The sequence below is a fragment of the Cupressus sempervirens genome, chromosome 1 (assembly GCF_028749045.1).
Source record: "Cupressus sempervirens isolate cs-2001-9-10 chromosome 1, ASM2874904v1, whole genome shotgun sequence".
Classification (NCBI taxonomy): Eukaryota; Viridiplantae; Streptophyta; class Pinopsida; order Cupressales; family Cupressaceae; genus Cupressus; species Cupressus sempervirens.
This window is the reverse complement of record NC_143118.1, coordinates 619,168,027-619,411,819: the sequence shown is the minus strand read 5'-3', so window position 1 is coordinate 619,411,819 and position 243,793 is coordinate 619,168,027. Positions and strand designations below refer to the sequence as shown.

Here is a 243,793-nt window from a genome sequence, read left to right as displayed (position 1 = left end):
TTGAAAGATAGACTAAGAGAATCTCTATCCAAGCAAAGGAAGTCAATGAAGAAGCTAGAAGAAATTCAAGAACTAATAGATAAGCTTGAGTAATAGAGTTGCTCCAAAGAGTCATAAGAAGCTATGTCAAAACTCATGGCTAAGAATGAAAGTTAAATAAAATAATCAATGTCATAAAGAAAGAATAAGAACACTCGACAATTATAGCAATAAAAGCCATGGACAAGATAGGAAGTGCCATCCAAACTAGAGAAGAAGCCCATGAAGAAGTGAGGCTAGCTCAGGAAGCTAGACAAGGAGCTGAAGATCTGGAAAAAGAAAAGGAACATGAAATATCTCTTATGATAAAAGAGAATAGGTATGTAGAGAAAGAAAACACCATATTGCAGGAGTATGATCATGAAAATACTAAACAACTAAGTAATCTAACAGAAGAAGACAAACAAATGGAAGAGAAAATTTGATAACTGATGGGTGAAATGAAAGTGATGAAAGAAGAGTGCGACAAATTTGCTAGGACAAGGGAGAATAATTCAAGGATACGACACCAAACACTCAAGGAGAAGTAACTAACACAATTGGTCCATGATTCCAAGGAATCAATACATATGAGAGAGGAGAATCCTTGAAGACTAACAACTCAATGACCACAAAGAACAAAGTGAAAACTAAAACAGGTATGCCACCTAAAACACCCACTTGTCTATATTGTGGTAGAATTGGACATAAGTCAGATAAATGTTGGCATAGGAAAGTGACCACCAATAGAGCCAATGCATAAAGAAAATTATGTTATAGTTGTTGTAGATATGGACGCAACTCACATAAATGCAAAGATCTTGCAAATGAAACAAGAGGAGATAAATATTGTTGTTAGTATGACATGAATGGTTAAAAAAAAAGGAATTGTGGATCAAACCAATCATCCTCTTCACATAGAGGAAAGGTATTTTTTTTGTCTTGCAAAAATGAAAGGCACATTGCATCACAATGCAAGTGGTGGATGAAACAACCAAGATAAGAAAAACCATGGAAAAACATGAGAGACATGCTACAAATGTCATAAGGCAGGACATGAAGTTAAAGACTATTGGGTAAGGCATATGGTACAATAATGATAGTAAAGGAAAAGGGAAAGCTATTGATATTTGGTAAATCAATAGGGACATTCCCAAGGTGTGATCAAGAAATAATCAGATAACCTTGGAATAAAAATTAGAGAAGGAATAGGTTCACCAGAAAGTGGTGAGTCCTCCTAATCAATTTAAGAAAAGGTAAGCTTAACAAGAGTCATAAAAGAAAGATGAGTCTTGCACTGGCCCCCTCATGTGAACCAGTAAGTCATTACTAAGTGACTCAAAAGGTAGTAGTTGAGCTGCACCCAAAAGTGGAAGATATGTTGTCTTCAAAATCCAACTATTAGACTGATTGCCAAAAAATAAATTTATTGCACAAGGACAAAGTTAGGTGAAAAATAAGGTTGTCATTTGAAGTGTAATTTCACATTTTTTATGAATCTATAAATAGGTATTGCCAAACATAGATCACTTTTTGCAATTAATCTTGAGATCAATAGAGCTTTTACTTGCGAAACCCTAACTATCAAAAGGCTATTCCATGAAGCAAGTTTGTGCAAGAAGCTAATAGTGACTTTAAAACCCTAGGTTTTAAATAGTGTAAAAGATCAAGATATAGAATCAAGAATAAATAGTTTCAATGACACAATATAATAATATGCTTGATGTTGAATTGGTGACAAGATGAGAAACTGCCTGTCAATGAGCTATATTGTAAGATACTAACAAAAGGGATATGAACATAGCCCTATCTTCAATTCCAAGCAATGTTCTACTACTAGAGGATGTTGGTGAATATATCAAGACAAAGATAGTAGATATGGAAGAGGACATGATTAAAACCCTATATGAGGAGATTTGAGCAAAGGAAACAAGTGAAATAATATTGAAGAACTGGAAGCCACAACCCTAACTTATGCCCTAGATATTCCAAATTTCTTCAAGGAATAATGGGTGAGATTTGTGCTTATCCAAGTACATGATGAGTACATGTGGCTGGAAAAGCCATACAAAATAATAAAAGAAGTGATCGAGAGAGTAATTGGGTTCAGTAAAATTAGAGAAAAGTTAACCACCAGAGCACATATGACAACAAAGGTGGCTAAATTAACAGGATTCCATATAGATAACATAATGTGCACCATAAAAGATATTCCAGATGATAAGGTATAATTTGTAGCAAGAGTGATAGCACATAAGCTTAATCAATCAATTCATGTGAACAGTGTACCTAAAGGACTGTGGAGTGCATCAAATAATAATGAAACAAACCAAGCTAGATCTCAGCATATGGTTTCATAGACAAATTATGGGAAGTCTAAGGAAGGTTCAAAGAGACAATGCAAATCACACCTTCAAATTTGGGGCTATATTGGTTTGCATCTTTTTATATTTTAAGGGTGAGTATCCAAGATATAAGAAATTCTAGTGGAAGTCAAAGAGCAATGTCACTACAAAAATGACAAACATGCACACCCAGTTGTGAGACAAAGGTATCGAGAAACTTGAAATCCACATCAAGAAGTTTTAGAAAGACACACATAAAAGAAGAATAATACCAATAAATATGATATATGATTTTAGGAGCATAATTTATTTCCTAATAGACATAGATAACTACTTTATACAAGTAGTTGAACTAAGAATGCGTTGATTAATTGAACTTCCCTATGAGATAGAGGAAGAATCCACCAAAGGCCTTATCACAAAACTAATGGAGTAGCTAGTTGACAAACAACAACAAAGATTTGGAACAATAGAGGAGGTAAAGAAAATATCTCGAAAAAAGAAGTGGATGCCTCAAAGCAATTACAGCCAAAGAAAAAGGAGATAAAAAGACAAAGAAAAAGGGTGGAGAGTGTCCATAGACTAAAGCAGAGAGAATCTCTACTCTAGAACCTAAGTTGGAAGAAGAAGAAGAATCAAAGAAAAAGAGGAAGAAAGAAACCACTAAACCTACCATATTGGAGACTTATAAGAGGAAAGGCACAAATGAAATGAAATGAATCTCTACTTAATTGGAAGAAGAGGAATAAGAAGAAGAATTTGATCATGAAAGATGAAAGTCTAAAAAAGGAGGTATGAATATTTCATTTCAAAATATTTTAGAGGACATTGAAAACAATGGTAATTACAATACTATTAGAGATAGATTCTTGAAGCTTGACAAATTAAATAGAAATAAGATGGTACACTCTGTACTGGTGAGTTTAGGAGTGTTTACCAAAATGCCACAAGATGTAGAATCCCAAATGCCAAAGGATTTATTTAAAATAATAAGTGATAAGTGGTCCAAGGGCACCATCAAATGGAAAAATATGTTGGAAGAGTCTCTCATGAATATAATATCATACCTAAATAGACAAGAGGTCACATACCTAGTAAATTGATGAAAAGAAAGTACTAATCCACCTGAGAATATAACATTGATCAAAACAGGGTTAAAGATAGATCCATATGCCAATTCAAATAAGTTTTGGTCACAATTATACAAGCAGGAGAAAGTAACTCCTGAGAAAGGAGGATGGTAAGGCCAAAAGGACAAAGAAAGACATTAAGATACAGGTCTTAGAGCCACCAAAAGGAAGCCAACATGGAAGCTTGTTGAAGAGGTCAAACAAATGACCCAAATTAGTCAAGATCTATTTTTTTTTAAAAGTGAAGAGATGCAACAAGCCTTCATAGGATCATCTACCACATAAGAGTAATGGAAATCACAACCCCAAACCATTGACATAACCACAAGAGAAGTAAGAGAAAGCGTGTAAGAAATGACCAATCAATATGACAGCACAAGGTGAGAAGGAAAGAGAGAATCACTCAAAGAAAAGGAACAAGAGAAAGAAATGGAGGACGCTTAGTTTCCTCCAATGAAAGCTCAAACTGATGCATATGAATAATAAGGAAATGAAACAGATGCAGAACCAAGGAAAGAAGTGTTGCAATGCAGAAATGTTGATCTCTAAGTCATGTTGTCTATTAGTGTCTAACACTTAGTCATTTCCTAGGCACTTTTGGTCAGTTATCACTACAACCAAGCCATCTAGAGAAGACCAAGTACATGGAATTGTTTATATTTTACTACACGTTGAAAAAAGTCAAAGGTTGTTGAGCACCCCAGTATAGATTGAGTTTCAATACATGCCAAGTAAAACATATGGAAACTGAGCAATGCAAGGTTAACTTATGCCAAGAAAGTTAGTATATGATGAGTCTATAGAAGATGAGAGACATCAATGAATGTTAGTTATGGCAGAGTGTCATAACATTCAATTGTTGAGTAAACTAGTTTTGGCATATGTGTTTGTAATGGCACAAACTTTATGGATTATAGAGAAAGATAAGGAGAAAATTATGTGTCTTATTAGAAGGAATTAATCTCAAGGAAGGAAAATTAACCAATCAAAAAATTAGAAGGAGAAATTGACAAAATAATGCATTCTAGATTGTTGACCTTGATCTAGAACCTTCCATAATTGTCAATTTAAGAAGGGAAATAACCCTAAATCAAGGGAGTAATAATGAGAAAAGGAAGATTGTGAATGTATGAAATTGGCTAAGGATTGGAGCAAGGAAGGATAAGTTTGATATAATGATCAAATAGAGAAATCTAGCAGTGAAGAGTAGAATAGAGCAAATGAGATAAGGAGATTAAATCTATACATTGAATAGAGTAGATCTGTAATAATCTTCATAGAGAAAAGCTAAGGATCATGTACTAAGATATATTTGTATTAGGAAAAATTTCTTAAAAGAGTGGTTTTAACATACCTTTTTAAATCTCCTAACATAGTGCTTACTTCATTGTAAGTTTAAATCCTTTAATCAATGTAGACTCAACAGTCGTGTATTGTGTTTAACTGAGCAAACCCCTCATAGGGTAGACCATTAGAAGTGATCAAAATTATAGCCTAATGGGAAAACCTTTTTGTTGCAGTAATAAAGATTTGTGGGTGTCATCCCCGCCCCAATTTTACCTTCACCTTGGAGGGTTTCTGGGTTACCAAAATCTTTGTGTTATGTGCTTTGTTTTTCATGGATGACATACATAGTTAGAATAATTTCAGTTTTATAGTTCATGATAATATGGTATAAGAGATGAGATGGATTAGGATGAATTTAGTAATCTTTTATTTTGTTTAAAAAGATAAAGTTGACTTAATAGTCTTGTATTACATTTAGCCAAGCAAACCCCTCAGAGGGTAGATCATTAGAAGTGATCAAAATTGTAGCCCTAACAGGCGAACTATGTTGTTGTAGTAGTAAATATCTATGGTGTCATCCCCACCCAATTTTTACCTTTACCTTGGAGGGTTTCTAGGATACCAAAATCTTTGTGTTATGTGTTTTATATTTCATGGACGACATAAATAGTTAGAATCATTTTAATTTTACAATTCATGATAATATGGAATAAGAGTTGAGATGGATTAGGATGAGCTTAGTAATGTGTTATTTTATTTAAAGAGAAAGTTTTATAGATCTTGATTTACCACCACCCCAGCCCCCCCCCGCCCTCTTTAGTATCTTGCTTCCCAATAAGAATCCCAATAGAGGACACTTAGTTATATCCAATGGAAGCTCAAATTGATGCAGGTGAACAAAAAGCAAAGGAAACTAATGTAAAACTAAGGTAAGAGGTCCTACAATCTACTCAACTCTAGGATACACCAACAATTGATCCATCCTCAATACTATCCAAGGAATAGAGGAGTGTTAGGAAGCCTTGAAAGAGGAATCAAAGAGAAAAAAGAGAAGAAGAGGGTTAGGGGAAACCCAAGAACAAGGAGAATCAAATATATCTTAAGATGAAGGAGCACTAAATGACTTTGATGTCACAAAAGTGGTAAAAATATTAGAAATGTAGAAATTAGTAAATGAAATGTGTAAGAGGACCAAAGATATGAAATCAAAGGAGTTGGGGAAGTTTACCAAGCTCACATGGAGACATAAAATAATAAAGAAAAATTGCAAGAGATACAAGTGAGCAACTACACTAGTTAATGCTCGTGATATTCTAAAAGGACTTGTAGCTAAGATAACTTATGATAAGGATGATGATTTGATCACTCAAATAAAAGATGTAATAAAAAAAATTCATGACAAAGTTGGTCAACTCCCAAGGGTAAGGGATTAATAGGTTCCAACAAAATCACTTGACATGGAGAAGACACTCATTGTAGAGAAGAAAGGGGAACTTTAAACACTCCGAATGTAGATTTTAGAAGCTTTGAAAGAAATAACCCCAGTTATTCAAAAAATATAGTATGTTATTCACTCTTACGAGTGATCTTGTGTAGTTAAAGCCAAAGGCTCAACAGGAAATTAATACAACAACACAAGCACTTGATTGACTATCTTAATTAGTAGTAGAACACATAACTAAAATACAAGAAATAATGTACTTGTTATGCCAGGTGCAAGCTAAAGAAGAAAAGAGAACTATCAAACTAATGGAGCTTCGATACTTCTTGACTTAAACTATTGGGTCCATTTGTGCCAGTATGAAATGAGAAAATGAGCTACTCAACTTTCCATTTGAGGAAACTGGTGATGCAATTTATAAGCAACTAACTACAGAGTGGAGTTTTTACACTCAAATATTGAAGGAGTCATGGGAGACTCTTCTTAACTCAAATAGATAAAACTAAAAAGACATATATGAAAATATATGATGAATATGACATGAAAGAACTACCACTAGAGGGGGAGAAATCAACACAACTCATGATTTCATCCTATCTCCAGTCTACCCATTGTCATTGATGACAAAAGGGGGAGAAAAATCAAAGGAGTAAGAAAGAAAAAGCAAAAAAAGGTGATGATTACATAGGGGGAGCATACAAACAAAAGGAAAGAGAAAAGAAAAGAAGAAGAAGAAAGCAAAAAATCTAAGACAACAAACATGCAACATGAACCGGTCATATATCAATCTATATGTCTTGTTAACCTATAAAAGATAAAAGGTTTTGTCATCAATGAAAAAGGGGTAGTTTATTGCACTAAGCTATATCAACCAGGAAAATGATGTGTAATAAACCTAAATAATGAGTTAGAAGAATGTGTCTTCATTGATTGACAACCGGTTAACAAGAAGTCACAAAATGTTGCAAGTACAACTATTAGTAGACCAAATTACTGGTCAAGACAATAAAATTAGGGAAGGGAGAAATAAAGAAATGAATGTGGTCCAATCACTATCAATGTGACAATACAAGAGAAGGTTTGAACATGAAAATACGTGTGTCAGAGTTTTGTGATGAAATGCAACTATAGCCTACACATTCATAAGTATATATGTAGGCATACAGTTGATCAAGAAAATCTATAAGAATAGGCATCTACTGAAAAAGTCATGGGTGTCTTGTGATTATTCTCACTATAGATTTAGAATTTTAAAGCATAAATTGAGTGGGATAATTATTGGGGTTTTCCATTTGCAATCAAAGGTCGTGATTTATAAGGATAAATCTACCATAAAAATAACTGTGTGTGAGGGTAAGAGGTCTAGAAAGAAAGTGAGAACCAAAAATAGAGTGAGAAAGAGCCAAGAACACTACTATTGCTGCAATCATGTGATCAAGAGAATCCAACAAATGTAGTTAGTTGTGAACAAAGAGCAATGAGAAAGTAATCGCATAGTGCATGAGAGGAAGAGAGAAATAGAACAGGAGAAGCCAAGCTTAATACAAAATGATAATAAGAAGAAGATCAAAGCATATTCAAGGAGCCAAAGTAGAGGATCTATCAAGAAAGGTGTGCTAGAGACTCAGATCTATTACTATAAATTGATTTCTAACCATTGCATCTATTGTAAGCCTTTAATAGGGTGAACTTGTAATAAGTAATCTAAATCCTCTAACAAGATATCTATCATAAAGGAATCTACATCCTCTAGCAAGGTAGTCTTAACATACTGATTATAATTCTAACAAATTATTGGCATTCCTAAAAGGATATTTTATCAAAAGGAAAAGATATAAGCTCTTGACTAGACACCTTTTTACTTGCAAGGAAAGGCTAGTGGATATATTGAACCCACCATGGTTTTCACCCTCTCATCAAGGGTTTCCATGTATAAATATATGTGTTATTGATGTATGCTTCTATGTGGAATATTTTTTATTTTACTACTTAGCTTTTACCATTTGATTATTTGTTAAAGATGGAGTAACTATGTGTGTTAAAAGAATCATTAGACTAACTGATAGAGTGAAGAAAATTGTAGGTACTAAATCAACTCTATCTTAGTACTTTATGGGGCTAGTACTTGGATCTCTCTCTCTCTCTCTCTCTCTCTCTCTCTCTCTCTCTCTCTCTCTCTCTCTCTCTCTCCCCTAGGTGAAATTGAGGTAGGACCTAACACATCCTCCATAATTTCCCAAATTTAATCCAGTTTATCAATCCATGATGCATACTACACCCAAACCCTCTAAAGTCCAAAAATTTTGGGTTACAAACGCAAGACTCTAGGAGAATAGGAGAATAGGTTGACCCAAGTCAATCTCTTTGAGAATACATTGACCTAAGTCAACCTCTTCCCAAATAGGTCAACCTGGGCTAACCTATTCTAGAATAGGTCGACTCAAGTTGACATGTTCCTTGGTGGTTGAGTTGTTTGTTGATTCCAACTCACTATAGAAAGCTCATGTGGGCGTAATTTTAAAAAAAATAGTATAAAAAGATATTAAATGCCTTCTTTGCGCATGATAAAAGCAAGATACAAGCCCATATCAACACCCCAATATGACATAGGAAAATTGTAAGGTGGAAGCTAAGGGTTGAATTTAATTCTTTCATTGCATTATGAGGTTGTCATCAACATTTCTTCAATCCAAGAAATTGATCGTTACATGAGACCATGGTTATGCAAGGGGTCATGAAGATTGACACAATAATTTAGGCTTCGAGACTTGGTATGATTTCTATGCCATTTTTAGATTTGATCTTCGTCTCTTCATATTTTGTACGCATTCAAATTTATAAGAACATTTACATGCCAAGGTTTCACTCATAGAGTAGATCCTTAACATTTTCTATCTCTTTTACATTTTGTATCTACGATATAAGATTCATGAGAACTATATACATACATGATATTCTTTGTAGTGACATTGTAGAGGTGGAAATAACCAAATTAGAGGATCAACTAAGGAAAAACCCTTTATAAAAACACACACACACACACACACACACACACAAATTTTGTAACAAACTTGCAGATTATCAAATTTGTGACTACAAATCTGGAAACTACTTCTTGAGACCTTTATGAAGAAGTTGGGTCAACTTTGTTCAGGAGTCCTAGTAGCATGTCCATCTTCCCATAAGGTTTCTATAAATTATAGAACTAGGTCAATTTCTTCCTTAAGTCCTTAGAAAAACAACATTATGTTAGTTTTCTATTGTGATTAGAGATCCATAGTCAGATTTTGACTCATAATTTTAGATTTTTGATTTTTAGAGAAAATATTGACATTTTATTCTACATTTTAAGGTAAGTACTTTATCATTTATTTCATCTTATTAGATTGGATCCATTTTTATATCTTAATTTGGATAATTTGGATTAGTTACCTAGAGCTATCTTACATTTTTCTCATTCAATCAATTAGCTTGATTTTGCCTTTACATTGTATATCTTTAATCAAATTACATTGCATGAAAGAGGCCTTTCTCATGTACATCCTTGGTATACCTTGGCTTAGTATTGGAATTCCTTTATCATTCTTGGGTTTTTTAAATCTAACCTATCATATTGAGAGTTATGCTTGGAATCCCGTCTTTCTCTTGTATTGAATGGCTTGGGGAGAAAGTAATAAACTTATAATATCTATTTTGCAATATTAGACTCATTGATTCTATTTACCCCCTAAACATTTTGGTGAACCTCACATAACCCTCCTTGTTTAATCTTGGTAGTCAGATCTTTATTTTAGATGAACAATATTTATGTTTTTGTAGTTACATTTCATAGTTATAAAAATACAAAAATACAAAATCTTTCTTTGTTAAATTTACATTTCATTTTTTCTTGGAGGAAAATACAAAAAAAATGCATTTCATTTCATTGTGAACAATTTGTTTTAATTTCAAGATGTATGATTTCTTTCATTAATACTTTTTTGATGCATTTGGTAGTTGGTCCCTTGAGGTGTCTAGTTGTGAAGCATTGGATGTAATGAATGAGATCTTAAATGAATCCATTCCTTAATTATCTTTCTCTACATATTACCAACCTAATTTTTTTGATAGCCTTTTATCATGGTTTATTTTTTGTGAGATAGTTTTTAGTGTTGATCCTATTAAACTAGTTCTATTACCTAAGCCTCTCATAACTATAAAAGTATTTCCTTCTCAACAACCACTCATTACTCTTAAGGATCATTCTCAAAACAATGAGACTTTTATAGTTCTTAAAGGAAAGCCTGACTACATTATGGTTTCTTATACCTATCGAGCATTAAATAGTTCTCAAACTACTATTTTGGTTGTCCTACTCTATTACTCCATTCTCAACTAGTAATTCTCCAAGGACCTTATTTTCCCAGTTCCTAAGGAAAGTAGTATGATATTTTTGAGTAGTTGTGAGCTAGTGTCACTAAGATCTCCTTGTGGAAGCTTCTTCAAACTTCTCCCATGTATCATAAAGCTTTGCGTAAGGCTTTATCTATCCTTCCTATTTAACCACCTAATCAACAAAACATCAATTCCTTTTTTTAGTGTATGCATGTTGTATCCACTCCTCTAATTATTTTCAAGAGATAAGATTTGCCTCCTAAGGAACTTAAAAACCAATATAATGCTCTTATGGTTGCTATTCTTATTAATTGAAATCTCATTTAAATAGGAATTTGATTGATAATTAATTAAGTTTGAGTGTGTATAGTTTAGACATGCTAAAGGCTATTAAAAATGATAAGTTTTATAACATTCCTATTCATGACATTGATAACATTACTAATAATACTTTGGGAATCATAGCTCTATCAAAGTAAGTCCAACTATCCTAGATACTCTAATTTATGTGATAGCATGCATGCTATTCCCTACATGCTTCATCATAAATTCAATTTCATTTAAAAAAATGTAACGTACACTCTTCATGTAGATGACAAGCCTAGTAGTTGTTTAAACATTGAGTTTGCTAAGGCATCAAAACCTAGTGAAACTAAGAGACTAAAATTGAAAATAAAGCTCAAACAAGGGAAGAACTTTCTTCTTCCTCTATATATGAGGATGATTAGGGTATTTTAGATTTTTCTCTTACATTTATTGGAGACTATTGAGTTTTTGACCTTTCTTTTATGAAATTGCTAGAAGATCCTAAAAATTAAAAAGGTTGTTTCCACTCCTTTTTTAAGACAACTGAGTAATAATATTATTATTCCTTTATTTAAAAAAACTATTAAAACTATTAAACCTGGTTATTATGACATAGTTACCTACAAAGCTCCTTTACCTCTTTTTGATATGGCTTCCTATTATGGTCCTAGTTATCATTCTCTTGCTAACATGGTTTCAATGGTCAAGTTTATGGGAAATTTAAATAAGGAATACATGTTCCCATTATAAATTATGGCTTTCAACATTTTTAGGTCTTGGGATTCAATCCTTATAAGCAACCTTTCTTTTTTCTAAATATTAATCAAATTTTTAGTGGTCATCTAAACCAACAACACTAAGAAAATCAATATTTTAATTACTAATATTATGTATGTGAAGTTGATACTAATGTCCCTGAAAATATTATCAAGATTGTAAAGTGTCTAGATGAAGATGAACATAAGAAACTCATTGATCTTCTTACTTAATTCTTGGATAGTTTTTCTTGGATATATTCAAACATTCTTGACTTTGATCCTAAGATTTTCACTTGTAATATATTTCTTGCACCAAATGCTAAGCCAGTTAAAAAGAAATCATAAAATTAATCCTAGTATTGCTCTTCTTGTCACTTGGTTGAAATAGAAAACTATGGGATGTCAGTTTTATACATTCTATAGATTATTCCCCTAGGATTTATAATAAATTTTCTATCTTAAATGGTGAAAATAAGATAAGGATGTGTAATAACTTTTTTGATTTAAATGAGACCTCCTTGAAGGATGATTTTCCTCTTCCTAACATTCATATGATCATGGTTTCTATAGAATGTTACACATTATTATCTTTCATGGATGGGGTTTTGGGATATAATCATATTTTCATTCTTTCTTATGATCAACATAATACCATATTTATTACCCCTTGGGAAACCTTTTGTTGTGTTGTTATTCCTTCTAGGTTGAGAAACGTGGGTACTACTTATAAATGAGATATGACATTGATCTTTCTGTTGGAAATATAAGAGGAGTAAATGAGAGGGGAGGGGTGAATCAATTACCAGTAAAATAAATCCCAGATCCCTTAGATTTCAATACATAAGATAACCTTCACTGAAATGATTGATGCTCGGTTAATGCATGAGTACTTTGTTTACACTAGTGAATGTTGTAACTTGGCAAACACTAAAACATGAACTCGGTAAATGCTTAACATGTAAATCTTAAGATATTATTAGTGATTAACCTTACTTAACTTAGTTGCATACACATGAAAGAAATAGCATGAACACAAGTGATACCAAGATTTAACGTGGAAACCCAATTTGGGAAAAACCACCAATTGCAACTAGTTACTAATTTTCACTCTTTTGAAGTGAGTCATGTTAGGAGCCAACCTTGTTAAAGGTTAAAAAATACACTTTAGGTGTGATCCTATTAGAGGATTTAATCACCCTATTAGGAGTGGCCTTGTTAAAGGTCTTTAGACACTTGCAATCTAGAAATGTGATCTTGTTAGAGGATTTACAAATAACTATTAAGCCAACTCTGTTAAGAGATTTAGATCATTGCTACAATGGTTAGAGAGTAATAATGAGATGGCCTAATTTATGATATAGCTAAATTTCTGATTAAAGATTTCAATTCTGACTTGTATACTTGATCCTTTTTGATCGAATGTATCTTTGCAGCTCAACAAGGATATTCTGCTTATCCTTCTAATTCACTTCTTCTAAACATCTTCAAATCTTCTATTGTCTTCAACATATTCAATCCTCAACTTGATCTTATATTTATATTTTACACATTTTCAAGTTAGCTTAAATACAACTTAGAATACTTAATATTCATCTCCTCAGTTGGATAGAACCAATAAATAAATCAATTGAACTCAATATGCCAAAACAAGAAAATCCTTCATTAGCCAACCCTTCTCGATAAATACTAACTCAGAAATGATTTTCTTGTGTTAACCAAGTGAACTCAATTAATACTACATATTCACAAAGATCCTTTAGTAACCAAGTGAGCTCAATTAACACTGGTTCCATCCAACTTTTCCTTCATTAACCGAGTGAGCTCGGTTAATACTCAACTTCTGCAATCTTCCATTTGTCACTCGAGTGAACTTGGTAGACACTGTCTTTTGAGCTTGGAAAATTTTGGAATGCTCGAAAGACACAAGAAACTATCTTCAATACCCAAGTGACCTCAACATACACTGACTAGCAATGATATGACATTTTGTGTAACATCAAAGAGAATACACACTTAACCAATTATTTTCAAAAATCGCCCTCTTTGGCATTGATAGCAACACAACATGTCATAATACAATGATTTTTTAGAGAAAGAATAAAGTAAGGAACATATCCTTAGTTTCATTTTGATTCTCATCCATGATAACTTCCTCTATCAATGTGAACTCCCTCTGCCTTCAATTTCTCCCTGTATTTACAAACTCTGCCTTCAACAGCTTCTTCTAATGGAAAACTCTCCCTTTTTGATATCAGACCAAGTTCATCTCCTTTCTCAGACATCTTCAAATAAAATTTCTATGATATGTGTACTCTCCCTCTTTATAAAAATTTCTATAATATGACAACAAACTCTCCCTCTTTGACATCTCATGCCAAAGACAATATTTAGGGAATATCAGTGTACCTTATGTACTGATTAACATGCAATGTGTCCTTTTCAATATTGCATCAACTGACTGATCTTCAACATGCTCTAGTTGATAAATCACTAAATTTCATTTAGTGAGCTTTAGATAGGGGAATGACCCCTAACTTACCTCTTAGATACAAAAATTCATCCTTAGGTAATGGCTTCATGAATATGTCTGCAATGTGTTCTTTAGTGTTCACATATTCCAATCTTACCTCTTTATCTTGTACGAATTCTCTCAAAAAGTGATATCTTATAGCAATGTGTTTGGTTTTGGTATGCATCATAGGATTCTTTGATTTATTAATTACATTGGTGTTATCACACAATATAACCACTAGATCCTTGATTTCTATCTTCATACTTGCCAACAATTGCTTGAACCAAACAACATTGAAATAATTAACTACCTCTGCCACATATTCTACCTCTATTCTGGACTGAGAAATATAGTTCTACTTCTGGCTTGTCCAAGGCACTAGTCTTTTACCAAGAAAAAACTCTCCACCACTAGTGCTCTTTCTATCATCACAACTTCTTGCCCAATCAACATCTGTGAATGCTTTCAAATCCAAATTGCCTCCTTTCTTGTACCATAATCCATAGTCTTGAGTAACCTTTAAATACCTCATGATTCTTTTGATTGCCATCATATGATTTTCTTTGGGATTTGCTGAGAATCTTACCACCATACCAACTACTAATGCAATATCAGGCCTTGTGTGTACTACACATTGCAATTTTCTAATCATTGATCTATATGTGGTTTGATCAACCTCTTTGGAATCATCATTTTTGGAAAGTTTATGTCCAGTAGACATAGGTGTTCCAACTAGTCTTGGATCTTCCATTCCAAAATTCTTTAGTATCTCCTTGATATATTTGGATTATGTAATATAGATACCATCTTTCTTCTACTGGATTTGCAATCCAATAAAGAATTTTATCTCTCCAAACATGGACATCTCAAATTCTTTACTCATCTTTTTTGAAAATGTCTTGCATAAATCATCATTTCCTATAAATAAAGTGTCATCCACAAAGATTTCAGCCGAAACAATTTTCTTGTTTGGTCCTTCTTTAATGTACAGGCCACTGTTATCATTTGTTCTTTGAAAAACAATCTTTATCAAGTAGTTATGAAGTCTTTCATACCAAGCTTTGGGAACTTTCTTGAGACCATGCAAAGCTTTGTGTAATTTATAGACCATATCCTTTTTGCTAGGATCCACAAAACCTTCAGGTTGTTCTATGTAAACTTCCTCTTCAAGAATTCCATTCAAGAATGCAGATTTTACATCCATTTGATAAACTTTAAATCCTTTATATGCAGCATAAGCAAGTAAAGTTCTAACACCTTCTAATCTAGAAACATGAGAAAAAGTTTCACCATAGTCAATACCTTCTTCTTGAGAATAACCTTTGCATATTAACCTTGCTTTATTTTTGGAAACTTCTCCATCTTCATTCAACTTGTTTCTAAAAACCCATTTTGTGCCAATTACATTTTTATCCTTGGGTCTAGGAACAAGAGTCCAAGTCTTATTCCTCTCCATCTATTCTATAGCTTTAATCCAACTTTTGTTATCCAAAGCATCTTTCACTGATCTAGGTTCAAATTCAATAAGCAAACATGTACCTTTCAATTTGTTTCTTGTCATTGTTCCATCTAACTTGTCTTCAATGATCTAATCAAGTGCATGGTGCCTTTTGACATATCTTGCTAGCACGAGTTCTTTGGATTTAAAAATTGTTTCACTAACCTTGTCATGATCTTTTGTATCAAGCTTGGGTCCCACTGTCTATGACTCGAGTCCATCAGACTCAATTTTCTCTAGCAACAACTTGGTAGCTTTTGACTATGACTCGGGTCCTTTAGACTATGATTTGGGTTACACTGGTTGCAAATTAGTACCTTTTGGAGATTTTGGAGACTCAAAAGGTGAAGTCTAATGACTTCCAATTTGATTTGACAATGTATCAGGTTCATAGTAGAAAAACCTTCTATAATCCTCAAGTTCTTTGCTGCTCTCTTCTTCACTCTTTTCTACAAACTCATCAATTCTTACATGTGCACTTTCTATGATCTTATGAGTTGATAAATTTAAACAGTTATATGCTTTGCTTCTGTAGGAATATCCTACGATATGCCTTCATCGCCTTTGACATCAAATTTAGCTTTCCTCTATTCATTTGAGATATAACATTTGCTACCAAATACTTTCAAATAACTTACATTAGGTTTGTAGCCATGCCATAGTTCATAAGGAGCTCGATTTGACTCTTTCTTCAACCATACTCTATTCAAGGTATGCACTGTAGTACTGATTGCTTCCTTCCAATATTTGATTGCAACACTCTTTTCTATAATTAAGGTTCTTGCACAATCCATGATGGATATGTTCCTTCTTTTAGCTATACCATTTTGTTGTGGTGTACTAGGGGTTGATACTTGTCTCTTAATTCCTCTTTCAATGTAGAATTCATTAAACTCATTGGAAATGAATTCACCACCTTTGTTTGATCTCAAACACTTTAGCTTCTTTCTAGTTTCTTTCTCTACTCTTACCAGATACCACTTAAATTTTTGAAATGCTTCATATATTTCTTTTAGATACATTACAGTCATCATTCTAGAATAATCATCAACAAAAAGAATAAAAAGCTTATCTCCACTATAACTCTCTATTCCAATAGGTCCACATATGATGCAGGTAGGAATGAAAGGACTAGGGCCAAAGGCACACCCAACTATTCACACAGCCTACATAGTGGAAATAATAACAAATATAAACAACTTGAGAGATAGAGGAATTAAATGCCTTCATTCATATGTTCATCCAAAGATCAATTACATGCCTAGCTGTAAGGCCTTGTGGGTTTGGACCACATATAAATTCAATTACAATTTTCAATGATCTAGCTTCACATTCTGCTTTCTCACTCTGTCTAAGTTACCCCACTTAAGATTCTAACCAAGGTCTCTTAAATACATGCAAAGCCACAAGTTGGCCTATTAAAAATACAACTAAATAAACTCTCATATTAAATGCTAGGCTAAGCCACAAGTCGGCTCACATAAGATATCTAATACTAAACTAAATGCAAATGTTAGCCTCAATAGGAAACCACACATAGACAACTCGACAAACAAAGACTCCACAAAATACTAACACTTGGCATCCAAACAAACTCGGCAACCACACGAACTCAACATCCAAATGAACTCGACAACCACATGAATGTGACATCCAAAGGATGACTCGACAACTAAAGAACACTTAGAAACCAAAGACACTCGGTAGTAACTATGAACTTGGTATCAACCAGGAAGCTCGACATCCACTAAATGCTCAACAACAACTGAGAACTCAACAATGCAAATCATTGCAACTCAATAAAAACTAAGAAAACTGAAAACATGCAAGATAGAAGTACAACCTAGGATGCTCCTACATTAGAAAACCATGGTAGAAAGAAATGATTCTCCTAAATCATTAAGATGTCACAACCTGAGCTAAATCCAACTTAGAATGAGAAATCCACGTAGCATCTTCACTAGGTCTATTTTTCCATTTTACCAAATAGTCATTGTAGTCTTTCCCTCTCATGCTCTTACCAATTTTTTGCTCTAGCATCTATTCAACTTCTTCAATCTTCTTCTTAGGATAATCATATGATACATCCACTTCATCTTTTGACTCATGATATTTGTATAAATCAACAACATTGAATATAAGAGATATATTCATGTCATCAGATAACTCAACTTCATAAGCATTACCACTATCAAACTTCCTCAAGATCTTACAAGGTCCAAACTTCTTCATTTTTCAGCTTACTATATGTTCCAATAGAAAATCTTCCTTTTTTCAGATGAACCATCACCTCATCACCAACTCCAAAAACATAATGTCTTTTAAACTTATCAACATTCTCCTTATACTTTTGATTACTTTTTTCCATCCTCAATTTCACTTCCTTATGCAAAGACTCCATAAAATCATCAAATTCTTCCCCTATAGCACTTCTCTTTTCTTCACTAGCGACATCCCTCAAATTTGATACTCCTTTAGGCTGCATTTCTATAACAATCTCAAAAGGTGTCTTCCTAGTACTTCTATTCATAGAATTATTATATGCAAACTCAACTTGTGTCAATACAATCTTCTAATTACTTGGTTTATTTCCAACTAAACATCTTAACTTACCCAAGCTTCTATTCACAACCTTTGTTTGTCCATCTATCTATAGATGGAATGCAGAACTAAACTTCAATTTAGTCTTCTACAAAGTCTTCCAAAACTAGCCAACAAACTTACTATCTCTATTAGAAATAGTGCTTCTTGGTAATCCATGCAATCTCACAATTTTTTTGAAGAAAAATTCAGCAACATGCTCAACATTTGATCTCTTCTTACAAGGTATGAAATGAGCCATCTTAGAAAATCTATCCACAACAACAAATATAGAATCATACCCTTTCAATGTTTTAGGCAATCCAAGAACAAAATCCATACTGATGTCACTCCAAGGTTTCTCAAGAACAGTAATAGGTGTATACAAACCAATATTCTAACTTATCCCTTTTGCAACTTGACAAAGTCCACAACTCTTTACAAATTTCTGAACATCCTTATACATTTGTGGCTAGTAATACTTATCCTTCAACAAACTCAATGTCTTATCAATTCCAAAATGTCCAACTAATCCACCACTATGTTTTTCCTTAATCAAATTAACTCTCATGGAACTTCTAGGGATACACAACTGAATACCTTTGAACACCATACCTTTTTGAATGAAATATTAATCATACTTATGTGATATGTTAGATTTGATGCCATGCACTCTCTCTACACCTTAGAAAAATCAGGATTAGTATCATACAACTATTTCATTTCATCAAAACTAAGAACTCAACCTTCATCTTAGTCAATAAAGAACATCTTCTGCTCAATGCATCAACAACTCTATTAATAACTCCACTCTTATGCTTAATCACAAATGTAAAGCTCTAAAAGTACTCAACCCACTTCATATGTCTCTGATTCAATTTATTTTGACGTCCCAAGTATTGTAAAGCTTTATGATCAGTATATAACATAAACTCCTTATGAATCAAATAATGTCTCCACTTCAACACTTGAAAAATAGCATAAAACTATTGATCATACACAAAATACTTCCTTTTAGCATCATTCAACTTCTCACTAAAGAAAGCAACAAGTTTACCTTCTTGACTCAATACGTCTCCTATTACACTACCACTTGCATCACATTCAACTGAAAATACCTTATTAAAATCAAGCAAAGCCAATACAGGCAACTCAACAACCTTTTGTTTCAAAGTCTCAAAACTCTTATCAACTACATGTGTCCACTTGAATTCCTTTTATCTCCTCTCATTGTCTTAGTTATAACATTACAAATAGAATTGAAATTCCTTATAAACTTTCTGTAAAAACTAGCCAAACCATGAAATGATCTTACCTCACCCACATTCTCAGGTGTGGGGCATCCCAAAATTGCTTTTACCTTCTTAGGATCCATCTTCAAACCATCAGCTGAAATCACAAATCCCAAATACATAATCTCTTCTTGTGTTAAAGAACACTTTTTTAGATTAATCATGAACTTTTCCTCTTTCAATCTCTACAATACTTCTCTAACATACTCAAGATGTTCTTCCTTAGTCTTGCTGAATATCAAAATGTCATCCAAATAAACAATCACAAACTTACCTAAGATTCTTTTTAGAACTTCATGCATTAACCTCATAAAGTACTAGGTGCATTAGTCAAACCAAAAGGCATAACCAACCATTCATACAAACCATCTTTTGTCTTAAAAGAAGTCTTCCACTCATCACCTTTTTTGATTCTGATATTATGATAGCCATTCTTTAAATCAATCTCGGTAAAATACTTTGCTCCACTCAAATAATCCATTATGTCATTTATCCTTAGCATAAGAAACCTATATTTCACTGTGATCATGTTAATAGCTCTGGAATTATTACACATTCTCCATTCTCCATTCCTTTTAGGTGCTAATATGATAGATGCAACACATGGACTCAAACTTTTTTTGATCAAAGCTTTCTGTAATAATTCATGCACTTGCATGTTAAGTTCTTCATTCTCTGTGGGTGTCAATCTATATGGTGCTTTATTTAGAAAACTAGCTCCAAGAATTAGATCCATACAATGACTTATACTACTTATTGGTGGTAAACCATCAAGTATATCCTCTAGAATAATATCTTGATACTCATTCAACAAATTTTCAATCTCTCCTGGTACTCGGTCAATACTACTAGTTTTTGCTATCACTCAGTCACCACTGACTGGCACTCGATTAACACTATTTTTTGGTACTCAATTGCTATTGACACAACTTGATCTCTTTGGAATTATAGCAAAATATATTTGATTCTTTTTCATTTCCTTTTCAAATTGTTTCCCATTAACCATGAAAATTCTCACAGCAATACAATTAACCTCATCCAAAATTTCAATCAAAGGCAACAATATTTGCTTTTTCCCATTCACTCAAAGATTATATTGATTCAATCTTCAGTCATGTATAACATATCTATCATATTTCCAAGGTCTACCCTATAGAATATGACAACAATCCATAGGCATAATATCACACAAAACTTCATCAAAGTAATGTCCAATCTTGAACTTCAAAAAGCATTGCTCACTTACCAAAATCTTATGCTCATCTTTGATCCGTGAAACATGACAGGGTTTAGGATGCTTTAGCCTCTACAATTGAAAATTTGTAACCAACTCTACTAATGCCAAATTTGTAGAACTTACACTGGCAATGATCACCTTGCAACATTTTCTAGCCATCTTACATCTGGTCTTGAAAAGACTTCTTCTTAAGATAGGTTCCTCATCACTTCCCTATTACGTAAGGTTCTTCTCACCATCAAATTTTCTCCAGCCTTAGGTCCACTAGGTGACCCCTCGCCATCTCCTTGAATCACAACATTACTGTTACCTTGCCCACTTTCATAGGATCTATACTCAAAGGATCTATGCCCTTCTTTACCACATCTAAAACAATTACCATGAAAACCACCTCTAGAATAAGAATTACCTCTTCCTCGATAAGAACTAGTACCTCCTCGATAAGAATCACCATCTTTCCACTTGGTCTTGCCTTTGTCATCATTCTTTCATTCATATTTATCCTTATCTTGCACATAATTGTTAGATCTGCCACCTTCTCCATAAGATCTAACTCTGCCTCTTTGGAATCTACCACCTCTACCTCTTTGTCTTTGTTCATGCTTCTTTGTCAAGATCTTTGTAGCTTTCAAGGCATATTGATATGCTTCTTCCACACTTTCAAATTTCACAAAACTTATCTCATCTTGAATTCCAAATCTTAATCCATTTACGTACCTTGCAATTTTCTCAACATCATCATCCACATGTCCATATCTAATGTCCAATCTAGAGAATTCCTTAGTATACTCCTTCATAGTCATGTCTCTTTGTCTCAAATTTTGCATTTTTCTCAACAAGCTAACTTGGTAATCAACATGAAGGAATTTTTTCTTTACCTTGTTCACCATCTTCACCCAAGTTCTGATCTTCTCCTTTCCTCTCCTTTGTCTATTAGTTTGCAAATGCTCCCACCATAGTGAGGCATGTCCTTTCAACCTAGTAACTACAAGCTTTATCTTCTTATTATCAAGAGTATTTTCATAGTCAAAGAAATTCTCCATTTTAGAGATCCAATATAACACATTATTAGTGTCCAATTTTCCATCATAAGGAACAACTTCTACTGCAGGCTTTAAATTTTCCCTAGAGAGTACCCTCAATAATCTTGCTTCATCTTGCTTCTTCAAGTTTTAGATTAGGGTTTGGTGCTACTAATTCATCATTGCTTACATCATCAAGATGTGCTCCTCTCCTTTGGGAAGTCTCTACAATATCTAACCTAGCTGCAATTTGTCTCAAATTATCTAATATTACATTATCAACATTTCCTCTGCCTCAAACCATCTTTACAAATTGGGTTCCTGGAAAATTGTAACCCTCTACAAATTGTAGGTCAAATTCTCAGATTTTCTACACCATAGCCAAATTCACTTAGGTTTTTACACAATCCAATCTCTACAAGGACGAACCTCCCTTTGATACCACCTGATGTAGGAAGGAATGAAAGGACTAGGGCCAAAGGCACACACAACTATTCACACTGCATGCACAGAGTCAACACAATGGAAATAACAAAAAATATATAAACAACTAAGGAGATAGGGGAAGTAAATGCCTTCATTCATATATTCATCCAAAGATCAATTACATGCCCAACTATAAGGCCTTCTAGGTTACAACCACATATCAATTCAATTACAATCTTCGATGATCTAGCTTCACATTATGCTCTCTCACTCTCTCTAAGTTACCCCCTTCAAGATTCTAACCAAGATCTCTTAAATACATGCACGACCAATAGTTAGCTTGTTGCAAATACAACTAAATAAATTTTCATATTAAATGCTAGGCTAATCCAGAAGTCAACTCACATAAGATATCTAACACTAAATTAAATGCAAAGGTCAACCTCATTAGAAAACCACACACAGATAACTTGGCAAATGAAGACTCCACAAAATATTGACACTCGACATCCAAATGAACTTGACAACCACACGAACTCAGCATCCAAACAAATTCAGCAACCACACAAACTCGACATCCAAAGGATGATGTGGCAACCAAAGACACTTAGCAAAAACTGTGAACTTGAAATCAACCAGGAAGCTCAACATCCACTAAATGCTTGACAAAAAATAAGAACTCGACAATGCAAGTCATTACAGCTCGACAAAAACTAAGGAAATTGAAAACATGTAGGATAGCAGTGCAACCCATGATGCTCCTGAATCAACATAAGTCTGTATGAACTAGCTCCAAGACTTTTTCAAAATGATAGTCCTTGTTTCTTTCCCATCTTACCAATTTGACAATTTTTGCATAGGTAAATATTAGGTTTCCTCAGGCTAGGAATGCCTCTTACTCTTTTATTCTTGCTTATCTTGATTAGATTATCAAAGTTCACATGATACCTTTTATGCCATAACCAACTTTCTTCTACTTGAGCAATAAAACATGAACTTTCATTGAGATTTAAGTAGAATAAGTTACCTTTTGTTTGTTTGCTAGACCCAACCAGATTTCCTTTTCCATCTAGCAACTTGGCCTTCCCATTTATGAATTCTATCTTGAATCTAATGTTATTCAGTTGTGCCACAATTAGTAGATTATGTTTTAGTCCTTCAAACCAATAAGCCTTATTACATCTAAGTTCATTGGTTAGTGAGATACAACCTTTTCCTTTTATGTAGCATGATTCATTGTTTCCAAATCTCACACTTCCGCCATCATAATGTTCCATATGTTCAAACTTTGTTTTGTCACCAGTCATATGATGTGAACAACCACTATCAATAATCCAAGTATCATTTTTGCTAACATGAGAGATAAGTGCCATTTTATCCCCTTCATCATCAAATTCATCTTTTACAATAATATAAACCATTTCATCATCTTCAATATTATCTGAATCTTCAGCCATAAAACAAGATTTCTTACCTTTGTCCTTGTAGTCCTTGAAGTTCTTGAAATCCTTCTTGCCTTTGTACTTGATATGCTTTTTTTCATCTTTGTCTTCTTTGTTTGGGCATCTTTCAACAATGTGACCAACTTCTTCACAAGAGAAACATATTGGAGGGATTTTACACTTATACTTTCCTTTGCCTTTGGGATACTTTCTTGCAAGAAATGCTTCAATGGCTTCAAGATCACTGTCAAAACTTTCTTCCTCTTCACTTTTAGATTGTTTTCTATTAGACCTTTTAGCTTTCTTCTTGAGTGATACCTTGGCTTCAAATGCAAACTCAAGATTTCTAGAGCTAGAAGTATAATTATCATAGTTATCTAGTTCAAATGCAGTCAATTTTCCAACTAGAGAATCCAAAGTTATCTTGTTATTTGGATCACATCTCATCTGTTGAATAGAAGACACTCTAATTGCATAGATAGGAAGAAGGGTTCTGAGTACCTTTCTTACCACTGTTACATCTTCAATTGTTCCTCTAGAGGCTTTGATAGCATTGACACTAGCTTTGATTCTCTCAACATATTTGCAATGTTTTCATCCTCTCTCATTTTCATCTGATCAGACTAGCCTCTCAAGCTTTATGCCTGGGCTCTTTTTATGTTATCATCACCTCCATAGATATCCTTCAGTTTGGTCCACATGTCATGAGTAGTAGCACATCCTTTGACCTCATCAAACTCAACATAGTTAAGAGCTAATACAATGTCAATCATCATGATGTTATGATTTTTTTCTTCAAAAGTCTCTTCTATAGTTAATGTTCCAGTAGGAGCCTTGCAAGAATTTTGTAAGTATTTCAAACCTAAATCACTGAATTTATCTTTGTTTAGCTTGGGAATCTCTCTCCTATAAGACATCCTAATCTTTAGCTTAGGTCATTGATACCTTTCTCAACAAGCACCAATAAGCTTTGATACCTTTTGTTTACACTAGTAAATGTTATAACTTGGCAAACACTAAAATAGGAACTTGGTAAATACTTAACATGTAAATATTAAGATACTATTAGTGATTAACCTTACTTAACTTAGTTGCATACACATGAAAGAAATAACATGAACATAAGTGACACTAAGATTTAACTTGGAAACCCAATTTGGGAAAAACTACCAATTGCAACTAGTTACTAATTTTCACTCTTATGAAGTGAGCCTTGTTAGGAGCCAACTCTATTAAAGGTTACAAAATACACTATTAGGTGTGACCGTGTTAGAGGATTTAACCACCCTGTTAGGAGTGGCCTTGTTAGAGGTCTTTAGACACTTCAATCTAGAAATGCCACCTTGTTAGAGGAGATACAAATAGCTATTAAGCCAACTTTGTTAAGAGATTTAGATCACTACTACAATGGTTAGAGAGTAACAATGAGATGACCTGATTTCTGATGCAACTAAATTGCTGATTACAGATCTTAATTCTTGCTTGTATACTTGATTCTTTCTGATCGAATATATCTTTGTAGCTCAACAAGGATATTTTTCTTATCCTTCTAATTTGCTTCCTCTAAACATCTTCAAATCTTCTATTGTCTTCCACAAATTCAACCCTCAACTTGACATTATATTTATATCTTACATATTGTTAATTTATCTTGAATACAACTTAGAATACTTAATATTCATCTCCTTAGTCGGCTAGAACCAACAAACATATCAATTGAACTCAATATGCCAAAATAAGAAAATCCTTCATTAGCCAACCCTACTCGATAGACACTAACTCATAAACAATTTTCCAATGTTAACCAAGTGAACTCGATTAACACTACATATTTAAAAGGTTCCTTTGGTAACCTAGTGAGCTTAGTTAACATTGGTTCCATCCAACTTTTCCTTCATTAACTGAGTGAGCTCAGTTGACACTCAACTTCTATGATCTTCCCTTTGTCACTCGAGTGAACTTGGTAGACACTGTCTTCTAAGCTTAGCAAACTCTAGAATGCTCGATAGACATAGGGAACTATCTTCAATGCCTAAGTGAGCTTGACATACATTGATTGACAATGAGATGACATTTTGTGTAACATCAAAGACAATACACAATTAACCAATTGTTTTCAACACTTTCACGATTACATTCATAAGATTATTGAAATTATGTAGATGATATTATAGCTAAATTTGTGCAAAGAAATGAACATGTTTATATGCTTAGAAAAATATTTGAAAGGATACATAAATATAAGATGTGTTTAAACCCATGAAAGTGTTTAGTGGAAAAATCCTTTGATTCATTATTTCTTTTAGAGGCATCAAGGTTGCTACATAAAATATTGACACTATCGTTAATATGCCTTAGCCCCAAAATATATTTAAAACTTCATAGCTTACAAGGGAAGATACAAGCTTGCTGTAGATTTGTCTCTTGATTGGTACATCATAATATTCCTTTCACTTCCTTTCTTAAGAAGGATATTTCCTTCTCTTGGAATAAAGAATATAAGATTACAAGAATTTGCTCAGTTTCTTCATTTTTTAGTACATATTTGTGTACTATATTGTGGCATTTTACAAGAATAACAATTTTGGATTGTATTATTTTTGTTCTAGCTTTATTTTAAACCTACTTGTAAGTCTTGAAGTCCTATCTATTTAAAGAAATGTGAGCTTGAAATTCAACTAGTGACAAACCCTCAAAAACTAGAGTTTTGACACAAAAATGGCTTGGTGGAATGTTAGGTTAGGACGTATAGTTTCCAATTCCATTATTTTGGTCTTATCCTATATGATTTTCTATTTTTACTTGGAATCCCTAGGCTGATCATTGGTAGTATTGAGCTAGGGAACACTGGTAAAATTACCATTATAGTGAGAAATATGATTGAATGATGAATTTTGATGTTGGTCTTGATCTCTTTCAACATATATAGATCTTTTACATATGTTGACATGGATTTTTTTCACTTGATAGTAAGATTGAAGCCTAAGAGGAAGATGTTGTTCAAGAAGGCCTAATAAGCCTAGAAAGAGCCCAATTAGGGTTCCCTAAGTTAGAAACAAAACCAAGGTCCAAAGTTTTGATATTATAAAGAAAATATAAATAAATGTCTAGAATGGTGAAAAAAAATTAGGTTTTTTTAGAAGTTTTGAAAGTTAAATTTGAAAAGCTCAAATAGGAGGGATAATTCAATTAAGACTACTAGGACACCTAGTGCAACTAGTTGAATCTTGGAATTGTGAATAAAATCTATTGTTACAATGATAAAAAGGTACAAAATTCACTTCAATGTAGTAAAATTTTAAATAACCTAGGATCTCAATTAGTAGAGAAATTGTGGTGATTTTTCAATTCAACTGGTAAAGTGCTCATCCATACTATTGGATGGATAAGAAGGAATCAAGCCCGTTCTAGGAAAGCCTTGGGAAGGTAGAAAAAGAATTTGAGATACCCTTGGAATGCTCTTAGAATTATATCTATTTGATGGTTATGTAAGGAAGTTGATTAGGTAAACCATATTTGTAAGTTGCCACAATTTACTCTACATCATATTGGTAACAAACGCAAGAGTGAAGTAAATAACTTAGTGTATGTTAGACACTGCATAATTAGTTTTGTTGGTCCTAACTAGTATTGATATGGGCTTTCTAGATACCACTCATAAAATCGATAGTTCTTCTTTCTTCAAACTAACCTTCGTACAATCCACTTTACACTTAAACATACATTAAGATAAAATAACTTAAATCACACACACAAAAACATTCATCGAGTGACACAAGTATTCATCATGGTAAAAAACTAGTTTCATGTAAGTGGTTATATAAAACTAAAATCAATGCCAATAATGAAATTAGCAAGTTTAAAGCTAGGCTAGCAACTAGAGGATTTTCTCAAATTGAAGGTTTAGATCACAATAACACTTTTGCACCAGTTGTTAAGATGGCTACTATAAAGATTGTGTTTTCTTTAGCTTCAAAAACCAATTGTCCTATTCATCAAATGGACGCTAAAAGTTATTTTTTAAATGGTGATTTACGTGATTTAAATGATCCTAACTTATACATTAAATATATTCAAGATGATATTATCAACATTATTCTTTATGTTGATTATTTGATTCTTACTTCAAGTTCTAACACTTTACTTTCTGATATTAAGTTTCAACTTAATCAATAATTTCATATGATTGATTTAGGAATATTACATTACTTCTTAGGAATGCAAATATGGTAAACACCTAAGGGTATTTTTCTTTCTCAAAGAAGGTATGCTCAAGATCTTTTGGATAAGTTTCAAATGAATGATACTAATTATGTTTCTATTAAATGTGAATTATGAACTAAGTTATTAGTTGACACAGACACTCCTTTTGTTAATGCTACTTCTTATGGACAACTTGCAGGATTTGAATTAGCTCACTCTTACTAGACTTGATATTGCATATAGTGTTGGTTTAGTTTCAAGATTTATGTCCAAACCTCAACAAACACATTTTAAAGTAGCTAGAAGAATATTAAGTTATATCAAATAAACTCTTAATCTAGGTTTATTTATGATACAAATTCTAATTTTACTTTACAAGGATTCACTAATTCTAATTTAGGCGGAGATCCCAATGATGGGAAATATACTTGTTGTTATTGTTTCTTTGTTGGTATGGGTGCTATATCTTGGAAAATAAAGAAATACACCTTCGTTTCTCTATGTTATACTAAAGCTAAATATAAAATTTGTACTAATGCATCTAAAGAAGCTCTATGAGTTAGAAGAATACTTGAAGATTTGGGCCTACCTCAACAAGAACCTACACCTTTGTATTGTGATAATCAAAGTACCATATCCTTGGAAAATAATCCTATCTACCAAGAAAATTCAAAGCATATTTCTCTCCACCATAACTTCATTAGAGAACATATTGAAGAAAAGCAATGTCCCTCATCTATTGCAAGGGTGAAGATCAAGTTGTTGATATTTTGACAAAGCCTCTTTCTAGAGAAAATTTTGAATTTTATTGTAAAAATCCTTCGATGTTATCTCCCCAAGTAAAGATTAAAAGGAGATGTTAGAATTAGTAATATTTCCTTGGTTGTATTTATTTATTAAATGGGATAAACCAAGGTATCCCTCTTGTATTTTTTTCCTTTTGTACACATGTGAGGACATGTCAGTTACTTGTCCCCTTGTCCATGTGTGAGAACATTCATTTTTTTGTAATTATTTTTATAAGGAAATTAGTTTATCCTCCTTAATAGGATCTTGACACTTTGCACACACTTATGATGAATGGTGGTATTCATAGAAATGGGAGTTACAAATTCAACTTCTCTCTGTCTCTCTGTCTCTGTCTCTCTCTCTCTCTCTCTCTCTCTCTCTCCCTCCCTCCCTCCCTCCCTCTCCCTCTCCCTCTCCCTCTCCCTCTCTCTCTTCACTTTTTCTTCTACACATCACTTTGATATTATTGTAATGAGCGCTCTCTCTCTCTCTCTCTCTCTCTCTCTCTCTCTCTCTCTCTCTCTCTCTCTCTCTCTCTCTCTCTCTCTCTCTCCCTCCCTCCCTCCCTCCCTCCCTTCCTCCCTCTCCCTCTCCCTCTCCCTCTCCCTCTCTCTCTTCACTTTTTCTTCTACACATCACTTTGATATTATTGTAATGAGCTCTCTCTCTCTCTCTCTCTCTCTCTCTCTCTCTCTCTCTCTCTCTCTATGCTTTTGCCAATATTCATAATATTACACAAGAAGTTTTTCTTTTCTTTTCCCCATTCAAAATCCTTGTCTGATCTTGTTGATTCTTTGATGGTTTCTCTTTGGAATTTTCTTATTCCAATATCTCTTGGTGGAAATTTTTATGGTAACTTTTTTCATTTCAAACTCACTTGGATTATTTCATCACTCTCCATTTTTATCACTTTCTTACAAGTTTCTTTGTACACCAAGAATTTAGTATAGGATCACCTTTTCTTTTGGGTGTGCCTAGGTGTCTTGTGGTTTTTTTTTTTCCTAATAATACTCAATAGCAACAAATCTTGTGATATTGAGCCAATTGGAGTCAAATTTTGGGTTGCAAATCCTAGAAGTTGCATTTGAGCAACTATGGGTCTAAAGACACCATGGGTGGTCAAAGGTGAAATATGATGTACATAAGGTTGTATAATGTCAAATAAGGATTTAGGATGATTACTAGATGGTTTGGACCATCTTGGATAAGTTTTGGGTCATGAAGACAAGAAACTACTAAGTTGCTTGAAAAGTTAGAAAGTTGCAACTTTTGTATCTTTTTGCAAAATGTTGCAAAGATGAAAAATATGATCCCAAAAATAGTCACAAATGTTCATAACTAATCCAATCTAATATAAAATCCTTGGAAAACTAATTTTGGACTTAGTTGGATCAATCAAGGTAAGATTTCTAAAGTAATTATGTTAGTTTCTACATTTTTTTGTATGATATTGTAACATTTTGACAGAATAGTGATTGTTGATTGTAGTATATTTTAAGATTTATTTTACACTTGGTTAGAGGTCTTTAAGTTCTATTTATTGAAAGAGTCATGAGATTGATATGTAACTAGTCATAAACTAAGGTTTTGACACAAAAATGACTCTAACTTGACATTCCATAGTTAAGATATCAAATGGTTTGGTGGAATGTTAGATTCGGATGCATAGTTTCTATTTTTTTTTTTTTTTTTCTCTAGTCCTATTTGATTTTCCTATTTTACTTGGAATCCCTAGGCTGATCACTTAGTAGTGTTGAGCCAGGAAACACTAGTAAAGCTACCATTATAGTGAGAAATAAGATTGAAAGGTAGTTTTTGGTGTTGGTTTGGAGCTCCTTAGACCTGTACAATTTTTTTTCATGTGATGTAATGATAATATGTTGTCTAGATAGCAATATTGAACCCTAAGAAGAAGATGTTGTCCAAGAAGGTCTGGTAAGCCTAGAAAGAGCCCAATAAGGGTTATCTAATGTAGAAACAAAACCCATTTCCAAATTTTTAATATTGAAAGGAAAATCCAAATGAGTGTCTATAATGGTGAAAATATCTTAGGGTTGCTCAATTTTTTTAAAGTTGAAGGTCAAAAACTCAAAGAGGAGGGTTGATTCAATTATGACTAAGAAGACACCTAGTGCAACTAGCTGAATCTTGGAATTGTGAAAAAAACCCATTGTTTTAATAATCAAAAGGTATCAAATACACTTCAACGAAGATAAAAATGGGTTAATTGACTTGGGATATTTATTGGTAGAGAAATTGTGGTTTTTGGTCAGTGGAAGGGGGTAAAGTTCTCATCCATACTATTGGATTAATATGAAGGAATCAAGCTTCTTATAGGAAAACCTTTGGAATGTTGAGCAAGGTTTTGAGAGACCTTTAGAAGGATCTTATAATGCTAACCATTGGATGGTTATGTAAGGAAGTTGATTTGGAAAATCCTATTCGTAAGTTGCCACAAGTTGCTTTGCATCACCTACATATCACATGGCCTTACAAAAAGCTTTAACCACTCTTCCAAATACACCTCCTAGCAAAGATAACATTAATTCCTTTTTTCAATGCATGCATTCTACCCAAGCCCCCCCTGAAATTGTGTTTATTCATGATACTTTTCCTCCTAAAGAAGCTTGAGATTGCAACGATTCTCTTATGCTAGATGTTCTCATCAATTGCAATCTCATTCATAGAATCTTAATTAATAATAGGCTCATGCTTAATGTTTACATTATGGACATGATCGAAGTGATTAAGGTCTATCTTTCAAATATAAAACTTGGTAACATGGATTTTATAATACTTCTATGAAAAGTTTTAGCATTATCAATTTACCTATTAAAGTAGGTCTAGTTATTTCAAATACCCTTATTCATGTGACACCTTAATGTCTCAATTATTAAATTCTTTTATATTGAAAATTTTAAAATTCTATGCATGATATTATTTCAACTCTTTATCAAAAAGCCAAGTTTATCTACAATAATGTGATGTACACACTTCATGTGAATAATAAACTAGATAGTTGTCTAAATCTTGAAAAATAAAATAGATCAATATTATAACTATGATCTTCCTTCTACAAGTATCCTTTCAGAAGATGTTTAGGATCCTTATTTTCAGACCAACCTTAATCATAGAGCATAAACTTTGTGATCTTTCATTTAGGAAATCTAAAACAAACCCACTTTTTAATAACTTTATTGCTACTTCCACTCATGATGAATCTATCAAACCTAGTGATATGGCTTATTGTTATGGTTCTAGTTATCATGGATTCACTGAGAATGACTTTTATAAATAACAACATCAACCAATTCAACTGCCATTAGAAAATGGGGCATGTGAATTCTAATAAGCTACATGATTTTAACATTCTAACATTTTTCACCTTTTTCATTGATGAAAAAAATCATCAACAACAAATCATATTAATAATATTATGAGAACCAATACCAAGATTCTCCCCCTATGAAAATAATGAAAAAGGGCTATGAAGAAAATAAATTGTCAATGTGATGAAAACACTATGCTCCCCCTACAAGGAATCACACTAGCAATACCAAGATTATCCCCTTTTCACAATAATGAAAAAGGGTTACGAAGAAAATATATTCTCCATGTGATGAAAACACTATGCCCCCCTACAAGGAAGCACACTAGCAATGATCCAAAAAGATATAGTTGTGAAGAATCTCTAGATGAATACACACACTAGTGTACATAATGAGCACTAGAAAGGGGCAAAATGCCTAGCTTCCCTTTAGGATTCTTGAAAGTATCCTAAGATAAACATTTTGTGAATATGTTTATGATACTCTTATTTCTTAGTACATTCTCCAACTTAAAATTTTTAGCCTCAAATTTCTATATCCTGAATTAATATTTGATATAAATGTGTTTTCTTTTATAATGCACTACCAGATTCCTCAACAGACAAATGGCATTGGTATCATCACATGCTATAGGGATTGCCTCAGGAAAGATTTCTATATTCTTCAAAGATTCCTTGATTTGTAATACCTATAAACAACATGACAATGCTATACTATATTGTAATTCATCTATTGAAAGCATTACATAATCGTGCTTCTTGCTCAACAAAGAAACGAATTGAGAGCCAAGAAAGAAGAATCCCCCACCAGTACTCTTCTACGTATCCAATGATCCTTCCCAATTAATATCTATGTATGTTGTAAAATTGAAATATGACCCTTTTGGATACCATAAACCATAATCTACCTAAAGACTTCTTTACTACCATAACATGAGATTCTTTTAGTTCTTGCTAAAGCTTGATTTCTAAACACACTACATACATGACATTTGGTCTAGACATAGCCAAGTAAAATAAACATCCAATCATTGATCAATATTGGCTCACATTTTATTTTGATGAGTCATCATCGTTAGTTAACTTGTAGCTAATAAGTAGGAGATAATTTCCACAAAAAGTCAAATTATGATATTGCTATCAAGATTTAACAGTGTGATTTTTGAGTCAAACTCATTGACCCATGTTTCATGAGTAGTGATTCAACATGAATCCATCTCTCATGAAAATAAATGGAACACTTAGCACTCATTGGATCTAGGTGATGCTTAGAGGGGTGAAGCACCAGGACTTCCTGGGAGGTCACCCATCCCAATACTACTCCAGCCTGAGCGCGCTTAACCACGAAGTTTCCTCCATGGCTAAACCCAAAGCTTGCAACCCCATTTGCAAAACCTTCAACAAGTTTTGTGCCTTATGAACCATTCATTAGAAAGCCCCTTAAGCTCATCAATTGATAAGTAGGAGATAATTTCCACAGCAAGTCAAATTGTGATATTGCTATCAGGATTTAACTGTGTGATTTTTGAGTCAAACTCATTGACCCATATTTCATGAGTAGTGATTCAACATGATTCCATCTCTAATGAGAATAAATGGAACACTTAGCACTCATTGGATCTAGGTGATGCTCACAGGGGTGAAGCACCGGGACTTCCCGGGAGGTCACCCATCCCAGTACTACTCCAGCCTGAGCGTGCTTAACTACGTAGTTTTCTCCATGCTTAAACCCAAAGCTTGCAACCCCATTTGTAAAACCTTCACCAAGTGTTGTGCCTTATGAACCATTCATTAGAAAGCCCCTTAAGATCATCAATTGATAAGTAGGAGATAATTTCCACAGCTAGTCAAATTGTGATACTGCTATCAGGATTTAACTGTGTGATTTTTGAGTCAAACTCATTGAGCCATGTTTCATTAGTAGTGATTCAACATGAATTCAACTTGGTGAAGGTTTTGCAAATGGGGTTGCAAGCTTTGGGTTTAACCATGGAGGAGACTCCGAAGTTAAGCACACTCAAGCTGGAGTACTACTAGGATGGGTGACCTCCCAGGAAGTCCCGGTGCTTCACCCCTGTGAGCATCACCTAGATCCAATGAGTGCTAAGTGTTCCATTTATTCTAATGAGAGATGGATTCATGTTGAATCACTACTCATGAAACATGGGTCAATGAGTTTGACTCAAAAATCACACAGTTAAATCCTGATAACAATAGCACAATTTGACTTGCTATGGAAATTATCTCCTACTTATCAATTGATGAGCTTAAGGGGCTTTCCAATGAATGGTTCATAAGGCACAACACTTGGTGAAGGTTTTTCAAATGGGGTTGCAAGCTTTGGGTTTAACCATGGACGAAACTCTATAGTTAAGCATGCTCAGGCTGGAGTAGTACTGGGATGGGTGACCTCCCGAGAAGTCTCGATGCTTCACCCTTGTGAGCATCACCTAGATCCAATGAGTGCTAAGTGTTCCATTTATTCTCATGAGATATGGATTCATGTTGAATCACTACTCATGAAACATGGGTCAATGAGTTTGACTAAAAAAATCACACAGTTAAATCCTGATAGCAATATCATAACTTGTAGCTAGTAAACAGATGTTTGTTTATTGGCTTTGAGTTTTCTAAGATGAATTTATTCAAAATTCCTTCACATACATGAATAGAGAGATAAAAAAAAACCTTTTTTTTTCCACTTGCAATCCAAGAAATTAATTCATTTAATTGATTATATACACCTCAAATTCTTTTGGCATATCTTCAACAAACTTCTTGCATAGACCATATTTTCCGCCAAAGATAATATCATCCACCTAAAACACAACAATCAAAATTTTGTTAGTATCTACTTAAAAGTATAGATTGTTGCCTTACCAGCCTTTGTAGAATTCTTAATTAATAAAATATTTATCCAACATACCATACTAGGATCTAGGTGGCTATATTAAACTAAAAATAACATTTTTCAATCTCAAAACTACATATTGATTTTTGTTTGACCTAAAACCTTCTAGTTTCTTAATTTAGATTTTTTCATTGATCTCACCTTTTACAATGTTGACTTGACATCCATCTAATAAACTTTAAATTTTTTTGTAGGATACAAAATCCAAGAGTATTTTTATGGCTTCCATCTGAGAAATATGTGCATAAGTCTCATAAAACTCAACTCCTCCAATATGAGAATAGCCTTTGTAGAGAAGTCTAGCATTTTTTCTGATAAATTTATCATTTTCATCCAATTTTTTTCTTGAAAACCTATATAGTTCCAATCACATTCATTCCTCCCCATTTGGGATGAATGTCCTAGGTACAATTCTTCACAATTTGAGTTTATCTTTTCTTTCATTTTATTTCTTCAACTCTAATGAATACAATATCCTATCATATATTTAGGGTCAACTTTTGAAAGAAGACAATATAAATCTTGATCTTCATTACCTTGCTTCTAGTAATAACACCTTTTTCCTTAATTTATAGTCTTCTTTGTAGATTGATATCTCTATAAATACCTTGACATTTTACCACTAGAGGAAGATGTATTTCTTTTACTCAAATATCAAATTCATAATCATTAATATTATATAGTTTCTTTTAAAAATATTCATCAAATATCACATTCAAATAGTCCAAAGCTTTATTTAGCCTTGTATTGAAACACCTATGTGCTTTTCTTCTGGTAGAGTATCTTAAAAATATTGCTTCATTAGATCTATTGTCAAAATTTTCCAGTTAGTCTTCATCTCTAGTAATAACACTTGCTTCCAAACATTATGAAATATTCCATCATAGGTGTCCTTCCATGCCAAAGCTCATATGAATTCTTATAGTATCTTATCTTATACAAAAAATTATTCAAAACATACACAACAATGTGTATTGCTTCCTACTAATAAAGTTTTGGTAGATTTTCTTCTATGATCATAGTCCTTGATACCTCTTGAAGTGTCTTGTTCATTATTTCCACAACACCATTATATTGTGAGATTTTATCTGCAAAAAATTGTCTACTTATTCAATGTTTCTCACACCACTTTTGAAATTCATTAGAAGTAAACTAGTCACCTCTATCAAATCTTAAACATTTGCTTTCCTTCCACATTCATTCTTTACTCTAGCCTTAAATATCTTGAACTTCTCAAATGATTCAAAATTTTCTCTTATAAAAGAAACTTATGTATATCTAGCATGATCATCAATGAATAGAAAAAAGTACATTTCACTTAGTAAACCTCTTATTATTTAAGGACCATAAGTATTAGTGTGCATAGAATCTAGTACACTAATATATGAGTGATATTTAGCTTTGAATATTTATCTTCTCTTCTTTTTTTCTTGACATCCTGTGCATATCACATTGTCTAGTATTATTAGAATTGGAAAGTCTCAAATAGATTCATTCTGGCTTATCCTTACCAAATTATCAAAATTTATGTGACACATCCTTTGGTGTTAGAGCCAAATGTCATCAAGTTAGGATATCGAGCATCCTTCTATTGCTCCTCCCAATTCATACATATTTTTGTAAGTTCTCTTGCTAACTTTAATTAATACTCCTAATCTTATTCTAATTTAACAATTTTTATTCTTGAAAGTAACATCACATATGTTCTCACACATCTATTCAACAATTAATAGATTATGATACAAACCCTTCACCTAATAAACATTGTTAGTGTAATTCATCTTATCAAAAGTATTATATCATTTCCCAATAGTATATTTTAATGTCTAAAATTGGAAGCACTCCAATTTAATGAAGATTTAACACTCGTTTAATGCAATTCTATCATTTATTTTCAACCATCCTCTATTTTCCTCAATTTAAGTAATTAATTTAATCTCATTGGACCTTTTATTAATTTAGAATTAATATAAATGGGTTGGACCTTTATTTTTCTAAAATGTTGTATCCCCATTTATTAATTAATTTAAAATTAATACTTAAAATTGGTCCTATATTATATAATATTTTATCTCCCATATAAATTAATATTATGTGTCTCCTCTTATTTTATAAACTAGGGTAGAGCTTTATTAATTCAAACTAATAATCCTTAATTTAGTCCCTTTAGAAATCTCATTTATTTCTCAACTTTAATATCAGTCTCACCTCATTTTAAGGTTTTAGGCATTGGCCACTTTGAGATCTCTATAAAAGGGAACCTTTTCATTTCATTTTCGCATCATGCATTCACAAGATCAAGGACTCACACTGAAGCATTGAAACACTCAAGTCTTCAAGCATCCCTTCAAGAAAATTTTCCACTAGAGATCAAGGATTCAAGCATCCAAGCAATTGTGGGAGCCATCTTCAAGATCAACTACAATTTATTCAAGATCCTTTGTTTCATCTTCTACATCCATTCATCTTTATCTTCTTAATCCAAATCAATTGATTAACTAAGGATACTACATTTGATTCAAGAGATCCTACTATTGTAAGGTGATTTTACATTTACTTTACATTTCTATAGTTCTATTATTTCAATTCAAGGTTAATTCTTAAACTGAGGTTTGACTAAGGAAAACCCCCAATCGACAAACAAAAACCATTTTTATTGTAGTTTGTAGATCTTATATTGATGAACAAGTTACAAAATTGAGTACCCTTTTTAGCTTTTTTCATAAATGTGAATTCATAATTAGTGTCACACATAGTCAATCAGGGGTGGAGTGCACCCCTAATGCTCCTAGTTTGACTCTAATTAGCATAGTGATGTGGGAGCATCAGGAGATCAAATTCAAATTCCAAAGATATCTAGCTATGGTTAAAGTGCTATTATAATCATATCACTAAAGGTCATGATAGGGGATTATGAGAATCAATTTTACCATTTTTAATGGTCATATATGGGCATAGTAATCGAGTGACAACTCATTTAAATGGACAAAGTTGGAGTCAGTCCCATTTTGGTTATCTGTGGGTAGTTATTTTATTGAAAATCTATTTTTGTTTAGTTTTGGTAGTTATTGGGTCCTCTTAAAGTTATCATGATCAAGATGTGATGGGAGAGGATGAAAACTTAATAAGGAAGGAAGGATGCCTGAGTAGAAGGATAGCAACATGGTAGAGCCAATATGCATGGGAAACAACTCAGAAAAAGAGATTAGCCTGATATGTAGGAGGTGACATGATAGAAAAGAGGAAGTTGAGGTGTAAGGGGGGGTATAATGAAATATGAAAACTTGATAGGTATGGCCATGGGTTGGCAAAAATTAAGGAGCCCAATATGTAAGAGAAAAATTAGGCATAGTAAGAAGAAAGGAAGAGCCCAATAAGAGAGACATTATCTGGTTAACTAAAAAGCTCTCTATGGAAACCTTGATCTAAATAAAAGTAGTATAGTTTTTGCATTCATTTACTTTTATATTTTCTTATGAACTTTGTAGATCGATGTATGAAACCTGATAGGAAATAGTTTAGGGAGTTTGGGATCTTGTAGATGGAAGGATCCCGATGACAAGGGAAAGAATTCGGTCTTAGCTTGGGAAAGAGAAAACCAAATGACTATGTATAATCACAAATCAATAAAATGAAAGATTTGTAGGTTATGCATTTCGATTATAATTGAATGTCTTCCATGTTTTGATATGCATTTATTTTGTTTTTGAAATTGATGTATAACCCAATAGGAAGTGGGCCTCAACCAAGTATGACATTTGTTTTATAATTAAAGAGAATAGAATTGAGTCCTTCCCATGTCATTGCCTTCAGTATTGATATTGTGCTCCAAGAACCATAGGCAGTTTGGGTAGTAAAATTTTTACTTTTCCATATTCAACATTATGTTTTTCTGAGCATCTTTTGTGTTTCTTCATATACATCTAGGTAGTCAAGTTTTCTATTCAAGCTGGTAATTTGAGCATCACCCAGAATAATATGATTTGTGTTTGAAGCATTCTTGTTGAGATTCTTAATTGGAAGCAATCTTTGTCAGTAGATATAATTAATTTCTTGATTCAAAACATTTCTTTGATCTAAGAAAGATGAATTTGTGAGTTTACCTTTGTTTGATTTACATCAGAATGGTATCAGAGCAAGCAAACAATCTGGGTAGAGATGTTTATGTTGTGATTTGAATTGTAGGTTGTGCTTTGAAGATTCTTGACATCACTATGGATGAAAAATTAACAAGAAGGGCTAGATGTTCTGAGAGACATTCAGTGTTTCACACAAAATGCAAATGCAAGAATAACATATGCAAGATCATTATTGAGAGTGTTTCTTTTGATAAAATAGAATCTATTGAAATGGTTGAGAAGTTGAATCTACTAAGAGTATCTCATAAAGAACCTTATAGAGCATTCGGGTTAAGTGATGATTAGTGGGTAGATGTTTTTGAAAAAAAATATGTTCCTTTCAAAATTGGGACTTACCATGATGTTGTTGAGTGTGATATTTTTCCTTTGAGGGATTGTCATTTGATTTTTGGAAAAGCATGGCAATTAGACAAATCAGCCATATATAATGGTAGAGAAAATACTTATGCCTTTAAGCAAGATGGAGTCAAGTTTGTGATGAATTGACTACCAGATGATGATGAATCATGGCCAAGCAAGAGAACTGTAGGTTTTATTCATCTTTCCAGTACACGAAACCAATGAAAAAGAAGTTACATAGAGAGTGATAGAATATTTGGTTGAAGAAAATGGAGTCTTGGAACAACCAACCCCAAAGAATGTAGAATTGTTTGAACATAAGATGCAACAAGTAGACAAAGAAGAATCAAAGGAAATTAAAGATATTAATGAAGAACACATAGAGTCAAAGTTAATGGTATATGAAAGGATGAGTTTCCAACAATAATGGCATGACAAAGAAGTGTAGATTGTGATACCTAATTTTGTCTCAAGCAAAGAGACTATAGTACAGTTGGTGAGAGGCCATGAGTAGGCCAAGGAAGTTGTGTTCTTTCTGAATATGTAGATGTGGCATGAGGAAGAAGAAGAAGTTGTCACAATAGGTACACAACAAGAACTTGATTTGTGGGAGAAGCATAAAGCCATTCCAAAAGAGTTATTGGGTAGTGGTAATGTGAAGGTGCATCTAGAAGAAGATGCTATAGTATGGGCCTATTCTACAAAAGTGCAGATTGGATCAGTTAGTGTGAGGATGATGACATATATCTTGAGGCATTTCCAATCATCTGTATCACATACAAGGTGTCATAAGGAGCAATAGGTGAACTTCATTTCACTCATGGAAGAATCATAGCCAAGGGTGAAGATGAAGGAGCTCATGATTTCATGGACCATGCAAGTCAATTTGTTCAAGCCAAGAGTTAAACTGAAGATTTGGTTTCTCAAGCATTTTGTTGCCCATAGCATTTCCAAGAGACTTGGAAATTTTTGCAGTGTGGGGAGTATAATGCAGGAGCATCGAGAGATCAAATTCAAAATTTGAAGATATCTACCTATGGTTAAAGTGCTATTATAATCAGATCACTAAAGGTCATGATAGGGGATTATGGGAATCATTTTTACCATTTTTAATGGTCATATATGGGCATAGTAATTGGGTGAAAACTCATGTAAATGGAAAAATTTGGAGTTGGTCCCATTTTGGTTATTGGTGGATAGTTAGTTCATGGAAAATCTATTTTAGTTTAGTTTTGGTAGTTATTGGGTCCTCTTAAAGTTATCATGATCAAGATGTAATGGGAGAGGCTGAAAACCCGATAATGAAGGGAGGATGCTTGAGTAGAAGGATAGCAGCATGGTGGAGTCGATATGCATGGGAAAGAACTTAGGAAAATAGAGCAACCCAATATGTAGGAGGTGACATGATAGAAAAGAGGAAGCTGAGTTGTAAGAAGTGACATAATGAAATAGGAAAACCTGATAGGTATGGGCACATGTTGGAAAAAATAAAGGAGCCCTATATGTAAGAGAAAAAATGGAAATAGTAAGAAGAAAGGAGGAGTTAGATAAGAGAGACATTGTTTGACTAAGTAAAAAGCTCTCTATGGAAACCTTGTTCTGAATAAAAGTAGTACAGTTTTGGCATTTGATTACTATTCTATTTTCTTATGAGATTTGTAGATCAATGTATGAAACCTGATAGGAAATAGAGGAGGGAGCTTGGGTTCTCATAGATGGAAGGAGCCTGATGACAAGGGAAAGAATCAGGTCTTAGCTTGCAAAAGAGAAAATCAAATGACTATGTATAATCATAAATCAATAAAATGAAACATTTGCAGGTTATGTATTTGGATTATAATAGAATGTCTTCCATGTTTTGATATGCATTTCTTTTGTGTTTGAAATTGATGTATAACCCAATAGGAAGTGGGCCTTGGAAAAGTATGGCATATGTTATATAATTAAAGAGAATAGAATTGAGTCCCTCTCATTTCATTGCCTTTAGTATTGATATTGTGCTCCAAGAACCATAGGTAATTTGGGTAGTAAAAGTTTTACTTTTCCATATTCAACATCATGTTTTTCTGAGCATCTTTTGTGTTTCTTTATATACATTTAGGTAGTTGAGTTTTTTTTCAAGATGGTCATTCAAGCATCACCCAAAAATATATGATTTGTATTTGAAGCATTCTTGCTCAGATTCTTAATTGGAAGCAATCTTCATCAGCAAATAGAATCAATTTCTTGACTCAAAAGGTTTCTTTGAGAGGAAAAATAAATTTGTGAGTTTGCATTTGTTTGATTTACATCACATAGTTCACCCTTGAAGACCCTAGTTTGACCTTGATTGGCTCCAGGTTGACCTTGATTGATTCATTTTGACCCTTCCAATTTGACCTTGATTAGAGAGGTCACTTGTAACTTCACACCAAACAATTTTTGGGTTTTTTCTGCAGTATAGTTTTCAATTGGCAATTTAGGAATCAAATCTCTTAGAGGTCATTTGGAAGCCCATTTTCTAGGTTTTTCATGAGGCATATCATTTCCCTTCTTTCATTTCAATGCACTTTATCATTGCTTTAAATATCTTAGTTCTACATAGCACATCTACTTAGTTTCTCTTCATAACTGTTGTTACATTAGGGTTAAAAAGAATTTTGTATCCTTTCTCTAACCATATAACCATTATATATTTTTATTTTTTTTGCATTAGTTCTCCTTTATCACTTGGTTGCAACTAATCCTCCTAGATCTTGTTAAGTAAGAGTTAGAATTAAAAGAATCAATCTTCTTAACTCCCTATTCGAGTTGCGTAAGTGGGATTTGTGATGAACTTAGGGTTTTATATTCTTGATTCACATTCCCCTTTATACATCTTTGGTGAACCTATCTTTTTATCTCTTTATTATATGAGTTAGATCCTTCTATGTTATTGTGTGTTCATCTTTCTTTGATGAATCTGACATGCGACATTTCCACTTTTGATTTTGGAGTGAGACCATTGCATGATATTGTATGTTCATCTTTCTTTAGAGTGAGATTATTTCATTCTCTTCTTACATTTTGGAGTTATATTTTTCCATCTTATTGAATTATATTTCTTTATCTCCTCTTTATATATTTACTTAGTTTCCTTTTGCATTACATGTTTAGATTTATCTTGAAAGCATTATTGGATACAATTCTCTAATTCTGTGTTGTCATTGATGTTACACAAATGTCATATCAGTTGTTTGTCAATGCTTACCGAGCTCAATTGGTCAGTAAGGCAATTTTTTGTGTCTATTGAGTATTCTTGGAAATTACTCTACATAGACAGTATTTACCGAGCCCACTTGGGCATCGAAGGAAATGTGGTAGAAAGCAGTGTTAACCAAGCTCTCATGGTTAACGAAGGAAAGTTAGTTAGAGTTAGTGTTTACTAAGTTCACTTGATTTCCAAAGGATTTTGCAAGTTCACAGTGTTAACTAAGCTTCTATTAGTTAACACAGGAAATCATCTCAGGATCAGTGTTTACCGAGTTGGGTTGACCAATGAAGGATTTTGTTGATTTGAGAAATGAAGTTTAATTATTTCAAGTATTAATTATAGTCAATTATGGTAATGTTTATTGGTAATTGTAACTTGTAATTGAGCCAACTTGACAATCTAAATGGTATATATGAAAGGTCAAGTTAAGATTCTAAAATGAATGAGCAAGTATGCAAGTGTATTGATTGTTTGAGGAGGAAAGTGTGAGAAAATTTGAAGGATGGTCGAATATCCTTGAGGAGCAACAAAGTTATATTTGATTAGGAAGGATCTAGTGTGAAGTAGAATAGTGATCTATAATCAACAATTCAGTTGCATATCATTCAGATCATCTTACCATTGTAGCAGTGATTCCAAAATCTCTTAGCAGAGTTGGTTTAACAACCAGTTGTAAATCCTCTAACAAGGTGATAGTTCCATTGAATTGTTCTAAAGACCTCTTGCAAGGCCACTCCTAACAGGGTGATTAGATCCTCTAACAAGGTCACACCTAACAGTGTGTTTTGTAAACTTTAACCAGGTTGGCTCCTAATAGGGCTCACTTCAAAAGAGTGAAAATTAGTAGCTAATTACTTGGTGGTTTTTCCCATATTAGGTTTCCATGTTAAACCTGGTATCTCATGTGTTCATGTTAGTTATTTTATGCTTGCATGTTAATCGCTGTGAATGTTTAAGATATGTTAAAGTATAACATACACAACATCTATCAAGTTACAACAATTTTTGTATGTTTATGAAGTGACATTAGTAATTAGTTTTATCAAACATCTAAGGGATTTGTGAAATGTTTTTGTGGTAACTAATTCACCCCCCCTCTTAGTTACTCCATCTATATTTCCAACAATTGGTATCAGAGCTTTTGGTGCTTGCAAGAATGGTTTTAAGAACCTAAGCTAAAGATCAGGATGTCTTACAAGAGAGAAATTCCAAGGCTTAACAGAGATAACTTTTCAGCATGGCATGGTCTCATGAGACTTTATCTGGCTTCCATTGGTGATTCAAGATTGAAATACCTTGATGAAGAATACACAACTCCTTCTGGTACATTATCTGTTCGTGACATTGCTGAGAAAAAGACTCATAACACCATGATGATAGACATTGCATCTGCTCTGAGCTATGTCGAATTTAATGATATCAAGGACTGCAAAACTGCCTCTGAAATGTGGAACAAGCTAAAAGATATCTAGAGTGGTGATGCCAATGTGAGGAGAGCCAAAGCAGAAAGCCTTGGAAGACAATTTGATTAGATGCGAATGAGAGAGGATGAAAACATTGCTAAATATGTTGAAAGGATCAAAGCAAGTGTCAGTGCAATCGAAGCTTCTAGAGGAGAGATCAAGGAAGAAACTATCGTAAGTAAAGTTCTTAGAACATTGCTTCCCATTTATGCAATTAGAGTATCTGCAATTCAAGAAAGAAGGTGTGAGACAAATCATAAGATAAATTTGGATACCCTAGTAGGAAGATTGACAACCTTTGAGCTAGATAAGTATGACAATTATGTTCTAGCTTCCAAGAATATTGAATCTGCATTTGAGGCTAAGCTTTCACTTAAAGAAAAATAAAATAAAATAAAGGACACTCAACTCAAAAAGTGAAGAAGAATAAGAGGAAAGCACTGACAATAATCTTGAAGTTGTTGAAGCTCTACTTGCAAGGAAATATTCTAGAGGTAGAGGAAAATACAAAGGTAAAGTTTCCCTAATCTATTTTTCATATGAAGAAATTGGTCATATTACAGCTAGGTTCCCTAACAAATAAAGCAAGGATGAGAAGAAAAATCACAAGTGCAATGGCAATAAGGATTTCAAATCATTCAAGGACAAAGGTAAGAAGACATGTTTTATGGCTAAGGATTTTGATAATAGTGAAGATGAAATTGTTTACATTTCTATTAAAGATGAATTTGATGAAGAAGAAGAAGATAAGATGGCACTTATCTCTCATGTGAGCAAAAATGATACATGGATCATAGATAGTGGATGTTCACATCATATGACTGGTGACAAAACAAAGTTTGAAAACTTTGAAGACTATGATGATGGTAGTGTAAGGTTTGGAAACAATGAACCTTGTTGCATAAAAGGGAGAGGTCGAATCTCATTAACCAAAGAACTTGTATGTGATAATGCCTATTGGGTTGAAGGACTAAACAATAATCTATTGAGTGTGGCACAACTAATAAACATTGGATTCAAGGTGAAATTCATGCATGGCAAGGTAAGACTATTGGATGACAAAGAAAAACTGGTTGGAACAGGAAAACAAACAAAAGGTAACTTTTTCTATCTTGATCTTGGTGAGTGCTCATGTTTTATTGCTCAAGTTGAAGAAAGTTGGTTATGGCACAAAAGGTTATGTCATGTAAATTTTGATAACATGGTGAAAATAAGAAAATCCAAGAAAGTAAGAGGCATTCCTAGTTTGAAGAAACCTAATGTTGGTCTATGCAAGAATTATCAGATTGGTTAAATGAGAAAAACTAGCTTTAAAAGAAAAAACTATCAATCTGAAGATATTTTTGAAATTGTGCATACTAATTTGTGTGGACCTATTAGAATTAAGAGCTATAGTGGAGAACAGATTTTCTTTCTTTTTGTTGATGACTACTCTAGAATGATGACTGTTATGTATCTAAGAGAGAAGTCAGAAGAATTTGAGAAGTTCAAATGGTAATTGGCAAGAGTAGAGAAGGAAATAAGGAAAAGATTGAAATACTTAAGGTTAGGCAGAGGTGGTGAATTCATCTCCAATGAATTCAATAACTTTTGCATTGAAAGAGGAATCAAAAGATAGGTATTAGCCCCTGAAACTCTCAAGCGAAATGGAATAGCTGAAAGGAGAAATAAATCTATCATGGATTGTGAAAGGACTCTAATGATTGAAAAGAACATTGCTATCAAATACTATAATTAATCTATCAGCACTATAGTTCATAGCTTAAATTGAGTACAATTGAAGGACTCATTTAAAACCCCCTATGAGTTATGGTATGGCTATAAACCTAATGTACGTTACCTAAAAGTATTTGGAAGTAAATGTTATATCTTGAAAGAATCTAGAAAAGGAAAATTTGATGTGAAAGGTGATGATGGTATATTTTTAGGATATTCTTGCAAGAGTAAGGCATATAGATGTTTGAATTTGTCTACTCATAAAATCATAGAAATTGCACATGTGAAAGTTGATGAGTTTTGATGGAGACACAACCCAAGAACAGAATAGACACAATAGAAAGAGGGAAACTATATTAACCAAGAAAATAAGCTAGTACAAATAGTACAGAGAAAATAAACTTCAAAACATGCCCTAAGGCTTACAATAGCATAAATCTGGAGATAATTTCTCCTTTCAGTACCTCCTCTCAAACTCCACTCCGAACTGCCTTTTACAATGCCAGGAATCTCCTTAAATAGACCCCAGAGGGTTAAGGACTAGGAGTACATTCTAGAAAGTACTAGTAGGCATCCACCAACCAAATAGAAGGTTCCAGAAGCTGCGTTAGAAGTCGGTGCAAATCTAGAAGAATCTAGAAACGATAACTGAACTTTTGGGAGGCATAACTTTTGAATTGTAGCTCCGATTGACGAACCGTTTACATTTTTGAAAAGATCTCAAAGTGCTCTATAGCCCTATGGAAAATATTTGCTCATCCCCCATTTTTTTGGCCCTTTTCAAGGTCATTTAATGCCCCTAACCTGACTTTGAAGCATTCTTAGAAGGTCTCCAAAACTCAAAAAACTGCAATAACTTTCAAACCGTGGGGCCTTTTTACTTGATTCTTTTTCTAGAATGCTCTAAATCACAATTACATTCATCTGGCCAATTCACACCTTCTAGGTCACCAAAATGATGGCCAAATTGCATGCTCCTATTTTTTTGAGATTTTGTAGCACATTGATAGTTGAACTGTGAGAGTTGGAACCTTTATATGACCCAAATGGGTGTCCAAAAATGAAAACACATGAAATAGAAACTAAGTCTAAGTAAATTTTTTTGGGTGACACAGGATTGCCCTTATACCTCTGGATGCTCCTACATCAGACACCCAGGGTAGATTGAAAAGTGACCCTGTCACTTTATGAATGGTAGAGGAAATCCCAAATGGGAAACCTCAGCTGCTGAAATCCAAGTTGAGTCCTCGATCGGTCGTCCTTTCCATTTGACCAAATACTCTTCATACTGCCTGTTTCTGGTACTCCTACCCACATGATGATCTAGAATGTCTTCTATCTCCTCCTTCTTAGAAGCAGGAATTGGACATGGCTCTAACACTAGCTCCTCATCTGCACCATCATCATGATACTCTGTTAAATCTACAATGTTGAAAATGGGAGAAATGTGAATACCATCTGGCAGCTCCACTTCATATGCATTTCCTGAGTCATGTTTCTTCAAAATTTTGCAGGGGCCAAATTTCTTCATTTTCAGCTTGTTGTAAGTACCAGCTGGAAATGTTTCTTTTCGTAACTAAATCCCCTACTTGGAATTCCTTATGTCTTCTCCTTTGATCAGCCCTAGCTTTATACTCTTGATTCATCTTGGTAATGCGTGCTTGAACTTCCTCATGTAGACGCTTGATATGTTTAGCAAATTCCTCAGCTTCAGCACTTGTCCTCTCCCCTTGTTCTATCTTCCTCAGCTCTGGTGCAGTCCTTGGGCTATTCCCATATACAATTTGTAATGATGATTTTCTAGTACTCCTATTTATAGAGTTATTGTAAGCAAACTCTACTTGTGGTAGAATCAAATCCCATCCCTTGGGCTTATCCCCAACTAAACATCTCAGCAAATTGCCCAGACTTCTGTTTACCACTTCTATTTGGCCGTCAGTTTGTGGGTGATGCGTGGAACTAAATTTCAAGTCTGTTCTCAACTTTTTCCACAATGTCCTCCATAAATACCCCACAAATTTAGTATCTCTGTCAGAAACTATGCTCCTTGGAAGACCATGTAGTCTTACCACCTCTTTGAAAAATAAGTCTGCAATATGGATAGCATCATGAGTTTTGTGGCATGGAATGAAATGTGCCATTTTGGAGAACCTATCAACCACCACAAATACTGAGTCATTACCCCTTTGTGTCCTCGGCAATCCAAGAAAAAAATCCATACTTATGTCCTCCCATGGCCTTGATGGAACAGGCAATGGCTGATATAGGCCAGTATTGTGACTAAACCCCTTGGCAACTTGACAAACCTGGCAACTCTGTACAAACTTCTTCACATCTTGTGAAATTTGAGGCCAAAAATAATGTTCTCTAAGAATGGCAATGGTCTTATCTCGACCAAAATGTCCTGCCATCCCTCCACTGTGTTTCTCCTTAATCAGATTTTTTACTCATGGAACTTCTTGGAATGCACAATTGACTACCCTTGAACAACATGCCATCCTGAATCAAATAGTCTAACCACTTGGTTCTATCTACAACAACAGGTTCTTTACAAGCTTTCCATGCTTCAGCAAAATCAGGATCCTCGGGGTACAAATTCTTGAGTTCATCAAACCCAACTACTTCAACCTGCATTACTGTAAGTAACAACTGTCTCCTACTTAGTGCATCTGCAACCCTGTTAGATTTTCCACTTCTATGCTTCAACACAAATGTATAGCTCTGCAAGAACTCTACCCACTTCATATGCCTCTGATTCAATTTACCTTGACTATTTAGGTACTGTAATGCCTGATGATCAATATACAAAACAAATTCCTTTGGCAATAAATAATGCCTCCATTTCTTTAAGGCCTGAACTATCGCATAGAACTCTTGATCATAAACAAAATACTTCTTCTTTGCATCATTCAATTTTTCACTAAAATATGCAATAGGCTTACCTTCTTGGCTTAATACAGCCCCAATAGCACTGCCACTAGCATCACAATCCACCTAGAACACTTTTCTAAAATCTGGAAGTGCCAACACAGGTTGTTCTGTCACCTTCTTCTTCAGCAATTCAAAACTTCTCACAGCTGCTACAGTCCATTTGAACTCTTTTCTATCCCCTCTTATTGTATCAGTTAGGGGTGCACATATGCCACTGAAATTCTTAATAAACTTCTTGTAAAAACTAACCAGACCATGAAATGATCTTACCTCAGTAGCAGACCTTGGAGTAGGCCATTCCAAGATGGCTTTTACCTTCTCTGGATCCATTTTGAGACCTTCAGGTGATATAACAAACCCCAAATAGACTAACTCCCTTTTTGCAAAGTTACACTTCTTCAGATTAATTAACAGTTTCTCTTCCCTTAGCCTTTCAAGGACACTACGAACATGCAATAAATGTTCTTCCAAAGTCTTGCTAAAAATTAAAATATCATCCAAATAAACAATAACAAATTTTCCCAAGAACTTCTTAAGTACCTCATTCATGAGTCGCATGAAGGTGCTTGGGGCGTTCGTCAATCCAAAGGGCATGACTAACCACTCATAAAGACCCTCCTTGGTCTTGAAGGCTGTTTTCCACTCATCTCCTTCTCGAATCCATATCTGGTGATAACCACTCTTCAGATCTATCTTTGTTAAGTACTGAGCTCCACTCAAGCAGTCCATAATATCATCAATCCTTGCCAAAGGAAACCGGTACTTGATGGTGATCCTATTTACAGCTCAAGAATTTGTACACATCCTCCACTCTCCATCCTTCTTTGGTGCGAGTACTGAAAGTACTGCACATGGACTCAGGCTCTCTCAAATCAAGCCCTTCCTCAACAACTCCTGAACCTGTCTATTTAGCTCCTCTGTTTCAGTAGGAGTCATCCTGTGAGCAGCCTTGTTAGGCAAACTAGCTCCTGGAATCAGATCTATCTGATGACTGATTTGCCTTACTGGTGGCAATCCATCTGGAACATTATCAGAGATAATATCTCCAAACTCCCTTAGTAAATCTGAAACTTCAAGTGGTAATTCACCACTACCTTCTTTATCTTTCCTAGGAATCAAAGCATAACACATATGCTGATGTTTCATGCCATCTAAAAACTTCCTTCCATCAACAAGACAAATCCTAACACTGCTACATACCTTTTCACCTTCCTTTTTCATGGGCTTCAATTTGTGGCAAACTCCATCCTTTGTCAGAGAGTATGTGTTTGCATGTCCATCATGTACTGCATGTCTATCAAACTTCCATGGTCTACCCAACAATAGATGACAAACATCCATCGAAATAATATCACAGAGAACTTCATCATGGTAACTCCCAATTTTGAATTTCACTAAACATTGTTCACTTACCAGGACCTTATGATCATCTTTTACCCAAGCAATCCGATAGGGCTGGGGATGTTTCTCCCTCTTGAGCTTCAACTTAGAGACCATCTCTTCTAATACCAGGTTATCAGTGCTACCACCATCAATGATCACGTCACAACATTTATCCTCACACTTGCATCTGGTACGGAACAAACTCCTCTGTTGTCCTGGTTCAATCTCACCACTTATTAGGACTCTTTCATTTACCAAGGCCTCTCCTCTTTCTGCATCCTCTGAATGTGATTATTGTGCATCCTCATCCACGTGAGCAACCCTAGCTTGGCCCTCAGCTCTCCTATCTATCCTTCCTTTTCGTTGAGGGCATTCAAAGGCACGATGACCTTCTTCATTGCAATGGAAAGAGGTACCACGAAAGCCTCCTCCTCCTTGTCCATGTCCTCTACCTCTTCCTCTTTGATTTCCAAAGTCTTGATCATGGGAACGGTTGAAACCCTCATTCCTATGGTTCCTGCTAGTATCCACATCTTCATTTTTCTTTTGGGTTTCATTACGACCTCCAGATGATCTACCGCTTCCCCTTCCTCCTTTACCACGCCCTCTTTGTCTTCCTTCAAACCTTTTATTCAGCTTCTCTTCAACTCGTAGGGCAAATTGGTATGCCTCTTCAACGCTGGTCATTCTTACCAGACTTAATTCCTCCTGGATGCTAGGTCGCAACCCACTAATATAACGAGCAACCTTCTCCTTATTTGCTTCTGCATGTCCTGCTCTAATCAAGAGTTGGTAAAATTCCTCTGTATATTCTTGGACTGATCTTCCTACTTGCTTTAACCCATGCATCTTCTTAAACAAATCAAGCTCATAGTCCACAGGAATGAACTGCTTCTTCAATTTGTCCACCATGCGATCCCATCTTGTGATCTTCTCATTTCCTCTTTTGTTTCTTTCCAATTGGACCTCTTGCCACCAGATTTTGGCATGGCCTTTCAGTTTGGCCTTTGCAAACTTAACCCTATCTGGGTCCTTGATATCCTCATACTCAAAGTATTCTTCCAGTTCATTGATCCAATCAATCAACTCATCTGGTTACAGATTTCCTGAAAATACACCCACTTCAATTGTAGGTCTTTTCCCAAACTTAGTAATGGCCCTAAAAAGCCTTTCCTCTGCATGATTCAAAACTTCCCTGTCAAATTCCCCTTCTGGTTCCATTACTTCTTCTTCATTTTTATCCTCACTGTCCTCATCTGCGGCAACATTTTCTCCTCTACGAAGCTCCTCTTGCAATGCTTGTACCTGCCTTTGGAGGGCTCTAACCTCCTCAGGATTAATAGCTCTGGCCCTTCCACCACACTCTCTTCGTGGAGGCATCTTCTTAACTCAAACCCACAACCACACAGTCCTGGTGCAAATTGCCTCACAGTCGGCATTTTGTCTACACACTCAGGAAAACCAGCTCTGATACCACTTGATGGAGACACAACCCAAGAATAGAATAGACACAACAGAAAGGGGAAAACTATATTAACTGAGAAAATAAGCTAGTACAAATAGTATAGAGAAAATAAACTTCAAAACATGCCCTAAGGCTTACAATAGCATAAATTTGGAGATAATTTCTCCTTTCAGTACCTCCTCTCAAACTCCACTCCGAACTACCTTTTACAATGCCAGGAATCTCCTTAAATAGACCCCGGAGGGTTAAGGACTAGGAGTAAATTCTAGAAAGTGCTAGTAGGCATCCACCAACCAAATAGAAGGTTCCATAAGCTGCGTTAGAAGTCGGTGCAAATCTAGAAGAATCCAAAAACGGTAACCGAACTTTCGAGAGGCATAACTTTTGAACCGTAGCTCCGATTGACGAACTATTTACATTTTCGAAAAGCTCTCGAAGCGCTCTATAGCCCTATGGACCAGCTTCACTTGTCCCCCCTTTTTTTGGCCCTTTTTGAGGTCATTTAATGCCCCTAACCTGACTTTGAAGCATTCTTAGGAGGTCTCCAAAACTCAAAAAACTGCAATAACTTTCAAACCGTGGGGCCTTTTGACTTGATTCTTTTTCTGAAATGCTCTAAATCACAATTACATTCATATGGCCAATTCACACCTTCTAGGTCACCAAAATGATGGCCAAATTGCATGCTCCTATTTTTTTCGGGATTTTCTAGCACACTAATAGTTGAACTGTGAGAGTTGGAACCTTTATATGACCCAAATGGGTGTCCAAAAATGAAAACACATGAAACAAGAACTAAGTATAAGTACATTTTTTTGGGTGACACAGAATTGCCCTTATACCTCTGGATGCTCCTGCATCAAGTTTGTAGAAAGAACTGAAGAAGAAAGTAGAAAGGAACCAGAAGATTACAAGAGATTTGTTTACATTAAACCTAATACATTGCTAGACACATCTTTCAATCAAGAGACTTCTACTCCCGAGTCTTCCTTAGTCATTGAGTTGCAAGAAGTTCGAACTAAGTCACAAGGACCCGAGTCAAATTCTGAAGCTATCGAGCCAATGCCTATAGAGTCATAGCAATTAGAAATTAAAGTTGAGGTTCAAGAGGATGACAATGCAATTCATTCAAAAGGCAAGGAACCTGTATTGGCCAAGTATGTAAGAAGGCATCATGTACCAGATCAAATTATTGGAGACAAATCAAAAGGTACTATGAAAAGAAATAAGCTAAAAGGTACATGTTTACTTGCTGATTTTGAACCTAGAAATGTCCAAGATGCATTGGAAAATGAATGTTGGATTGAGGCTATGAATTAAGAGATAGAGCAAATAGAGAAGAACAAAACTTGGACTCTTGTACGTAGTCCTAAAGATAAAAATGTGATTGGAACAAAATGGGTATTTAGGAATAAGTTGAATGAAGATGATAAGATATCAAGAAAAAAAGATAGATTGGTATGTAAAGTCTACTCTCAAGAAGAAGGAATTGATTATGGTGAAACTTTTGCTCCTGTTGCAAGATTGGAAGGTATCAGGACCTTACTTACATATGCAACAAATAAAAGATTTAAGGTATATCAAATAGATGTTAAATCTATATTTCTCAATGGTATTCTTGATGAAGAAGTCTACATTGAACAACCTGAAGGTTTTGTTGATCCAGATAAAAATGACATGGTTTGCAAATTACACAAAGAATTGTATGGTCTGAAACAGGCCCTTAGAGCATGGTATGAGATATTGCATAACTACCTCATTCAAATTGGTTTCCAAAGAACTAATGATAACAATAGTTTGTACATCAAGGAAGGACTAGACAACAAGATTATTTTGGCATAAATATTTGTAGATTATACTTTGTTTATAGGGAATTATGATCCATGCAAAGAATTTTAAGAGAAAATGAATAAAGAATTTTAAATGTCTATGTTTGGTGAGATTAAGTTCTTTGTTGGTGTTCAAATACAATAGAGCAAGAATGGTATCTACATCACTTAGTCTAAGTATATCAAGGAGATACTCAAGAAATTTGGCATGGAAGATTCAAAACCAGTTGGAACCCCCATGTGTACTAGACTAAAGCTTATCAAAGATGATGACTCACAAGAGGTAGATCAGACCTTATACAGATCAATGATTGGAAAATTATAGTATGTAGTTCATACAAGGCCTGATATTGCTCTTGTAGTTGGTATAGTATCAAGATTCTTGGAGAAACTTAGAGAAAATCATTTGATGGCAATCAAAAGAATCTTGAGATACTTGAAAGGCACTAAAGATTATGGTTTATGGTATAAAATTGGAGGAAATATGGAATTAAAAGTGTTTACTGATGCTGATTGGGCAAGAAACATTGATGACAGAAAGAGTACAAGTGGTGGAGCATTCTTTCTTAGAAAAAGGTTGGTATCTTGGACAAGTAAAAAGCAAAATTGTACATCCCAATCTACAACTGAAGTAGAATATGTTGCAGCAGTAGTGAATTGTTCTAATATTGTTTGGTTTAAACATTTGTTGGAAGGCATGAAGGATGATATCAAAGAACTAGTTGTCATGTTTTGTGATAATACAAGTGCAATTAACATATCAAAGAATCCAATGATGCATTCCAAAACCAAGCACATTGCTATAAAATACTACTTTGTTAGAGAATTGGTGTAGGACAAAGAAATCATATTGGAATATATCCATACAAAAGAACAAATTGCAAACATATTTACCAAGCCATTAGCTAAGGATGCATTCTTGTATCTAAGAGGTAAGTTAGGGGCCATTCCCCTATCTAAAGGTCACTAAAATAAAGTTTTAGTGATGCATCAATAGGAACCAAGTTGAAGATCTATTAGTTGATGCAACATAGTGAAGGGAACATTGCATATGAATCAATACTCAAGGTACATTGATACTCATTTGGTATGTGTTGTCAAAGAGGGAGAGTTTACTGTCATATCTTTCTAAAATTTGTTTAAGGGAGAGTTGTTGTTTTGAGGAAAAAGCTATGTAATTCCTTCACAGAGGGAGATTACTACATTAGAGAAGTTTGTGGCATAAAATCTAGGAGGGAGAAAATTTTCTATCATAGAAAGACTTGCTTTCAAATTTCATGGTGCTATGACATGTTGTGTTGCCATCAATACCAAAGAGGGAGATTGTTGGATACAATTATCTAATTGTGTGTTGTCTTTGGTGTTACACAAATGTCATATCAGTTGTCTATCGATGCTTACCAAGCTCAGTTGGTCAGCAAGGCAATTTTTTGTGTCTATCAAGCATTCTTGGAAATTACTCTACGTAGATAGTATTTATCGAGCTCACTTGAGCATCGAAGGAAATGTGGTGAAAAGTAGTGTTAACTGAGATCTCATGGTTAATGAAGGAAAGTTAGTCAGAGTTAGTGTTTATCAAGTTTACTCAGTTTCCAAATGATTTTGCAAGTTTACAATGTTAACTGAGCTTCTGTTGGTTAACATAGGAAATCATCTTAGGATCAATATTTACCAAGCTAGGTCGACCGATGAAGAATTTCGTTGATTTGAGAAATGAAGTTTAATGATTTCCAATATTAATTCTAGCTGACTGTGGTAATGTTTATTGGTAATTGTAACTTGTAATTGAGCCAACTTGACAATCTAAATGGTATATATGAAAGGTCAAGTTGAGATTATAAAATGAATGAGTGAGTATGCAAATGTATTGATTGTTTGAGGAGGAAAGTGTGAGTGAAATTGAAGGATGGTCAGATATCCTTGAGGAGCAAAAAAGTTATATTTGATCAAGAAGGATCTAGTGTGAAGCAGGGTAATGATCTATAATCAACAATTTAGTTGCATCTCATTCAGGTCATTTCATTGTTACTTTCTTACTATTGTAGCAATGATTCCAAAATCTCTTAGCAGAGTTGTTTAACAGCTAGTTGTAAATCCTCTAACAAGGTGACAATTCCATTGAATTTCTCTAAATACCTCTTACAAGGCCACTCCTAACAGGGTGATTAAATCCTCTATCAAGGTCACACCTAACAGTGTATTTTGTAACCTTTAACCAAGTTGGCTCCTAACAGGGCTCACTTCAGAAGAGTGAAAATCAGTAGCTAGTTACTTGGTGGTTTTTCCCATATTGGGTTTCCACGTTAAATCTAGTGTCTTATGTGTTCATGTTATTTCTTTTATGCTTGCATGTTAATCACTATGAATGTTTAAGATATGTTAAAGTATAACATACACTGCATCTACCGAGTTATAACAATTTTTGTATGTTTACCGAGTGACAACAATAATTAGTTTTATCATACATCTAAGGGATCTATGAAATGTTTTTGTGGTAACTGATTCAACCCCCCTCTCAATTACTCCATCTATATTTCCAACAAGCATTTCGTTCATGTTGCAAAAGTTGTTTAGTGTATTTTTCCACCATTCCTCTATCCCCTTTTCCATAAAAGAACTTAATTCTTTAAAAATATGGTTTTGCTAAAAGGAATCCATTTTGTGTATGTGATGTTGTCTTCTATTCTCCTACATTCCCTCCTAAAGAAATTTTAGGGCAAGAAGATGATCTTAACCTTTCCTCTAATGCTATTTCTCTTTGTGAGGAATAATTAAGGATAGATATTAACCTTTCTCCTAATAAGACCTTATCTATGACGATGCTTTTGGTAAGGATAAATTTCTACCTTCTTCCAATTACTCCCTTTTTTCTTCTATGGTGTGCTTTCTTTATCAAGATTCTTCTCATTGATGACTCTCTTATTTGGGATGAACCCTTGGATGATGAAATTGATTATTCACTTCCTCATGAGAACCTTAGCTTCTAAGGACACCATCATATATGATATTTTATTTAAACATGACATGCTTAATATTTTATAACAAGATGAAGACATTATAATTATTTTGTCCATGTGAGCTTTCCTTTGTTTGATGCTCCTAGTAAAATGAAACCATTAATCAAAATCCAAGATACCTATTTTATGAATTCCTTGCAAAAAGAGGATAATGGCTATCTCCTTGATGGTCTCCCTTCTAGTGATGAATATATGGAGACACAAGCTTAATCAAGTTGATATTGCTCAAACCATCCTTAGAGTTAAATGTTACCCTCTTCTCACTATTAAAGGTTTTCCTCTAATTATTAAGGGAAAATCAAGTGACCCTTTGGATTCTCATGAATCCTTGAATAAATCTTTATCCAATATCCCTATTCCACCTCCGAATCAACATAAAATTAATGCCTTTTTATAATGCATGCATACTATCCTTATCTCACCTCTAATTATGTTTACTCATGAAGATTTTCCTTCTCAAGATATTCAAGATTTTCATGAACCTCTCATGGTTTCCATGTCTATTAATAAAACTACTATATGAATAACTTTGATTGATACTGGTTATGATTTGAATATTTTTTGTATAGATATGTTAAAGGCCATGGGCATTGATTTTTCTGCTATTCAACTAGATGAGTGTTCTATTTGAGGGTTTTATAACATTGATAAACGGACTTTGAGTATTATAACACTACCTATGAAAGTTGGTCGAGTGATATTGGATACTCTTATACATGATATGCCTCGACCTCTCAATTATAACCCTCTCTTACTAAGAGCTTGGCTATATTCTATGCATGTTGTTCCTTCTACTCTTCATTTGAATACTAGGTTTGATTATAATAATATTAGGTATACCCTTTATGTTGATGATGCACCCATTCCTTGTTTAAATATTAAATATTCTTTGGGTCCTCCTCCTACACAAGAAGTGAAGAAAACTAAGCCTAAAGAAGACCCTTCTTCTTTTTCTCTCTTCGACGATGATTGGGATACATTATATTTTAATCTAAATTTTATTAGGGAGTATGTAAAATTAATGATCTTTTATTCATGAGAATTTGAGACACTCCTGTCTCTACTAATATTGTTTCTACTTCTAGTGATGAGGAACCTATCAAACCTAGTATGCCCTTTGGTGATGGGGGACAAAAAAATTCTTTTAATACCATCGCTGCTCATACATTAGGATTTGTGCCTCAAAGTACTTATTTGTTCACATCCTCTCCTTTATCATATTTTTCTAATTAATTATTTTTTTTTACTATACTTCTTCATGCTAAAATGATTACTAGACCTAAACATCAAGAGAAACATAGTAGAAAACTTATGAACCTTCCATTTTGCATGTATCATCATTTTTATGATCACTTTACTAATGATTGTCAAGCTTTACATTACAAGATTCAAAAAATTATTAATAATAATATTATTCAAATATCTCCTAATGATGAGACTTATGTTAATCCATGTTTCTTTAAATAACATATATGTCCCTACTATGTTGCTCTATGCCATGTTACATTGTTGGCCTCTTTCTTGGGGCCTCATTGTCATACATGGTGTGCTTTGTGAGTATCATAATAGGTCCTATTTTTATATTTGTTCCTAAACTTGGGTAGAAAGGGAACTATAGCCTCATTTTTCATCCTTTCAAGGATCCACTATTTCCTTTGGTTGAGTGTTAATTTTTTATCATGTCATATCCAGTCTTATATTATTAGCAAGTGGATTTTTGTGGTAGATATATCACTTACCTTGGAGGCTCATAATAGCATGCTACCTTTTCGATGATTTTATCTTTTTACTTATTACACAATGTTTCATTGTAATCTACCCTTCCATGACCTCATAAGAGTTGTGACCTCTTTGGTTTGGATTGTGTGTTGCCTATAGATACTATCTTGATACTAAAATTGCTTTATCATTCTTCTTCACTTCCTTAAGATGCTAAAATAAGAAATTATTTTCCACTATTGGGGTTTGCGGGGGGGGGGGGTTGGGGTGGCCATACATGATCCCCTTATTTTCATATATCTTGGATTTGGTTGACTAGCATGATACACACACTTGACCTATCCTTGCGTAATTTACAAATCATTTTCATGGAGTAGCAAATAATGATCAAATCTGTGCATTTCTACTTCATCCCACCTTTTTGCACATATTTTCTCTTTATTGATTAGGAATAATCCTAAAGCATGGATAATTTGTGGAAAGAGAGCAATCTAAAAACAAGGTCTCTTAGTCATGCCCAATGTTTTCAAAACATACATAACAACAAAACATTTTTTGTCATAAACAAGTAAAATTTAGAATAATTTTTTTATATCATTTCAATTCTAGATTTATTTCCAATGAACCAAATAATTTTAAAATCATTTTCAAGGAAACATTTAGAGTGAAGTGCATATACAACATTGAATTTTATTTCTACTATTATAATTTCATTTGGAAACATCTCATCCAATCAAATTTACAACAATGAGGATCAACATATGATGTTTTACAATGCAATAACTTTACAAAGACTCATGATATTTCATCTTTAAAACACCAACATAGTAAGCAATCTTCCAAGCTTTTTACTCTACACAAATCCACCTTGAAACCTATAGAAACAACAATAAAACCATGGAGAACTCACCTCCCAACCTAGGTCTATGTGAGACCACACAATGATCTTGAAGAATTGAGACCAATTGGGTTACATACAAGAACAAATTAAGAAAATAACATTTACATAACACAACATTGAGCTCCCATTTTGAGCTTACACAACATGTTACCAAAGAAACCCAATAAAGAGGGTGAAGGTGTACCTAGACCGAGAGGAGAAGCCAAATACAAAATCAAATTGCCTTCACAAGGCACACAAATCAAAAACCATTTCTCACATAAATTCTCCCCTTATCTCCCTCAAAGTGTAAAAAAATGTAATGGCACATGAAGCCCATACTTCATGCTTGTCCCTCTTCCTTCTAGAGAAGAGACTCTACACTCACGTAAAGGCCCAACTAACCCCTTCACCTGAAGGCCATTACTTCCTTTCTAAAGGCGATGATGTCCTTCCACAACCATCAACATCATGCTTGAAAGAATCAAAATAGAAAAGAAGCAAATCAAATCAAGAATACCAAATACCACAAACATGAACAATTTTCAAAAAACATATATGCATACACATCAATTTCTTGGTACATTTACAAAATAAAAACATCCATAAACATGAAATTTATTCCATAGAAATATCCACCAACCTTGATCCAAAGCTATGGAAAATGAACAACTTGAGATGAGCCCTCTATCCTTTCTTGCTTCTTAATCTCCAAAACCAATAGATCTCTAAAAATTAGAGAGTGAGTGAACAACCAATCTATTTTCAAATTCCTCCTAATAGGAATCTATAATCCTACCTTTTCTCCCATCATGAATGAGAGAATTGCTTTAACTCTTCCTAAGATTTCCTACTTGATTGAAACTCCAACTAAGTGAAGATAAGATGAGAAGTTGGTTATGACTTCTTAAATTTTTGAAATAATTGGTAAATGAGATTGTTACTCAAATTTTGCATGTGTAAAATTTAAGTATGAAGACAAGGAAAATACATGAATGCCATTCAAAACATAGAAAATGTTCTTGTATTATTCATTTTCAAATATACAATTTTCATGTTTACAAAGTATGAAATGAATGGAAAAGTGCTGGGAATGAAATATCTCACACAAGCCGTGAGTCTAACTACTACCTTTCATACATATTGAGAATAAGAAAAACACAACATAGGAAGATAGAGTTAGAGGTAACCAGTCATTGCCTTTTTAGCGTTTGACTAGTTAAGTGTTCTTCGATGATGCTCCTGGTCCAACTCTCGATCAGATAGCTTTGAGTCTTCATTCTCCTACATGGGAAAAAGTGGTGTTAGATCTTTTAAGATCTAAGCAATGACTGATTATCTACAACTATTTACCCACATATGCAATATTTTTCTCATTCTGAATACATATCAAAAATAGTATTCGAAGTGCTCAACTGACAAAAGTTAATTATGATATGAAACCTTTCGTTATAATCAGAAACAAGCATGTTGATCTCATAAGGAATAAGTACAAATCACAAAAGAATAGTGTTTGAGTGTCACAAGCTTGTGCTTAAACCTCATAAAATATTCTTTTAAATATCATGGAATGAGATAATTCAACACTTAGTCAGTTGCTCCAGAATATGATGAAGAGTCTGCATAACTTGCTGCAGGAAGATAAAAAATAGAACTTTACTTTTGAGTGAAAGAGGAGATCAAGCATTATCAATTTCCTAGTTTCAATGCAACATATGCAGCAACTGTGAAAGATTTTGATGAAAATCTAAGAAAAAAAGGCTAAAGTGCTTCATAAAGAAAAATCTAGCTTAGTAAATTCTAATACTGGGAGATGTTGATTAGGGTTGACTACTAAAAAGGAAGACTACAGGGCATTGTGGTTGGGATTTATTACAAACCTCAGGACTCTTACATTGACAGAAATGGAACAACATGCATTTTGCTGACAGTGTACTCTAATTATTTACTTTCAGCTGGAAAGAATCTATAATGGTATGATGATGGGAACATTGACCATATCCTAATATGGAAATGTTGATAAATGGAAATGCAGTAGACAATCAGCAACAACAAGAAATTGTAGTATCTAAGAGGGAGAACCAACCAACTTCTCTAAATGCTCTGCAAAAGACTCACAAGAGAAAGAAGAACTTACTCCAAAATCAAACTTTTAATATGTTTCTTCTAGAACTTTTAAAGTGTGCTCCTACCTCCAAGGAAACCAACAATATCAAAATGTACACAATGTTATTAGAGTGATGGTTACAGCTAATGATGATCGTGTTGCTACTTTATAAGTATATACACATGCTTGAAGATTTGTAGACATTGGTATGGCTGAAGTATTTTCTAAACATTGTTCAACAAGGTAGCCTTGTTTCCACTTCCTTGACAACTTTTATATAACTCTCAAAATTGTAATAGTAAATGATGAAATATGTGAATCGGTGGCTGAGAATGGTGGTCTGGATGTGGTTTTTCAATGCATAGATGAAAGCATACAACAGAATGAGAAACCATATCAACTGCAAAGAGGAAGGATTAAACAGTTACAATGCCTGATCAAAAGAAGCTTTTGAAAATGGTGCAAGACATAGGAATAAGTCAAAAAAAAAAAACCAGATTAAAGTAGCATTGTTGCCATATAAGGATGTAAATTTTTTAGAATTTTCTTCAATGGATGATGCACTGGGCGCTTATTCAAACCAGCAAAGCTAAAGAAATGAAGTTTAGGAATAGAGTTAAAAGATATGTGGGAATATGGTACTGTCTTGAAGGGTTACAATGTGGTCATATATGGTATGATATGTACTGGGATAAAAATAAAAATAAAAACTTGCTGGAAACCAAGTTCCCCTGTAGCCAAGAAGAAGATTATCCTCAGTAGAAAATTGGCACCAATTTCAACTGGACATAGCCAAGCTCTAACAATAGGTAGCTTAGCCTCCTAAGAAGCTAAGGGATAAAGAGTGTCGACTTAAAACCAAACTTCTCCCACATAAAAAATGTTGCAGAAGATACAATTCAATTCAAGATTTTTTTCCAAGAGTCACTTCTCTACAAATCATTTTTTGAGATCTCTATCACAGCCTCAAGATTTTCTAAATGTATATTCAGCAAAAAGAAGTGAGAAATATAGATAATAAACAAAATCTCCACCAAATTCCTCTCACAATGGCGGCTTGAGCTTCTAGACAACAAGAGAATGTGGAGAGTGATCAACAAAACCTTCCATGGCAGCATTATAAGATTACCAACAGCAAGAAAAATAACAAACTCATATTTTCTAGTGGGTGTAACCATTAAATCTGCAAAGAAAATCCCATTTGGGTTTTCATAATATAAAGTTTTCAGTCAAAACCCAAACAACAACTAATGCCATAAAACAATCAGCAAAACAGTCAATAAAACCCTCAATGCATCAATGGCGACTTGGTTTTTTCGGCCTCTCAAATTGCATGGCATAAGGAAGGAGAAGCATGTATAGAGTGTGCAAAATCTGAGTGTGAGAGAGCAAAGGTAGTTTGCAAGATAAACATGAATCTTTTATGTCTGGAAATGTTTTTAAACTTTGGAGATGCCCAACAAAATTTAAAGCTCTAGCTTCAACAAAGACGGCTAAAACAGATGAAAGAAATGCATCAGTAACAAGGAAATGCATATAGCAAACAAAATAAAAGTTCCAGCAAATGCAAAATGGTGGACGGTATTTCATGGCGACATTTAAAAAAAATCTCAAATAGTACAGAAGCTCCAAGCAAAAATAATGTCATGGTGACTAAAAGAAAACTAGTAAGACATTTATAATAAGCTTCAAATTCATCCTCAACAATGTCAGCACAAGGAAATGTTTCAACTTACTATGCTTCTGGCAGGCCATAGTGAAGTCCAAATTTGAAGAAAACCCAAATTCATTCATGGCGACACCAAAAAATCTCCTAGAACCCTAGCCATAGCTGTATTTTCTCTTGAGACTTCTAATGTAAAATGACAAAGTGAGTAAGATTTAGGGTTTTGAAAGCTTTATTACGCCTTTGCTATATTTCATATACCTTTTGAAGTCCACAGTGGGTTTTTTGTGTGTTCTTTTAAACAAAAATCCCTTCTCATTTATTTTTGTGATTTCAAAGCATTTATATTTGTAAGGGAATTTTGTTAAATTATTTCTTTTGCATGATTATTCTTTGTAAAGAGAACAATATTAAATTAATATTATAAGTCATTTAATTTATTTTTTCTATTTTAAATGCAAAATAAAATGAGTCATTTATATTGCATATGTCATGGTCTTTAAGGCAAGATATTTTGGAAATATCTAGAGGGAATATGGAAGTCTGGGGTCGAATTTGATTTTGTTAGGGAAATTGAGGGGTCTTTATTGATTGTTGAAGAATTTTGGGGTGGTTTTATGTGAGTCATAGGGTTCTTAATGACTTGGTGGAGCTTTTTCAAAGGGAGGTCATTAATTTAGAAGTTTCTAGGCCCTCTTTTCTAGGCTTTCTTTCTGCATTCGACCCAAGTGTTGAGAGGTATTTAAAGAGTTTTGCAAATCATTTTTGAGGGTTTTCTGATTATATAGGAGAGTATTTTGTGACTACTTTCTGAGTCCTTAATTTTTCTTGTAGAGTTTGTAATTCATTTTTTGGAAGTTCAATACAAGTGACAGGATTGTGTTCATGTTATTTTGGTGTTACTTGTTAAGCCTTCTTTCTTCCTACAGTTCTGTGTTTGTATCAAAATGATTTGATGAAGTAATTTGTGAGCTTTTATTGTTCCTTATTAGTTTGTCTCATTTTAGCATTTGGGTGTAGGAAACTAAGTATACCTGTAGGTTGTAGGTTGTGTTTTAAAACCTTATTACAAATTATTTATGCAGGTCTTTACAGAATGATGTGGTTTTTGCATGTACTCCAAATAGTTGTCTGATCCTTCTCTATTAAGTGTGTTTGAGTTTTCCATATCATTTTGGTGTATCACCATCTCCTAGTTTAGGCTATAGGTTTAGGTTTATTTTAAGCAATTTCTCCCCTTTTCCCTGAAGTTTAAGTTAGGATCTTGGAAATATCACTGAATATCCAATAGGAGCCGACCTAGAATCCGGAGGTCTCATTTCATTTTGCATGTCCCATGAAGTGAAGTGATTCCCATGTTAAGTAAGGATTATTGAACTCTTTCAGTTCAGTACTGGGTACAAATCCTGAAACTTAACAGAGATTTTAAAAGGATTATAAAGGTGATTCAAACATAGGTAAAGCCAAAATTAAATCCCTAACATATAGTACTAACATGCATGCAAGTTAATTGAACAAATGAACACTATAGGACTCTTATAAACCCCTCTAAAGTCACACTCAACTTAGAGTTATAATTTCATTTAATTGAAGCCTTAACATGACAACATTAATCAATAGGATTGAACTCAGGCATTCCTAATTGGTTTTATACTAAGGTTTGGTGTCTTTTTTCAATATCTCAATTTGACTTACCACATATACACACAACATTACATGTGTCAAGTGACACTATAAGATTATATTTACATTAAAGTAGCCAATCAATTTTCACAAAATGAATCTAATCTAAAGCAACCATTCACATTATGTTCACAAAGTAAAATACTAAACAATGAGGTTAAGATCTCTTCTTTAGATCTAACCTTGGCATTTTCAGCTGAAACAAGGGTTTAGTCTTGGTTCTCCATTTTTACTATGGTCATTTCTCTCACACTCAAATTGCATATAACTAATCCAAGATAAATAAATCACATACATACATACATACATACATACATACATACATACATATATACATATATATATATATATATATATATATATATATATATATATATATATATATATCCTAAATGAATTCTATATTCATAACTAAATCAAAACACAAGCTATTTCTTAATCAATTTTCAAATAACATTTTTCTATTTCTAAACCAAGGTGTATATATAATACTCACATAATCAAACTAAACATGATACCATACTCATCAATAAAATAAGCTATTAGGTGCATAAATATAAATAATCATCAATCATCATAAATAAGTCATGATCATCATAGATAATCATCATGAAATAAAATATCACATAGTATGAAATAGTCTGAATAACTCTACCAAATAAGTCTAAAATATAACAAGGTCTCTAAATAACAAATTTCCAAAATGTAAATAGATAACTATGCTATGACAGGTTGGCCTGAGGCCTCACATTCTCTCTCCTAGGAATGAGCCTCCTTGAGTTCATCAAAGAGGTATAGGTATTGTAATCTTATTTGAGCCATATCCTCCCATGAGGTTGTGACCTCATCATAACAATCCCACTAGAATCTAACCTATTCTATCTCTTTGCCTCAAAGTGCCATAGTCTATCAACCCAAAATCTGAATGGCTTCTACTACTAGATGTCTGTTTGACTCCACCTATAAGCCACTCCAATCTATAATGTGGGCCTCATCATAAACATACTTCCTCAATACTAAAACATGAAACACATCATGGATGTGCGAGATGATAGGTGGTAAGGCTAAATGGTAGGCAACTAGTTATATCCTCTCCAATATATCAAATGGTCCAAGAAATTGAGGTGCCAATTTAGAACCCTTTCCAAAATAGATTAGACTCTTGTGCAGATGGACTCTCAAGAAAAATCTATCTTTGACCATATACTCCTTGTCAACCCTCTTCACATCTGCATACTTCTTCTACCTATCCCAAGCCTCTCTAAGATGTTGTCTAATTAAGTCTACTTACTACTCCATAGCTATGACCAAATATGGTCCAATAGATACTTTGTCCTTGATCCTATTTGAACTCAATGGAGTCCTATAAGGTCTACCATATAATGCCTAATAGGGTGGCATACCAATGGAAAAATGATGCCCATTATTATAGGAGAATACCACAAGATGAAGATACTCTTCACATTTGACCTGATGGTCCATAACATATGTCCACAAAATATTATCCAACACCTAATTAATCCTCTCTATTTGTCCATCTATCTGAGGGTGATATGTTGTACTAAAATTAAGACTAGTGTCCAAAGTTGTCTGAAGATCACTTTGAAATGATGATGTGAATAAGGTGTCACTAGTACATTTGCACTTGTTTTTCTACCAAAAATTTTGTCAAAAGCTATGAATTCCTTTTTTTTTGGTTTTCATTCCCGCATTGGTCGAAAATAAAAATTATATGCTTGATTTGGTTAAAATTTTGACCAACTTAAGTTTTCCCCAAGTTGGTTGAAATTTTGACCAACTTGAAAAATTGTATTATGTTATAAAAAAAGAAAAGGGTTTATAATGTGTAAAGCTTTGTATGAGCATGGGAAATTTTGCTAGGGCTTCATTTGCACGAGCAATTTTTTGGGGTTTCATTGGCACATCTGGTAATTCATGGAGAAATTTGCCTCTTAGATCTAAATGAGTGTATGTATTACCAGCAAACACAATATGAATTATCAGTAATATAGCCGCTTAGAATCAGAGGTAATTTATACCAAGGATAACACATTCTAGAAGTTGAAATCTATTAGACACATTTAGGTCAAATATATTAATGGGCTTTGAACTCCAACCATGGTTAAGAAGCTCAATCTGATGAAGAATTTTTTGGTCTGAGATTGGTTTTGACAATTGAGTGTCAACACACTTAACCAATTCTTTAGTTAATGATGAGTATAATATAGAAGCTAAGCTATAGTGTGTGTCGAGCCAGAGAATTCAATAGAATTTGAGTGAACTTTAGGTGCTAAGAAAAGCTCAAGTGCCGAGTTATAAGTGATGCTGAGTCACTATAGGTGCCGAGCAAAGTATAGATGCCAAGTGAAACATAATTGTTATAGGAGCCAAGTGGGATAAAATCCCTATATGTGCTGAGCATCAGCAATTAGTAAGTTCCGAGTAACACACAATCAACATATGAGTTTGTGCCTTCACAAACTCAAATGTGAACCATTTTGAAGCCGACATAGGATGAATCTTGAAGGATCTTAAAGATAAGATCAAATCTTTTGCATTACCTATGTATCAGCATGCAACCAATAAGAAAAATAGAGAAGGCATGCAACCAATAGGAAAAGTGCAAGAATTGAGCGGAAAATGAAGAGTGAATATTGATCGTAGATTCATACCTAACCCTAAGTCTTCGAAGCCTTTAAAAGAAGGATGAAACCCCATTGTATGCATGCATGTGAGAAGTGTATGGGTGAATTATAGCAAAGTGTAAAAGGGTGTAAATACTTAGAGAAGAGCAGAGCAACTTTGTAGAATCTAGTTGATCAAGAACATAGTATCAAAATTTTAAGAAGAGACATATCAGATCAAGCAAGGATCAGAGTAGTTAGAGTAGAACGAGGATCTAAAATTAGCAATTGAGGATTGTAACTCATCAGGTCAAGACTTTCTAATACTCTCTAGCAATTGTATTAGGAGTGAAAATCTTATGATGATAGGTTGGTTTAATAGCCATGTTGTAAGCCTTTAAACAAGGTGCTAAATCCCTTAACAGGGTAACATTCCAAGTGAATGTTTGTAAAACCTTTAACCAGGTCACTTTTAACAGGGTGTAAAGTCTTTAACAGGATAGGCCTTTCATAGGGCAGACCATTGGAAGTGGTCAAACTTTGTAACCTTAAATAGTTACATATTGCTACAGTGATACTTTGTGGGTGTCATCCCCACCCCAGTTTTAACTTCTCATTTTGGAGGGTGTTTGGGTTACCAAATTTTTGTGTTATCTATTTTCATGCATGTATTTACTTTCATGTTTATTAGATGAATTAGATGTAAGTGAATGACTTCAGCTAAATTTTTTTGAAATGGTTAAAGTTAGTTACTTTTGATTCACCCCCCCTAGAAGTAAATCTTCCCAATTGTAAATTCCAACAATTGGTATCAGAGCCCAGTTCTCACAAGGAGGAGCCTTACAACTTCAAGAAAGATCTAGAAATGGAAGTCTACAAACTTGGGAAGATCATAGAGAATCAAGCAATTGATATACAACTTGCTTTATATGCTTTGGAAGAAGCTAGAGAGGAATTGAGAAAATCCTTAAAGAGAAGAAGAGAAATTTCCATAGCTGAAAATGATACACAATAAAGGAGATTAACACCTCAAAATAGTTTGAAAATGGAGATTCCAAAGAGTTTGATGCAGCAATAGAAGACTTGATGGAGAAGGGTAGAGCTCAAGCAGAAGATATCAGAACACTCAAGCTTGAACAAGAGTCAAAAGCCATGATGCTTGGTGAGGTGACTAAACAGAAGAAAAGAGCCATTGAAGACAAGTCTATGCTAGAAGAAGACAAGAGAAACCTTGTCAATAGACTGGAAGAAAAGTCAATTGAGCTTGCAAGAATTTCAAACATGCAGCTAGACACCCTAAGCCAGATGATGAATGCACATCATGAACTCAATATCAAGGACATTGAGATGTCTACACTGAAGATGCAAAATGAACAATTGCAAAATTACCTAAAAAGAGAGAAGGAGATTGCAGAGAGATTCAATAAACCTAATGAGGCCATCAAGTACTTCAAACAACTACTGAAATCACCAAGGGCTAGCAATGATACTTCAGGACTTGGTTACACCAGCACTGAACAAAGAGAGTCATCCCAGACTGTAGAAGAAAGGAGTAACAAAGGTAAGAACACTAAACCTACTTGTCATTTCTGTGGTAAAAAGGGACATACCTTTAATGTATGCAGGAGCAAGAATGCTTGTCAACATGAAAAACCTAAGAATGTGAGTCATTGTCATAAGTGCAAAAAGCAAGGACATCAAACACATAACTGTAGGACTAGGACTATTAGAACACCAAGATTTGAAGGTCGTTGATACAATTACAAGAAGTATGGACATAGAGCTCTTGAGTGTAGATCAAAGCCTATGTGGACACCCAATCAGCCAGCAAGGGGAAATAACCATGGACATCACTACAATTGGCACTATAACACCAGGTATAACTGTAATTATTGTTAGGAATATGGACACATTCCTAAAATTGCATAAGAACACATTTTAGAGAAAACTACAACAGATGGTTGAGTCAAACCACATGTTTCAATTGCTTGAAGACTGTCATATCAATAGGAATTTCCCAGGTAGGTCAAAGGCACCCAATTTAGAGGTCAATAAAGGTAAAGAGAAGGTAGATGTTGAACACATCAAAGGAGAAATGAATAAAACATGGAAGAAGAAAGATGGGTGTAGCACATCAAATGAAGGAATCACTTCACCTAATAGGTCAAATGGTTACACTTCATCAAACTAAGCAAGAGAAGGCATGAGGGACTGATTTACAAAGCTTTATCATACATCAATTCCTAAATAAGAAAGTACTGAAAAGAAGAGATCAACATGATTAAAGATGCAAAGTTAAAATTTTAAGATTTCATAAGTGTTGCCAAGTTGCCCTCAGATGCCGAGTAAAACTCCAGTATAAGCCGAGTTAACTATCAAAATATGTAGAAGTCAAATGATCAGTTGCAATTGAATTGGTAGCATAAGTTGAGTAAAAAGAAAATTCAATTGAAGCTGAGTGAAGGATACTCCTATGGAAGGTGAAGTGATGAAAAGACAATGGAAGCCAAGTAATGTAGAAATCCTTTAGAAGTTGAGTGAATAGCTGTAAATGCACTAAGCATTAAATGCTATGAAAATAGGTATATTATCGCATTTTTAATCATTTTTCTTCATCGTGAATGGAGAGCAAAGATGAAAAAGAGTGCAGAATGATTTCAAAGTAGAGAATGCAACATTTAAGTAGATTTCAACAACATTTCAACACAGTTTCATCGATTTTGAGGTATTTGCATTTGTGCTGAGCTACATAGTTTCATATTTTCTTTGTGTTCAAACCCTAGATTGCACAAATGGTTTCTAGCTCTAGCAAAACATAGGAGAAGGAACCATTTGAGGTCCAACTAGTGTCCAATGAAGTAAAACAACCAAATTTCTAGCTAATTACCTGAAGTGGCATATAAAAACAACCCAACTGGAGCCCTATCTGTCATACCCACTAAGGTAGTTATGTTTCAAGACACTAAGAGATGTTACAATTGCAAGATTGGAGCCATAGGAGACATGGAGATGAGGGAAGAATTATGAAAGATTGTGTGAAAATGGAATGTTAAAAAGAAGAATATCAATTGTTGAAAAGAAGGGTTTGACGTGAGCCCTAGAATTCCCTACAGTTTTCAAGACTGAATGGATGAGGATAGTGCTTAACAGGAAACATGATGGAAGTTTATGGTTGGAGGATGGTCCAGTGAAAATTACAAAAAGGGTTTTACATAGAGTGACAGGTTACCAAGTGATAGGTTACCCAACCCTAGATTAGCCAAAGACCCTTAGGAGTGATTCTAAGGAGGCAACTGAGAAAAATACTTGTGTCAAGTGGAACAAGAGAGGAATGATAATTGACAGCATCGAAGACCCTCTTGTTGATTTTTCTATTTAGAGTTATTACACACAAATTCTACCAATCAGTAGACTTAATAATGTGCCTTGCATTGCAATGGATGCAGGTTGAAAATTGGTGAAAAGGGATCATACTTATGATCTTGCAAAATTGCAATTGCTACAAATTACTGAGAATTTAGCAGCTAGAAGGAGAAAGAACCAAGGGAGCACAATGCAAGTTTGGTGCTATTTTGATTTGTATATTCTTTTATGTACAAAATGAGTTTCCTTCTTTTGGTAAAGTAGTGTGGAAAGCAAATAGGCCTATCATAGCTCAATTTAATGAATACATAGAGAAGATGGGAGCTAATTTTGAGACCCCTAATGACTAGCTATTTTGAAGACTTCAAGAAGGCTATGAAGCAAAGGCTAAGAATTCCAGTTTCTTTGGTAGAGAAGCATGTAAATGATGTATGTTTTCTTGTAGATATTGAATATACATACATTCAAGATGCCATACCAAGAGTTAGATGGTTAAGACCTCTTGGCTATGAAATAAATATAGATGAGGCATCAATAGCTATAACTGCACTACTAGTTGAGGAAAGTGGACAAAAGTGAACCACATTTTAGAACCTAATGATGTGGTCAAATCAAAGGTGGATATGGAGTTAAAGAATTCCTACACACTAAAAAAGAAAGGAAAACTTGTAAAGAAGTTAAAGGCCAAATTTGGTGAGGGGCAAAGAAGAAGAAGAAGAAGAAGAAGAAGAAGAAGAAGAAGAAGAAGAAGAAGAAGAAGAAGAAGAAGAAGAAGAAGAGAAGAAGAAGAAGAAGAAGAAGAAGAAGAGAAGAAGAAGAAGAAGAAGAAGAAGAAGAAGAAGAAGAAGAAGAAGAAGAAGAAGAAGAAGAAGAAGAAGAAGAAGAAGAAGAAAGAAGAAGAAGAAGAAGAAGAAGAAGAAGAAGAAGAAGAAGAGAAGAAGAAGAAGAAGAAGAAGAAGAAGAAGAAGAAGAAGAAGAAGCAAGAAGAAGACAGAAGAAGAAGAAGAAGAAGAAGAAGAAGAAGAAGAAGAAGAAGAAGAAGAAGAAGAAGAAGAAGAAGAAGAAGAAGAAGAAGAAGAAGAAGAAAGAGAAGAAGAAGAAGAAGAAGGTCAGGAAACACTTGCATTAACCCAAGGAATGGGAGAGGATGCAAAAGAAGAGAAGGTGTTGAGCAAGAAGCACCCAAGGCTGAGCCAAAGAAGAGAAAACCAGAAAAATGGCCAACTGCCCAGCCCAAGAAGAAGAAAGCAACAAAGCTAAGCCCAACCAAGCCAACTACAAGGGTAGATACCAGGGTAACAACCGAAGTGGAAAAAGAATAGGGGAAACAAAAAGCAATAGAGAAAGGAGGGCTTGCAAAAATAAAAGAAGTGAAGAAAATATGTTGCACCTCCTGAGTCAGATGAAGAAAGGACAGAGTCTGATAATGAGCAATTCAGATTGGTAAGGCATTCTACCAAGTCTAAATTGGAAAATGTTTGTAATACCATAGAGATAATACAGATTTTACTGGTTTAAAGACCATTGATTTTAATAAGTTATTAAGGGAACAAAAAACATAGTGGAAGAATCCATCTACACTATGATGGCTAAGTTCAAGATCACCCCCACTTGAACTAGACAATTCAATGCCTAAGGAGCTAAGCTCCATTGTAGAGAATAAATGGCATTATTGCCTTAAAATGGAAAAGGAAATAAGGAAGTAAACATTGGCTCATGTAATGCCTGACCTAACTAAAGGTCAAATAAGCAAGGCTAACAAGAAACATGGGAGCAAATTTGCACCTAAATACAGAGCCTTTAGAATTTTGCAAAATCAAATTGAAGATATTGTGCAAAAGTCCACACACATGTGGAAAATAATTTATGGATTGATTATAGTAAAGGAAGGGTAGGAAGACCCCTTTGAAGGAAGAAATGATGAGGAAGAAGAGGAGAATGAAAAAGATGAGGAAGGAGAGAAGAAAAAGAAGAGGCAATAGTGGAGAAGACACAAGGTGAAGAGGCAACAACTGAGGAGCAACAGCCAGAACAGAGTGTCCAAGACACCCAACTTCCACCACCAAGTCCTCCACATATAGCACCTATAGAAATAGTAATTTTCAAGGATGTTCTTGACACTTTAAATTAGAACATCAATCCATTGACTTCAGAGGATCTCAAAAAGATCCTTCACCAAACCACATTGCAATCACAACTATGCACAAATCTTGTTTTGGTGAGTGTAGAAGAATTACAAAAGGCTATAACAAAGATCACTAGGGAGAAGGTGAACACACAAGAACCACCTTCACAACCTCCCATAGCTATAGTAGATCAACCTAAAGAGCAAGCAAACAAATAGGGCAAGATGTTCATACATCACAAAACCAAGGTGCACCTCCTCAAATCATTATCATTGATCAAGGTAGTAGAGAAGAAGAGAAGGAAGAGGAGAAAACCCCTAAAGAAAAAGAGCAAGAGGCAATACATACATTGGTGAACTTGCCTACCTCAAGGACTCCTACCAAAAAGCCAAGCACTGATGTAGTACCATTGCAAATCTTAGCACCAAGCTCGAGCTCCACCAAGGTTGCAAGGGTACTTCACTATGGAGATCCTACACTTGATGAGGAAATAGTCATACCCAGTTATGACTCCATAACAATGAACCTAGCTCAGATAAATGAAGTACAAGAGGCACTAGAGAGAAGAAAGAAGCAAGAGATACTCAGAACTGAGTATAGACAGAAGCAAGCACTTGTAGAAATCATACATATTCCTTGATGCATTTAGCTTGCCAATACCTGATGAAACCAAGCCCATCATGGAGAAATTGTCCAACATAGTGGACTAGGTACAAAATGAAGACCTTGATACAAATGTTAAATTATTAGAGTGGTTAGAAAAGAAGTTTCAAATGAAAGTTAATGAGAAATTATCTAGTGAAATAGCATTTTCACAAGTTGAATTGGCTAAGAAGGTTGAAAAAGTGAAAACAATACTTGAGAATATATTTTCATTGTACTCCAAATTGTGTGACTCATCATTCTTCACATAAGAAACTAGTCAAAGGATTCTGAGCTTGGAACATAATCTTAAGATTTCCCAACACACAGCTACCCAAAGATCCAGCTCAAAGTGAGAAGCATTTTGCAACTACGGTTCACACCCAGAAGGAGTTAGCTATATTGACAATATAAGAGGCCAATGCCAAGGCCAAATTGATACAGATTCAATCTGCTATTACTCCATATCTACAAGTACTACATAAGGAAATGGCCTATGTAGAAAATGTTCTAAAGAAAGATCCTAATCTTCCTACCCTAGAAGGCCTAGTACATCTTGCAACAGAGACAACCATCCAACACAAATCACTAGAAATTTCTTTAGATAATTGGGATGCTTCTCTGAAGATGCTAATGTAGGTGAAAAAAACATTTTTGGCTAAATATTCTATTCATTCTTAAGACCCTTTGACATAAGTGTCAAAAAGGGGGAGATATAATATTTTGGGGGAGATAAAGATAGGAAATGATAAGAATGGAGAGATAACACATTCTTTTGAAGGAAGTAAATAAAGATAGGAAATTATAAGAATGGAGAGATAACACATTCTTTTGAGGAAGTAGTAATAAGGAGATAATGCCAAAAGGATGTGAAAGGGGGAGAAGATACAGAGCAGAAACAAAGGGAGAGTACAACAAATAGATAGAAAGCATAGTCAAGGCAAAGAGTATCAGACACATTAGCATGAGACAAATTCAACAAAAGAGTCTTTGGTTACATGAATTGAATTTTGGTTATAGAATTGGCACATTAGCTCAGGGGGAGTTACAATTTTTTGAGGTATACAAAGTTTTGAACAATTTTTTTGAAGTTTTGTACATATGTCGAACAGAAAATGTAGTATACTCAGAGAGATTAGATTCATAATGCTTAGTTAAGTGTTTTTGCGACTCATGTCAAAGGGGGAGATTGTTGGTCTCAGATTGGTCTTGACAATTGAGTGTCAACACACTTAACCAATTCTTCAATTAATGCTGAGTACAATACAGAAGCCGAGCTACAGTGTGTGTTTAGCCAAAGAATTCAATAGGTGCCGAGTGAACTTCAGGTGCCAAGTGAACTTTAGGTGTCGAGTGAAGTTCAAGTGCCGAGTGATAAGTGATGTCGAGTCACTATAGGTGCCGCGTAAAGTATAGATGCCAAGTGAAATAGAATTGCTATAGGAGCCAAGTGAGACATAATCCCTATATGTGCCAGCATCAGCAATTAGTAACTGTCGAGTAACACAAAATCAACATAAGAGTTTGTGTCTTCACAAACTCAAATGTAAACCATTTTTGAAGCTGACATAGGATGAATCTTGAAGGATCTTGAAGATAAGATTGAATCTTTTACATTACTTATGTATCAACATGTAGCCAATAATAAAAATAGAGAAGGCATGAAACCAATAGGAAAAGTGCAAGAATTGAGAAAGAAATGAAGAGTGAATATTGATTGTAGATTCATACCTAACCCTAAGTCTTCAAAGCCTTTAAAAGGAGGACAAAACCCCATTGTATGTGTGCATGTGAGAAGTGTATGGGTGAATTATAGTGAAGTGTAGAAGGGTGTAAAGACTTAGAGAAGACTGAAGTAGCATTACATAATCCAGTTGATCAAGAACAGAGCATCAAAATTTCAAGAAGAGACATATTAGATCAAGCAAGGATTAGAGCAGTCAGAGTAGAATGAGGATCTAGAATCAATAATTGAGGATTGCAAGTCATTAGGTCAAGACTTTCTAATACTCTCTAGCAATTGTATTAGGAATGTAAATCCTATGATGATAGGTTGGTTTAATAGCCATGTTGTAAGCCTTTAAACAAGGTGCTAAATCCTTTAATAGTGTAACATTCCAAGTGAATGTTTGTAAATTCTTTAACCAGGTTGCTTTTAACAAGATGTAAAGTCTTTAATAAGATAGGCCTTTCACAGGGAAAACCATTGAAAGTGGTCAAACTTTGTAACCTTAAACAGTTACATATTGCTACAGTGATACTTTCTGGGTGTCATCCCCACCCTAGTTTTACCTTCTCATTTTGGAGGGTTTTTGGGTTACCAATTTTTTGTGTTATCTGTTTTCATGCATGTCTTTATTTTTATGTTTATTAGATGAATTAGATGCATGTGAATGATTTGAGCTAAAAGGTTTTGAAATGGTTAAAGTTAGTTACTTCTGATTCACCCCCTCCCCCCTAAGAAGTAAATCTTCCCAATTGTAAATTCCAATAGAATTTGCTCGAGATATGCATTGTGAATGCAAATCCAAGTAATGGAATTTGTGCAGGGCCCATTTATGCTGCTTCCTTGAACAACACAAATGTAGACATTACTTGCATTTCTTCACCCATCTCTAAGGAAGTTACATTCAATCCTTTGAACAATTCACTTTTTATAAAACACTTGGTATTTGGTATTTGCATCATCACATTTATTATTAATGCTACTTTACAAATAAATGCAAAAGTTGTCATGTATGAAGAGATTGTGTGTTGATGTGTACAAGGAATTTATGCCGTATATCATTAATAAACATAATTCAATCCCTTTATTTTAATGTTTTATTGTTTCTAATGATGTGTAGCATAATATTGCAAATTTTCTTTGTAACATGAGACTTCTTGGCACATAGCAATTGACCGAGTGAACAATCTCTATAGGATTTTACTATGCCGCTCTATGAACTCCTCAATCACTACTTCAATATATATTGATGTTACAATTATGTGAATGACTTGGCCTTTTCTAACTCAGACTTTGAAGGACATATATTCAAATTATTTGCATTTCATCTTCCCATGGTTATCGAATGTCTTTTCTTGAACGGGCTTCACCATATATAACTTCATACATGTTGCTTATTATTATTTTGTAAAATGATATGATTCACATCTTTCACACAAGTTTTTGGTAACTATCTTTGCCATTTTCAAAATTGGGAATTGTTATCCCTAAGAAGGGCTAAATCACACCTATTCTCTGTATCGTAATGGTTCTTTTCTATTCTTTCTTGACCTTAGGTGGTGCCTCCTATATATGCTCAATTTCTGATTATTTTGTGCAACTACAAATGGGTCTATAGCCCTATGGAAGTGTAGCATGTTCTTCATTGTCAATACTTTCATTTTTTGTTATGGCAAGTATGCACTACAATAGTTTTCATCCACTTTCAACCCATTCTCCTCCATGGCCTTCTTAAACCCAATAAGAGCATTGTTTGCAACTAGCTAATGGAGGTTTGAGGAAGATTCATAGATTCATTTCACTTTATTGGAATGAATGTCATCCATTATTATTTCCTTCTTTTCCTTTTGTATGAGGGTTGGAAAGCTTCAAATAGTCAGGACCTTTGTAATGATTTCTTATCAACAAAACTTAGATCCTCAAAGCACAACTTAGCCTTTGTATGGATCTCTGAGTGTGTAGTAAATAACTCAAGGAACTTGAGATAGACATCATCAATAGAGAAAAATGACTGCAAAATCATTAGGAACAGTTTCACTAAAACCATGAAGTGAACCCTATTCTTATCACCACGCTCCCCTTTGACAAATTTTATATGATTTTCTCATTCATGAAAATGGAGACACTTTTAGTTTGTGAAATGATATCATGATGTATTCATAACTTTCTCCTTAAAATCTGCTTTATGATAACCTTATTTGTTTACTATATTTTCTCAATGCTGATCAAATAGAATCTAGATTTGTACATGTATATTGCAATTAAATTCTTACACTCACACATATGTCTTGAAGATGCTTTATATATTACTTCTATATATTCATATCTCACTATGGAATTTGATGAAGGGATCACTTGTATAAATTGATGTGTTCACTGAACTACATTGCTCATATCTATTTCTACATGCTTGATCATATTTAAGCAATAACATACTAATTATGTATTTCTACATAGAAGCTTAAGTCAATACAGAGACTTTGATTTCCAACACTCCCTTATCACTTCTTCAAACCTCTTAGACGTTTCACTCTATCTACTCCTAATAAAGACCTTCATTAGACTGTATGAATGTATATTCTTTTGTTCTAAAATATTCCTTTTGCATCTTGGATAATGGTTTGGACACTCTTCATGATATGTTTGATATCAGGCAACTTTGTACAGTGTTGTAGTGCTTATATATGTATAAACCAACTTTCTCATACAACAATGTTATACAAGGGCTGTCATATCTTAAGAATAATTCAAGCCATCATTACAAGCCAAGGAACATAATGATTCAGGCCATCTTTTTCCTTGTATGGTAATGGTAGTACCTTTTCATGTGGTAGTTGTGTCCTACTTTTCTCACTCTAGATATGTTGGGTGTATTGTTCTTTGGGATAAAGGGTAGATACTTTGCATCTCTAGGACATCTAAATGGGTTCACCTTACCAGCTTCCCCTCTTCTTCTGGAGGATTAATGATATGTGGATTCGAGGTGTCTTTAAGAGTTATTTCTTATGCCCCCAATACACACTTAGTCCAATACTAATTTATTTTATTTGAGGGTGCTTGTTACTGGTGGTTGACAACTTCCTTCAAAATAGACCTTCTTGAACTTCACTCTTGAAGTTGTAGTAAAGGTTATTCACACTCTTATAGTCCATTTTTAATGTGTTTGGAAGGTTCTTGCAACAATTTAAAGCTATTGTGTCAAGAATGTAAAAGCTGTTCAAAAAGTTGTAAAATGCAGCTTTTCAAAACTTGCTAAAGTTGCAAAACAATGTAAGAAGTGGGTGTTTAGTCCTAATAGGTGGTTGGGTAGTTATGTCCAAGAAAACATTATAAAATGCTTGTGACAGGTTGAATGGAAGTGTGTGGGTAAGTTAGAGGAAGAGTTTGAATGGGATAAACCAATAAGCCTCTAAATAGCACCACCCTACAGGTATTTGGTGGATGGTAGAGAGCAAAGTCTATCATTTCTAAATTTTATCAATTATCGTTCATGTACTAAGAAGGAGGGATTGATGAAGATAGAAGACCACCAATGTGTTAATTTTGTAATGTATTTTATTGAGAAAGGAATAAAGAGTTTATTGTTTAGAATTAATTTACAGTTATTTGTTGCAGGCATGTTTCATGCTTCTATTTGGAATTTTTCTTGTATGCAAATGAATTGAGTGAAGGCTCACTCCCATATTATAATAACAAATTAAAATAAGAGAAATTTTAAGACCTGTTAAGCAAGAAGCGGATAGAAACAGAGAAACATCTTTAGATCAACAAGTGGTGGACACTTGGGACAAAAATTATTAAGGAGGAAGTCAGAAAGACCTTAAAGGTAGAAAATTTTTAGAGGATGACACAAGAGAGAAAGATATGACGAGAGTGCAAAAGACTATATACATTGAAAAAGAAAGCAACATCACATCTATTTTGCTAAGCCCTTCCTTGCTTTGAATAAGAAGAATGACCATGGTTATTGAGTTCCATCATCTATGGCAACATCTCTACTTCTATTTGAAGTTTCTCTGCTTCAATTTTCGTTTAGGAAAATTTGTTTGTCATGATTTAGTCTCATGTTGCTTATGAATAAAGGATAATGTTACACGTGCTCACAACTGGGCTTACTGTATGCCTAATGGACAAAGATGGTTGATGTCTTCTCCTTATGGTGAGAAAAATCTCGCAATTATCATGATTTTGTATTGTGTCATTTGGGAACAAAGATTCAATGGTGGAGAGAACTAACATGTTTTATTGTTTTGTCAATAGGTCTCATCAGGAGGCATGGCCATATGTCATTTTCTTGTTGGCCTCTCATTTTACTTGAAGGTAGTGTCACTAAAAGCCATATGTCATTTCCTTCTTGGTCTCTCATTTTACTTGAATGCAGTGTCTCTAAAATTCCTAATGGTTGATTTGAATTTCTATGAAAAACATGCCTTCACTTTCTATTGAACACTTATTTGGTGGTATTATATGGTGCTTGATGGTATGAAATTTCTTGGCTGTCCAAAGCTAATTTCTAGTTTGCTATTATTGCAGAGCCATATGGAAGGAGCTTCTCAATATGAAACATTCTTTAGTATTTTAGCCTTAACAAGTTTGCTGGTAGGTTGGAAATTAAAACTCAATATAGAAATTGGAAGTAATAGAACTCTTAAGTACCATAGCTTTTAGTATTTTCTCCACATACCAAAACTTGTATACATTAACTAGATATTCTCTATCACATTGTTCTCTTGTTAACTTAAATGGGTGAAGGAATAATATTAATAGGTCAAAGTGAGCTGGAATATTATTTGTCCCTTATGAATCAACAATTACCAATTGAGAGCCAATTTATCTTAAAATTAACAAATCATTTAAATGCATAAATTGTTCTAGGTGCAATTCAAAATGCAAGGGAGGCATGCACATGGTTGGGATACACTTATCTTTACATTTGCATGCTTCAAAATCTAGTTCTATATGGTTTGTCTACTTGCTGATGCTTTAGATAAAGAAAATAGCTTAGAAGAAAGAAGGGCTGACTTGGTAAGCATAATGGTGGTTTTCAATTTTTGAGAGTAATTTAAATCACACATGAAATGACCTCTATTGCATGACCCCTACAAATGATCATTGTGTGCATGACTAAGCTTCTTGCCTATACTGAGAAACTCAAAGAACATCCTAAACATAATCAGTAAGAAGCTAATCAAATCTATGTGGTAGTTGATGTGGTCAAGCTTCTTGCCTATGCTAAGTACTCAAAGAACAAGCATAATAATTAAGATGCTAATCAAACCCGTGGTAGTGGGGTTTGAGCTTCTTGCTTATGTGGAGTAACTCAAAGGACATCTTTAACTTAATCATTAAGATTCTATTCAAACTTGTGGTTGTTGCGTGCCATGTTTTTTAGGTTTTTGAGTATTTGGAATTTCTTAATTAGATAGGTGATGTAAGGCTCAAATGCTAAATCATTACATCCAAAAGCACAAGAGGATTCATGTTTAGGGGACAAGGGTTGGTATTTAAATCAAACATGAAATGACCTTTATTGCATGGCCCCTATGTTGAGTAACTCATTGTGTGCATGGTTGTGGATGACCCCTATGCTAAGTGATTCATTGTGTGCATTGTTGTGCTTTTTGCCTATGTTGAGCAACTCAAAGAGACATCCTAAACTTCATCAGTAAGATGTAATCCGTGGTAGTTGTGGGGTTGTGCTTCTTGTGTATGTTGAGTAACTCAAATGCCATCATAAAATTTTGATCAAATCTATGGTAGTTGTGGGGGTTGAGCTTCTTGTGTATGCTGAGTAACTCAAATGACATCTTAAACTTAAATCATTAAGATGCTAATCAAATTTGTGGTAGTTGTGGGGGTGTTTTTAGGTTTCTAAGTATTTGACCAACCTTAGTTGAGTAGGTGAGGTAAGGCTAAATGATATTATTACATCCATAAGCAAAAGAAAGCTATGATATATTACCAAGAGATTGACTGGGCAGATGAAAGTAGGGTATTTCTAGATTAAGGACATTTATGTGGCAGTGCTGAGTAGGAAAAATGTTTTTTCCTCTGCTACCATAGAAGATGGTATTTTTTCACTTGATTATGAATCCATAAGATGATTGCCACATTGCAATAAAAATAATCTCCATAACTTTTGCAAGAGGATTGGTTGAGAAAAATGTAAACACTTTCGTCATTTTAAAAAGGAAAAATGTTTTTTTGAATATTATTGAAGAATAAATGAGGTAACTCAAATTTCTAGAAAGCTAAATCTGGCAGTGTTTTTGTTTTTGGTTTTGATAATAGCAACATTTTTTCACAAACTTGTCATAGGTAATCATGCTTAGGGTCGTTCATGTGCCATCTATCCATGTGATTTTTCACTCAATAAATTTTGACCTATATAAGAATATACTTAGGATGATACACCTTAAGATTGGCCTTGAACATATATCAAGATGGTTGTTGAATAGTGAATGCACATAACCTTGTACATTTAGACATATTGACTTTTGAATTGTGAATGATAATATATTGAGACACATTTTGCATGCTTTTTGCTAGTCTCATTAATAGACTATGTTTCAATGATTCCTTTTTTAGTTCACGATCCATTTAATGAATATATTTCAAGTGTTGGAAGTGGCTTGATCTAAATAGGGCCTAAGGGATTATTATAGACTTATAAATCATTTGATATGATAGACAGATCCAAAACTAATCATAGTCCAAAGTTTGGTTTTTTAGAATGCTTGTAAAATAAATTAAATAAGAGTTAGAAATTCAAATTCTAGAAATCTAACAACTAGTTCAAGATTATGAGGGAAACTTGATTTAAGGCCTTTAATGAATTTTTAATGAATTGAAACCTACATGGATTGGTTGGACAATTGAGAGACACTTAACATTGTGCAGTTAAGGCATGGGATGAAGGGGAGTGCTGATTGGATTGGAATTCAAATGCAATATAGCGATTGATTTTTGGAAGGCATGCGATGAAGGGGAGTGCAAATTGGGCTGAGATTCAAATGCTATAAAGTAGTTGATTTTTGCATTTTTCCTTTGTCATTTTGATTGCTCATTTGTTTCTTATGAACTTCTAATGATTAAGGAATACTAGTAGACTTTCCTAGAAGCATTGCATGATTTGAAGACACTTTAAAAGCATTTTCCTTTCACTTGCTGTTGACAGGGTTAAAAGCATTGCATTTTAATAATTTTTTTGAGTTTTTATAGAAAACAATCACTCCATGACTATATTGATATGTTTGTCATGGAATGATCATAAAATGACATGTATGATATGATACTAATTAAGTTTTGCAAAGTAGTGTTGAAAGTTAGTGATCACTATATGTTATCTAAAATTTGAAGTTCATATGTAGTCAGGAAATTCATTGTGATATGGGCTCTTATAGGGGTTAAAATGCAATACCCCAAAGTCTTTTTTGAGTGGTTATGAAAAATTGTTTTTGTTGAGATAATCCTCATAAAAAGCTCTTTTTTAATACCAATGTAATCAACAACATATGAACTCTATTAATATTTCCACCCTCATGGCATCCCTTGCATACTAACTTAAGCCTATTGGGGTGTAAAATAGGCTAAGTGTCATCCTTGTCTTAGATAATGGAAGGGGAAATGACAGGTGTAGTATCAGGGGCCAGCATTCTATTATAAACTCTTAATGCACATTCCTTTTCACTGTATGTATTAGAAATTCATGACAACATAGTTACTTCTGTAATGTTACAATTCAAGGGATCTTTGATGCTTAAATATTTTCTTAATATTGGTTCTATATGACTTGTCCTATAACTTGGAGTAGGAGGGATAGTCTGCTAAGTGTTTGTCATTATTACTTCAGTGGTATAAAATAAAAAACAAACTAGATCATTGCTGACAATTGTATGAGAAAATGCTTTAATTGAGATTGATGTGTTTACAAAATAATGTATCTTCCATAAAATTATATTGAGGCCTTTAGGCTTGATAAGAGGAGTACAATTTATTGTGTTGAGTGTTTGGTTTGTTGCTTGAGCATTTTTTAGAGAGGTTGTCGTAGACTACTGCAATAGCTTAAGTGTTTGACAAAATATCCTTGCAAGAAGTTGTGTATATTTTGTTTAAATTCTAGACAAGAATCTTATACAACCACACATATATGATAGAATAGGGATTTTATTGTCTGTTCATTTCATTCATAACTAATGACAACTACTTTTACTATTTTGTTGCCTAGACCAATTTCACATCCAAGCTGGCACAGATTACTGCAACAATGTATAAAGCCTAGAAAATTGTAGTGTCTGCATTTTTGCAGCGATAAAGTTCTTCAATAGTAAATCCTAAACATTTGACATGTGGCCCCAATGTTAGAGTTGGCTTCTATTTGAATAGGGGGATGTAACTAGAAAGGTTAATGACAATATTGACATCATATATGCCTATGTGAAATACATACACAGATGCGAACAACACATATATGGTCTCGTATAAATTCCAAAGTTTCTTTTGAATTGAAAAACTCAGTACATTTGCATCTGGGTTATAAGTCCCAATTTGAAAATGTTGTTACATCATTATATTCTGTATGATAAGAAGTAATATTTCTATTTATTTTTTGTTATATATGATCTTAGTTATGGAAACTAAGCTATTCGAAAAATCGCATGTGTGAAACATAATGGCATCATCAAGATTGCTATAAATTGAGACAATAAAGCATTTATTAAGGATTATGTTGTTCCAACTTGTACATTTAATTTATGTTTGTCTAATTATAGTGCCAAAGATTAGGATTGCAGAGTAGACGTCATGTGGAAAAGGGTGATAGAATATAATGAATGTCTGTGACATGGTTTTTTAATTAGATCGAGGATTTATTTTGACTCCCTTAGCATACACCTTGACAATTTGTAACACTAAAATACCAAAAATTTAAGAAACAATTATAGGACAACATTTTCTTGATGGAGGTGGAGACTTACTCTATGCAAGAGGATGCTTGTAAGTGGTCTTCTTGCTGCAGCTGTTGGAGTAAGGGTTGGAAGTTTGATATGCCCCCCTTCTTCCAATCCCTTCATTTTATATTCCTAAAGAGGTGGTCTCTTTTATATTGAGGGGGAAAGGAGGTTCACATAGAGGGAGTAGTTAAACTTTGGGAGTGACCCTGCTCTTATGGAAAATTTTGGGTACTATTTTAAAACCCAATGTTAAGGATGAGGGGACCTTTCAAAATTCCCTTGTTTTTAAGGGAGCTTAATATTTCTATTGAATGTGTGCCCCTTGTGGCCTTAACTTGCAATATTCAGCACCTATGTTCATATGTTATTGGTAGCATTTTTGATGATACTCCTCATAATCAATAATGACATCATAGCCATAATGAGGACAAAGATCATTTGGACCTTCCTCAGCTCAACTTGTATGATGAGATTTTGTGTGTATTATTTAACAAATCTACCCATGAAATGGATGCTATTTGATCTTAGAAGTGTGAAATCATTATCTGGTTGGGATGATTTTTTTTTGTTGACAGTAAAAGTGCTCTTAAGAGCAAAAGAAGCATTTTCATGACTTGCCCTTTTGAAGGATTCAAGGGGAGTGCAAATAGATGCTATTTTGTGAAGGAGGAGTTTTAACAATATGTGGAAGGTGGTGAAAAAGTGGGGACAGCAGGGAGGCTGCCCAAACCCTTAAAAACCCTCATTTTTAACAACTCTGCTATATGGTCATTTGAAGACTTGAGACCTCAAAAATCCTTGAGAATAGATCTAATGTAGCAAATTTTCTTTAGAGCAGGTGAGTTGAATCTTTGAGGGGAAGGAGTTATAAGCACTAAAAATTTGGAAGGAGGCCTAATTGGGGCTCTTTTAGTAGCCCTATTTGTGAAGAAACTATGCAATCAGGTATGAACCCATCCATACCATCAGGTTAGACATGTTGAAAGTGTTCCAAATAACATCTTAGATCTCATGGAAACCTTGGTTGGACTAGGAAATGTTGTTGAACAAAGTCAGAAAAAGCCAGACATTAGTCAAATAACATGTTCTTTATGATGGGCTTTTTTTTTCATTTAAAAGATTAGAGATATTAGATGAATTACAATTACAGTTACTGTATGCTCATAGATAGTCAAGTCATTTCACTAGTACATTTGAGGTGATTTTGCAACCAAAATTGGCGACCATTTATTAAATTTTTTTAGATTGGTCGCAATATGGAAGGAAAAATCTCTTTTTTTAAAAATCCATGTCCGTGTTGGTTGAAATTTCGACCAACACTTAGTCGAACATGTCAAAATGAAAAAGAGTTGTGCCCGCCCATTTCATTGTTTTGTTAAATAAGGGTTTGGCCACTTGTTTCATTGCATTTTTTTAAATTGATAGGAGATTAGTGTAGAGGGTGGGAGGTATATAACTCGTAGGGCATCTCGATTTGGATGTGAATACGCTTGGGATATGGATGTGAACACCATCTTTCTCGTCTCCGCTGGTTTGAAAGATTATACAGAGAGCGTGTGGGGAGTTGCATAAGCAATTTAGGAGAAGAGGCAAAAATTGAGGAAGAGGCAAGGAATCAAGGTGCTTATCACATTTTTCTACCATTTTTGCTAAATCTTAGCCATGGCACCCGACAGTTGGATTCAACCTTTCAATTATGAAGGGATCCCCTTCATATGTAGAAATTTCTTTAAAATATGTCACGTTGTTGCTAATTATGACCTTGTGAAGTCTAAATAATCTGTTTCTTAATGGGAAGATTACTCTTTCCAACATTATACTATTGAGAATAATTCATCCATGCTGAGCTTGTCCTAGATGGTTGCTCATGATTATCCTATTTCTTCTCCTCTGGTAGGTGCAGTTGGGATAGATTCTTCCCAGATGGGGGATGATGCTATTGTAGGTGTTTATGAGAATTTTATTTCTAGTTCTTCTCATTTTTTTGGCTTAACATACACTATTGTCCTTGTTGGCACTATTGGTTATGTTATTGCTTCTTTGGTTTTTCCTACTAGTTCTTTTCTTTCTATAGGCTCAACAAGTAATAGTGTTCCATTTCAAATTTATGGTTTTGCTAATATTTTTGATAAGGCCTCAATTAGTGCTTCTTCTATGCTTCTTGAAGGTATTTCTAGTGCTATCTATTTAGTGGATGTTGGTTCCTTTTCTATTGGTGCTTTTTCTTCCTTAGTTTTTGTTGGCTCTTTGATTTGTGTGGGGACTCCATTACTAGATTCCATTTTCTAGCAAGTTGAGGCTACAAAGGTGAAAGAGGATTGGATTATTGTAAAAAGGAAAAAAACTCTAAATTTGTCTTCTCTTTTGATATGACTATTCAATCTCATATATGGGAAAAAAGAATGGTAGCTCTTAGTGTCTTTTTGTTGGTGGTAGGACTTGACTAGTTTTTTTTCTAGTCTCTCCTTCTTTTATTTGGATGGATATGGTCTTTCACGATCTTGTCTCTTGTCATGCAAATCTATTTTTGGGGTCCATTTCAAACATGAAAGATGAATTAGCATTTCAAACACCTGAAGTATTGATAGTAGGGAGTCCATTTCGTCCAGTGATGAACCTTTAACTAGAACACCAAGAACAGTAAGTGTAGTCATCGAAGCTATCATGCCTGTGTTATAACTTAATTGTTTCATTAATAACGATTCAAGAACCTATCAAACATTTTGTTTCTTTTTAGAGATGTGAACCACAAATGACTTTATACATTATTATTTAATTCATTAGAGGTTCACTCACCAAGCAGGGGTGCTGCTCCACCTGCACTTGCTTTTATGACTTTGATTCCTTTTCCATGGGCCTCTTTAGCATATTCTGCCATTCCATCAGGTGTTCAATGAGAAAATTCAATGGTTATCTGCAACACAACTAGAATTCAAATATCTTATAAAAATGTGTGGTACCAAATATTGTTGCATTCCATTCACTTAAGCATTTCTTAAAATTATTCTTCAGGAAATTGTGTGCAATTTGAATAGGCTTCACAAACCAACCTCATATGAGACACTAAATGATTTGAGAATTTTTGCAGCAGCTATCATGACTGGCAGATTAGAATCTGAGCTCATTTTAATACCCACTTCTAGGCTACCTGTAAGAAATAGACAAAAGGAAGAAATCTTAAGACAATAGTCTATGTATGTATTGAAACAAATCATAGAATGAAAAATAAGACATAAAATAGTAATGCAGAAGAATAGACATATTGGAACTACAAAATCAATTGGGAAAGATGCCTAAAAATATTGAATAAATAATAAATAGTCAATTCACAAAACTGCAAGCATATGTCATGATCAATGAGTTCATATTGTTGTACATCAAGGGTCTAATACACCAAGATTATGGAAATGAACTTAAACATATTCATCTGTCAATTGGAATTGCTCCATTTTGTTGATCTATGTGCTTCTAATCCTATGTATTCAAGGTATGATACATTGAGATGTTAGAAGGGAACTCAAGCTTGATGGACTGTGAAGTCTAATTTGCAGTCTCTGTAAGCTATTATCATCCAAAAAATATACCCCCTTTCATTCATCTATCCATGAGCTATTTCTTGTGATTGTGATTGTGATTGAGCTTGTAACTCAATGACCTACTTTGGTTGCTAGTGTAGTTTTAGTCTTTTTCTTACTTAGATTCACTCCTCTATCACAATGTAATGTGCCCAAATCTTATTTGATATACTAACATATTAGATCTAACAGAGTAAATGCTATTCTAAATAGAATAGGAAAAGGTGGATTATAATTAACGAGGACTGTCATCAACATTTATTTTCCAAATATAATTTTCAAGCCTTTTGGAGCATGTAGGGGAAGAAGCTGACATAGCTTATGAAATTATACTATGCTTTTATTCTACGGAACCAATTTTTGTTGAGGTTGGACACCAAACATATTACCTCACAACCATGTTCATGGTTGATAAGGCACTGTTAGAAAAGATTTCTCAACATATTCATTTTGTTAGAAAAGAGTCAATGCACAAAAAAATTCATCAATGCACATAAAAATTCAAAAATCATTCTTAATGGATATAGAAAATTAATTAAATAAGGGGGATATGATCATATTGTGTGACTTATGAAGATAGATATTGGAACCCTTAACATGAACTAATATACTACTATAACCTTGTTAACATGTTTTTTTTTACAGCAGATGATCTGTGATGCAGCCACATTGAGATCTCGGTCATGTTTGGAGGTTTCATAGATCAAAATTTACAATTATTTTTGACTGATCTTTGAAGGATTCATAGATTAATTTACAATATTTTCAGTAATCTTCAAGGGCTTCAAAAAAGAATTCACTTTGTGTGATCTATGAAGGCATCAAAGATAAAGTCATGATATTTTCAGTTATCTTTGAAGACTTCATAGATAGATATGTCAAATTTTCCTAAGTTCAAAGATTTCAGAATTTATGTATTTCATAGAAGGATAAATCCCATGGCGTAATTATATTGTTAGTATCTATTTTCTCAGAAACTAATTAGAGAGGATTATATCATTGAATATATGGATTTTAGTGGCTTAAAATGAAATTCCATGTGGATGCATGGCCAGGATTGATATAATGCCTGGATATCCAAAACATCTTGGGGACAGGGGTATTGCAAAATGTAATGACACACAAAATGATTACCTAGAGATTCAATATTAATAAAGGAGTGAAAGTCTTAATTAACAAGAGTAACAAACCATGTCTAATAAGGATAAGATTGAAAACTAAGAAAAGATGACAACTAAAAGAATTAAATAATTTTCCAATCAACTAGAATGTTAAAAACTTTTAGCAAATCCAATCTAATTGAATAAAATGACTCACCTCTGGATTTTTGAAGCAATGCTAGAATAGAGAAATGCTGCCACCACCCATGACACCCATTCAAAATGCAATTCAAATCTACCAAAACTGTAAACCTTACTGAAAATCCAATGCAAATGGATATTGGGTCCACCCCTGAACCTCATTTGAAGCTCAATTTTACGAGGAACACAAGAAATTATACATACCCCAATTCTCTCCAATTATACCTACATAATCAAAATAAAAATTAAAACAAAACATTAAGATCAAGATTCAAGGATATGGAAGTCAAATCACAAAAAAAGCATTTATAATAAAACCTGGAAGTCCACAACATAGCTTTTTTGCTTTATAAACTATTATCCAAACCAAAACTACTCTCATAAGGAAGATAGGGCTCAACCTTTTAGACAAATAATTACATGGAAATGTATGTGAAATGTCTGATCCTATAACCCACTTCAATTTCCTGATCATTTTTTTTTGTTCTCTCTCGTAAGATTTGGCAGACATTTGTTCGTTTTGTGTCTAGATGAACTAATTTTAGAAGTTTACATTACAATATTTGTGAAATTATCCTTCCAAAATTGAGAAGGAATTCCATTTATAGGAGAGATTCTTGGGTGAATCTATCCACTTATTTACAATAGCTATCTTTATCTAAAGGAATTTGGCAACAAAAAAAACTTGAGGAAATATCACCCTTGTACAAATGGCTTTATGTCTTTAATATGTTGATTTGATTGTACAAAAAGCTAAGTTATCAGTTTGGCACTCATAGTCCCTAGATCTGGGTCTGATATAAAGGTTATTTGAGATCTAGTTTGGTGTAGTAATGCCTATGGGTTAAACCCAACAAACTCAAAATGAACTGAGTTGGCCCCTCTCTGGAAGAATGCCTTTATATATCATCTTAAAATGAAAGGATGTTGTTTTGTTTGCCTAGAAAATCTTCTTTAACTCTCTGCTCATGCTTTTGTATAGACTGTTTGTAAGGCATTCTTCCTTTGCCAGGAAGGAGCTAATAAAGCCCTACTATATTCAGTTGTCTACTGTCAGAGAGTCTTCCCCAAATCAGGCCTTTTTCTACTGTGTGTCATCCAATTATTTTCATTGTCATTGTTTTTGTTTTTATATTTCAATATGTGTAGATGGAATATATATAGACATGATGCAACATAAAGTACTGCAAGCAAGATCTTGGTGGGCATCAGTATAGTAGGTTGTCAAATAGTGCGTGACAGGTTGTGATGTGTGCTAGAGAGTTAGAAAGTGCTTAAAACACTTTATGCCCTCTTGAACTTCTCAATCGAACCAAGAGCAGCTTTTTCAAAATTGGACCATTGAAAATAGGTAAATACAATGGAAGTTTGTATGAACCAATTTTAATTATATTTAGGATTATGAAATAGACAACAAATGGTTGTGGGTGTCATTTCTTAACCTTGTTATTAGAGTAGCAATAGTAGAGTTTTGTATCTTCCACTCACCATCAGGCTTTTAACTATCCAAGGGTAAATAGGCAAGAGAAGCCATTGATAAGGCATTGAAAGAGATCATTCAAAAGCCTTGTAGCATGGAAGGAGTAGATTGTGAAGACTTCTAGAAATTCTATTGGCTTACCAAATGACATACGTTGTTACTATCAGACATAATTTTCTTCAGTGGATGAGAAGTAGAAATCCTTAGGACATATCCTAAAGTTGGATCTCATCTGCTAGATCCAATATGGATGAGAAAAAAGAGTCGGCTTCCCTTAGTAATGGAAATCCTCTCATCACTTTCCCATATGCCCCTTGAGTTTTGTTTTCAAACTGTTGCTTCTTAATAATTAGTAGGTAATTTTTCATGTTTTGATGGGAATTGTGCCATTTAACTAACAATTCCCACATGGAGTAATACTTGCCAAACTGCATGCAAGCTTTTTATTTTCATCTTTTGAAGTTTTACCTATATGGGTGCATGTGTAGTTTTTAATGCATGAGAGTCCCTCATAGAATACCTCAAGGGGATCATTTTTAGGTTTTTTGAGTTAGTAACTCTGAACTTTTGATCCTCTTTCTTCTCCTTATTATGTGACCATCTTATTCCATCAGCTTGTGTGTTGGACTAGGTCACAAAAGCCTTGGGCTTATCATCAAAATAGTATTCTAAATCTCAGATGAGGATTTTTTGTATTATAATCTAGTATTATAAACTATTATAGGAGTAGTTATGCATATAATTTCATACATTTGCACTGTAATTTTATTTTTATGCATGGTTAGAACACTAGCTATAGTTTCTTAGTTTACGAATTGAAGCATTATATAAACAAGTATGTACAATGTAAATAATATTGACAATTTTTTTGCAATAAAGCTTTATGCAATTTTTGCTTCACTCATGGTATGAGAATGCTTATATCTATGTCATTTGATTTTTTTCCACATCTTATTCAAAACATATAATGCAATCTCATCTATGAAGGGTATTAAAAGCTAAGGGTTTGGAGTGACTCGTATATAATTCATTTTTTGTCATTTCATTATATAGTTTGAACAAGTGTGGAAAAAAATTAGATTTTTATTACGAATTTTTTGTTCACCAATCTATGTTAAACTAATCAGCAAGGTCACTTTCCTAATACTTTATGAACTGGATGCTATTCGCAAGGTCAGTTTCCTAATACTCACTATAGTACTTGCTATTTAATTGAGATAGACATGGCTCATTAGTTTGTTTGTATTCTCTTTGGATTTTGTTAAAGAAGATAGCTGAATGCTATATGAACTAAAAGTTCTATGGTGTCAACAGGCTTGTGCATCTCTTGAGCCAAATTACCAGCCCCAGTGACATTTGTTGTTGTTCAAAAGTGGCACCATACTAGACTATTTGCAAACAACCATGTAGATAGGCATTCTATAGATAGACTTGGGAACATATTGCCAAGTCTTCAGTACATAATAAAGAAACTGAATTTCATAAATTGTTTTTTTGATAGTTGATTTGTTTAAATATTGCCCATCAAAAATTACTTAGTACATCTCATCTTTTTTCTACACAGGAGCTTGCAGTTCTGAAGAATCGGATAGTGAAGAATTTGAAGAAGATATTGTAGCAAAGGTATATTTGGTGTTCTTTTTTAAGTGAAAATGTGATTGGAAATTTTGTATGTTGTCATATTTCACTTGCAAAAAGGTAAAATTGTAAATAAAGGTGAAGTTTTATGGATTTAAGTTTCTTCTTCATTATTTATAATGCTCTCGATTCCTCCTTTGTAGCTGTAAAAATACTTGTTTATTTTCACCTTTCCAGATACCCTTTACCAGGTTCTTCAAGATTCCAAAATATCTTGGGTTGACCCCACTCTAGCATGTCCTAACTCCTACTTGGTTCAAAGACCTAACTCCTTTTTATATGTCTTCCTCTTACTACTCCATCTGTAGGTTGCAAACAAATCATCCTTCTTCCACCAACGAGTCATTCCATTCAAGAAAGACCATGTCTGACGATATCAACGCATAAAGAAATAGGGAGACAATTGCTAGATTGTGGTCTAACTTAAAAAGAAAAGGTGATGGAAAATGTTATTGTCCTTTCAAAATGTGTAAGGGCTTAAATACTCGAAGATATCTAATCACAACAGCTGAGCAACATTATAGGCAACATGGTCACATTGAAGGGGGAAACGAGTATCACCCATTGGTATGTATTTTAATAGTCTATAAATTACATAAGACATGACTTGATGATGACATCATGGTCATGGTTAATATAAGCTCATCATTTTCATATAGGTCAACATCCCTGAGTTTAATGTTATGGACCATGACAATTCAGAGAATGCGGATTTCCAAATGAGGGAACATGGAGGTGTGAATATTGAAGTAGAAGGTAATGATACCATGGAAGAAGACCAGGATGATGAAGATCATGATGATCAAAATGATCATGATGATCAAGATGATGATGATCAAGATGATGATGATGATGATGATGATGTAGAGCTTGATGTACCTTTACTTGAGAAGGCCCAACAGTCCCTATATGAAGGCTCCAAAACAACTCTTCTTGCTGCTGTATTGCTATTGGTGAACTTGAAGGTTATGAATGGTTTATGCAACATAGAAATGACACGTATGTTAAGGTATGCCATCGTCTTTCATTATTTTACTTGTAGTTCCCTTACAATTAACATTGGGTTCTCACATGAGTAGGCACATAGGCCTACTCATGTGAGAACTCACAGAGAGATGAGCACCATGGGTGTAGTAGGAGGTGATGCCAGGAGACATAGGGTAGAGGAGCCACCACAATAGGATGTGGGTGGAGGAGGGGATGATGACATGCCAAATTAGCCTCCATAGGTTTCACCCATAGGAGATGTATTAGCACAGACTCAAGATTCTCTATGACATGTGAGGGAGAGATTGAGGACTTCTTAGAGGTAGGTGGGCAAGTTACAGGTGCAAGTTATAGTTAGAGATGCATGACTAGGTAGAAGAGGGGAACTGTGAGATAGTAGATCTATGGTCTGAGATCATAGAGCTAAAGAGATAGATAGAGTTAGAGCGATATGAGACCTGTCATCATACCTCTCGGGCTGCTCATGTCAATGATATATATATGACACTGGATGTGAATTGTCAATGATATATGGTTTGAGATCATAGAGCTAAAGAGATAGATAGAGTTAGAGTGATATGAGACTTGTCATCATACCTCTCAGGCTGCTTATGTCAATGATATATATATATATATATATATATATATATATATATATATATATATATATATATATATATATATATATATATATATATATATATATATATATATATATATATATATATATATATATATATATATATATATATATATATATATATATATATATATATATATATATATATATATATATATATGACACTGGATGTGAATTCTTAATGATATATAACTTCACATATAGCTATATTATGTCTTGAAAATATAGTAATGCTCAACTACATGTACCATAGTTGTATGTGTTAGCAGTATAGGTGATAAATGATATTCAGTAATTTTAATATATAATGATATATAATAATTGTAATATAATATAGTAATCATACCTGAGACCTGTAGTTAGAGCGAGATGAGACCTGTCATCATACCTCTTGGGCTGCTCATTATTATGTAGTATATGAAAATGTAGTACCTCTAGCTCAACATGTCTCAAGGTTCTTTGATTATGCTTGAGCTTCTGATGGTGTAGTGCCTCCTGCACGTGCAAATGTTACTCCTCCTCCTCCTCCTGGTGATGAGGGGGAAGGTTGTAGTTAGGTCCATGCTATCTTTTGTTCCTTTTTGTATCTTTATATTGATCATGAGATTCATTGTATATTTGATGTATTATTTTGAGACTTGAGATATTGATAGTGCTCTGATTAGCACTTAGTTTTGATCTTTTGATTGTATCACCCCTCCGACATGTCAATGATATATATATGACACTAGATGTGAATTGTCCACTCTTAGAAAGCATTAGAATTATCGATTGTAGTTTTCCCAGTAAGATAATGGTGAACTTTTGCTTACCTAAATGTCTCTATTTGGAAACTGACACTCAACTTCTGGAACCTTTTGCAAAAGTGAAATCGATCAGGAAAATCACCTGTTCTAATGATGAAGATTTTGCTAATGTTAAAGTTCTACAATGCTTTCCTTATTCGGAGGAGTTGTGCGTGCATTCTCCATTATTGGTCGTGTCCCCTACAAGTGTAAGAATTTATGTTATTTTAATTTGCATGAAAGCATTTGTTTGCAAGCATTTAAAGTTATGATTTTTTTTTGGAAAACTCTAACCCAAATTTCATTCTTATAAATAATGCTGATAATTTCTGCTATTTCTTTCCACTCTATGAAATTTACTGTTTCTTAAACTCTTATACCTTATTTATAGGATCAAAATTATGTGGCATTATTAAAGCGAATGGTTTAAACATGATCACATACTAATTTTCTTAATTTCTAAAGTAAAAGTGTTAAAGTTGACTTTTTATTTTTTTCTATGCTTAATTGTTCTTTTACTGTGTGACTTTTAAGAATAGTTGAAGCTTATCTAAACAATTTTCTATCCAAGTGTCAGCTTTGAAATCATTTGTTGTGAATGTAGACTCTATATGAAACATCCTCCAAACTATGATGTAATGTTTCTGATCTTCTCAAACATTCTGAATGGTGCTCCACTGCTAGAAGCAATCAAAATAAACATAGATTAAGACAAATCTTAAGTCGTGAGTCTTCTGTTGGAACAATGCTAGGTAGTTCTTGTTAGTTGCTAGTTATCTTAGAAAATCAATGGGGATTTTGTTTTAGTTACAACCACCATTTATAAAATCAGTTCCATGCAGTGTGGAGGCTAAAGAAGCACTTGATGCACAAAGGTGATGTCTTTTAAATTGAAAACAAAAAAATACTTACTTTTCAGCTACGGGTAAAAAGGAATGCTACTAAAACAATATGAAATCTGACATTCGCCCTCAAGTTTATACCTATTGTAGCCTTGGGGATAAAAAAACTTTGAGTGTGGAACCTAGGGATAAAAATTTAATCTATAAAATCTACTAGCTGTTTCAACTTTTAGCTTATCGTTTACCTTGTGTGACAATGGATAATATAGACTGTCAAAATTGATGTGTAATTTTATGGAGAGGCATGTCAGAATATGGATAAATACTTAGCATGAACTCCATGGATAAATAGCATGATTACACATGTCAATTAAAGGTATGATGCTATAATTTCTTCCATTTTTTCATATTTTTGGTGGAACATGCTACTTTATGCTAAAACCTTCATACCATATAATAATCCACTATTTAGTACTGATCTTTATATCTATATCATCTAACATATTTCAAACTTTTCATAGGTTGCAGGACACATCAAAGGCAACAAAGGTGAGGTTGGAAAAGGTTGGGCAACACAAACTTGGCTCTGGGGGATATTCAAAAATCAAAGCACGCGTTGTAAGTAGCAACAAATGAATTGCAAAGAAAAATGATTTATAAAATGCAAATAATTTTTTTAATTAATAAAAAAAATGTAGGGCGCTGATTTTAATCTCGAGGCCACAGAAGAACACAAAAAAATTGCCTTCAAGCAAGGCTATGCAGCGGTGGCTGAATGCCTATGGCAAACTTCCATTGCCCCAACCAAACAGTCTCCTGCATCATGTGCATAGGTAAATATGCCAACATATATATTAGAAATTGAATACTTGAGCAACAATTTATTTGATAATAATGTGCATGACATTGCAATGTAGCCTGTTAATCGTGATACAAATCATTCGCAACATCATGAAGCCCCTGTTGTGAATTGTACTATCGATGGAGGTGCTCATTTTCTATTTAAAACTAATTATATAATTATTAATACAAATTAACATCTTTAATTGAACTTGGTGTAACCTTTTTGTGTTGAGGATATATAATCATGTCGTGCTGAATGAGTGCTGGAGCATGTTTAGACTGATCAACAGGTAGATCATGTTGCACATTCAGGTAAAGAAAATCTATGTTTTGTTTTTTTAAATTAATTTTTTGATTTATAGTTCTTTTACTTAAATAAAAACTCATAATTCACTAATATAAAATGGTGTGAATTTAACTCATGGAGTACTTGTTATTGCAGTGGACCACCCTTTGGTGCAACGGCCTCATGATGTTCCTCAATGGATGAGGATGAGACACGTGTTAGAACCAGTAGAGGAGGGGGATGACGAGGACATTGATATTCCTCTTAGAAATTTTATGAAAAAAAGAAACGGCAAGAAAGAAAAAAAGAAATGATTATTCATGAATGACTTACTCTTGAATATTGTTAATGAATGTTATTCATTAATATTGGGTGTTAATGAATTATTTAGGAATGACTTACTCTTGAATGTTGCATGTTAATGAATAATTCATGAATGTTGTGTGTTTATGAATTTTATGTGTTAATGAATGTTATCATGTGATTATAATGATTGAATGTTATATTTCAAGAATGGATGAGTTTAATGTTATTAAATGTTAATGGGGATGACGAGGACATTGATATTCCTCTTAAAAATTTTATGAAAAAAAGAAACGGCAAGAAAGCAAAAAATATATGATTATTCATGAATGACTTACTCTTGAATATTGTTAATGAATATTGTGTTAATGAATATTATTCATTAATATTGGGTGTTAATGAATATTGTGTTAATGAATTATTCATGAATGACTTACTTTTGAATTATTCATGAATGTTGTGTGTTTATGAATTTTACGTGTTAATGAATGTTATCATGTGATTATAATGATTGAATGTTATATTTCAAAAATGGATGAATTGAATGTTATTAAATGTTAATAGGGAATTTAGAGTGATGTTGGGGGGTGGGGGGGGGAGGGGCCAAATGAGCTTCCACCTTCACGTGGTTGGTCCTGTTAAGTAGAGAATATTTAACTATTCTCGAAACCAAGTGAAGCTCAAAATTTAAAGATAAGCTTATAGTTAATAGTGACAACCAATTAGTAAGTCGAAATGAAGTTCTTCATTATAGGTACCTTTTTTACTTTTTAAAGCAAAATATCATGTTTTAATATTGTATAGTTTTTTTTCTTAAGTTAAAGTATTCTTTTACCATAACAACATAATTTATGACCATTTTAGTAACTATTCTAACATCGCTTTATGACAAATCCTATTTTGGCAAAGATGGTGATACGTGGTGCTATCTATTCCTTGGGAGATTGGATTGCACAAGTCTATATCTCAACATCAACATGGCAAATGGTGTGAAATTGCACTTTCCTTACTTGTGGTTGGATAACTACTACACTCTTTCATTTGAAAAATGAATAGAAATACCATATCTAGTAGCTTCTCTATGTTGTATTCATTTATTGGTAATGATTCAATGTCATGCCATTTGATGGTAGCTTGTAGAGTTTCATTTAGTTGTAAGGTGTGTCTTATATTTTCAAGTTTGTATACTCCATTTGGTAATTTGGTATTAATTGATGATGTCTGGGATCTTCTACCTTCACTGTAGTCTTCATCATCATCCAACTTGTTGTTTGGTATTTTCCATGTTATCTTCTATTTCCATGGTCTTCAGCATGGTTGTGTATTTTATCTATCTAGTTCAAAGACTCTATGTGCCTAAGGTGGAAGCCATTTAGAACTAACAGTTGGAGAGATCATGTTTCCCCCCATAAAACTAGAAAATGTCACGAGTTTAAGGTCAAGAAGGAAGAAGTCGTAACATTTTGAGTAGCAAAATATGCTTAAAATTACATATTTAGTTGATTCTTTGGTGAAGTTTCTTATTTCAATTCAATTGATTTTGGTTGTCAACTGAATTCCTAACTCCAATGTATATTGCATTTCAGTGCTACATTTTCATAGGGATCTAAGTAAAATGACAGTTGACTATTATTTATATTTGAGAATTTGTGTTGTGCCTTACTATGATCCTTTGATAATAGAGGAAAAATCAATTTGAATTTGTTTCTCATGTCCCATGTTCGATGCTTCTTCTTGTGTAACTAACCACTTTTGATGTAGTTTATGAACTTTGATGCTAGTATGCTATTACACTGCCATTTATTATAGAGTAGATATAATAAGTATCTCTGAATATACTGTAAGGGTCTCTAAACATGAGTAAAGTAGTATTACATAACATAGATCTGAACTCAAAATTCATGATGTTTTCCATTCTGGAGAAAGAGGGGAACTTAATATACTCGTAACACACCCCATCAGAAGAGATCCATTCGATGGTTTTTGTTGGGGTTTGGCTCTCCTAGTGTAGTGCTAAGCTAGGCTTCTAGGTGCTAGGATATTTGCTCTTGTTGGTGGTTCTAGACCTGTTGAATGCTCTAGATAATTGTCTGTCAAATTTTGGTTGAAGGAGCTATGCTTGGGCTGTCAAGTCTTATGCAAAGTTTGTCCTATTTTGTGGTGATAACATGGACTTTTATCAGTGCAAAAGTATGGTCTATAAATTCTTAGAGTCTCTAGTGCCTCTAAGATTTACACCATTGGGTGACTAATTCTTTGAAGTCCCTAATGTTTGGTGACATTGAGCTATACCAATGTGAGTTATGTTTGGGTTTTCCTTCCTCATCTTCATTTCACTTTGTGAGTTGTTTTGCCCAAGGCCATTGGAAATTCCCTTTGCTAGTTCCTAAAATTGGATGGATCTAGTACAATTTTGGGCTATTCTATGTTTGTATTCTAGTTGAAATAGAGATCTCTCCACTTCAATCATGGTTGATGAGAGGCCATGGGTGAAGCATTGAATATGAGAGTTTTCCATTTTGTTGTAGAGATTGCATCTCTATAGGATACATGCCTAATGATTACCATTTTTTGTTGGATAGGTGCTATCACTTGATGGAGGGCCGTGAAAAATGATAATTTGACAATTAGAGCTTCTGATTTTGTTTTAGATTTTCCTTTTGAGGACTTGTTTTCTAATGAAGAAGAATTTTTTTTTGATTATATTGATGCTTCTCATGCTGTTGGTCTAAGCTAGACTTCTATCGCTTCCATTCTTGTCACAATTTTGGATGTTAGACCGTATTTCAGGTGTGATGCCCGCTAGCCTTGTGGCCTATGTTGTTGAAGTTATTGCTCCCACTTCTATTTTGAACAAAATTCTACTAATAATGCTGACTCTTAAATAATCACTCTTGGGCCTTGTTGACAGGTTGTAGTGGGGTTTCCTTTGTTGCAATCCTAACAATAGCGTTGCTTAGACTTTTGTCCAAGTGCATAGGAAAAGGTTTATTTTGTTGTGTTGTTGATGCCCTATGTTTATGCTTTCATCCCTTGTTTGTGTAAAGGTTAACAACCCCTTGTTTTGGCTGTTATAGAAAAACAACATATCAATATCATCCTTTTAGATTGAACAATACTAGACGAGTAATGATACTATCTTGAAAAATACAAGAAGCCAAGACTACAATATACACTCATTTGATGAAGCCAATAAAATCCTTCCAACAATAACTAGTCAGAACTATCAAAGTGAATTTTTAGGATTGTATAAACACAATTGGAAAATGGATCAAGAAGATTTCATGTCTTTCTCATGGAAACTTGGTTATTATGTGTAAAATTGGCCTCATTCTTTTAACAATTATTTTCATGTTATCCGTAGAATTTTTTTTTTATCATTTAAGTTTCTTGTTCTTGCAAGATGAACTACGAGATGCAGTGTTACTGGTGTTTGCAAATAAGTAGGATATTCCTAATGCAATGAATGCTGTAGAGATCATGATAAACTTGGGTTGCATTCTCTTAGGTAGCGACACTTGTGAGTATTACATTCTTTATAATTTTTGGTATTAAAAATTGTAGATACTAATCATCTATTATGCTGCACTATTTCTACTTTGCATGTATAGTTTATCATCACTCTAGTAAATGAGAAAAAAATTGGAATGTTTAGTGTTGCTTGTGAAACAACTTGTATCATGTCCTAAGGTATATACAAAGCATCTGTGATAGTTTGTTAGAAATAAATCCTTTTATTTTAGTTCTTATGGCTTTTGTTTTATTTTGCAGGTTTGAAAGATTATAGTGGAATAGGGCTCAAGAATTTTGTATTACAAAAATGTCTTATTTCTTTATTGATATAAATAGATTGAGGTAAAAATTCAGTTTTGATGCATACTCATATGTAGGATGCAAACTTATTTTGATGTGACATTATGTGTGTTCTCTTTCACATTTTACTATCAATTTTCTATCCAATTTAATGACCCAAAACTACTGAGAAAAACTGTGAAGGTCACAATTGCTATTAAAATCTTGTACTACCTTTTTATGTTTATCACTTACCTATTTGCAACTCCACAATCAATATTGACAGTCTCTTTCCCTCACCGTGCAACTGAACTACTTTAGTTTTATTGATGCAACTGAACTATGAGTGCCTTTTGTGTTCTTGACAAATCGTAAGCTTTCAACTTTTGTGAAGCCATTATGGATGCAAATGAACAACTAGTGAGGTGTCAATTTTAAGGCAATTTTTTATTTCTATAATGTACAGTTCAATTGCTAGAAATATTTCATCTAGATTGTTAATTGATAGATTGTTAACTTTTCATGTCATTTTCTACTTTGGTTGGGTAGTTCTCCTTGCATTTGTAAATCATAAATCTTGCTGCAGTCTTTAGCCTAATGACAGTTTGGTATTACATCCAAGGCGATAACATAGTTGACTTAAAACTTTGCATTAAAGAAAACATCAAAGGATAATATTTGAATTGTGGATATTTGTAAATTATGTTGGTTTTAGACATAGTTATAGTTATATATGCGCTCTTATGATGATGTGATTGGGACTTCAAGTTTTTTTGTCACGTTTATCTGTTTGAAAAATAGATGAAATTATTGGCTTTCATTCTTGATAAATAATTCTTTCCTAATTTTATTCTTCCCTGTAGGAACCAAAATTTAGACGCGCTATGCCAATTATTGCAAAGGCTTTGCTCTCATAGGAGCCTTTTAAACTGCACAAAATTTGAGTTGTAAAGCATAATTGCTCGGTGGAGACTCAGGATATCTTGCACATTTCTTCCTCCTTCCCATTGTTTTGTATGAAATAAATCATGTGACGAACGAAACAATGGTGTGGAGGTAGAAATGTGCACAATACCCTAACTCTCATGCACCGAGCAATTACACTTTAGAATCAAGTTTTGTGCAGTTTAGAAGGCTCCTATGAGAGCAAAGCTTTTACAATAAATGGGATAACTCATCGAAATTTCTACATATCTTGGTCTCAATTTCGACACAAATGCAATATTTTGGTCAAAATTTTGACCCAAAATTGGTCCCCTTTGGCGTTGCTTGTATGGCACTAGGGGAGAAAAGTAAATTGCTTTCGTTGCAATTTCGACGCCAAATTATGAACATTTATGTCAAAATTTTGACCAGTGCCGCTCGCAAATGAGGAAATACTAGTTCAGCTTGGACCAAGGAAATCAAAAAAATTTGCATCGGTAAGTCCACCTTTATGTAGTCAAAATTTTGATGTAGATTGTATGTGGCGAAAAATCGACCAAAAAAGACCGACAACAAGCTTGGTCGCCTTATCGACCTACTCAAAATTTTGACCTTTTTGTGTCAAACTTTAAGCTTAAAATTACTAGTGTTTTAACGGTTAATTAGGTTTTTCGTTCCTAATTCTAGGTTAACTATTTAGCTTCACATTACCTTTCCCAACTTTTTCCTAATAGCTTTCACAACTTATTTAGTTAGAGTAGCCGATGCCTGAACCATAGTAGGTTTAGGTTGAGTTACCAGAAAATCTTGGTTCAATTCTCTCAAAAGTCTGGTCCTTGTTAGATTTTGTCAAAAGTTTGCCACGAAGACCAAATTTCATTGGGAATTCTCTCATAGGAGCCCTAATATAATTCAGATGATTTTGGGGCGACTTTGATTTTTAGCATAAAAAACTGGACAAAATAAACTAGACTTAGAGAAACAACATTTTGTTTACTTTTTCAAAAAGTTTTTAATGCCAAATTAGACTCAAGCACATGAGTAGACTTGCATCATATTTAATTTGAAGTAAATGCTGTTTGAGAACAATCAAGATGTATAAAGTGTCACACATCTATTATGGAATGTATATGATACATCACAATTTGAGCATATAGGCTAACATGTATATAAAACCATGGAATGAACAAAATCTAAAAAGATATTATTGTGGTTAAATCTGGATCCAAAGTCTACTTTCTTGGCTTCATCCAGTTTGATCCAAAACTTCTTTCTTTAAATAATCCTGTATGATAATTAATGTGTGAAGCTTACAATATGGCAACAATCACAACCTTGGCCTTAAATTGTGCTTCTTGTTTACAATAGCAGAATGCTGATAATTTGCTTGATAGTTTTTTATGGTATTCGATTGAGATAATGTTGACATTATCATTTTTGAACAAAAGCATTGATATGGTGGGGTATATCGCTATGTTGCTTTAATATTAGCATAGTGGTCTATCAACATATTTGTTGCTATATATATAAACAAAGATTCTTGTATAGATGAACCCAAAATGAATTCAAACCCAACCCCAAGAAAATTTGACCAAATTTTGAACCCAAATCGACACCAAAATCCAAACAAACAACTAGGATTTCTCCCTTAAATCTCCACATCCCACTGAGGACAACCCAAAGGGTAGGAGATGTGTCCTAGTGAAACACATAATAATTTGTAAATTGAATTAATTCCAAAAAGTAGTTATATTTTTGAAGGAAAAATAAATCAAGATTTGAAAGTTTTTTAATACTCTTTTTAGATCAATATCTCTGATTGGTGAAACACATTGCCAATTGACAATTTGTTGTTACTTCGTAATCGTTCCCATATCTTTTTGATTTTGAAGTTTGAACCTTTTCCATGTTTTAGTCTATTAGAATTGTAGTAACATCACTATAATTTTGAACCCTGGCCACTTTCTAGTCTATGAGAATTTTGTACCTTTGTTGGTGCTTCAGAATATTCTATCTTCAGATGTTTAAACTTAGTCTATCTAGAAATTTGGAGTGTAAATTCATTTAGAAACAAGTGACGGAAGCAAGCCTAAAAAATAAATGACAAACCTATAGATACAAATAATGGTACAATACAAGGCAACATTTAGCCCTCACCTGCCTGAGCTCAACCACATTTGCGATGCCACTCCTCCATTATTGTTGGAATTTTTAATGCAACGTAGACGTTTGTTCCTTGAGCCAAACGCTCATCTACCATCTCTGACACCTAGAACATACAGAAACATTAATATGGGTAGGTGAGATTTTTCAAATTAGAAAAGAGGGGGAAAAAGGAATGATTATTCATTAATTCATTCAGTCAGATTATAGAGAGTTTTGCAAATCAAACAGATCAGAGAGAAGTTGCAGAGCTGAGTAGAGAAGGAAGAAGGAAAGAAGTTTGTGCCTACAGTTGCACGTGTTTCCCCTCCTCACTCAGTAAGTTTGTTGTTGTTTGAATTTGTCCTGTTGAAGCAGTGATTGCTCCAGGCACCATTGTATGCAACCATTAGAGTTGCAAGTTTAAAAGTTTATTGAAGTTTGAAGTATTATTAGTTTAGGGTTTTCTGGTTGAAGCTGAATGCTCCTAGATTTTTTAATAGTTTAAATCTCAGTTGAATAGAAAGCAATAAGCATACTTAATCTATTGTTCTTCATCTTCTATTCATTGCATTTGACAAGTTTGGTTGAAAGGTTAAAGCTTTGGCTTTTTGGTTTTAATGGTGAAAGCATTGACGTTGAAATATTTCCTAAGTTATAATTTTTTAATTTGAAACAGAACACTCGACATCCTCTTTCTCAGTTGGAGCTGAGCTCACTCGGCATCCATTGGTGCCAAGCATTTCTTGTGTGTGTGCCGAGCTCTTCTTGTGCTGAGAATTTTTCTTCAAGTGCCGAGCTCCTCTTTGTGCCAAGCTCACTCGACACCTGTTGCCTATCACTTGGCATCTGTTGGTGTCGAGCAAATTTCCACTCGGCACATTCATGTGCTGAGCAAAACTGGCACTCGGCAATTGTGAGTGCCGAGTAAAATTTTTAAGTTTAGGGTTGAGTTGCGAGTTAAATTTAATTTGTATTTCTCACATGGTATCAGAGCTTTGAGGCCCCACATCCAAAGTGAGTTAGGACATTTTTTTTCTTGGGATATTTGACATGGCAATAGATGCAAGAAAGATATGGCAGCAACCACCATCCTTTAATGGATAGAATTATGATACATTAGAAAAGAAGATGAAAACCATAATGGTTGCAAATGATTTGTGGGAGTTTGTAGTTAATGGGTTCAATGATGTGACAGACCCAACTTAGTATGCTACTCTCAGAAATGCACAGAAGACTCATTTGAAAGAGTCAAGGAGGAAAGATGAAAAGGCATTAAGTCTTATTGAAGCATCAATGATAGAGAGTATTTCCAAAGATTGCAGCAAAAAATTATGCAAAGGAAGCATGGGATATCCTTGAGAGAAACTTCAAGGGGACTGATAAAGTCTGTATAGTAAAGCTACAGAACATAAAGAGGGAGTTTGAGAACCTTCAAATGAAGGAGAATGAATCAATTGCAGACTTCAGTTCAAGGACATCCAATGTAATTAATCAACTGAAGTCAAATGGAGAAGACAATCAAGAGCAGAGGATAGTGGAGAAGATATTAAGGAGTTTACCTCATAAATATGACAATTTGGTCATGACCATAGAAGAGGCAAAAGACCTCACTATTTTGACAATGGATGAGTTGATGGGTTCTCTTCAAACCCATGAGCATAAGATCAACAGATCTACTTCTTCATCTTCCCAAGAGCAAGCATTCAAGGCTCAGTAAAATCCAAGAGGAAGGGGGAGAGGAAGAAATGGCTCAGGCAAAAACTCCAGAGGTAGAGGCCGTGGTAATGGAGGACAAAGAAATGCTGCAGTAGAAAGCTCAGAAAGAGCAGATGGAGCAAGTAGCTCACAAAATACTTCAAGAGGAGGTACGAAAAACTACAACTCAAATAAGAGTAATGTAGAATGCTACTACTGTCATAAATATGGGCATTATGCAAATGAATGTTGGAAGAAGCAGAATGATAAGTCAGGACAAGAAAATGTGGCTAATGTGAACATGGGAAGTGGACCCAATGCTACTGCCTTCATCATGTGTAATGTTGGTGAAGAAGGAAGCCCTAAGGTTTGGTACCTCGACAGTGGATATAGCAACCACATGAGTGGCAATGAAACCTTGTTTTCATTCATTGACAAGAGTTTCAAATCAAAAATTAAGATGGGTAACAATGGAACCCTACTAGTTGTGGGTAAAGGATCTATTATGGTCCGCACCAAGAAAGGTGAGAAAAGGAAAATACAAAATGTGTATTTTGCCCCTGGTATGAAGCACAATTTGATGAGCATTGGTCAGCTCATTCAAAATGGATACAAAGTGCTAATGGAGAATGACACATGTGTCATTCATGAAAAGGATGGGAGCAAGAACCTACTTGCAGTAGTTCAAATGACCAAGAATAGAATGTTTCCCTTGAGGATTGAGACATGTTTCTCATCTCAAGTTTGTGCTGCACCTCACACACAATTAGCTCTAAAGAGTGCGATTGAAGACCCTTAATGGTTGTGGCATCTTAGGTATGGTAATCTTGGCTATGCTGGTTTAAATTTATTGTCAAAAAAAAGAATGGTAGATGGTTTGCCACATGTAGAAAATTCTTGTGACAAGTGTGAGGCTTGTATTTTGGGTAAGCAACATAGGCTTCCCTTTAATTTTGGAAATTCTAGGAGGGCTAGATATCCATTAGAGTTAGTGCATACTGACCTAGTTGGTACTATGAAAGTTACTTCCATTGGGGGGAGTATTTATTTCATGACATTCATTGATGATTTCAGTCGTAGGACATGGGTGTATTTCTTAAAGAATAAATCTGAAGCATTTGATAAATTTGTAGAATTTAAAGCCTAGGCTGAAAGAGAATGTGGACACTATATCAAGGTCCTTAGATCAGATAGAGGAGGGGAGTATACCTCTAATTCTTTTGTAAACTTTTGCAGAAAACATGGTATAAAGAAAGAGCTCATAGCCAGCTATACACCACAGCAGAATGGAGTGGCTGAAAGAAAGAACAGGACCATTGTTGAAATGGCAAGGAGCATGATGAAAGAGAAAAGTCTCCCAACTGAATTTTGGGGAGAGGCTATGGAAAAAATAGTTTACCTAATTAATAGGTGTCCTACAAAGGCAATCCGTGACATAATTCCAATGGAAGCTTGGTCATGAATAAGATGGACAATTGAACACTTAAGGGTGTTTGGATGTGTAGCATATGCACATGTGCCTAAAGAGAAAAGGCAAAAATTTGATGATAAAGGTGTGAAGTGCATTTTCACAGGGTACAACCCAAAATCAAAGGCATACAAATTGTATGACCCATTGAACAACAAGATGATGCTTTCAAGAGATGTAGAATTTTTTGAAAATCAGTCTTGGTATGGTTCAATTAATGAGTCAGCAAGAAATTCTAGTAAAGTGCCAATTATGAGTGAAGAAGATGTTGATGAACAACAAGAAGAAGGAGAAAATGGAAGAAAAGGCAAGCAGGTTCAGTCATTGCAAAGCTCCTCTAGGCATGATTGAGTGTCAGTGTCGAGTTACAGTGAAAACTGAGCTAGTTGGCAAAGAAACAACAATGAAGATTCTGATCCCACACTCTCCTCCCTATTACCAAGAAAGACCAAGAGTCTTAAGGAGATATACCAAGATGAAAGGTATGATGATTATGATGAGAGTGTTAATTTTGCATTATTTTTTCATAGTGATCCAATATATTTTGAAGAAGCTATTAAAGAAAAGAAATGGTGTAATGCCATGGATGAGGAAATAGATGCTATAGAAAGGAATGAGACATGGGAGCTAACTGAATTGCCTCCAAAGAAGCAAGTGATTGGAGTGAAATGGGTCTACAAGACCAAATGCAATGCTGAAGGCAAGATTGATAGGCATAAGGCAAGGCTTATAGTGAAGGGCTACAAACAATAGTATGGAAGAGATTATGATGAGACCTATGCCCCAGTTGCAAGAATGGAAACTATGCGTGCTGTCATAGCAATTGCAGCTCATCACAAGTGGAAGGTATTTCAAATGGATGTAAAGTCTGCCTTCCTTAATGGTGTATTGAAAGAAGAAGTGTATGTGGAGCAACCACCTGGTTATGAAGTTGCAGGTGAAGAGAACAAAGTATATAGATTGAAGAGAGATCTTTATGGGCTCAAGCAAGCTCCATGGGCATGGTATAGTAGGATTGACTCATATTTGATGAGCAATGGCTTTAGCAAAAGCAATAGTGAGCCCACTCTTTACATCAAGGCAGTAGATGGTAATGTATTGATTGTTGTCTTGTATGTAGATGACTTAATTTTTACTGGAAATGACAAGGCTCTAATTGGTGAGTTTAAAGAGGCCATGAAAAGTGAATTTGAAATGACAAACTTAGGTCTCTCAAAATACTTTCTAGGCATAGAAGTAAAACAAATGCATGATGTCATCTTCATCTCTCAAGAAAAGTATGCAGGCCAGATCTTGGAGAGATTTAAAATGTAGAATAGTAAGGCAGCCCCCACACCAATAGCAATAGGTCTAAAGTTGAGCAAGTAAGACTCTAGCAAGAGAGTGGATCCAACACTATACAAGAGTATGGTTGGAAGTTTAATGTATTTGACTGCAACTCGACCAGACCTAATGCATGCAATAAGTCTGATTTCCAGATTTATGGAAACACCAAAGGATTCCCATTGGCAAGTGGGAAAAAGGATCCTAAGGTATGTGAAAAGTACCAAAAGATTTGAGATTTTATATACTGCAAATGATGATTTCAAGTTGGTTGGTTACACTAATAGTGATTGGGCTGGAAGTTTAGATAATAGGAAGAGCACTTCCAGATACATGTTTCATATGGGATCGGGTGCAATTTTATGGGCATCTAAGAAATAACCTATTGTTGCTCAATCTAAGTAGGGGCTGAATACATAACAAAAAATGCAACAACATGTCAAGCAATTTGGCTAAGGAGGATCTTGACAGATTTGAATGTAAGGCAAGAGGATGGAACCACAATTTATTGTGACAACATCTCATCAATTGCATTGTCCAAGAATTCAGTCTTCCATGGGAGAAGCAAACATATAGAGATCAGATATCACTTCATCAGAGAGTTGGTGGAGAATGGGGATATCAAAATAAATTTTTGTAAGTCTGAGCAACAGCTAGCAGACATATTTACTAAGCCTTTAGGCATTGGAATTTTTGTACACTTAAGAGAGTGTCTTGGTGTAGTTGATGTGGATTAGTTGTGATCCTTGTTTTGTTTGGCTCGAAACAAAGGGGGAGTGTTGGAATATTTAATGCAACGTAGATGTTTGACCCTTGAGCCAAACAATCACCTACCACCTCTAACACCCAGAACAGACAGAAACATTAATATGGGTAGGTGAGATTTTTCAAATTAGAAAAGAGGGGGAAAAGGGAATGATTATTCATTCATTCATTCAGTCAGATTATAGAGAGTTTTGCAGATCAAGCAGATCAGAGAGAAGTTGCAGAGCTGAGCAGAGAAGGAAGAAGGAAAGAAGTTTATGCTTGCAGTTGCACGTGTTTCCCCTTCTCACTCAGTAAGTTTGTTGTTGTTTGGATTTTTCCTGTTGAAGCAGTGATTGTTCCAGGAACCATTGTATGCACCATTAGAGTTGCAATTTTAAAAGTTTATTGAAGTTTGAAGTATTATCAGTTTAGGGTTTTTTGGTTGAAGTTGAATGCTCCTAGATTTTGTAATAGTTTAAATCTCAGTTGAATAGAAAGCAAGCAACATACTTAATCTATTTTTCTTCATCTTCTATTCATTGCATTTGACAAGTTTGGTTGAAAGGTTAAAGCTTTGGCTTTCTGGTTTTAATGGTGAAAGCATTCACATTGAAATATTTCCTAAGTTATAATTTTTAAGTTTGAAATAGAACACTCAGCATCCTCTTTCTCAGTTGGAGTCAAGCTTACTCGACATCCATTGGTGCCGAGCATTTCTTGTGTGTGTGCCGAGCTCTTCTTGTGCCGAGCATTTTTCTTCAAGTGTCAAGCTCCTCTTTGTGCCCAGCTCACTCGGCACCTGTTGCCTGTCACTCGGCATCTGTTGGTGCCGAGAAAATCTCCACTCGGCACATTCATGTGCTGAGCAAAACTGGCACTTAGCAATTGTGAGTGTCGAGTAAAATTTTTAGGTTTAGGGTTGAGTTGTGAGTTAAATTTAATTTTTATTTCTCACAATTATAATGATATCGATAAATATGATTCCCCTCTTGCTGCTTCATTTCCTCAGTGGTAAGTCCTTCCATTCTCGCAGATGTTAAAGAATCATAAGGAATTTCTTTATTCCCAGGGTCCATTCGAACCTGTAAGAGAAATTGTATTAACCCAAACCTTTTGACTACCCATGTATTGACAATTAATGCTCTAACAGTTTTATAAAGAACCCATAATGCGAAGAAATGTTTACATTAAAATTGAAAGCGTAGTTACATTGAAGATATTCATGTCCAAATTAAGTCCTTATCTTGCATCCTAGCATCAATATAAAGACTCGATGCATTATAACATACTACCCACCACTTTTCTACATCTTCATTAAAATACTAAAAGGCAAAGTAAAAGAAAAAAATCAAAGCATACTATCCTCCATTTTTCTACAGTTTCAATAAATAGTAAAAGATGAAGTAATAGAATACTATTTAATTTTGTAGCTATTGTTATCCTTAGAACTCTCAACCAAAAAAAATTTAATTCTTTGATAGTTTCAAGCTCACAGAAGGCCAATATTTAATTTGGAACTAGAAAAAATTAAATGGAGAAAGAATATATACCTTATCAAAGTTTAGAATGAAGATTGCATTTGGCACTGACCTATTGATCTCTGTAGCAGAAGAATCTTCTTCAACACCAAACAGGTATGTATAAAGTCTTTGAAAAATTGGCTCTATAGTCATTGCTTCAACTTCTAGTAATGGTACTTCTTTTCCTTACTCATACTAAAGAAAAAAAGCAAGAAAACACCTTTGGAATTCCATATCCAACTGCAACACTAGACTAAAATGCATTGCCTACTCAAAAGGTTAAAAAGCTTATACTAATTTCCTTGTCACAAAAGAATGGTCAGTCAATTACCTGCCTTGCAGAACTTGCATGTACCATTGCATTCCTCACCGCTTGCTCCAAAGCTATCAGCTTTGGTTACCCAACCTGCAACTAATACAAATAGGGGCACATGCCACAAATACTCAAAACAACTTTCCAAGAATTATGAGAGCACATAATTCCCTTGGAGCAGCTCTAACACACTACAGACATGTGAAAAAATGTTATCTTTTCATTGTAACAAAGTTAAATGTTAGAAAAAATAGCTAAATTATTCACAATGCATTGATTCTCTCTTTAATGTTTGATGAATTCATTTACTAAAATAGCTAAATTATTCACAATGCATTGATTCTCTCTTTAATGTTTGATGAATTCATTTACTTGTGTGATTCTCATTCTATACAACTGCTGTCATAAATTTCAGCAGTTAAATCATCACAAATCTTAGCATAGTTCTTAACAAAGGGAAAACTCAATCATATCAAAAGCTTCTTGAGCATTAAGATTCACAAAGATGAACTAGGAATGGAATATGTATTCTAATGGACCCTCAAGTAGTTGAACAAAACTAGAAGGGAGCATATATGACTTTTACACAAAATTTGAAACGAATTTCATCTACTTAATAATTGTTTATGAGAAAACGATTAAATTACTATGGCTATTAGTCCCTAAGTTACCAGTTTCTCTCCAGCAACCCTCGAATTCTAGTTCTTTTCTGTACAAAGTTTGGTCCTCATCAAATTATCTCCAAATTCTCTTGTAGAGCTATGAATTTGCTGCAAATTCTGTCAGAGGAACCGAGGCAAAATTTGCAGCAAATTTTGAAGAATTTTCTGTCTAATTTTGAGGAATTTATTTAGTAACGGTATGAAGTATTGCTGAGGTCTAATGATCTATGTATACTCAGGTCAAATCAATTTGTATATATATACTTCTAAATTTCTAATGGCATTTTTAAATTTCTTGAGTATAGTCCTATATTGAAGCTACTAAAGGAATGCTAATAGATGATGTCAATTCTAACAAAGCAATCAATTTACATGGGGCTAAATTTATTCTATGCCAGACGAACAAAATTCAAAACTTTAATGTTTTGACTCATTGTAACACTACAAGGTGTGACAGAACTTCAATAATATGTTTGATGTGTCCATTTCTTTGTGAACTCTGCATGATTCTAACATAACTCAATGATGTGTTTGGCCAATCTTGCAACTGCTGGATATGGTACTGCTCTTGGTGTGATTCGTGCACTTCATTCTGAGGGACTGTTAGAGACTACTTTTTTCACAGAGACAAGACCATTCAACTAGATACTGTGGATGGTTCTTTGTTAAATTCTGTGATTGAACTCTATATTTTAGTCTATAAGAATTCACTTCATGTCAAAAATCTTCAAGAAAATTTTTTAGTGTTGTTTGTATCTAGATTCTAATAATTAATGTAATTTGAAAAATTTTGATAAACAATTTTGACTCGAAAAGTTATCATAGATTATTTCAATTTAAAAAGTCATCTACTTTAGCATATATAGTGATTTCCACCTACCAAGTGATTTCTCGTTTGATGTCAAGAGACTGTTCTGGTTATTATTTGATCAAGGGTCCTCTCTAAACATAGAGAGTGTATTGATGGTTGACAATTTCACAGGCTTATTGATTATTGAAGAGATTAGGTGGAAATTTTCACAATATTTTATTTCAGCTAGTCCTGCTTGCACTACTATTTTTGGTTTTCGAAAGCAACATAAGTTTTTGATTAGCATTTTTCCCAAGAAAATTCCCTGTTGTATCCCTCAAAGTTGATGAAACATGAAAAGTGTTGAACATTTTGATCCAACTCTGCATTTTATTGAAATTCCATATGTGAACAAATTTATTGCGTATGATTTCAATATCAAGATTTATATTGACTTGAAGATTTGTTGTATTTCTTTCAGGGATCAAGTCTCAGTGCATATGAATTGGTCCATGATTACATACCTACAGTCCTTATAGCAAATCCTGCAGCAGCAACATTGCAGAAGTCAGGTTGTGTAGATGCTATAGTTGTAGGAGCAGATAGGATTGTAGCAAATGGTATGTAGAATTATTATTAATATCCTGCAATTTCTTTGCTATGATATTTGAAATTGATGTTCATCAAATTAAATCTCATTAGATGATTGGCCAATAGAATTTTGCCAATGACATTTGTTCTTGTATATTAAGGCTTGCTAAGTTGGTATTATATTTTCATAGGTGACACAACAAATAAAATAGGGACATATAATCTAGCACTCTCAGCTTTCCACCATCATATCCCATTTTATGTTGCTGCTCCTTTGACCTCAGTGGATCTCTCAATTTCCTCAGGTGAGTATATAATAATTGAAGAGAGGTCACCAAAAGAACTAACTCAAGCTATTGGTGGCCAAGGTCAACAAGTAGCTCCAACTAGGATTTCTGTTTGGAACCTTGCTTTTGATATTACCCTTGCAAATCTTATCTCAACCATTATAATTGAAAAGGTGCACTGTCATATCTACTCTTTTGTGAATAAACTGTCATTTTGAAAAAAAATACAATTTGATCTCTAACTAGTTTCCTTCATTTCATACATTGTACAAGTGCAACCATGATATATATATTTTGGCGTATAATATTTAAAATGTGTTATGTAAAGTAGAGCATCATTACAAAGAAGGATCAACTTTTGTGTTTGATGTAAAGGACTTCATAGAGAGCGTTTCTTAAGGAGCATACAAAGGATTCATTAGACAAGTTCAACTATGATTTCCATAACAATTTAAAGAAACTGAAGTACTCTTTAGTCATTAAATTCTAAAAAAGAGCAAAATGACTGCACAAGTAAACTTCAAAAGCAGTTGTTCCACGACAAACTTCAAAAGTAGTTGTTCTAGTGCATAAGTTCTTGTGGGATAAAATGCATAATTTTCATATAGTGGTGTTCAGTTTAGGATACTTTTCTTCTTCAACTTATGTACTGTACTATACTGTACCTTGAAAATTGACTATCATGAATATGAAATTCCTTTGTTACTTTGATTATATAATATATCATTATTCACAGTTGAAAAAATTTCTGTCAACTTTGGCAATATCAAGAGTGCATAGTGCGGCATGTTACACTTCAATAGTTCTACTTTTGCTTACATTCTTGGATGCTTTCATTTCAAAGAGTACATGTCTATGCTATATGTTTATGTTCTTCTTTGTTCCATGCATTATCAAGCAATTCTTATCCAAGCCATTTAAAAGTGCAACCTTTTAAATCTCTGCAAAGATAAAGTTGGAGTAGGAAAAATTTTCTTCTCAAAGGTGTTCTTTGATTGTAAAGCGTCCTTACAATCAGAGGACACCTTTCAGAAGAAAAATTCTCTTGCTCAAACTTTATCTTTCCAGAGATTTAAAAGGTTGCAAATTAAATGGATTGGATAAGAAATAATTGCTTGATACAACATAATTTTTTTTTTGACCAAACATTGGTGGAAATTTCGACCAATTCTTGATAGTTTTCTACCAAGAATTGGTCAAAATTTCCACCAGTTATAAATTTTTTTTGACCAAACATTGGTGGAAATTTTGACCAATTCTTGATAGTTTTCCACCAAGACTTGGTCAAAATTTCCACCAATTATTAAAAAGTTTCGACCAAATAGGGATGGAAAATTTAACCAATTCTTGATAGTTTTCTACCAAGAATTGGTCGAAATTTTCACAAATTCTAAAAAAATTCGACCAAACATTGGTGGAAATTTTGACCAACAATAATAAATCAAAGCTAGAAAAAATTAATTTTTTTCGACAAATGTATTGGTCAAAATTTAGACCAACATGTAGGTTGGTTAAAATTTTGACGAGATAAATTACCACGAATTGTTTGGTCAAAATTTCAACCAACTTGCATAAAAAATTTGACCAAAATTTGTCAAAAATTGAGTTCAAATTTACTAGTGTGTCTCTATCAAAAATGATCTTACAAGGAATGCCATGAATTTTGACAATATCTTGCAAGAACACATATGCAACTTCTAGTGTTGTAATGGTAGTACAAACATGTGAGAAGTGGGTAAATTTGGTCAATGTATCAACTGTCACCAAGATAACATCATGATAACGAGAAGACATCAAAAAACCAACAATAAAATCTGTAGAAATCACATCCCACTTCCACTCACGTATCTCATGTGTCTACAAGATTCTACCTATGTGACTATACTTTGATTGCAATCGTTGGCACTCTAGGCATCTAGCTATAATATAGGCAATCTACAATCTCATGCTTGGCAATTGATACAACTGTGTCAAGTTTACATGTAACTTCTTAATTCTGGGAAGTGCTACATATGGTGCTCTATGAGCCTCTAATACAATGAACTCATAAAAATCATGTGTATAAGGTACATAAATGCATCCTCTATGATGTAAAAGTCCATTGCAATCTAAAGAATAATACTTCTCTTCTAGGGACCTCTAAGAATGAACTATCTGATAACCTTTTGCACATATAACTTATCCACATGAAAATGTCATAAGATACACTCTCTCAAATCTGTGCCAGTAATCCTAGATGATATCTCATGTTTCCTTCTTACTCAAAGAATATGTCACTACATTCTCCTTCCCCTTGATGTAATAAGCATCAAAATTATACTCACATAAGAACTTCATCCATCTTCTCTATCTAGCATTAAGGTTTGACTGAGAGAAGATGTATTGTAAACACCAATGGTTTGAATGGTGGTCAAAATAGTGACCTAGTAGAAAATGTTGCCATCTCACCAAATCATGAAGCAATGCTACGAGATCTAGGTCATGAGTAGGGTAGTTAAACTCATGAGTCTTTAGCTTCCTAGATTTGTGTGTTATAACTCAACCATTCTACATAATCATTTCTCCTTTGCCATCACTGAAAAATTTGTGTAAACTATAAAATCTCCTAATGGATTGGGCACTACAAGAATAAGTGCATTAGTAACTGCCCTCTTGAGCTCCTCAAAAGCTCTCTCTCACTTCTCTATTCACTCAAACTTCTTTCCTTTCCTCTGAAGAGACATGATGGGATGAGAAAATCTAGAAAATCTTGAAAAAAAGCATTGATAGTAACTTGATAGTCCCATAAACCTTCTCACCTTAGTGACATAAGTAGGTGCAAGCCAATCCATAATTGTTGTAATGATTATATGGGAAACATGATACTGAGAAGGGAGGTGAATCAGGATATTATACTTTTGACTTCAAAACCAATTCCATTAATTCATATCTAAATCATCACATAGATTTATCAATAAAACTATAATGCTAAAACATAAATGAAATACATAAAATGGTCAACACATAATACAACGATAAACTAGGGTGGGGATGAAACCCAAAAATCTTCACTATTGCAACAATAAAGTTAACCTATTAAAGTTGCAATGTTTGATCATAAAATATGATCTAACCTGTGAAAGGTATGCCTTGTTAAAAGCTTAAGAGACTATTAGGTCTCACCTTGTTAAAGGATTTTATGCTCACAATTAAGTAAAAACTCTATTAGGAGGTTTACAAAGACCTGTTAAGAGCACTTTATTAAGAGATTTACCCTGTCTCAATTATAAAATAAGATTTAGTACCCGACCCTTGATTTGCTTTGAAAGCTGATCTTAGGTCTCATCTTTCCTATAATTCTGATCTAATTCTCCTAATCTGATTACTTTGTTCAGTCCTTCACTTCTCTGATTGTTCTTTGCTAGATTTATCAATGAAACTTCATTTTAGTCTTTCACATGTGCATTTATTCCTTACACATCTCTTCTCCTTGATAAAAATAACTCTTGATTTTAGGGTTAGAATCCACCTTAAATAGATAGTTTGTAAAGTTTCTAGATCTTGATTGATGGCTTAAACTTCATCATCTTTTTCTGTTTATTTCCTATTTTGTGATTGGTTGAATTGCATGCCCAGGGATCATCACCTTTTTTAATCATGCATAATCAACATCTATTCTATCTCTACAAATATTAGTTGGCCATAAATGGTTTACATATGAGTTTGTGCAATTACAAACTAACATATCAAAATTGAACTATTCGGCACTTGAATGCTCTGATGCTCAATCATGCATAAACCTTCATGTTGTTACTTGACTTCTATATACCTGTCTACTCAGCTTTATATGAAATATAAGAGGAGAAAATGAGAGAGGGGAGGGGTGAATCAATTACTATTAAGATAAATCCTAGATCCCTTAGATGTTAGCACAAAATAAAGTCTAAAAATTGAATACTGTTTATGCTCGATAAACACAAATAGAATGCTGTAACTTGGTAAGTACTGATTAAGAAAATATTTAAATATTTATCTATGATTACCCTTAATTTAAATTAGTTGCAACACATAAAATAAAATAGAATGAACACATTTGACACTAGGATTTAATGTGGAAACCCAATTTGTGAAAAACCACTAATTGCAACTAGTTACTATTTTCACTCTTCTGAAGTGAGTCCTATTAGGAGCCAAGCCTATTAAAGGTTACAAAACACACTATTAGGTGTGATACTATTAAAGAATTTAATCACCCTATTAGGAGTGGCCTTATTAGAGGTTCTTTAGACAATTCAACAAAGCTGGCCACCTTGTTAGAGGATTTACAAATAGATATTAAGCCAACTTTGTTAAGAGATTTAGATCACTGCTACAATGGTTAGAGATTAATAATGAGATGACCTAATTTGAATGCAACTGAATTTCTGATTACTGATCTGTTGGAAATGATTGAAATGATCATAAGAAAAGTTGTTGGAATGATATATGGAAATAGTAAAGAATGTTCTCAATCATTGTTTTGTCATTGATGTCAAACTTGCTACTTGCAGGAATGACAATTGCTTTAGTGATTCAAATACTATCAATTAGTTGATTGTCAAGGAGGAGGCTATCAATAAGATGTAACTAGAACACTTAGAGAAAGGTTGAAGTTATGATTTTGTAATGAAGTACAAGGATCAGCTAAGCCATTGATGAAAAAGTGTGTTGATGACATACTATAAGACACAGAGAATTGGCACACTAAAAATATCAAAGATGTATGGTTTTAGCTAAGATATTTGTAAAGCTCAACTAAGTTCATTAGAGAGAAGGAGCCGAGCAAGCTAGTATGTGTCGAGAAAATTCCTAGTAAGTGCCGAGTAAACTTCAAGTGCCGAGAAAATTCCTAGTAAGTGCCGAGTAAACTTCAAGTGTCGAGCAAGTTCAAGTGCCAAGTAAACTTCAAGTGCTGAGTAAACTTCAAGTACCGAGCAAGTTCAAGTGCCGAGTGATATTAAGTGCTGAGCAAAGATAGATGCCAAGCACCAGTAAAACCAATAGTGTCGAGTAACACAAAGATGCCAAACACCAGTAAATCAATAATGCCGAGTTGCTGCATTATTTTGAAAATCGAAGATTCACCAGATCTAAGCGGACAAGGTTATTATCTAGAAGTTTGTGAATTAAAATGGAAGATAAGAATGATGAGCTAGTGGCACAGAACACCATGTAAATTTTTTTTAAGAATACAACTAAAAAAGTTTGAAGATAAGAACAAGATATGAGGTAGATACATTGTATCCTACCTAATCCATTCGAAACCCTAAAATTGGAAAGGGAGAAATGAGTGGCAAAGGCAAATCAGATTTCTATTTAAGGAGTCATAAGTTAATAAAAAAGAGAGAGAGGGGTAGTCAAGCATGAAAGCATGAAATGCTGAAGGAGGTTCTAAGGAGATAAGAGAGCATAGAGACTCTATTTCGGTAAGAAGACCCCTGATATGGATGTGTTGGTACAATGAGTTAGAAGACTCAAGGAGATGAAGCTTGAGAAGAAGTCAAGCAGTCAGAGTTGAAGTGTTTGAAGCCAAGCATTAGGATTGAATTGAAAGTGTGATCTAAAATCTGCAAAGTATGTTGTAAGTTATATCAGATCAAAAGATCATTATCGTTACTTTCTAGCAATTGTAACAGTAAAGTTTAAATCTTATGGATTTAGGTTGGTTTAATAGCCATGAGATAAATCCTTTAACAGGGTGACATTTCAAGTGAATGTTCTAAAGTCCTTTAACCAGGCCCATTCCTAACAGTTTGGTGAAATTCTCTAACAAGGTCACATTTAACAGTGTGTTGTAAGCCTTTAACAGGGCATCACCTCAAAATAGTGAGAATCAAGTAGCATGTTACTGGTGGTTTTTTCCAAATTGGGTTTTCACATAAATTATTGTGTCATGTGTTGATCTTGCATGTTTTATCTTTGCATGTTGATTCACTGTAACTTGCTAATATGGTTGATTTAAAAGTTTGGATGGATGAAAAGTGTATGGATTCATAAAAAGTAGTGAAAAAGTATTAATAGGGCATTTGGACCTTGAATAACTAATTCACCCCCCCTCTCAGTTCTTCTAAAGAATTCTAACAATTGGTATCAGAGCCTTACTGCTGACTCAGTTTAAAGGAACTATAAGTAGAAAAGATCAAAATGCCTAAGAGAGAAGTTCCCAAGCTCAATAAAGACAACTTTGTTGCATGGAAAAGCTTGATGAAGCTACATCTTGGATCCATAGGAGATTATGCCCAAAATTCAATTCTCACTGAACATGTAGATCCAACAGGTGCTCCTACTGTAGAAGATATGAAAAACAAGTAAGAACACAATTAGACAATGCTGGAAATTGCCTTTGCACTTAGCTATGCTAAATTTGATGATATCAAAGGATGTGATACTGCATTCAAAATGTGGATAGCCCTATCAGACATCTATGGAGGAGATCAGAATGTACAAAGAGCAAAAAGAGAAAGTCTCAGAGGAAAGTTTGATGACATGAAAATGGAGGAAAATGAGAACGCTGCTTAGTATGGTGCAAGAATAAAGGAAGTGGTAAGTGCAATAAGATGCTTGAATGGTCAATTGGATGAAGATACTGTTAATAGTAAGTTCTTAAGAACCTTGCTTCCTATCTATGCTATTAGAGTATCAGCAATACAAGAGCTAAGATGTATACCAAGAAACAATCTAAGTTTTGAAAGAATAATAGGTAGACTCACTACATTTGAGTTATCTAATTTTGACAACTACAGACCAGAGAATGTTGAATTTGCCTTTAAGGCCAAGTTATCACTGAAAGATGCTGAACAGGTGAAATCAAAGAAAGGAAGAAAAATGAAGTATGTATCCAGTGATAGTAGCACTAATGAGGAAGATGTAGAACAATTGGAAGCATTGCTTGCTAGAAGATTTCACAGAGGTAAAGGAAAATTCAAAGGTAAGATGCCTATCATTTGTTTCAATTGCAATGAAGTAGGTCATATTGCTGCAAGGTGTCCACAGAAAAAGGATCACAAGGAAGGAAACAAAAACAAATTTCAAAGAGATGATGACAAGAGAGATTACAAAGAAAAAGGTAAGAAGTGTTATATTGTTGAAGAAAATTCTGATGATAATGATGATGAAGTTATTTATGTAGCCATGAAGGATCAATCTGATGAAGAAGAGCCCACAACATTGGTAACATATATGAACAAGAATGACAAGTGGATCATAGATAGTGGATGCTCACATCACATGACAGGAGACAAAAGTAAGTTTGTTAACTTTGCTCAATATGATGCAAATAGTGTTAGATTTGGTAATGATTCTCCATGTCAAATCAAAGAAAAAGGTTCCATTAAGCTCACAGAACAAATTTCATGTGATAATGCATACTATGTTGAAGGATTAAACTACAATTTGCTGAGTGTCTCACAGTTAGGCAATATAAGATGCAAAGTGGAATTTGGAAACAAAATTGCAAAAATCTATGATACTGATGGTAAACTGATAGGAAAAGGAGATCAAACAAGGAGTAATCTGTTTTATCTTGATATGGATGATGTTTCTTGTTTTATTGCAAAATTTGATGATGAATGGTTGTGGCATAGAAGATTATGTCATGTCAACTTTGACAATTTGGTCAACATCAGTAAAATGAAGAAAGTTAGAGGTTTACCAAAATTGAAGAAGCCTGATAATATCATGTGCAAACAATGTCAGCTAGGAAAGATGACTAAGTCAAGTTTCAAAAGCAAAAACTATACATCTAAAGAAGTACTTGAATAAGTTCATACTGACTTATGTGGTCCAATGGAAGTACAAAGCTATAGAGGAGATAAATACATAATGTTGTTTGTTGATGACTATTCCAGGATGATGACTGTTATGTTTTTAAAACAAAAATATGATGCTTTTCAAATGTTTAAGCGGTATGTGGCTAGAGTTGAAAAGGAAATAGGAAAAAGCTTGAAATGCCTAAGATCAAACAGAGGTGGTGAATTCACATCAAATGAATTCGAGATATTCTGTAATGATAAAGGAATCAAAAGACAAATGTTAGCTCCTAGAACTCCCCCACATAATGGAATTGCTGAAAGAAGAAACAGATCTATGATTGACTGTGCCAGAACACTAATAATGGAAAATACTGTTGCTCTAAAATACTGGAGAGAAGTTGTAAGTGTAGCTGTACATACACTGAACCGAGTACAAGTCAAGAAAGGTACAAATACTACAGCTTTTGAATTATGGTATGGCCACTCACCCAATGTAAAACATTTCAAAGTGTTTGGTTGTAAATGTTTTATGCTTAAAGATGCTAGAAATGGAAAATTTGATGCAAAAAGTGATGAAGGCATATTCTTTGATTATTCCACTAGAAGTAAGGCATACAAGTGTTTGAATATTAACACTAATAAAATTGTGGAAAGTGCAAATGTAAATTTTGATGAGCACACAGAAGTCCAAGCTGAAGTACCAAAGAAAATGGAAGAGTATAGAACCTTTGTGTATTCTTATGAAGGAATAACTATTGATGAGGATGATATCAATCAAATTGAAAATCAACAAGTATCAGTTTCAGCCGAGTCACAACCAGTGAATACCGAGTTGCATTCAAAAGCCGAGTTGCAGAATGAAGAAAATGCACAATCTGATTCTGAAGACAGTACACATGATGAAGAACAACCTGACAATGAAGTGCATAGTGATCTTGAATCTGAAAGATCAAACATGGAAACAAGGACAGAGCCAAGATTATCCAAATATGTAAAAAGACTCACCCTGCTGAACAAATAATTGGTGACAAAGATGCAAGACCAATGAAAAGGAACAAACTAAGACATGAATCATGTCTGATCAGCAAATCTGAACCCAAGACAGTATATGGTGCATTACAAGATGATAACTGGTGTAAAGCTATGGAAGAAGAAATTGATCAAATAAAGAAAAACAAAACCTAGAGTTTGGTTCCCAGACCAACTGACAAGAATGTGATTGGCACCAAGTGGATATTCAAAAACAAGCTAGATGAGAATGATGAGATTACCAGAAACAAAGCTAGACTAGTATGCAAGGGTTATGCTCAAGAAGAAGGAATAGACTATGGGGAAACATTTGCCGCTGTTGCTAGAATGGAAGGAGTAAGAACTTTACTTGCATATGTTGCATATAAAGATTTTAAAGTCTATCAGATGGATGTAAAATTTGCTTTCTTAAATGGTATACTAGAAGAAGAAGTCTACATTGAACAACTAGAAGGATTTTTTGATGAAAACAATAGGGATATGGTGTGTAAGCTACATAAAGCACTCTATGGTTTGAAACAAGCACCTAGAGCATGGTATGAGAGACTTCACAAGTATCTAGTACAAATTGGATTTGAAAGAACTGATGATAACAACAATATGTACATCAAAGCAAAAGAAGGTAAAGACATTATTGTATCTGAAATCTTTGTGGATGACATAGTGTTTGGTGGAAAGGAAGTGCTTTGCAAAGGCTTTTCTGACAAAATGAAACATGAATTTGAGATGTCTATTTTTGGAGAAATCAAATTCTTTGTTGGATTACAAGTACATCAACTCAAACATGGTATATTTGTGACACAATCAAAATACATCAAAGAGATTCTTAAAACATTCAGATTAGAGGAGTCCAAACCGGTTAGCACACCAATGGCAATAGGAAATAAGCTGTCCAAAAATGATGAATCAACTGAAGTCAATCAAAAAATGTATAGATCCATGATTGGAAAACTACAATATGTTGTACATAGTAGACCAGACATAGCATTAGCAGTTGGAATAGTGGCCAGATTCTCTGCTAATCCTAAAGAAAATCATCTCATAGCAGTAAAAAGGATAATGAGATATCTTAAAGGAACTGATAACTTTGGTCTATACTACAAAAAGAATGGAAAATTTGAGCTCAATGCATATACATATGCAGATTGGGGAGGCAACATTGATGATAGAAAAAGCACAAGTGGAGGTGCATTATTTCTAGGAAAAAGGCTAGTTACTTGGACTAGCAAGAAACAAACATGCACATCTCAGTCCACCGCAGAGTTAGAATATGTGGCAGCAACAGTCAATTGCACAAACATTGTGTGGCTCACACATCTATTAGAAGGAATGAAAGAAGAGGTAACAAAACCTATGATATTGTATTGTGATGACACAAGTGCTATAAACATATCTAAAAATTCAGTAATGCATGCAAAAATCAAGCACATCACAATCAAGTATCATTATGTTAGAGAACTGGTAGAAGACAAACAAGTGAAGTTGGAATACATTCACACAACGAAACAAACTGCAGATATCTTCACCAAACCATTACCAAAGGATGCTTATGAATATCTTAGAGGCAAGTTGGGGGTAATACCCCTAACTCAAGCAGTTTAAAGCAATAAGGAAACTACCCTGCATCACTAGCAATGAATCATTGAAATATCAGAAGAGTGATGTAGAGGATGACAGCAGGAGCAGAAACTCCAAATCAGTCACAAGCATGGTGACAGAGGGAGAAAACAACAAGAAACCAAAGCTCATATTTTGCATAATAAAGATGCTACATCTTTGGAATTTATGTCAAACAGGGAGAAATGTGCAGAAACCTGATCAATATATATGAAAGAGGGAGATATATGAGATTAGTAGTAAAAGATGCAGCATTAAAGAAATATAGTAGACAACGTATGCAATCTTGGTGGTAACTAAGTTGATCAATTGATCAGTTTGGTTTGCCATCAATGCCAAAGAGGGAGATTGTTGGAAATGATTGAAATGATCATAAGAAAAGTTATTGGAATGATATATGGAAATGGTAAAGAATGTTCTCAATCATTGTTTTGTCATTGATGTCAATCTTGCTACTTGCAGGAATGACAATTGCTTTAGTGATCCAAATACTATCAATTAGTTGATTGTCAAGGAGGAGGCAATCAATAAGATGTAACTAGAACACCTAGAGAAAGGTTGAAGTTATGATGTTGTAATGAAGTACAAGGATCAACTAAGCCATTGATGAAAAAGTGTGTTGATGACATACTATAAGACACAAAGAATTGGCACATTGAAACATATCAAAGATGTAAGGTTTTAGCTAAGACATTTGTAAAGCTCCACTAAGTTCATTAGAGAGAAGGAGCCGAGCAAGCTAGTATGTGCCGAGGAAATTCCTAGTAAGTGCCGAGTAAACTTCAAGTGCCGAGAAAATTCCTAGTAAGTGCCAAGTAAACTTCAAGTGCTGAGCAAGTTCAAGTGCTGAGTGATATCGAGTGCCGAGCAGAGATAGGTGCTGAGTAACACAGAGATGTCGAGCACCAGTAAAACCAATAGTGCCGAGTAACACAGAGATGTTGAACACCAGTAAATCAATAATGCCGAGTTGCTGCATTATTTTAAAAATTGAAGATTTTCCAGATCTAAGCCGACAAGGTTGTTATCTAGAAGTTTGTGAATTAAAATGGAAGATAAGAATGATGAGCTGGTGGCATAGAACACCATGTAAAACATTTTTAAGAATACAACTAACGAAGTTTGAAGATAAGAACAAGATATGAGGTAGATACATCATATCCTACCTAATCCATTCGAAATCCTAAAATTAGAAAGGGAGAAATGAGCGGCAAAGGCAAATCAGATTTCTATTTAAGGAGTCATAAGTTAATAAAAGAGAGAGAGAGAGGTAGTCAAGCATGAAAGCATGAAATTTTGAAGGAGGTGCTAATGAGATAAGAGAGCATAGAGACTCTGTTTTAGTAAGAAGACCCCTAATATGGATGTGTTGGTACAATGAGTTAGAAGACTCAAGGAGACGAAGCTTGAGAAGAAGTCAAGCCGTCAGAGTTGAAGTGTTTGAAGCCAAGCATTAGGATTGAATTGAAAGTGTGATCTGAAATCTGAAAAGTATGTTGTAAGTTATATTAGATCAAAAGATCATTATCGTTACTTTCTAGCAATTGTAACAGTAAAGTTTAAATCCTATGGACTTAGGTTGGTTTTATAGCCATGAGATAAATCCTTTAACAGGGTGACATTCCAAGTGAATGTTCTAAAGTCCTTTAACTAGGCCCATTCCTAACAGTTTGGTGAAATCCTCTAACAAGGTCACATTTAACAGTGTGTTGTAAGCCTTTAACAGGGCTTCACTTTAGAAGAGTGAGAATCAAGTAGCATGTTACTGGTGGTTTTTTTCCAAATTGGGTTTCCATGTAAATCATTGTGTCATGTGTTGATCTTGCATGTTTTATCTTTACATGTTGATTCACTGTAACTTGCTAATATGATTGATTTAAAAGTTTGGATGGATGAAAAGTGTATGGATTCATAAAAAGTAGTGAAAAAGTATTAATAGGGCATTTGGACCTTGAATAATTAATTCACCCCCCCAGTTATTCTAAAGAATTCTAACATGATCTCTATTCTAGCTTCTACTTGATCCTTCCTGATTGAATGTAGCTTTTCTGCTCCACACAAATATTTTGCTTATCCTTTAAATTCACTTCCTTTCTTCATCATTAAATCTTCAATACATTCATCACATCTTAACCTGATACATTAAATCTTCAATACATTCATCACATCATTAAATTTTTCTCTATTTGAATTCACAACTTAACCTGATACTTATATCTTTCATATTGTCATATCAACTCATATATAACTTAGAATAAGTAATATTCATCACTTCAGTTGGCTAGAACCAATAAATGAATCAATTAAGCTTAATATGTCAAAATAAGAAAATCCTTCATTAGCTGACCTAGCTCGGTAGAACTTGAAAAGATCCTTTTGCAACTGAGTAAGATCAGTTAACACTCATCTTTTGTATACTTTCCTTCGATGCTTGAGTGAGCTTTACAGACATTTCCTTCTAAACTAGGCAAATACAGAAACAATCGGTAGACACAAAAAACTGTCTTCACTACTCAAGTGAGCTTGAAATATACTAATTGATAATGATATGACATTTTTGTAATATCAAATAAAATACACAATTAATCAATTGTATCCAACAATCTCCCTCTTTAGCATTGATGGCAACACAACATGTCATAACACAATGAAATTTTGGATTTATTCTTGAGAACTCCCTCTGTTAGTATGAGCTCTTCCTTTCACTTGATTTTCCCTTTGTCTGCAATAACTTCTACCAAGTTCATTCATAGAACTTTCTCTCTCTTACAACAAAATTCTCCCTCTTTGACAACACATGCCAAAGATAACAACTCTGCTAATATTAATGTACCTTAAGTACTGATTCATTTGCAATATGCCCTTATCAATTTTGCACCAACTGATTGATATTTAACTAGCTCTTGTCGATGCATCACTAAAATTCATTTAGTGAACTTTTGATAGGAGAATGACCCCTAGCTTACCTCTTAGATAGATAAATGCATCTTTAGGTAATGGCTTAGTGAATATGTCTACAATTTTTTTTTTTTGTATTGACATATTCCAATCTAACTTTTTTATCCTACACCACTTCTCTTAAGAAGTGATATTTTATAGCAATGTGCTTTGTCTTGGTATGCATCACTATATTATTTGATATATTGATTGCACTGATATTATCACAGTATATGACTATTGGATCCTTGATCTCTATCTTCATTCCTTCCAACAATTGTTTGAACCAAACAATGTTAGAACAATTAACTGCTGCTGCCACATATTTTCCTCTGTTGTGGATTGAGAGATGCAATTTGGTTTCTTGCTTGTCCAAGACACTAGTCTCTTACCAAGAAAGAATGCTCCACCATTAGTGCTTTTTCTGTCATCAAGATTTCTCACCCAATTAGTATCAATGAATACCTTCAAGTCCAAATTGCCTCCAAGTTTGTACCATAAGCTATAGTCTTTAGTACCTTTCAGATATCTCATGATTCTCTTGATTGTCATCATGTGATTTTCTCTAGGATTTGCTAAGAATCTTGCCACCATTCCAACTGCTAGAACAATATCAGGCCTTGTATGTACTACATACTGCAATTTTCCAATCATTGATCTATATGTGGTTTGATCTATTTCTTTGGAATCATCATTCTTGGAAAGCTTATGTCTAGTAGACATAGGGGTTCCAACTGTTCTTGAATCTCCCATTCCACATTTCTTTAGTATTTCCGTGATATACTTAGATTGAGTGATGTAGATACCATTTTTGTTCTACTGTATCTGCAACCCAACAAAGAATTTTATCTCACCAAATATGGACATCTCAAATTATTTACTCATTTCTTATGAAAATTCTTTGCATAATTCATTATTTCCTGTGAATAAGATATCATCAACAAATATTCCTGCCAACACAATCTTCTTGTCTAGTCCTTTGATATATAGACTACTGTTATCATTTTTTCTTTGAAAGCCAATCTATACTAAGTAATTATAAAGTCTTTTGTACCAAACTGTGGGAGCTTGCTTGAGACCATATAATACTTTGTGTAACTTGCAAACCATGTCTCTTTTGCTAGTATCTACAAAACCTTCTAGTTATTCAATGTAGACTTCCTCATGAAGGATTCCATTCAAGAATGCTGATTTAACATCCATTTGATATACTTTAAATCCTCTGTGTGCTGCATATGCTAGTAAGGTTCTAACACCTTCTAATCTTGTGATAGGAGCAAAAGTCTCACCATAATTAGTACCTTCTTCTTGAGAATAGCCTTTACATACTAGTCTTGCCTTGTTTCTAGAAACTTTTCTGTCTTCATTCAACTTATTTTTGAATACCCACTTTGTGCCAATTACATTCTTATCTTTAGGTCTAGGAACAAGAGTCCAAGTTTTGTTCTTTTCTATCTGTTCTATCTCTTCATTCATTGCTTCAATCCAACTTTCATTTTCTAGAGCATATTTAACATTTCTAGGTTTAAACTCAACAACTAAACATGTAACTTTTAATTTTCTTCTTGTCATTGTTTCATCAAATTTGTCTCCAATAATTTGATCAAGTGCATGATGCCTTCTGACATATCTTGCTAACACAGGTTCTTTGGGTTTTGAATGAGTTCCACTATCTTCATCATGAACTTTAGTATCAAGTTTAGGTTCCACTTTCTATAACTCAAGTCCATCAAAATTAGTTTGAACTAGCTTGGTAGCCTCAAACTGTGACTTGGGTCCTTCAAATTGTGACTTGGATTGCACTATCCGCAACTCAGTAATCATTGGAGATTTTGGGACTCAGGAGGTGAAGCCTCATTTCTTTTAGATAGATTTGGCAGTGTATCATGTTCATAGTAAACAAATCTTCTATAATCATCTAGCTCCTTATTGCTTTCTTCTTCACTCTTTTCTGCAAACTCATCAATTCTTACATGTGCACTTTCTATTATTTTATGAGTAGACAAATTCAAACATTTGTATGCTTTACTTTAGCAGGAATATCCTAGAAATATGTCTTCATCACCTTTTACATCAAATTTTCTTTTTTTAGACTCTTTCAAGATATAACATTTGCTGCCAAATACTTTCAAATGACTTACATTAGGTTTTTAACCATACCATAGTTGATAAGGAGTTTTGTTTGAATCTTTCTTCAATTGTACTCTATTTAAGGTATGAACTGCAATGCTCATAGCTTCCTTCCAATATTTGAGAGCATTATTCTTTTCAATCATCAGGGTTCTTGCACAATCCATGATAGATCTATTTCTTCTTTTAGCTATAACATTTTACTGTGGTGTACCAGGGGCTGATACTTGTCTTTTGATTCCTCTTTTAGTGCAAAAATTATTGAATTCATTGGAGATGAATTCACCACCTCTATCTAATCTTAAACATTTCAACCTCATTTCAGTTTCTTTTTCTACTCTTGCTAGATACCATTTGAAATTTTGAAAGGATTTTGATTTTTCTTTTAGATACATTACAATCATCATTCTAGAATAGCCATAAAAAAAAAGAATGGAAAAATTTTCTTCACTGTAACTCTCTATTCCAATAGGTCCACATAAGTCTGTATGACCAATCTCTAAGACTTCTTCTAACTAATAGTTTTTTCTTTTGAAATTAATCTTTCTCATCTTACCAATTTGGCAATTCTTGCATAAACCCATATCAGGCTTCTTCAAACTAGGAATACCTCTTACTCTTTTATGTTTGCTTATCTTGACCATATTATCAAAATTTACATAACATAGTCTTTTGTGCCATAGCCAACTTTCTTCTACTTGAGCAATAAAACATGAAAAATCACTAAGATCAAGATAAAATAGATTACCTTTTGTTTGCTTGCCAGATCCAACCAGATTTCCTTTTCCATCTAGTAGTTTGGCCTGTCCATTCATGAATTCTACCTTAAATCTAATGTTATTCAATTGTGCCACACTTAGTAGATTATGCTTTAGTCCTTCAACTCAATAAGCATTTTTACATACAAGTTCCTTAGTTAATGATATACATGCTTTTCCTTTTATGAACAAGGTTCATTGTTTCCAAATCTCACACTACCTTCATCATCATATTCCATGTGCTCAAATTTTATTTTATCTCCAATTATATGATGTGAATAGCCACTGTCAATAATCTATATATCATTTTTGCTAACATAAGAGATAAGTGCCATCTTATCTCCTTCATCATCAGATTCATCTTTTATAGCAATATATACCATTTCATCTTCACTGTTATCAGAATCTTTAGCTATAAAACAAGATTTCTTACCTTTGTCCTTGTAGTTCTTGTAGTTCTCGGAGTTCTTGGAATCCTTCTTGTCTTTGTGCTTATTGCTTTTCATTTAATCTTTGTTTTCTTTTCTTGGACACCTTGTAGCAATCTAACTAATTTCTTTACAAGAAAAGCAGATTAGAGGAATTTTATCTTTGTACTTTCCTCTACCTTTGGAATACTTTCTTGCAAGTAAGGCTTCAACAACTTCAAGATCACTATCTAAACTTTCTTTTGTTTCTTCTTTTTCACTTCTTGATTGACTAGACTTTGATTTCTTACCCTTTTATTTGAGTGAAACTTTAGCTTTAAAAGTAGACTCAATAACCTTTGAACTAGGAACATAGTTATCAAAGTTATCTAACTCAAAAGCTGTCAATCTTCCAAGTAGATCATCCAGAGATATTTTATTATTTGGATCACATTTCATCTCTTGAATAGTAGATACTCTAATTGCATAAGTAGGAAGAAGAGTTCTAAGTACCTTTCTTACAACTATTTTCTCTTCAATGTCTCCTCCAGATGCTTTGATTGCACTTACACTTGCTTTGATTCTTTCCACATATTTTACAATGTTCTCATCATCTCTCATTTTCATCTGATTAAAGTGACCTCTAAGACTTTTAGCCTTAGCTCTTCTTACATTTTCATCTCCTCTATATATGTCTTTTAGTTTGGTCCACATCTCATGAGCTATTTTGTAGTCTTTAACTTCATCAAATTCAACATAACTAAGAGTAGATGCAATATCAATCATCATGATGTTATGATTCCTCTTTTCAATAATATCTTCAATAGATAATGTTCCATTGGGAGTTTTGTATTTAGTATCAAGATATTTGCATCCTGAGTCACTGATAGTAGCCAAATGTAACCTCATAAGTCCTTGCCATGCTACAAAGTTATCTCTGTTCAACTTGGGAATCTCTCTTCTGTAAGATATCATGATCTTTAGCTTAGTTCCTTAAAACCTTCTCTACAAGCACCAAGTGCGCTGATACCAATTGTTAGAAATATAAGAGGAGTAACTGAGAGGGCAGGGGTGAATTAGTTACTGCTAAAATAAATCCCAAATCCCTTAGATGTCAGTATAAAATAAAGTTTGAAAACTAAATACAGTTGATGCTCGATAAACACACATAGAATGTTGTAAATTGGTAAGTACTAATTAAGAAAAATTTTAAATGTTTATTTGTGATTACCTTTACTTTAAGTTAGTTAAAACACATAAAAGAAAATAACATGAACACATTTGACATAGGATTTAATGTGGAAACTCAATTTAGGAAAAGCTACCAATTGCAACTAGTTACTATTTTCAATCATCTAAGGTGAGCCCTATTAGTAGCCAGCCCTGTTAAAGGTTATAAAACACATTGTTAACTGTGACCTTATTAAAGGATTTAATCAGCCTATTAGGAGTGGCCTTGTTAGAGGTCTTTAGATAATTCAATAGAACTGCCACCTTGTTAGAGGATTTACAAACAACTGTTAAGCCAACTCTGTTAAGAGATCTAAATCATTACTACAATGGTTAGAGAGTAACAATGAGATGACCTGATTTGAATGCAACTGAATTTTTGATTACATATATTTTTTCTAGCTTGTACTTGATCCTTCTTGATTGGATGTAGCTTTTCTATTCCACAAGGATATTTTGCTTATCCTTTAAATTTTGTTCATTTCTTCGTCATTAAATCTTCAATCATCACATCTTCAAACTCTTTTTTTTTTCTCTATTTGAATTCACAACTTGACCTCATACTTATATCATTCATATTTTCAAGTCAACTCATATATAACTTAGAATAACTAATATTCATCACCTCAGTTGGTAGAACTAATAGATAAATCAATTAAGCTTAATATGCCAAAATAAGAAAATCTTTTGTTAGCTGACCCAACTCAGTAGACACTAACACATAAGTGATTTCCTATGTTAAGCAACAAAAGCTCAGTTAACATTGAAAACTTGCAAAGATCCTTTGGCAACTGAGTGAGCTTAGTTAACACTAGTTCTATCCAACTTTTCTTCATTGACTGAGTGAGCTCGGTTGACAGTCATCTTTTGTAGACTTTCCTTCGATGCTTGAGTGAGCTTGGTGGACACTACCTTCTAAACAAGAAAAAACATAGGAATGCTCAGTAGATATAGAAAACTGTCTTCACTGCCCGAGTGAGCTCAACATATATTGACTAATAATGATATGGCATCTGTGTAACATAAAAGACAATACAAAATTAATCAATTGTATCCAACAGGCTCTTGATAACTCATCAATATTCTTAGTCTCTATTATATTGCTCGACTCTCACTATATTTTTTTAACTCATATATCTTCTTAGTCTCTACTGAATGCTCAAAAATCACTATCTTGCTCAGTATGAGTATTGTGCACTCAACCTTTAATAGATAACTTAGTTGTAGTGATGACCTTGTAATCTTGCTTAGTAAATGACTACGTGTTTGAACACTAATAGGGAACTTAGGCTTAGAGATCAACAATCTCCCTCTTTAACATTAGTGGTAAAAGCACTTTGTCATGAAATCATTTCCTTCAAAAATATATTCTCCCCTTGAGATCAAAATTTGATACTATTCAATCTAATATATAAGATCTATGATCTGCATATTGCCTTATCCCCTTCTTTATTTCTTATCTCCCCCTTTCTCAATATCTCATTCTTCCTTTATTCTTTATCCTTCTTATCATCCTTATCCATCCTTCTTATTTATCATTCTTATGCCACTTGTTTTTGTCACTGATAGAACTTGGGGCTATTGGGGTTAACTGATATTTATCAAAGAATTTTTGATGACTTGCCACAATATTGGGATAGCATGTGTTCCATCTCTCCTATACCTATCCCAAAATTTGAAATTGAATTTCTAATTGGTAGGTAGATCAATGAATACTACAATGGGTGAAAAATGTGTGTCTTTCTTCAAAATATCTCTAGCAACAGAGATTACCTTCTGACTTATTTCTACATGTGGCAATGACTAAAGTTGAATCAATGTCAACTTATGTCTTATCTTTGTGTCTTTATCTATGAGCTCGGCTAATCTTTGTTGATTGAATGTCAATTCACTATAAGAAGATGAGCCTAAACTTGCATTCTTCCCAATGTGATAACATTTTCCATAATGCCTATATATAATAACTCTAATGAGTGTGTAGTATCCACTGTAAAGAAATCTATATCACACAATTTCAAGTATAAATAATTGATGGTCTTCAAAATTGTTTCCAATTGTGTAATGGATGTAGAAAGCTCAACTTATCTTTGAACACATTCCTATGATACTTTGTACAATACTTTATGCTCCATTCTTCTCTTAGACCATTGCAATAACTTCTCATTTGTCTCTATATCATCTATCTCAATTATGTCAACTACATACACTAGCTGGTCCAAAATTGTTTGCTAATTATTTACATATGTAATTCTAAATGCACATGTAAAGATATCTTTGACAATATGAAGTACTTGTCTTCTCTTCTTCTCTCTCTTCAGTTGTTCTTATTTTGCCTTACCACCCAACAAGATTTACAATTCTTGCATTTGTTCTAGTGTAAGATTATTCAAATCATATTTAGGTAATGTAATTACCTCATCAAGTTTCATTGACTCATCATCTTTCTCTTCTTCATGAGTCACATCCTGAGATCTAGAGGGTGTATCACTGGGAAGTGATAGTTGAAATTACTTCCCCTTTTCACTTGATCTCAACTTTTTCTGCTATACTGGTGTAGAGATCACCTGTTGTATAGGTGTCACATGTGTTGGTTCTGCAGTCTTTGCTCTCGACAATTGAATAAGAGTTTGAGTAGCCTATTTTGCTTTCTATGTTACTTTAACTTCTAATGACTTAGTGCATAAATCTTTGTCAAACTTTGCTTCCTTTCTCAAAATTTTCATACAAGTCATTGGTGTATATACAATTAATGCCTTACCAAGTTGCTTGACACTTGTTGCCTCTATAACTGATGTGACTATAACATTAGCAGTCTTCTTGACTTCAAGCTTTTAATATTCAATATCTATAAAAAAAATTGGGTTTGTATAGAATTTTCTTGAGTCCTTCATCTAACCTTGAATTTCCTCTTCAATTAGTATATTAGGATTAGGTGGAGGGGTGTCAGTGTCATCTTTAATTGTTACTGTGTCTTTATGTTCATACCCACTAACAAGTTGCTAAATTTTCTCTGCCAGCTTGGCCACTTCCTGCTTATATTCATCTTTAAATTCAATACCACCTTGGCCTTCCCTATCCTCTACTATTGGAGTAAGAACTCTAAATGCTTCTTTCCAAACTCTTATATTATCTTTCTCAACTTCATGACCTTTAGTTTTCAAAACTTTATACGCCTTGTCCCTTGGCATAAACTTCTTGACAAAATCTTTAAGGGCTATAGACATATGTGTCTTCCCTAAATCAGGCATAACTTGTGCCAATTTTATTTCTCTTATTTTATTTTTTGTAGACAATGTCCATTTCCACTTAGCATCCACTATTTTATACAATCCCATTGGAAATCCTGTTCCTAATTATAGGGGTGTGCACCTGAACTTGATCATCATATCAATTATTGTGCCTTCAAGTTTAACTTGATCATCATCACTCAAAGAATCATATTGAATATGTTTGAATCCTAGAATGCATTTAGGTTCTACTAATTTCTCACATAACTGATCCACAGTCAGTGGAGGGAGTCTATTTACCACTTGTAGTTTGTTGGTCTTATCAGACTCAATCTTTTCTTCATCTTCCTCCTCCTCTTGTGCAATAATAAACTTCCTCTTTGACTTTGCTTGATCATCTTCCTTCTTTCTTTCCTTTGATGGACTTATTGGTAATAGCTTGGTAGGAGGCTATGCCAACCTCTTTTTGGTCATGATCACCTTTCCCTTTGGTCTCTATGGTGTCTTTTTTTCTTGCATGTTTTTTTGGAGGTATTCTTTCACATTAGGTTCTATAATAACAACCTTTCTCTATCTAGTGGCCTTTGGCTTCACAACTGCAAGATCTTTGCCTTTGAATTCCTTAACCTCTAAGGGTTGTCCCAACCCTTCTCTTTGTTCCTTCTTACCAGCCTCAACAACTTTTCTCTTCCTTTGCTTTCCTACCTTAGGTGTGCTAGATTTTGCAGTCAGCTCAGAAATGACCATCTCATATGTACCAAACTGCTTGGCATTAGCATCAATAACTTTTGCTAAGAGTGCAGTAACTTCTGTAGTTACATCATCAACATTTACCTCATAGGGTATTGGCCTTAGCCATGCTACCCTTAGTAATACTACCTATGCATACACAAAATCTGTGTTTACTATGAAACATATTTCATCATAAAATCTATCTACAACTAATTTTGGAATTCTCATTCTATTCTTCATTTTAACTTTGAATTGTTCAAAGTAATTGTCCATTATTGCCTCAAAATCCTTTCCTAACCTATCTATTAGGTCACTTAGCTACTCCATAGTAGTCCTATTTCTATCCCATCCAATCCTTCCAATGGTAGGAAAATAATTCAATACATAGAAAAATATGCAAACTAACATGAAACCAAACTTACAAGATGTATTATTTTCTTTTCTCATTTCTTTTAGGTTCTTTGAGAGTTGGTGAAGTTGCATCACAGCAAGATCGTATGAATGATCTTTATTCACAATTTTGTATTTGAAGTCTACTGCTATGCAAGGTACACTGATCAATCTGATCAATTGATAAAAAATGTGTGCAATCACACAAACAACAAATTCAATTAGTGGATCCTCAATACTATCTATTGACATTCGATTACCATTCTACTTCACCTTGGTTATGTTCTCAATCTCATTCTTGGTTTCGCTCCTTATGCTCTTCGATCAATCTAATGTAGGGTAACCAGTTACCCTTTGAATGACTGCCTTGTTGATCTTTATCAACCAAACTTCCAACCAAAATTTCATGTCATGAACTCAACTTAGCACAATCTTGATCCATTTGACTTTGAAAACTTTTGGAAATTCTAGGGCATGAGTAGGCCTTTTGTCAACAACAATCTTGAATTCATCTTTCAAAATTCTATCAATGCATAGCTTGTCATATGCTGCCTTAATTTTGAAATCTCTAATGTCTCCAATCTTGCATTGGTAGCATGATCTGATGTCTTGCATAGTCAAGGCTCTGGGAGGAATAGATGACAAAGCACTAACATCATCAACAAGGGGTTTTATTGTTAACTATATTTTTGAAATTGGGTGGTCTCTGATCATTCCTAATAATTTGAGCACTACTATACTTCACCATTTCACTTCCAAATGCCACTGTGAACTAGGGTTTTAAGTGAAAATTTTCACAAATACTTTCACTAAATACTTTACTCGACACTGAGAGTAATACTTACTTCACTTCTTAAATTCACTAATAGCTTGCTGAGATTCTTTTCTCTTGTCACTGAAATCACTTCAATCACCTTTAAATCTTCTTATGAGCTCTCTAATCACTTGGTGAGTATAAATTGAATGTTCAAATTTGATACATACCTTTAATCTTTCAATTTAGGTCTATAATTAATACCTTCATACTTAGATAGTATAAGACAACTAGCTCAGTCTTTACTTCAGTTTGGTCAAGGTTACTCACTCGGCCATAACCAATTCACCTGATTAGTATGTAATCCTTCTTGATCACTTGGTCTATACTGCAAGACTCAGTCAATATAGACTATACCAATAATGCTTGGTACTTTTTGATTTTCTATTTCTAACAATTCTTAATGCATATTTACTTATGCATATATAAATTTTCATCACTTTTATGCTAGGAAATGATGTAAAATATAACTTTAAGTATACAATTTCTCCATACCTTCTTTCTTTAGTGAGATGTGGCACCTGATCCATTATATTGGGTGACCACAGTTTCATCTTCTCTTCTGCTTGTAGTTCTTACTATCTCTATTCTTGTCTTCTTTCCTATAGGTTTGTCATTTACATTCCCTGGTACTAGTGCTGGTGTTTTGGTTTTATAGTTTTTACTGACATGTCCAACTTTGAGTCAACTAAAACATACTATCTCTCCATTTAACCACTTCTTGTGATTTCCCTTGAAATGTTTCTTGATAAATTTATATGGAATCTACCCATATTCTCCACAATAGTGACAACCATACCATGTTTTGTAATCCCAATTGTAGGAATCACCTTTCCTTGTTGTATGAGTTTGTTTCTCAAGTAACTAGTTTGACTTTTTTTTTAAGTTTGCAATCATAAGTTCTATGTCCATACTTTTGACAATTGTAGCAATAACCTTGAAATATAGATACCTTTATGGTTGAATCATTATTCTTTGATCTACATTCATGCGCTTGATGTCTTGCTTTCTTGCAATTAAAATAATTACCACTTGGCTTAGGTTTAGTAATTTTCTTACCATTTTTTCTTTTGTAAATATTGGCTGTGTTTAATTTTCCCATAGTAATGACATGTAGTTTTGTCTTTTGACTTTGCATTCCTTTGTTCTCCACTTTTGGATGATTCTCCTTCTTTAGTAGTTGAAGATTGATTGTTGTATCTGATGCAGGAGCATCTTGCATGGGAAAATTATTGAAAAAAAAAATTTGAAAAAAAAAAAATTGAAAGAAAAAAAAAAAAAATTGTGGAGGAGAGAGAAAGTGACGAAAATTAGAGGAGAAATAATAAAAAAATCAAAAATAGGAAAAATGGAGAAAAGAGGAATTTCTATTTTCAAGGTGCATGGGTGGCATAAATAGAAAATAATAAAAATAGTTGTCATTCCATTAATCAAGGTGTGTAGGTGGCATTTTAGAAGTTTTGTGGAAAGTTCCTTAAATCATGTATTTAATATTTGTTGAGTGCTTAGTTGTATTTGGGTGGGAATTTAATATTTATTTAAAGGTAGTTGTATTTACCTTTTATCCCACATTGGTTGTGTTTGTAATGTCTTGGGTTAGAAGTGCCTATTTAAGAAAGGCCTATTATCATTTGTAATCAAGTTCAAAAAATAGAAGCTCAAGGAGAAGCTTGAGAAGTGGAAGCTTGAGAAGTAGAAGCTAGAAGGTGTGAAGACTTCAAGGTGTGAAAGCTCTAAAGGTGTAGCTCTTAAAGTAGAAATTCTTGGTGAAGCTCTTGGTGTGAAGACTCTTATTTGAGATTTCTCTTATGTTGAAGAATTTGTAAACTTCTTTTTGAAGAAGTCATATCTATGATATCATCTTGTGGGTGTTGTAAGGATCTTCAAGTATAATAAAATTGCTTGTGAAGCATTTTTTTTATTTCTCTTGATCTCCATATTGTTGCACTCTTGATTGTGAGTGGGTAAGGGTGGTGTGGCCCTCTATCAAGTGGTATCAGAGCGGGAGTTCTTGAGTGTACAAGTAGATCACCGAAGTGTGAGACAATTTGTACCAAGACCTTGATTGGGTGAAGTTTATCAGAGCAGGAGTTCCTAAGTGTGTGGACAGATCGCCGAACATGAGGCAGTTTACACTAGAATTTGCAAAGAAGGTTAATCTTGTGGCTGATTGATCTTTTAGATTGTTGGATTTTTTTTGCTTAGGGTTTGCTAAATTTTTGGAAGATGCCTCCAAGAAGATTGGACCCTAAGGAAAATGATGACCTTAGTGAAGCTATGGAAGAAAGAATCTTAGAGAAGATAAGAGCAGAGGTCAAATCAGAGATTGCATTGATGAAGAGTGACATGATTGCTGAAATTGTGAGTGCTTTGGGTGGTGTACCTACGCAAGTGGGTACTGAAGATAGATATGATGAAGTTGCCGAAGACTTTGAAGCTGCTAGTGAGGATAGAAGTGATCATGAGGAGAGACCTATTGGAATTAGGGCTAGTCAGTTTGCTCGACTTGGATCTCAGTTGAAGTTGAAGCATAAGATGGAGGTTTCTAATTTTTCAGGTACTTTGAATCCTGAAGACCTAATTGATTGGATTGGTGAATTAGAGGACTACTTTGAGCTTGAGGGTATTGAAGATCCATTGAGAGTAAGGTTGGCACAAACTAAGTTGAAGGGACATGCCGCTCTTTGGTGGAAGGAACTGCAAAGAGATAGAGAAGAGGAAGGTGAAATGAAGATCACTAGATGGAAATTAATGGTGACTAAGTTAAAGGAAAAGTTCATTCCTGCTGATTATGAACTTGAATTGTTTAAGAGGTTGCAGAATTTGAAACAAAAGGATATGACTGTGAAGGATTACATTGAGGAGTTCTACAAGTTGACTATTCGTTCTGGGCATAGAGAATTGTCAAAGGAGAAGGTAGCACGATACATTAATGGTTTGAGATTCAATATTCAGGATGAGGTTGGTATGCTGAATATTTCCACAGTGGAGGATGCTTATCAGTATGCTTTGAGAGCAGAGAAGAAGCTAAAGAGGAAGAATTAAGGTAGTTCTCAAGGGAAGGAGAAGCAGGATAGTTCGGTACAAGCTAAACCAAAAGCATAAGGTGAACCAAAACCTATGGAACAAAGAAGAAGGACAGGTGGAGGTGTATTCAGAGGTAATTGTTTCAAGTGTGGTCAAGAAGGGCATAGATCTTTTGAATGTTCTATTGGTAGGATAGCTACTATTGTGAATGAGGTTGAAGTCCAGGAAAATCAGCCTGAGGAAGGAGAAAGTTTGTTGGCTCGGCGAGTACTATGGGTAAGAAGAAATTGGATTCTTGTCAAAGGACTGGTTTGTTCAAAACTTGTTGTAAGTCTGGTGGGAAATTTTGCAAGGTAATTATAGATGGTGGTAGTATTGATAACCTTGTTGCTGAGGAGATGGTTCAAAAACTTGGTTTGGAGAGATTGAGACATCCTTGTCCTTATAGAATTGGATGGTTGCATTATGAGCATGCTTTGGAAGTGAGGGAGCAATGCCTTGTTGATTTTCAGATTGGGCAATATAAGGATCAAGTATTGTGTGATATTGTGGATATGAATAGTTGTCATGTGTTACTTGGTAGACCTTGGCAGTATGATTGCAGGGCTATGCATGATTGTGTTAGGAATGTGTTTACTATTGAGAAAGGTGGTAGGAAGTTTTCCTTGATTCCTTTGCAGAATGAAGCACTCGGTAGGAGAAACTTGAGTGTTGGTAGTCGAGTTGAGTTGGCAAATTTTGTGAAGATTGAAAATCAGCATGGGAAATAGACCTATAGAACACCTGTGGTGGATGTAAAGGAGAAGAAGAAAAACAAGGGAAAGAGTGTGCAAGTTGAAGATTTGGAGGACATATATGTGAAGAACCAATTTGGGATTTATGTGTTGAATCTCGAAAGATGTTCTTACAACTATTAGAACATCTTTTCAGACTTGGGGAGTCTGATGCAGGAGCATCTTGCATGGGAAAATTATTAAAAAAAAAAAAGTTGAAAAAAAAAAAAAAAGTTTGTGGAGGAGAGAGAAAGTGATGAAAATTAGAGGAGAAATAAAAAAAAAATTGAAAATAGGAAAAATGGAGAAAAGGGGAATTTCTATTTTCAAGGTGCATGGGTGGCATGAATAGAAAATAATAAAAATAGTTGTCATTCCATTAATCGAGGTGTGTAGGTGGCATTTTAGAAGTTTGTGGAAAGTTCCTTAAATCATGTATTTAATATTTGTTGAGTGCTTAGTTGTATTTGGGTGGGAATTTAATATTTATTTAAAGGTAGTTGTATTTACCTTTTATCCCATATTGGTTGTGTTTGTAATGTCTTGGGTTAGAAGTGCCTATTTAAGAAATGCCTATTATCATTTGTAATCAAGTTCAAGAAATAGAAGCTCAAGGAGAAGCTTGAGAAGTGGAAGCTTGAGAAGTAGAAGCTAGAAGGTGTGAAGACTTCAAGGTGTGAAAGATCTAAAGGTGTAGCTCTTAAAGTAGAAATTCTTGGTGAAGCTCTTGGTGTGAAGACTCTTATTTGAGATTTCTCTTATGTTGAAGAATTTGTAAACTTCTTTTTGAAGAAGTCATATCTATGATATCATCTTGTGGGTGTTGTAAGGATCTTCAAGTATAATAAAATTGCTTGTGAAGCATTTTTTTTAATTTCTCTTGGTCTCCATATTGTTGCACTCTTGATTGTGAGTGGGTAAGGGTGGTGTGGCCCTCTATCAGTATCCTAGTCTAGAGGTGTCTTATGCTCTAGGTGACTTCATCATAGCTTCAAAATGCTTAATTTCTTAATTAGGTTTGTTCATCCTCTCCATGAATTCCTTTTTAGTCCTTAACTCATTTTTCAATTTCTCATTCTATAGCCTTAGATTTGTGATCTCCAAATATTTTCTATTTGCTTCTTGATTCACAATCATAGATTGATTTATCATTTCCAACTGATAGTTTGTAAGCTTCTATACTTCAAATTATCTTTCTTCAAGTCTACTAGCCATTTTCCTTTTGTCTTCTTCATCCATGTTATATTATCTTCCATTTCTTTATTCTTTTGCTTAATTTCTTCATGTAGTGAAACTAATTGGATTTCATGTTCTATCTTGAGATCTTTTACTTCTTTTACCAAGTTATTGTTCTTCTCTAGAATTTTTGTCAATGCTCCATCATTGTCATCAGTCCATCCACTTTCTAGTAGTCCTTTTGTATCAACTTATGTTTATTGAGTGTCATTTAGCTAAATATCTATCTCTATTCTTCCCTTTAGGTTTTTCCTTAACTCTCCTTTTGATGTCTCTAATTATTACATCACAATATGGATTTCAATCATTTGATTCTCAATGATCTTTCCCATCTTAAAAATTTCCATCTCCATGCTTTGATCCTCTTAAGTTTTTAGGCTTCCTGACAAGAGAACTTGGCTCTGATACTAATTGTTAGAGTTGGAATGAGTATATGGGAAACAAGATACTGAGGGGGGGGGGGGGGGGGGGGGGGTGGTGAATTAGGATCTTGTACTTTTGACTTCAAAACCAATTCCATTAACTCATATCCAAATCATTACATAGATTTATCAATAAAACTATAATGTTGAAACATAAATGAAATATGTCACATCCAAAAAATGTTCAACACATAACATAGTGGTTTGGTTACCCAAAAATACTTCAAGATGAGAGTAAAACTAGGGTGGGGATGAAACCCACAAATCTTCATTGTTGTAATAATAAATTTAACCTATTAAGGTTACAATGTTTGATCATAAAATATAATCTACCCCATGAAAGATCTAACCTACTAAAATCTTAAGAGACCATTAGGTCTCACCTTGTTAAAGGATTTTACACTCACAATTAAGTAAGAACTCTATTAGGAGGTTTACAAAGATTTGTTAAGAGATTTACCCTGTCTCAATTACAAAATAACTAATTCAGTACTTGACCCTTAGTTTTCTCTACAAATTGATCTTAGGTCTTCTCTTTCCTATAACTTTTGATCTAATTCTCCTAATTTGATAACTCTATTCAGTCCTTCATTACTCTTATTTTTCTTTGTTGGATCTATCAATGAAACTTTGTTTTACTTTTTCACATGCGCATTCATTCCATACACATCTTTTCTCCTTGATAACAACAAATCTTGATTCTAGGGTTATAGTCCACCTTAAATAGACATTCTATGAAGTTTCTAGATCTTGATCGATGACTTAAACTTCATCATCTTTTTCTATTTATTTCCTATTTTTTGATTATTTGAATTGCATGCCTAGGGATCATTACCTTCTATAATGATGTGTAGTCAACATCTGTTTTGGCTCTACAAATATTAAATACCATATAAAGTCAGCCAAAAATGATTTTCTTATGAGTTTGTGCAATTACAAACTAACATATCAAAACTGAACTACTCGACACTTGAATGATCTAATGCTTGGTCATGCATAGATCTTCATGCTGTTACTTGACTTCTATATACCTATCTACTCAGCTCTTGATAACTCATCAATATGCTTAGTCTCCATTATATTACTTGACACTCACTATATATCTTGACTCATATATTTCCTTGGTCTCTACTGAATGCTTGACAATCACTATCCTGCTCGGTATAAGTATTGTATGCTCAGCCTTTACTAGATAACTCGATCATATTGATGACCTTGTAATCTTGCCTAGTAAATGACTAAGTGTTTGAACACTATTAGGAAACTTAGCCTTATAAATCAACAACAATGACTAATCTTTTATGGGTCCATTGATATCCCATTACCTATAATAACATGATCTAAATAATAGATCTATGATCTATAGAAATCAAATTCATTCAAGTTGCTAGATAACTAGTTCTCCCTACAAAGATGCAATACCTATCTCAATTTCTCCTTGTGCTTCTTCTCATATTGAGAATAAACCAAAATATCATCAAGGAACACCATCACAAACTTATCTAGAGATGTACATAATACCCCATTAATGAGACTCATGAATACAACTAAGGTGTTCATGAGGCCAAATAGTACCACAATGAACTCATAATGACCATAACTTGAGTGAAAAGTAGCTTTATGTATATCACTCTCCACAATCCTCAACTAATGATAATCCAACTTAAGATCTATCTTTGAGAAACATGGGCACCCTACAATTGATCAAATAGATCAACAATCCTAGGAATTGGGTATTAGATCTTAATAGTTACTTTGTTTAGCTATCGATAATTGATACACAACCTAAGTGATCCATCCTTCTTCTTCACAAAAATAACTGGTGTGCCCCTAGGTGATACACTAGGATGAATATGCCCTTTCTCTTAGAGATCTTCTAACTGTAATTGGAGCTCTTGTGCAGTCATCCTATATGGTGCTCTAGATATAGAATCAACTCCTGGGATAAGATCATTGTGAAAATCAACTTCTTTGGGTGGAGGCATACTAGGGATTTCTGAGGGAAACACATCCAAAAAATCTCGCAAGATAGGAAAATCCTAAAGAGAGAGAAGTCTTCTTCTAAGAATCCTCATCTCTGAAAAAAGTTGACATTCCTTTTGCATGCACCACTTAAGATGCATAATGGATATCATGCAAAGAGATACACGTCTTTGTACTCCTGAAATTATTGTGGGAGTTCTATGACTATCTATAGACTCTACCCTCTTTAGTAGATAATTTATATTGGTGCTGTGGGCACATAGCTAGTCCATGCCAAGAACTACATAATATGTACCTAAAGAGGTAATGAAAAGATCATCCATGGTTTTCATGTCTCTAATATGAATCTCATAACCATGGATCATGTAATTAATTGACACTCTAGCTCCCGAGGCTAACTCCACCTCCCAACTGACATCATGTCTAACTACCACTAACCTGCAATGCTCCACCATAAATGTAGATATAAAAGAGTCAATAGTTCCAAAATAAAATAGAATAGAAACTCTACTACCCTATATCACACCTGCAGCCTCAATGACCATGACCTGGTGCTTTGCTTGGTGGCTATCAACCACTACAAAAGCTCTGTCTGATATGACCATCTCCCTTACTATGGGATTTGAAGTATCCCCACTCTAAAAGCCTAATATTGTACCCTATGGACAATCCCTTGCAATGTGACCCATGGCTCTACAAGTATATCATGGCCCTCTAGCATGAATACGAACACCCTATAATCTAGTCTATTGTGCACCACTAGTCCTATTGGAACCACAATAATCACCCATGTTGGACTACTGAGTCCTACTTGGCTATGTATCTTTTGATCTCATTTAGGACCTTGATTTTTCCATTGATTGGTCTTAGAGCCCTTATAACATTGTGATGACCTCTATCTATTATCCTACTATGACTATGGAGCTCTAAAGTCTCCTTATACCTATTTTTAAATTCCCCTCAAGGGGGCCTCTGAAATGTTCTAAAGGATGACCTAAGGTGTTATGGTTCTAAAATTGATTCTATCCTTTCTTATGGATATCCTCTACATTTAGGGTTGTCTCAACCTCCTCTCTAAAAGTAGTAGGGAAATCTAAATAGACTAAATCCTACAAAGGTGCATTAAGACCCTTATAAAAATTATGAATACACAATTCTTATCCTTTATGTACTCAACATAGGGAAGGATCTTGAGAAAATTATACTCACACCATGCTACTATAAGACCTCTATGCTAAAGATCATGAAAATCCTTTAACTATCTCTATTTAAAATACTCTGAGACCTATATGTCCCTAGATCTACTAAGAAATGATTCCCATGTGAGTGTGTCAACATTCACCTCACCTAATGCCTCCTCATGCTACCACCAAATAGAGGCTAAGCCTCAAAGAAAATAGAATGCAAGTTGAGCCTTTAGATTGCTCCCATAAGGATGTAATTTAGAGCATCATTGTAAACTCTATAATCATGCCTCTACTCCTACACCATTTGTATCTCCCTTAAAGATGAGAGGCTATAGTCATATCCACTCCCTAATCCTATATCCTGTGTCTCTAGGAGCTCTCTCCATAATGCATACCCCTAGTTTAGTACATGGTAATATCTATTGCACTAACTCAACCTCATGATCATCCAGGCCCTCAACACAACTGGGTGGGGGACTCCTAGATCTCTCCTTGATAATTTTCCTATAGATGCCTCAAATCCTCTACTCTGAATATGAAGGTATATGTGGTATTTTCTACTAACTCTAATCAGATTATGAAGTGCATCCAAAATATCTTGGTTGGGATTTTGGGGTGGATCAAGTGGGGGTACATGGTCCCCTCTAGAAACTTGAACCTCCTACTCTACCTCAACATTATCCATGCTGGGAGCTCTATTCCAATGATCACCTCAACTAGCTCAACTAGCTCGTGTAACAATTGGCATCCTACCTATCATACCCAAAATTTACAATAAACCTACATAACAACAAAACATTTTTTCTTATAAACAAGTAAAATTCAAAATGCAAATTTATCATTCAATTCTAGATTTTTTTTCAATGAACCAAACAATTTCTAAAATATTTTCAAGGAAATATTTAGTGCAAAGTGCATATATAACATTGAATTTTATTTATAATATTATACAATTTTATCTGAAAACATCTCACCAAATCACATTTACAAAAATGAGGATCAACGCATGATCATTTACTATAAAGTAACTTTACAAAGACTTGTGATATTTCATCTTGAAAAAAACCAACATAGTATGCAATCTTCCAAGATTTTTCCTCTACATAAATCCACCTTTAAACACATAGAAACAATAATGAAACCATGGAGATCTCACCTCCCAACCTAGGTCTCTATGAGACTACCCATCGAGATTGGAGAATTAGGACCAACTACACAACACACAAGAACAAACTCACAAAACAATATTTATAGAATATACCATTGAACTCCCATTTTGAGCTTATACACAAGGTTACCATAGAAACCCAATGAGGAGGGTGAAGTTGTGTTTAAACTGAGAGGAGAAGCCAAATAGAAACCAATTTTCCTTTACAAGACATATAAATCAGAAAGCATTTCTCATAGAAATTCTCTCCTTATCTCCCCCAAAGTGCAAAACAATATAATAACACATGAAGCTAATACTTCATGCTTGCCCCTCTTCCTTCCAGGAAAAGAATCAGCACTCAGGGAAAGGCCCAAGTAACCCCTTCACCCAAAGGCTAGTGCTTCCCTTCTTAGAGTGAGTAATGTCCTTCCACACCCATGAACATCATACTTGCAAAAATCAAAATAGAAAAGAAGCAAAGCAAATCAAGCGTACCCAACACCACAAACATGAACAATTTTCACAATACACATATACATACACATCAATTTCATGCTACAGTTACAAAATGAAAAAAACCATAAACATAAGATTTCTTCATGGAAAAATCCACCAATCTTGATCCAAATCTATGGAAAATGAACAACTTGAGAAGAGACCTCTATCTTTTCTTGTTTCACAATCTCCAAAACCAAAAAATCTCTAAAATTAAAGAGTGGGTGAACAACCCCTCTATTTTCAAATTCCCCTCTAATAGGCATCTGAAACCCCACTTTTCCTCCCATCATGAAAGAGAGAAACCAATTTAAATCCACATAAGACTTCTTACTTGATTGGAACCCCAACTAAGTGAAGATAAAGATGGGAAGTTGGTTATGACTTCTTTAATTTTTGTAACACTTGGTAAATAGGATTTAAAAAGGGTTATATAGGCAATTTAAACATAAGTAATGTCAAAATTAAAGCCATAACATATAATACAAACATGTAGGTAAGTTAGTTTCAGTAAAAGAATACTTTGGGAATCTTATAAACCTAGCAAAGTCACCATAAACTTAGAATTCTACTTTCATTTAATTGAAGTCTTAACATGAAAACATTATGCAATAGGATTAAACTTAGGCATTTCTAATTGGTTTTATACTAAGGTTAGGTATCTTTTACCAGTATGTCAATTTTACTTACCACTAATACACATAACATTGCAAATGTCAAGTGACACTCTAAAATAAAATTTGCATTATGAGTGGTAAATCAATTTTCATAATATGAATCTAGTCTAAAACACTCATCCACATTACGTTCACAAATTAAAATCCTAAACAATGAGGTTAAGATCTCTTAATTAGATCTAACATTTGCATTGTCAATTGATACAAGGGCTCGGCCTTGGTTCTCCATTTTTACCATGGTTATTTCCTGCACTCTCAAACTACATATCTGAAGTCCAAGATAAACATATCGCATAATATATACATCCCAAATCAATTCTATATTCATAACTGAATCAAAACATAAACTATTTCTCAATCAATTTTCAAATTACATTTTTCCATTTTTAAACCAATGTGCATACATAATACTCACATAATCAACCTAAACATGATATAACCATTTATGCCATTTCATAATTTCCAAATATAATCCAACATTAACATTCAAACATGATTCCATACTCATAAATAAAATAAGCAATTAGGTGCATGAATATAAATAATCATCAATCATCATAAATAACTCCTAATCATCATATATAACTATCATGAAATAAAACATCACTTAGTATCAAATAGTCTGAATATCTCTCCCAAATAAGTCTAAAGTATATCAAGGTCTTTAAATATAAAATGTCCAAAATGCAAATAGAGTGTTGTGCTATGATGGGCCGGGGTGAGTCATCTCTCTCTCTCTCCCCCCCCCCCCCCTTTGCACACACACATGCTAAATATTGTCTATGGTTAATGCATAGCAATTTGCTAAGTCACATACACAAATAATGTAGTCTTATGGGACCATGCCATGGTGATACAAAGAATACTAATCAATGGATGGACCCTCTAGTGGGTTGAATAGTGGATTACCACCCCATTAGACTATTTAATGCAATCTTTTGCAATAAATCTTTTAGTGATTCACAATAGGGTGAGTACTCTACTGGGCAAGATAATCAATCCCCTTCTCTCTTTACTTCTTTTCGATCAATGATTTCTCTCTTCTTACAATCTTGGAGTTATCAAGAGCTTAATCCCTTGGGGGCTTGGTTGATTCTTGGTCTCCTTGATTGTAATAAGGTTATCTCATATTTTGTTCTCTACTTTATTAAGAGTTTGAATTGAGTCCATACTCTTGCTAAAGTGGGGGCTAAATGTACCATCTTAAATTGCAAACACTCTAATTTAATGAAAGTTTAGCACCCATTTGCTGCAATTCTATCATTTATTTTCCTCCATTTAAATAATTAGTTTCATCTCATTGGATCTTTTATTAATTTATAATTAATGCAAATGGGTTGGACCTTTATTTTTCTTTATATCGTGTCCTCATTTATTAATTAATTTAAAATTAATATTTAAAATTGGTCTTATCTTAGATAATATTTAATATCCCCACAAACTAATATTATTTATCTTCTCTTATTTCATAAATTGGGGTGGACCTTTATTAATTCAAATTAATAATCCTTAATTTACTTCCCTAAGAAATCTCATTTATTACTCCACTTTAAGATGGGTCTCACCTCATTTTAAAGTTTAAGGCATTGACCACTTTGAGATCTCTATAAAAAAGGACCCCTTCTCATTCCATTTTCATATTACACATTCACAAGATCTTGCACTTGTGCAAAAACACTCAAGCACTCAAGTCTTCAAGCATTGCTTCAAGCAATTCCTCCATTAAAGATCAAGGATTCAAGTGATTGTGGAAGCCATTTTCAAAATATCCTTTAATTTATTCTACATCATTTGTTGCACATTCTGCATCTATTTATCTTCATCTTCTTGATCCAAATCAATTGGTGAAGTAATCATACTACGTTTGATTTGAGAGATCCTACTATTGTAAGGTGATTTCATACATTTATTTTATATTTCTATAATTCAATTATTTCAATTCAAGGTTAGTTCCTAAATTGGGGTTTAATCAAGGAAAATCCCCCATAAATTTTTAAAAAATCATTTTTATTGTAGGTTACATATCTCATATTCATATATTGGTTGTAGATCTAAGTACCCTTTTCAACTTTCGCCAACAATGTGAGATTAGAATCAATGTTTCACCTAGTTAGTCAAGGGCACAATGCACTCCTGATGCTCCCAATTTGACCCTAATTGGCACAGTTTACCCCTGATGACCCCAATTCAGCCTTGATTAGCTTCATGTTGGCCTTTATTCTCTAGATTGACCTCATTTGATCCATTGTGACCCTAATATGGAGGTCACCCTTGGTATCTTGTCGAATGATTTTTGGGTTTTGTCTGTAGTGCACTTTTCAATCATGATTGATAAAATCAACTCTCCCAAAGGTTGTTTGACAACTAAATTTCTATATTTTTCACAAGGTACACCATTTGCCCTCTTTCATTTCAATACACTTTATCATTACTTTATATATCTTAGTTCTACATTGCACATCTAGTTAGTTTCTCTTCATAGCTCTTGTTACATTAGGGTTCCAAGGAATTTTTTATCTTTTCTCCAACCCTATATCCATTAGATATTTATTTTCATTAGTACTTTTTTATCACTTGGTTGTGACTAATTTTCCTAGATCTAGTTACCTTTGAGTTGTAATTGAAAGGATCAATCTCCTTAACTCCCTCTTTGAGTTGTGTAAGCAAGATTCTTGATGAACTTAAAGTTTTATATCCCTGATTCACATCCCCCCTATACACGTGTTTCTTTTTCATCACCAAATCTAACATGATAGTATCATACTTATCAAGTGAAACTAATTTATTTAAATCTCTAGTTATATGACTAGAATAACCACTATTAATCAATCATTCATTCAGTCACTTCTAATAAATAAAGAAGTTTCAAAATCATGAATCTTAGCAAAAATGTCAAATACATTAATTTTAGATTTCTCAACCTCTTCCTTATCTTCTTCAAAATAAAATAAACAATTCCCACCTTTTGATTCATCATAAAAAATAGTAGAATATTAATTTATATAATAAATTATTTTAGTGAATTTATTTTAAATCTCTTTCTAGAATCACTCTCTTGACATAGATAGTAGCCAATTCACCAACTTTGACCACATTTAAAACATTTTAGAGCTAACACACCTTTATACTTTTTGATACCCATCTTTAATCTTCTTGAAAAGTTATCTTTAATCTCTTCTTCAATATCACCATTAGGTTCTTCCACAATTTTTGTTACTTTGAAAGTCATTTCATAAATGCTCATGTCATTGTCAAACTTTCTTAGCTAAAATACAATCAATGGACCTAATAATTATTCCTTAATAAACTCATATTAATTATAAAATTCTTTAATAGGCAACATTTTATCATTGTAATTATTTGGTAATTCCATCAAGATCTTCTCCACAAAGTCTTCATTAGCCATGTTGCCACCTTGATTCTTAATGTTATTTGTTGTACTTTTAACTCTTTTAAAAATAACTCTCGATACCTTTACCATCTTCTATTCCAAGATTTTCATAATGTCTCTTTACAATCAACTTCTTAGAAAGATTTACCTTATCATGTCCTTTGTAGATTTATTTCAAAATTTTCCAAACCTCATATAAGAAGTCATTAAAGAAATAACTTAGCAAGTTCTAATTAAGATAAAGCACTAGTAATTGTATACCTTCCCTTTTCATTTTCCTTGTATGTTTTTATTTCATCTATGGTCGATAAGCCATTCCTAGAGGAATACATATATAGTCTTTATGTGCTTCTAAATGTTGTAACTGCCAACATATACGAGGTAAAATTTCATCTATTTTTTAATGAAGTATAATTTAATCTATCAAATATATGTGTAATGCCCCACTCGGAAACCCAAAAGAAATAAACCTAATATGTTACAAAGTTTACTAAAGTATTTAAATTTTTTTAAAAAGTAACAATAATGCATAAGCAATATATACATACCCGTCAAGAACATGTAATCAATTACAAATATAGTTTCAATTCCTCAAAGATTCCTTCACGTTGAGTCACATTTAAGAAAGTTTTATTAATAAGTTTAAGTCTCAATTATAATGTCCATAATCATAAAGTGAATAAAAATATACATAATCATATAAGAAAATGCATAAGTACAACTAATAATATGAAAGCACATCTAATGAATAACATCCACTGCACATGTCACAGGGTATGTGAAAATAGATACAAGTACATCAATATATAATACAATATTTTGTAGGATCTCAAAACACATGATACATAGATACATCAAACGAATAGAAGTATTCTAGAGAAGAGAAAGAATGATAATGGTGCCACTGTATCAAGGAGCATCCAACATTTGTCAATCTAAGGGGGACCCAAATGGTAAGAATACACTACCTCTCAACCATGTGGTCACCTAATCAGGCTCCCACTCTCACTATGTAGGAGAGATAATATATGATCCACACACAGATAATCAAATCATAAAACATCCTAGGAAAGGAATCCTAATAGCCAAAACTACCTCAAGGGTAACACAAACTACTTAAGAAGAAGAGATAATCAGAATTGAAAGGACACTCATCCAATAACAACACCATATACCAAGTCAAAACACAAATACCAAGACCAAAAATATACAACCACCTCAAAATCAATATCAAGTGTCACAAGCACAATGACCAACAAATAACAACTATCATCAATAAAAGTAAACTACCAATCACTAACTCCAACAATAAAAACATCACTAATGAATAACTGATCATTTATTAATAAAAGTCAATTGTCAACAATAAATAACATCCAATCAATGAGTAACAACTTACAATAAATACACCATCAAAAGTAATATCCAACAAGTAGACCACTAGAGGCAAATATAAAAAAACTATGAAGTAGACTTAGGCTACATACTATGGAGTGTCATCACATGAGCCAACTCTAAAGTTACTTTGACAGTCTCTCAAGACCCCGACCCCCTAGTGACTCTATGCGGAACTAGGATACCCTTTTGTAAAGACAAGGAATCTAGTCATACCTCTCAAGGTATCATCTCTATCTCATCCTTAGTCTATACAAACACTTAAAGCATGGATAAGAAAAAATCTCTAACTCATCTTTTTAATGATCTCAAGTAAAAAGGCTAGGCAAGATATTTTAATTACTATATTATCACTTGTTACACAACTTACAATGAGTTACCTAGGCAACCACTTTGAGCCTTAATACACATTGCAAGCCACTCTCATAGACATGCACCTAGACTACCTTTCCAAAAATCACAAACCACAATAGTATCCCATACCACAAGAGTAATATTGATCGAATTTGGTTCTTTAATAGGTAACTCAAAAAACCATTGGTTCTCAAAACCCAAGTCCTCATAAATGCTCAATAGCATAAAGCTCATAAAACATAAATCTCAATTCAAATCATAAAGTTCATCATGACATGCAGTCAAATAATCATAAAAGAAATCTCAAAAACATCTCTAGTGCACATCCTATCTTGGCCAACTAAACAACCAAAAAAGAAAAATTATCAAGAAAATAAACATCACAAGACTATAAATAAAATATTAGTAAATACATAGTTTTCAGCCACATGATTTAATTCCATTAATTTCTCTTGTTTAGTTTGGGTCATAAGGATGTGTTTAGAAATAAAGTAAGAATATACATTTTAATATAAATTTTTATGATAATATACTTATTTAAATAAATAAGTATTTAAATTTCCAATCTTTTTGTGCATATAAAATGTCATGCAATATTATCATGTTACTAATTTAAATAATCTTAAATCATAAATGATTTAATTAATAACATAAATATATATTATTATTTAAATATTGATATCAATTTCAATTTCTAAAATATTAATATGACTTCTATTTAAGTCTAATATTAATATTTACTTTTCTTTTAATTCATAATCCAACTAGAGACAAAATTATAAATTTAAATTAATTATTTATAATTTTTCTCATAAAGTTAAATAGTTATTAACTAAATGATTACAAAGTGAACTCCACCACAACTTCTCTTAAAATATAATAAAATAATAAATATTTATTTATTAGCTTCCCTCTTGCATTAATAATTATAAAATTAGATAAGAGCCTACAACACAACAATAAATTGTGAGTCTCTTATCGAAGAGGTCTTGCATTTGAATCTACTTACACTTATTAAATAAAAATAATTAAGGATGACATATGATAATTAATCTTGGCTTCGGCCTCTTATTGATCTAAAAAAAAAAAAATTATAAAATTATTTATATGCAACTAAGAGTTTAATTAAACTTATATAATCACTAATACTAACATTCACTTTATAACTAAATGGATAATATTTATTTCATTTAAAAATTAATAAATTATTTTTATTTTTAAATAAATAAATCTAAAAATTATATTATATTTCTATAAAATAAAAAATAAACATTCAATTAGTATTTTCACATGTTTCTGATCTCTTAAATCATGCAAACATACTATACTTAATTTTTTTTATATTTAACATATTTGTTTTCACATGCATGTAACCTTACTATACTTAACTTTCTATTTTTAACATATTTGTTTTCACATGCATGTAACCACACTATACTTAATTTTCTATTTCAACACATTTGTTTTCACTTGCATGTAACCACACTATACTTAGTTTTCTATTTTGTTAACATATATTTTTTCACATGCATGCATAAGTTTAGTTAAGTCATGCTTTCCTCTTAATTAATCTTTTTTCTTTTTCTAATAAATTTTACAATTAAATTATTTTAAATATAATAATAATATTTATCTATATTTAGAAAATTCATGGTAATCACAAGATCTTAATGACAAATTTAAAGTTGAAAACCTAACTATTCAATTTATTGTTTTCTTTCGATTTTCAATAATCAAATTTTCATTATATTAAAAAAGGATTTATAAGAATATAGTCACAATAATTTTCTATAGTTTTTCTATAATTTTCCTCAGTCAAGTTTTCTTGATTAATAAGTTTTCCTTTTCAAAATCTACAACATAATTCTTTATAAAAAATTAATATAATAAATTAATAAGCAATATGCAAACACCGAAGAAAATACGAAGTAGACAGATCTTTCAATAAAATTCTATAATGAGTTTTCAAACCCTACCCCAAAACCACAACTAAAATTTGAGACAATCTGTGAATGCATGCAAATCCAAACCCTATTAAACTTTTAACAATTTTTTTGATCTAATTTTGAATTTTGCTCATCAAAACTTATGTAATTGCAAAATGAGCTCTAGATCTTTGATAAAGAGTTCTCCTCTAAAATGGGGCTATGATAGTGCAATCATGAGAGGGAACTCATTGATCAATTACTATTTATTACTTTATTACCTTTTACCTTTTCATGCACAACTCTTTTAGATATTTAATTATAAAATATCTTAATTTAAATAAGTAGCTTTCTCTCTTTAATTAATTTTTGAAGTGTTTTTAATAATGTATTTATTAATTTAATTAATAATATTATTTTGAGTTTATTATCAAAATAAAACTCTTAAATAATGATCATTAAATTAAAAAAATATAGCTACACCACAATTAGAACTATATCTTTATCTTTAAATTTTATTCTTTTATATTTTATTTTCCTCTAGTTTATTAATTAGTGCAAGCACTAATTAAAGCTTAGTTTATTATTTAAATTAATAATAATCAAAGCTCATTGTTTAAATACAACTCTAATTAAATTATTATTAAATAAATAATTATAATAAAGCAATATTAAATATTAAATATTCTAATATTTTGATTCTCTTGTTGTCCAACTTCTTAAATTAGACTTTTAAATTAAATCTTTTAAATTGAAGTACATATTTAATTAATTAAATATCATCATATTCTAATTTCTCTTTAATCAATTTTCTAAATTTAGACTTCTAAATTAAGACTTTAAACTAAAGCACATATTTAATTAGTTTTTTAATTAATTAAATATTCTCATACTTTAATATTTTCTTTCTAACCAAATAATATTTAATTATATGATTAACCCAAATATTATAATTAAATCATTTACCAATAAATCACATAGCGAAATCCACATAAAAGCAACATTACCAAAATAGACCGAAACTCAAAATCAAACAACATAGACAAATCTAAACTCACAAGTTTTAAAAAGGGTGGAAATTCAGTTATGAGTCCTCCTTGCAAGACAAGTATTTAGGCTATGGCTGGGATTGGACTTAAATATTATATCCCCATTCTTACCATTGAATTATTGTGATAGGGCACACTCATCTTGGCAATTCAAGGAAGTCGATGCCTAGTACCCACATTCTACATAAAAGATAAGCATGTACATGTATATTAATATATCTAAACTAAACAAGCAATGGAGGGAGTGGTACATCGTGTAGATCCCGACTAGCAGGTGACTACGATTCCCTCTCTTAACCATATCAAACATGATAAATAGAAAGATAAAATAGACACACACCATACACATACAAGTATGGGGGAAGTTAAATGTATTAATTATAAGTCAAACATCAAATGCTTAAATAAAATAATGCATAATTGCGAATATGAAGTAATCACCATTGGGAATATAAAATACTCATCATTTGATATCATCTAGAAAACAATCATATTTACTAACTAATAACCTCTAAAGCATCATTAATACACTAGTAGTCATAATCATTAATCAACATGTATTATATAATCAACTAAGTAATTCTTTATTGATATACATGTAATCTAAGTCATGAAATGATTTCATAATTATAAATCCAATACCTTTGAAACTAACACATGCATGAAATAGGCATAGAAAGAGTTTGGTAAATATAATGGAAAAACAAACTTATGGGTGGGCATTACAATATGCATATTCAATTTGTGTACCATCATATCAACCTCAAGTGATTAAGCTCAACACCGAAACCTACTTAGATACCAATTTTTGAATGAAGCAAATAACTAAGATTGGGGTGAATCAATTATCCTATACACTCATAAAACCTTTGATCTATCAATTAATACTTAATAATCAACAACCACTACTTAAGATCCAATTATTTTAGTACAATAAATCAACAATGTAAATACAATCATGAAAGCATAAAAACACCAACACAATAAAAACCATGATTTATGTCAAAACCCAAATGATAAAAAAACATGAAGCTAATTCTCATAAAATGAAAAAAAAAATGATCAATTAAGGTAATTTCTACATCAAGGCTAACTTATTGAAATGTTTATAGAAATATAAAGTGGTCCTTCTAGTAGGCTTTACAACCAAGTTGATCATACCTTAGAAATAAAATAAGGCTCATTGTTAATACAATAAGATTCACTTCCAATAGGCTTATTGGCAATAAATGATATATCAAGTAGAACTATCACATAGTAGAGTTGATGAGCCTTTGCAATTATAGTCTACTACTAGCTACACCTCCTTGAACAAACTAAATGAATAAGTTCACAATAACAAAACATATAGATCACATATAAGAAATAATATCACATAAATTGAATATACAATCTTAAATTCACAACCTTGTATACATCCCTCTTGAAATGATACTTTATTTATACTAGATGTATGCCACAAATTTGTTGGCTAAAACATAATTTAGATAGGTTACACCACCTCTAGAAATACAATCATCCTCAAGTAAAAAAGCACACCAACATAATCTATGGTACTAATGGCTATGAATGAACATGATAGGAAAATATGGTACAACTGAAATCAAACAACAAATATCACAAAAGATCAACCCAAAAATATGATCCACAATTATAATGTATACTATTAATGAGGTATGAAACAGATATAAAACAATTAATTCTCAACTTATGGTAACACACATCACCCGATACACATGCAATTAGTGAAAGATAATCAATATGAAACCAACTAATACATCACTCCAACACTAAAATATTGGTACACAATTACTAACACAAGAGGTTGAGATAAAGATGTCACACCAATGACAACCACCAATATCATGTTCTAAAAAATGGATGAATCCAAAAGGAGATAATTATCTAAATTAAATAATTCTAAAAAGTTAGTCAATTTCTACTAAGGCATCTACAAAAGGAGGATCAATACTCAAAGAAAGTATTGTCTCCATTAAGGGATCCACTAAATAATTCATAGGGGTATGATACAAGATAAACATAAGGAAAATTATTTTCTCCTTAACAAAATGCATATGAGAGATTTCATTGAATTCTTGTGAGTGTGTGAACAAAATGTGAAATAAGGAGAGAAATTTATGCTCCCCCATTTAAGTGATTACAAATGTCTTAATATGAGTAATAACATTAACATAACATACATGCACCCACAAGATATGTTTCTATGATGAGACCCCCAAAAGGAAAAAAACCTAAGAGAAATGAACATATGACAAAAGAGAGCACAAAAGCGATCTAATAATTTAATGGTTAGTATGATCATATGATAACTCATGTATATAGAATTATATTAAAATGAAATTTCCCCATTCCCTAAATGTAACATAATACAATAAAAATTAAATAATTTCATGTAGGAGTAACGAAGAAGAATTTTTTTGGGTTGACATTATAGAGGTAAAAATAATAGTTATCTACCATTTTGCATCATCCCCAATCAGACAACACAAAGTCACATTTATGATCATTGACACATGCATGACATACCATGTAAAAATATATAGAAGAAATGAGATATAAATAGAGAAATGTAAAAACATATTTATTGCTTTACCGCCTTACATGAAGAGAGCAATGAGGGTCATCTAAAAAATATGAAAAAAATATATAACAAGAAAAAGATCACAAGGGAAGTGCATTACATGAGGAAATGAGGGTAGCACACAAGAGGGGACAAATCAAGAACAATAGACAAAAAAAATAGTTCCAAACAAGGACTATGTTGTAAAGAAGGGTCACTTTGTTCACTAGTAGAACTAAGAGATTTATTTTTAAAAATAAGTGGTTAATCATGATTAACATCAATAATCTCATAAATATCATCAAAATCATTACCTTGAATATTATAATTTTCATTACTTTTTTTGAAATCATCATCATTAAGAGTATCTTCTTCATCCAAATTAATCATAATAGAATCTAATATATATGAATAGAATTATCATAAATTTTAAAATTTATTAATTTATTAATTCTCAAATTAACTCCCTCCCTTAGGTTATGCATAGGTTGATTAAATGTATTAAAATAATCAATAGGTGTATTAGGGGAGGAAAGATTTTGGTAAGATATTTAGGGGCTCTAGCATGACTTGGACTATTAATATGTTGGTCAAAGTGAATAAAATAATAAATAGGTGTTTTTGGGGAGGAAATATTTTGGTAAACACACATGTATGGGCTCTAGATCGATGCTTATAACAACAATAATGAGCACAATGGTTATTTTAAGTGTTTTTGAGATTTAATTTGGTTTATGATCAATCAACATCAAGTCCTTTCTTTTTTAGCAGGAAGAATGAAAGACATCGCATTAGGTTGGGAGATAACAATAATGGAACATTTATAAGTTATAGGAGATGGAACATTTGTATTTGAAGAGGAGGTTAAAAAAATTCGGAAAGGGAGATGAAATATCCTTAGGATCACCAAGCTCACAAATAGAATTTTCATTTGTGATAGGAACAAAAGAGATTATCTTTAAGAGATTGATTTAGTTGAGGCATGGAATTCCAAAAGAATTCAAGGTCAAAATTCCCTTTAGGCACTTACGGTTGATAAAGACCATGATTAATCATGATTATTACTCCATCACGGGGAAATCTCAAAATCTTATGGATTGGAGAAACTAAAAATCTCATGGATTTGAGCCAAGTAAAACCAAGTCTAGCTTGAAACTAATCAAAAGTTTGGATGAAAACAAAGACGGAAACTACAGTTTTACCACCAACTTCAATAAGAAATTACATGTAACCATGGGTACGATTATTGAAGCCACTACAAGTTTGAATAATCATATCAAATTTATCATATAAATCTCACTCCAATTATCTTGTGTGAAGATATTATTTAGTTGTAACATGCACCACACAAGTAGGATCAGGAAGGGCATCATGATAAAGAAGACCTCTAACCTCTTCTACAATGTAATGAGAAAAATTAGGTGATTTAATTATGCCATTAGGATAAAATATAATGAGAAGATCAAGTTCATGTTTAGGTTTAGGTTTGGGTTTAATTGATGAATAAGATTGAAAACATTGTTTTCTTGAGTACACTCAATTTAATAGCCAACAACATGTGTAGAAGAAGGAGGTAAATATATAGTTGACTTAATGGAATTGGGTGATTGATAGGGTAAATGATAGGTATAAATTTTCAAGTTTTTTTTTGGGAGATGCTATGTATTTATTTGTTTGTATATTAACACCCTAAATGAATATGGCATTGGAAAAAATGGGCTCTGAATAATACCTTCAAATGGAAATACTTTTTAGTATCATGACAAAATTGACAATACTATTGACAAAAATATTTATGATCAAATGATTAAGGAAAATAATTGGATGTGTAAATAAATTTAATAGGAGAAAGATGTAACACTAGCATTAATCAAATTCAATATCACATTATTTATTTATAAATATGTGCAAATTATAAGAAGGTCTATTGTTATATGACTAATGAGACATGCCTTTGAATGTTTCTTTGGTTGCCATCAATATGGTTGGACGAGTTCTTCATTTTGATGAATCTCTTAGGTTTCTACCTTTTCTAATAGGTATTGAATGTGGTATGAATTTTATCAATTAGAGTTATAAGAGGAGTGCTCTCAGTTTGACTCAGTTAAAGTTGATAATTATGAAGTAGTACCCATAATTGACTAAAAGAGGAAAACTCATATAATAATATATTATCCCCTTATGCCTTTCTTAAAATATACAAATGAAAATACATTGTGTATCCACATAAATCACATAATAAGAAATATGAACATAGAAAAGAATAAATTCGCCAATGAAATATGTCATTTTTTCTTTAACACCTTATTTACAATGCATCAAAACTAGTCAAACAAATATTATGACCAATATTATGTTGAAATTGTTGAACAAAAACATTATCAAGTTTTTGAAAAATATCAATGGCATAAAGTGGAAATTTTCAAATAATACCATTACAAGACTTTATCTTGAAAGGTTCTAGTAAACATTTTAGTCATAAATCTATGATTATGAGAGAAATTATATAATGTTTGAAAGGTTTTGTAATTCCCTACCACAAAACCTGAGAGGGTAACATGAAACTTCTCTAAAATGTGACACATTTAAATTTTGTTTTACACATCTAGCATTAGCACTACATCATAAAAGAACATTTTAGAACATCACACTAACCTCACCATATGCTCTTAGGTTCCTGAATGTCTTTACTTAGCAATACATAAATATATTCTCAATTAAAACATAAACATGAATATCAAATTAATATCACTAAACTCATTATTCCATAGACAACCAGTTTGTTACTTAAAGATGATAAGAAAAATACTTACTTAATCTACTTAATTCTAAATAACAAATCTCTATGACACATCATTAAATGAGAATAACATAGTTACAACCAAATAAAAAGAATATATGTAAACAATGCTAGAATCCACTTTACATATACAAGTTTATGTGTTTTTTAATTAAAACCTTATTTACAAATAAATTCTAATTAATGAACTTATCCATAATATTAATTATTTTGATTCCAATCAAAACATAGTTTTCAAACATAACATAAGTAAATAAAACAAAATAGGTTAAAAAAAAAAAATTAACCCTTCATCTAAATTATTTTGTAAAATACCAATTTGGATTTTCCTTCCCAATCTCCCACTTCATCTATAGGTGGATTCAATTCTTGTGTCTATGGGTGACGAGTTAGGAGATTTTTAATGTTGGATTCAATATCCTATGATATTCTTCACTCAAGCTATGCTCGTACCCTTGTTGATATTGATGCTTCTAAAGATCTTCCTATGGAGATTAAACTTTGTACCCCAAAGGTGTCTTGGATTCAAACTTTAGACTAGGAAGGTATTCCTTTTAGATGCATACAAATTTTCAAAATTGGTCATGTGGAAACAAAATGTGACTATGAAAGAGTTAAGGCTAGGAAACCTTCCTCTTGGTGGAAAGGGATCTCTACACAACATTATACAATATTTAAAAAGCCATCTCAAGAGGTGGAGATTGAAGAAGTTGAGGAAAGACTTGATGTGTCTGCTAGATCTAAAGAGGTTCTTAGGTTAGATATGACTCAACAAGTCATGATTAGAAGTATGGATGCTACTTCTACTAGTTCTGGACAACAAACCATTATCGTTCCATTCTCTAATGGTTTTGACCAATAAGATGTTGCTAGTTTTGACCTATATAAGGATGCTGCCATGATTGGTGGTGGTGATGGTGCTCAATCCTCTTATGTTGTGAATCAAGCTTCTTCTTTTGTTGATAGTTTATTGGGGGATCTATCTCTTCCCACTGATTTTGCTGGTGGGTCTACTCACTTCTCCTATGCTATAATTATTTTTGCCTAGTTGGATTTTGCTGGAATTTTTACTCCTGTTATCTCAAATATTGCGCCTCATCCATTGGTTTATGTTGGTTTTGTTCTATTTCTAACTTCTTTCCTATCTGCTAGTACTAGTCATGTCCTCCCTTCCTTGAATCTTTTATTTCTCTTTGGACTCAAAGTGGGTGCTCTACTTTGATGGATTCTTTGTCCTAGCAAAAAGATGATGCTAAGATTAAAGTAGGGTAGATCACAATTAAAATGAGAAAATTTAAATCCCCTCATGCCAAGTTTGACATGACCCTTCATTCCCATAAGGGGAAAATTATTGATAGGATATGAGGGTCTTTTTGTTGTTTGGTCAAAATATATTTTGTTGTAGTCCTTTTGGTGGTAGGGCATGTTTGGGCCCTACCTTGTTGTGCCTTTGGCTTGTATCACCTATGTGTGCTTCATTGAGGAAGGAACTAATGCATATAAACATTTAGCCTAAATTTTTAGGCTTTCCATGTTCAAGCCTTTGATCTTTGTCCACATTGCTTGAATATTACTACCAAAATTCTTTGGTTTGACATGTCTAGTGGCATTGGTAATACATAATTGTATTATATTAGATTTAATAATCTCCACATTCTCTTCTAGTCCATCTTCTCCTATTTCCAAAACTGTTTGCCACTACTTTGTAGGAACTGTGCTACTTCGTAGCTCTTGTTCTACCTCATCTTTCTCTGAGACAACCAAAAAAAATTGCATCATATTATCACTACCTGTTATTTTTGTCTTTTTCTTTATCACTGTCATATATCCTTTGTTGTCCATGTCTTCAAGTTATGTTCATATGTAAGGTCTACCTATTCTTTTAAGGAACTAAAGCAATCTCTTTATCCTTGATTTTAGGTCATAGGTCTAATATCCTTTGTTTGAGTATACAGATTTCAACCATCCAATGACCTTTTAGTTTGTTTTCTTAGCCTTTAGAATGTTCCCGAGGACTTTCTATTTGCTGGAGTGCATCCTAATTACCCCAAGTTACTTAAATTGCTTATGTATGCTGGTGTGATGCTTAAAGGTCTTATTTGAGGCATTTACTTTCTTCTCTTGCCTTTTCCAATGCCATAGTAGCCACTTTTTCCTACATTAAATTCTTCATGCCAACAATGTTATTTGGTATGCTACAACTACCATAATTTTATTGACTTCAGTGTATTGCATCATAATACAAATAGTGGATAAGATCTCCTTGATTTGCCCAATTTGGTTGCTATTTCAAGGTTTTTAAATCTGAAGCCCTCTTAAGATCTTTAATTGCTATTTATATCTATAACTTACCTCATTGCTATATTTTCTTCAACATATATATAGTCTCAGATTTTTATCTTCACTTCTATACATCATATATCAAATATATTCATATTGATAATAAAATTATTATATCACAATATATTTTTAATTGTATATGAATTTCTTGCTAAATCTTTGATTTTGACATTAATGATTATCCTTTTTCAAGTAAGTCTCCAACATCATAAATGGGGGCCTTATTTTTTGCAAAAATTAAGGGCTCCATGGGACCTAACATGTTATTTTATCATATCCACTTATAGTGGATGGACTTTTCCACTTTAGAGGGCAATCCACCTTTAGCGGACATGTGACTCCACTACTTATAAAATTATTATATCAAAATATATTTTCAAGTATGTATAAATTTCTTGTTAAATCTTTGATTTTGACATTAATGATTATCCTTTTCAAGTCTCTAACATCATAAATGGGGCCCTTAATTTATGCAAAAATTAAGGGCTCCATCAGACCTAACATATTATTTTATCATATTCACTTATAGTGGATGGACTTTTCCACTTTGGAGGGTAATCCACCTTTAGCAGACATGTGACTCCACTGCTTGTGGGTGATTAACTTTTTGTGGTGTTATCATACTATCACCTACACAATGTTTTTAGGTGATCACTTTTCATGTTGGTTATCACATAGTGAGACAACAAGACTTTTCATTGTTTTATTCACTTCTTTGCACTCATCTTGGCTATATAACCAAAGGGTCTCCTTAGTCCTATGTAACATCCAATATGATTGTCTCATTGCATTGCATATTTGATAGCAATACAATTTATTCTTGTCATATTGATTCTATCTTGTTGTGCTTTCCATTTGGGTTAGATCAATATTGGGTGGCTATCTCCATAGCCAAATCATGCTATTGTCATTCTCCATTCCTTTTTCGTTCCTCGATATTGCTTGTCACAACTCTTCATTGCAAGTCCCTTCAACTTCCAATAAAACATAATTAACTTGCAATTACATAATATTATCTTATACTTCTTTTAATATTTTAATTCTATTATTATTACTATCTACTATTAAACCCTATTTCAATGGGGACAATACATATTAAATGGATAAACATCTTAAAAAGCAATGGTTGAAGATAAACTATTGATCAGAAGACAAAGTGCACATAAGACATTGAAGAAAATTGTTGCTCTAGAAGTAGATGATAAAGCATTCCTAAATGTCTACAAATTGCAAAAATAAATATGGAAAACAACCTCCATCCTCAACAAGGAGTATATAGGAGCTAAAAAATAGAGAGCCGACCCTACTATAACCTCTAGTGTTGATCAAGATGATTAAAAAGATCATCTGGCTGATGCTACCTTTTATTTTCTTAATAAAGGAAATCCATAAACATGTCATCTATAAGTGCAAGGTGATATTTGAAACTAATCCATCTCAAACATTGGATGTCCAAGAAGCAATAAGCTATGAAAGGATATCATATCTCAGAGAGAAGTAGGATACATCATTTTATAAATAGTCTTGAGAACAGAGAGTAAATGGAGGTGTAACAACCCTAGCTCAATTTGATTTATTCTTTCAAGTTCTGATGTTTGACATTTTATTAAACACTTTTTATGCAAGGTATTCTTTCTAATTTCCAAGTTCTTGTTTTGTTTTTATGTTTATTTTTAGTGTCAAGTCATGAGAGAACATGTAGAAATGGAAGAGTGAGAAATACATAAAATGTGAAAAAATTTCTCAATGAAAGATCACATTATTAGCCTAAATTTAGAGCTAATGTAAGTCTCATAAAGTTGCAAAAGAAAACTTATACTTCAAATTTAATGTTTCTTACAAATCACAATGGCAGATAATAGCAAAAACTATCTTCATAAGGTCCAATGTAAATCTTTGTCTTTTAAACCCTAGTTGTACCTTGTTCAACCCTTCCAAAATACATAGACCCTTGTGCCAAGACATCACAAAATAGTCCATCTATGATAAAAATGTTGCTTCACCTTCACTAACTCCCAAAACTCAGACCAAATCTGGTTGCCCTGGTTGGATATACAAATTAAAAAAAATTTCAACTTAAGAATTGCACAAAACATCAAAATGGGCTTGTGACACCCTAGCTTCAGCAATCATAAATAACTTCAAACCATATGCCCCTATGAAAACACCATGAAAATGATGCTGATTGGATGTCATAGATATGCCATCATTAGATTTGCACTCTCAAAGTTGCACAACTTTTCTATCCAAAAATCAACCTTCATCTTGAATTCTCTAAAATCTTCACCTCTCGATTTTGGTTCTCCAACATCAATGTGAAAATGAAATGAGAAGTCCATATCTTATATAGACATTCAACCCCCAACCTACAAAATTGAAAGTGCGTTAAATTTAGGCAACTATATTAAATTATCTTCCATGTTTCCATTCTTGGACAAAATCTCCTACAGTAGCTCCACTTGTCCTCAAGTTTATAATATCCTTAAAACATGCTATTTTGAGTGTTTTAGCTTCATTCAGAAACATCCTACATGTGCACACATTTGAATGAGTTGGATTTTTTATGTTCGTTCAATTATATATCTTCGATGTTTCATCAATTAGATATTGGACTTGAAATTCAATATTTAATTAATTTCTAAAAATAATTCTAGTATCCAATTTCTTTTTAAATCAACTTTGATCTCGACTTGAATTTTTTATTTCTTTAATGAATTTTTGAATTACATCATAGTAATAAATATTTCTTGATTTGGAACTTTAGCCAAATTAAATTGTCTTCATAATGGCCCTTTGTAATTGCTTCTTTGAGTATATACCCATGAACACATATAGATCGTGGATCCATATGCATTCATGCCCCCAAGTGCATATTGGTGCCCATGGAGGAAATTTTAAGTTTTAAACATTCGATGCCCATGAAACATTTGTGCTCCAAGGAAAATATAAACTATAGTGAAGGACTTTTAATTTTACAAATTTTCTACAGCCTATGTTCATTTGCACCCAACACATTTAGACTATGGTGAGGAATTTTGAAACTTTATAAGTATTTCTTGAGAATGAGAATCACACCCATGAGTGCAAGTAGCCTTGGAAGGAGGATTGCAATTTCTTTCTCATGAAGGATTTGCACTATTGAGTGCAAATTACACCTTGTCGAAAAGTTTTGTATTTTGAAGAAATTTCTTTCCTCTGTCATTTTGGCGCTCATGGGTGTCTTGAAACTTGCTGACAATATATACAAAGTCTAATTTTATTTGGAAATTTCTTGAAGACTTCCTCTAACACAATATACACTAAATTTGTTCCTTGTTGGAGTTGTCAATATTTTTGATTTGGAAGAAATTTCTTTCCCCTTTCATTTTGGCTCTCATGGGTGGATGAGCTTCGAATTTTGAATATATTTCTTCATACAACCAGAGCCAACACCCATGGATGCATCTCTTATTTTGTTGGTGGAATCTAAGTCTTTTGAGGAACTCCTTAGCACAAACAAATCCATTTTTCATGGGCATAGATTAGACTAAGTAGTGAATTTCCAACTTTCCAACATTCTGTGTCCTGAAACTTGGTGACAATATATACAAAGTCTGATTTTCTTAGGAAATTGCTTCAAGAATTCCTCAAAAATCTTATCCTTACACAATATACACTAAGTTTAATCCAAAAATATCCTTGGATTTGATTGAATTTGTTTCTTACTTGCTGGAGTTGTCAATATTTCTGATTTGTTTGAAAAATTTCACCAGGTCTCCCAAGATTTCCACCTATCACCACTCTAATTTGTATTTTGTCTTGGTTCCAATTCTTTATAATCTATATTTAATTCAAGATTAGTTGTTATTTAGTTGGGATCACGGTCCTTTATTTATACCTTTCCAAGCAAGAGTCACACCTCTTGGTGTGGAAGGTCGACTTGCTTCTATAATCAAATCAATACAACTTGTGCACAACTCACCTTGCTTTATCCTTGAGAGTATAAATTTTCAATTTAGATGGAAATGCCCCTTTCAACTACTGGTAGGAATTGCAATTTTAGGTGGAAAACATTTCTAAAACTGGATCATGGTCCTTAATTTATACCTTCCAAGCAAGAGTCACACCTCTTGGAGTGAAAGGTAAACTTTTTTCTATAATCAAATCATTTCAACTTGTGCACAACTCACCTTGCTTTATCCTTGAGAGCATAAATTTTCAATTTAGATGGAAATGCCCCTTTTGATTGCTAGTAGGAATTGAAATTTTAGGTGGAAATCATTTCTAAAGCTAGATCATAGTTTACAAACTCAGATTTGGAGAGTACTCGACAAGCCCAAGGAATTTGATTTAGCAAAAGCTTGGGAGAAACTCGACAAGTTAGAGAATCCTAAAAATTAAAATGTCCTAAAGAACATATTTGTTTTACAAAATTCAATTACAAATTGTTTTAAAATAAAAAATTGACATTTGAAAAAAGAAAATACATGGTTTTATTAAAAAAAACATGGAAAACCAGCATTTTACTTGCATTGGCAATTTTGTCCATGTTTTCTTGTGCCTATAAACATGTGAGAGTTAAACTTGTGAAAATTTGCAGAGCAAAAAAAAATAGAGTATTGTAAAAAAATCAGAGAATAAAAAATAGAGAGTACTCGTGAAGTTTGCAAACTAGGGAACATTTTCCATAAGGACTAGCTGGGTGGGTTTTTCATGTTGCTAAAGATTTTTGAATTGATCACACATTCTATGACTATGTGTATTTTACACTCATGGATGTGAATTGGGCCTTATTGATGATTTTGCATGAATTAGAACTTAAATTCCAAGTCCTTTGTGTTTTAGTGTTGATGAGCACCTACTAAGCCTTATCGGAGAATTTTTTTAAAGAGTTAGCTATTTCTCATGTCCTTCACTTCTTTCTTATCCAACACTTGATCATTTTGGTTAATTCTCCATTTTTCACTTTGAGTGAATTTTAGAAGGTGCTATGGATTTTTGAAAACTAAGTTATCTATGCCAGTCTTACTTCCTCTTAATCAACACTTAGCCAATTTTGCCATTCCTTTGTGTTTTCTTTATCAATTCTTAAAAAAATCATCACACTCTTGTTTGCATCACTATGTATGGTCTAGAGAATGTAAAACTTTATGCCATTTAGTGGTTTTTACTTTTAAGGTGCTTTCATAAATGGTCTCAAACTTAAATCACTTTCAACCATCTATTAAAATTTTCAAATCTTCCAAACTTAGAACACAACACTTTTATGTTCTTATTCCTGCCAAAGGTCATCAATTGTAAGAAAATTCTTGCCAAAATAGACCTACTCAAATATGTAGTTATTAACAAGAAAATGCTTCAAAATTGAAACCCTAGAAAATAGAGAAGTACCCTTCACTCTAACAAAATTTATCAGTTCTTAATTGGAAAACAATGAGGCTTAGGAGACTGATGCCATAACTACCAAATAAACAACAAGCCAAAAGGGCCAATTTGACCAAAAATAAGGGGTCCCCAAATGCAATAGGGTGATGCAAAAAAGGTCACAACTCTAATAGAACATGAATATTCTTTGTTATGGCAGCCTTTGCCGAAAAATAAATATCTCTTCTTTAGAAGGCCATTTTTTTTCAAGAGTGCACATAACTATATGATTGCTATATGAGTGTCACATTACAACAAAAGCATAATTTTAATCCTAAGATCAAATGGTCCACTTCAACTATCAACATTCAGAACAAGCAATGGCATGTTAATAATGCTAATATCATGATGTGATTAAATTATGTCTATAATCATTACATAGAGCATTATTTAGTTCAAATGTAGCAACAATAATCTATTGGCACATTCGCAAAACAAGTGGAATAATCTTCTATGCTTGGATCACACCTTTCCAGGTCTTCTTCATGATGAGCTTGTCATTTAGGTGGGAACAAATCATCCAAAAAGTGAATTCTGTCTAAACAAAAAGTCAATTAGCCTTAAGTAAATCATTGCATTTTGGTGTGACTCATAACTATTACCGAGTTTTATACATTTCACCATTTCTCTATATTTTGGAGTAGATAGACTACATAATATTTTTAGTGCATGTACCTTATTGAAATGTCCAAACTATAGTTAATCTACAAATTGAGCTCATTTTCAAATACACATGTTTACATAAAGGGGCTACATATTAAAAGGATGTGAACTTGTGGCATACAATGATGCTCACTACTCAAAACATGAATATTAAAAACCACATCTTGGAACATATTAAAACTTTTGGATTCATCAAAATTTCAACCAATATATATATTTGATTTTATTTTACTAACATTAGTTGAACCATATTGAAAGTGAAAAATCTATAGGAGGGGCAAGATGAACAACAATGGAAAGTTTAGAAAATCTACAACCCTTCCCTATTTCTTTTTTCTTCTAAGAAATGCATCTTATATTATAGAAAAGCTTAGAGAATCTACATAAAAGCTGACATTTGTTTAACTTTGTTGCGCCTACAACAAACACTCTACACCTCTGTACTTAATTAGCAATTTTGGCTTTAACATGAATAACCAAAAGCTTGCTTAAAACTATAGAAATCTTCTATTTTGACTGTATAAACTATCCTCGTCAAAGATTGCCTCACATCTTGTCTTCCAAAGAAAATCAATTGTCATACAATTTTATTGGATGCTCTCTCTCTGATTGTCCAAGTATCTCCTAAAATTTAGCCTTACCAAGAAATAAAAGTCATAGGTAAATTGTGTGTTCAGCCTCTAATTGTGTCCAATGAAACATGGTAGTGAAGATTCCAGCATGTACATCCAAATTCTCCATTCACCTTCATTATGTATAAACAAAATGAAATATGAGTTTTGTTGAGGTTTGACTTAGCCACCATGCCTTGGGGAAGGTTTTTGACAAAATTTTCTGATTTCCAAATAGATCAATAATGTTTTTACTAAAAGCTTCCAGAATTCAAATTAAAATAGATATAGAATGAATTATACACATAATGTCCACTTGAGCATGATCTAATGGTAAGACAAAGCAAGTGCAATGACAATGACTTGGTCCAAGCCCCACTAGGAATACTCCCTATGCATTTAATGTTGGCCACAAATGGAAGAGGCACAAGCAAGTTATAGGTGAACTTGATGGTACATAAGCTCACATTAGAGGATTATAGGGTAAGTGTCATACCATACTTATCAAAAAATACAAATGACCTAGAAAGTGAAAATGGTAAGGTTATCTTCAATAAAGACTTCTAAGGCTAGTGCAAATGCCAAAGTGATGGTAGGCACTTGTTGGTTGAGTGTAACTTCCATGAGCCTATCCCTAATTTAAAAACAATAAGAAAATGATGATGTGAAGTCATACGAACTTGGGTTTGTTATGAGTTCTTATGTACTACATCCATTATTTTCTCACCCCTAGTGGTGACCTAATGGGTGTGATAGATGATTCTTGTGGATGTTAAAATGACCCTTCCTCTCTATGTCTCTACATATCTCTCTCTCCCTTAGCCCCCCCCTTCGCAAACCCCACTTTCCCTCCCTCTCCTTCTCCCTCTCCCTCTCTCCATCTCCCTCTACCCTTGTCTTCCTTCCTACAAATCTATATCCCTCCATCTTTGTCATCTTCCCTCCCACTCTCTCCCTCTCTACCCCCCTCTCTCTCCCACCCTCTTTACATCTCTCCCTTCCCCCTCTATCTTTATCTCCCTCCCCTTTTCATCTCCCTTTGTCCTCTAGATTCTCTCCCTCCCACTCACCCTCTATCCCTTTCTCTCTCTTCCCTAATCCTTATGGTGCTCCTTCTCCTCCTTCCTCCCTCTATCTCACCCACTCTATGCCCCTCCCCTTTTCATCTCCCTCCCTCCTTCCACATTTTCTCTCTCCCACTCACCCCCTATCCCTCTCCCTCACTACCCCAACCTTTATGCGACTCTCCCTCCCTCCCCCTCCTTCCCTCTATATCTCCCTCCCTCTTTATCTCCCTTTGTCCCACCCTCTAACTCTCATCATCTCTTGTCCCCTCTCTATCTCTATTTTATTCCTCCCTCGCCAACTCACCCTTTTCTAATTCCTCCCTCTGCTTGTTTTCTCCCTCCCACTCACCCTCTATCCCTCTCCCTCACTTCCCAATCCTTTATGCCCCTCTCTCTTGCTCTCGCTTTTTCATGTTGTCCTCCTTCCCTCTTTATCTCCCTTCCTCCCACCCTCTAATTCTCATCATCTCCCTTCCTCTTCTTCCCTCTCCCTCCTCCTCTTTCCCTCTCCCTCTCCCCCTTCCTCTTCCTCCCTTCCTCTCTCCTTATTCTCTCCCCCCCCGCCGGTTTGCCTCCCTTCCCCTCTCCTACCTCTCCCTTTCCCTCCTCTTCTCTCCCTCTCCCCCCTTCCTCTTCCTCTCCTTCCCCCTTCCTGTCCCTGTCCCTATCCCCCCTTCCCCTCTCCTTCTTCTTCCCCTGTCACCCTCCCTTCTCTTCTCCTCCCTCTCCCTCTCCCCCTTTCCTCTCCCTCCTTTCATCTCTCCTTCTTCTCCCCCCTCTCCCTCCTTTCCTCTCCTCTTTCCTCTCCCCTCCATTTGCCTCCCTTCCCCTCTCCTCCCTCTCCCTTTCCCTCCTCCTCTATGCCTCTCCCCCCTTCTTCTTCCTCTCCCTCTCCCTCCCTTCCCCTCTACTTCTTCTACCCCCATCACCCTCCCTTCCTCTCTCCTCCCTCTCCCCCTTTCCTCTCCCTCCTTTCATCTCTCCTTCTTCTCCCCCCTCTCCCTCCCTTCCTCTCCTCTTTCCTCTCCCCTCCATTTGCGTCCCTTCCCCTCTCCTCCCTCTCCCCCCTTCTTCTTCCTCTCCCTCTCCCTCCTCCTCTATGTCTCCCCCCCCTTCTTCTTCCTCTCCCTCTCCCTCCCTTCCCCTCTCCTTCTTCTCCCCCCATCACCCTCCCTTCCTCTCTCCTCCCTCTCCTCCCTTCCTCTCCCTCCTTTCGTCTCTCCTTCTTCTCCCCCCTCTCCCTCTCTCTCTCCATGTCTCCATATCTCCTTGCCTCTCTCTCTCTCTCTCTCTCTCTCTCTCACCCCATCCCCCCCTCCCTCCCTCCCATACACACACTATCTCTCCCCACTCTATTAATTATTTTTTCTCCCTCTCTACCTCCCCCTCTACTTCACCCCCTCTCCATCCCTCCCCACTCTCCCTCCTCCCTAACTCTCTCTTCCCTTATTCCTCTCCTCCTCTATCTCTCCCCTATCACTCTCTTCATCTCCCTCTCCACATCCCCTTCTCTCCCACTCCACCTCTCCCTCCCTATCCCCATTCCTCTATCCACCTTCATCCCCCCTTCATGTCTCTCTCTCCCCTATGCATCTCCCACTCTCTTCCCCCCTCTCTTCACCTCCCCTTCCCCCCCCACCCCTCTCTCTCTCTCTTACACACACACACACACACACATACACACACACACACACACACACACACACACACACACACACACACACACACACACACACACACACACACACACACACACACACACACACACACACACACACACACACACACACTCCCTCTCCCTCTCCCCTTTATCAATTCTTTTGTCTCCATATTCTCCCCCCCTCCATCTCTCCCTCACTCTCCCTCCTTCTACCTATCCATCTCTCTATATTGCTCTCCTTGCCTCTCTCCCTCTCCACATCCCCTTCTCTCTCAATCCACCTCTCCCTCCCTATCCCCATCACCTCTTCATCTCTCTCTCTCTCTCTCCCCTATTCATCTCCTTCCCCCTCTCTTTACCTCCCCTTCTCCCCCCCTCTCCCTAGCCATCTTTTTATTCCCCCTTCATCTCTCTCTCCCTCTCCATATGTGTCCCTCTCATATCCTTTGTCTCCCTCTCGCCATCCCCCTCACATTCACCACCCTCTATTTTCCAACTCTTTAAAATAATGATTTTTCATGAATGAGAGAAGGTTTAAAAAAATTTCTAGACAAAAGGTTGTTACGTAATTTACCAGAGTTCATTCTCTAGGCCTGATAATCATTTAAGAATTTACATTATTTGGGAAGACATGGATAACATTTCTCCCAAGCTTTGTTGAAGGGACAACTAAAATTTCATTGGTGCCTAAGGAGATGTTGAAGGGATTTCTTTCCTATGGGGTTTTCCTAAGCTCATCCCTTGTAGGTATATTTCTAAAAGGTCTTCCAATGACCTCTTCTAGTTTTGACATTGGAGAAATACTCTTGTTGACCAATGTTTAAACTAACTTTTTTAGAGATAATAGATTGATAAGTCACATTAGATATGTAATAAATTTTATTTCTATCTAGCCTTGGGACTTGGTGGGAGGTTTTAATGCAATCACTACTTTGAAGGAGAAAATGGGAGGAATTAGAAGGATTGATTAAGCCTTATATTTTCTTAAACATAATATTCTCCTCGTGTATTTTTTTAATATCAAGTCATGGAACAAGTTGACTTTGTGCAATAGAAGGTGTGGAGAATATTTATTACAAACATATGGTTTCAATAGTCCATAATTTTGAAATGAAAGGCTTCTAGGATTGGTAGTGTCTATTTATTTCTTGACATTTCTTATCAAACTACATGATTTGTCATCAGGAATAAATAGTCAACAAAAGAACATAATAGAATTATGTTAAGGGGGTGGGAATGTGGGGTAAGAAAGAATTGTGAAAAAACAAAAAACAATAAAGAAAACACACACAAAGCACCAAAAAAAAAGTAAAAAAGACCATATTAAAACTAATAAAAAACTAAAAAGGCTTCACACGTTGTAGACTTAAAATTATCATGTTTCCTGTTTGCAATAATTTTAGTAATATCCATCTTAATTATTGAAACAATATATATTATTTGACTAATTTGTGATATTTTTCCAAATTTGAAATTCAAATCAATCACTTTCTTCTAATTTCAATTATTTACCTATTTTTGATTAGTTATTTAATTATTTAGTTTATATTTAATATTTCATCGAGATTCTTCAATTATTATTTTAAAAATTGCTTAAATGGTTATTATTAGTTTTTTATTATTTAATTAATTTTATTATTATTATTAGTTTTTTATTATTTAATTAATCTCTTATTTGTAATATAATTAAATTATTAAATTATTTAATTTTTACATATTCCACATCATTTTTTTATTGACAAAAATCTAGTTTTGTGGGACTAGGAACTATAACAAATAGAAGAAAATGGGATAATATCAAAGAGAACAACTATTTAGTTTTCATGGCAACCAAATCATCATCGCTCGAAATGAAGACCACAAAAGGAAAGCCTCCATCCTTTATGAACACAAAAGTTAGATCTTAAAAAAGTGTCATATTTTGTTGACTAATGAACCACAACATTCTTGTTGTGGCACATGCCCCATTTTGAGTCACAAAATGGGGACCCCCGAGTTTTAAAATCCTCTTAGAGCACCCGTTCAAGTGCCTTGGTCATCTTGGACCTTCCTATAGGTCTATGCATGTCCCCAATCTCTGATCATGTAGTATTGGATAGTGAAAGAGGGTAAAAATCTAGTTTTTGGGGTTTTTAAGAGTAGAAGTGTGCACATGCACACTCACCTCCTTTAGAGGATGCGCACTTGCGCATGTGCGCACCCTTGGAGATGCACACCTTCAGAGGTGAAAATTTCCCCTGAGCCTTTATATACCCCTACCCTCCTCATATTTCTTATTTGTCATCTTCTCAACTACTTTTTGGTGCACCTTCGCACCTTCATTAGTTTCACTACTTCGCTCCTCTACACGCCCACTGCTCTGCACCTCTAAGTCTCCAACCTATTCTAAGGTAAAAACCAAATTTTATATGTGTGCCCATGTGCATGTGTGCACTTTCCATTAGTATGTGTATGCACTTAAAAGACAAACAAATCCCTCCCCTCTTTAATAAGGTTCTTAGCCAAGTGCATGTTTGTAGTTGCACACAAGCACACCTTGCATACATGTGCAGGTGCACACTTGGTTTTTTGAAGGTTCAAATGCATATAAAAATGTGCACCATGCACACTTGCACTAGGTGTGCTAGGTGCACATGTGTGCATTTAAGGCACTTGGGGGAGGATTCTGGTCATTTTGATAAATTGTGTCTTTTTTTTTTTGGTCATTTTCTCATTAGTATGGGTCTCGTCTGGAGTCATCATAAGTTTCTTGACATCAAAATACTGACATTTCTCCCTTTTTTTATATATAATGGTGTCATCATCATCCTCCATGGAAGCAAATATCACACTGAAGCCAATAGCTTTTAAATATTAGGTAACACTGAAGAAATCCTAGTTCCAAGATAAACACATGAAGATCTGAGACAATGAATTGGGACACATTGACTGGAACATCTTCCTCACCCTATGCAACAAACCTAAAGAGAATTCAACTATGTTGACAACTCTAATCTGAAGTGGGTTAGTGAATGTTGCTTCTCACCCAACATCAATTCAATCATTTGAGGTGACCATGACATTGGCCTAGCACTATGTACCTAAGGAGAAGGTTGTTAATAATGTAATAGGGGAGATTGTCCTAGATCTCATGCTGCAAAATATTGAAAAGGTCTTCCACCTTCCAAGAGAAGATCAATACCTTTATGTCAATTATGAGGGCATAGATAGATGGTATAGGGAGAATTAAATAGAGGCTAAAGAGTTTGTACAATCAAAGTACCCAATTGATAGGACACCCTTGGGTCAAAGAGCAAGAAAGGTTGATATGACACATGGGTATATGATAGATGACATCAACTATTGAGTTAATCTCTTGAGTAGATCCATGGGCCTTCTCCCAGCAAGCCATTTGGAAACATGGATGATACACTTCATTGAAACTATCAAGACAGGCAAGATGCCTATTGACTGGGCTACAATCGTAAGTGATAACCTAGACAAATAACTAATTTTGGTAAAGAATGACCCCCACTTATACATGACTTTATATATGGTATATTTGTTGGTAGTAAGAACTATAGACTACCCAGGGTTGTATAGAAAGGGAAGCATGCAAGGTACAAATGCTTGACCTTATGTCTTGTACCCATAACTGGTAAAGAAGAAGCTCCCACTACAAAGTGTGGAATATAGGGTGGTCAATGATGGTTTCATATTCACCATCATCAGGTTCATCTTCACCATCATCAAGTTCATCAAGGGAGATTATGCAAAGAGGGTGTTAGTAGAGGCTACAACTCAAATAACATAGGTGGGAATATATTATATTACCGTATTAATTAATAAAATTTTAATTTCATTCTTACATTCACCTATTTTACTAGAAAGTAGTAGCACTTACCATTACCCTTTGATACCTGAGCCAACCTAATACTCCTGAAATAAAACAAAAAATATATGTAATCAGAATCATATATAAGTAGAAATTGCTTATAGCTCTCAACAAAAATTATTTATACTAATTCATTTCACTGTTTTCATTGTTGCATTGACAAGGCACAAGAACCAATACTCAAATCATTTTATACAAAAATGCCATGTGGGATGATGATCTAATAATACATTCAAATAAAGGGTATCATAAATTCATGATATTATGTTGAAATGAGCCAAAACAAAAAACAAAGTCTAGCATATTGTAGAAACAATAATTGAAGAATTATCTCCTTTTCCATTTCTAAAATCCACAATCAAATCCAAAAGATATAAGGCAATTATTCTGACACTCTGTTGCTCACTCAATTGAAGCAGATTTTTTGAATACTTAAAATCCAAAATTTACCCATACATAACAGAGAAATAAGAATTTCCTAAAAATCAATTACTTTAAGATTATAAAAAATATTCAAAGGTAAACGATCAATTTCCTTTTCCACTATAAATTTCAACTTCATGTGAAACATTGCAGATGATTTTCCCATATCAAATTTTCACAAATTTCAACAAACCAATCTCTACAACTATTGAAGTTCCCTGAAACAGAATTAAATGAGCATTTATTTCTTGTAAGAATAATTTGTTTGGTACAAACCCTTGTCCCATCTCTTGATTTTCTGGTTTTTTATATTTCCTTGTCTAAGATTTGGGAAGCAATGTGGTTGCATCAAGTTAAAGAGAATCTGATTTTAGATTTCTTTTATTTGGAAAGATTCCCTTTATTTTGACACTAAGATTGTTGGAAGAAATTAATTTCTCCTACTCCACATGTACATACAAAACCAATAAACAAATTATATGGAGAAATTTGCATAGAAACAAATTATATGGAGAAATATCTGGGTAGAAGCATTTAAGGTAGGGTATGAACAAATGAGTCATGTATGTCAAAATAAAGGCACTAGCAGACTCCTGAACAAATTAAACTAAGTTTCAAGTTGTATCTGTCTATAATGAATAAAATGGCAAGAACACTCAATGATAGATGAACAAACACATAAAGCCCTAAATTTAAAACATAAATAAACACATTTATGTTGTGAACCCCAATACAAGTAGAATATTGAACATAAGTACATAAAACCTTTCAATCGTCTAATTTAGATGTTTAATTTGAACACAAAGTATGCAAGGAAAAAACTAATACAAAAAAATAAAGCAAGTAAAAAAATCCTTCAAATCTTCTAGTTATGGATGTTATGAACATAACTACATGTGAGGAAGTAAAAAACTATGTGAACAGGGTATAATTTAGATAAGTTAATAATAAAATATTATTAAAGACTCCTATTTATTGAAAATATGCAATTTCAAGATCCTTTTGGACTAAGTGAACTTAGGTTTATAAGCACACTTGAAGTTCCTTGACCAAACATAAGATCATTGCTTATTACATACCAAAATGAAATCAAAACACCTTTTTTGTGGATCATTACTTGTCTTCCACAAGGTCACCATATGCATTGATCCACTTTGTTGTTAGTTCAATCACCTTGGTGCCTTGCACCATTCTCTCTCCACCTCCCCTTCCCCACTCTCCCCAACCATCTCTCTCTCTCTCTCACACACACACACACACTCCCCTCTCCCTCTCCCTCTCCCCTCTATCAGTTCATTTGTCTCCCTCTTCTCCCCTCTCCATCTCTCCTTGACTCTCCCTCCTTCCTATCCATCTCTTCCCCTATCCACCTCCTCATCTCTCTCTCCCCTATTCCTCTCTCCATCTCACTCTTCTTGCCTCCCTCCCTCTCTACATCCCCTTCTCTGTCACTCCACCTCTCCCTCCTTATCCCTATCTCTCTATCCACCTTCATCCCTACTTCATGTCTGTCCCTTCACCTCTTATTCCCCTTTTCCTACCTCTCTCCCTAGACATCTTCATCTTTCGTCTTCATCTCTCTCTCAACCCCTCTTGGTCTTCCTTCCTCCCTCCATCTCTTCACACTCCCTCTCCCTCTCCATCTCCTCTTATGTATCCCTCTCTTATCTTTTGTCTCCCTCTCTCCCTCCCCCTCACATTCACCATCCTCTCTTCCCCCACTCTTCCTCCCACTACCTATCTCTCTCTTCTCCCATCCCTCTCTCCACCTCTATCTCCCTCTCCTTGTCTCTCTCTCTCTCCCCTATCCCTGTCTCTACTTGCCTCTCCTTCCCTCCCACTCCACCTTTTCCAATCACTCTCTCTCCCTCTCTGTCTCCCACTTTGTATCTATCTCTCCCTTATCCACCTCCATCTCCACCCCTTTCCACTTTTCTTCACCTCCCCTTCTCCCCCCATCCATCCCTTTCCCCTCTCTTCATCTCCCCTTCACCCCCTCCTAATGTCTTCCTTCTCTCCACCTCCATCTCCCCTCTCCCTTTTCCTTCCTGTCCCCTCTCTTCACCTCCCCTTCACCCCCTCCCCATTCATCTCCCTCTCACTCTCACCCCCTCTTGATGTCTTCCTTCTCTCCGCCTCCATCTCCCCTCTCCCTCTCCCTTCCTTTCCCCTTCTCTTCACCTCCCCTTCACCCTCTTTCTCTCTCACATCCATTCCCCCACCTCCATCTCTCTCTCTCTCTCTCTCTCTCTCTCTCTCTCTCTCTCTCTCTCTCTCTCCCCCTCCATCCCTCTCCCTTTCCCCTCTCTTCACCTCCCCTTCTCCCCCTCTCCCCGTCCATCTCATCCTGATGTCTTTCTTCCTTCCTCCCTCTGTGATCTCCCTAGTTATAGATTCTAATAAGAGTTAAATAATAATAATATGAGATTAATATGTTTAGATAAATATATGATATAAAATCATTTAATACATATATTTTGATATATTTAAATATAATATATAATAATCTATGAGATATATAATAATTAAAAAATAAATATATTTTTAATATCAAATACCAATAATAATTTTATAATGTACCTACATGGGTTATATTATGAAATGGACATATTCAAGGATAATATTATAATATAATTGAGAATTAAATATTATTATAAATAATATACAAAGAAAATATACTATGTAATAGTATTAAGAATAATGATATTACTAATATTATTATTAATATAATATATGATATGTTATAATGTTGTTATTAATATAATTATATAATCAATATAATATAATTATTATATTACAAAAAGACATCTCTCTGTCTCTCTCTCTCTCTCTCTCTCTCTCTCTCTCTCTCTCTCTCTCTCTCTCTCTCTCTCTCTCTCTCTCTCTCTATATATATATATATATATATATATATATATATATATATATATATATATATATATATATATATATATATATATATATATATATATATATATATAGGATATGAACTACTGAGAGAGATCATATAGGGATTATTATGAAAACTGATAGAAAGGCTAAGCAAATAAGAGAATGCCCTGAATGGGACATTACATGGCAACAATGTGAGACCAACTATCTAAGTTTGTAGATGCCAATCATTGATATCGACAAAAGAAGCAACATATAATTGAGATGATGTTATCTGAGAAAGAGACATGTAAATTCAATGTTCAATAGCAATAATCAGAATTCTGCACACATCAAAAAATGATGTGCATCAAATAATGTATCAAGACTTATAACAGATACCATTTTCTAGGCAGCGTACAAGTGTTACACTTCATTCACAAGATTCAAAATATAGCTATTAGGACTGATACAAAAAATCAATATCTTAGAGTTATTGTAAGATATATGCAACAACAGTCAAAGAAACATATACAATTATAATTAAAGAATAAATAAAAATGGGGAACAATGATATGTGTGACTAGCCAATGATGAAGGTAGAAATAGTTAAATTGGTATGTCTAAAAGAAACATGGGAGATATATATGTGGCAGCAATACAAATTAATATATGAATAAACATCTACAAATACCGATTCACGTGCAGAAACCAAGAACTATAGTATGAAGGGATGAATGACACCAACATGCGAATGATAGTGTTCAGATTCAATTTTGTAATTGACATCGAACAAGACAAATATTATAAGAAGATAATTCACAAGGTCAAAAAAATATATGTTGGTAGCTAAGCCATAAATGAATCGGGTCTTGCAATGAAAAATATACAACTCTATGTTATTTCTAAAGAAATAGAAATAAGGTTAATGGATGTAAGAAAGTGTAGCCATCAGAAATAACTAATATTGATTAATACTAATGTTTGGAAGAAGTATGATTTGGATATGTGTAAGAGTGTGAGAGTATGAAAGAGAAACACCATTTCTATTCAAAGGTCATATCACTTCTTTGGAAGGAAAGAATATAAATAAGAGACATATTATTTACAAGAAATATACATAAGAGAGAATAATGAAGTGTAAAGAAAAAATAAATGGTCTGAAAACATATGTAGGAAAGGAGCATTGCTGAAGTGAGTATGTAAGTGGATTAGGAAGAATATAAAATTCTTATGGATAAAAATGAAAAAATAAATAAATGTCCCAAAAGGGGACATTACAAGTGGCAAATTGAGTAGCTTTTTTGTTAGTTTCAATGGTGTGAGTGTTAAAGTTTAGCATCTGTCAAAGTAATTGGATACAAAGAAAAGAAAAAGCCATAAATAAATGAATGACCTAAAAAGGTTCATTACACCCTCTCCCACCTCTCTCTCCCCCATTTTACCCCTATCCCTCCCACTCTTGTGTTTCCTTCTCTCTCCCCCTATTTGTCCATCTCTGTCCCTCACTCTTCCCTAATTCCCTTGTCCCTCTCTACCACACCCCTTCTCTCTTCTCTTATCCCTCTCTCCACCTCCATAATCCTCTCCCCTTCTCTCCCGCTCCACCTTTCCCCATCTCTCTCTCCCTCCCCCTTCCTTTCCCCTTCTCTTCACCTCCCCTTCCCCCCCCCTCTTTCTATCTCACACATCCATTCCCCCACCTTCATCTCTCTCCCTCTCTCCCTCTCCCTTTCCCCTCTCTTCACCTCCCCTTCTTCCCTCTCCTTGTCCATCTCCTCCTGATGTCTTCCTTCCTCCCTCCCTCTCCCCCCTTTTGTGCCTATCCCTCCCACTCTTGTGTTTGCTTCTCTCTCCCCCTCTTTGTCCATCTCTCTCTCCCTCGCTCTTCCCCAATTCCCTTCTCCCTCTCTACCACACCCCATATCTCTTCTCTTATCCCTCTCTCCACCTCCACAATCCTTTCCCATTCTCTCCCACTCCACCTTTCCCTATCTCTCTCTCCCTCTCTCCAACTTCATCTCCCCCTCCATGTCTCTCTCTCCCCTATCCATTCCTCCACTTCCACCTCCCTCCCTTTCCACCTTTGTTCACCTCCCCTTCTCCCCCCTCCATCCATTCTTCTCCCTTCACCTCCCCTTCACCCCCTCCCTATCCAACTCTCTCTCACCCCTCTCCATCCCCACCCCTTCTATCCACCTTTCTCTCCATCCCTTTCCCCTCTTTTTCACCCATCCCCATCCATTTCCCTCTCACCCCCTCCCACTATCTTCCTTCCCTACCTCCCTCTCCCCTCCTCTCTCCTCCCTACCCCTCCTATCCACCTTTCTCTCCCTTCCCTCTCCCCTCTCCCCGTCCCTACCACTCATATCCACCTTTCCTTACCCTCCTTCTCCCCCCTCTCCTCCTCTTTCTCCCCCTGCCCCTCTCCCCTCTCCCCATCCCTCTCATCCACCTTTCTCTCCCCTCCCTCTCCCCCCTCCTCTTTCTCCCTCTCCCTCTACCCCTCCCTCCTTTATCCCCCTCTCTCACTCTCTCCCTACCCCTCCCATCTACCTCCCTCTCCCCCCTCTCTCGCTCCCTACCCTTCATATCCACCTCTCCCTCCTTCCCTCTCCCCCCTCTCTCCCTCCTTACCCCTCCTATCCACCTCTCCCTCCTATCCACCTTTCTATGCCTCCCTAATCCTCATATCCACCTTTCTCTCCCCTCCCTCTCCTCCAATATTCCCCTTCTCACTCTCCCCCTCCAACCCCCTCTCCCTCTCTACCCCTCCTATCCACCTTTCACTCCCCTCTCTCTCCCACCTCCCAATCTCCCCATCCAACCCTCCCCCACCCTTTCACTCTCTCCCTCCAACCCTCCCTCTGTCTCCCCCACTCTCCTCTTTCTCCCTCTCCCCCTCCCTCTCTCCCTCTCTATCCTTCCTATCCACCTTTCTCTCCCCTCCGTCTCCCCCATCTCCTCTTTCTCCCTCGCCCTCTCCCCCTCCCTCCTTCCCCCTCCCTCACTCTCTCCCTACCCCTCTAATCCACCTTCCTCTCCCCCCTCTCCCTACCCCTCCAATCCACCTTTGGAGGAGGGCTCTCACTCCCTACCCCTCCTTCCCCCTCCCACTCTCTCCCCTCTCTTCCTCCCTACCCCTCCTATCCACCTTTCTCTTCCCTCTCTCTCCCCCCTACCCCCCCATCCACCTTTTTCTTCCCTCTCTCCCCCCTCCCATTGTCCCCCTCCAACCCTCCCTCTCCCCCCTCTCCTCCTCTTTCTCCCTCTCCCCCTCCCTCTCCTTCCTCTGTCCCTCCCTACCCCTCCTATCTACCTTTCTCTCCCCTCCCTCTCCCCCCTCTCCTTTTTCTCCCTCTCCCTCCCCCCCTTCCCCCTTCCCCTCCCTCACTCTCTCCCTACTCTTCCCATCCACCTCCCTCTCCCCCTTCTCTCCCTCCCTACCTATCCTATCCACCTCTCCCCCCTCTCTCCCTCCCTACCCCTGAATTGGTTGTTGCTACAAGGTGGGCTAATCTTCAGTCTCACTTATATAAGTTTGATTGATTTGAGAGATTTGATTCTATAGGTGTTTCTCTCATCGCTTATGAAGGCACAGTGAGAAATCTTTGGCATGAGTGTTTTCACCATGTTAACTATAGATATCTACAATATATGAGTACACTAGAGCTAGCGATTGATCTACCTTAGATCTCTTGTACTGATGGTGTGTGTCAAGGTTGTACACTTGGAAAACATCATAGAGATCCATTTCCAATAGGTAGATCCATAGGTGCTAAGGCACCATTGGAGTTGATACACAATGATCTTATCTCATTTCCCTCTCCATCTTTTTCAAGTGCTTGATATGTGCTCATCTTCATAGATGAGTTCTATAGATGCACATGTGTGTACTTTTTGAAGTACAAGTCTGATGTCTTGATTCATTTTGAATCTTTAGGACATTTGTAGAGAATCATTCTAGTCTTTCTATTAGGCGTATACACATTGAAAATGGGGGGAATATGTGAGTCAATCTTTCAGAGATCATGGTTTATAACATTAGTTCATAGTTCCCCATACCTCTTAGTAGGACGGGTTTGTAGAGAGAAAGAACATGATATTATGAGAGATGGAAAATTGTATGATATAGTCTCAAACCATGAGTTATTCATTTTAGGTTAAGGTTATCAATTATACCAACTATATTTAAAATCAAATGCCTCACAAGAAATCATGATACTTGACTCCTAAGGAGTCTTGGACTCATGTCAAGCCTGATGTTTCTACCTTTTGCATTTTTGGTAGTGAGGCTTGAGATTTTATTCCAGACGCTCAACGAAAAGCCATGGCAAAGAAGATCCAAAAACTCATCTTTGTTGGCTACTATGAGGATGTGAAGGCATACATGTTGTTTGATCCTAATTCTAGAGATGTCTTGTTTCAACAAGATATTCATTTTAACGAGTGGTATCCTTAGATGGAGCCACCATCACCAACTTCACCAAAACTACCTAGTACTTCCTCTACTCCTCCATAGGATTATAAATCCTCTGAGGAAGATCTTGATATTGATCCCCCTTCATCACCGCAACTAGTTATTCTACAAGTACCCAAATGGGCTTGTTATATTGTTGATGTAGCAGAACCTATAGCAGGTGATCCTACAGATTCTTGTTGCACACATGCTCAAACTTATTGCACTAGCCTCTTGAGTTATTTAATTTTAGATGATCCACAAAGTTTTTCACAGGTGAAAGGACACTTAGAGTAGGATAGGGCTATGGATGAGGAGTACTCTTCTTTGATTAAGAACCACACATGGGACCGTCATCCTCTTCCAAAAGGAAGAAAGTTGGTTTAGTGTCGGTGGGTGTACCATACCAAGTATGTTGCAGATGATTCTATTAATAGGTACATGGTATGTCTTGTTACAAAGGGATTTTAATAGGTTAAGGGTATTTATTACTTGAAAACCTTTCCTCCTATTGCCAAGATGAACTCTATTTGCTTTGTACTCTCTCTTGCAGCTTCACAGGGATGGACAGTTTTTCAGATGAATGTGAAGAGTATCTTTTTTCATGAAGAACTTCATGAGGAGATCTATATGGAGAAACCTAATGGTTTTGTAGAGGAATATTCATTGGTATGCAAGCTTTAGAGGTCTTTGTATGGTTTTAAATAGGCCCCTTGGGCTTGGTATGAGAAGATTGATTCCTTCTTGCTTGCTTTACAATTTACTCAGTGTCATTCTGATCTTACAATTTATATTCAACATCATGGGGCTGCATTATTGATACTTGTGCTTTATGTAGATGATATCATTATTACAGGTAGCTCCTCCTCCATGATATATACTATTCAACAAGCCTTGAGAGAGCAGTTTGAGATGACAGACCTTGGACTTTTGCATTATTTTTTGGGCCTATAGGTTGTTTAGTCTTCAGATGGGATAGCCATACTCCATTAGACATATGCTCTTGATATGCTTTAGCAATTCAACATAATTGATTGCAAGCCCACTCCAAAACCTTTTTAGTTGGGAATTTTTTAATCTACCACTTGCACTTCTCCTATAGTAGATTCCATTTTATATAGATAACTTGTGGGTAGTTTGTTGTACTTGACACACACACACATCCTGATATTTCCTTTGTGTTTGGAATTGTCTCTAGATTCTCCCATGATCTTCATGAGATCCATTGGAAAGCTTCCAAATGTACCTTGAGGTAAATTTGGGGTACAACATGTTATGAAATTCACTACACATTAGGGGATCCTCATATTTTTGGTTACACAAACACATATTGGGCTAGTGATATTGATGATTGCAAGTCTACTTTTGGATTTGTCATTTTTCTTGGCTCTAGTCCTATCACATGGTCTTTCAAGAAGCAACATGCTCACATATCATAATCTACAGAGGCAGAGTTCAAGGTAGTTGTGCTAGCTAGTTAACAGGTTTTGTGGCTTCGACAATTGATGACAAAGTTTGTAATTCCTCTTGATAGTCTCACCTTTCTGTGGTGTGATAGTCAGAGTGATATACACATTTCTCGTAATCTAGTTGAGCATTGGTGGACCAAGCACATTAAGCTTCACATTCACTTCATCAAGCACCTAATTCAGGATGGTGCTTTGAGCTTGAGTACATTCCCACTGTTGAGTAGGTTGTAGACATCTTCACTAAACCTTTTGCACCCCCATGTTATTTTCAGTTGTGTTATATGCTTGGGGTGAAGGAAGTTGTCCTTAGGGTGTCTCATTGACGAGTCTTTCCTTCCTTCTTTTCTTGCTATATCTTTTTGGAGTAGGGTTTTCCCCATTGGGTTTTCTCTATTTCTCTGTTTCATAGAGATTTAGTTGTGATTGGGTACCTCATCCAAGCTTTGTTACTAGGACCCAAGTTTACTTTCAACATCACACTGTAGTTCCCTTTCTCTTTTTGCATTGTTTGTAGTTGCATTGTTTCTCATCTTAAGGGCGGGGGGGTGTTAGAGTAAAGTGTTAATTTAATTTAATTTATTAAATTACCTTTACTCCCTTCTCAAGATTTCACTTTATGCACTTTGAATTTTCATTTAACAATTAATTAGCAATTATTAAATGTCATTTACCTCTTAGGGTTTACCTTTTAGGTTTTTGATATCCTTCTATAAAGATTGATCTTTTGTAAATATCTCGTTTTCTTTTTAGTCTAATAATACAACTTGCATATTTTCAGAGCAAGACCCTTGCCTCTTCTTTGTTTTTTCTTCTCTATGATAGGGTCTTGCATGCAGGTATACTTTGATCTATGCAAATTTTTATTGCTCAAATCCTTCAATTTTTCTTGTTCAACAACAATGATCCCGCAAATGAACTAGTACTAGTAACACAAGATAATCCAAGAAATAGTTGAGGTTCACTAGTAGTGGTCTCTGTTCTTGTATCAGTTGTAGGTGTATATATTAGTGCACAAAATAGGTCCATGAGTATAAAATTCACCCAAGAAAAAAAATCCATGCATGATTACCACATACCAAAATAGTTGTAGTTGGTAAAGGCAAAGATATCTGCAAGCTCCTTGCTGCCAACAATGCAGTCAATAGTATCAGAATGGTGATCAAATGAGGCATTCTCTTTTTATCATGAGCTGAAGAATACATTGTTATCAAAGATATTTGCAATGGATAAAGATAAAATGGGGTACTAGAAGAATCCCAAACATAAGTTGAGTTAATAATGCATGCAAAGGTTAAATAAATAGTTAAAGGTTTAAGGATTATTTACATAAAGGTTGTGCGCTACAACCCTCACCATGTTGAAAATGTTTCATAGGTGTCAAAAAATATTGTAAGAAGAACACATCATATTTTAGATCATGATCCATAAGATAGTATAAAATATAAGCATCTATTTAACTTTTATTATTGCTTATGTCATGTCCCCTATTCAAATAATTAAAAAAAATAAACTTTGTTAAGGTAGGCAGGCTCCAAAAGGGTGAAATTTCGGAAAAAAGGGCTAATCTTTGGAAACCAATGGACTAATAAATAAAAATTATTATTAAATTATATTTTATTAACCCCTCTTGGATGTGAGTTAGGGTTATGCCCTCTTTAAAAGGGGTTTGGAGGCATTTTGGGCTCATTCTACATCTTGATTCTTGCTAATTTTCTTGTTGTTCTTCAGAGGCTGCCAAACCTGTGGAGAAGGAGACCCAAGAACGGGAGTTTGTAGGTTTCCAAGAAGGCTAAGGATGGGAGTTTGAAGCCATTCTATGTGCATGCTCATACAGAGTTTTCCTTTGTGCTGAATAGTGCTGATTTGGGTGTTTTCGGGGTTGTTTTTGGTTTGAGTTTGGGTTTTCAGCTGAGTGTTTCATATCAGTTTGGTTTGCTGCTGTATTTCAGACTTTATGATGTTAAAATAGAGCTGAATATATGTATTGGGTCATGATTAAACTTCTGAGATAGTTTATGAGTGTTTTGTGGTGTTTCTGAGCATTTTTGTGTTAATTTCGGGAGCCCGGTTGAGCATAGTTTTGCCCTACATTTGTGAGCTGTTGTGTAAAGGCTATAAAAATATGGAAATGTCATTTTTTAGGCTGTTATGCTGCTGAAATTTCTGTAAAAAATGTCCATTTTCAGATTTATTAATAATTTGTGAAGTTGTGAAGTTTTTGGCACTAATTTGGACATACCCGATTTGGGTTTTATTGGAAAATTGGCAGATCTTTGTAATATTGGTTGTTTGATTTTAAAAGTTCTGATTTGAGGCTGAAAATATCATAAAAAATTAGTAAAGGGACATTTCAGTGGTATCAGAGCCGTGATCTTGCCAGCCTGAGGGTTTGTAGAAGTTGCATGTCAGTTTTAACAACTACCCAGATCTTGCATGTCAAGTTTTGATAACTATCCAGATCTTGCATGTCATATTTTATGATTGCATGCAAATAAGTGAAAGAGAAAAAAGATATTTGCAGCAAGAAAAGAATAAAGAAATTTTGATCAAACCCCCAGTTGAAAGCAAAAGTACAAAATCCAAGGAAGAAAAAGGTATGGCTGATCCAAATGAGATGGCAAAGAAATTCTTCCAAGACATCCAAAATACTCAGAAGCAAACAGTGGATGGTTTGGTGGAAACTAGAGAGGCTTTGCAAATATTGATAGAAAAATTACAAGGAATTGCATCTATTAATGAGAAAGGGAGCACTTCAGAGGAGCCAAGAAATGGGAGATCCACACCATCTAAATCAACCAAATCTATTTTCTTGCCTGCAGATGAGCCACCAGTACCAAATCCAACCATTAATCCAGTGGAAGAGGTTACAGGTAATTTGATTACATTAAGAGCTACTTACAATGGCTTAGATGACGACTTTCGTAGTTTAGTTCCTTTTAGAGAATATGTGGATATGATGAACGCTTTGATGCCCAAGAAAGAGAATAGGAGGGAGCATGACACAAGTGGAAGAGAGCTCAAAAATAAAATAAGCAAGTTTACAGCACCTACTTTTGATGGAACAAATAAAATTTCAGCTAGAGCATGGCTACAAAAATTACAAACTTTCTTCACACTTAACCCCATGACAGAGAGTGATGCTATTCAATTTGCAAGTCTACACTTGGAAGATGCAGCCTATGATTGGTGGTATCATGGAATGACTACTCAAGGTCATGATCAGGTAACTATATTTGAAGATTTTAGTCAAAGGGTGATAGATAGATTTGACCTCAAGGATGATGAAGAGTACTTTAAAGAATTGTCAAAGTTGAAGCAAACCAAATCAGTTAATGAGTATATAGAAGAATTTCAAAAGGTGGCTATTATGGTACCTGATATGAGTGAAAAGAGGACCGTTTATCTTTTTCTTGATGGTTTAGAAGATTCTGTTAAGGGTTTGGTTAAGGCTTTCTCACCCTCAACCTTACAAGAAGCTATCAAAAGAAGCTTGCAACTTGAAACTTGCGTGCCTATGAAATCAATCACTAATCAAAAACCCCCAAATCTTTGGCAACATAAGGGAAATTTTCAGAAAAAGACTTTCCCAACACTACCACCAAAAGATGTGACAAATGTGGCAAAAAAGAAGGTAGATGAAGAGACTAGGAGTGAATTACAAAGGAAAAAGCTTTGTTTTACTTGTAGAGAACCATGGGTTCCAGGACACAGATGTTTGGGGAAAGGTCAAGTGCACTATATTGAAGTTGCTTCAAAATCTGATTCAGATGAGCACGAGGAATTTCATTATACTAAAGAGGAGGTAGAAGAAGAGAAAGTAAAAGAAATAAGCAAGATGGCACTTTAGCAGTATTATTAGGAGTCCCAAGATACCATCCCTTCCGAATTCAAGGGGTACTAGCAGGGCAAAGGTTGACTATTCTTCTTGATAGTGGGGCAACTCACAATTTTATTGATGAGAGATTTGTCATGAAAAGAGGGCTTAAAGCAGAAGATTTTGAGGGATTCAATGTTACTATAGCTGATGGATTCACTATGCCTTGCACACGGGTGGTGAAACAACTCAAGATGACCTTAGGAGATTATGAGTTATGTGATGACTTCTATGTGGTTGGTATTGGGGAGACAGATCTTGTATTGGGTGTTCAATGGTTGCACTCTATCGGAGGCTATTACATGAACCATCAAACTATGGAGTTTAAATTTCATTCCAATGGGAAAGAAGTCATATTGAGAGGGTTATCGAATGGAGCACCTAAGGCGGTCTCTGCAAAGAGGATGGAGAGGACTTTTCGAAGAGGACAAGTAACATGGGCAGCAGGAGTCATAATCCAACCAACAAGCTCTCCAAAGAATCAAGGTAATTTCCATTTTGAAATTCAAAATATTCTTGATAAGCATAGTATAGTTTTCAATGATTTTCCTCTAGTATTACCACTAGATAGAGGTTTTGAGCATGTTATAGAGTTAGAATAGGGTGCCAAACCAGTTATAACAACCCCATACCACCATCCAAGAGGTTATAAGGAAGAAATTGAAAAAACTATTAAAGAACTCCTGGACATGGGATTCATAAGACCTAGCTCTAGTCCATTTGCATCATTTGTGGTACTTGTCAAGAAAAAGGATGGTACAATGAGAATGTGTATAGACTACAGGGCTCTAAACAAGAAGACCATAAAAAATAGGTATCCCATACCATGCATAGATGAACTCATTGATGAGTTACATGGTGATGTATACTTCTCAAAAATTGACTTAAGATCAGGCTACCATCAAATTTGAATGAGGAGTGAAGATGTGGAAAAGATTGCTTTCAGATGTCACTATGGGCACTTTGAATTTCTTGTTATGCCATTTGGACTCACTAATGCACCTGCAACATTCCAATCTTGTATGAATAAGGTATTCAGTCAGCATCTTCAAAAATTTGTTTTGATATTTTTTGATGATATCTTGATATACAGTAAAACATGGGAAGAACATCTAAAGCACATAGACACTGTTTTGGAAATCTTGGAGCAGCAATCCTTCTATGCTAAGCTATCTAAATGTGAGTTTGGTTTGACAGAGATCCTATATTTGGGACATATTATAAGCTCTAAAGGAGTACAGGTTGATCAACAAAAAATCCAGGCAATTTTGGATTGGCCTCCACCCACTAATCTTACACAGTTGAGAGGTTTCTTCGGGTTGTGTAGCTACTATAGGAGATTTGCCAAGGGATTTTCTCAGCTTGCTGCCCCCTTGAATGATTTGATAAAGAAATGAGCTTTTGTTTGGATAGAAGAGGCACAAAAAACATTTGATAAGCTTAAGGAGGTAATGAGTTCATGCCCTGTGCTTGCAATTCCAGATTTCTCTTTACCTTTTGTTGTTGAATGTGATGCTTCTGGAGAAGGTACAGGGGCTGTCCTAACTCAAAGGGGACATCCAATAGAATTTGAGAGTCAAAAATTAAATCAATCAGAGAAAGGGTACTCCATCTATGATAAAAAAATATTGGCAATCATGCATGCACTTCATAAGTTTAGACAATATTTGGTATGTGGGAGATTCATTGTAAAGACAAACCATAATAGCCTTAGGTTCTTCTTGAACCAAAGGGATTTGAATGATCATCAACAAAAATGGGTAAGCAAATTGCAAGCTTATGATTTTGATATTGAATACATGAAAGGAAAGAATAATGTGGTTGCTGATGCTCTCTCAAGAAAGCCCACTTTGTGTTCCTTATCATCTATCTCTGCTGATTGGAAGGTCTCCATTATTTTAGAGTATGCTAAAGATTCATTTGCCACCAAGATTTTGGATAAGTTAGTGGATGATAACAGGTACAAGGTTGTTGATGAATTGATTTATTACAAGAACATGATCTTCTTAGTGCCAGGGTCAAAAACTAAGGAGAGGATATTGAGGGCCTTTCATGACACACCTTTGGCTGGTCACCAGGGATACTTCAAGACATACAGGCAAATTCAAGAGCGGTTTTCATGGAAGGGTATGAAGGAGGATGTCCTTAAACACATTAAGGAATGTATGGTATGCCAACAAAGCAAGAGTGAGCAAAATTTTCCTGCAGGGTTGTTGCAGCCACTTCCTATTCTCGAACAAAAATGGGAAAGTATTTTCATGGATTTCATCACTGGGTTGCCCAAGGTTCAAGGTAAGGATTGCATATATGTGGTGGTAGATAGACTAACTAAGTATGCACATTTCTTTCCTATCACATCTGATTTCAAGGCATCACAAGTGGCCGAATTGTTCTTCAAGGAAATTTTTAGATTACATGGTTTGCCTAGAAACATTGTTAGTGACTAGGACAGTAGATTCCTCAGCTCTTTTTGGAAGGAGCTCTTTCATTTGGCAGGAACTGAACTCACTCCCAGTACTAGCTATCACCCTCAAACAGATGGACAAATAGAGATAGTTAATAAATGGATAGAAGGATATTTGAGGAACTATGTTTGAAATCAACAACATGCTTGGGTGAAATGGTTACACCTAGGAGAGTATTGTTACAATACATCTCATCACATGTCTATTGGTATGCTTCCTTTTCATGCTCTTTATGGTTATGATGCCCTTTCCTTTATTGATCTAATACTTTCCGATAGCAGAGTACCCGCAGCAAGTGATTTCATCAAGCAAAGCCAAGACATAATAAGGTCCCTCAAGGATAATCTACAACATGCACAAAACCAACAAAAGATATATGCTGACAGGAAAAGGATTGAAAGATCTTTTAAGGTGAGAGATTTGGTATTTGTTAGGTTGCAGCCATATAAACAAAGCACCTTGAAGAGAAGTGGGGCAGAGGAACTCAAGCCAAGGTTCTATGGGCCTTATAAAATCATCAAGAAGGTAGGAGAGGTAGCTTATGAATTGGAGCTCCCACCAAACAGCAAAATACATAATATTTTTCATGTATCTTGCTTAAAGAAGGTTCTAGGCCAGAAAACCATAGTATCTACAGAATTACCACCTCTTGATGATGAAGGGAAATTAGTTTTGATACCAGAAGAGATTTTGGATACAAGAGAGAAAAGGTTGAGAAATAGGAGCATCATAGAGCATTTGGTCAAATGGAAAGGATTACCACTAGAGGATGCAACTTGGGAAGGAGCACATATTCTTGAGAATTCCAACCTTCATTGCTTGAGGACAAGCAATATTTGGGAGGGGAGGACTTGTCATGTCCCCTATTCAAATAATTAAAAAAAAAAAAACTTTGTTAAGGCAGGCAGGCTCCAAAAGGGTGAAATTTCGGAAAAAGGGGCTAATCTTTGGAAACCAATGGACTAATAAATAAAAATTATTATTAAATTATATTTTATTAACCCCTCTTGGACGTGAGTTAGGGTTATGACCTCTTTAAAAGGGGTTTGGAGGCATTTTGGGCTCATTCTACATCTTGATTCTTGCTAATTTTCTTGTTGTTCTTCAGAGGCTGCCAAACCTGTGGAGAAGGAGACCCAAGAATGGGAGTTTGCAAGTTTCTAGGAAGGCTAAGGATGGGATTTTGAAGCCATTCCATGTGCATGCTCATACAGAGTTTGCCTTTGTGCTGAATAGTGCTGATTTGGGTGTTTTCGGAGTTGTTTTTGGTTTGAGTTTGGGTTTTCAGCTGAGTGTTTCATATCAGTTTGGTTTGCTGCTGTATTTAAGACTTTATGATGTTAAAATAGAGCTGAATATATGTATTGGGTCATGATTAAACTTCTGAGATAATTTATGAGTGTTTTGTGGTGTTTCCGGGCATTTTTGTGTTAATTTCGGGAGCCCGGTTGAGCATAGTTTTGCCCTACATTTGTGAGCTGTTGTGTAGAGGCTATAAAAATCTAGAAATTTCATTTTGTAGGCTGTTATGCTGCTGAAATTTCTATAAAAAATGTCCATTTTCAGATTTATTAATAATTTGTGAAGTTGTGAAGTTTTTGGCACTAATTTGGACATACCCGATTTGGGTTTTATTGGGAAATTGGCAGATCTTTGTAATATTGGTTGTTTGATTTTAAAAGTTCTGATTTGAGGCTGGAAATATCATAAAAAATTAGTAAAGGGACATTTCAGCTTAAGATCAATTACTACTTACCTTCATATAATTGACTCTACGAATCAATTCATCTTTGAGTGCCTCCATCTCCTCAGTTTTGTTTTATTCCAATGCAAAGGGTAAGAATTTCTTTACTATATTTATTTATCATTTGAGTATCTATGAAGTCAGGGTTAGCGCTACATGCGATATCATCTAAAAAATTCCGCCTTAATTTAAGATTGCATTTGATCTGCTGTTATTTTTTCTTTTTCATATCAATAATTATCAAGTTGTGACATCAATATTAGTAAAATTCAATCAAGTAACTCCAAAGCCATAAAGAAAACATCATAGTAATATGAAATTTGTTTCCATATAATTTGTACAATTACACTAATTAAGGTTTACCTTTGCTAAAGAAGGTGTATGAGGAATATCCCCCCCTGCACCTTGTGGTGGATCCATGTCGCCCTATGACAAAGAATAGTAATTCTTCACAATCAACAATGAAATGAAAGTCATATATTTACGAAAATAAATATTAATAAAATAATAGATTGTATATTGGAATCAATACTAATTGGAGTCAATTGCTTTAAATGTTATACTTACCAGTCCCATGATAGTGATTTTTTTTTATCTACATGATTCAACTTGTAATCTATCAGAAGCTCATCCCCTGCACTTATTGATTTTACCAAACATACAAAAACATGATCTCCCTCGCGTGCCTCAAATATACAATTCGATCACTTATTAGTTGACACAGGTCAAGAACTATTTATAAAACCTACAATATTCCCTATTTCTTTTGGCCTTCCATCAATGTACATAGCGAGCCTTTTACTTTGATCATTTTATTTGTATTGTATATATTTTGCTGACAATGCATACCTATGCATAATTTTTTATATTTTATAATCTACATCCATTTATTGTAATTATTACAAGGTCCTACATACTCCATCAATTCAACAACTTTGTTATAAATGACATTTATACCATCCATGGAAAATAAGCCCAAAACATGCAATGAAGATGAACCTATGTGATATATCCTTTCGTTAACAAAAAAATTAGTGGTAACTAGAGGTAGTTCCTTGGGTACCCATTCTTTCTAAAGATGTGTGTACCTTAAGGGAACCTTCCTGCTGCCTTTGGTCTTATTATCATAAGAACATGACCCCTCCCCAAAAAGGAAAAATTACATTCATTTATTGAATTTTCTTCTAATCTTGTGACTTCTAGTTGATCTCCCTATTTTAGACCTACTTGATGTATCACTTTTATTTTCTATTTCTGCATTTTCCTCACTCGAGGAAGACAAATATGACAAATACCTATTTGGTGGTATCAACAATCCATAAAATGAGAGACATAGTAGGATTTATGTATTTTGCTAACTAAAGAGAAGGAAACCAAATAATTAATTTAATGTCTGCCTAAAGTTTATGTGGATAGTAAAGAGAAGACACACAAATAATAAAGTTGTATGTATAGGATCTATTGAATTATACTTGTCGATCCATGTCATTGTGCATGATCCTATTCAAAGGCATTAAATTTTCTACATATATAAATCATTCATCTTAAGTTAGCCAAAATTATATGATATGTATGCTAGAAATTACATAGAAGACAAGAATTACATGATGCATTCATCAAAATTATTGTATAATTTTTTAGTTCCTTACCTCTACTTTATGTATGGTAGCTATGCTAAATTATTGTATATACTCCATGACATTAGAGTTCAACATATAATTGTAGACACCTAAAAATCTTTAGAAAATAAAGTATTTTTATTTTTTGAAAATTTTTTGATGACATCATCATTAATTAATTAATTAATTATTTAATTAATTAATCTATTTTTATGCCATTAAATTCCTTTAACTTAATTAAAAATATTTAATTAAGGAATCCCTCCCAAAAATGTTTAAATCTTATTTAAACATTATTTCCTTATTTATTAATTATTTAATTAATAAATTGACCAAAAAACCCAAAATAAATAAAAAAGTTATTTTTTGCCCAAAGCTTGGCCAATTTCCTTAAGACCACTAACCTCTTCCAAAATCTTCTAATCCTTCTTTAATTTTGATTAAAGGCTAATCCCATCATTTCCTACCCCTAATCCCAACTCAAAATATTTAATTAAGATTAAATATTAATCCTCATGTTTATTAAAAAAGTTTTAATAAATATCTCCTCAACCCAAACCCTTGAAATAAATAAAACTTTATTTATTTCCTAAAAATCTAATTTATCCTCATCCTAAGAAGTTCTAGACTCTTCTAGAAAGTCTTCATCCTCATCCTAGGAAGTTCTAGACTATTCTAGAAAGTCTTTATCCTCATCCAAAGTCTAGACTCTTCTAGAAGATGTCTTTAAACCTAATCCTAATCCCCTCCTAACCTTGTCACATTCTCTAAACATGGGTTAAGACTTACTAACCCAAGCCAAAGTTAACAAATATCTTCTCCTTCACCCACCCTCATTAAATGCCATCCACTTGCCTATCCCTAAGCTAATCCTAAACCATCCTAATCCATCCTCTAATCATTTGCACAAGCCTAAGCAAGCTTAAAACCTTCCTAATCAAGTCCAAGTCAAAATTGCTCTCATCTCCCTCAAAATATCTCAACCATAAAACTTTATGAAGCCCACTAGGCCATAAATGACTCTTCCAAGCCCTTTTATTGCCCTTACAAGCCATTATGAGGGTCTTTATGAAGATTTTATCCCTTGCCCCTCCTTTGCTGACTCATCCTTCCCCTTTCCTCCATCCTCTCACCCTGTGACATGTGTCACTCCCTGATTGGCTGTAAGGAAGCACAATCCATGTGCTCTCCTCTCATGCAATCTGAGCCCTCCATGAGCTTTTTCCCATCCTTGCATCTTAGCCCTCAATCCCTCAAGCCTCTTGCCTATAAATTAGATCCTTCCCCTTTGCAAAAAAACATAATCCATGAAGTAAAGTCATAATGCCATTTTAAGAAGCCATTTTACATCAAAACCATACACTCACACCCAAATTCCAACTCCATTTGAAGCCCTTTTTGAAGCATAAAGCTTGAGCATACATCCTATCTATTTAGACAAAGCTACTCAACAAGAGAGCTTCTCATTGAGAGAGCCCATTAATGGCTCATATTCTCAATTGAGAGCTCATCTTAGTCTATCTTGAAGTTTATGAATTTTGTTTAGTTTGTAGAAGCTTTATTTAAATTTGGTTTCTATTAGCATACTAACATTGCTCATATACAATAATAACTTAATTATAATACAAGTCAAACAATTTTCTATAAATGAATCAATACCTCATACGTGACATTTACCATACCTTGATATATATTTCATTGATCATGTTATTGATCATCCTCTTCAGCCATGTTGTCATCATTATTATCATCATCACCATCATCACCATCATTGTACTTGTGACCTTGATTTTCATTATCGTCATCATCATCATCATGACCAAAACTGCCACCATCTTCATCACCACCATCATCATCTTCATCACCATTATCATTACCATTATGATTATGACCATCATCACCTTGATCATCACCATGATCATGATCATCACCATGATCATGATCATCACCATGATCATGATCATCATCACCATCACCATCATTATAAGCATCACTAAAATCATCATCATGTTGTTCTTCTTCTACATTATCATTGTCTAATAGTCATTCATGATCATCATTTACTTCATTTTTTGGTTCTTCAGTATCTTCTTTCATCATATTATACTTTAACGACCTTCCTCTTGGATCATTCCTAACAACAAATGGTTAACCTAACTTATGTGAAACACCAAAGTAAAACACTTGCTCACGTTAGCTTGAAAAAATATAGGGCTCATCACAACTGTCTCAAATGATCTTGTATTAATCATTATAAATCTACATGGATATTTGTTGCAAACTTGAAAAGATATTTTCTAATTTTCACCATGGTCTAGTATACCATATATCCCTCCATAATAAAACCTTCAAGACATTCTCTTTGTCGAACCAAGCCCTTCATAAATTTCAAGTTCTTCTCAACCATCCACATTGATTTAGTTTGTATAGGCCCACACAATTCAATCTCCTCAGCTTGATGTATGAGGTAGTGTTCTTGAGCATTGAAAAAAGTTGATAGTAGACACTTTTGCATTTCATGCATAAGTTGGAGAATTTTTCTCTTCTAATATTTTATATCTTTTTCATCATTTTCTTTAGATGATAACCACCTAAAAGAGATTCAACATGCAAGAACATATAAAAAGATTTTAGAAAAAAAAAAACATAATAACTTACATAAAATATAAAACAAGCCATAAATATAATATCTATGCAACAAATCTAGGAAATAACACTTCTAACCTCATATATTTTTCAAGATTATGTATAACTTGTTTAATACTATTGTCAAACTAGTGTAGGACAGATAGAGGTATGACATACTGCAATAATTAAAAAATAATCTTTTCAATATATTATAAAATAATACAATAAAAAGTACATGCAATTTTACAAACATATTATAAATAGAGAACATGGCTTACCTTGATGAAGGCTTGCCAATTATATGTTTTCAACCCTGGCCCAAAATCACCTTTCTTTGATACAAAACTACTTATTTGCAATGAATCCTATGGAAAATTTTTTATGACTTCTTTTAATGCATCTGTTTGCTGCTCCATTAATAACCAAGGAAGGGCGCTCATATTTATGTGATCTCCATTGTTATTTGATTCAATAAAAAATTTTAGTGCATGATTGTATTTATGAATGTCTTTACAAATTTTGACAATTTTTTCTTTGTCATGTATTCACTAATGTTCGCCATGGTCTGGTATACCATATATCCCTCCATCATAAAACCCTTAGAAAATTCTCTTTATTGAACCAAACCCTTCATAAATTTTTAGTTCCTCTCAACCATCCACATTGACTTAGTTTGTACAGATCCACACAATTCAATCTCTTTAGCTTGATGTATGAGGTAGTGTTCTTGAGAATTGAAAAAAGTTGAAGGTAGACACTTTTGCATTTCACGCATAAGTTGGAGAATTTTTCTCTTCCAATATTTTATATCTTTTTCATCATTTTCTTTAGATGATAACCACCTAAAAGATATTCAACATGTAAGAACATATAAACAAGATTTTAGAAAAAAAAAAAATATAATAACTTACATAAAAAGTAAAACAATCGTAAATATAATATCTGTGCAACAAATCTAGGAAATAACACTTCTAACCTCATATATTTTTCAAGATCATGTATAACTTGTTTAATACTATTGTCAAACTAGTGTGGGAGGGATAGAAGTATGACATACTGCAATAATTAAAAAGTGATCTTTTCAATATATTATAAAATAATACAATAAAAAGTACATGCAATTTTACAAATATATTGTAAATAGAGAACATGAGTTACCTTGGTGAAGGTTTGCTAATCATGTGTTTTCAACCCCCCAAAATCACCTTTCTTTGATACAAAACTACTTATTTGCAATGAATCCATTGAATTTTTTTTTTTATGACTTCTTTTAGTGCATCAGTTTGCTACTCCATTAATAACCAAGGAAGGGTGCTCATATTTATGCGATCTCCATTGCTATTTGATTCAACAAAAAATTTTAGTGCATGATTGTATTTATGAATGTCATTATAAATTTTGACAATTTTTTCTTTGTCATGCCTTTCATCCAATATATTTTATAGTGTCTTTGTTACATTCTTTCTGATATGCATAGCATCAAACAAATGCATGATTGAGAGATGCTTTTAGTATGAAAAATAACTATATTGACTAGGATAAATTTTTATTCCTCTACGAAGTTGGCCATTGATGCCTTGATAACCTTCACGAGCATCAATTACATCATTACTAAACAAAAGACCATATCAAAATATAAATTTCAAAAAAAAATCATCAGATGGAATGACACTACCTCTATGATATAGGCTATTGTATTCCAACTTCCATAGACAAGGTGTCATTCTTCGTAGCCTTGATGTTGTCTCTTCTTTCCCATTAAAAAGATAATTTTCAGTAATCTGATACCTATGATTATTATGGAGAAAGTTCCTAACTCATTGAACACCTACTTTTCTAAACTTCTTGAATGATGAGATTTCATCTTCAGACCACAAACTAGATATGCAAATTTTCTCTTTGTCTAGAAACCTAAAAGAGCATGTGCAATTATCATGCGCAACTTAAACATAAATTAATTATTTTGTACCAAAAATATGTGACTTTAGCAATATAAAATACTACAAAAATGAGTTAGCCTCGGGGCATCATGTATTGTCCATACAAGCATTGCATGGATTTGAAATTGTCTTTGACCTATTGGTCTAGAGATGTCATACATAGTGACCTCATTCCATAACTTCAACAACTCATCAATAAGGGGCTCAATATACACATTCATATCTTTAACTTAATACTTACCTAATTGAATGAATAAAAATATTATATAATTATTATGACAATTTTGATGAGATGTTTATAAATTAACTTAAATAACTATTAAATAAAAAAATACCAAGTACAATCATTGACAACATTATGTGCTCCCTCTTTATGGACATCTAAGGAGGACTGTTATTGTTAATAACAAAAATAGACCATGCTGAGTAAACATATCTCATATCTCCAAATGGATTGATAACGTCTACTGCCAATAATGGCTTGAGATCACAAGGTTCTTTAAAGTGTGGCCAAATTATTTCTATGTCTTTGAATGTACAACCATCTATAGGTATTCACATAATGTCATCTTTACTTCTATTGCATGCATGATAATCCATAAATTGTGGCAAGCTAGTGCACCTGAATAATTGTTCAAGGCATTGAATAATGTGAATGTACAAAAGAATCTTGCGAGGCACCTTTTTTTTTGTTTGATCTGATCAACATCTACTAATATAAAAATCAAAGCATTCTATTGCAAATTCATATTATTTATGATATATAATTTGATCATTGGAATATGCATGTATTGTCTGATACTTCATTCCAATTTAATTCATAATAGTGAATAATTCTCAGTACAAACAAGACATAATGTTTAATGGTGGTAACAAAAACTCATGTATCAACCTACAACAATAAATATGATTTGTTAATATAATGAATAGTAATGGTATGTTAACATTGAATATGACAAAAATGGCATAGCTTAGCATACATGACATTGCTACATTGGATAAACCATTCATAACATTCAAGTTCACCAACAACAATACAACAAAGAAAAGAGTTGTTTGGGAGCCATGGAATAGGGGCTCGTATGCCTTCTCAAATATAGGTGTATCAAGACCATCTTCATCATCATTATTAGATGTTCTAATACCATCATCATGATCATCCTAATTAGCCACACCAATACCATCTTCTTCAATAATGTGCTCTAGCACATTATCAGCTACACCAATACCATTGTCTTCAATTGTGTTCTTTGTTGCAGGATCATCTTCTTCAATGCAAAAATTATCCTCAACTTGGATATTCACAACACCATGTTCGTCCAGTTGGAAATCCAAAAATCATGCCCCCCTTCAACATGAACATGTTGCCTATAAAGATTTTGGGTTGTTGTGATTAGAATTCTTTGATTCTTTAAGTCCTTACATTTTTTGCAAGGATAATTATATTTGTCAACTTTTCTTCAGAATTGGGACCACAATCTAGTAATTGTCTCATTATTTTTTTTTTGGTTCATATTTCTAGGTGTGGTCTTTCTGCACAAGAAAATATTTAAGCTATAAATATACAAAATGTAAACATACAAACATTAGTAGTTATAGTGCTATGAAATCTAGTCTGTTGAGATCATTAAGATTTGTACAAACATTCACAACTAAACAAAAAGAAAAAATTTATGATAAGATGAAAGGAGACTCTATGAAGGAAAGCAAAAAAAAAATGGTAAGCTCCTCCAATGTGGCCTTGATGTTGCGATATGTCCAGCAATTAGGGATGTATGATCAAATGTGCTCAAGCTTCATGAGGGGCCTATAAGGGTGTCTAGGAGGGCTAGAAAGGGTTATTTTCTCTCATACCTACAATGAGATATTATTTTTTTGAGCTAAGATTTGGAGGATGTGATGGTTGCATAGGGATGACCAGAGCATTGGGTAGATGTGGTATAGAAAGTATGAGCATGATGAAAAATAGATTGATTAGTAGGTGCTAAAAAAAATTATTTGTGATTTTTGTATTTTATTTAGTAGCATTCCTGAAGTTTTGAAAATGCATTCCCATAGGCACGAGTCCAATGGGACAATGATCTTGCAAAAAATTATAGAGGGAAGGGGTAAAATGAGGGTAGGAAGCCATTTTTGTGGGAAGGCAAATTTGGATGGCAGTTATCACGAGAATGCGAATTCACTTGGAATTTTTAGTGGGATAACAAACTTGAATATGGGAAAGTGTTCTTGTTAGTAGGAATGTAGTCTCATAGGGAAGGGTGGGTTTAGGAAGAGTCAACATAGGAATGGGGTAAAGTTGACTAGTAGGGGTAAAGGATAGGATGCAGTCCTCTAGTGATCTGTAGTCATGGGAATGTGGGGTTTAAGTGGGGGATCGAGAATGTGGGTTAGGGTTTGGGCAGTTAGAAAAAAGGGAGACATGTTCCCGCTAAAATGTTTAGAGGCAAGAATGCGAGAATAGACATAGGTCACAAGAATGTGTTCCCATTTGTGGGAATGCAAGTATAATGTTAGGTTTTGAGGGTTAAAAGGAAGGGTGATGGAATGTAGATAGAAAAATTTATAAAACAAATAGAAGACTAACATGAGTGTTGCTTTGCATGATGTAGTGGTCATTGGATGCCTTGGTGTCATGATAGTGATGTGAAACTATTCTACATGTTGGGGATTAGTTTACACTAGTAGACTAGGCGAGGATTGATGTCATTAGACTTGGGTACTTGGCCAGATTACCCCATACTTGTATGTATATGGAAATGGTGACAAAATTGTGCTAGCATTAGCATAGTGAGACATGGAAATTTCATCTACTGATAGGCAAATTGACTGTTACCTCAAAGGATGTTTACAAGATCTTCCAATTGCTAGTGCAGTGCACGTTGGTTATGATGACTAGGGAGATCACAGGAGATGTGGTCATGTGATGACTGGTGGGGCCTAGAGTCTAGTTCCATATCTGGAGGGGCCACTTCACATTAGATGAGAATTTGGATTGGGTGGTTGTGAATCAAAGGATATATTTTTATGTATGCGAGCTAGTGTTAGGGTATATTTCCCCTGACACAAGTGGTATAGGTGCTACTTTGGCATTGATACTGAAAATCATGGATGATGGAGTCCCAGTGGCATGGGGCTCACCGATGTTGGTAGAGCTATATAGGGACATTCATCAGATAGTGTACAAGGATGTAGGGCACCACTAGGGGAGGAGTGTGGGCTTCCCTACTCTACTACAGGTGTGGGCCTTGGAGCACATTACAATGTTCAACCTGATTGGGTGGAGAGAGAGGCAACTAGAGGAGTCTATAGTTTATACCTAAGGTGATCCTCTTACATACCACCATTTAGAGGAGGAATACTATAGGTGATTCTAGTTGGACAAGATACATGTAGTCACATGGAGGTTGTATATGGGGCTCAGACAGTGGGCAGAGGAGAGGCATCAACGTATACTATTTCACCTTGCTTCATTTTTGGTCAATGGGAGTACATTGTCAAGCAATATCGCCTAGATAAGGTGTTATAGTAGTTTGAATGGCCTTAGGTTACACCAAGAGAGCCCATTTGGTACCAGAGGGTTAAAAGAGAGTTTGCGACCTATATGTCATGTCCCCTTTTCAAATAATTAAAAATAATAATCTTTACTAAGGCAGGCAGGCCCAAAAAGGTGAAGTTTCAAAAAAAGGGGATAATATTTGGAAGCTAATGGACTAATAAATGAAAATTATTATTAAAATATGTTTTATTAACCCCTCTTGGACATGAGTTAGGGTTATGCCCTCTTTAAGGGGTTTGGAGGCATTTTGGGCTCATTCCAGAACTTGATTTTTTTGAAGATTGCTTTGTTGTTCTTAAGAGGCTGCCAAACCTGTGAAGAAGGAGACCCAAGAATGGGAGTTTTTAGGTTTCCAGGAAGGCTAAAGATGAGATTTTGAAGCCATTCCATGTGCATGCTCATGCAGAGTTTTCCTTTGTGCTGAACAGTGCAGATTTGTGAGTTTTTGGGTGTATTTTTTTGTAAGAGTTTGGTGTTTTCGGTTGAGTATTTCATATCAGTTTGGGTTGCTGCTGTATATCAGACTCTTAAATGTTAAAATAGAGCTGAATATATGTATTTGGATATGATTATACTTCTGTGATATATTATTAAGTTTTTGTGGTGATTCCGGGCTATTTTGTGCTATTTTCGGGAGCCCGATGAGCATTGTTTTTGTCCTTCGTTTGGGAGCTATTGTGTGCATGTTATACAGATATGGAAATGTAATTTTATAGGTTTTTATGCTGATCAAATTTATGTAAAAATTTCAACTTTCAAATTTATTAATAATAGGTGAAGCTGTGAAGCTTTTGGCACTATTTCTGGCATACCCGATTTGGGGTTTATTGAAAAATTGGTAGATCTTTGAAATATTGGTTGTTTGATTTTAAAGATCTGATTTGAGGCTTGAAATATCTTATAAAATCAGAAAAGGGAAATTTTAGTGGTATCAGAGCTATGATCTTGCCAACCTGAGGGTTTGTAGAAGTTTGCATGTCAGTTTTGACAACTACCCAAATCTTGCATGTCAAAATTTATGGTTGCATGCTACCTCTAATCATTTGTATGTTAGTTCTTGGTGAATTTGGTGGTTGCATGTTGCTTCTAATCAAATGCATTTCAAAATCTATGGTTTCATGCTACTTCTAAAAATTTGCATGTTAGTTCTTGGTGAATTTGGTGGTTGCATGCTGCTTCTAATCAGCTGCATGTCAAAATCTATGGTTGCATGCTACTTCTAATCAATTCCATGTTAGTTCTTGGTGTTTGAAGAAGTTATAACCTATTGGGGTTACATCTATTTTATCTAGAATGGACAGGTATAGTACAGAGTCTCAGAGGACACGATCTTGGACAATTGATATCCAAAGTCAGAACAGTAGAAAGGATGGTTATTTAGACATTCAAGATAAACTTAGGAAAATAAGCCATGACATGTCTAAATAGTTGGTTGAGCACCACTGTATGATGAATGACATGTTGTTCGACCCAACTAAGGTGGATAAGTTGACTAGATTTCTATTTGGCAGATTTTCTCATAGGGCAGATGACACAATTACTAAGAACTTGCATGAGGAGTTTGAGAAACTAGCTTATAGCCAGGCAGAGGTCTCAGATTTTACTATGCCATAGGAGGTAGTGGGTTTAGATGATGATTATGAGGATGTTCTTGTGCATGATGGTGAGATACCTGATAGAGATGAGCAGACATTAAGCATTCATGACTTTGCTAAGAAAGAGTACCAGGCACAGTTAGATGCTTCGTCACATGAGGTTGAGGCTGGTAGTACTTCACATGATTTGTCTAGCCAGCCGAAAGTGAAAAAAGATAGTATTGTGACTTCATTATCTCATCATGACAGGTATGTGGTGTTAGTTGGTATTGGTCATATTACTCAGGTGAGGAGTTTGTTTGAGTTACTAGCTGATTCTAGTTTACAAATATGGACTCGAGATTGTTATATTAGCATTTGGGATTCAGTTGTCTGGAGATCTTTAACACTTTTTGGTAGCAGTGTTTGTTTGGGTGCTATCATGGATTTGATTAGTAGATTGCACGGTGTTGTCTTTTCTTGTGCTAGCAGCTTGTCTGATGTTGGTATTAGTTTTTATACACTGGTGTTGGGCTTTGTTCATATATCCAATCAACCATAATTGCTGGAATGTGTTGATGATCTTTCATATTTGGAAGTGTGTACAAATGAGTCCCAGGATCATATTGGCATTGATGACATCCAAGAGGATGAAGTGGGCAGTTTTGAAGACTTAGTTTCCTTGGCAGTTTCTTTTGGTACAAAGGAGTTGGATAGCAGTGCTATAGTTTTTGATACTCCGTATGTTGATATGAGTTTTGGATTTGATTCACAAGATATGGATGGTAATACTCTAGAGACTAGTAACTTTGAGGATATTCCTTTAGATAGTGCATCAAAGGAGGTTTGTAGGAGACAGTCTAGATAGTGCCTGTAGACACCTAAAAATCCTTTAGAAAATAAAGTATTTTTATTTTCTGAAAATAATCCCTGATGACATCATCATTTATTAATTAATTAATTATTTAATTAATTAATTTATTTTTATGCCATTAAATCCCTTTATCTTAATTAAAAATATTTAATTAAAGAATCCCTCCCAAAAATGTTTAAATCTTATTTAAACATTATTTCCTTATTTATTAATTATTTAATTAATAAATTGACCAAAAATCCCAAAATAAATAATTTATTTTTTGTCCAAAACTTGGCCAATTTCCTTAAGACCACTAACCTCTTCCAAAATCTTCTAAATCCTTCTTTAATTTTGATTAAAGGCTAATCCCATCATTTCCTACCCCTAATCCCAACTCAAAATATTTAATTAAGATTAAATATTAATCCTCATATTTATTAAAAATATTTTAATAAATATTTCCTCAACCTAAACTCTTGAAATAAATAAAACTTTATTTATTTTCTAAAAAATCTTATTTATCCTCATCCTAAAAGCCTAGACTCTTCTAGAAGATGTCAATTCTAATCCTAAACCCCCCTCTAACCTTGTCACATTCCCTAAACAAGGTTAGCCAACTCCTAAGCTAATCCTAATCCCTCTTCTAATCATGTACACAACTTAAGCAAGGGTTAAGACTTGCTAACCCAAGCCAAAGTCAATAATCTCATCCTCCTCCCAACCACCTCTAAGCCAAAGTCAACAATCTCATCCTCCTTCCAACCATCTTTATTTATGACCCAACCATCTCTATTTGACCCAACCATCCCCATTTATGGCTCAACCTCCCTCATTACTCCTTTGACCAACCCATATCCTACCCTCTCACATCCAATCACCTTGTGACATGTGTCACCTCCTAATTGGCTTTAAATAAGCACAATCCATGTGCTCCCCTTTGAGTGCATCCTAGCCCTCCCTTACCATCTTGCCATCCTTGCATCCTGACTGTCCATCCTTCCACCCCTTGGCCTATAAATAGAAGCCTCTCCCTTCACTAAAATCATCCACTTTTGAAGCAAACTTATAATGCTATTTTGAGATCCTAAAAACTACCAAAATACTATTATAATGCTGAAAACCCTCCATACCTTCATTGTTGAATCATTCATCCACACTCATATTTGATTATCACTCATCCATTTGGAGCTTGAGCACATTGTGAGCATACATCCACTATCCATCAGGGACATAGCTTTGTCATCATGAGAAGCACTTGAGGAGTTTACCATCTTTGGTCTACTTTCCTCAATTTTGTCTTCTTTGGTCCTATCTTAAGTGTTTATTTGTTTTTAGTATTGAGAATGCTTTTTATAGATTAGTGTTCATTTTACTCTACTAAAATAGGTGATATAGTGCCATCATGTGTCTAATCAGTTGAGAGTTAGTGAGCGAGACATTGCTATTGCTTGCCAGCATTTCGATGCTGCTCGTCAGTTGTTAGCAGTTTATGGATGGGGTTCTCCTACTAGTGATGAGTGGGAAGGCAGTTATCTTTCCTTGAAAGAGATCCACTCTTTATGGGAGGCTATTCAAATTTTGAGATAGATTTATATGCAGTTGGTAGCTGACAGAGATTATCTTATGGAGTGGGCGAGTACAACATATGACACATTATTGGAAAAGGAAGATGAGGTGAGTGAGCTTACTCAGCAAATCAAGGTGACTTTTGAGATTCTTGAGAGTACACAGTTGGCTTTCAAGGAGTCACAATTTCATTTGGCTAAGGTGACCATGGAGTTAGAGAAACTATAGTCTTTACTAGATTCTATACAGTCACAAGCTATGGTGTCTAGTGATCTGAGGATGTCCATGGTCGAGATTGTCAAAGACAGTGAAGATGGGGATGCATCCATCCTTGATACTAACATTAGCATATCGGGTTCATCCCCACTAGAGTCAGGTTCAGTTGAGTTGGGTGCTGCAACAAATTGTTGTGGTATGCCTGACATGGTGGTGACCTCTAGTACTAATGGCACAAAGACTAGAGATTTTGTACCAAAGACCATGTGTGATGTTGGTGAGCTAACAGTTGGCATGGTTCTTGCTAGTAATATTACTCCCTTGGAAATGTCTTCGGAGGTAGTAGTCAATTCCAACTTGGTTAGTGATCGATTGCAGTTAGTTTCATCTAGATTATAGTCTGAGCCACTGACTGAGATTGGCGCATTCTATCAGCACTACACTATGAGGTATGCTCATCAATTTACCTTTGATGACCATGTTGATGAGATGATGATAAAGAGATGTACTTTGGTTGATAGTGCTTGTCATCAGTTATGGGATGGTTTGAGGCCTCGGGATGAGAGTTGTGATGGGCATGACATGGCGATAGGTTCTGCAGTTGACAGCTTGATAATACATGACTTAGAGCAGGAGTTTGGGAGTGTTGCTTCAGTAGTTGTTGTTATTGATTCTACTCCTTTGGCTATGACATCTCCTGACTTAGCCGGTGATCAGACACAGTGGGTTGTATCAATTGTTCATGGTGAGCTGTTGACTGAGGTTGGTTTTTTTTATCAACATTATATTGTAGGGTATGTACATCAGTTAGCATTTGAGCCTTTTGTTGAGGAGTTGATGGCAAGAAAATTTGGTTTGGGTTCCATTTCTTGCTATTTATCTTGTGATGGCTTTTCATCAATAGGGGTTCATGGGAGTTATGGTTATGAGATAGTGGCCGGTGATCTGTAGAGTTGTATTAACTGTAGGAGTTGTATAGTGTGTGGATTCTCCATACTTGGTATAGTTTCATTCGGGAGCATTCACCATTGTTGCAAAGTTGGATTGTACATTCTGTATACGCCAGTGGGATGCGTTGATGGTATTTACTATATTGGCAATTTGATTTGTCCACTTTACTTGGGTTTTGATGTTCTAAGAGTTTGTGTCTCATGGGTTTCTAATTGTGGAAGTTGTGATTTTAGAGTTTGTTTGAGCTGTAATTGTCAGTTGGATTATGGATTCCTCTTGGTTATATTGCAAAGGATATTGCAGGAGCCTATGTTAATTGACAATAGTATAGTTCATGAATACATTTGGGATCTAGGTGGATTGATTGGTTTATTGTTAAGCCATTTCTTGAGGACAAGCAATATTTGGAAGGGGAGGAATTTTCATGTCCCCTTTTCAAATAATTAAAAATAATAATCTTTACTAAGGCAGGCAGGCCCAAAAAGGTGAAGTTTCAGAAAAAGGGGATAATATTTGGAAGCTAATGGACTAATAAATGAAAATTATTATTAAAATATATTTTATTAACACCTCTTGGATGTGAGTTAGGGTTATGCCCTCTTTTAAGGGGTTTGGAGGCATTTTGGGCTCATTCCACAACTTGATTTTTTTGAAGATTGCTTTGTTGTTCTTCAGAGGTTGCCAAACTTGTGAAGGATACCCAAGAATGGGAGTTTTAAAGTTTCTAGGAAGGCTAAGGATGGGAGTTTGAAGCCATTCCATGTGCGTGCTCATGCAGAGTTTGCCTTTGTGCTGAACAGTGTAGATTTGTGAGTTTTCGGGTGTATTTTTTGTAAGAGTTTGGTGTTTCCGGTTGAGTATTTCATATCAGTTTGGGTTGCTGCTGCATATCAGACTTTTAAATGTTAAAATAAAGCTGAATATATGTATTTGGATATAATTATACTTCTATGGTAGATTATTAAGTTTTTGTGGTGATTTCAGGCTATTTTGTGCTATTTTCGGAGCCTGATGAGCATTATTTTTGTCCTCCGTTTGGGAGCTATTGCGTGCATGTTATAAAGATATGGAAATGTCATTTTATAGGTTTTTATTCTGCTCAAATTTTTGTAAAAATTTCCACTTTCAGATTTATTAATAATAGGTGAAGCTGTGAAGCTTTTGGCACTATTTCTGGCATACCCGATTTGGGGTTTATTGAGAAATTGGTGGATCTTTGAAATATTGGTTGTTTGATTTTAAAGATCTGATTTGAGGCTTGAAATATCTTATAAAATTTGAAAAGGTACATTTCACTATATGGGCCATCTCTATGGAGAGAGGGGTTGTTGTAGGCATGGAGATACTTAACATTGTAGGATTGGGATTGATTCGGTGGGGTGGTAGATCAAAAATTTATGTCTTTAAAAAATTTAGATTGAAGATTTCAATGATTCAAGGGTTTTGAATAGGATTAAGGAAAGTAACCTTCATTGTGCTTAACCTTTTCTCATGCTCCCGCTCGTGCATAGCTAGCTAAGATAGAATGAAATGAAATGAGATACACTTTTCTTTTTTTGTTTATATCCCAAGTTGGTCAAAATTTTGACATTAAACTTTAAAAAGGTCAAAATTTTGACCTTTTGGGGACATATACCAAAAAAAATGTAAATCATAAGCCAAAATGGCCTTTGGTCCAAAATCAAGGGCAAATGTACTAGTGATTACTTTCACGTCAAGAAATCCTGTTATGAAGCTTCACCTTATGGTTTGTTCAATTTTGTATCTAAACTATTTTATAGATCCTAATCATTGGCATTTATAACATTTGAAAACCTTTTAAAGTGACATCTTCATGGATATCTCACAATTTCCAAAATCCTTCAATTAATAACTTGTAATTATTTCCACCAAACACACTACCCATTCCAACTAGGGCCATAATCATTACTTTTCATTCAATGCACATCATCAACTGCAAGCTTGCCAATGAAATATTTCTTGCATCCAAAGCATCATTACAGTAATCCAGTTACACAATGAGCATAATAAGTTTTTTTAAAACATTTTCGTGTTTTTATCTTGTGGTTTACTTCTTATTATTAAAATCTAACAAATACCATGTTGGATAGGAACCCACTAAGAATTAGCATATCAAATGAGAATCCCAAAATGATGTTTATTTACATTGAATGACATCTTAAAACATTGCGAAATAATTTATTGGCACCCTTGCAATTCATTTTTATGTTGTTCGACATTTTAATGACTTGTACAACCTTCAAACACCACCAAGTAAAATTTAAAATTTGATCAAATAATTTTATGAATAAAATAACAACTCTAACATGTCAAACATAATAAAATAAAATCTCAAAGAAATGTATGCAAAACAAACAAAGGCAAGGAAAAAAAAAAAACTAGCAGTCTCATAAGAAAACAAACAATATTTTTTGGCAACCATGACTTTAATATAGAATTGCTACCACCTCGTAGTATAAGGGTCACACAAGCTTCCCAAGTGGGTGTGCAATGACAAAGAGTTTCTCAAATTGACAAATGCCCCATAAGACATAAGATTTCAAAATAACTACATTGAAACATAGCAAAAATAAAACTACATATTGAACATAGAGTGGGATCCAACACACTTTGATCCCATGAAATCGATGGGTATATAAGCAATGTGAAATACAATCAAATCTTTTAGATGCAACTTTCTTGGATATAGATAAAGTTTTTAACATTTACAAATTAACATACTCAATAACAATGACTCAAGTTAAACATAACCTAAACCCTATACACTAATTAAACCACAACATTTGCTAATTACTAATCAAATATTTGGAAACTAGATCCTTGTTTCTCTTTCCTTGCAAGCTTTTATTGAGCATTCACAAATTCAATTCCTTTCCACACCAAAAGTAATCTTGTGTCTCTTTTGTTTTCTAGTATCAACACACCACATATACAACAGAAGTGTTAGTTTTTACTTCTCCAAAACCACTAGTGGCTTCCATATCCAAATATCTAATTTGATGTTTATGTTCTTCTTTTATTACAAGTACTGATGTCTAGCACACATTATTTTCATGATTCCTTATTTCCATTTCCTAACTATATACTGATATGCAATTAACTAATATGAATCTTGCATTTCTTCTATCTGTCGTGTATAGTTCAACCACCTAATGCCTCATTGTAACAAAGTACAGTTTGAAGAACTCAACCACACCTCTGGTCCATTATTGAGAATGTGCAACTTGCTTTGAAAATGATGTAATATATTGTTAGAATGAAACATTTCTTTGCACATAATCACAATCAACGCTTTTTCTATGTAGAAATTTTTATTTCAAATGTTTTCTATTCTACATAAATACTTTAGAACCATATTAATATGCATTACCTATTCAAAAGATCATTTCTCCTCATTCCACTCATTTGTCCTTTAGATATTCATTTATTAGTGATTTGTTGCACATATACAAAACATGCAATTGCTAGTTATGCGCATGTAAAGAAGAAAAACATTCTTTACAAGCCTAGAATTTGATGGTCAACCCTACCTATCATAATATTCTTTAATGATGGTTGGGTCATTTGAATACCTTTCCTTTTAAGTTTTTAAAAAAATTATTGATTTAAAAAATATTAATTTATAAATTAATTAATTTTTGAAAGAATTTAAATAATATTTAGAATATCTAAAATTATATTTAAAAATTATTTGTAATAAAAATAATACAAAATTAGAAAATGCCTATAAATTAGTAATAGATACAAAATTATTAAATCAATTAACTTCTAAATTAATATAAATAATAAATTATATTAAAACTATATATATATATATATATATATATATATATATATATATATATATATATAGATATTGGTTTAAGCAAAATTTGAAGGAACCTTTTAAAGTCTTTTAAATGTATTTTTTAAAATAGATTCAAAGATCTTTTATTTTAGTTTTTTAGTTTTTAAGAATTTTTATTATGGAACTCAAAAGTCCTCTTTTTCGTTTTTTTATTTTACAATATTACCATTATAAAAGCTTCATTTCATCTCATTTATTTATGTTTTTTTAAGGAACACAAAAATGCCTTTTATGTAAAGGGTTTTTTGCCTATCTCTAACACCAACAAGAGGAGAGGGAGAGACAAAGACACATTGAGGAGAAAATTGCTATGCAAGTTGTTGTAGCAAAAGACAAGGAAATAAGGCTACAAATGGCTCATTTTTAGACCAAAGAAGCAGAGGCAACCCCTTCTCCAAGTTTTTTCATCCCAAGCTTCAAGAAGCCCCCTCTATTAAAAGAGCCTACTATTATAATTTCTTCACTCATGTGGTAAAGATGGCCCCATGAGCCTTCCATACCTATCACCATTTCACTCTTTAAGGGTGGACCAGTCGTATGGACTCCTAATGGTCCAACCATGTCATTTTAGGAGAGTGAAGAAAAGCCCAAAAAAATACCATGAGAGGAGTTGGAGCCTACTGAGGAGGACAAAGAGGTAGCGGTTGAGGAAAAGGAAGAGGATCCAAGCCTCTTATTTGAAGAGCTTCGGGCTCTTTTGTTAAGGAATAAGAAGAAGACAACAAGGATGTTCCTTTTCTTGAGGAACAAATCATGGCTTTTGAGTCTTTAGAGGAGAATGAAGATTTGATGCTAGAGAAGGAAGAAGATAATTTTTTGTAGCAGACAGTCCTCCATGATGTGGAGGATGGAAAAGAGAACCTAAAGGACAACTCTTTCCTTGAGGAAGAACATGTTGATATGCATGAGGTTGTTCCTCAACCTAGGCATTTAACTACAACAGAGCAAGAGGAGAACTTCTCTTATGAGTTGGAGATGTTATATTCATCCATGGACATCATGTGATAAGCCCCTTCATCAGATGATCATTAGTTGCAATAGTAGTAAGTGGAGAGCCACACCATACTAGTAGCTCCTGAGGAGGTGGTTCATGAACAACATGAAGATAAGGTGGAGATTATTTCTTCACAAGAGGAGGAGACACTTCCAAAATAGCAAGATACCATCAATGCAGAGCACAATGAAGAGGTCAAGGATGATTTCTTAGACTTGAAACTATTAAGAGGATGCCCCATAAGGCATTTAGCTCTACAACAAATCAACAAGTTTCCCCTGGTCATGCTTACTCTTGAGCATGAGGGAGAGTTCTACAAGGAAGAACAAGCATGTTTTTCTCAAGAAGGTAATACCCTAAAGCTAGAAAGATTCATTATTTTCAATGTTGGGAGGAAGACATTCCATGCAATAGTATGCTTGTCATACTTGTTGATTCACTTGAATACCCTTATGTATGAACAAGAAATCAATTTGTGAGAAAGGGTAGATACTTCAACAAACGAGTCGATGGCTATGTTTAATTTTTTTTTGTAGATATTTGCACATAGTAGAGTAGGATTTTTATGCTTTCCAATAAGTGGATGAGCACATTTGCTCCTTTTTTGGAGCTTTTCTAAGCTTTCTAGAGCTCCCCAGAGTTTTTGTTTTTTGTTGGTTGTATATTTTGTGAAGTTGCAAGTGGGACAATGTGTCCTTTCTAGCTAGTGACTCTATGCCCAATGAATTGCTTAAGGCCATTGATCTATGCTTAGTATGAAAGCATCCCCTTTGAGTCACCAAAAATTTTGGCCATTTTTCCCCCCATTCAACCCATCATTGATAACCGATCTGAGAGATCTTCAATGGGTTGGATTCATTGTTGTACGTTAACATGCAATTTGGTTAGGGTTAACATTTTGTGTTAACTCAGTCCCTTCATGAATTGAGTTGGCTCGGTTCCTTCATTTACCAAGCTAGTTTAGTTTTTTCTTTGATCGATTTGGATCATTTTCCTTCATTGACTAAGTTGAAGGTTAACATGTGCATTTGCAGGGGTTAACATTTCGTGTTAACCATTTTCGTTATTTCAGGGAGTGACTTTTCTTGCTTTTGCAAAATTACTACTACCAATTGTGCATTTGAGAAATGTGCTAACCAACCAATTTATTCCACATGGCAGGTTCTTATCATGTTGAGTTACTTTTGATTGGACGGTTCTCATATTTTCATGTTGCTTCCCTTTGCTCTTGCAAAGATGTAATGGCCGTCAGATCTATATTCATATTTGGATATTTTGAAGTACATCACAACCGTTTGTTGGAGAATAAAGGGATCTTGATCTACAATTGAGTTTTAGTCACTTGTTGAGGGGTTTTTTGCAGCATCTAGGTTGTCCATATTCAAATGAAAATCTACATCAACACCTCACATCATTTTTGGGTAGATCAAATTTATTCCACATGGGTCAACTCTGTATTTTTGTGGTGGGTTAACAATATGTGTTATCCCATCCTACATTTTTTGACAGTGGCACAAATTTATTTATTATGGCCATGATGCATTAAAAGGACTATTATTTAATTATGAATGACATTCTTTGGCCTTGTTTGCATGACATCTATGCATCTCTATGCCTCATTAATGATTGTAATGATCGAATCTCATGGGATTTTATTTCTTACAGCTAGGTGCATTTTTTTTGCCCTTGCTATCACTTTATTATAGCAGTTTGTATTTCATGATTAGATTTAGTTCTAACTCTTCATTTATTGGTCCCTACAACTTGACTCTACCTTGGGTTGGGGTTTGAACTTAATGGTTAAATTAGAGTTATGCCTAAACTCTTTAAAAGGTAGTTGTAAATAATTTTTTTGGGTTCTTCTCTACTGGTATTTTGCAGCAACATTATGCTTTGCAATTTTTGCCTTCCTTTAATGAAAAACCCATGTTTTTACCTATTCTGGCCATTCATTTATTTGTGCATGTTTATTTCCTTCTTGTGAATGTTTCTTTTCTATTTTCTTAGTCTACATGTTGTGTCAAGTCTATTAGTGGTTGGTTCATAGTGAAATCTCTTTCATTTCAACACTTCAATTAGTTCTAGACCTACATGTGATTCCTTAGAAGATAGATTGGATTCCAGTTAGTGTATTCTAGTCCTTTCATTGATGTATAGTGTAGTTACAAGTAGAGTTGTAACCATATTTCAATCAGGTGCATCGCCCCTCTTTCCCTTCAACAATTTTCTTTTTTCATTTCTTCTCCCTTTTCCTTCAAAGTGGTAGTGTAGGTGCATCTTGATTGTAAGGAAGTTTGCCTTCTTTGGAGATTCAGTCTCAGAGCACAAGTCTCATACTTGGAGGTTGTTTCCATATTACACAAGGTTTCTTGAGGGTCATACCTCAAGCAAGGGTGTAGACTTTTGTGTCAACAATCACCTTTACATTTTTGCTAAGATTTCTAGGATACCTACACATGGTTGTCTAGTTGATCCTACATCCTTTGTCAATGTTATTATTGAAGAAAATATTTTTATGAAAAGTTTGCAACATGATTTGTATGATACATCTGATGTGTGGATTCAAACTTGCAATGGTTTTCTATGTCCATCATTTGGTTCTATTTATTTGTTGGTTGAACTTTGTGGTAATATTGTGAACACTACCTTTGTTGTTGTTCCTACTTTTGATCAATTTCAAGTTAAGCTTGCCTTGCCTTGGTTGAATGCCATGCATGTTGTTGCTTCTCATATCCATAAGTTTCTTAAATTCATTCATGATGAAGTAGTGAAGATGATTAACCATAATTTATATCAACCTTCTAGGCCCAAGGATTATGCTAAACTTGACTTCTTTTGGCCTTCAATGCCTAATTCATGTCCTTCTTGGTCTGATAATTTTTTTCATTCGTATCAAGCCTATAAGCATCACAAGATTCTTGAGTTAAGCATGCCTCTGATGGATCTTAATCATGGTCTTTTTCCTACACCTTCCATACCTCCTTTATCTATGGCCTCTAGCTCTATTAATTAAGCTCCTAGTATTTCTTGTTAGTCTCTTGAAAATCCTATTAATCCTCCTATAGAATTTATGAAGGATTTGGTAGTTGTTCCTCCTAGTTCTCAACATATTTCAAACAAGACAAAACATAGTTGATCTGCTAATGAACATCGTAAGAAGTGACATGCTCTAGTTAAGGCCCATACTTCTATTATTCAAAGTCCTTTACCTTCTTTTGATCAACCTTTGCATGATGTGTTAAAATAAGTTAATGCTAATAATGCGATTAAGATGCATACTTAGGATGGTTCTATTCGTATCTTAGATCCTATTTTGATTAATCTAGATGAAGAAGATACTTTTGATAATGTTAATGATGAATATGAGACTCTTGACATTGATATTAATTTACCTAATATGCTTTCATCAAAATTGACAATTACACCTAGTATCAAACATTATGATTCTCAAGAGGATCCTTGTTTGGAATTGGCTATCATCCCTACTATGTTGGATATAGTCCCTCTTACGAGTTACCCACTTTCCCTCTTTTATTGGTAAAGGGTAAGAGGGAGAAACTGTCTTTTATCTCATAAAAGGCATCTTGAAGCAACAAATATTGCTGCACTATAATGGAGTAATAAAGATTGTTGCATCAATCATCTTCTAGATTTCAACACAAATAGACTTAGGTAAGTAATTGATGATTAATGTCTTTTCATATTATGATACATTTGTGAAAATCATGAAAGTTCTAGATCTTGAAATTATAATAGATTTTGAATTTAAATATTAACATGTGGTATCAGAGCTTGGTTGAGAACTCTCATGTTTTTTCATTATATTCGATGATGATTTATACATTTTTATTGGATCAAAATTTTTATGCATGCTACAAATATAAAATCATGATTTGGTTTAATACGTGGTTGCCTACATAATAATTTTGTCGTATTGCCTATTTTGTTTGTTGATTTAATGTATATGCAAAATCATTATAGTAATTTGAGATCTATATTATGAAAGGGTTCGGTAGCCACCAAAGTGGTCCAACCAGAATGATATGTAGATATCAAGTTAAATTATTGATTTTTTAATACTTGTTTCCCAATGTTAAAAACAAAATAATAATTTTGCAAATTGTAATTTTTAATCATTAGACTATTAGGTTGGCCCAAAGGTGCACCATTTTTTTAAAAATATTAATTAATTGGAATAAGATGATTGGTGGATATTCACAATTAATGGTTAGTATGAATACCCAAAGGTAACAGACTTACTTAATTGTGAATATTTTATCAATTAGTTCTATTAGGTGAAAGGGAATCACCATAATGGTTAATACTTTACCATAATATTAACCCAAAGGTAGGTCATGGTAATACTATTTATTATTAAGCCATGTGTTTTTTTCATGTTGGTTATTTTAATTATAACTCCTAAAATTAATGTTGTGAACATAAATTTTTGGTTGTAGTGTTAGTTCTTGTTTCACTACATTCACATGCCTCTTTTGTTTTGATCTTGAGTGGAATGAATTTCTCAGATTGGAGAGAAGGGGTTCAATTTCACCTCAGTGTTCTAGATCTTGATACAACTCTTAAAATTAAGAAACCAGCTACTATTATTGATAAAAGAAGTATAGAAGAAAAGAATATATTCAAAACATGGGAAAGATAAAAAATATTGAGCCTTAAGTTTATGTGGATGGCTGTAGCAAACAACATCAAGTCAACTCTCCCTTAAACTAACAATGCTAAAGAATTTCTAAAATATGTGGGAGAGCATTTTCAAACTACTAATAAATCCCTTGCTAGAATATTAATGCTTGTGTTTACCACCATGAAGTTTGATGGTACACACAACATACATGAGCATGCTCTTAAAATGACAAATTTAGCTACTCAATTAAAGACACTTGAGATGAAGGTGGATGAATTTTTCCTCGTGCAATTTATTTTGAACTCCTTGCCTCCTCGGTATGGGCCATTTCAGATTCACTATAACACTATTAAGGATAAGTGGAATGTGAATGAATTGGATAGTATGCTTAATCAAGAAGAGACATTACTTAAGCAACATGGACAGTATTCAATTCATCTCACAACTCAAGGAACCGAAATGAAAGGGAAAAAGCCAAGGAAGGGCATGAAGTGAGTACCACCTAAGGTGTATGAGCCTAATTAAGGTTCTTAAGCCTATAAGAAGGACAAGAACATTGATAAGTGTTACTTTTGTAAAAAGTTAGGACACTATTAGAAAGACTGTTAGAAACATAGGGAATGGTTCAAAAAGGTATGAATTTATTTTCTATTTGTTTAGAATCAAACCTAACTAAAGTTCCTTCAAGTACTTGGTGGATTGATTCTGGGGCTACTACTCATGTCTCAACTATGATGCAGGGATTCCTTACAACCTAGACCACAAATCCAAATGAAAATTTTCTATTCATGGGAAATTGGGTTAAAGCTCTAGTTGAAGCCATTGGGACCTATCATTTATCTCTAGATTTTGGTTATCATTTGGATCTGTTTCAGACTCTTTATGTTCCTTCTATTTCCAGGGATTTAATTTCCTTGTCTAAACTTGACATTGCTAGATACTCTTTTAAATTTGAGAATGAAACTTCAATTTGTTTAAGAATACCTCTTTTATTGGTTTGAGCATTCTTTGTGATGGTTTGTACAAATTAAATCTTGATAATATTTTTGCTAAAACTATTCTTACCTTGCATCATAATATTGGTACTAAACGTAGACTCATTAATGAAAATTTATCATACTTGTGGCATAAATAGCTGGGACATATTTCCAGAGAATGATTACTAAGATTAGTTAAAGATGGGATTCTCCTAAACCTAGATTTTTCTAATTTTGGGGTATGTGTGGATTGTACTAAGGGAAAACAAACCAAATGTACTAAGAAAGGTGCCACACATAGTATATAACTGCTTGAGATTATTCATATAGACATTTGTGGGCCTTTTGACAATCCATTTTTTGGTGGAGAAAAGTATTTTATCACATTTATAGATGATTTTTCACATTATGGTTATGTCTATTTGTTGCATGAAAAATCTCATTTTGTGGATGCTCTTGAGGTATACATTACTGAGGCTGAAAGGCAACTAGACAGAAAGGTGAAAATCATTAGGTCTGATAGAGCTGGGGAATACTATGGAAAGTATGATGAAATAGAAAAGTGCTCTAGCCCGTTTGCTAAACTCCTTGAGAAGAACAACATATGTGCATAGTATACTATGCCTGGGACACCATAATAGAATTGTGTAGCATATGGTCAAGAGTATGTTAAGTAATTCCAATTTACCCCTGTTATTGTGGATGCATGCACTTAAAACTATTGTATACTTATTAAATCGGGTTCCTAGCAAGTCAATTTCAAAGACTCCTTTTGAATTATGGACAGGAAGGAAGCTAAGTTTGAGATACCTGCATGTTTGGGGTTGTCCAACAGAGATTAGAGTGTATAATTTGCATGAGAAGAAATTGGATTTTAGAACAGTCAGTGGTTACTTTGTTGGTTACCCTGAAAAATCTAAAGGGTGTCAGTTTTACTATTCTCACCATAGTATGTGAATTATAGAAACCAATAATGCTAGGTTCATTGGAAATAGAGATCTTAGTGGGAGTGATAAATCATAATGGGTAGTCATCCAAGAAATTAGGTACAAGCCCCTGTATCTTTAGCTTCGAAGGAATTTTTTGTTCCTACCATTGTTGAACAACCTGACAACAACAATGAGACTATCATCAATGAACAAGAAATTAATGAGCCCCCACCTTATAATGAAACTATCATCAATAGACTGATAGTAGAACCACAAGAAGTCACATTAAGAACATCTCAAAGGGAAAGGAGGTCTTCTATTTCAGATGATTATGTGGTTTATCTACAAGAAGTAAGGACATGTAAGGATTTGGTTTCATTTTTACAAGCTATAGAAAGTAATGATTCTGCTAAATGGGTTGATGCCATGAATGATGAACTGAAATCAATGGGATAGAATGGAGTCTAGAATCTTGTTGAATTGCCCAAGTCTATATGGATCAACTTGGAGGTTTCTCCATTAAAGGAAAAGAAAACCTGGCTCGCAAACTTAAGAAATCAATATATGGACTTAAATAGGCTTCTTAGCAATGGTACCTTAAGTTCCATGATACCATTACTTCCTTTGGATTTAAGGAAAACACTGTTGATCAGTGTATATATCTAAAGGTTAGTAGGAGTAAGTTTATATTTTTGATTTTATATGTTGATGATATATTGCTTGCCACTCATGATTTTGGTTTATTGCACAAAACCAAGAAATTTCTGTCTATGAACTTTGAAATGAAAGATATGGGTGAGGCATCTTATGTGATAGGAATCAAAATACTCTGGGATTGATCACGTGGATTTTTAAGATTGTCTTAGAAATCCTATATCAAAAGAGTTCTAGAGAGATTTGGGATATTAAAATGTTTAGCTAGTGATGCCCCTATTCAGAAAGGGGATAAATTCAGCCTTATGCAATGTCCACAGAATGAATGGGAATGAAAATAGATGGAAGGATTCCTTATGCTTCTACCATAGGAAGTCTAATGTATGCACAAACTTGCACCAAACCAGACATCAATTTTGTAGTTGGTATGTTGGGAAGATATTAGGTTAACCTTGGATTGGATCACTAGAAAGCTACAAAGAAAGTGATGAGGTATTTGCAGGGAACAAAGGGTTACATGCTCAAATTTAGGAGGACTAATAATCTAGAGGTAATTGGCTACTCAGACTCATATTTTATCAGATGTATTGATAGAAAAAAGTCCACTTTTGCTTATGTGTTCCTGTTAGTTAGAGGAGCAATATCATGGAAAAGTGCAAAACAATCCATCATTGCTTCATCCACTATGGAAGCTGAATTTGTGGCATGCTTTGAGGCCATGGTTCATGGTTTGTGGTTGTGAAATTTTATCTTAGGACTTTGGGTTGTTGACTTTATTGCCAAGCCACTGAGAATTTATTGTAATAACTCTACAGTTGTATTTTTCTCTAAGAACAACAAGTATTCTAATGGTGCTAAACACATGGAATTGAAATATTTTGCCGTTAAAGATGAAGATTAGAAATAGTGAGTGTCAATTAAACATATAAACACACTACTTATGGTTGCAGATCCATTAACAAAAGGATTAGCCCCAAAATTATTTAAGGAACATGCCAATAGAATGGGTATTGAATGTAGCACATAAAAGTTGTTACTTTTATGTAGTGGATTGCATTATGTTGTTTGTTTTGACACTTTGAGATCTTTATAAAGATGTTTTTGATTTATTATTCTTGTTTCAATATGTATGTACATGTATGAGAATGAATGTAGGATGATAGGAATAGTCTCTTACAAGGGACATTATTGTTGGACCTTATGAACACACTTCTCATTTATAGACTAAAATTTAAACAAGTTACAAATGTTGTGGTACATGGAAGGTACTATGTTTCTTTATTAACATGGAACCATCATGACTCATGTTAGTGGGTTGTTTGATTATAGTATTATGATGATCAACTGAAAGTTAAGATGGATATGATTTATAGTGCGCCTAATGACTACTTTCTTTCAAACTCTAACGTTAAGTCATCATATGTGCCAAGTGGGAGAATGTAAGGTTAATTTATTAATGTAATGTTGATTAATTTATTAATTCATTTTAGTGGCCCACATGAAGAGGCATGTATAATAGGAAGTTAAAGTATGTTGAAAAGGGATTTCACATCCTTAGTGTAATTTTTGTTTGATCATTTTTAGAGGAGTAGCTTTTCCAAGACTCCTACTTTGATGGACAAGTGGAGTATAACAATTTTGGTAAAACTAGTCCTCTCTCCACCCATAAATGTTTTTTTTCAAAATACCATCAAATGTTAAATGTGAAAAATGAAAATGTATCGGTAAAGGGTAAGAGGGAGAAACTATCTTTTATCTCGCAAAAGGCATCTTGAAGCAACACAGTCTATTGCACTATATTGGAGTACTAAAGATTTTTGCATTAGTCATCTTTCAGATTTCAGCACAAATAGACTCAGGTAAGTAATTGATGATTAATGTTTTTCCACATTATGATACATTTGTGAAAATCATGAAAGTTCCAAATCTTGAAATTATAGTAGATTCTAAATTTAAATATTAACACACTCCACATTTAAATTTTACCTATACCCAAGGCAAAGCTAATTCCAGAGAATTAAATCTAGTAGTCAATTATAGTCATAAACTAAAACTCCTGATTGAACAATGGTTTGTAATATAACTTTCACTCTATAATCTAAATATTCAACCTTTCAAAGAAGGCTTAAAACCACATGAAATTGTATGGAATTTTTTTTTTATAAAAATAGGATGTCACAAATGAAATATAGTCACAAGAATGTGAGTGATAGAAAGATAGGTTACAAAAGATCAAGAATTACATAAAATAATCAAATTAAAAATTTAGTGCATGAAAAGAGTATAGATGAGATTCTGAAAGACCTCAAAATTCAGAGCAAGAAAAGGCAATTTTTTACCTGATGGAGAAATTACTTCACAATAATTTTTTACCTGATAGAGAAATTACTTCACAAATTTTAGGAATTTTAGAAATTACTTCCAGTCAATGAATCACTATGTTCCACGAGTCTATTTGTAAGATGTAGACTCCATTATAACAATAATTTACTTCTTCCTTTCTGTCGCAAATCGAAATTGTAGAGTTCAAGCAGAAAGAAGTGAACAAACTATGAAAATTTTGAATGCCCATGTTTTTTAGATGAACGACCTATAAATAGATAAAAAGGAAGGACTTAGATTTTTCATACTTTTTCCTAATTGTAATATTAAAAAATAAATAAATAAAAAATTAAGACCATCACATAAAGGGTCCATTTGAGTTTTGTTTAGAAAGAGTACTTGTGCATTTTCATGCTTTTTTAATCATTTGAATGTTTAGAAAGAGAACTTGTGCATTTTTCATGCTTTTTAAATCATTTGAATTTTTTTATTACTTATAATTAATTAAGTTGTGTTTTTAACTTATATATAATATTTAATAGTAATGTATAAATACATACATACATATATATATATATATATATATATATATATATATATATATATATATATATATATATATATATATATATATATATATATATATATATATATATATATATATATATATATATATATATATATATATATATATATATATATTTAATAATATAATATTTCAAATGAAATGAAAGTAAATTTTTATTATTTATAAATGTCTATGATATATGGGAAAAAGGACCGAGTATTTGTTCTCACAAATTTGTCTTTCAATTTCACTAGCAAATCAAGGATTACAAATTTTAATTGCCTACTTATTTTCTTTGTGTCTCTCCATGCTAGTCATAATGAAAGTTGGATCTATTGGGGAGGGACGTTGCAATCTATAAAGGGATATTTCTAGGGGTTTTGTTGTGTTTAGATTATCATTTTGGGTGACACTACAATAAATGATGTTGCTTTTTGCTTCAATGTGTTGGTTGGGTTTTATCAAGTCCTTGTGCCATGACAAAGGGTTTATTTTCTCAAGAGAGTCCTTATTTTTTATATATGGTATTAGGATTGCATCAATACTCTAAGAGATATGATGTCAAAGATTTTTTTTTGAATAAATCTTTACATGAGGAGGGGTACATGAAGGGAAGAAATATAAGGTAGAAAAAGTTAACAGTTTCTTGGAAATAAGCCAAGATGGAATGATTTTAGTGACAACTAGATATAATTACGAAGGATATATAAATTACCTAAGGACTCATGCTTTAATTTGGATGTTCTTGGGAAATCATGTTTCCTTTTTCCTACTATCTAGTCGTGGGTTCATCAGACGTAGGACTTGAAGGGGATTTAGAGATTATGATAAAAGTAAATGGATACTTCACAATTGTTTTCTCTTCTCTCATAGATCATAATAAGGCTTTAAAGGTGGCCCTTATTTTTTGCAATCAAGTGGATCTATTCCTAAAGTTAGGGGAACATAAGGTCTTATATTATTGAGAAGCTCACATCTAGGGTCCCAATGTGGGTAAGCCATCATCATCTCTTATCAAAATTTTGGCCAAAGCATATCATGCATATGACACCGCGAGTTTTGGGAAATTTGGTGGGTCCTTAATTATAGAAGATGAGTAGAAATGTGATTTATTAAGCTCATATTAATGTTGAACTTGAATTGAATAAATTTTTATAAAGTACAATGGAATTTTATGTTATCTCCACTTCATGGTACAACATCTTGATTATGAATCTCTACCATCCTAACATGTCATATATTCTATGAGTACTAGGATTTGTAGCAAAATGGAGTGAAATCTAGTTGTAGAGAAACTCCTTCAAGAGATTTTACATCCTATAGAACTCCTCATGTTCATGTGAAACTAATGAAGGATAAAGAATAGGCACAAGTAACTGAAAGAGAAAAGAACAAATAAAGATTTACTTCAAACCTCAAATAGAAATAAACTATTGAAGAAAATACTCAACAATAAGCAAAATAATGGGGTTTTTAACCACTCCGATACCCTATAATATTTTAATAAAAAATTGATGAACCCAAAATATATTCATGTACCAATCTATTAGGTTATGATAGATAGAGGTTGAGGTAGTTAAAAATAAAGTTAATTTGCAAGTGGAGAACATGGTGAATCAAAATAAAATTGATCAATATGTGGCTATTCTATGTGATTTAGGTCTATCCCTATCTCCCAAATTGTGTGCTTGTGATCTAAGGGATGGTAGTAAAACACAAATAATAATGTATTTATAAATAATAATTTAAAAAAGAATGTCTTGGTGAAGACTAGTAAGATTGGAAGAAAGGGTGTGTGTAGGATCATGGTGTGCCAAAAAGTGGCAATGTGAAAAAAGTGGAATTTTAAAATGTCTAGAAGTATTTCAAAATCCACTCTAATTTTTTTCCACTTGTCTTGATACCAAAGAAAAAAGGTGATATCAACCCTTTTCGAGTATCTGATCCAATATCAAATACTTGATGTAATATCGAGTATCTAATATAATGTTGGGTACCTGAAACCAATGACCACAAATTTAAGCCAAAAAAACCTAAGCACTTGTTTTTCATTATTTCTTGTTTGATTTTGGTGTTTTCTTGCCCCCATTTCGGGTATAGAATTGCAAATTAGATATATGTTTTAAGCAACCTCAAGTAAGTTTTTTTTTGTCTATTTCATTATTTTCATTGTATTATATTTAAAATTAGATTTATGTTGATAACATTGAGTCATGAAATAGAGTTTCTCGAAACCCCTACCAACAATCCCATACCCCTATAAAACCCTCCACCAAATGATCCATACCCCCTTAAAGACCTCCTCAAATTGAAGATTTGACACAAGAAAATCTTGCTGAATTGAGGGGTTTTTAGGCCACATATAACAATATACATGTATTGGATCCCATGTTATCTATATTAAACACCATAGTGGATAATACACTTATCAATGAACAAAATGTTGCTCTTCATTGGCATGAGAAAATTCATGCCATGTTTTATGATGGGTTGGACTATGATGAGGTTGAGACCCTAAACATCAGTAAATATGATATAGTTAACCTTTTTGTGAACCCCAAAACTAGTAGAAATTTAGAATGCAAAAAGACCAAATTATCACTTAAATAGTACACAAATGAGGCTATGCATACAAACTTTTGGGATCATTGGTGGATGATTTTTGACAAACCTCCACAGAACAATTTAGAGGTCCCATTCTATTTCATTAGAAAACTATATGTTTAATTTGGGATGGGCCTCAAGTGAACTACTGGAGCATGAGGCCCAACACAAGTGTAGGAGGAGGAGCTCCTCAAGATAGACCCTTTTCCTAGCAGAAGAAAGCTGAAACTTTTGTCCCCACTATTGATGTCTCCCCCCCTCCTTTAGTGCAACATCCTAATATCATTGCAGAGGCTAGCTCTTAGACTATTAGATTCATCCATAGTTTGAGTAGCCTATTAATATTCCAGACTAGGTCATTGTTGAATACCTATGTTGATGATGCTTGCATGAGTTCATCATTGGTAAGCTCATCACATGTTTTTCTACTCCATAGTTGCATAACATGAAAGAATATTTATTTGGGTCCCATTGGTGATCATTCTGAGTATCAGTTTCTATTTGAGGAGGACAATATAGTAGACACACCTACAGAGACTACGCACCTTGATGTGAGGGAGGAGGGGCATGCAAAGCCATGGGATCCTTTTGTGTCGGTACATGTATATGAGGAGGACAATATAGTAGACACACCTATAGAGACTACACACCTTGATGTGAGGGAGGAGGGGCATACAAAGCCATGGGATCCTTCTCTCTCTCTCTCTCTCTCTCTCTCTCTCTCTCTATATATATATATATATATATATATATATATATATATATATAGTTACTGCATAGTTGATTTAAAGTTAATCTTTATAATAAAATAATTTTAACCCATAGTTACTTATACATGTATGTGATCTTCATTCATGTTTAGTTGATGACTAAGGAGGAGCTCAGATAGGTTGATAATGTCACACTCTCAGCTATTTCATTTGGCCTTGAGATGTCTATCTATGGTACATTATGTTGTGTTCTCATTTCTTTTCTATTTGATATTGGAACATATATGGTTTCTAATCTTTTTTTCTCTTGCAGGTATCACCTGTCAATGGGGGGCAGAGTGTGGGGGGTGAGGCACAACCCATTGACAAGGGAAAGGTAATTATGTGTTTTTAAAGTGATTAAATATCGATGCATTCTTGTAAATTGTTTGCGCAAATAAAATTTAATTACATTTTTTATTGTATAGGGTGTGGCTACTGGTGATGAGTCCAAGCAAATTTGGCATTGTAGACCCTCTGGCATTTCCATTCACAATGAGAGACCCATTGTATGTATAACTATCATTTATTTGTCATTTTCCTTATTTCATAAAAAAAATTCAAAACTTTTTTCCATGATATTAACAATTGGACTTTTGTATCTCATAGGAAACACCTAGTGTGTAGGAGGTTGGATGTTAGAGTTTTGTATCTTTGCTCATGCAACCAATATATCTAGAGGAGGAGTCAAAAGAGGTAAGTATTAGTTTGAATTCTTTATTATATGTTATAAATTTAATATTTTATTAATTATAATATTATAGTTTAAGTTGTAGATCCATATGATAACCATACTTGAACACATAGAGGCCATAATCAATGAGGTTCGAGCATTGTTGAGGACATATGAGAGGAATCCTAACCACTACACGAGGTCGACAAGAGAGGTATTTATGATGGAAGTTTAAAACTATAAATATTAATTAGAAAAAGGATCATTATGAATTTGAGTAATTCAATATTAGATACATAGAATCATATATATTCAGTAGGATCTAACTTTGGGTTTTCCTTTTTTGTTTATGAAGGAGACATCCAATCCACCTAGTTTAGTGAAAAGGTTGTGATGATCCATCAATAGCATGGGATAGTATAAATTTCATAGGATGTATCATGAGATAATTTGAGATGGAATATGCCACATTGTATACAAAAAAAATTATATTCTACACATTTCAATAGCATGATCAACCACATTTTGTGTATGGATTTTGATATATACTTGCATAATTTGTCTATGGATACATGAAATTTGATATATATTTGCATAATTTGTCTATGGATACATATATTTTTGTCATTTTAATTTTTTATATACTGTTCAATTTATCGTGGATCATGTGTATTGTTCATGTTTATGAAATATCACTCATTTTGATCATGTTTAAATGTACTAATTTATGAAGAACATTTTATCAACCTTTATTACCAAATTTTAATTTAATGTTTAATTTCAAATTATATCATATATTTTTAATTTTAAATGATGTGTACAGTCCCTTAAGATAACTACAATTAGCCAAATCCATCACCAATTTGGTCTTAGGAGATGCTTCAATATGTAGTGGTTAGTGGTCCAAACATTATAGGGGTGTTTGTAGGGTTCACTTGTCCATCTAGAGCTAATAGTAGTGAAGATTTGACACCATGATCAACATTTTGAAAGTAGGGAAATGATGCACCAATTAAGTGATGTACAATGCAAGTTTTGGCATCAGGTGAGATCATTGTACGAAATCCAAATGGAATGTGATATCTCCAAAATGAGAGAGGTTATTGTAGACCTCAAAATCACCATCCTAAATTATTTGACATTTTAGTGATAGCCCTCATGAGCTCTGAGTTACAACCCTCAGAAGATTGATCTTGAAACACACTTAGAGCATCTTAGAGACTCTTTGATACGAGGTGGCCGCGAACCTTGTAGGCTCTCTACAGTCAAAGAAAGGGTGTCACTAGTGATCACTCACCATCTAGAGCTAATGATAATAAAGATTCAATGCCATGGAAAGTAGTTTCAAATTTATGTAGTGATGTACTAATGAATTGAGGCACACTACAAGTTTTGGCATTGGGCGAGATCACTGTGCCAAATTGAAACAAAATGTGATCTCTTTGAAATGAGAGAGCTAATTTTATACCTCAACATTAACATCTTATATCATTTGACATATAACCAATACCCCTCACAAGATTCAAGCTATGAACCTTAGAAGATTATCTCCCAACACACATAGAGAATCTTAGAGACTCTTGGGTATAGGGTGGATGTGAACGGTGTAGGCTCTCCACAATCAAAACAAGGTTATCACTTAGGTTCACCAACCCATTTGGATCTAATGGAATTGATGATTCAATGCCATAATCAATGATTTCAAAGTTACATAGTGATGCACTAATGAACTGAGACACACTGCAAGTTTTGGCATCAAGCAAGATCACTATGCCAAATATGAACGAAATTTGATCTCTTAGAAATGAGAGGTTATTATAGACCTCAATATCAAAATCTTGTAGAATTTGAAATTTTTTTGACATCCCTCATGAGCTTTGAGTTATGACCTTGGGAAGATAAATCTCCAAACACACTTAAAGCATCTTAGAGACTCTTTGGTATGGGATGGCCGTGAACGTTGTAGGCTCTCTACGGTTAGAAAATAGGTGTCATTAAGCTTCACCCACCCATAGGGATGGCACCATAGTTAAATAATAAAAAAATTATCCATTCCTTATTTCTCTTCTCTAAATAACTCAATAATTAGTCTATAGATTTGGTGTTGAATGATAGAGTTTCTAGTGTAATTTATTTAAACTCATATTATTGGAGCCCAATTTTTTTCCAGGTCATATAATTTTAATGTAACATGGGCATATTGAAAATAGCTTATATATAGGAAGTATATGGAGTCAGTAACACATTTTCTATATTGAGAAATGAATGTAGTTTTTCCTTACTGGTTCTTTCCTCTAGGAGCTCTTGACCCAATTATTATAATATATAAATATATTAGTGGCTTCCCACTTTTGCCAAAAAAATGTTAAAACTATCTTATTTTAACCCTCAATTCTATTGCATGGGCTAGCTAGCTATTGGAGATTTTCACAGAGTTGTAGTTCTAGAGTGTGTACAAACAAACTAGTTATCATAGATACTCCTTTTATTCTACATTTTGCCAAGTGGTGTACATACCAAAAAATATTGCTCTAGCTCTACAAGTTTATTTAAATATAATCATATACTATTTTGTTGTGTTGTGTTTTATTTTCCTTATTCATTCACTAGTAGAATTGGCCTCTTTTTTCAACAAAAATTGGTCAAATTTTCTACTCATTTGGTCGAATGATCCTCAAATAGTGTTGTCGATATTTTTATCATCAATATTTTGACAAGTTTGTGTTGAGGTCACAATTTCTACTGAAGTCTTGGTTGAAAGTGGCATCCGCAATTGGTCAATGTGTTCTTCAAAAGTTTGACTAATGTTGGTTGAAAATCCTAGCCTGTTCGACCAAGATAACAAACCCATGATGACATCTTGGTCATTGATCTTGTCAAAATTTCCACTAGCCTTTGTCAAAATTTTGACTAGCTTTTGTCAAAATTTTGATAAATATGATTTTTTTTTTTTAAAACACCTAAAGATAAATATCTAGACTAATCACCAATGGCATCCTAGTTAGTGATTACTCTAGCTATTTATCTTCAAGTGTTACTTTTATTCTTCTATAACAGATCTTGGTTACAATTTGTACCATGTTGTCAAAGTCATATCTCATGATAATAAGGGTGATGTTAAGTGAGAGAGATCAATAGACATACTTTGAAGCCTTTAGTGACCACACTACCATAAGCATTGCTGGGGGTGATGTTGTCAAAGTACAAGATAGGAGTAGATAATGCAACCACACCAATTGTTAGGTGTGGGTACTTGAGGAGAAACCATGTAGCTAGCACTATAAGAGTACCATTTTAATCATTTAATTCCACTTATTTTAAATCATTAATTCATTTGTATCATCTAGATGTAGTGAGTGTTAAGCATTCTAACTCATGTCAATTTGGAGGTTAAAAACTTCTTGCACTAACAAAATAAGATGCTAAAGCAATGGGATGTTAAACCAACGTGTGTGAAGTTAGATTACTCAATTCCCAATTTTGTGCACTTGGAGTTGATAAAAATGTACCTAGTGCTAATGAGGTTGCTGAAGAGATTGACATGCCAATACTGATACAATGACACTATTTGCACCTCTAATTTTCCATAGCGAGTTGTTTGGACTAAAACATTAATATATATGTGGTTGGGTATTTTATTATGTTACTTTACTATTAGCATAATAGTTTATTATGAACTTATTTTATGTCGAATACAAGTATGTGTGTGTGTGTGTGTGTGTGTGTGTGTGTGTGTGTGTGTGTGTGTGTGTGTGTGTGTGTGTGTGTGTGTGTGTGAACGCTTGTACAGACAAACCCAAAGAAAACTCAAACCCACCCTAAAAAAATTAGATGTAACCCCCACTAACCCAAAACCAAATCCAAACCATGAATGGAAACTAAGTTTGAAACACATAGAAGTTGCCAATTTATTAAACAGGGGTCAAACAATTTTAATATTGAAAAATGTAAAAGCTAGAAAATGCAATAAATTGGAAAAGATTAACATAACTTACCAATAAATAAAAGAAACAAGTATTAAAGTGCCCTTACCAAAATAAGAAATGACATCTCATACATAAATTGAATATATTAAAAGTGAGTTTAGAATTGCATATCTCACATGGTTACCGATCACTCTACTCAATATTAAATAGGTTGAATAACCCACACATGTATCAAACCAAGATTGATGGTGATGGACAAAATGAAGCAATAAATAGATACATGCCATAATTTTGTAATAGTTTTCTCCCATGATGATATGTAACAAATAAGCTCTCACTTGTATAAAAAGAAGGAGCCCACCAAACTTGTGGCCTTGGATAACACATAGCAAGTATGTGTTATTCTTGCAAAAGATCACCATAAGAATTTTTTTTATTCAATAACTAAAAAAATTAAGCCATATCAAACCACGTGTCTACTTCAAGTTTCAAACTCACCATTTGAACCCATGACTTGATTCATTAGGGTGCAACAAAATCTAATGGCACTTTGTTGATTAGCACACACTCAAGGGCTTGAGTTGAAATGACATAACCAAAACATGCAAGAAACTTCCTTTCATTGTGTGTGTATGATAATGAAAATCAAAATACACAGTTGCCTAGGCACAACATAGCCTTTGGTATGAACACTCACTAAAGATTCACAATAGACATGCCATAACTTCCACCTAGGACACACATGGAACAATATTATTTCTTCCCCATGATGTAGTCCCATGTGGGAATCCACATATTTGCACTCTAACCAATTTAAAAAGGACATGTCATCATGAATTATTTAAAATCCATTCATCAATTTAGTGTTCCAAATTCACAACATAACCACTTTCAACAAACAAGGGTAAAATAAAAAAGTTTTGAGAGCTACCACCTTTTTACCATTATGCCAAGATGAATAGGAATTGGATGGATTGACAGAAAGACAAATAGGTTGATGACAAGGCTTATTTGAAAAATTCTTGGCAAAATTAAAAGACACAGTGACCACAATTATGAGACAAAGAACAACAAAATTACACATAAGGACCAGAGATATTGAACAAGGAAACAATACAGCTTAACAAAAGGAGAACATTAACTCTTCTTAAGATATCTCAGATTAGTTATAAACAAAAGGTTAACAAACCTATGAATAAGAATTATTTGAGGGCATGAATGTCATCAAAACAAGTGATAAAGAAAAAAATATTTGAGGATAAATCTTGTTCCTTGGTATCTTCAATAATTTTATACTTCCTATCTTCTATTGTTTTCTAAGATTATTACTTTTCCCACAAGAGTATTTGTACCACTCAAATCTCAAGGGCTGACAGATGAGTTTAGACTACAAGTAGCTCTAGCCTTCTTCCTTTAACAACAAAAAAATAAAATAAATACCAAGCTCATTCATAAAGGCAAGACCATATTAGGGAAAGATAAGCCACAAATGTATCACTTTATCAATTTACAATATATCACAAAATGGACATAAATTATTATACAACCCAAAAGACTCAACAAACACAACTAGGAAAAAAATATTTCAAATTAGAAGCAACTCTTATGCCTTCAAATTCCAAATGCTTAGAAACTTAGTATAATATTTTCAATATATAGATTGGTTTTATAATATTTGGGAACCCAAATAATACAAAAAAAAAATACAAAATACAACACAAGAAATATTACCTTAAAGAAACAAAGGGAAGACAAACACTTGTAGAAGGAATCATCACCAAAGAACTAACCATGTTATCTAGCTTGTCCCTAAGACTGCAGAGAGAAGCCCAAACCAAATATCATTCTACTTGTAGAGAAAAGTAATGTAGATAATTTTTTTGTTTAATTATCTTTAATTAGGTCTACTTATTTAGTTAAATGACAAGCTAAACATGATTGCATTGCTAACTGTTGATGATGTAGGAGCAATGAGTGGCAACATAAGAGGCAACATGCATACAAGAATAGTCATGTAGACTTGGCTTTCCACATATGTGATCATTGTGCTATTCAAACTTCTCAAACCCATTTAAGCATGCATAAACAAAGAATATTAAGGTTTTTAATATTATATTTAACATTGTATTCAAGTGGAGAAGTTGGATCTTTGATTGTAGGGAATGCTGACTATATTGCAACATATTCACAAAGCCACTCATTGATATTGTGTTTGTTATATTTAGAAACTAACTAGGGCTTTAGGGAGATACCATTATGGGATGTGGCAACCAAAAAATCAATTCCTTTAGTAAATTTGAGTTGTTTTTTAATGGAGAGATTTATGATCCATCTCATCCAACCCATATGTAATGCCCCAATATAATCTAAATGTAGAAATACTAGTTTAAATTCACAAGTTCATGTTGTATTTTTTAAGTTGGAAGTGCATGCACATTGTGAAGCCATATTAATTGAAGTTAAGTAAAAATATACCAATAGATCTTACTTCTTTCCTTTTCAATGTTCTTGATTTGTCCCATCAATCATGGAAGGTGGTCTCAATTTAATCTAACAATAATTGCAACAATGACCATAATACCAATAAAGAGAACCATAATAGAATTAAGAAGAGAATAATTACCCAAAATAAAGTGAAATCATGCCACACGAGTTGAGTATTGGCCCTTCTAGTTTGTTATTTGATAGTTTTCTAAAAATGACATGTATTCCAAATGCACTTATGAGCAAAGACCTAGAATGAATGAAATTGATTAATTAATGAAGGTATATTAGTTTGAGCTTCACTTGATTTCAAGAATACTTTAATATTCTCTACTTAACAAGGCCAACCACATGAAGGTGGAAGCTCATCCGACCTTAACCCCCACCCCTAATATCAATCTAAATTCCCCATTAACATCTAATTACATACTTCATCCATTCATTCATCCATTTAAGAACTATAACATTCAATCAATACAATCACATAACATTCATTAATATGAAATAAAATTAATTAATACACAACACTAATCAAGAACTTACTAACACATAACAATATTCATCAACATGACATAAAATTCAATATTAATATGCAACATTCATATATAATTACTTAAAACAATGTTCTTTCATTAGCCAATGAAGTTTATCAAACAAGGTTTATCAAAGAGCATTTTTAAAAATCATTAAATTTTTTTTTTAAAAAATTAGATTTCTTAAGGAAAAGGCTAATAGGAGCATCAATATCTTCCTCATTCTCCTCCTCTTGTGGCTATAATGTCAAATTATGATGCCTCCTCCTATTTTGAGGAGCACAAGGCTACTGCACTAAAGGGGGTTTTGCTACAGTAACAAGTAAACAAAATAATGATCTGATTGTATTAAAGATGGAAAGAATAATGAGCTGATTTTTTAAGTCAAGACCCTATTCATTCCACCTTTTTTGAAAAAAAAAAATTGTTAGATACATAACTTTAATATAGTACAATGAATGGAAGAAAAGAAAAATATTGTACCAATGATATGAAGCTACGTACCTTTTACGTACGGTGGGCCCAAATACCTTCAATGTCATTTCAAAAAGAGTATCATAAAAAAAACATCATTTCCTACAAAAACATCATGGGATTATTAGTCCACAATGAGTTATGTATAATTAAACTACAATTACACTGTAAATAATAATAAAATTAAAGCACCTAGAAGCTTTGGTACTTCTAACGAAAACATATTTTTGTTAGAGCAAAGTGTTAATTTAATTTAATTTATTAAATTACCCTACTCCCTTCTTAAGATTTCACTTTATGCACTTTATATTTCCATTTAATAATTAATTAGTAATTAGTAAATGTCATTTACCTCTTAGGGTTTCCCGTTTAGGTTTTTGATCTCCTTCTATAAGGATTGATCTTTCATAAATATCTCTTTTTTAATCTGATAATATAGTTTGCATATTTTCATAGCAAAATCCTCACCTCTTAGTCTGATAATATTTTTTGCATATTTTCATAGAAAAAGAAGAACAAGGGTTTGATAGAACAAATTTGGCATTTTTAAAGTTTTTTCTATGGAAATAAGGGGGTCTTTGATATATGGAGCACTTTGAGGCCAATAGACCTCATGGTTGGATTTAGGAGGCATCAAATCCCCCATTTTCATATAAAGATTGTCAATTTTGGACAAAGTTGACTTGGAAGGCAAACATTTTTTTTGCATAGCAAGGTTGTACGACCTCTAGCACACAAAATGAGACAAAAATTGCAAAAAAATTAAAAATGATGCATTTTCAATATTTTTGGCATGCAGACAATTTAAAATAACTACATAGATTATTGAAACCACTAGCGGTCCCAAAAACCATTGCAGCCCTCTAACCGTCAGTCGCTCAACCTTTGTCGTGGCTCTACTGATCAACCACCTCTGCTCAACTGCTAGGTCACCACCGCCTCTCCTTCACCCAAGCACTATTGCCAGGCCACCTCCACTCCTACCAGCCCAACCCTTGGTTACGTGGGGGGCTGAGGGTACTTTGTTTAAGCCCACTACAATTTTAAAAAAAAACTACATTTTTTTTGGCCAAATGGGGGCCATGTCAGTTTTTTGGCGATAACTTGAGCATACGGGGGTCTTTGTTTGATGTAAAAAAAGTGCTAGAAAGTTAATTTAGAGACAAAAACAACGGTGTAGGTATTTTTTGAAATGGTTTCCAATTTGACACCTATCTCTGTGCTTGAAGTCTGATGATGTCTTCCATTTTCTGGGGGGCATAACTTGTTCATTATAGCTCTATTTTTTGATTCAAAAAAAGCATCAAAAATCTCTTCTTAAGAACTTTCTAGATTCTGTGTCATTTCACCAGTACTTTAATATCAAGTATTTGTGATACACATCTAAATATTTTTCTCTTTTCTTGTATATGCATTCCTTCTACAAGCTAGGGTTCAGTTTTTTGCATTGTGGGAGTGTGTTTTCATTATTTTCTGTTATAATATCAACATATTAGAAAACTTCAAAACCCCTTCTTAAAAAAAAAACCAAGAACTTATCTTTTCAAGTACTTCTAAACCCACACAACTATCACATATGGAATTCCCATATGTAGCAACTTCTCCATTGAAAGGTTTTATGGTCATGTCTAGATATAGTGTTGCTAGTATTTTAGAGTCAATACCAAACTTTTCAACACAAGAATAAGATGGGTGAAGCCATGGGTTATATTTATTTAAGTCCTTTAGACACTTTACAGTTTCATTTTGATGAGTGTTCTGCTCCTCAAGAAATGTGGGTCAAGTTTAATGACTTGTTTGGTACCATCAACGAGTTCATAGCACTTCAAATTGAGGTAGAGTTGACTTCTCTTGTACCAAATTCTTTCCCTGCTATTGAGGACTTTATTATGAGGTTCAAACAATAGAGAACTTTGCTACAAGGATGTGAAAAAGAGAATATAGATAAGGAGTGCATCTATCTAATTCTATCAAAGCTTCAAGGAGACTTTCATATTTTCTCTTCTACCTTCCATTCCACTATGTATGCCTTGGGTCCTAGACTCATGCCCACTTTTTAGGTCTTTTTTGATCACATGACTAGAGTCTAGTCCAAGATTAAGTAGTTGTATATTATCACCAACTCAAAGACACATGCATTGGTTTCTCAGACATCTACAAGGAACCCAAAGCAGAAATCAAAGCACAAGATAGATTCAATAGGTAGTGAGAGTTCCTCTAAGCCTACTCCTAAATTAGATGCTAGCAAACCTTCTCAGAAGGATAAATCTCCTAAGTCTAGTGAGTCTTCCTCCAAGACTAAGAAGTATACAGGTGAACCTTTTAGTTTTTTTGGAAAGGAAGGACATCCAGTTACCAAGTGTTAGAAACATCTTAAGGCTTTAGAGGAGCTCATGCAGTACAACAATATTGCTTCTCTAAAGCCACCACCTCCCCCTTCAAGGAAAGAACATGCTCTTTCTGTAATAGCTTTGTCTTCTATAGCTACTTGGATTCTTGATTCTAGAGCTTCACACCATATGACACACTCACCTGATTTGGTTACCTCACTTTCTTAGAGTGTTACTAGATATATTATAGTTGGTGATTCTACATAGCTTTTAGTCACAAGTTCAGGAACTATCTCTTTAGAATGTCGTTCACTATAGGATGCTCTCTTGGTTCTTGTAATTTCTACAAACCTCCTGTCTCTGTTTCATAATTTTTATTTTGTCTCTAGAAAGATTGTTGAGTTCTCACCACATGATGTAGTTATTTGAGACCTCCATGATCATGAATTAGTTGTTGCTATAGGGTGTGTTGATCTTCAGTCTCACTTATATAAGTTTGATGGCTTAGAGAGCTTCAATTCTATAGGTGTTTCTCTCATTGCTTATGTAGACACAGTGAGCAAGCTTTGGCATGAGCATTTTGGCCATGTCAACTATAGATGTCTACAACAGATGAGTACACTGGAGCTAGTGATTGGTATACCTTAGATCTCTTGTACTAATGGTCTATGTCAATGTTGTGCACTTGGAAAACATCATAGAGATCCATTTCTAACAAGTAGATCCACACATGCTAAGGCACCATTGGAGTTGATACACAATGATCTTATGTCATTTCCCACTCCATCTCTTTCAAGTGCTCGATATGTGCTCACCTTCATAGATGAGTTCTTTAGATGCACATGCATGTATTTTTTGAAGTGCAAGTCTGATGTCTTGATTAATTTTGAATCTTTAAGACATTTGTGGAGAAGCATTCCGGTCTTTCTATCAGGCATATACACACTAAAAATGGGTAGAATATGTGAATCAATCTTTTAGAGATTTTTGCACTAAGCATGGTTTACAACATTAGTTCATAGTTCTCCATAACCCTCAGTAGAATGGGTTTGTAGAGAGAAAGAACATGACATTACAAGAGATGGCCAATTGTATGATATAGTCTCAAACCATGAGTTCTTCATTTTTAGTTGAGGTTATCAATTATACCAACTATATTTAGAATTAGATTCCTCACAAGGCATTGTGATACTTGACTCTTGAGGAGTCTTGGACTCATGTCAAGAATTATGTTTCTACTTTTTTCATTTTTGGTAGTGAGGCTTGAGATTTTATTCCAAATTCTCAATAGAAAGTCATGGAGAAGAAGATCCAACCACTCATCCTTGTTGGCTACTATGAGGATGTGAAAGCGTACATGTTGTTTGATCTTGATTCAAGAGATGTCTTGTTTTGACAAGATATTCATTTTGATGAGCATTATCCTTAAATGAAGCCACCATCACCAACTTCTCCCTCATTACCTAGTACTTCCTCTACTCCTCCATAGGATTATAAATCCTCTAAACTTGATATTGATCCCCATTCACCACATCCACCAGTTGTTTCGTGAGTACCCAAGTGGGCTCGCAATATTGTTGATGCAGTAGAACCTATGGCAGGTGATCCTATAGATTCTCATCGCACACATGCTCAAACTTATTGTACTAGCCCTTTGAGTCATTTCATTTTAGATGATCCATAGAGTTTTTCATAGGCAAAAGGACACTTAGAGTAGGATAGGGCTATGGATAAGGAGTACTCTTCTTTGATGAAGAACCACACATGGGACCTTTGTCCTCTTCCAAAAATGAAGAAAGTTGGTTTAGTGTCAATGGGTGTACCATACCAAGTATGTTGCAGATGATTCTATTGATAGGTATAAGGTACATCTTGTTGCAAAGGGATTTTCATAGGTTGAGGGTATTGATTACTCTAAGACCTTCCCTCCTATTGCCAAGATGAACTCTATTTGCCTTGTACTCTCTCTTATAGCTTCATAGGGATGGATAGTTTTTCATACAAACATGAAGAGTGTCTGTTTGCATGGAGACCTTCATAAGGAGATCTATATGGAGAAGCCTCATGGTTTTTTATAGGACTCTTCATTGTTATGTATGCTTCAGATGTCTTTATATGGTTTTAAACAGGCCCCTCAGGCTTCATATGAGAAGATGGATTCCTTCTTGCTTGCTACATAATTTACTCGATGTCATTCCAATCCTACAATTTATATTTAACATCATGGGGCTAACTTATTTATACTTATTCTTTATGTAGATGATCTCATCATTATAGATAGCTCCTCCTCCATGATACATAGTGTTCAACAAGCCTTGAAAGAGCAGTTTGAGATGACTGACCTTGGACTTCTGCACTATTTTTTAGTCCTACAAGTTGTTCAATCTTTAGATGGGATAACCATACTCCATCAGACATATTTTCTTGATATGCTTCTGTGATTCAACATGCTTGATTGTAAGCCCACTCCAATGCCTTTTCAATTGAGCATTTTTTAATCTACCATTTGCACTCCTCCTACAGTTGATTCCACTTTATATAGACAACTTGTGGATAGTTTGTTGTACTTAACACACACATCCTGATATTTCCTTTTTGGTTGCAATTGTCTCTAGATTCACCCAGATCCACATGAGATCCATTGGAAAGCTTCCAAACATAGCTTGAGGTACATTCAAGGTACTACATGTTATGGCATTTAGTACACATCAGGGGATCCTCATATTGTTGGTTACATAGACTCATATTGGGTTGGTGATATTGATGATGATGATCACAAGTCTAATTTTGGATTTTTCTTTTGTCTTGGCTCTAGTCCTATCACATGGTCTTTCAAGAAGCAACATGCTTACACATTATAATCTATAGAGGCAAAGTGTAGGGTAGTTGTGCTAGCTAGTCAAGAGGTTTTGTGGCTTCAATAGTTGATGACAGATTTTGGATTTCCTCCTAATAGTCCCACTTTTCTATGGTGTGACAATCAAAGTGCTATACAAATTTCTTGCAACCTATTTGAGCATCAATGGACCAAGAACATTGAGCTTCACATACACTGCATTAGGCATCTAATTCAAGATGGTGCTTTGAGCTTGAGTGCATTCCCACTGCTGAGCAGGTTGTAGACATCTTCACTAAACCTTTTGCATCCCCACATTATCTTCAGTTGCATTATATGCTTGGGGTGAAGGAAGTTTTCCTTAGTGGGTCTCATTGTGATGACGGGCCACACCACCCGTACCAACTCACAACCAAAAATGCAATAATATGGAGACAAGAGAGATGACAAAATGCTTCATAAAAATTCCATTAATACTTGAAATTCATTAGAAGAGATTACATTTGAAGAGCTTACAATTCCAAAACTTGATTACAAATGATAATAGGCCTTTCTTAAATAGGCACTTACCACCCAAGGCATGATTTATCCACAACATTCTAGAATCTCCACAACCTTCTACAATATCTACAACCTTCTAGAATTTCCACCTAAATACAACTAAGCACCACTATGTGGCCCAATTAGAAAATTACATTTCTTTTGTGGATCACAACAAATATTAAATGCATGATGCCACCTACACACCTCAATTAATGGAATAACAGCTATTTTTATTATTTTTCTATGCATGATGCCACCTACACACCTCAATTAATGGAATAACAACTATTTTTATTATTTTCCTATGCATGATGCCACCTACACACCTCAATTAATGGAATAACAACTGTTTATATTATTTTTCTATTTATGCCACCCATGCACCTTGAAAATAGAGATTCCTCTTTTCTCCACTTTTCCTATTTTCTATTTTAAATTATTTTCTTTCCATTTTCGTCACTTTCTCTCTCCTCCACAAATTTTTTTTTTTTTTTTCCCCTTTTTTTTCTCTCTCTCTTTTTTATTTTTATTTTTATTTTAATAATTTAATTTTTCCATGCAAGATGCTCCTGCATCAGACTCCCCTGGTAGATAGAAAAGTGTGTCCCACACTTTGATGTCAAAAGAAAGATATAGAACCATCTTCATCTTCACCACAAGCTTCTACCTCAATAGGGACAAGAAAACCAACATGCAAATCTTTCACATTTTATTTTTTTGCTGATGCATGATGCTCCTGCATCCGACTCCCATGGTAGGAAAAATTTTGTGAGTACGGATTCACAAAATGAAGTAGCCACTGTTTACATTTTTTTTTTTCTCTTCCTCCAACACATAGCTAGAACAAGTATCCGATGCCGATATATTTCCTTCTTTCTTCTTTTCCAACACCTGACTGGAACAATTGTTTGCTGCTGAAAATGCTCTCTCGCAATGAACTCTATCCAAGTATAACTCTCATCCTCATCTAATCTTGTTGAATTAATCACACATGTAATAAATCCAGCAACACCATACCAATCTTCCTTTGCATACCATACATGACTAACAAGATCCTCATGCAAAAAATCATCAATATCTTTTAAAATCATATCAAAGACAATATCCCATGATTGATAAGAATTTACCTCTTTGACACATTCATCTTTGCTTGCCTCTTTCATGTCATCAACAATGCATGTAACTGTTCCACTTGCTTGATCTCCAACGAAGGCACTATATGTTTCCTCCATTGCTGCAATCTTAAAATCAACTTGATCTACTTCAGGTTCATAAATCTTGTCATCTTGATGCTCTTCCTCTTCTTGTTCATCTTCTTCAACTTTAGGTTCGCAAATAATTTCCTCTTCATCTGCTTGCTCTTCCACTGGATCATCTTTCTTTTCCACATCCAAGGAATTATCAACATCCTTTTTTTGGTGACATGCTCTTTGTTTCCGCAACTTAGCTTCTAATTCATTCACTTGCTTCTGCAAATCAACTAGCAATGATTGTTGATTTCTTGCTCTAAATTTCTCAAGTCGAAAAATCCTCAGAATCCATCCAATCACAAAAGTCATCTTCGTCTGTCTCTTCTCCATAATCAAGTCTTCAGAAGACAAATCTTATCCAAAACAAGAACCTCGTGCAAACTGCCTCACAGTCGGCGCTCTGTCTACACAATCAAGAACTTCTTCAAAAACTTCACCCAACTCAAGGTCCTGGTGCAAACTGTCTCACATTCAGCGATTTGTCTGCACACTCAGGAACTCCTGCTCTGATACCACTGATGATGGGCCACACCACCCGTACCAACTCACAACCAAAAATGCAATAATATGAAGACAACAGAGATGACAAAATGCTTCATAAAAATTCCATTAATACTTGAAATTCATTAGAAGAGATTACATTTGAAGAGCTTACAATTCCAAAACTTGATTACAAATGATAATAGGCCTTTCTTAAATAGGCACTTACCACCCAAGGCATGATTTATCCACAACATTCTAGAATCTCCACAACCTTCTACAATATCTACAACCTTCTAGAATTTCCACCTAAATACAACTAAGCACCACTATAGGGCCCAATTAGAAAATTACATTTCTTTTGTGGATCACAACAAATATTAAATGCATGATGCCACCTACACACCTCAATTAATGGAATAACAGCTATTTTTATTATTTTTCTATGCATGATGCCACCTACACACCTCAATTAATGGAATAACAGCTATTTTTATTATTTTCCTATGCATGATGCCACCTACACACCTCAATTAATGGAATAACAACTATTTATATTATTTTTCTATTTATGCCACCCATGCACCTTGAAAATAGAGATTCCTCTTTTCTCCACTTTTCCTATTTTCTATTTTAAATTATTTTCCTTCCATTTTCGTCACTTTCTCTCTCCTCCACAAATTATTATTATTTTTTTTTTTCCCCTTTTTTTTCTCTCTCTCTCTCTTTTTTTTTTTTTTTTTAATAATTTAATTTTTCCATGCAAGATGCTCCTGCATCAGCTCCTGCATCACATTGATGAGTCTTTCCTTCTTTTCTTGCTATCTCTTTTTGGAGTAGGGTTTTTCCCACTGGATTTTCTCTATTTCTCTATTTCATAGAGATTTAGTTGTGATTGGGTACCTCATCAAGCTTTGTTACTGGGACCCAGGTTTACTTTCAATATTGCTTTGTAGTTCCCTTTCTCTTTTTGCATTGTTTGTAGCTGCATTGTTGCTCATCTTAAGTAAGGGGTGTTAGAGTAAAGTGTTAATTTTAATTTCATTTAATAAATTACCTTTACTCCCTTCTTAAGATTTCACTTTATGCACTTTGTATTTTTATTTAATAATTAATTAGTAACTATTAAATTTCATTTACCTCTTAATATTTCCCTTTTAGTTTTTTGATATCCTTCTATAAAGATTGATCTTTTGTAAATATCTCTTTTACTTTTTAGTTTGATAATACAACTTGCATATTTTCAGAGCAAAACCCTTGCCTGTTCTTTTCTTTTTCTTCTCTATGATAGGGTCTTGCATGCAGGTATACTTTGATCTATGTGGATTTGTATTTCTCAAATCCTTCAATTTTTCTTGTTCAACAATAGTGACCCCACAAATGAACTAGTACTAGTAATATAGGCTGATCCAAGAAATATTTGAGGTTCACTAGTACTAGTCTCTATTCTTGTATCAGTTGTAGGTGTATATAGTAGTGCACAAAATAGGTCCATGAGTATAAAATGCACCCAAGAAAAAAAATCCATGCATGATTAGCACATACCAAAGTATAGCAAAAGAATTTTTTACCAGTTGTAGTTGGTATAGACGAAGATATCTGCAAGCACCTTGTTGCAAATAATGTAGTCAACAGTATCGAAATGGTGATCGAATGAGGCATTCTCTTTTTATCCTGAGCTAAAGAATATTTTGTTATTAAAGAAATTTGCAATGGATAAAGATCAAATGGAGTACTAGAAGCATCACAAACACAAGTTGAGTCAATAATGCATGGAAAGGTTAAATAAATAGTTAAAGATTT

General features: G+C 34.0%; 1 pseudogene; it reads left to right on the top strand.

The window, feature by feature from the left end:
- The first annotated feature begins 218 nt into the window (after positions 1–218).
- On the top strand, positions 219–113,236 carry LOC149579434 (methylthioribose-1-phosphate isomerase-like; annotated as a pseudogene).
- The last annotated feature ends 130,557 nt before the right edge of the window (positions 113,237–243,793 follow it).